The sequence below is a fragment of the Loxodonta africana genome, chromosome 19 (assembly GCF_030014295.1).
Source record: "Loxodonta africana isolate mLoxAfr1 chromosome 19, mLoxAfr1.hap2, whole genome shotgun sequence".
NCBI lineage: Eukaryota > Metazoa > Chordata > Mammalia > Proboscidea > Elephantidae > Loxodonta > Loxodonta africana.
Window position 1 is genome coordinate 81,711,236 of NC_087360.1, and position 258,022 is coordinate 81,969,257.

The following is a 258,022-nucleotide window of genomic DNA, read 5'->3' on the forward strand; positions in this document are numbered from 1 at the left end:
CTGCCTGTTTCAAGAAGAAGCAGACGGAATCATTGGGCCACATTCTGTGAAAGATGACAGAGATCTGCAAGAAGAGTTCCCGGCGACTTTGCCTGGGACCTTCCTGTAACTTCTGTAGCCTTTGGCCTAGGGATCTGTTTTAAGCAGTGATTTCCAACTTTTCTTGTCAGGGACCTCTCCTGTCATTGGACCAGATTTGGGAAGTGGATGGACACCTGGCTTATAAACTGCAAGTCCCCGAAAGGCTGTCATGTTTAGTCCTAGTTTCTCAATGAATATTCAGTAAACGTATGAGTGTATAACGAATGACTAAAACCTGCACTGAAGGCTTTGTTTTCATCTTATCCCCAAGACAAATTTTCCTCTCTATATTACCTCCATAAAAGTAGAACCTTTTTCTCCATTTCTTTTCGCCTCCCACAAAATTTAATTAGCAGCTCTTCACCTTCAATATCTCCTCCTTTGTCTTCGCCTTCAATATCTCCTCTTCTGTCTACTAGCTCTTGCTTCATCTGGCAGCTTTACCGAGGGCTAACTGTGTGGTTTGGTGATTATACAGCATAGGCTACTTGAGTTCAAATTCCGATTCTACCACTTGACGGTCGTAACCTCTTTGTGCCTCGGTACCCTCATCTGTAAATCGAGGCCAAGAATAGAACCTACACTCTAGGGCTGTTGTGGGGTAATGACCGCAAAGCATCTAGCATACAACCTGGTACATTGGAAGGACTCAATAAGCTTTAATCATTAGTAATGTTATCTAAGTGGATGTCAGTGCCACATTTTCTAGGTAGGCAGTCCTTTCTTGATGGCATTTGTACAGCTCTGGATTTCACCATGTGAGAAGAAAGTAGAGAATTGAGGCTTAAGGAAAAGTCTAGAAGAATGGATTGTTCAACCTGGAAGAAGTGACTGAGAAGTGTAACAGCTCTCACGTGCCCAGAATTTTCCAGCTCTGAAAACACTTACTGGTACCTCAGTTGGTTTCACACTCTGGCAACCTGGCCATCTGTGGAAAGAATAAACTTCAGCAAATCACAAGCTCACTGAGGTTTATTGTCCCTACTTATCAGCCATATTATTCCTCCTTTAAAGGAAGAAGCAGCAACCTAGACAGTACAGACAGTTTGTCCAGGGTCAAATGTCCAGTAAGTGATAAAGCTGAGATGAGATTCCAGGTCTTCAGAAGACCATCCTGGTCTGAAAATTAAATCATTCCATGTTTCTAGACATATTGACTGATAGAAGAATCTGTATCACTATATGGATTTTTTTTTTTTATCCACCTCAATTCTATGTTTTCCTCTATGAAGATTGACTGGATACTCACCAAATCCATTTCCTTTTACTGGGAACACAGCCAAATTAATTTTCCAGCCACCCCGTGCATCTACGTGGAGCAATATGACTAGATCTTACCGATGGACTGCAATGGAAGCTGTACTGTCACTTAGGGGCTTGCTGACTGGATGATACTAGATGATCTTGAAACAACTTATTGAAGATGGCAGAACTGCATGAAAGGAGCTGTGTCTGAATTATTACGTGCAAGGCCATTCACCTAGCCCTTGACTGAACTGTGAGGTAAATCGTTAATTACGGTCCTGAGATTGCTTGACACAGAAATTAGCAGACCATGACTAATAAACCCCTCTCATCCATTAAGTTCAATTAGAGAATAAAAATTCTTTAGAGTAGCTTTGCCCCATAGTATGTTTTTTTTTTTTTTTATAGTCAAAGATAGTGCTTTGCAAGTAATTTACAACACTCCCACTGCTTACTCTGCTTTCACTTTAAGTAATATAGTTTACATCTCCTCAGCATAATAAGAAAGGGGGTTCAAAGCCATGGATATTCTCCCTTCAATTTGCTTTTGCTGCTCATCCAGGGTGCCCAGTTCTACCAACTGTGTTGCACTATCAGAGTTCATAGCACGTCAAGATCTCTCTCTATTTTGGCATTTCGTGAACACAGCAAAATGGGCTCCCTGGTGTGACTCTTATTCTAAGACCATGCATCTTCCTTCTCATTTGTGTCTCTTTAGCTTGAATAGTCTCTTTCCCTACTATTCCCTGGACATTTATCTCAAATCATTTCCTCTTGGCTCTATCTCTTCTGTAAGAGAACAAATTTTAAAGGAAAATCTCAATAATACAGAGATCTACTGTTTCTCTTTTCCTATACCACAGTTGGCACCAACTGCATCCCTGAACTTCTCCTCTTGGTTCAGGCTTCTTGTAGAATAATCTGAACACAAAACACCAATTGCCAACTCAAATCAAATAAGATAATGTCCGACTTGCTCTTTTTTCCCTCATACTTCTCTCAGTGTTTAAATTTCTCTATCAATCATGAATCAGTCACTCTGGTACACTTGCCAGAACCTTGAGATGAGAAGAAATACAAGCAGGCTAACAGGTATCTTAGATTCACTCACATGAAACCATTCAAGAACAAGACAGTATGTGATACCAGTCACCCAGTGTATATAAGAGGTGCATTCAGAACTGTAAAGGGGAGAGGTTAGTGAGTGCTAGAGTAAAGGAAAGGTTTAATAAAGATAAGACGTAGCTCTTAAAGTACTGTTAGTCTAGAGCAATAGGAAAGGCAAGCACTTCAGATGTGGGGAATATCAAGAACAAAGGTGCAGAGACAGAAGTAATGGTAACAATCACAGGGGGTACTATTTATTGTGCACCTATTATATACCTTGCACCATGCCAGGCCCTTTACGTTCAATATATGTAATTCTCACAGCAACCGTGGGATGGCTAGGTGGGTATCTTCGCTGAGTTGGAATCAAATTGACCGCAATGGATTTTTTTGTTTTTTATACTTAAAGAAGTACTAAATGGCAGTGTCATGATTGAATGTGCTCCACTCACTACACAGGCAGTGAGGGCGGTGGAAGGAGCTAGCAAACCCAGTACCACTCTGGGGGATGTTGTTATTAGGTACTGTTGAGTCAGTTTCAACTCACGGAGACCCCAGGTACAACAGAATGAAACACTGCCTGGTCCTGTGCCACCCTCACAGTGGCTGCTATGTGTGAGCCCATTGTTGCAGCCACTGTGTCAATCCATCTTGTCAAGGGTCTTCCTCTTTTTTGCTGACCCTCTACTTTTATAGAAGGAGGTGAATTGGACAGGTTCAACATGGAGACACTACATGTTGAACAAGGATGTTGAACTTGACCTGATAAGTAGCAGGGGACTGGTGTAGGTTTTTTAGCACATAAGGAGTGTGACAAACTTTGGAGTTAGACAAGATTTGAGGTCAAGACCATGCTCATATTAGATGTATGACTCTAGGAAACATACTTATGCTTGCTACTACTCAGTTTCTTCATTTATAAAATGTGTTCAACAGTAGTATCAATTTATAACATTGAAAGGCTTAAATGAGATCATGCTTTTAATAAAGTAACATATAGTAAGTATTTAGTATTTGATAGATGTTGTTGCTGTTGTTGTTACTACTGCTTCTCCTGCTACCACCACTGAGACAGTGTTTAAGGAAGATAATCTAGAGAAAAACAGGCAACTAACTAGTTCTTCAGTCTGATATCTATTATTTCTTCTCTTCTTCAGGTCTCACTGCTGCTACCACACCCACCAACCTGACCCATTTAACTCAACTCTACCCTTTCTTTTGATGTCGTGGATACTATGGCCTTTAACAACTATGTCCTAGGATCATCTGTTTCTCCTTCAAAAGTGTCATCAGGAATGAAGATTACCTAAGTTATTTTCTTCTGGTCCAACACAGGTGTCCAAAAAATCATAGCAATGATTAGTATCATTGTGGGTTTCAGACCACTCCTCTCAAATACACTCAAGGTCCCTTCATCTCTTCACGGTAATTCCATCATCAGCTGTATAACGGTTACCCAACTGTAGCTTATCTGGAGCATGCACCTTGGATAACTTCCCTGCCCCAGCCAGATTATCCTTTCCTATGCAATTCTTGGAAGCCTATTTCCTCCACAAAGCCTATCCAGTTGGATTTCTTGTATTCCCGTCCTGGTTAAGCATGGGGCTTCCATGATTATTTCCCATGTATCTCCTTCCCAGCATCCTAACTCTCCTGGCCTTCACCTCAAATTATAAATATCGTATGCACACTGTGTGCCTATGCCCAATGTAGATTCAGAGTTGTTCATGGAGGCAAAAAGTCACACATTTTATGTCCTCCTTCTATTTCTGACGTTCCTTCTTTCTCTGTTACTCCAGATGAATAGAGACCAAGTGTTGTGCCTTAAATGGCTGCATTAGATTACTGCATTATATAAGCCATATTTTATTTTTTTCTATTGTTGATTTTGGAGGAGCCCTGGTGGTACAGTGGTTAAGCGTTTGGCTGCTAACTAAAAGGTCAGAGGTTTGAGCCCACCAGCCGCTCCTTGGGAGAAAGATGTGGCAGTCTGCTTCCATAAAGATTTACAGTCTTGGATACCCTAGAGGGCAGTTCTACTCTGGCCTATAGGGTTGCCATGAGTTGGAATCGACTCAACGGCAATGGGTTTAGTTTTGGTTTGGATATTGTTGGTTTTACCTTAGTTATCTTCATGTTACATCACCTTATGTCAAACAGGACAGAAACTGTGTCTAATTCAATGTGTCTAACTAGAGGTCAGGAGTCCCTGGGTGGTGCAAACAGTTAACCTGCCCTGTGGTTGACCAAAAGGTTAGAAGTTTGAGTCCACCCAGAGTTACATTGGAATAAAGGCCTGGCAATCTACTTCCAAAAAATCAATCATTGACAACCCTATGCAGCACAGTTCTACTCTGACACGGGGTCGCCATGAGTCAAAATCAACACATTGGCAACTGGGATGGGACCTAGAGGTCACACTCTACATTGCAATATCCCTATACAGTATCCTGTGAACAATGATGCTGTTGTTGACAGCTGCCATCAAGTGGATTCTGACTCATGGTAACCCCATGTAAAACTGCTCCAGAGAGTTTTCAAGGTTGTGACCTTTTGGAAGCAGATCCCCAGGCCGGTCTTCTGAAGCGCCTCTAGGTGTGTTTGAACCTCCAACCTTTCAGCTAGTAGTCGGGTGCTTAACCAGTTGTACCCCATGTTAACAATGGTACTTTATAAATGGTTTTTGTTGATGAGTTGATGATAATAATTGTGATCCCATTTATATTCTCTACAAGTTCCTGCATTATGGGGACAACTAAATAGCCTCCTTTTCTTTCCATTTTCTGCAAACCCAAAGCCATAAACCAAAACCAAACCTGTTGCCATTAAGTGGATTCCGACTCATAGTGACCCTATAGGACAGAGCAGAACTGTCCCATAGGGTTTCCAAGGAGTGCCTGGTAGATTCAAACTGCAGACCTTTAGGTTAGCAACTGTGGCTCTTTACCACTATGCCTCCAGGGTTTCCAAACTCAAGGCTCTTATCTCTGGTGTCTCCAGGCTGACTACAAAGCACCACCTCCTCTTCTTATTAGGAGACTCCTTGCAGCACAGCAGAGGTTTGCATAAAGCCTGCCCTTGGTCAGTGCAGCCACACTGTCAGGGCTGCAGTGGCTCTGTGCACACTCCTCTGCCCTACCACCAGAAAGACCCCTGGCACTAAAAGGAATTGTGGACTGGGGTACTATCCCAAATAAGAGCATCATCTGATAGGTGATACCAAATGTCTTAGTCACCCAGTGCTGCTAGAACAGAAAGACCACAAGTGCATGGCTTTAAACAAAGAGAAATTTATTCTCTCACAATCTAGTAGGCTACAAGTCCAAATTCAGGGCAACAGCTCCAGGAGAAGGCTTTCTCCCTCTGTAGCTCTGGAGGAAGGTCTCTGTCATCAATCTTCCCTTTGGGAGCATCTCAGCACAGGGACCACAGGTCCAAAGGACGTGCTCTACTCCCAGCACTGCTTTCTTGGTAGTATGATGTCCCCATGTCTCTTTGCTTGCTTCTCTCCTTTATATCTCAAAAGAGATCGGCTTAAGACACAACTTAATCTTATAGACCTCATCTGTATAATTGCTTATACAGATAATGGCTTATTACATCATAGTAATGAGGATTTACTACGTATAGGGAAATCACATCAGAAGATAAAACGGTAAACAATCATACAAGGGAACCATGACCTAGCCAAGTTGACAGATATTTTGGGGGGGACCCAATTCAATCCATGACACCAAATCAAGTACCATCTGAGAGAAAAGAGATGTGTAAATGAGAGGAAGGGGATAGACGATTTGTTATAAAATGAAAATGCAGGCTCTTAAGCCTTCCAAAGGGAGGGTGATTCACGGCTTTTCCATGGTCAGAGAGTGATTGAGCTTAAAATGCTAACCCGAATTGTAAACATCTGAAAAGGGGAAGAGATAAAATTTAACAGGGTTAAGTCCTGAATTTAGGTTTAAGCAAATTCCACAAGTACAAGAAGGTGGAGGCTGACCACAGTACTTGCTGTCACATTTAACTGACCATTAACCAACATGAGGTCAGTATGAGACGGCAGGGGAATGTGGCCACAAAAAAAGCTATGGAAAAGATTATCTGCGTTTAATAATAGCAATAATGATTGAAGATATGTTTCGGCTAGGAATGTATTCAGCTGAATCTGACCAGGAAAGTGACTTACACCAGCTTAAATAGTCAAATAGCAAGAAGCATGGAGAAAAGTGACTGCTAGCTTTGATTCAGCGGCTCAACAATTGTAGGGCCAGTGTATCTATGATTCTCTTAGCCTTTCCCTCATGCATGCTACCTCACAGTCACAACATGGCTGCTACAGCACAAGCTACTGTATCCACTCTTTAATATAGAGCCTGAACTAGTTACTCCACTTACAATTTTTACCCCCTCCAATCCATGCTGTGACTGTGGCCGTATTTGTTCTCCTAGAGCATTCAGATTATGTCATCTACCTGCTCACGAATGTTCAGTCGCTCCTTATTGCCAGCATAATAAAGTCCAAACTCCCTGACTTGGGATTCAATGCTTTCTTCAACTGGTATCTCCAAAATCCCTCTCCAATAACTAAAACAAAACAAAACAAAACAAAACATCCAAAGAATCTTTATTCCATTCTGCTAAAGTTCCTTTGGAGGCCCTGGTGGTACAGTGGTTGAAAGCTCAGGGTGCTAACCAACAGGTCAGCAGTTCCAATCCACCAGCTGCTCCTTCGAAGCCCTGTGGGGCCATTCTGCTCTGTCCTATAGGGTTGCTATGAGTCAGAATCAATTTGATGGCAATGCGTTACAGGTTAATTTTCCTTGTGGTCAAAGCAAAAGCCAAAACATAGCAAACTCATTATGCAGAATGAGTTTGGTTGAGCAATAATTACAGGACACATCCAGGTTACTTCTACAGGAAAACAGGGAATAAACTAAGTAAGTTTTAAGAAATGCACATGAAAGAGTATTTTGAATTGTAAAGGGCTATGTTGTTGTTGTTGTTGTTAGGTGTGGTCCAGGCGGTTCCTACACATAGCAACCCCGTGTACAACAGAACAAAACACAGTTCATTCCTACGACATCCTCACAATTGTTATTATACTTGAGCCCATTGTTGCAACCACTGTGTCAATCCGTCTTGTCGAGGGTCTTCCTCTATTCTGCTGACCCTCTACTTTACCGAGCATGATGTCCTTCTCCAGGGACATCGTGCTTGGTAAAGTATGATGATACATGTCCAAAGTATGTGAGAAGAAGTCTCACAAACCTTGCTTCTAAGGAGCACTCTGGCTGTACTTCTTCCACGACAGAGTTGTTCATTCTTTTGGCAATCCCTGGTATAGTCAATATTCTTCACCAACACCATAATTCAAAGGCATCAGTTCTTCTGTCTTCCTTTATTCATTGCCCAGCTTTCACATTCGTATGAAGCGATTGAAAACGCCACGGCTTGGGTCAGGTGCGCCTTAGCCCTTAAAGTGACATCTTTGTTTTTTAACACTTTAAAGAGGTCTTTTGCAGCAGATCTGCCCAATGCAATGCATCTTTTGATTTCCTGAGTGCGGCTTCCATGGCTGTTGATTGTGGATCCAAGTAAAGTGAAATCCTTGACAACTTCTATCTTTTCTCCTTTTATCATGATGTTGCTTATAGATCCATTTATAAGGGTTTTTGTTTCCTTTATGTCGGGGTGTAATCTATACTGAAGGGTTTAGTCTTTGCTTTCATTAGTAAGTGCTTCAAGTCTTCTTCACTTTGAGCAAGCAAGGTTGTGTCATCGGCATATTGCAGGTTGTTAATGAGTCTTTCTGCAATCCTGATGCCACATTCTTCTTCATATAGTCCAGCATCCCAGATTATTTGCTCAGCATACAGATTGAATAAGTATGGTGAAACAATACAACTCTGATGCACACTTTTCCTGATTTTAACCACGTAGTATGTCCTTGTTCTGTTCAAATGACTGCATCTTGGTCTATGTACAGGTTCCTCATGAGCACAGTTAAGTGTTCTGGAATTCCCATTCTTTGAAACCTTATCCATAATTTTTTATGATTCACACAGTTGAGTACCTTTGCATAGGCAATAAAACACAGGTAAAAATCTTTCTGATATTCTCTGCTTTCAGCCAGGTTCCATCTGACATCAGAAATGATATTCTTCTTTCCACATCCTCCTCAGATCCAGCTTGAATTTCTGACAGTTCCCTGTTGGTGTACGGCTGTAACCATTTTTGAATGATCCTCATCAAAACTTTACTTGTGTGTGATATTAATGATATTGTTAGATAATTTCTGCATGCGTTGGATCACCTTTCTTTGAAATTGGCACAAATAATGATCTCTTTCAGTTGGTTGGCCAGGTAGCTGTTTTCCAAGTTTCTTGGCATAGACGAGTGAGCGCTTCCAGCATTGCATCTACTTCCTGAAACATCTCAGTTGGTTATTTTGTCAGTTCCTGGGTCCTTGTTTTTTGCCAAACTTTCAGAAACCTTGGTTTGTCAGACCTCTCAGTCTGGGTCTAGTTTGTTTCTTCATGCTGTGATCATATTACGTTTTGCCCTTTGACCTGGCTGTGGGTACTGGGCTGCCATGGTATTACCAGAGGGAGGAGAAGGTGAGTGGGAAAAGCTACAACTTTTGGGTTTTGCAGGAGAAATCACCGACTCTTTGTTTTTAATTGTACTTCAGATAAAGGTTTACAGAACAAACTAGCTTATCATTAAACAATCAGTATACACATTGTTTTGTGACATTGGTTACCAATCCCACAACATGTCAACACTCTCCCTTCTCAACCTTGGGTTCCCTATTACCAGCTTTCCTGTCCCTTCCTGCCTTCTCGTTCTTGCTGCTGGGCTGGTGTGCCCATTTTAGTCTCGTTTTGTTTTATGGGCCTGTCTAATCTTTGGCTGAAGGGTGAACCTCCGGAGTGACTTCATTACTGAACTAAAAGCATGTCCAGGGCCCATATTCTTGGGATTTCTCCAGTCTCTGTCAGGCCAGTAAGTCTAGTCTTTTTGTGTGTGTGGGTTAGAATTTTGTTCTACATTTTTCTCCTGCTCTGTCTGGGACCCTCTATTGTGATCCCTGTCAGAGCAGTCAGTGGTGGTAGCCAGGCACCATCTAGTTGTGCTGGACTCAGTCTGATGGAGGCTGTGGTAGTTGTGGTCCACTAGTCCTTTGGACTGATCTTTCCATTGTGTCTTTGGTTTTCTTCATTCTCCCTTGCTCCCAACAGGGTGAGACCAGTGAAATATCTTAGATGGCCTCTCACAAACTTTTAAGACCCCAGACTCTGCTCATCAAAGTAGAATGTAGAACATTTTCTTCATAAAATAAGTTAGGCCAGTTGAGCTAGATGTTCCCCGAGACGATGTTCCCCATAGCCCTCAGTTCAGTAATTCGATCCCTCAAGGAGTTTAGATGTATCTAGGGAGCTTCGCTGTCTTTTTTTAAGCCTCGTTGTTGTTAGGTGTGATTGAGTCAGTTCCGACCGTAACAACCCTATGTGGAAGAGAACAAAACAGTGCCTGGTCCTGCGCCATCCTCACAATCCTTGTTATGCCTAAGCCCGTCATTGCAGCCACTGTGTCAACCCATCTCGTTGAGGGTCTTCCTCTTTTTTCACTGACCCTCTACTTCACCAAGCATGCATGATGTCCTTCTCCAAAGACTGAGCCCTCCTGATAACATGTCCAAAGTATGTGAGACATAGTCTCACCACCTTTGCTTCTAAGGAGCATTCTGATTGTACTTTTTCCAAGAGAGATTTGTTCATTCTTTTGGCAATCCATGGTAGATTCAATATTCCTCACCAACACCACAATTCAAAGACATCAATTCTTCTTCGGTCTTCCCTATTCATTGCCCAGCTTTTGCATCCATATGAGGCGATTGAAAAGACCACGGCTTGGGTCAGGCGCACCTTAGTCTTCAAGGTGACATCTTAGCTTTCCAACACTTTAAAGAGGTCTTTTGCAGCAGATTTTTCCCAATGCAATGCATCGTTTGATTTCTCGAGTGCTGCTTCCATGGGTGTTGACTGTGAATCCAAGTAAAATGAAATCCTTGACAAGTTCAATCTTTTCTGCATTTATCATGACGTTGCTTATTGGTCCAATTGTGAAGATTTTTGTTTTCTTTATGTTGAGGTGTATCCATACTGAAGGTTGTGGTCTTTGATCTTCATCAGTAAGTGCTTCAAGTCCTCTTCACTTTCTGCAAGCAAGGTTGTGTCATCCGCATAACACAGGTTGCTAATGAGTCTTCTATGTGCTTGACACATAGAAAGTGCTCAATAAATACTTGTGAAATAAATAAAAAACTGGTTCAAACACCTTAATCTGGACTTTGAGGCCTTTTATTGTTATGGTCCAATCTACCGTTAGAGTAAGAAAGTCTTAGAACTTTAAAGGTAAAATGGACCATGTTAGAATTATCTAACCAAAGCATTTTAGAGATAAGAATAATGAGGCTGAGACAAGTTATGCCCAAGTTGAAGGCCAAATCTCATAGCTAATTGGTGAAATAGCCAGGAAGAGAAACTTGGTCTTCCCAGACCTACTGCAGGCTCACCCCAGCCCTTTCCAGCCCCTGCCACCCACCCTCCACTCAGAGATCAGAGTGTTCTTTCTAAAATGCGAGTGTGACGCACCTGTTCAAAATGGTTCCATGCTTCTCCATCATGCCATCCGATCATCTAGGCTTCCTGAAAAAAGTGGCCGTTTCTGCCCCATTTCCTTTATCTGTTCCCAAACATCATACTCTGTGGCGGTTCATATCTCTAGATCTATTACATGCTGTGCTTTCTGCCTGGACATGTTACTGTCTTCCTGGTGATTCTTACACATTCATCCTTCAAATTTTTGCTTAAGCCCACTATTATTCCTCCATCCCATGTTCTTAAGAAAATTAATTCTCCTTCTCTAAATTAATTCTAATTCTAGTACTTGTCTCTATGTTTGAATACGTTAAACCAAATTGCCCTTACAGAATTTGGGGGACATTTATCATTTTTTACTATCTAGTATTCAACCCCCTTTCTATTTTGGGGGTCACACTACACTGCAACCACAGAGGACAAAGCAGAGAGATCCTTTTTCTCTCTCCACCCTTGGCAGCCAGGACATAGACACAGGACCAAAGCTGGCAACCGGAAGCTTCTATCTAGAATTTTGACCCTTGAGAGACAAAGGGAGGGCTGAGATACACTCACGGCTGTAGCTGTGGCGTCAACACCATGGCAGCTATTGCAGCTGTGGCGACAGCATTCCGACTAACGGTTCTTGTTAAAAGATACTGTGGGTCTTCCTGCTTCTTGGCCAGTGTACCACGTCAGTTCTTTCAGTCTCCTGCTAGTCTCTAATTTTCTCCCAATGAGTTCTGTGTGTCCTTAAAATAGTCATAATTGGTTTCCATTGCTTACAACCAAGAAACCAGCTGATGGACTTGTTGGGAGGGTGTGCTAATCCTCTGAGGCTCTCACAGATATGATCGTGTAGTGGGAACAGCATGTGCTTTTGTATCACACCGCCAAGACTTGAATCCTGGCTTTCTCACTCACTAGCTATGTGACTTTGGGCAAGTAGCTCCATTTTTCTAACCTGTACATTTTATAAAATAGAAAAAGAATCTCGTAGTAGTCTTAAATAAACAAATAAACCTGTGTGTATACACACACACAATATGTGACACACACACACAGACACACATATATAACAAATGGTTTGTGGTCAACTACTAATCTAAAGGTTGGCAGTTCAAACCTACCCAATGGTGCTGCAGAAGAAAAGGCCTGGTGATCTGCTTTTGTAAAGATTATAGCCAAGAATACCCTATAGAGCTCATTGCTACTCTGTAATATATGGGGTCACCATGGATTGGAATAGACTTGATGGTGACAGGTTGATATATATATATATATAGATGGAGTCCCCGGGTAATGAAAACTATGAATGCTCTCAGCTGCTAACAAAAAGTTTGGAGGTTTGAGTTCACCCAGCAGCACCTCAGAAGAAAGCCCTAGTGATCTACTGCTGAAAAACCAGCCATTGAAAACCCTGTGGAGCACAGTTCTGATCTGATATGTTGTTGTTAGGTGCCATGGAGTCAGTTCCAACTCATAGCGGTCCTGTGTACAACAGAACGAAACACTGCCCAGTCCTGCTCCATTCTCAAAACCATTGCTATGTTTGAGCCCATTGTCACAGCCACTGTGTCAATCCATCTCATTGAGGATCTTCCTCTTTTTTGCTGACTCTCCACCAAGCATGATGTCCGTCTCCAGGGACTGGTCCCTCCTGGTAACATGTCCAAAATACATGAAACAAAGTACAAAATCCAATAAATGTTGTTATATGCCATGGAGTCAATTTTTGACTGATATTGACTCCATGTGACAGAGTAGAACTGCCCCATAGGGCTTTTGAGGCCTTTATAGGAGCAGATTGCCAGGTTTTTTCTCCTGTGGAGCTGCTGGGTGGGTTCAAATCACCAAACTTTTTTTTTTTTTTTAATAATTTTTATTGTGCTTTAAGTGAAAGTTTCCAAATCAAGTCAGTCTGTCATATATAAGCTTATATACACCTTACTCCATACTCCCACTTACTCTCCCCCTAATGAGTCAGCCCACTCCCTCCTTCCAGTCTCTCCTTTCGTGACCATTTTGCCAGTTTCTAACCCTCTCTACCCTCCTATCTCCCCTCCAGACAGGAGATGCCAACACAGTCTCAAGTGTCCACCTGATACAAGTAGCTCACTGTTCGTCAGCATCTCTCTCCAACCCATTGTCCAGTCCCTTTCATGTTTGATGAGTTGTCTTCGGGAATGGTTCCTATCCTGGGCCAACAGAAGGTTTGGGGGACCGTGACCGCCGGGATTCCTCTAGTCTCAGTCAGACCATTAAGTCTGGTCTTTTTATGAGAATTTGGGGTCTGCATCCCACTGATCTTCTGCGCCCTCAGGGGTTCTTTGTTGTGATCCCTGTCAGGGCAGTCATCAGTTGTGGCCGGGCACCATCTAGTTCTTCTGGTCCAGGATGATGTAAGTCTCTGGTTCATGTGGCTCTTTCTGTCTCTTGGGCTCATAGTTATCATGTAACTTTGGTGTTCTTCATTCTCCTTTGATCCAGGTGGGTTGAGACAAATTGATGCATCTTAGATGGCTGCTCGTTAGCATTTAAGACCCCAGACGCCACATTTCAAAGTGGGATGCAGAATGTTTTCATAATAGAATTATTTTGCCAATTGACTTAGAAGTCCCCTTAAGCCATAGTCCCCAAACCCCCTCCCCTTGTTCCGCTGACCTTTAAAGCATTCAGTTTATCCCAGAAACTTCTTTGCTTTTGGTCCAGTCCACTTGAGCTGACCTTCCCTGTATTGAGTATTGGCCTTCCCTCCACCTAAAGTAGTTCTTATCTACTATCTAATCAGTAAATAACCTCTCCCACCCTCCCTCCTCCCCCCTCCCATAACCACAAAAGTATGTTTTCTTCTCAGTTTATACTATTTCTCAAGATCTTATAATAGTGGTCTTATACAATATTTGTCCTTTTGCCTCTGACTCATTTCACTCAGCATAATGCCTTCCAGGTTCCTCCATGTTATGAAATGTTTCACAGATTCATCACTGTTCTTTATGGATGCGTAGTATTCCATTGTGTGAATATATCATAATTTATTTAACCATTCATCCGTTGATGGACACCTTGATTGCTTCCAGCTTTTTGCTATTGTAAGCAGAAGAGCTGCAATAAACATGGGTGTGCATATATCTGTTCGTGTGAAGGCTCTTATTTCTCTAGGGTATATTCCGAGGAGTGGGATTTCTGGGTTGTATGGTAGTTCTATTTCTAACTTTTTAAGAAAACGCCAGATAGATTTCCAAAGTGGTTGTACCATTTTACATTCCCACCAGCAGTGTATAAGAGTTCCAATCTCTCCACAGCCTCTCCAACATTTATTATTTTGTGTTTTTTGGATTAATGCCAGCCTTGTTGGAGTGAGATGGTATCTCATCTTAATTTTAATTTGTGTTTCTCTAATGGCTAATGATCGAGAGCATTTTCTCATGTATTCAAATCACCAACCTTTTGTTGGCAACCGAGCACTTAACCATTGCACCACCAGGGCTCCTTTCAATAAATATTAGCAATAATCTACCAGCTGCTCCTTGGAAACCCTATGGCAAAGTTCTACTCTGTCCTGTAGGGTCACTGTGGGTCGGAATTGACATATCAGCAACACAGTTTTTTATTATGTATTACGTGTCTGTACACAGTAGTTCAACAGAGAGATAGAAAACCAAAAGGGAAGAACATGCCCTGCATTTCTCAAGCTGAAAGAACTGAAGAGAACATTCAAGCTTTTAGTTGCAATATTGAAGGATTCTACTGGAAAAATATTAAATGATGCAGGAAACATCAAAAGAAGTTGGAAGGAATACACGGAGTCACCATACCAAAAAGAATTGGTCGACGTTCAACCATTTCAGGACGTAGCCTATGATAAGGAACCAATGGTACCGAAAGAAGAAATCCAAGCTGCACTGAAGGCATTGGTGAAAAACAAGCCTCCAGGAATTGATGGAATACCAATTGAGATGTTTCAACAAAGAGATGCAGCACTGAAAGTACTCACTTGTTTATGCTAAGAAATTTGGAAGACAGCTACCTGGTCAACCGACTGGAAGGGATCCATATTTATGCCCATTCACAAGAAAGGTGATCCAACAGAATTTGGAAATTCTGAACAATATTGTTAATATCACACACAAGTAAAATTTTGCTAAAGATCATTCAAAAGTGGCTGCAGCAGTGTGACAGGAAATTGCAAGAAATTCAAGCTGGATTCAGAAGAGGATACGGAAAGAGGGATATCCTTGCTGATGTCAGATGGATTATGGCTGAAAGCAGAAAATACCAGGAAAACATTTACCTGTGTTTTATTGAGTATGCAAAAGCATTCGACTGTGTGGGTCCTAACGAATTATGGATAATATTTCGAAGAATGGGAAGTCCAGAACACTTCATTGTGCTCATAGGGAACCTGTACATAGACCAAGAGGCAGTCATTCAAACAAAACAAGGGGGTCCCGTGTGGTTTAAAGTCAGGAAAGGTGTGCATCACCTTTCACCGTACCTATTCAATCTGTATGCTGAGCAAATAATCTGAGAAGCTGGACTATATGAAGAAGAACGGGGCGTCAGGACTGGAGGAAGACTCATTAACAACCTGCGATACACAGATGACACAAACCTGCTTGCTGAAAATGAAGAGGACTTGAAGCACTTACTGATGAAGATCAAAGAGCACAGCTTTCTATATGGATTACATCTCAACACAAAGAAAACAAAAACCCTCACAACCAGACCAATAAACAACATCATGGTAAACGGAGAAAAGATTGAAGTTGTCAAGGATTTCATTTTACTTGCATCCACAATCAACACCATGAAAGCAGTAGTCGAGAAATCAAAAGGCCCATTACATTGGGAGAATTTGCTTCAAAAGACCCCTTTAAGTGTTGAAAAGCAAAGATGTCACCTTGGAGGCTAAGGTGCACCTGACCCGAGCCATGGCGTTTTCAATCGCCTCATATGCATATGAAAGCTGGACAATGGATAAGGAAGACCAAAGAAGAATTGACGTCTTTGAATTGTGGTGTTGTCGAAGAATATTGAATTACCATGGACAACCAGAAGAAGGAACAAATCTGTCTTGGAAGAAGGACAACCAGAATGCTTCTTAGAAGCAAAGATGGCAAGACTATGTTTCACATACTTTGGGGACATGTTATTAGGAGGGATCAGTCCCTGGAGAAGGACATCATGCTTGGTAAAGTAGAAAAAAAAAAGTAGAGGGTCAGCAAATAAAAAAGGAAGACTTCAACGAGATGGATTGACACAGTGGCTGCAACAATGGGCTTAAGCGTAACAACGATTGTGAGGATGGCACTGGGCAGTGTTTCATTCTGTTGTATGTAGGGTCGCTATGAGTCAAACTGACTCAACAGCACCTAACAACAACAACAACAACATAGTAGTTCAGTCTTTTTCCTAAACAATCTGTCTCCTACAACCCTTTACTCGTCCAAAGTTGTCTATTTCCTGTTGCCTGAAGATGTCTTGGAAATCCTGGTGGCATAGTAATTAAGAGCTATGGCTGCTAAACAAAAGGTAGGCAGTTCGAATATACCAGGCGCTCCTCGGAAACACTATGGGGCAGTTCTACTCTGTCCTTTAGGGTCGTTATGAGTAGGAATCAACTCAATGGCAATGGGATTTGGTTTGAATGTGTCTTGGACACTTTCCACCCCTTGCCTTACTCCATTTATCTAAGTCTTAAACATTGTTTAAAGCCCCCTCAACCACCACCACCTGAGTTGTCCCCCACTGCTGCTCTACCCAGTGAGTTTTCCCGCATCTTGACCCCTGTAGGACTCTCTCTACACTACTCAAGGTAGATTGGATTATTGGTCACTATTATCCTCTGCCCTTCCTGTGAAAGAATATTTACCCCATTGACGCCAGGCTTGTGACTTGATTTGGCCAATGAAATGTGAACAGAAGTACATATGTCATGCTTAAGCAGAAGCGTTGAGTGCTATCTTGCAGTTCTCCCATTGCCCTTTCTCCTCTGACCTAAGAGTAGCATCTTCTTAAAGAGGGGCTGCCCTTCCAACCAGGGTTTGAGAATGAAAAAAATCTGTGGAGACCTGTAATGAGTTTGAAAAACAAACCTCTGTTACTATAACTCTAAAGATTTTAATAAAGCAAGAAAAGAAAAAGAAGAGTTATTGTTACTACCATAAGCTAACGCACCGCTCATTTGACTTTTTTCATGTGCTGTTTTGTATTATTTTTCATCTCTGAATAAATACATTTTATGTTCCCAACTCATTTAAAAAGGCTTTAGAAACAGAACCCATGTCTTATAGTCCCGAGGTTCCTAGCCCAGGACTGTGCACAATACAAGGTGCTCAGTAAATGAGAACTGATGGTAAAGATGAATACACTTGAAGAGGAGAAAAATGGAAGCAGGCTTATTAACCTAAAGTTTAAACTAAGCCACTGTACTATTTTCTTTTCTTGCTTTATTTATTTTAACATGCGAATTAATGAGATACGGCACGGGCTACATCATTAGGAAGGACAGCCAGGAGGCAGAGATTTCAGAAAATTACAATTATTGAAGCCTTCAGTAACCTCCCCAGATTATCAAAAAGTCAGGTGCTTGTCAAAGTGGAAGCTTCGTACATTCTCGTAGGTTGACTAACTCGAAGAGGAAACCACAAGAGCACAAGTATCCAAATGTTTTCAGTAGTGACCACAGCCCCACACGTATGTCAGCTGCCTACATCTTTTTTTTTAATTACTTTTTTTTTATTGCACTTTCGATGAAGGTTTACAGAACAAACTAGCCTCTCATTAAACAATTAGTACACATATTGGTGGGCCCCAAATAAGCTTAAGACTTTAATCACATAGCCAAAATGTTTGAAGCGTCAGGAATACCATGTCTCTTTGGTGGGATAATGAAGTAAGACGTCTTGTGCTAAAATTTTTAGAAGAGACTGGATTCCAGGGTCAGACAGATACTAGATTATCAGACTTCGAGTTCTCCATGATTATATTCATCTCTGTACACCCTGCATTGGCAGTTACAAATATACACACACACACCTACACACACACACACCTACACACTCTAGCATCTCCTACTGTAGCTAACACATAGTAAATTCTCAGTGAATACTTCTAAGTGAACACATGAAGGCTTGCATTTAGAACGGAACCCCAGCCCGTTACTGACTACATGTGCCAAACTGTTAGTGCCAGGTACTTGAAAATGGTTATGGCATACCCTGGTAGTCTGCTATGGGGAAGTTGGAACCAAAGAGATAAAAACAGATGACATTTATTAAGTGCCTATTATGTGGCAGGCCCCTAAACCCTCAGTGCTGGCGAATGCTATCCCTCACTTTCAGATGTGGAAACTGAGGCTCAGAGAGATTAGTCACATGACTAGTAAGAGGCAGAATCAGGCCGTGAACTCAGATCTTTGTAATTCCAAATCCAGTGATCTTTCTACTCTACCAGAAACCCTTGTGGTATAATGGTTAAGAGCTACGGCTGCTAATCAAAAGGTCAGCAGTTGGAATCCACTAGGAGCACCTTGGAAATCTTATGGGACAGTTCCACTCTGTCCTATAGGGTTGCTAAGAGTTGGAATCAACTTGACGGCAACAGGTTTGGTTTTTTTGGTTTTTCTACTCTACCAGGGACTCTTCACTTGGGGACCCTAGGAAATTCCCAAGGAGCATATAAGATCAATATCTTCGATGTGGTTAGTATAGGCGTGTGGGCTGGTGATTGCACCAGGCAGGAGTCCTCAGTGCCATGGAGAAGGGGGAGCAGAGGTGGAGAAAGGCTGTGTGTTGCTTCACTTGTCCAGTTTCAACATCTCTCTGAGCCCATGTACCAACTACAGGTTCTGGTGTTCTGCCCCCGGGGACATGGGGTGACAAATGAGCTATTCAAGTCCTACCGACTCCCCATGGTGTCTATGGACCAATCCTCCTCACTTAGGGAAACTTAAAACATGTTGTCAGGAGTGACCAGTCCCTGGAGAACATCACACTTGGTAAGGTAGAGGGTCAGCGAAAAACAGGAAGACCCTCAATGAGATGGATTGACACAGTGGCTGCAAGAATGGGCTCAAGCATAACAACGATTGTGAGGATGGCACAGGGCAGGGCAGTGTTTCGTTCTGTGGTACATGGGGTTGCTATGAGTTGGAGCTGACTCGTGGGTACCTAACAACAACAATGACTAATGATGTTGAACAGTTTTTCATGTGCTTGTTGTCCATTTCAGTATCCTCTTTGGTGAAATGTCTGTTCAAGCCCTTTGACCATTTTTTGATTGGGTTATTTGTCTTTTTGTTGTTAAGTTGTGGATGTTTTTAATGTATTTTGGATATTAGACACTTATCTCTCCTAATCTGTGGGTTGTCTTTTCACTTTTTTGATGAAGTCCTTTGGCTTTTGAGGAGGAGGGGGAGAAGAAGAGGGAGCTTGGCCAGAACACCCATACATATTGGCCGCGGGCCACACCCCCAAGGAATCTCCCCTTGCAACTGATTGGCTCCTCACACCAGATTACAGAATGGAAGATGATTACATAATATCTGCCAATCCACTGAGAATCAAAGCCTAGCAAAGCTGATATAACATTAACCACCACAGTGAAGAACGAAGGGTGCCTCAGAAACTGTGGGGTTTATATTAACTTTACCCAAAGAATGTGATCTTTGTTCTTGGTTCCTGAGGGATACCTTCTAAAACCTTGGCATTTCCCCAGTGGTTGAAATGTCTTGATGAGGCCTCCAGAGCATACCTGAGGGTTTATGATAATGAGGTGACTAAGGTGGGGGATGGCCAAGCCAAAAAGACCACTCAGTGATATCAGCAGACCTGGGTGGGGGTGTGATTCAATCAGTTATGCCTGTATAATGAGGCCCCCAATAAAGGCTCTGGACACAGAAACTCCACAGGCTTTCTGGTTGGTGAAATACACTGATGGCATGTGAAAGGGTAGCACATAACTTTTTGGGACATGGATGGATCATGATGGGAACCCTCCCAGACCTCATCCATCCTATGTGTCTCTTCTTTATATTGGTTCTGAGTTGTATCCTTTTTGGTGTAATAAAACTAATCCTAATAGAGCTTTCCTGAGTTCTGTGAATCATTCTGGTAAATTATCAACTCAAGGGAGTAGTGGGAGCCAGCAGGTCAGAAGTAAGAGTAGAAATGGGACTCCGCAGAGCTTGTGGCTGGCATCCTGAAGTAAAAAAAAAAAAAAAAAAGTGGTAGTGGGCAAATGCTGAATTTATAGCAGTAGGTGAGAAGTGAGGGTGTCATGGGGACTCCCAGGCTTGCGACTGGCATCTGAAGTCTTGGCCAACTTCACACTCTAGAAGACTGCGTCCTTTGACTTGTGAGATCTGCCCTAGCTTCAAGTGGTTAGGGTCACATGCGCAGCTAGTATCAATAAAGAAGTGGAACAAAGGGGAACTGAATTATAGTAGATTGATTTGAGATTCCAACTGATCCTCTCAGAAACCCTTGTAAAGAGTTTGAATTTTACCTGTTGGCAATGAGAAGTTGGTTGGGTTAGAAGGACAGGATGCTCATAACTTCTTTCTTAACATGGACTCAATAAAATCTTCATGCCGCTTTAAGAAACAAAAACGAGAGTGTTGGCATTGGGGCAGGATGAGGTCTGAAAGCCTTGGCCTCACCTGGGGAATTGTGTGACGGAGCAGAACTGCGAGCCAGGAGATGGCCTAAGGAGTGAGTCTAGGGCAGCTGGTGGAGTGTTGGCATTGGGGCAGGATGAGGTCTGAAAGCCTTGGCCTCACTGGGGGAATTGTGTGACGGAGCAGAACTGCGAGCCAGGAGATGGCCTAAGGAGTGAGTCTAGGGCAGCTGGTGGGGTGTTGGGATTGGGGCAGGATGAGGTCTGAAAGCCTTGGCCTCACCGGGGGAATTGTGTGACGGAGCAGAACTGCGAGCCAGGAGATGGCCTAAGGAGTGAGTCTAGGGCAGCTGGTGGGGTGTTGGGATTGGGGCAGGATGAGGTCTGAAAGCCTTGGCCTCACCGGGGGAATTGTGTGACGGAGCAGAACTGCGAGCCAGGAGATGGCCTAAGGAGTGAGTCTAGGGCAGCTGGTGGGGTGTTGGGATTGGGGCAGGATGAGGTCTGAAAGCCTTGGCCTCACCGGGGGAATTGTGTGACGGAGCAGAACTGCGAGCCAGGAGATGGCCTAAGGAGTGAGTCTAGGGCAGCTGGTGGGGTGTTGGGATTGGGGCAGGATGAGGTCTGAAAGCCTTGGCCTCACCGGGGGAATTGTGTGACGGAGCAGAACTGCGAGCCAGGAGATGGCCTAAGGAGTGAGTCTAGGGCAGCTGGTGGGGTGTTGGCATTGGGGCAGGATGAGGTCTGAAAGCCTTGGCCTCACCGGGGGAATTGTGTGACGGAGCAGAACTGCGAGCCAGGAGATGGCCTAAGGAGTGAGTCTAGGGCAGCTGGTGGAGTGTTGGCATTGGGGCAGGATGAGGTCTGAAAGCCTTGGCCTCACCTGGGGAATTGTGTGACGGAGCAGAACTGCGAGCCAGGAGATGGCCTAAGGAGTGAGTCTAGGGCAGCTGGTGGAGTGTTGGCATTGGGGCAGGATGAGGTCTGAAAGCCTTGGCCTCACCGGGGGAATTGTGTGACGGAGCAGAACTGCGAGCCAGGAGATGGCCTAAGGAGTGAGTCTAGGGCAGCTGGTGGAGTGTTGGGATTGGGGCAGGATGAGGTCTGAAAGCCTTGGCCTCACCTGGGGAATTGTGTGACGGAGCAGAACTGCGAGCCAGGAGATGGCCTAAGGAGTGAGTCTAGGGCAGCTGGTGGGGTGTTGGCATTGGGGCAGGATGAGGTCTGAAAGCCTTGGCCTCACCGGGGGAATTGTGTGACGGAGCAGAACTGCGAGCCAGGAGATGGCCTAAGGAGTGAGTCTAGGGCAGCTGGTGGGGTGTTGGCATTGGGGCAGGATGAGGTCTGAAAGCCTTGGCCTCACCGGGGGAATTGTGTGACGGAGCAGAACTGCGAGCCAGGAGATGGCCTAAGGAGTGAGTCTAGGGCAGCTGGTGGGGTGTTGGCATTGGGGCAGGATGAGGTCTGAAAGCCTTGGCCTCACCGGGGGAATTGTGTGACGGAGCAGAACTGCGAGCCAGGAGATGGCCTAAGGAGTGAGTCTAGGGCAGCTGGTGGAGTGTTGGCATTGGGGCAGGATGAGGTCTGAAAGCCTTGGCCTCACCTGGGGAATTGTGTGACGGAGCAGAACTGCGAGCCAGGAGATGGCCTAAGGAGTGAGTCTAGGGCAGCTGGTGGAGTGTTGGGATTGGGGCAGGATGAGGTCTGAAAGCCTTGGCCTCACCGGGGGAATTGTGTGACGGAGCAGAACTGCGAGCCAGGAGATGGCCTAAGGAGTGAGTCTAGGGCAGCTGGTGGAGTGTTGGGATTGGGGCAGGATGAGGTCTGAAAGCCTTGGCCTCACCGGGGGAATTGTGTGACGGAGCAGAACTGCGAGCCAGGAGATGGCCTAAGGAGTGAGTCTAGGGCAGCTGGTGGAGTGTTGGCATTGGGGCAGGATGAGGTCTGAAAGCCTTGGCCTCACCTGGGGAATTGTGTGACGGAGCAGAACTGCGAGCCAGGAGATGGCCTAAGGAGTGAGTCTAGGGCAGCTGGTGGAGTGTTGGCATTGGGGCAGGATGAGGTCTGAAAGCCTTGGCCTCACCTGGGGAATTGTGTGACGGAGCAGAACTGCGAGCCAGGAGATGGCCTAAGGAGTGAGTCTAGGGCAGCTGGTGGAGTGTTGGCATTGGGGCAGGATGAGGTCTGAAAGCCTTGGCCTCACCTGGGGAATTGTGTGACGGAGCAGAACTGCGAGCCAGGAGATGGCCTAAGGAGTGAGTCTAGGGCAGCTGGTGGAGTGTTGGGATTGGGGCAGGATGAGGTCTGAAAGCCTTGGCCTCACCGGGGGAATTGTGTGACGGAGCAGAACTGCGAGCCAGGAGATGGCCTAAGGAGTGAGTCTAGGGCAGCTGGTGGAGTGTTGGCATTGGGGCAGGATGAGGTCTGAAAGCCTTGGCCTCACCGGGGGAATTGTGTGACGGAGCAGAACTGCGAGCCAGGAGATGGCCTAAGGAGTGAGTCTAGGGCAGCTGGTGGGGTGTTGGCATTGGGGCAGGATGAGGTCTGAAAGCCTTGGCCTCACCGGGGGAATTGTGTGACGGAGCAGAACTGCGAGCCAGGAGATGGCCTAAGGAGTGAGTCTAGGGCAGCTGGTGGGGTGTTGGGATTGGGGCAGGATGAGGTCTGAAAGCCTTGGCCTCACCGGGGGAATTGTGTGACGGAGCAGAACTGCGAGCCAGGAGATGGCCTAAGGAGTGAGTCTAGGGCAGCTGGTGGGGTGTTGGCATTGGGGCAGGATGAGGTCTGAAAGCCTTGGCCTCACCGGGGGAATTGTGTGACGGAGCAGAACTGCGAGCCAGGAGATGGCCTAAGGAGTGAGTCTAGGGCAGCTGGTGGGGTTTGGCCGAGAACGAAGAGGGAACAGCAGAGGCAGTTACTGCCTAGGCAGCTGTGGACTAGCTGGCTGTCCTTCACAAAGTTAATTAAGTCAGTGCATCAAGTGCATTTGAAAAATAAAAGGGATGTGGTGCAAGGGAGGGTCATGGCCTAATTGGGGCCCTTGAAGGCTGTGTGGGCATTATCAATAACACTTAGAGAAGGCACACAGTGCCCCAGACAAGTGTCAGTTTGGTGGGAACAGTCCTTATTCCCGACTGCTGGAAGCTCAAGAGAGTTACGCTAACCAGCCTGATCAGCAGCACAATAATGCTGCAAAAACCATTGTCAACTGGGGCAGGTCTACTGTGCAGCTAACACAGGTGAATTTTTAGGGCCCCTCACTTAGAGAATACTCTCATAAGGTCTTGGGAGGGGCCCTAGCAATATGTTCACACAGTTAAACGTTTCTGCAAAGGTTTTAAAAAATAAGATAATTTAACTGCAATTAGTTAACACTGTTGTCACTATTTCAAGTTCCCTTTGGTCACAACTCCTCCCTTGGTGGTACTGAAGTGGCCATTGCTGTTTCTGGAACCCAGCTAAGGGGAAATGGAGTCGGGCATTCATCTATCTGGGTCTTGGGGGATATATTTATGTGGAGTACAGTCAGTCACTTGCATGTATATTCCTACCCTTCCCAAGATAAGAATGACTTCAGGACTGCTCCTCCGCCCTCTCGGTCAACTCACCCAGTACGCTAGTGGGAAGGTTCAGGACCAAATGTCAGAGCTCCATGTCAAAGTGTCCTAAGGCATCTGAAAGTATGTGGACGGTGGAAGAGATACAAGCTTTGAAATGTACATGGCCACAAGCTAGACTACTGAAAATTCTTCCAATCAGCACTGGTTTAAATTTGAAAGCAGAAGATTTGGCTCTCATCAACATCTAATCAAAGCTATCAGTTAAAAAAAAAATGCATCAACCATGTTAGAGGAAAGACTGAATTTTCTTTCTAGCCTCTCTAGATAACTATGTTATAAAAATATCATGTGTAATCTTGTACTCAAATACCAGTAACCCCTGTCTAATCGTGGAAACATCAGATAAATTCCAACAGAGGGACATTGTCCAAAATGCCTGACTAGTACTCCTCAGAACTATCAAATCAGGGTCAAGATGTTAATAACAGGGAAATTGGCTGCAGGGTTTATGGGAACTATGAAATTTTTCTGTGAATCTAACTGTTCTAAAAATTATTTAAAATGTCATATGAAGAAGCAATTAATGAGTATGCAGCTTAAAAAGTAAGAAAAAATTTATTATAGAGGTTGGAAAAAGGAATTGATAGAAATTTTAGGTTGCTTTTCTAAATTTTGTGAAACTTATGGTGTTGCAAATTTTTTTAATTTGTATTCTGTTGTGACTCTGTTATTATCCTAAAGAAACATTCACTTTTGTATCTAATTTTTATTTATAATTTTTCTTAAAGGTGTCCCCTAAATTATATATAAGCTCTAGGCTCCACAAAACCTGGATCCACCCTTGGGTGCCATTGACCACATGTGAGTAGTTAGAAAAAATGTCCAATTCAACAACTGAGTGCTATTATGTGAAAATATGAGGCATTTCTACTTTGTCCTACAGGGCTGCTATGAGTCAGAATCGACTCGACGGTAACAGGTTTGTTTTGTTTTTAATGTGAAAATACTATGCTAGGACACGCAGGGGTATTGGAAGGCGTGCAAAGGTCTATGAAGACTAATGACACTGTGCCTGCTCTCTAGGCACTTACAGTTTCATGAAGAGACAGATATTTGTCCGTGTAGATGCAGCCTCAAAATAGGTTCAGTGACAAACCGCTGATGACAACTCTTTCTTTAACCATCCAATTACCAAGGTCTAGAATTAAAAGCACATTGGCTGTTATTAATTAACGTGACTATACCTCAGAGGACTGTGCTCAAAAGTAATAGATGTAGAAGGTTAATAATAATCACGACTATCACAACTTTGTAATTGGTAAGAAGCAGGTACACAAGTAGGAGCTTTTGAGACAAGGCCATTGTGAACCTATCAATCAGCTGGCCCCAAAAGGATTTCCACTGTCTTTAGCTTCTCTAGAAGAACAATCAATCAGTTTGAGACAGGTGTAGATTTGGATCTAGCCAGAATTAACCACAAAATCTGAGTCAGGCCAAAATACCATTGAAGCCAGGGCAACTGAAAAGAGGCCCAAACTTCTGCTAGGAGATTTGCTCCACTGCAACATCCACCTGACTCTTGTTCATTTGGCCAGAAAGATGTCTGGAAAAAGAAAAGTAGAAAAGAGGGTTCCTACCTCTCCCCAAGCCACAAAATGGAACCCTCAGCTATGGAGTCTGGAACATTCATTTAATGAGAAGACTGAGGGTGTGGGCTATCGGTCCTTACAACACTCTCCTATGGTAGGTGTTGAATTGTGTCCCCCCAAAATATGTGTGATAAATCCAAACTCCCATACCTGTGGGTATGGAGCCCCGGTGGCTCAGTGATTAAGAGCTTGGCTGCTAACCAAAAGGTCGGCCGTTCAAATCCACCAGCTGCTCCTTGGAAACCCTATGGGGCAGTTCTACTGTGTCTTATAGGGTTGCTATGAGTTGGAATCCACTGGACAGCAACGGGTTTATACCTATGGATGTAATCGATTTTGGGGAACAGAGTTTTCTTTGTTATATCGATGAGACCATGTCAGCGCAGGGTGTGTCTTAAGCCAATCACTTTTGAAATATAAAAAGAGCAGATCAGGCAGAGAAGCATAAACTGAGGAGGAGGCACTTGCCACGTGGAGATTTCCAAGGAACACCCAGAACGCTACAGAAGCTTACACAAGGATCTTCCCCTAGAGCAGACAGAGAGAGCCTTCCTCCAGAGCCGGAGCCCTGAATTCAGGCTTCTAGCCTCCTAAACTATGGAAAGATTAATTTGTTTGTTAAAGCCATCCTCTAGTGGTATTTCTGTTATAGCAACACTAGGAAACTAAGACAGTGGATTTTTTTTTTCTTTAATGTCTGGTTTTATTTATTTATTGTGCTTTAGGTGAAAGTTTATAAGTCGTCAGCCTCTCATACAAAAAGCCATACACACCCCAACGTGCACTCCCAGCTGCTCTCCCCTTAATGAGACAGCATGTTCCCCCTCTCCACCCCGCATTCCCTGTGTCCATTCAACCAGCTCCTGTCCTCCTCTTCCATCTCATCGCGCCACCAGACAGGAGCTGCCCACGTAGTCTCACGTGCCTACCTTAGCCACGAAGTTCACTCCTCACCAGTATCATTGTCTATCTTACAGTCCAGGCCAATCCCTGTCTCTAGGGTTGGTTTTGGGAATGGTGACAGTGATATTTTTATTCCTGTCGTAAAGAGGATGAAATGAGGCCTAGTGAAGGTTTGCCCAACCCCACTGTTCAATGCTGCCTCCCATCAAAATCTTTATCTGATGGTCACAGGACAACCACATAAATTTTGAACTTTTTTGAAATGATTTAGGGAGAACAGTTTTTAAAAAGAGCATTGGTGCCGAAAGGGACCTGAGAGATCATTGAGTTCAGCTCCTTATTTTCAGAGGGGAAAGCTGAGGTTCTGGGGAGTGAAGCTGCCTTCTGATTCTGGTCAAATCCCAGACGGTGCATTCCGCACTCTGAAGATGTAACCGCCTGCGTTAAAGGCTGGAGCCCAGGGACAGGATCCCAGTTAGAGAGAAGAGCATCTTGGAGAGGGAAGGGATAAGGTGAGACAACCACTGACAACTGTCCACAGAACTTCCGAGGTGCCTGAGGAGGGACCAGGCCGAAGGACTCGTTGGGGAAGTAAGAGGAGAAAGGAGAGGCTAAAATGATGAAGTCATGGGTGGGGAGAAAGACCTCAGTGGAGAAACCAAGGATTAGCCAAGGGGAAAACAAAGAAACGAAAGTGGCGTTCAGTTTTTCATTCAGATGGGAGAGTAACACAGCAAGGGCATAGAAGTACTGAGCTGTCCCAGAAGCTGGCACGTGTGGGCTGCCCTCACCATCACTCTACCTTGGTGCCCTACGTGCCGTGGGGGGAAACAATTGCTGCTGCCATGCCCAGGTGTCCTGGAAGAATGGAGGAGCCCATGGCAAGTCTCACTATATTGGCTGCTGGAGTCCCCTTGAGTGTGCTGAGGCCCCAAGTGTCAGCCCATGCGGCCTGACCCGAGGGTGAGTACAGCGCCTTGGTTATGCTGAGTTCCAAGTGCAGTCTACGCGTCAGGATTTAACCTCTCTGTGCTTCAGTTCCCTCCTCTGTAAAGCGGGAATGATGACAGCACCTACCCCACAGGCCTGGAAGATTCAAGAAGACTGTGTATGAAGCCTGTGTAGCAGTGTCTGTCATCACCAGAGGTGTTCATTAGAACATTCATTCTCATCCACCGAGCTGAAAGCACTACTAGGTCACAGCTTTTCCACCCAGGGCTGGGCACAAGCACCACTGTAACGGGGACCACTGTTAGACTGCTCTTAGAGTTCGACGACACTGGCAAGCCTCAGCCGCTAAGAGGGGAGAGAACATTCGAGACGCGAGCCTGAAGGAAATTCCGCCGGCCTCTAAGCCCCCAAACCGGCATCGCATCGATGCACAACCAACGCCTGCAAAGGACGCGGCCAGGGCTGAGCAGGGTGGACAGGCGGCGGGAGCCTGGCAGGGAAGCACCGCCCTTGAGCAATGCCGAGCGTGCCTTCTGCTCTAACGACAGCCGGCCCGGTTCGGCCAGGGTTGCTTCAGGTCGACCGCATCGCCAAGTCCACACAAGAGTCCTCCACGCCCGGGCTGTGGCGAAACCCCGTGTGGAGGTCGCGCACATCCAGGCCGAAGGCGAGCGGGAAGGACCGCCCCTGGCCACCGAGGCCCGTCCGGCAGACAGGCCTGCCCTCCGAGAAGTCGGGGAGGCACGTGGCCGCGTGTGCAGGACGGGAGAGGGCGCCGGCTCCCCTCGGCGCCGCAGACGCTCAAAGTTTCCCTTCGCCCCTCCAGGAGCTGTTGGGAAATCCAGGGCGGCCCAGGACCTCCCAGCTGCCTTGGCCCGCCTGCTCGCCGGCCCGCGCGCCCGGAGCCCACGGGGGAGGGAAGGGGCGGGGAGGGGGCGCGCGGCAGGGGCGGGGTGGGGCGGGGTGGGGCGGGGAGGCGGGCGCGCGGCAGGGCAGGGGCGGGGCGGGGCCGTGCGGGGAGGCGGGCGCGCGGCAGGGCAGGGCGGGGCCAGCACGGCGTGGTCGGGGCGGGGCGGGGCCGTGCGGGGAGGCGGGCACGCGGCAGGGTAGAGGAGAGGCGGGGCCGTGCGGTGAGGCGGGCGAGCGGCAGGGCGGGGCGGGGCCGTGCGAGGAAGGGGGCACGCGGCAGGGCAGGGCGGGGCCAGGGCGGGGAGGCGGGCACGCGGCAGGGCAGGGCGGGGCCAGGACCGCGTGGTCGGGGCGGGGCGGGGCCGTGCGGGGAGGCGGGCGCGGGGCAGGGCAGGGGCGGGGCGGGGCCGTGCGGGGAGGCGGGCGAGCGGCAGGGCGGGGCGCGGCCGTGCGAGGAAGGGGGCACGCGGCAGGCCGGGGCAGGGCCGTGCGGGGAGGCGGGCACGCGGCAGGGCAGGGCGGGGCCAGGGCGGGGCGGGTGCGGCACGCGCACTCGCAGTGGCCTCCCTGCGCGGCGGAGGCGGCTGCGGCGGCGGGGCGGCTGAGGGGGCGGCTGCGGCGCCTTAAATAGCCTCGCCGACCCGCGCCGGGAGGGCTGTGGGCTGCGGTGACGGCCCCAGCGGGGAGGTGAGTGCGTCTCTCCCCGCGGCGGCGCCCCTGGTCTCGGCCGTGTCCGCAGGCTGAGGCGGCGGCGGGGGCGCGCGAGCCGCCGGTCGGCCCCTGGCGACGTCCCGCTCTTCCGGCCTCGGCGACGGGAGGCCGCTGGGCCGCCGCTTCCTGCGCTGAGCCCGGGAAGGCCGGCCGCCGGGGGCTGCGCGGGCCGGTGCGCCGTGGGCCCGGGGCACGCGCGCGGGTCGGCGCCCGGCGTGTGCGGTGAGGGCCCCTGCGAAGCCGGCGGCGGGCGGCGGCCTCCGGGGCGGGTGGCGGCGCGTGGAAGGCGGAGTGCGCCTCGGCGCGAGCTGCGCGGAGGTCGGAGCCGCCGCCGCAGGCAGAGGTCCTCGCGGCGAGTGCCCGCAGCCGCTGCCGTAGCCCGGAGGCCGTCGGTGGCTTCAGGGACGCTGGCGGGACCTGCGACGGGAGAGCAAGGGTCTCACCGGTCGCTCGCGGCGGGCCCGGGTGGCGGCGGCCGGCTGGCCCGAGCACGGGGACCAGAAGCTGGAGGCAGGCTGTGCGCTGTGGGCTGCAGAGCCTCTGCCCGCGGCCGGCCGGCCGGCTTAATACGGAGCTGGAGAGTGGGCATTAAGAGCGCCCTTCGAGGACCCTCGGACAGCCTGGTGGCTGCTAACCACAGGGTGGGCGGTTCGGATCCGCCAGGCGCTCCTTGGACACTCTACGGGCAGCTCTGCTCTGTCCCGTAGGGTCGCTGTGGGTCGGAATCCACGGCACTGGTTTTGTTTTTTTTTGGTTTGAGTACCTTGGCTAAGCTTCCTTGTTGGCGCAGGAGTATCCGCAATACCCCGAGAGAAACTGGTCGAACGTCGCAGTTTGTGATCCAGGTTGCACACCCTAACCTGTAGTTATCTCAATGAAAACAAATATTTGCTTAAATCAAGCCAAAAAGCTCTGTTGATTTTTTTTCTTTGCTTTTTCAGGTGGACTTGGCAGGTCCACCTTTTGCTCTGGATGAGCTAGAGTACACAGAGCTTGTTGAAGGAACCGTTGTTTTTTGCCAATTTGGAACCAGTGTGGTGTGGTTTATCACACAGGACCAGGGCTCAGAGACATTATTTCTTGTCCTGACTCAACCTGAGAAAACTGCATTAGACTGAAGGCTTTCCTGAGATAAAATTCTATGACTAAAAAAATAAAATCTTTAAAAGTAGCACACCCCATAAAAACCCCATTGCCGTCGAGTGAATTCTGACTCATAGCGACCCTATAGGACAGAGTAGAACTGCCCCGTAGAGGTTCCAAGGAGCGCCTGGCGGATTTGAACTGCCGACCTTTTGGGTAGCAGCCGTAGCGCCTAACCACTACGCCACACCTCGTAAATACCTTCTTAAATAATAATACAGGCATTTAAATAGTTAATACAGACATATTAAGGATCTGTCTTCTAAATGGGAGCCTTGGTAGTGCGGTGGATTGCTAACCTGGAAAACCCTGTGGGGCAGTTCTACTCTGTCTTATAGAGTCTCTGTGAGTTGGAATCAGCTGTAACAGGTGGGTTTTGTTTTGTTTTTTTGTCTTCCAAATTTACTGTGAATACAGAAGACTTAAAAAATCACCCTTCCTCCACAATTATAAGCATTTTGATATGCGTATTTTGTTATTTCAGTTATGCATATTTTGGCAGTATTTTTTATTAATATTGCAAACATCCTGCCTGAAAAGAAATCCCTGGACTTAAAAATTTTTGACATTTCAGGGGTAGATACATGTGATAAGTGCAGGTGTCTGTACAATACAGGTAGTTTTCATAGCCATCTCTTTGCCTTTGAGTGAAGTTTGCAATAACTGAAAGTGGCCAGTGTGCCATAGTGTCGTACTTGACATCCAGGCCTTCTACACCTTTATTTTCATTTTTTAAATTTTATTTCTTTTCTACACCTTTAGTTTTAATGTAGCTGTCTTGTGGAAATACGGATGTGTGCTTGGTGGAGGGGCTTAGGGGAAGATCAGGTAGTCTTGTTATTACAGCTGGAAATTTCTCCTTCTCCCTTAAAGTGTCTTCTTTTGTTGGAAAGAGCAAGAGTATAGGAATACCAGTAACTTCTAGGTGTTTATGCTCAATAACCTTAGAGGAAAGTATAGTTTTTAAGGTCAGTTGTTGGATTTATTCAGCAAGTTTGCCATTTAAAACACCTTAGAGGAAAGTATAGTTTTTAAGGTCAGTTGTTGGATTTATTCAGCAAGTTTGCCATTTAAAACAGGTGTGCATTAGTCTTGTGTGCCCATCATCCTTTGTAACCAAATTCGGTGAAGTTAGAATCCATCAGCTTTTTATGGACAGTCTTGCTGGTAGGATACGTGTCTGAAATCATTGGGTTGACCATACTCATTAATGCATCATATTTCTGTGCTGCCAAATAGAAAAGAATTTCTTCTAAGGCAGCTCCAACTTGTTGGTAACCTAAGCCCTCTTCAAGCCTTACTCTCTGATAGGCGGTGATCAGGCAGACCTAAGGTAAATTGAAGGTCCCAGAGTTTCTGTTGAAGTTGTCCAACTCGAGGTGGTCAGACAAATACAGTAGGGTCGCTGCACGTTGACACTCGTGCCTGGAGAATAGTGCTCAGTGAACAGAGCTGATCTGAAACTGTCGGTGGTTGAGTTTGAGTTTTATCATACTGGTATTTAAAGGGATTTCTGAGAACTTTTAAGGAAATAAAGCAGTAGCTGGACTTTATGAACTAAGAAGGTAGAGGAGATTTTAGCCATGTTTATGGCAGCAGCTCAGATTGCCACTTTATCACCAGGTACTTCCATAAAATGCTAAATGCCAGTGCATAAGAAATTCTAGTTTGTGTAAGTCTGGGGTGACAGATAATTTGAAACAATTGTCCGTATCACAGTGACAAAAGCCAGCTGTAACATGATTTGTGATATTTATTTTTCTATATCCTGATAGCTACAAGTTCTTGACTGTGCTGGTGACAACACAGTATTCAGGAAATTATAACCTTTTGTGGAATCAAGAGGGGAGGATAAAATACAGTGGAGCCTTGGAGAGACTTGACATTCTGGGAACAAAACCTACATAGAGTTGGGGACTGTGCCCCCCCGTGCAGCCTGCTTGGAAAGGTACCTTCTACTGGAGATGCGTATCTTATCTGCAAAATCTAAGGCTCCCTGTAGGTCCGAAACCTGTTGCTGTGCAGTTGATCCTGACTCACAGTGACCCTGTAGGACAGAGGAGAACTGCCACATAGGATTTCCAAGGCTGCAATCCTTAGGGAAGTAACCTACCACATTTTTCTCCCAAGGGGAGAATGGTGGGTTCAAAATGCCAGCCTTTGGGTTAGGAGCCAAGCACTTAACCACTGGGCCACCAGCGCACCCTTCCTTGTAGGTATGTGGGCTAATTTTCTTCCATAAATTAGTCACTGGTCTTCAAGTGTTAAATAAAAAATTGAAAGCTGCCTAATACCGAAACCAGAATCATTTGCTCTCGAAAAGCTGTATTTATTTTTTATATATTGTAAAAGTAATTTATGCTTATTGTAGAAAAGTTGGGAAATATTAAAAAAAAAAAAAAGATTTTCCAGAAATTAAATACATTGTATTTTGGTGTATTCCTCCAATCTTTTTTCCTAAGCCTGTTTTTAAAAAGTTTTAAGGATATAATTTTAACGGAAGTCAAAAATATTGATAGTTTAATGTGATCACCTAAATTATTGGAAACATTTTTTTCATGTTGTTTACATACTCTTTTGAAGACTGCATTGTATGTTGTATGGGATATGTTGTAATTTATTTGTTTATTTTTTTTCTAATTCTTAGATACTTAGGAACAAACGTTTATTTCAGAACATTTCTTACTTTTTTAAAAATAATTTATTTTTGGTTATTGTTGAAAATATACGCAGCAGAACATACACCAATCTAACAATTTTCCATGTAGGATTCAGTGGCATTGCTTACATTCTTCGGGTTGTGCATCCATTCTCAGCCTCTTTTTACTGAATTCCTCCCCCCCCCCCATTAACAGAAGCTCATTGCCTCCTAAGCCTCTTATCTAACCTTCAGAGTTGCTGTTGTCAGTTTGATCCCACGTGGATAATTTAAAAGAGCACAGCGCTCAAGGCAGACATTCTTTACTAATTAAACTGAACTATTGTTTTTTTTGGTTTAAAGTAGACTTCGGGGGATAATTTAAGGCTCAGGTCTAGGTTTGTTATCATCAAAAGTTTTCTGCTTTCATTATGTTGAAATTGACACTGATTTAAATTATTGTTTATGATGGGTTTGATGGACTTGGGTTCTTGTATTCTACGCAAAAGCTGAGGAAATAAGGATTTTGTGGCTTGGGAAGACAATTCAAAAGAGGTTAGGGCATAAAAGGAGGGCATGTGAATGCCCTTTATATCATTTCCTCATTCTGGGAGTGACTTACTAAACATTTGATAAATGTCGTATTATCTGCCGTTTGCAGATAATACGTCCTCTCGGGAGAAAATGTCTGGATAAATAAGGCCAAGATACCCTGAGCACTGTTTTTTCCTTTATTCTCAGGGATAAGGAGAAAGCTGCTGTGGTAACTAGTTTCTCCTTTAAGGCTCACCCCTCAATTACGAAGGAGGGGTGTTGCCAACTGAAGCTGGCCGGCCAGCCTGAGTGCAGGCAGGCTCAGGAATGTGATAGGTGGTGATAGCAGCTAGCAGTGCAAGGCACAGTTGTCAGTGCTGGTCGATCCTGGCAACATCGCTGTAAGGTAGGTCCTGCCAATATCCATATTTTACAGAAGATAAGTAAACAGATACAGAGTTTAAGTTGCACAAACCAAAATTTGAACCTAAGGCAGTGTGGCTTCAGGGACCGTGTTCCTCGTTGCTTGGGTATAGTACCTTCTCTAGAGCTGAAAAGGCCCCTAGTCCAGGAAGGCCTGGGAAGTTCCAGGGTATCCATCTAGTAGCAAGACAGGACGGAGCTCGTTCTCCATCAGTGTCACCGCTCCCTAACTTTTCCTGTCTCATTTACACTCTGTCTTAGACTATCCCTTTGCACTAGCAGAGTGCTGAAACAGACAACAGATTTTAAGATTTGACTTGATTCAGCAAGTGATGAGATCATTTACTACACAGCTATTACTTTCTAGAGAATGTGGAGTATGAAAAAGTAAAAGGCTTTGCCTGCCCTGGAGGTTGGTCTCGTAAGACAGACTATACTACCAGTAAGGCACTGACACTCAATAGAGACACATGGTTGTTGCCTTGCGTGTGCAGGAGGAGGAGAGTGCATTCTGGGTGGGAGCAGTGACAGGCTAGCAGAGACTGTGGAGTGTTGGTCCTTTAAGTGGAAGACGGGCCTCACGTGGCACATAGGTTGGCTCTCTGATGTGTCTCAGGCACTTAGGCACAGGAACAGACTTTCTTGGAATGTTCTCAATCATGTTGAAAAGTTTTAATAGACAAACTAATAGAATTGTGAGTTTTGGGGTCCAAAGGGACAATAATGTCATCTGGTGGCCATGAGACCCTTTTCCCAGTGCAGTTTTAGGCAGAACCCCAATATAGTCAACTAAAGCAGGGCTGCTCTGGTTGATAGCGGGTGTAGGACAAGCCAGGTCACAGAGACACTGTTGCTTCCTCTGCAGAGGGGTGTCTGTGGAAAATAGCACCTGTGCAAGCACTGAAATTGTGCCCCTGTCGAGCACCCACGGAAACCCTGGTGGCATAGTGGGTAAGGGCTACGGCTGCTAACCAAAGGGTCGGCAGTTTGAATCCGCCAGGCGTTCCTTGGAACCTCTATGGGGCAGTTCTACTCTCTCCTGTAGGGTCGCTGTGAGTCGGAATCGACTCCACGGCACTGGGTTTGTTTTTTTTGGGGGGGGGGGGGTGTTCAGAGCGCCCAGGGACAATCTCTGAATTGCAGCACCTCCCCCTGCCCCCCATTTCAGATGAACAGACGTTGATAGTGGCGAGGGTCAGCAGAAATGCCTCCCCTTCTCGTCTAGCTGCCTTTCATATTTGTGATGCCCTGGTACTCTGGACATTCTGCACCCCCCGTCTGGCACCCCTTTGGACTTGCACCGAGGGGCAAGGGCCCCCTCTCTGCCTTCCCTACACCTCTATGTCTACAGTGCTTGAGGAGGGATGTTGGGTTTTTAGAAATTGCTCAGTGGCAGCCCCCGCTTCAGGTGGTATCTGGAGCACATGATGTACCTTAGCTACGCTTCTCTTCCTCTGTGTCCCTTTTTGCCTCTGAGGCACTTCAGAACGACCTCAGGCTCCCCAGAACACTGTTTGAAGTAACGACCCGCTCATGTTACTGATGAAATAACTGGCAAGACTATGATGGGGTGACTTAGCCAAAGTTACACAACTGGTCTTCCCCTCTGGCTGTGGCCCTTAATAATACAACCATGCATTGTGCTTTGTTCCCGGACCCTGGGCCTATTTGAGGAATGACCGGACCTCAGTGTTCTTGATGGTGCCCTGAAATCCGGTTAGTCATCAGGTTCTCCTGATGGTAACTTAACGTTCTGTACAGTATTGCTCAACACACACACACCCATTTCTTCCTTTTATTCTTAGCATCACCACTTGAATGTAGAACCTGTCACCTCTGGTTTAGACAAGGAAGGTCCTTAGTTTAAAAAAAAAAGGGGGGTGAGATTAATTTTCCTAAAGCAGAGCTCTTATCAAATCTCTCCTTTGCTCAGAAGCCTACAAGGGCTCCCCACTTTAAGGCCCAAAATACGTATTTCATTTGGCTTTCAGGGGCTTCTATAGCCTAGTTCCAACCTGCTGTTCCCAGGCCATCCCCCAGAACCACCACTTACTGTGGTTTTTGTAAAGCCAGCTCTGGTGGCACAGAGTTGAATGGTCTGTGTACCCCAAGACTCCATACATGAGCCCTCTCTTCTGCCCAGCTGACCTCCCTACGTCCTGTAACGGCCTCCCATGACCTCCGTGCCTGCCTCTGCCTATCTGAATGGCATTCCTCATCCCACCCGCATTCCTCAGAGCCCTGTGCCTCAGAGGCACTTTTCCTGAAGTGACCTTCACCTTTCTCATACTCCAGACCACTCACTGGAAACCCTAGACTGACATTTAGCTGGGATGCACCATTCCCCACCACCAATCCAGAAACTAAGGTTAAGCCTGGCTTGTGAAAGGATCTCCTGCACCCTGTTTTGGTGCGTTGACCTGCCTCTTCTGATAGGCTGATGCCTGGCCACGTTGGTGTTGTTAGCCGCCTACTCACAGCAACCGTATGTACAGCAGAATGAAACATTGCCAATCCACTGTCCTCCTCACAGCTGCCCGCATGGTCAAGTCCATTGTTGCAGCTGTTGTGCCTGTCTGTCTTGCTGGGGGTCTTCCAAGCCCTTGTTGGCCCTCTGCTTCACCAAACATGATGTCCTTCTCCAGTGATTGATCACTCTTGATGATGAGTCCAAAACAAGGGAGTCAGACAGCAGATGCCAGGCCATATTGGTTATTAAATATTTTGAATAGCATCCTTGCCTCTGTCCAGCATTTGCCTTTTCATGTGTGTAGACTGGCACCCCAGCCACATTCTAAGCTTTGGTACTTTGGAGACCCAATCATTGTCCTTTCTGTGTTTCCAGCAGCCTTTACCACAGGCCTTACTGCTGGTAAGCACTTAATATTCTCTGATGATTGTGCCTGGGGAGACATTCAGATGGCCAGCTGTCCGTTACAAGGAGTTGCTGACAAGAATCTACGTTTTAAGTATATTCTAGGTTCGTATATTCTGATACCGCGTAGAGCTAAGATTGAGGCGTTAAAACTTTCTAGATTGAAACCTGTGCTTTCATTGGGTTGAACCTTGTGTTTAGGAGTACATATAAAGTATCCCGTTCCATGTGGTTTGAATATGTTTGAGAAACAGGTGGTTGAGGGCTTTGCAGGATGTGGGAGGGAAGGAGATTAGTGTCAAATTCTAGATAATGTTGCATAACTGTATTATGTGTAGTTTTCATATACCTGGTGTTCCTACTTCAAATTGAATCTTGTTTCTGTGCCAGCAGCGAAGTTGTCAAATAGCTGTTTGTTCTTCCTGTAGGACAGTTACCCACTTTATGCCTCAGGTAAGGCGTCCCAGAATGTGGGGCTGGCAGGGACTTTGCATATCAAACGGTTCAACCAAGCACCTCACAAAGGATGGAACCTTTTGGAGGTGCTTGGTTGAACTCAAAGTTATAACCCAGAAGGGAGTGGCTCAGCAGCCCAGAGCCACAGGTTAGAATCCGAGGTCAGTGCCAGTCTGTCGTGTCTACCCTGACGACGAGGCAGAGAGAGGTTCCACTGATGCCAGGACTGCTCTAGAGTTCAGGAAGCTGAAGATGCTTGGCCCTCAGGGCAGGGGCTGAAGCAGTGGAGTCTCCAGAACAGACCTCGGCTGAGGCAGGCCTTTAACCTGGTGTGGCACCAAGGCCTTGTTCTCTTTCCTCCAGAATGGACAACCCTGTCCATTTGACCTCTTGCCCATGGCTAGGTCATGGTCTCCAGTGATGTCCTGCCCTTTCTGCCACAGTCTTTCCATCACAGGGTGATGTTGAATATCTTTGTCTCCCTCCTTGATGCCGTAAGTCCCACTGAAGGCTTTGGCAGACACTTATTCTGCCTCGTGACTGTGGCAGGTTTCAGGGTGCTCCAGTGAGCAGTGCTTATGGTCCATAGTTGGGAAGTGATGGAGGTTCTAGCTAGGCAGGTGACCAGAGCGGCTCTAGGTCCTGTTCAGGAGAATGAGAGATAGTCTCTAAAGTGGGGTGTATGTACCTCAGGGGGTGGGCTAGACTTCCATTAGAGTACAGTGTAGAAATATTAAAATTTCTGTAATTATTTTTGAGCTTTCTTTTAAGATTCATATCTGTGTGTTTTATAATATTCAGAAGAGTATTTGTACGGTGGCACATGAATATAGCTTATATCTCAATGAACTTAACATGTTGGAGATACATTTACTTTCCATTTGGATGCATTATCAAAAATATAGAGAACCAGAAAATTAACCTCTATCACCAGCAAGAGACCTCTGGATGCCATTTTTGAAAAGGTTAAAGGGGAATAGAAACTGCTCCCTGAAACTAAGTGTGATTCATGTCAAAGCTGGTTTCTGAGTTCAGAGAAGTCAGGGTAGATCCAGAATATGTTTTGCCTTTGGACCCAGAACTTGACCACGTGGAGGCCTGATTAGGATGGAGATTTTATGTTTTTCTGGCTTTCGTTCACTACTATATGCCAAGAGCCTAGAGCAGTTCTTGGCATATAGGGGGTCATCAATAAATGTTTGAGGACAATATGTGGACCTTTTCCTTGAATGGCGGTTAAGTATCATGCTGGTTTGGCCACTTCAGATCAATATTTATGTTGGTTTTCTTTGTTAAAACCTTTGAGCCTTTGCAAGATGCAGTGTATGTACCAGCCAGTTTTACTCTCTTAAGATGGCTTCTCAAAACTATAGGGTCATAGAAGTGAAGGGCCTCACGTGTGTCATCTGAATGATAGGATGGTTGGGATTTGCTTTAAAACAGTTTTTACAAATGAGTGTGAAATGAAATAATAATTAGCAAAATGTTGATCATTGTTGAAGCTGAAGCTGGGTAATGGGTACATAGCTACAGCTGCTGACTAAAGGGTCGGCAGTTCGAATCCGCCAGGTGCTCCTTGGAAACTCTATGGGGCAGTTCTGCTCTGTCCTACAGGGTTGCTATGAGTCGGAATCGACTCAGCGGCACTGGGTTTCTGGGTAGTGGCTTATATACTCTGTCTACTTTGGAATAGATTTGGAAATTTTCATAATAAAAATTTAAACAGAGCATACAGAGGAATACAGACCCCGAACTCTATTTTAACTCTCTTAGCTCCAAGCAGAGAACTGCCAAACCAGACAGTCTCTTTTTCTTTTAAACACTGGGTCAGTATTCTATAATCCTCTGCAATTTATTACATTTGTTTCATTAATTTTAGCTTCCCCTGGGCCAATCACTTCTTCTTATATTACCTGAACTCTGTAATTATAGCTCATGCCCCGTGGTTGTTTGTCATCCATACCCTCCATATACAATGAGCTAAATCCTGGCTAACCTTTCCCCTACTTCACAGGTTGCCCCCTCCAACACCACTAAGGTCTTCACATAGCTGGAGGTCAGAACTGGGTTCCTCATTCTTTAAAGCTCTGTTCAGTCCTGAGAACTGCAGACCATAATATTTTGTAGATTCCAGTTGTTTTCTGCTCTTTAAAGTAAAGTAAAATCTCTAAAGCAGATATCTCTTAAACTTGTCAGTAGCTGGTCTTTCCATTCTCTGGGGAGAGGTCTGTCTGTGTATTCTATCTTCTGCTTACTCCTACAGCCCTATTCTGCTAAGCCGATTCTCTAGTTTATCAGTCACTCTGAAACCTTGATCTATTTTAAGAGTTGTAAGTAACTCTACCCAACCTCGGGTCCTCTTTGGCCTTCTTATCCAGGTCACTGATATTTGATCCTTGTGACCTCTGTGAGCTGCTGGATGATGAGGGCTCCTTGAGGACAAGGGCTGAGTGTTTGTTCTCTTTCTCCACACCAGGCCTGGTCCTTGGCAGGGACGGGGAGGACCGATAAACCAAGCACTTGCTGGGCGAGGTCGGGTCTCCTACAGCCAGCTGTGTCTTAGCTTTCTACAAGGGGAAGAAGCCCAGTCTCCTTGGCCTCTGAGTTAGGACACTGCTAGGCCCCAGGCCTCTGCCACTGGCCGGCTCCTGTCAGTCTTTCCTTCTGTGTTTCCCCGCCCCCACCTGTCTCTGCCTGTTTAGATTTGGCCTAGTTCCAGCCTGAGCCTGCAGAGCAGCCTTCCCTGTGGTCTTCAGGTCTACAATAGCGTTTTCTCCCTCTGCACCAGGCCCTCGTCACCCACTCAGCATCTCTTCCAGTTCTGTTTTATAGGTTAGCGTTTGCAAATGTGTTTGGCCTTACTGATGTCCTGTACCAGTTGAAGGCAGAGAAAATATCCCAAGTACTTAATCCTCATGGTGATGGCCTTCTGTTTGGAAGGGCCTAAGGAGAGCATTTTTTCTCCTGTGATTTTCAGATTCGTGTTTGTTTGTTTGCAGTGGGACCCTTTTCTGAACGGATGCTTATGTGGAAGTTGCTTACACAGCTGGTCAGTGGCAGATGGCGAGGGCAAAGATGTGTATTTTCTGGGAGGGGCTTACCCCCATCTGTCATTCTCTTATAAGGCCAGGTTGCCACCCTAAATCCTTTCTGAAACAGGTGGGAAGTGCATAAAAACTAGAGGAAATTAACTGACCTGATCCAGTTATATCTTCTTTATCTTGAGAAATTTTTTAAAAATACAGCAAAGCACAAAGAATAATAAAAGAATAATACAAATACCCATACACTCGCCACATAGAATTGGTGGTTTTTAACGTTAATTGTTTTCCTCTTATGTCCTGCTGTTTCCTGGGTTTCTGGGTCTAGGTGGAATCCTCTTTATTTAGTTTGGAATGGCAGGATTGCCTGGCTATCTTTTGCCTTCTCTAGGAAAGTGGTGGAGATGCTGTCCTGGTGCTGGCGATGGAAGGCTTCGTAGCTCCCCTCTGCTCTGACTCGTTTACCCCCATGAGGCTCACGAGACAGAGGAGCTTCCTGCACATTTTGCAGCTTGTTGGGGTACAGCCAGTACCTAGAACGTCAGTTTTTTGCCTCTAGGTCTGTCGTTCTTTCCATGTTTCTGTCTGTCTCCTTCATTATTCTCCCCTGGAAGATACTGGCTTTGGAAAAAGTACTCGAAAGGGACCCCAGGACTTAGGTACCTTCTCTGTGTGCAGTTTGTCAAACCAATGACCCTCACTCCCCGCCCCTGCCTGTCTTTGGTCCAGCTCTGGCTGTTGTAAAAGGACATTTGATTTCCTTTTCTGTTGTTCTCCCTAGTGAGGCCTGTTGCTTCAGGGTTTACTTTTTGGTTCATCCCAGCCCAGTAACATGAAGACTTTGTTCTTCTGGATTAATTTAGTGGTGAAAGAAATTTCATTACCTTCTCTAGCTATTATAATAATGGGCTCTACTTGTGTTGCCTAATCCATTTAAGACCATACAGTCCTGTAGATGTAATTAGGTCTTTTCCTCTGCTGGACGTGCCTTCTAACATCAGGTTTATGAGTGGGAAGCTTTAAAACCATGCAGTCCTGTAGGTGTCATTAGGACTCTTCCTCTGCTGGACGCCAGCTGAGCTAACGTGCCTTCTGACATCAGGTTTATGAGTGGGAAGCTTATCCTACAGAAGCCTCTTCTGTCTTGGTTCTAGCAGAGGACTGGGTCAGCCTAACAAACAGGCTCCAGCCCGCTCCCTCCTCTAGCTCTGTCAGTAAACTTGCCAGCCTCGTCATGACATATACACAGAGACCACTTCAGAGTATTGAATCAATATCTGAGGACAAGTGGAATAATTTTTCTTTTCTTAGGAATGCTTTTGAATGGAAAATTTCCCTCTTAACTACATGCTGCTAAAACAGCCTTGCTGCTCCACACACGGGCCTTTACATGACCTGGATTATCTTCATCGGGCCCTCCTAAATACAAAATTAAGTCATTTCCCAGGTGGATGTACATGGCAGGTTCTCAGAGCCACGTGAGCAGAAAAAGGTGGAGAATGGTATGTTTCTGTGTTCTGGAGGATGTTGGGCAGGTCCTGTTCCCAGCATCCCTTTTGTCTCTGATGACCACTCACCTGGCTCTCTCGGTGTTTCTGGGCACGCTCTTCTCACTACAGTCCTGGCATTGTACGCCAGCTCCTGTACTAGAAGAAATCTGGTATGTCTCGCTGGTTTAGAGAATTCTGTAACTTACAGAAGTTGGTGGCCAGCCCTGGTGTGGGGCTCTGGGCTCGAGCCCTTCTTCTGGCTCTTTGCTGTTTTACTTAAGAAAGGTATTTGACCTCATCCCCTTCCCATGGGCAGCCTTGATAATCGTTTTAACTAATCAGGAACCACATGTCTAAAGGTATGCTTGAATGTAGAGAGAAGACCTCTGCTCTTAGACTGAACAGGGTTCTTGGGGTGATATTATACCTAAGTGAAACAGTTTGAGGAAAATTATAAAATATCATGGGATTAAGGGTCAGAGAATATTTTTATGCGGCCTTTGAATCAGTGGCTTACAGCTCTCCAGGGGATTGAGGAAGGACAATACTGAAATGTGAAAATATTTTTGATACCCTCACTTTCTTTTAAGATTCAGAGTTCTATACATATATCCATCAGGGGCTTAGAGAAATGGCCAAAGTCACAGAAGGTCATTCATGACTCAATATGTGCTTATTAAGTACTGTCTTTCCTGAACAAGACACTCTAAAGAGGGATGGGAAGGGACCCTGGTCCATTAGGAGAGAGAAACATCTATGTAAGTAGTAAGTACCACTCACCATAAGTATAGGGTACTTGTGGTAAGTACCACAGGAGTACAAATAAAGTGTTCGGGGAGTTCAGAGGAAGAACTGTCTGCTGCTGACCGAGAGGACTACGGATAGTGGCATCTGTCCTATTTGGGTAGAATTTGAACATTGTAAAATAGGGACAGGAAAGGAGCTGCAGGAGAAGGGAACAGTGAGGCTGGGAAGCAGTGGGCATACTTACAGGGAAGCCATTCTTGTAGGAAGTGTTGAGCCAGGCGCTGAGGAAGGGTTATGTGTGGTTGGAGAAGAGCAGGCAGTACAGTGGAGGGACTGGGGTTGAATGCACTTGCTGACATCTGCCTCTCTGGTTGTCTGAAGGCAGGGAGCCAGCAGGCTGGCTTGCCCAGAGGAGTCAGGGGTGAGCATGGAACTTTCTTCTACCCAGGAATGATGAAGCACTTTCAGAACTCTGGCAAGTCGGGCTGGTAGCTCACCAACCTCCGTTTCATCCTCCTCATTTCTCTTCATTATTCCACTGCTCACTTTCCCATGCTCAGAAACTCAGCCTTCCAATTTCTTCTCTTTTTTCCCCCATTTACATACAGTTAATGGAGTGCTGGTGGCGCAGTGGTTAAGAGCTCGGCCGCTAACCAAAAGGCTGGCAGTTCAAATCTACTAGCCACTCCTCTAGGGTCCTATGTGTCCTATAGGGTCAATATGGGTCGGAATTGACTTAGCAGCAATGGGTTTGGTTTGGTTTTTGGTTATCCAGTTAGTTAACAAAGTGTAGGTTTTTAAAGCACTGTATACCATGGGCTTTTTGTCACCGACAGGGTCATTAAATGATGGTGTCTGCATTTTGTCTAGATTTGAATCATTTTTATCTAAATTTGACTTTAGATTTAAGCTCTTTCTCTAGATTTGAATCACAGCGCTTGCCTTCGAGAGTTTTGTGAGCTCCGGATTCAGACCTGGGCTGTAGTTCTACTCCTGTATGGCAAGACATTTAACTTCTGGCCACAGTTTACTAATCTTTGGATTGATGGTAATACCAACCCCGTGCAGGGGGAACAACTGGGAGAATTGCATTGAGTTCTGTACAGGATTACTTAGCACAGTGCCTGGCACATAGGAGGTGCTCAACAAAGAGTGGCTTTTAATCGAGGTCCAGTGTTATTCTCTTTTTAATTTTTTTGTTGGTACTGTGTGTTTTCACTAATGGAAGGCATGCTGACTCAAGGACCAATTGAGAATTTTTGTCATGACTTACGGATTTTGATACGTTTTATGTGGTATCACATCCTGGAGCTAGTAAATGTTGGAATGTGGGTCAAGGCATAAAAACTGGGTGACCCCACCCAGTGCCGTCGTAGTCGATTCCAACTCATAGCGACCCTATAGGACAGGGTAGAACTGCCCCACAAAATTTCCAAGGGCAGCCGTATATGCCACAGGCTGAGCAGGGGTTCAGTAACACCTGGAAGCAATGAATGGCACGGGGTGGGGGGCGGGGGATTGCGACTGAATGAAAATTAAGAATAGCTTATTCTCGTGGTAAGTATATTCTCAAGAGACTGAGAACACAGTAACCAGAAAATGTAGTGATGGAGGCTGATCTCAGAAATAGAAGGCAGAATAGTAGAAAGTTTAGAAAATTCACACATCCAGGATACATCACCTAATACAATGCCCGATATACACAAAAATGAGACTCCAACTCAGGTTTCTTGAGTTTCATGCATTTCGAAAGGCGTCCACTCTGAGGCTTAACACACTGAAACAGGAATACCAAAACCCTTTACCAAAGAACCCCAGAGGCATGAAAGGTAGTTGTCAACCACAGGCCTTGAAAGGGTTTAGGAAATCATCATCTCAAATGGATCCCCTTGACCGCCTTCCTGCCACCTTTCCTAGTCAGTTTAATCCTGCATTTGTTGCAGATTAATTTGCCAAAATACTAGAGACAGGTGGAAAGTTGCTTCTGATAGTCACATTTCTGTCCCCATGCCACGAAGAATAGCCTGTTTTCTTAGTCTGTGCTCATCCCCACGAGCCAGCTTCCAGAGCGCCCTCTCCACGCGGCTGTTACTGCGAGTGTGTGACCTCTTTCATAATTTCTTTTGCACTTATCACCACCTTGTTATACACGTGCTTTTTCATTGTTTCGTATGTGTATTTAAGTATTTTACTTCCAAACCTCAAACATGGGGTCTGCAGTTTTTTCTCTGTGTGTACCTTTCAGTGCCCCCATCTGAATGTGACTTTCCTCCCAAACTTTCTTCCAGTTCTCTCGTCAGGGTCTTAGCTCTCATGTTATGGGGCACTTTCTCAGTTACTTTGTTTTGAACATCAGGTAGAGAAGGCACTGTATCCTGAAACCACCCTGTACACCCTAGTTTACCTGAATTTTACTTTTTCCAAGGCAAAGAAATTTAACAGTTTATTTCTTGGAGTTTGACCTTACAAAGGCAAGTGTTGGTTATTATCGTAAACAGCTTTTGAAAATCAGTTTAAAAGCCATAAAGCATGTGGTTTAGTTGTATGCATACGGACCCACAGGACAGATGTTTTTAACTGTCCTAACATTATGCAGATGTGTTCTTGTGACTTGGGAAGACTTGTTTAGTAGTTGCATCCTATGTGACTTCAAAACGTGCTTCATCTTAGACAACTTTAAGTGGAAGAGAAAAACGTGATGGTATGCTGTGAGGAACTGTGTTAGATGCCTCAGAAGAATACCTGTCTCGGTCAGCTAGTGCCGCTAAAACAGAAATACCACAAGTGGATGGCTTCAAGAAAGAGAAATTTATTTTCTCACAGTCTGGTAGGCTACAAGTCCAAGTTCAGGGCGCTGCCTCCAGGGAAAGGCTCTCTCTCTGTGGGCTCTGGAGGAAGTTTCTTTGTCCTCAATCTGCTCCTGGTCCAGGAGCTTCTTAGGGACAGGGACCCTGTGTCTAAAGGGCACGTTCTGCTCCCTGGTGTTGCCTTCTTGGTAGTATGAGGTCCCCAACTCTCTGCTTGCTTCCCTTTCCTTTTATCTCTTGAGAGATAAAGGTGGTGTAGGCCACACCTCAGGGAAACTCCCTTTACCTTGGATCAGGGAGGTGACCTGGGTAAGGGTGGTGTTACAATCCCACCCTAAGCCTCTTAACATGAAATTATAATCACAAAATGGAGGACAACCACACAATACTGGGAATCATGGCCTAACCAAGTTGACATGTATTTTGGGGGGAGGAAGACACTGTTTGAAGGTGCATAGTCAAAGAATTTGGATAAAATGTTCATGAAATGTGATTAGAAAAAAAACAAGATTTCAAAAGTAGTTTATTTTATCATGTGACTTAAATATATATAGTTTAATGAATGCAAAAACTAATAAGTAGACATTTGACCATTTGATCTACATCCCTTAAAGCTTACCCGTTCAGGTTGGGTATGTTATATTTGGGAACTCCTTATCTTGGGGAATATATGGTAGTTGTAGCCAGTGGCCAATATGAACCAGTGACCCTAACCTTGCTGGTTATACTTGCCTTTAAAAGTTTTGTGTCCCACTCTCTCTCATAGCTTTGGGAGGGATGGGTAGGGAGCGGCTTAAGCATAGAATTATTCAAGTAGACTTGAATATTTCCGTAAATCAATGTTATAAAAGCAGGGCAGCTCTGCTTTGTTTCTCCTTTTTTTCTCTTCTAGGGAATCCAATCGATGATTCATAAGATCACTTTAATGAAAATTAAGTGGGTTTAACATTGATTATAGCAGTCCCTGGCTGGTGCAGGCGGTTAAGCACTCGGCTATTAACTGAAAGGTCGGTGGTTCGAATCCACCCAGAGGCACCTTGGAAGAAAGGCCTGGTGATCTACTGCTGAAAAATCATCCACTGGAAACCCTATGGAGCACAGTTCTACCAGCTCAGTGGCAACTGATTTGCCTTTTTTTTTTTTTTTTATTAAGTTGATTATACCCAGCTGGAAACCCTGGTGGCGTAGTGGTTAAGTGCTACGGCTGCTAACCAAAGGGTCAGCAGTTCCAATCTGCCAGATGCTCCTTGGAAACCCTACGGGGCAGTTCTACTCTGTCCTATAGGGTCGCTATGAGTCGGAATCGACTGGACGGCACTGGGTTTTTTTTTTTTTTTTGTTATACCTAGCTGGGAAGAAAAGTCCCAAGGCGGTGGGTAAAAATACCTGCTCACTGTGCATGGGATCCCACATCTACCCACATGGTCTTTCTGTTCAGAATGAGAGATTCCTGTAGCGAATGAGGTCTGGCAGTGACTTCTGGTTTCCTCTCCAGCTGTGCGGCTGCGGCATCTTCGTGGAGCCCTGGTGCATTCCTCCCGCCAGGCATAGCTTGACTGCTCTTTTGGTTCCAGAGGCGATGGTTTAAGCAAATCTAGCTTTAGGTAATTTGCCAGCTAGGGTTAAGGAGCACGAATCCAACGGTTTTAGAGTGGTAAATTGAAAGAACAGCAAATGGTCTGGCTGCTGCTGTCTTGTTCCTCCCCAAAGCCTGCGCTGTGCCCAGCTAAAAAAAAAAAAAGTGCAGAACAAAGGGGGAGCTTTCAGCCTTCTGTAAATAGCCTATTGTACAAGGGGAGGAGGCGTTTTGCCAGCTTGGCTTTTCTGCTTTAAGGAAAGATGGCAGGACTTCTCAATTTGCTGCAGCTGGGGCAAGGGTGCTGTTTATGTGGGTTTCTCTGAGGGCTACATTCCTCTTGAAGTATTCTATCAAACTGTTATTATTCAGCTTGTTGAAAGCTTGAGCAACTTTAGGAGAGAAACATCCAGATCACCTGCTTTTTGGTTTGTAAATGACATGAAGAAAGTAAAATGTTAATGTGAGTGTCAGTTTGCAGAATTGCGGGATGTGTGTGTGTGTCCTTAGAGAATGATGACCTTGTGAATCACCTCTGGCCCTACCACCTTTTTTATGGTACAAACCAAATGGTAAGAGGTGAACCTTTGTGTGCAGAGGGCCTTGAACTCACATGTTAAGTAGGTGGGGTGACATTTACATAAGATGTGAGTCCCTGGGTGTGAAAACAGTTAATGCGCTCAGCTGCAGCTGAAAGGTTGGAGGTTTGAATCCACCCAGAGGCACCTCAGAAGAAAGGCCTGGCCCTCTACTTCTGAAAAATCAGCCCTTGAAGACCCCGGGGAGCACAGTTTCTACTCTGATACACATGGTGGCGCCATGAGCCTGAGTCGGCTGGAAGGCAGCTGGCGTGGTGGTGTTGTGTAAGACATTGAGAATCGAGATGGATCTCAGATGCTGAACGCTCATAATGCCATGGAGTGGTGGTGCTGGAAGGACCCTTAGAAATCACCTGGTCTGATGGTGCCTAAGCTGGGGTGGAATGAAGGGGATTTGTGAGCCCCGTATGCATATAATTACGTGGGTGTTAGCAGTGGAGAGGGTCAGTGGCCCAACAGAAGTTAAGAATGGTTTGTATGGAGGAAAAAGCATGATTGTGGAGTCAGGTGGATTCCCAGTCTTGACAAGACACCTTGGGCAAGCCTCTGAGTTTTTGATCCTGGTTTCCTTGTATGTAAAATAACACATTTTGTTACTGTGATGTTCAGATAGCATACAGGACGTGAAAGCCTTTCCTAAACACTAAATCCTATTTTGTTGTTAGCTCTTCTGTACAGTGTTTGGGCAGACCAAACCCGTTGCCATAGTTAAAACACCATTAGAATAAGAATAAAATCTGTCTCTTGAACTTTAACCTTTTGTTAGCTTGCTACAGACCTGTTAGGACTGATTCTTAAAGTGTGGTGTCTTTGTTTACCTACAGCATTTAGAGGTCCTTTTTTTTTTTTAATCTGTCTGGGTTTTTGGGTTTTAGCCTGTCTGTCTTTGAATGTAGGTTTGCCTCCATTTTAAATATCCCAAGTATCTGTTTCCTTAATAGCAATTAAACAGAAGGGAAGTTATTTATAATGTTACGAGTTTCGTAATTAAGAGTTCTTTACATGCATCTAATGAGGTATTCTCTTAATTTTTTTCTTGCTTTTTAAAAAATAGGCTCTAGTTTTCCTATGTACATTGACCAATTTGTTCAGCGAAATCGGTTTGCAGCTTGTTACCTGGCTGCCAGCTAAGAAGCGTGAATTAAACTCCTGTAGCTTATCATTATCACCCACTAAAGATAAGAATTTGATTGGGTTTAAATCCTTAGCATTACAGATTCGTACCGAATAGATGCTCCTCCATCCATGCTACTAAAGCTGTAATTTTCTGGGCTTTTTTTCAAGTTTTATTCTCTAGGTTTATTAAACTTTCTTAGTATAAACCCGTTGCTGTCAAGTTGACCTACAGGACAGGGTAGAACTGCCCCATAAGGTTTCCAAGGAGAGGGCTGGTGGATTCAAACTGCTGACCTTTTGTTTAGCAGGCGAGCTCTTAACCACGTAGCCGCCAGAGGTCCTTCTTAGTACAGTGCTGTGTGTAATCGGCTGGCGCCAGTGCTTAAAATAAAATGAATCCCCTGCTTATGGCTGTTGGAGGAGGTATGCAGAAGAACGGTTACTTCACATCTCACGCAGGAGTGTGGCTCCATTGAACAAACCCTCGTAAACTCTAAGTTCACACAATCTGGGTTTTATGGAAATGACTTCAGTGACTTTGGGGAGGGGAGAGAAGGGCCTGAGTGTTTGTGTAAGGGCTGGGTAGTTTCTTTTCAGGCTTGGGGGGTAAAGACAACTATAAGATGGAGTGATTTGAGGGGAAGGAGAACTTGGGCATTGTATTTGTGAGTTTGCTTTCCATTTATAGAGCTGCAATGTTGTATTGTTGCTGTGTCCTCTCGAGTGGATTAAGACTCAAAGCAAGTTTATAGGACAGAGTAGAATGGCCCCATAGGATTTCCTAGGCTGTAATCTTTACGGGAGCAGGTCATCAGGTCATTTTTCCTTTGGAGCAGCTGATAGGTTTGAGCTGACCTTTTGGTTAGCAGCTGAGTGCCTTAACCATTGCACCACCCGGTTCCTGCAATACTGTTTACGAAATCTGACAGCACAGTGCTGAACCTGGGCTTAATTTGTCTGCTTCTCCTTCAAGTCTGAGGGTAAGCATCACTTCCTCAGAGAAGCCTTCCCTGATCTTGATTTTACAGGGTCACACTTAACGCCTTGCAGATAACGCGTGTTTAATTTTGTATCCTTGGCACTAGATGGTTAGCCCCGGCCGTGTCATTAGCATTATTTCTCCAGCCCCTAGCACAGTGCCTGGCACACACTAGGCACTCAAGTATGTTAAATGACTGGAGTAAGTCAGTTCCTATGAATTCATCTAGAATAAATCTGTTTCTTGCGTGGTGTGACGTATGTTGGTTAGACATGCCACCCAACATATGATCATTATTTCGATGGTTTTAAAAAGTACGTCCATTGTCTCTGTTTATTGGGAAGCTGAGCACGAAGAACACAATGTCTGTTTTCAGAGCTGTCACTGGCGGTGACACTGACTGATGCCTGTCCCTGCCCATGGGTGAAGTGGTGGGGTGACTCTGCTTCCAGCTCCTCATTGGCCATGGGAGGCAAGTATGGATTTTGTCTGCTAGTTACCCTTAGCCCAGTGGGCAGCAGCATGGGACTCGGCTTGTGACTAATGCCCTGAGGGATGTTGGCAGGCCCGGTAAACACCCGCTGAGCTCTGCTGGCCGCACCCCCCACCCATGCTGTCTTCTCTTTCTGCCGTAGTGTGTCACCTAGCAGTCAGCTCTTGGTGGCCCAGATGGTGAGTAGTTTTATAAGGGCTGGTGCTTTCTTTCCAGAATTATGACCTGAAGAAACTCACTTATCTGTTCTTTGTTTATTGTCATGTTAAAGCCTCAGAATTTCCCGTGTGTGTGTGTGTGTGTGTGTGTGTGTGTGTACTTACACAAGAGCTGGCTGTCACAGTAGAAGATTAAATGAGCTGAACACAAACATTGTGCTGGTTCCTCCCGTGTCAATGGCCAGTAAAAACCGGGTGATATTCTGCTACTCTGTGAAATAATATACTATCATAGACTTAAATTTAAATGGATTTCTGTATTTGAAAACAGAAGTACATTCTGTCTTGTGACCTAGCTGTTAAAAAGAACACGTTGTTATAAGTAGCTCACAAATACCATCTGAACTTACAGTTAACGAGTTAACAGTTATTGCCATGTCAGGAGTTTTTGAGAAAACCTTTTCAGACTATTTCCTATCATTTCCTTCCCTTTATTCCCAAAAAACTTTAGGGCACAAGTATTCATCAGTAATTTTCTAATTAGACTTACTGTTATTATCTGCACTGCACATTTATTCTTGATAACGTGTAAATGTGTAAATTGTAACGTTCAGTTTGAGGCTTTACTGTGTCTTGAATTCTTCTGGGTGGTTTGGATTCTTCATTTCATTGTAAGCTCCTTGTAGTAAAGCATCGTTTTAATTACTTTTGTTCCTCACTGCTCTGTACACAGGACTAATCACAGCGTGTTGGTAGAGGAAATAGTTATACCTAACTTTTGGAGCATATTCCAGTGGTTGGCACCATTCTGAGCACTTAAGACGTGAATCCTTTAGTCCTCAGAACAGCCCTGTGAAGTAGAGGCACTGTTCCCATCTCCATGTGTAGATGAGGAGACTGGAGTAGAGTGAGGTGAAGTAATTCGCTCAGAATTACACAGCTAATGAGCTGGGGAGCAGGATTTGGCCCCAGAATCTAGGATCTTAAATACAGTTCTATATTTTCTCCCAAACACTGTGCTTGCAGTCTCTCTCTGTAGATACTTGATGGTTAATTTAAAATTTATGTGCACCAGTTTCTTTCTTTTAGCTATAATATCTAGGGGAATAGAAGAGAAAATGATTTGATCAGAATAGCATTTATATTATTGCTTTTGGGGTGTGAAGAGCGTGGGAGAGGTGAGAGACACTGACATTTAGATGGGTCTGTTTTACCGGTTGGGGAGCTTGGTGGAGAAATGGAAATGGAGGCCTTGAGGTGGCTTAGGCTTATTTGTGCCTCTTCACGCTTACCCTCTTTAGCAGTGATAATGAGAGTTGAGTGTCCTTGATTAGGTGGAAGGAACCAGAGATATATTATCAGGGAAGAAAATGGAGACTTATGTCGCGTATTTGAGCAGTTTTTGGCAAGAATTCTTTGTGTGTAAAGCCTTTCCAATGTGGTTAATGGAAACTTTACACAGGACAATAGAGGAAAAGAACTGGAATGAACTTCTGACATATTTTTAGAAAAATGGAATTTGACTGAGAGCAAAAGAACTTAACCGTAAGACAAGGATTAAAGTCTTGCTTGTACAGCCTGCCGTCGAATTAAACGGTTGGCCTTTAGGAGTTCTGCAGAAGAGTCCTACCTCCCTGGAGTGATATGACGTTTTTCTCTTCCAGCAGAATTCAGCTTAGAGACCCACTGACACAGGACAATGCAGGCCCATGAGTTGTTCCAGTATTTTCGAATGCCAGAGCTGGTTGACTTGCGACAGTACGTTCGCACCCTTCCAACCAACACGCTTATGGGCTTCGGAGCTTTTGCAGCACTCACCACTTTCTGGTACGCCACGAGACCCAAAGCCCTGAAGCCACCATGCGACCTCTTCATGCAGTCCGTGGAAGTGGCGGTAAGTGGAGGTGGTGACCTGCCATGGGCCCATGGGCGTTTTCTCTGCAATTCCCCAGACTCCTTAAGCTGCATTGAAGGTGGTATTGATACAAGATTACAGTCATACTCGGTTGTTTGTGTGGGTACTTTGTAAACAGAAATGTGCTCAACAAACAGTTGTTGATGATAATAAACAGAGGTGAAGGCCAAAATATAGGGCTGAGGGACAAATGAGGTGATGTTGATGTCTACCCAGGTCTCAGTGTGGTTCATTCCGGCAGTCACATGGAGCTTCTGTCTATGCTAGGCACTGTGGTAGGCCCAGAGAATTCTGTGAGGGAAAAAGACAGGCACAGAGTCTCTTCTTGAACAGGGGTTTAGTTCATCAGAGAAGAGAGACAGAAAAATTTCTCTTGTGGTATATCTAATCCTTATGACACGTCCCCAAGCTGTCAAAATGGACTCAGATTTCCAATAGGATAATACAAAACCAAAGACTTGCCAAAATAATATGGCCATAGAATTTAGGGCAGGAGATGACTAAACGGGGGCATCTCAGAGGCTTCTAAATTAGAGTTGATGAGTGCCATGTGTATGACTTGCGCTCGCATCATGCCTAAAATTAAACCTGAACGCATGTTGTACAGTTACGGCTTAATGGGTGGAATGGCATAAACCAAACCAAACCCATTGCCGCGAGGTCAATTCTGACTTATAGTGACCCTAGAGGAGACCCTGGTGGCATAGTGGTTAAGTGCTACAACTGCTAACCAAAGGGTCGGCAGTTCGAATCCACCATGCGCTCCTTGGGAACTCTGTGGGGCAGTTCTACTCTGTCCTCTAGGGTCACTATGAGTCGGAATCGACTCGATGGCACTGGGTTATAGTACAGAGTAGAACTGCCCCATAGGGTTTCCAAGGTTGTAAATCTTCACAGAAGCAGACTGCTGTATCTTTCTACTGTGCAGCAGCTGGTGGGTTTGGACCACTAACCTTCCGGTTAGCAGCCGAGGTCGTAACCACTGCACCAGTGCATTGAAATTACCCTTCCAGAGGGATTCTTAGTGCCCCTGCTCTGCCTCCCTTCCCTTCTTACCCTCTTCAGGGTTAGGAGTATATGTGAGGGGTTGAAAAGATGAAGAAGCCAAGTTCTCAGTGGTGTTTTGCTTCTTCACCTCGTCTTTGTAGTTGCTAGGTTTCTTCTACCCAAGTCAGAATTCTGGTTCAGCATTTATTACTTTCAGCATACACACAGAACAGCAGTGTTGTGGAATGCAGAACTGCCTCATGTTCCACTTTATAGATTTTGAGGTGAAAGGTCTTCCAGCTTTTTCCCGGGCTGATTCCCACTAGGAGGAGAGTGTGTGTCCTTCGAGATGAAGCCCTGGGCTGACTAATAGCTTTTTGTTATTTACGAGATTTTAGTTCTTTGTTTTGTTTTAGACAATCTCCTGGATTCATTAATGTGAAAGTCTTAAAACATATAAAAGATACGTCAGTCTAATTCACGCCAAAATATAAAAATAGAATGACTGAACTGCTGGGGAAAGTTGACTTTCTATTTATAAAGGTAACAGTATTTTACCTTAGCCAGTCATATACCAGTAATGACTAGAGTTTAACTTTCTCTGATAGGTATGTGTGCTGTTTTGTCATTCCTTCTCTCTGGCAGAGGACCTAAAGTATCCCAGTAGCATTGGTGTCACTATGAAGAGGGTAGTTGGCAAGCGTAGGTACGGATGAGACATTTATAATTTAGCAGTGACTTTATAAAATGCCTAATTATTATATGAGAATTGTGGGGGCACTCAAAATGTAATTTTTAAGTTCCACTTTAGCATAAAGTCATTAAAATAATTATGCAAGCTCCCTATAGAACAATTTGAAACTACAAATAAGCAAAAAGAAAACTAAAATCCCCCATAATTTCACTATCTGGTTATAGCCTTTCTCATACTTCCCTTTGCTTGTAGGAATAGATATAACTCTGATTTTCAGAATTCACAGACCTTAGGAATAAATGCTGAACTTACTTTGCCTTTTTTGGAAAGGACTTGAATTGTTGAATTTGAGAATAGTTCTCGAGTTACGGTGCTCAGTAATCGTAGATGCTCACCTTTATGTGGTTAGCATTGCCGTATGGATGGATAGGAAGGGCAGGAGGAGAGGTTGTCCAGGAAGGGTAGGTGGGGTCAGCGGGGGCGTCACTCACTCTCACTGACACAAGCCAAGGGGGGTCTGTGGAAGGAGTGTCAAAGCACCTGTCAGACAGAGGCATTAGACTCTGGAACCTGAACCAGGTGGGAGGTAGCCGGTGAGAACTAAGAGGCAGGGAGAAATATTAGGAGCAGCCACAGCGTCTGGCTGTTTCTGTGGAGACATTTGTAAATAGCATGACTCCCGTCTCTGGGGAGCTTTGGAACAGTGAACCAGAAGTGCACGTGAGACTCGGGAAGAATCTCCTAGTTTGATGCTCTGGCTTCATATACGTCAGTAATTCTCGTGTAAATCTTAACTGCTTTTAGCCATTAACTTTCATTTACTTAACATTTGCAATTGTAGGTTTCCAGTCACTATTCCCTGTGGCTCATTTTCCCCAGGTCCTGATTACAGGATGATTGTGCCACTGATAAAATATGGGCAAAGAATTGTCCTTCTAATTTTGCCTCTAGCAACTTTGCTGATATGGTACCCAGAAAATTTTTGAACAAGTTTTTCTGAAAATTGTTATAACATTTGAGGGCATTTTTGGCAAGCAATCCTAGCAGTTGGGCAGTGGGGATGGGCTGGAAGCAGGTGTACGCGATAGGGGTGTTTTGTTGAGAAATGGTACTTTGGTAGCGTATACACGTCAGCGTTTTGGTACCTTTAGGTGACTTTAGCACCTTTTCTGAAACTTCAGGGGCTTCTTAAAAACAAACCATGAAAAACCTTGCTAAATTACATTTTCTTGCTGAAGTCACATTTTAGGAAACTTAATTGAGTTTCTCTTTAATGTGTTGTTAGACCTGTCTGCTAACGTAGAAACATTTCTTGGAAGTGACTAGTGGTTTGAAATAGGTGGGAAGCAATGGCGGATTTATAGAAAACAGCGCCTGTGACAGTTAATGTTAAATTGCTGAGTGATCTCTCACAGCTGGCCGTGGGGACCGCGACGGCCGGTAGAGCTGGCCGTGGGGACCGCGACAGAGCTGGCCGTGGGGACCGCGACGGCCGGTAGAGCTGGCCGTGGGGACCGCGACAGAGCTGGCCGTGGGGACCGCAACGGCCGGTAGAGCTGGCCGTGGGGACCGCGACGGCCGGTAGAGCTGGCCGTGGGGACCGCGACGGCCGGTAGAGCTGAAGATGGGAACTGCGATGGCCGGTAGAGCTGATCGTGGGGACTGCGATGGCCAGTAGAACTGAAGATGGGAACTGCGATGGACAGTAGAGCTGAAGATGGGAACTGCGATGGCCAATAGAGCTCGTCGTGGGGACTGCGATGGCCGGTAGAACTGAAGATGGGAACTGCGATGGCCAATAGAGCTCGTCGTGGGGACTGCGATGGCCAGTAGAACTGAAGATGGGAACTGCGATGGACAATAGAGCTGAAGATGGGAACTGCGATGGCCAGTAGAGCTGAAGATGGGAACTGCGATGGCCAGTAGAGCTGGCCGTGGGGACTGCGACGGCCGGTAGAGCTGGCCGTGGGGACTGCGACGGCCGGTAGAGCTGAAGAGGAGAACTACGACGGCCGGTAGAGCTGAAGATGGGAACTGCGATGGCCGGTAGAGCTGAAGATGGGAACTGCGATGGCCAATAGAGCTCGTCGTGGGGACTGCGATGGCCAGTAGAACTGAAGATGGGAACTGCGATGGCCAATAGAGCTCGTCGTGGGGACTGCGATGGCCAGTAGAACTGAAGATGGGAACTGCGATGGACAATAGAGCTGAAGATGGGAACTGCGATGGCCAATAGAGCTGAGGATGGGAACTGCGATGGCCAGTAGAACTGAAGATAGGAACTGCGATGGCCAGTAGAGCTGAAGATGGGAACTGCAATGGCCAATAGAGCTGAAGATGGGAACTGCAACGGCCAGTAGAACTGAAGATCGGAACTGCGACGGCCAGTAGAGCTGAAGATGGGAACTGCGATGGCCAATAGAGCTGAGGTTGGGAACTGCAATGGCCAGTAGAACTGAAGATGGGAACTGCGATGGACAATAGAGCTGAAGATGGGAACTGCGATGGCCAGTAGAACTGAAGATGGGAACTGCGATGGCCAATAGAGCTGAAGATGGGAACTGCGATGGCCAATAGAGCTGAGGTTGGGAACTGCGATGGCCAGTAGAACTGAAGATAGGAACTGCAATGGCCAATAGAGCTGAGGTTGGGAACTGCGATGGCCAGTAGAACTGAAGATAGGAACTGCGATGGCCAGTAGAGCTGAAGATGGGAACTGCAATGGCCAATAGAGCTGAAGATGGGAACTGCAATGGCCAATAGAGCTGAGGTTGGGAACTGCGATGGCCAGTAGAACTGAGGTTGGGAACTGCGATGGCCAGTAGAACTGAAGATAGGAACTGCAATGGCCAATAGAGCTGAGGTTGGGAACTGCGATGGCCAGTAGAACTGAGGTTGGGAACTGCGATGGCCAGTAGAACTGAAGATAGGAACTGCGATGGCCAGTAGAGCTGAAGATGGGAACTGCAATGGCCAGTAGAGCTGAAGATGGGAACTGCAATGGCCAATAGAGCTGAAGATGGGAACTGCGATGGCCAATAGAGCTGAGGTTGGGAACTGCGATGGCCAGTAGAACTGAAGATAGGAACTGCAATGGCCAATAGAGCTGAGGTTGGGAACTGCGATGGCCAGTAGAACTGAAGATAGGAACTGCGATGGCCAGTAGAGCTGAAGATGGGAACTGCAATGGCCAATAGAGCTGAAGATGGGAACTGCAATGGCCAATAGAGCTGAGGTTGGGAACTGCGATGGCCAGTAGAACTGAGGTTGGGAACTGCGATGGCCAGTAGAACTGAAGATAGGAACTGCAATGGCCAATAGAGCTGAGGTTGGGAACTGCGATGGCCAGTAGAACTGAGGTTGGGAACTGCGATGGCCAGTAGAACTGAAGATAGGAACTGCGATGGCCAGTAGAGCTGAAGATGGGAACTGCGATGGCCAGTAGAGCTGAAGATGGGAACTGCAATGGCCAATAGAGCTGAAGATGGGAACTGCGATGGCCAGTAGAGCTGAAGATGGCATCTCCCGTCTGGAGGGGAGATGAGAGGGTAAAGGGAGTTAGAAGCTTGTGAAATAGACACGAAAAGAGAGAGTGGAGGGAGGGAGTGGGCTGTCTCACTAGGGGGAGAACAATTGGGAGTGTGTAGCAAGGTGTATATAAGTTTTTGTGTGACAGACCGACTTGATTTGTAAACTTTCACTTAAAGCACAATAAAAAAACAAAAATTGGGGGCAAGTTAGCCAGTTAAATAGTGAGCGTGAGTTAAACCTGACCATTCCTTGCTGTTCTGTGACCTTGATGGTTCAGCATGTTGGGTTCTAGGTATTTTTTAGATAACCTTTCCAAGTGCTATTGTAATTCAGAAATTTTGGGGAAAGGGAGCACCTATAGGCTGGCCTTTCAAAGGCCCTGGTTTGTTGTATCCGATCTGGTGTTGCTGGAGATGGGAAGTGATGGACAGAGATCTCTGAAAAGTTGCTGGATGGAAAGGTCGTTTTGTGCCTGTTTGTCAAAAGAAGCGGGTGATGTTGGTCTGCTCAGGCTGGGAAGCCTGTGAAATCGAAATGCTGGGAAGAGTGTATTTCACATGGAGAGAGTTGGAAGGAGAAAAAAAAAGTCATTTTCCCTCAGGGCTGTGGTTCCACGAGCTGTTCCTCTCCCTAGAGACGGGTGTAGCATTAAAACCCTGCCAGGTATTCAGCAGTCTCTTTATAAGTTTCTTGGTTCTCCCTCCCAGCTTTTTCGCCCTCCCCTTCATCATTTTCACCCTTCCCCTCTCTTACTTGTCTTCCTCCTTCTAACCCCCCTCTCTGTCTCCTTAGAGGGAATAAACAATAGTAACATGATGGTTATTTAATTGTTGATGTTCTGTAGATATCCATTTTATAGATTGAGAAGAATGAGACTACGATTTATAAAGCTTGAGCCTTTCCATCCCCAAGAAATCCTCAACTATAGAATTTACTTTGTATTAAACATGGGAGTGGCCTGAAATAACTCACCATGAAGTATTCCTTTTTTTCCAATGTTAGCAAGAGCTCTAGACTTGGGAAGCCGATGATACTCAGATATTCACTGTTGTCCCGCCCTTACAACCCCCCTGCCTTTCCCGGTCCTGAAGGGGAACTTGAACTTTTATTTCCTAATTCAGCCCATATAGGGAGAATGAACTCGAGGAACGTTAACTTGTGTAGATATTGCAGAATATGCTTGTGACCACTGATTTGACTTTAGCATCTTTGACTCACAATGTTTTATTTTTTTAAACGGGGAAAACTATGTTACCACATTATAGAGTCTGTAGCAGAAGAAATAAATAGACCCATAATCCTTCCTTACTCACAGTCTTAATGCGTATCCAGTCAGGGCTGTCTGCTCAGCTGGCCCTGTTTCTTAGCACGACCGAAACCCCCACCTTCACCATCCATCTGTAGGTTATGTCAGAAGGCCATAAAGGCAAACTTCTAAGGATTTTTCATTTAAGTAGATGTGCCTAGAAATGGCCACGTGCTTGAATAACCCAATAATGAAATCTCCTTTTCAAATGGCTCTGTTCTGAAACACATACAGACATTTGGGGCTACAGGTGTTACAGCCGTGCTTCCCAATACTACGAGCGCATTCCCTCACCTTTGTAGGTCGCCAGCCTGGGTGATGCAGGTGGTTAATGTGCTTGACTGCTAACGGACACGTTAAAGGTTCGAGTCCACCTAGAGACACATTGGAAGAAAGGCCTGATCTACTTCCAAAAAAATCAACCATTGAAAACCCTGTGGAGCATAGTTGTAGTCTGACACACATGGGGTCACCATGAGTGAAAATCAATTCCACAACATCTGGTAGAAAACCCAGTGTTTAAGTGTAACATCTCCGGTCAGTGAGAACTGACACACATCAAAAGTGATGACTCTCAGAGGAATGTGTGATAATTTCAGAGCACAGACCTTGCGGCTTGGCGCCTTCCCTCCCTGTTTATCCAGCCTTCTGTCCTGAAATTGGGGTTTGCCCTACAGTTAAGTAGCAATGTACCTTTTACCCGTTTCACCTGTGCTTCATTGTTTCTTTCGGCATAGATACTGTTTACAGCTTCACCTTCAGGCTTTTGCTGATTAGACTTAGTTGAATAATAATAAATATCTTGTCTTCAGGTTGCTTTATCAAGGTAATGGCTTTCATTGGGAAACAATTAACTTCACTAACTTTGATTTGGCTATTTTACCTCCATGTTTCTCAAAGTCTAGAAGAGTATATGCCAGCAAAAAATTAGCCTAGTCAAAGAATTATATAGCCAAAAGTTTTGTTATAAAATGCTACTCTAGAATGGTGATTTGCCCAAGAATTGGGAAGTTGAAAGACTGTCTTGAAGGAGTGTGGTCTCCATAATATCCAAAAAATGTGTATATATATATATATATATACATAATATCCAAAGCTAAACTTAATCTCTTTTTTCAAGCACCCCCCAACCCCATTTTCTATTGTTAAGATGGAAGCACTCTCTTCTCCGCCTCTGATTCCCCCTCCGATTCCACACCCGGTCCCTTGCCAAATCGCATTCATCAAAGCCGTCCTGTGTCTGGCATCAGTGTTCTCATTCCCCCAGCCTGCCCTGTCCAGGCGTGTTTAAGTTGGTTTCTCTTTCATCTCTTCCCCTCCATCCAGTTGTGTTCCTTGTAAGTTTCTTTTTAAATCATTACTGGTTGTTCACCATTGATCTGCTCCGGCACTGTGGTTCTCAAACTTGAATGTGCACCCGAATCGTCTGAAGGGCTTGTTAGAATACGCATTACCGAGTCACACTCCCAGAGTTTCAGATTCGGTAGGTCTGGGGTAGGGGCCTGAGAATTTGCTTTCCTAACATGTGGTAGGTGGGCCCAGAACAGACTTGGAAGACCTCAGCTCTAGGGTAATCCCGAGCTCTTCAGATACCTCCTCGTGTTTCTCATTCTTACCTACCCTGCGTACGTCTACTCTGCCAGAGCTCCAGCCAGACCCAGGCTCTAGAAGTCCCTCTGGTCACTTAAGGATAAGACTTGGGCTCCTTCAGAACAAGCTTTTTGTTTGAGTCACCCGATTCCCACCTGCCCCCATCTACAGGTCTGAGAACCACTCAGCAGAATGCAGAGGGAGGGTGGTATTACTTTTGAAGAGATACCACTGAGGAATACCACAAATGTATTAGTGTCCTGATGAGAGGGATAGAAGACACCATTGTAAACAGTATCCTGAGGACCTGCCCGTGGACTGCAGGGCTGCCTGCACGTTCAGGCCACGCTTTGACAGGCAGAGTTAGTTGGCGCTAGTGGCCAGGAAGCAGTGTTAGTGGCTGTCAGTGCCCCTTCACCATGCACACCTCTTACTTCCTCCTTTTTTACCGCTTCCCACTCTCCCTATTCACTTTCATTCTGTCCCCCTCCATTTGTCTCTGCCTACCTTAGCCTTGATGTCCTGGATCTTTTCGGTGGTTCCCTGGGTTGAAGAGGCTTCTGTTCTTCATATATATTAAAAAAAAAAAAAAAAAAAAAGAAGCCAAACCCAGTGCTGTTGAGTCAATTCCAACTCATAGCGACCCTATAGGACAGAGTAGAACTGCTCCATAGAGTTTCCGAGGAGCGCCTAGTGGGTTTGAACTGCCAGCCCTTTGGTTAGCAGCTGTAGCACTTAATCACTCCACCACCAGGGTTTCCTCTGTTCTTTATTGCTTCTGAAGCTTAGTCTGAGTATTTGTTGGAGTAAAGAAATAGGCTAAGAAGGACTTGTAATTAGGGCATTTATAAGGTGTCTGAGTAATATCTTACACATTGATATTTTATAGAAAAATTCTTGTGTAACTAAAAGTAACCCTGGAAGTGAATACATGGTAACCCCATTTTACAGAAAACAGACTCAGAGATTAAGAGATAATGTATGATACAATAGTAAAGAGATTTTTCTATTTTTATGCACATGAGGAATAACTTTTATAAAGTAGCATGTTGTAGTTAGTAATTACGTTTAGAATTATAGCTGTAGGTATTTGAAAGTTTCTGCTAAGATAGAAAAGGTTATGTGTTGATTAGACTATATGCTTAGGTGCTATTTACTCTAGAAAACTATTAGGAGTTTTAGATCAAGGGTTAAATACACATATCTGGCACATAGTAGATATTCAATGTGTATAAATGTATAAGTATAGAAAAAAGGTCTAGAAAGAACTCACCAGACTGTTAATAGTGGTTAGTCATTTTTTCCTTGGTGTATTTCTGTACCATTTAAATGAAAGAAAGAAAAAAAAAAAAACAACCAGAAAACGAAAATGATGGCATATAAGTTATAACTTGGGGGAAACGAAAAGAAAGAGCTTGTGGGGGGGAAGTGAAGAGTCCAAATTAAAAAAAAAAAAAAAAAAATAGCATCCGTGAAACCTGATGTGGCAGACATTACCTTACAGACGGTTCCTTGTTGGGTCTTCCCTGGAATGTATCCCCCCGCCCCCGTCATCTCTGCCTGCCCCAACCATCTGCTCTTTGAGACCCAGCTAGAATGCCTCCTTCTTCACAAAGTCTTTTACTTTCTCCTACTTTTGAACCACCCTCTCTTATGGTACCAGAATTCCTGTATTGTTGTCTAATTTCCTCTGAGAAAGTGTTTTCTGACCATTGCAAATGTGAAGGCTCCTCCTTGAAATTAAAAAAATATATATATATATGTATGTATTTGGTTTTTACTTATCAGTCATCAGTCTCTAAAGAATGTTTGGGGTTCCTATGGGTACCTGGACCCTTTGCAATATCTCTGTGGCCTCAAAGGACTCCACAGCCTGACAGGTTGAGAACCACTACCTCCTAAGACTGCTGTTGCTACCCTGTGAGGACAGGAACTGTCTTATCTGTGGTAGCTTAGCAGACAACAAATGGCACTTACTGAGCCAACAAATGACAGTAAGTTCCAGAAGGGCTCACATGGATACCAGGTCTGCATGCTTATGAGGTACGTAAATCAAGCTAGTAAAGATGTCTCTCTCCGCCAGTACATTTTGTAGTTGATGATTTTAACTGTTAAATACTATATGAGAAACCGAAGTTCCTCACAGATTGTATTGCAGTTGGTGAAGAGGTAAAACAATGGAAATGATATGAAAAAGAATATAGATAACAAAGGGAGTCAGTGGGATTCAGGGTAGAATTCTCACCTTTGACTCCCAGCCCATGTGCCTCAGGTGCAGCCTCCACCTGTCTGTCGGTAGAGCCTTGCATGTTGCTATGCTGCTATACAGGCTTCAGTGGTGTTTTCCAGACTAAGACTAGGACGAAATGTCTGACAGTCTCCTTTGGAAAATCAGTGAAAACCCTATAGATCTCAACAGTCTGCTCTCTTGTGCATGGGGTTTTTGTGAGTCGGGAGCTGACTTGACAGCAGCTAACAGCAACAACATGGAGATAAAACTGAACAAAGTGCCATTTCCAAAAGAGCTGATGATGGCAGTAGTTTGAGAATGATCACAGCATATGTGGTGGTGGCAAGTTTGCAGCTTCTCTCCTGCTCTTTCCTCTTGTTTGGCAGGACTGAAGTTTGTAGGGCTATGGACCTCTTTTTTTCCCCCCTGTTCAGTTGCTTCCTTTCCTCAGGGGTCCTCTTAGCCCTGCTTCCTTCCAGGTGAACCATTGATTGATATTAGCGCAGCAGCAGCCCCTGGGCTTCAGTCATTCACAAATACCAAGCAGTCCTGCAGGAGCCTGGGCCGGGGCAGGGGGCAGCGTGGAGAACCCACTGGGCATGCAGCTGGGTTGATTGCTCCTTCTAACATGCTCCTCTGTTTTTCTTTTTCAATAGGGTAGTGATGGTGCTCGAAGATCCGCGCTCCTTGATAGTGACGAGCTCTTGGTGTACATCTACGATGATGTCAGAACATTATATGAAGTCTTCCAGAGGGGTATGCAGGTGTCAAGTAAGCGTTTTCCTTAATTTGTGACGAATGCTGCATGTTTTTCCTTAAGAAAAAATAGGAAATACGTAGTTTTCATTAAGAAAAGTAGGTTGCTCACGTCTGTCTTTCTCCACGCTTAACGTTTCCAGAGTGAGTCCCAAAGCATGTCAGACCATGTAAGTGTTCCCTGTGGAAAGGGGTTCTGCTCTCAGACATGTTTTCAGCATATTCTGTATTTGATTAGCTCATTATAAGCTCTGACATTTCCTGCAATAAAGAGACCCTGTTTAATTGGGCCTAGTCCAGCATTTTTCAAACTCACTTGACCATGAAACTCATAAGAACTGACATCCCAAGGAGGCAGCATTGCATCAGACACTGTTGGAAATGTTGGCTCATGGAATTACACTTAATTACTAATTGTGGCACAACTACCTGGCATCTGCCTTCCTTTCTACCCTCTCTGCTTGCAGGCCTCTCGGGAGTTGCACTCAACTTCCTGCAAAGCCGTGATGACCCTGCTTTTTCATGACCCCAAGCGTTTGTGTACTTTTGCCTCCTTGCCATCCTCAGCCAGGGTAGTTGATGTATTCCTACTGATCTTTTAAAATTCATATCACTTTTTTTTTTTTTTTTTAAAGTCTTTCTAGTCTGTCATTTCATCCCCACTTTCAAGTGAGGGATTTTACACCATTTCCCTCCCAGCATCTTACACCTACCTCTGTATCAGCACCTGCCCATATCGCTGTGTTTACCTGCTGTCTGCTGCACGAGCCTGTGCTGGAGAACAGGGCAGCGATCAGTTGTCACGTCTCTCAGCACCTGCACGGTGCCTGGCACACAATAGCTGCTCCACCGAGGTGTCCTCAGTGAAGGGAAAATACCCACCGCTCTCCTCCCTGCCCTTTTTTGTTTTAACCTCTTTCTTTTTGCTTGTACCAGGTTCCTCTCTATAAGTGGTATTTAGAATCCATGTTTTGTTATTTAAATCTTTTAGTGCTTAGCTTTTACTTTTGTCACTGCTAGCTAGATTGTGTTCACTTTAGAGTCAGGGACTCTGTGCCTTTGCTTTCTCTGTCCCTACAAGATGTCGCATAGTATGTGCCCTTGTTTTCCACTTGATGTTAGTAAAGTTGGGTTGCTTAGTTCAGTGTGTCTGCCCTGATAATCCTGATACCTAAAAACTGAAACCCTGGTGGCGTAGTGGTTAAGAGCTATAGCTGCTAACCAGAAAGCCAGCAGTTCGATTCCAGTAGACACTGCTTGGAAACCGTATGGGACAGTTCTACTTTGTCTTATAGGGTCGCTATGAGTCAGAGTCATGGGTTTGGTTTTGGGTGGACAAGTGTATATATTGAGGCAGATTTGTTAAGCTGTACTATACAGGGAAAGTAAACTTATGTGTTATTTGTGAACTTCTTCAAAGTCAGTGTCAGGGTTAGGGTTTATCTGTGGTAGTAAATATCCATGAGGTACAATAGCCTAACATGGCTACTTGAAGGGGTGTGTGTGTGTGTGTGTTCTTCACCACAGCCACAAAGCGTATTGTTGGATGCTCTCATGACTTCCATTATATTCTGACTCTCCCACGATCTTAAAACAAGTTTTATAACTTTTTGGGGCCACTTTATCTCTACTTGGAGAATGATACTTCATATGTGAATGTTTCAGAGAAGTTGAAAAATAAGTTCAGTCTTCCTAATCTATACTGATTAGAGGGGACTGCTTTGTAGGTCACTTTTTGTTTTTTCCCTTTTTTCAGAGCTTTTTATTCCAAGATTTCATTTTCTACTATAGGAGTAAGCTTTTACAGGCGAGCAAAAGCCAACATGCGAGTAACATGGTCAGAAGTTTGTTGAATGGTGGGAGAACCCAGCTGAGTTTTTAAACCATACCTAGGAAGCCATTTGTAAGGATTGAGTTCCCTCGTTATCAGTGGTTCTCTACCTTAGCCGCTCATGAGTGTTACTGGGGAATCTTTTTAAGAACACTAAGGCCTAGACCCCATGCCTGTCCAATTACATCCGAATGTCTGTTAGTAGGGCCTAAGTATAGTGTTTTTAAGTTTCCCAAGTGAATCTAGGGGTTAATTACCACCATTTAGTGCAGGAGTCAGCAAACCTTTTCTGTGAAGAGCCAGATGGTAAATACTGTAGGGTTCGTGGGCCATACGATCTCTTACGACTACTCCACTGCAGCCTCAGGTGAACAGGTGAGTGTGGCTGTGTTCCAGTAAAACAGTATTTACAGAAACAGGTGGAAGCCTGGTTTAGCCCCTGGCTGTAGTTTGCCATCTCTGTTCTTGAGGAATAAAAGTGTATAATTGCATATGACTAGAGTATTTTTTTTCTTCTCTGTAAACAACATCTGATGGAATTTGTCATGTGCAGCCCTGTCTTTGTTACAGGCCCTGTAAATGGACCAGGGTCTGCAAATGAAGCCCGCCTGGCGCTGCCTTCTGTTTTTGTTGGAACTGCTGTAGAATTAGCAGAGAAGGCCGTGTGGGGAGAAGGGGGTTGGACAGGCCTGGTTCTCCCGGCTTCATAACTGGTTGTTGAATCTACACATACTTTACACTTCTCTAGGGCCTGACTGTGTCAGAGGGCCAGGCTGGCCAGGGCCCTAGATGGAACCATTCTCTGCTTTTCTTCCCACTTCCCCTAGCCCCCAGCTGGGTCAGATCACCTAACTAACACTCAGAGCTGGGGTCTGAAGCAGGAAGTGTTAGGCTCTCCAGACAGAAATGCAGATACCGTGGTCAGATGGGAGATGACCACACGTCCCACGTCGGATTTCCCCATGGAAGGTGCTGCTTTGCAGGTTACGTTTTAATAGGGCAACACGGAGCTCAGGTTAAGGAACGTTCCCGTCTATCGTCAACGCTGATCAGCTCAACGCAGCAGCCATTTTTAGCTGGACAGAGCTTTCCCTTCAACAGCCAGCCCCTCTGCCTGTGCTCAGAGTACAGAGTGAACGTCATCAGTTTGGGGTTAATCTGTAGAAAGACACTTGGAGAATTCCAAATAGAAATGGTTTGGGATTGTCGTTGTTACTGTGCTGCCAGTCCTTAAAACCAAAAACCGGTTGCCGTTCAGTTGGTTCCGACTGGTGGCGACCCCATGTGTGCAGAGGAGAACCGCTCCTTAGGGTTCTCAAGCCTGGGACCTTGCAGATGTACGTCACCAGGCCTTTCTCCTGAGGTGCCTTTGGTGGTTTTGAACCGCCAACCTTTCAGTTAGTAGTTGACTGCTTAACTGATGGTGCCACCCAGGGCCTCCATGTGCTAGTCCTCAGGGTGACTAAGTCTGTGACTTCTGTTTCTTCCTGCTGATTCAGGACCTAATTTGATTCAGGACACATCCTGGGAGAGTGCTGTTTCTTAACCTTTGCTTTCATAAATGCCCCCCACCCCCCCTCATTTTGCATCTTTTCTTGATTTTTGTTTCTCTGGAATCAAGGCTTCATCCATACAATTAGGATTCCAGGCAATTCTTGATACCTTTGATCATCAGAATTTGGGCACGTAAAAATTACATTTTCCTCCTTGAACTACAGCACCCTCCTAGGGTTTCCATGGCTGTAAGTCTCTACAGGAGACCACCACCTTTCTCCTTCGGAACCAATAGGGTGTTAAAGAGAAGTTCACAAACCGAGTGTCCAAGTTGTATTTGCCTTTTCTTCTCCCCCCCCGCCCCAGCCCCCATTCTGCTGCCCTGTTTAACAAACAAACAAGAAAACAAAGCATCAGATGAAAACCGGAGGGGGAGCATTTCCAGTCTGGACCTGTTTCTAATCTGAGGACCTGATTCTTTGGAGGAGGAGGTGGAATGCAAATTAAAACCTAGAATTATTTATACCTGTTAAACTCATCTTTTGTTTTTTCATTGCTTTTTCTTTTTTAGATAATGGGCCTTGTTTGGGCTCCCGGAAACCAGACCAACCGTATGAATGGCTTTCGTACAAGGAGGTGAGTTTTCTGGCTTGTGTGGATTACTTGCAGGCTGTGGTGCTTGAACACCTTAGTTCTTAGAGCCTTAGAATGTTAGGTCTGGAAGGTTTCTAGAAAGTATATGTGCTGGACTAGCCTAGCTTTGGGATCAATGTGGAGCATCCAAATAGAGAGAAGCTTTACCCAAAGATTTAGGAAGGACTAGCTGAGTGATTTAACCGATGGCTCAGAGCACTTTCTTTCAGAACTGACGTGGATACGCTGGAATTAGAATAGAATTGTAAGACAGAGTTCTAGACAGGTGCTTGAGGCCGATAACTTCTCGCAGACCCCCTGGGAGTAGGGTTACTCCTCTCCCCGGAGGGGTGCTGGAAAAGTCTAGAAGCTCAATCCAGAGTAACCCTCTCATGTTATAGAAGAAAAGGAAAACATGCCTCAGGAAGGGCTATGACTCAGCCAAGGTCACAGCCGGCCAGTGGCAGAACCAGGACCAGAAGCGAAGCCTGTGGCCGTCTTGTGGGCTTTTCCGGTTCGTCGTGCTAATGCTCAAAGCTGTCGATGACCACCTTGAAACTGGGGTGACATTTTAAACCCGGGGCAGCTCAGGGAACAGCATAGATGTCCAGAGGAGACACCTGTGTTGCTGTCTGTGTTGCTGTCTGAGTGCAGAGCTGGGTGTTTTTACTCTTGTCACTCTTTAGTCCCCAATGATTCACTGCTGTAGCGGTTTAAATAGGAGCTCGTGGATCACTGGTGGCACAGCAGGAAGATACTGGTTTTTATTTTTATTTTTATCACTGTCCTGACAAATCTGCTTGCCTCTGCTTTCCCCAGTCCAAGCGGGACCCTGAGGACACGCAGAAGCAGCGGCCAGGGTCAGCCTGGCTGTCCTTTGTTCCCAGCCAGCCGTCCAGGAGACGGCTTTCTGGCCCTAGTCCCCTGCTTTCCCCAGTCCAAGCGGGACCCTGAGGACACGCAGAAGCAGCGGCCAGGGTCAGCCTGGCTGCCCTTTGTTCCCAGCCAGCCGTCCAGGAGACGGCTTTCTGGCCCTAGTCCCCTGCTTTCCCCAGTCCAAGCGGGACCCTGAGGACACGCAGAAGCAGCGGCCAGGGTCAGCCTGGCTGCCCTTTGTTCCCAGCCAGCCGTCCAGGAGACGGCTTTCTGGCCCTAGTCCCCTGCTTTCCCCAGTCCAAGCGGGACCCTGAGGACACGCAGAAGCAGCGGCCAGGGTCAGCCTGGCTGCCCTTTGTTCCCAGCCAGCCGTCCAGGAGACGGCTTTCTGGCCCTAGTCCCCTGCTTTCCCCAGTCCAAGCGGGACCCTGAGGACACGCAGAAGCAGCGGCCAGGGTCAGCCTGGCTGCCCTTTGTTCCCAGCCAGCCATCCAGGAGACGGCTTTCTGCCCCTAGTCCCCTGCTTCTCCTGGCTCTAGGAGCAGGTAACCCTGGGGCATTCATGACTATGAATTAACTCCCTCCTTTCAGGTTTTGTGTGAAAGATGTTCTTAGTACTTGGTGTATTTGGGGTGGAGTGTCCACTGGGAGCCACAGAGTCCCATGTGTGGAAGAGCACCTCTTGGTCCCACCCGTCATCTGGGGGAAAAACAGCACAGTTGCTGTGTAGTTGACTCTTGACTCACGGTGACCCGTGTGTGTCCGAGCAGAACTGGGCCTCCAGGGTTTTCAGTTTTTCGGAAGTAGATCACTAGGTCTTTCTTCTTGGGCATCCCTGAGTAGGCTCGCCCAGCACACAACTGTTGGCGGTCAGCAAAATACAGAAGGCCTCGTTTTGTGTAGTGTTTAATCTCTTTCAAGAGAGTGACAAGGTGAAGTAGCATATCATAACCTTGCCTGTGGAAGGAGCAATGAACTGTATCTCAGGTGACCAGAGGGATTTATTTTGCCTTACCAGAGCTAAATAGCTGATTCCCATCCCTAGAGTTTCCAAGATCCCTCATTTTCAAAAATGGTATGAAAACAGTTCACATGGAAAACGTCGGGCATAGATCATTGCGTGATGACCCTGAGGCCTCACAGGCTACTGGTGCTTTCTGGATCACCTCTGTTACGTTTGTTGGCTGGGAGAGGGAAGACACGTCCGTTTCAAGTTGCATTTTCAAGGCAGATTGAAACCTTTGGCATTTCTATGTATCAAACCTGCAGTGGGGGCTGGTAAAGACATAAAACTGGACTTAACTGAAGCCAGCTTAGGACTCGTACATTCAAGTCATTTTCTTCACTGCCCAATACAGGGAGTCTCCAACTTAGGACGTATTTGAGTTACCATGGACTGCGCTTAACGACCGTCTTTTTTTGTGTGTGTGCATCTTATTGGTGGTAATGGAGCCCCGGTGGCATAGTGGTTAAGAGGTAGGACTGCTTAACCAAAAGGTCGGCAGTTCGAATCCACCAGCTGCTCCTTGGAAACCTATGGGGCGGCCCTACTCTATCCTGTAGGGCCACTGTGAGTCGGAATCAACTCGAAGGCAGTGGGCTTGGTTTGGTTTATTGTTAGTAATATGTACTACATACAGTGTTGCAGCGTGTGGTTTGCTGATGTTATCATTCTCAAATGCAGTGTTTCCAACCCCCAAAGACAAATAAAAATTGGATTTTTAAAGCTAGTGATAATGAAAGGCAATAATAATGAAAACTAAAAAAAAAAAAAGAGGGATTTGACTTTTGTCAGAACCGACTTATGATGGAGGAGCCGTCAGATTGGAACCCCATCGTAAGTCGGGGACTACCTGTAATTCTGACCTTTTTAGGGGCTATAAACCCTTGAGGGAAGGCATGAACCCTTTTTCTATATACATAAATGTGTGCATATTACCCTAATAAGCTTTGCAGACAATTGCAGGTAATTCACAAGTTATGATTCCTTAAGCGTAAGCAAGAGTTGTGAAATAGCTCGTGGAATCTGAAGGTGATGAGCATGTTAATGCTATTCTTGCCACCACCTCACCAGTGCCAGTTGTGGTTGCTCCAGGTGGGGCTTGGGTTGGTGCTGTGTGCCAGACCAACAGGATTCCAGGACAGGCATGGGTGTGGCTTTGTGTCCTGTGGGTGTGGGCATGTATGTACCCTTGATAATTCACCAACTGCGAATAAGAAAAGAACTCCTCATTTAAGACTTTTAACAAATTATACTTTATTTGGGATGGGTGTGTGGAAAGGATAGGGGCGGGTATATTGCTCTAATTTTTGTGTATCTACCTATTTTTGCTTAGTTGCGATAGTGATAGTATACATTTTTATACTTATTTTACATAATATCTTTACAGATGGTCTGCTAAATTAGATGTCTTTGTAATTGTAATATTTATTAGGTATGTAGCATTTTCTGAGAGATTTACCATCATTTACTGAACTATCCAGCCATTGGTCTCTTTTTTCTTCATAGTTTTACAGTTGTAGATGGTTTTGAAACATACACCTTTGTACATAGGGCTTTTTAAAACCTGCTGTCCTAAGATTGAATTATTTTCTAAGAAACCATTCTCAAGAATGAAATTGTGGAACCTAATGATGGCAGCTTGTTCTTATTTCTTTAAGGTCTCTCAAAAAACTTGCTTTTTTTGTGTTTATACCAAATGACATGTTTTGGCTGCTTTGCTGCTCTTTTTAAATACCAAAATGAAAAAAAAAGTTTTCCGTTCCTGTTTTATAATTTAAAAAAAACTGAAATAAAAAAAACAAGTATGTAAGAAACTCTGACATAAACAGCCGTGGCCTACAGTTGTTGGAATGAAATTGCTTTGCAGAAGGAAGCCTGTGGTCAGTTCTTAATAGTGAATTCTGGTGCACAAAACCCTATTTTGTAAAACAAAAAATTGTAAATAAAGTCGTACCTGCATGTTCCTTCCGGCTGTCTCCGTGCGGCACCACTTGCAAGCTGAAATATTGGACTCATCCGTCAGTCAGCAGGAAGCTTTGTTACTCAAGATGGGGCCTGAACTGCTACTGATTTTTTTTTCCTCCCTGTTTTAGGTTGCAGAATTGTCAGAATGTGTGGGCTCGGCGCTTATCCAGAAGGGCTTCAAGGCCTCTCCAGATCAATTCATTGGCATCTTTGCTCAAAACAGACCTGAGGTACAAACCCTTAGGCACCTACTGTATGAGGCTTTGATAGTTCTCAGATACAAACCTTGAAGGAAATAAGAGTGAGGAGGCAGAAGCAATGTCAGGAACGAGGGCGTCTTCTCATCAAACAGCATTGTGTCTGTATGGGACTGAAGCATAGAGTAGGGTGTGGAGTGGCAGGAAAAGAGGCAGAAAACAGAGGTAAGAGCCAGGCCATGGCTTCCTCGTGTGCCCTTACTAATACTAAGCTGGGACCTGACCACAGTGTTGGAAGCTTGAAAACCGCTTCAGGAAAAAAAAGAAAAAAACTATTCAGGCCAAGGAAGTGAGTGTGCTCCTGCCCACGGCAGCCGTGCGTTCATTTATGCTGTGTGTTAGGGTTCGGCAGAAGATTTCATTTGAGAAGTACAGCCAGAGGTAATGGGGTGCACTGAGGAATTAAAAGAGTGATCTCACCAGATTCACCTTTTAGGAACATCAGTTGCTATGTGACTGATGAATTTAGAGGCAGGGTGAACAGTTACTATATCCCTTCTTGCCTTCGTCATTTTTCAGGGGATATTTTACCAAAAAGGTTTTTCCACTTCGGCAAGTATGTGCCCACCTTCTCCTGTTTCCAGGCCATATGCAAACTGCTCCCAGATTTAGGTCTCTCAAACTTTACAGCCGTTGTTTTGTCTGAAAAGATTCAGTGGCTGCACACTGCCTGATGACCAGAGCCAGATGCCTCCATGACCAGAGCCAGATGCCTCCGTGACCACAGTCTTCCTCCGGCCTACCTCTCCAGGCTCATCTCTCCCTGCTTCCCACCTGGAACTATCCTTGTCAGCCCAATCATAGTACTCCCTGACCTTCCTTCCTCTGTTGGAACGGAGTAGTCCCCCACTGTTGGAGTCTTCTTACCTTTCTTTCCGAAGAGAAGTTCAAATCCTGCTTCTCTTGCAATGGGCAGGCTCAGTTGCCTCCTCCACGAAGCCTTCTGCATCCACCTTGGCCCTTAATGGGCTGTCCCATCTGAGTCAGTCACTGTCTGTATGATGATTTTTTTCATATATTTGCCTCTATTCTTCAGGCAACTTGCAATCTCTTTTTAAGAAGGGCACAAGGGTTTTGTTCTCATTATGAATCCCTCATGGTGCCTGCTGTGTAGTAGTAGTTACAGAAACGTTTATTTCACAATATCAAATGTTTTCACATTGAATCTTTCTAGATTATTGTTCTCCTTGGAGTGATTATATTGTAACATCTTGTTTTCTCCCCCTGACCTTTACTGTTTAGTGGGTGATTATTGAACAGGGATGCTTTGCTTATTCCATGGTGGTGGTTCCACTTTATGAAACCCTTGGATCAGAAGCGATCACATACATAGTCAACAAAGGTACGTCTGTGATCTTGGGTTGGACATGAGCCTAGTTCTTGGATAGATTCAGTGGCTTTATATTTGCTTGTATTTGATCTGACAGGGCTTTTTTATTTAGGTGAACATCTACCATTTTATTCAAAGAATGTAGTAATTAAAATAATCTTATACCAGATATTATAGAGTCAAGCTTTCAGGATCCCAGAACTTTATTCCTCCCTGAATCTCTTCTTTTACAGCTGAACTCTCTCTGGTTTTTGTTGACAAGGTAGAGAAGGCCAAACACTTATTAGATGGTGTAGAGAATAAGTTAATACCAGGCCTTAAAATCATAGTTCTCATGGACTCCTACGGCAGTGATCTGGTGGAACTCGGCAGCAAGTGTGGGGTGGAAATCATCAGCATGAAGGCATTGCAGGTGAGTCGTTCTGCCCAGCTTGTGTCTCTGAAGGGCCTCCTTGAGGGCTTCTTGGCTCAGATGTGATATCCAGTGAGGCCATGCAATCCCAACTCTGGCTGGTAGTCGTAGCAACTCATAGAAGATGTAGAGTAGAACTTTCTATCTCATTATTGGAAAAACAGATTCCACATGCATGCCTGTGTGCCAATCAATATAGCACATCCGAGAGAAAACACTCATAAAGTGAGTTGCAGCGCTCACATATTTATTCTAAAAAAAAAAAAAAACTAGAGAACTGTAAAAATGGCGTGGGGATAGCGTCTCACCTCCTCTAACTTCACAAGGGGGAAGGAGAATCAAGATTAACAGCCCAAGGCTGATGATGCCTGAGAGGTGAAAGTCAGACATGGCTTCAAGTTTTTACCAATTCTGACATCAACCGTCCCCCTCCCATGGCACTCTCTACTTCTGTACGGAGTTTGAAAATTCGTTGCAATGGTCATACAAAACTCACAGACCATACTCACAACTATGGGGGGTTTTATTAGGGAAGTAACAGGTTGCCATTCAGGTTCAGGGACAGAACTCAGGGTGCAGTTCTTCAATCGGGACAGCCTCCTCCCAGCTGTGCCCGCAGGCCTCTCATTGGCCCCTAGGCCTCTGCCCTGCTTAGGCAAGTGTTACAGAGCTCTTCTAGCTGTGCTGCTAAGTGCCTAGAGGCACCCCACTCTGGCAGTAAGCCTCACCCTGAAGACACTCAGCTCTAGGTCCATGGGATCGGCAAACTTAGCTCCACCAAGCGTCCGAAGGCACCCTGCTCCTCCAGCAATCCTCCTGTCAGAAAGTGCTCAGCTTTCTTGCTGTGTCGGCTGGGAGGCCCGCTGCACCGTCTCCTCTGCCGTTTCTGTGCTGCAGTGTTAGAGCTCTGTCAGTCTTCTGGTTCTAGGAGCTTCTCAGCTCAGGGATCCTGGGTCCAAAGGACACACTCTGCTCCTGGCTTTTCTTCCTTGGTGGCAGTGAGATCCTCCTCTCTTGCCCCTGGGATGGCTCACTGTAAGCCTAGTGGGATGGCAAAACTGACCAGTCCCTTCATTTCGGTTCCATAGACCTTATTTTCACGGCCCCACCCTACATGAGTGCCGTGAAGTTTAATTGCATTGTCAGCCAGCTGTCCAGTCCTCTTGGTGGGCCACAGTCACATTATTTGTATGGTCCTGCCCAATGGGTGGGAGTTACAGGGCCGTGGTGGGAAAGGCCATATAAAAGCAATCCATCGTACCACAAGCGCTGACCAGTCCTGCTGATAAACGCAGGAAATGTGAACTTGGTGGAAGTTCGAGTGTATGTGTCGCCTTAGACTTCAGTGTCTCCCACTCCCTCATTTGTCTTTAGAACAGAGCCAGCTATAGAGATCTGCCTCGTTATTCTTTCCCACATTGCTTTTGGTAGAGTCCTGGTGGACTTCCAACGTAGATGTTTGATTTTATTGTTTTTATTTTCAATTTCTGAAGATTCACATTAATCACAACTTTAAAGGCAGCCAATCTAGGGAAATGAGTCTGGTCCGTATTTAAATAGGTTGCTTGTGTCAGATCATATAAGAAGTTGATGCCCCAGTCGAACTTGGGTTGGAGTTCAATCCAAGGAAGCTGTCAAGGGGAGGATCTTTTTTTGTATACATTATAGGGAATCAAAGGGCAAATAGAGTATGTGTTTTCATATAGCAAGCCAATCTCTTTCTGAAATCGTTCAGTAAATAGAGCTTTAAAATGTATTTTTAGTTTTCCTCCTTCTACAAAGATTTGAGGCTATAAGTAAGAATTTGTAGCAATTCATACTTCCTGGGGATCCTAGTCACAGGAGACTTGTTTGTTCTGTCAGAACCACCCCCGTTCCCCACAGTGTCATAGACCATGGCTGCATAAGAGCAGATGGGAGTGTTTTATTGTTAATTTGAGTTAATAGCTGGCTTTTTACTTAGCATTTTCCCACCTTTTTTTTTTTTTTAACTTGAAACCCCTTTTGACAGTAATATAATCTCTTCTTTTCCTTCCACCCTCCCTACCTGCCAAGACATACACAGGAATTTTTTTGGTCATTTTTGACTGCTGTATAATAAAGACGTAATTTTAAGATTAAAAAAATTATTTACATGGGAATATGATTAAAGATTATAATATAAAGTTTATATTAATGCTGTCTTCATAAAGGACATTGTTCTGTTAAATATGATTCATGTGTTTACATTTTCTAGTTAAATATGATTCACGTTTAGTTTTTTTTTAATTTCTTAACCAGAACTTTTTAACAGATGAATTCAAAAGGAACATTAGAGTTGATTTTGTGATCAAGTTTATATTAACATTTATTTCTTTCAGGATCAAAAATAGAAGTAGAACTTTTTATTTTTCTCAATATTTGATTATGAAAAATTTCCCAAACATACAGATAAGTTGAAAGAATCCTACAGTAAGCAGCCACGTGCCCACTACCTCAGTGCGACAGTTAACGTTTTGATGTGTATGTTTCGTGACTTACCCATCTCTCCCTTCTTCTGCCCATTCATCAATCCATCTTATTTTATTGGTGCATTTTAAGTAAACTCCAGACTTCATCACCCCTAAATACTTCAGCATGCTTCTCATTAACTAGAATTCAGTGTTTATTTATGGTTCTTTTTGAAGGTAAAAGTTTTGCATTTTGAACCTAAAAATAGTAACTCATTTTTTACAATTGCTATATATTTTTTCTAGATTAAGACGTAAGGAATGTTTCAGATATGAAGCCGTCTTTGCAAATAGTGCACTAACATAAAAAAAAATGAGTTTAAAGCCAAGTTGCATACGATTGTGGTCTTACTTTCTTTAACATCAGGTTTTTGAAGTATTAGAGATCTCAAGAAGCTATGTAAGAATTTTGAACAGATAAGTGGAACTTTGGATCTGATAAAGATTATTTTGAAAAAAATTTTTGCAGAATTATCATCGCTTTAGCTCTTAGTTTACTTGGACATCAGTGTTTCTGTTTTTTTAAATCGGTGGATAGAAATCTTTGGCTATAGTTAAGAGTAGGACTTAGTTATTAGACCATAATAGGAAGTGAGAGTGGAGACAGATAAACAGTTTAAAAGACTTTGATTACTGTCTTTTGAATAAGTCCTATTTCAAACGCAAGTCCTCGTACCATTTATATAGTTTTATGTAAGAAGGAAGACATCTGGAAAGTGGCTACTTAGAACAACGGGTAAATACTTGGGTTTGGGTTAGGTAAAATTGCTCTAGTTTCTTTAATTTGAAAATTATGCTGTCCTTGGACCAGCTGTGAGTGAACCTCACAGTAAAGTCAACCTTACGTGACTTGATGTGACCTTACTCTTTACATTTAGAAAATATTTCCATTTAAGAATTTTTTTTTTCTTTTTCTAATTAAGAACCTGGGAAGAGCCAACAGACAGAAGCCCAAGGTAAGTACAGCGTGTCAGACCCTCTCACAGCCCTCTGTGGTCTTCTGTATCTGTCCATTTTGGAGACTAGTAGAAACCATGGATGAATCTGTGTGGTGTGGAGTCCTGGGGTGGGGTAAGCGGTTAAGCCACAAGGTGGGTGGTTCAGACCCACTCAGAGGTGCTTCAGGAGACGGGCCTGGTGGTCTGCTTCCTAAAGGCCACAGCCTGGAAAACCCCGGGGAGCAGTTCTGCTCTGCACACATGGGGTCAGCGGCAACAACAACTTCGTGGCTTTTAGTTTTCTCCTCTATTCTGACTTAGAACAACTTTTTTTTTTCCTCATCTGCCTCAGCCTCCAGCACCTGAAGACATTGCAATAATTTGTTTCACAAGTGGAACTACAGGTGAGTTTTGAAATGAGATTGCTTCTGCGTGGTTTCTGGAAGTTGAGACTCCTCGCCCTTTTTGGATGACTCATAAGCTAACTGTAGATGGACTGAAAGCAGAAGAGACTGAAGTGAACCAAGCGCTGTCTTTTGTTAGTCTAGAGGACACCCTGAGAGTCTGTGAATGCCATGTGTTCCTCAAACATTAGAGTCATCTATTTTCTGGGGACAAGCCTTGTCAGTTGTTTCCAGTAATAAAATTCCTAATTTTTCCCCTCTTATTGCTCTATACATCCTCTAAAACTTGTCCACATCAATTAAGATTATTTAAGATAATAAGATTCATTTTAAAGGATTTCGGGTTGCCCAGGAATGTAGTGTTACTCAGCAAGTGGCTGTAAATGGGGGATGCCTAGCCCTAGAGGCATTTGAGTCCCTCATCATACATGGTTCCTCAGCTTCCTCAATTACTGTTATTCCTGGAAGGAGTTTCATTTACTCTAACTTTGTTCTGCTTTGTGTGTGTTCTGCAGGCAACCCCAAAGGAGCACTGGTCACCCATCAAAATATAATTTGCAGTTGCTCAGCTTTTGTGAAGATAACAGAGGTAACCTGTTGTCTTTCTTCATATTCGTCGGTTGTCATTAGGCCTCCAGGTGAAAGTGGGAAGGTGACTAGTGGAAATCTTTGGTGAGACTTTGGCTGGAGTTCCCGGCTGGTATAGTGCTAGGTCCATGTTTTATTTGGAATCCTATCTGAAAATACATGTCTGAGTCTTAAAGATCAGCTTCTCTCCAATTATTTTTGTTGTGAACCTAATCTCCAGCTCTGCTTGTGCTGGTTAAGGTGGGTTGACAGAACTTGCTATGGTTTTATATTGTGAAGCTTTATTTGGAGACTGCTCTGTACGGGTTTCCAGGGAAGGACAGACAGGAGATGACTCTCTTGTGCTTTCATCCACTATTCCAGTGTTGGGAAAATGGTTTCTTTTGTGAAATGTTCAATATTGCCGAGGGTTTTTTTGAGTTATTAGTTATTTGGTCATTTTGCCTTCCATTTTATGAGAAGGATTAAAGCCTAGAACTTTGATTAATTTCCTGTAATCTTAAAGTTTGCTAGCCAAAGGTATATTTCAAACTTATGTAGCCGTATAATGCCCTTCCTTCGTGCCCTTTTCACATTTTTTGTACTTTGGTTTTGCAATCTCTCGGAAGGATTCGGTAGCCCCAGTTTTTGTGGCGGGAGCCTATGATTAATGGTTTTGGAGAATGACGTCTTTTATGGCTGCAGAATTTTGATGTTTTAGGCATCTTGCCACCGATTTTACTATATTCACACGTTCTTAGTTCCATACACCCTTTTTGGTGTATGCTTTCTAAACAAAGATCAACATTTGGTACCTTACCAAAGTGAAATTTTAATTTCCTAGTAGGCCTTCAAAACGCACTGGTGGCTTCTTGAGGCAAATGATTACAGGACTTTAAAAAAAAAATCAATTATAGCGTCAAGGAGTATCCTCAGCTTCATGAAACTTCTAATCATGCCAACAGTTATTATTTTTTGTACTAAATCAGGAAGTTGAGTTAGGTGCTCTTTGTATGATAATTGGAGTCTGAGAACTGTTGGCAAATGGGGCCACACTTGAATAAAATTAAGATTATGGCATGTTCAACTGACAGTGAACACCTCCAGAGCTGCTGTGTGTGTTCAGGACTGGTGTTTTCATCTGTTATCCCATTCCCATTAAGGATGGCCCAGCTTTGGGGTGGGGAGGGTGTGGCTCAGAAGTACCCATGGCGCCAACTTGACAGCTCCCTCATTTCCTGGTTGGTGTGGCAGCAGCTGCTATTGGCAGCCCCCTGTTTTTTGTTTTTTTGTGTGCTTTAGGTGAAAGTTTACAGTTCTAGTTTCTCATACAAAAATTTATACACGTATTGTTATGTGACCCTAGTTGCAATCCCTGTAATGTGACAGCACTCTCCTCCCCCTTTCCACCCGAGTTTGCCTGTGTCCATTTAACCAGCTCTTGTCCTTTTCTGCCTTCCCATCCTGCCTCCAGACAGGAGCTGCCCATTTAGTCTCGTGTATCTCCTTGAACTAAGAAGCATGCTCTTCATGAGTATTATTTTAAGTTTTATAGTCCGGTCTAATCTTTGTCTGAAGTTTGGGCAGCCTCCTGTTTTGGCCAAAATTCTTTATGCTGGGGACACGAGAACACCATTCCATGCAAACACTCCATATGTCTGCCCCTAAGTAAAGCCCATTCTGAGCTGTGAGATGAAAACCTAGTATCTAAACTTAGGCTGGATACAGACCCGTCACGATCAGCATTTATAGGACAGCAAATCCCCTGGTACACATCGGAGATTTCATTAAACCAATTGGAATGTTTTTCATAGGGTGAAGTTGGGCCTTATGGGGTCAGCGGTGATTCAGTGGTAGAATTCTTGCCTTCCACACGGGACACCCAGGTTTCGTTCCTGACCAGTGTACCTCCCACGCAGCCACTACCCATCTATCAGTGGGAGTTTGGGTGCTGCTGTGCTGCAGAACAGGTTTCAGCAGAGCTTCTAGACTAAAACGGACCAGGAAGGCCTAGTGTCTATTTCTGAAAATCAGCTATTGAAAACCATATAGATCAGGCAATTCCATCCCGTTGTGTGTGGGGTCACCAGGAGTTGGGGGCCAGCTTGGCAGCTATAGCAACAAAGTAGGGCTTTAAGGTAAAAATTTCGATCAGACTCAAATATTCTAGGTGTGTTTATACTATAAATGAAAGAACCTTGGCTATCCAACTTATCTCCTTTCCCTCTTCCCCAGTGCTATCTTATGTTGGAATGGCTCTTGTATTTCTTGCCTTAAGGTGGAATTGAGCATGCTGGGTGGTGGGTGCAGTAAATCTGAAATACTAATGATTAAAGCACATAATCTCTTAACATCACACTTGGAGTAAAGTTTTCCTCGTTTTAAGTAAGGTCCTGATTAGATTTACTTTGTCTTTTGGAATGATCCCATATACTTCACTCTATTTGAATAATTCAAGTATTACTTTTCGTTTCATTCATTGCTGAGAAATGATTGCAGACCGTAAGCAAAGTCTGCTTCTCCTTAATGTTGAGGTAAATGGGAAAATTACTAGAAATCTTAACACTTTTCTGCCTTGCTGGTGTCTTTGCTTACAGAATACATTCCTTGCCCAGATGATACTTTGATTTCTTACTTGCCTCTGGCCCATATGTTTGAGGCAGTTGTAGAGGTAGGCACTGAATTTTGTTACTTTTACTTGCTTGTTTGTGTTTTGCTAAGTTGTTGTATTTTACAGACAGTACTCACCTTGAGTGCCAGTGACACATACATTTCGTTTTTACCACTTGCACACATGTATGAGCAGATGTTGAAGGTGAGTGTCATATGCAAATGGTTGTCTTCGTGGGTGATTCCTTACTTAGCCCAAGTTTAGAAATGGTGCTAATTATTTACGAGAGTGTAAAATTTTTTTTTTCTGCGCCTGGGCTCTTGAACTTTAACCATCCATTTTTTAATTTAGAAGTTCATACCATCAAGTAAGAGAAATGACAGTCCAACAAGATGGGAGAAAATATTTTCAAATCATATCTGAAAATACATAATATAAAAAGAATTTTTACATCTCAATAATGAAAACAACAAATAGCCCAATTAAAAAATAGACAAAGGATCTGAAGAAACATTACTCCCAAGAAGTTACACAGATGGCTAATAAGCACATGAAAAGCTGTTCAGCGTCATTAGCCTTCAAGAAAATACAAATCAAAATGCAGCGAGATACCACTTCATACCCACTAAGATGGCTAGAAGCAAAAAGGCAGGTTATTATAAGTGTTAGTGAGGGTGTGGAGAAATTGGAACCTTCACACACCGCTGGTGGGAATGTAAAGTGGTGCAGCTGTTTTGGAAACAGTCTGGCAGTTCCTTAAATGATTGGACTTAAAGTTACCACATAGCCCAATCATTCTTCTCCTAGGTTATACCCAGGATAAATGAAAACATACGTCCCCAGACACTCGTACACCAAAACATGGAAACATCCCAAATGTCCATCAGGTGAAGGGTGTAGATACAAATTGTAGGGTGTCCCCGCAGTGGAATATTATTTGATAATAAAAAGGAAGTACTGATTCATGCTAGAACGTGGATGAATCCTGCAAACACTATGCTAAGTGAAAGAAGCCCGTCACAAAAGACCACATATTGTGAGATTCCATTTACGTGAAATGTAAAAAAAGAAAAAAGAGTAGAAGCTCAGACTTTTGGAGGATGCTAATATAGAGATGATTCAAGAAAGATTAATTGTAAAATGAATTTTTGCTGACTCTACAAGCCCTAGTGAAGCTTCTGTAAGAAGTGTCTATTGTTGATTGTGCTTGTTTATAATACAAATCAAAATACAATGAGATGCCGCTCCATACGCACTAGGATGACTATAATAAAAAAAAAAAAGATAATTTTAAGTTTTGGTGAGGATTTAGATAAATTGGAGCCCTCATACACTGCTAGTGGGAATGGAAAATGGTACAGCTGCTTTGGAAAACAGTCTGGCCTTCAATTGCTATATGGCCGATTTTTTCAACAATATTCTAAGCGCCTTTGGGAAACCAGGATAATCTTTAGCTGACCTTTGCCTGGGTTTCCTGGGCACAGTTATGTGACTAATTTAAAAACTGACTAAGAACCTTCTCTTTGTTTTCTTGGACAATTTTGCGTTCTGTAGTCATGGGAAAAACAGTGAGCATCATCCATTCATTGAACAAATATTTTTTTGAGTGCCAGCCATGTGCCAGGCACTATGCTGTGTACTGGAGGCAGAAAAGTAACTAACAGAGAACCAGCCCTTTGATTACTGCTGCCCGGTAGGATTTACTCAGCCCTAAAGGACCATTAGACCCCACATTCCATCTGTTACTTCTGTTTCTTATACTAGGAGAGCTAGTGAGTTTCTAAAGTGATCACAAGTGAGTGGATAATGGACCATGCTGTACGTACCTAAGTGTGGCTTTGAAGGTGTGTCTTTCTCCTGGTTTTTGCTTTCAAACCTGAGACCATTTGCACTTCTGTTACATCATTGTTTGACTCTTTCTTATTTAAATTTAAACTAGGAAGACTACTTGTTAGCACACATGGCTTGCCAGCATACAGTTGGCATTAAGCAAGAAAAAAACCACGCAGCAGGGTAGAGCTGAATGGCAGGCCACTCTGGTAGTAGATGTCCTGCCAACTTCAACATATTCAGTGGCTTCTCAGGAATTTTTAGTTAGATTCAAATAAAAGAAAATGAGGCTTTAGTAAATTTTGCCTGTAAGCAAGTAGTTAAGTTTTTGTTTTGAGAATAACTTAGACCTGAAATTCCTGGAAGATTAAAAATATCTAGAATATATAATACCATATCATTCATCCAAAAGATATGTATCATGAAGCTAAAATAGCAGAACCTCTGTCGTCATCACGAAAAACACCATATTCTAGTTTCATATTAACCCTTTATCTTTAGGACGATCAATAGAAATACCAAATTTCCATGTTGTACAATGACCTGAGAATGAAAAAAAATTACCTATATTTAGTAACTTTAAGATTTCTGAAAACTGTTCTAAAATACTAAAACTGAGGTCTTGTGTGTAATATGTGTTGTTTGTGTGGAATACATGTGGAGTGTGTAATACGTGTGGCTTGTGTGTAATACACGTTGTTTGTAATATGTGTGGCTTGTGTGTAATACGCGTTGTGTGTAATACGTGTGGCTCGTGTGCAATACATGTTGTGTGTAATACGTGTGGCTTGTGTGTAGTATGTGTGGCAGCGTTGCTGCAACAGTAAAATATTTGCTGTTCCTGTTTGCCTCTGAAGTGTATAATGCTGTGTCATGGAGCTAAAATAGGATTCTTCCAAGGAGATATCAGGCTGCTTATGGACGACCTCAAGGTGCTTCAACCCACTGTCTTTCCTTTGGTTCCCAGACTGCTGAACCGGATGTTTGACCGAGTAAGTTCCAGGGGGCAACATGTGGGGGACAGAGCACTGGGCTTCGAGTCAGAGGCTTGGGTTTGAATTCGGCTCAGCCATGTCCCATCTGTGTCACGCTGACAGTCCTCTTAATCTCACAGGACTAGTTTACTCATCTGTAAAATCAGCATACATTTACCTCACAGAGTTGTTGGTGACGATTAGGTGAGAAAACTCCTGAACTCCCTCTGGAAACTGTAGGGCACAGTACAGCTATAAGGTGGGGTCATTTTGTTTTCACAGTAAACCTTAGAGCCTGTTTTCTCATCTATAAAAGAGACTTACCTCCTTCCTCCCTCATATGTGTCTCATAAAATTGGTATTTGGCTTACATGAAAATAATAACTGTGAAATGATTTTATTAATTTTAAAGCTCCCATGCACACGTCAAATATCACAGTAAAACTTGTGAAAGCCAGAACCTGTATAAGGTGGAGACCTGTCAGAGAAGGTAAACGCAAATATTTTCCACTAATAGAGGGCGATAGAAAAGTGGTAAGGGTGCCCTGTCAGAGGCACGAAACTTGAGAGAACCGGAAAAACAAGGCAGTCGTGACAAGTTTCCACTCTCACAGGTTTCCCTGTACTTACTTAGCCACATCAAGAGTCCCTAGGTAGTGCAAACAGTTACTGCACTCAGCCACCAACCAAAAGGTTGAAGGCTCAAGTCTACCTAGAGGTGCCTCAGAAGAAAGGCCTGGCAATCTGCTTCTGAGAAATCAGCCACTGAAAACCCCCTGTGGGCAGCCATTATGTCAGGGACATGAGCAGCCTCCAGAATGAATTTGGACTGGGCAGTTTGAATACTCTTCGTTTTGAGGCAGGGCTTCTGGCTCTGAGAACCTTCCTGTTTCTTGGCTCATTAGATTTTTGGACAAGCAAACACCACACTGAAACGGTGGCTGTTGGACTTTGCGTCCAAGAGGAAAGAAGCGGAGCTTCGTAGTGGTATCGTCAGAAACAACAGCCTGTGGGATAGACTCATCTTCCACAAAATACAGGTAACAAGTGGACTCACAACTGTTGTTTTCTAGGTAAACTGATTAGGGTTTCAAAATTTTTATCAGAATTTTTTTTTAGAGGTACGGAGATGAAGGAGAGAATGAAATATTTTTATTAATTCTCGCATATTTGTAAAAATTAGGGACAAGGTAAATCTGAACAGTATTATATCTACCTAGGGCATTGTAGTATTACCATTTTTTCATTTTGTTTAGCTTTTCTGGAATAAGTGTATCATTCTTGAGGTAACTTTTTTAGGCATGATGTCAAAAAAAACCCCCAAAAAACCCAAAACTGGTAGTTGCCACAAATCCAGCAGACTGTTGTTCTAGTTGGTGTGTGTCACACCCATCGAGAGTGACTGGGGTGGTCATGGATCCGTATTCCAGGCTCTCGGCACGTTGCCCTGAGCACGGGCTCTGTGTAGCTGTCAGCAGAGGGTGTAGTGAGTTAGTGCCGGGGATTCTCTGTAGCGGTTTGTCACTGAGGTGACCACCTACTTCCAGATAGTTAACGTGCGTGTCCTCTCCTGTCCCCCCGTAAGTCGAGCCTGGGAGGAAAAGTCAGGCTGATGGTCACAGGAGCTGCGCCGGTGTCTCCCACGGTGCTGACGTTTCTGCGAGCAGCACTTGGCTGTCAGGTGAGGCGCGACTTCTGTCAGACTTTATAATGCTGAACCATCTGTAGGAAAAGTCATTTTTAATTCTCTTTGTATGTGTCTTACTTTTGTTTGGAAGGTCATTTATTCCTAGGTTGCTTGGAGAAATGAGTGTATCTTTTTTTACCCTGGGCAAGGGAGTATGTATTTAGGCCCACTGCGTAATTTTCTCCAGGGTAGGGTGCACTACTTGCATTTAGAGTTAGGCATGAGAGTATAGGAATGGATCACCAGTGATAAGCCAGCCTGCAGCCATGCAGAGAGCATCTTTTAAGGGGACCAGAAGATAGCAGGGACTCAGTGACACCTAGAGCTTGTGGAGGGCAGAGCCAGGAGCTGACAAAGCGAGTGCCTTCCTGGTGGGGAGTTGGCAACGTGACCTGTAACGTAGGTGTTCTCATTTGCTGTCTGCAGGAGGTTAGGTAAAAAATGAACGTGGATGGTAGCTGATGTTTGGGATGGGAGTGAAGATGTTTGGGTTCCAGAGGAAAACACGATTTAGTATTGAATGAATTTACTAAACTAAATTTGAAAAGCAATTTCACCACAGTCAGCCATTACTTAGAGGTTAGAGGAACTGAATTACTTCTGCACTTCCAGCAAAGGGGTAACTGTCCGCCTTTAATAATCTCTCATCTGTTGGTGGCCAGTTTTATGAAGGCTATGGACAGACAGAGTGTGCTGGCATCTGCTGCCTGACTGTGCCTGGAGACTGGACAGCAGGTACGATTGGTGGAAGATTCCTTGTGGGAAGCGGGTTATTGGGGTTGGGTTATTAGAATTATTAGAATTAGACTCATCACTTAAATATTAAGTGGGGATTTACTGACACAAGTAAGTGTGACTTTGTCTCAGATTGTTAGGCCTTGGGACAGACAAGGGAGCCCTGGTGGTTCAATGGTTAAAGCATTCTGCTGCCAACCAAAAGGTTGACAGTTCAAACCTGTCGGCTGCTCCACAGGAGGAGGAGGTGACAGTCTGCTTCCGCAAAGATTTATAGACTATGGGGCAGTTCTGCTCTGTCCTGTAGGGTTGCTATGAGCTGGAATTGACTCAGTGGCAGTGGGTTTGATTTTGAGGACAGCAAGCTTGGACGTCAGGGAGCTATCTGTAAGATGGCTCTCACGGCAGAGTCGTGTAGTGCCGGGTGGTAGTAAAGTTGCCTTTTATACCAGATTCAGAAATGTTTGGCCCAGCGATCTTTCCCGTAATTGATTAGACAAGTAGTTGATCTAATTATTTTTATTTAGTTTAATTATTTGTAATTATTAAATTATGTGTATTTAAAACACAAATAGTAAATTTACACTGTGTACTAATGGCTGTGTTAGGTGTTGGGATTACGGATATAAGTCAAATACAGACCTTTTTTCCCAAAAGGAAAAAGCAAGCTGGAAGGCAAACACAGAAGTAATTCATTGTGTATTTGTCATAGATAAAGCTCTGTGTTAGGTGTTTAACATGGAGGGTACGTGAGTTTGATCCTGGTGAGATGTGAGGTAACTGTAGATTATCGTTTAAATAGCATGTAAATACAAGAATTTACACAACATTATGCTTTAGAGCCAGGATTCCAACCCAGTTCTGACTGTAAAACTTCTCTTTCCCTCTGTGCCACGCTGAGAGTATACTTGACACTGTGATAAATAAATCTCCCTGATTAATCTGGCATGTTATAAATATTACCAGTGTCTAGGAACATAGATTTATGATTCTGCTGGGATTGATGCTACCATTCTGTAAAAATGATATGGGGCAGCGTGTGACCTCCTCCAACCCCACAAGGGGGAAGGAGAACCAAGATCAGCAGTGCAAGGCTAACTCCCATGAGGTGGAAGCCAGACAGGCCTCCTCTTTCCACCATCTTTACTAATCCTGACACTGACCATCCCCCTGTGGCACTCTCCGTTCCTCTGCTGGGTTTGGTAATTCATTACAATGGCCACAGAGAACTCACAGACAGTACTCATGATTATGGGGTTTACTGGAAAGTAGCAGTTATAATGCAGGCCTGGGAACACTCAGATACAGTTCTCCCCAGCTGTGCTCACAGGCTCGCCTCTCCCTGGCCTTAGGCCTCTGCCCAGAGGCACTCACTGGCTTTCTCTCTTCTTGTGAAAGGCCCCCATGCTGTCTCCTGCTGCCAGCTCGGCTCTCTGCTGTCGGGTCCCTCCTAATAACGTGTCCAAAGGATGTGAGACGAAATTTCGCCATCCTCACTTTCAATGGAGCATTCTGGCCATACTTCTTCCAAGACAGATCTGTTTGTTCTTCTGGCAGTCCATGCTGTATGCAGTATTCTTCACCAGTACCCTAATTCAAAAGCATCAGTTCTCCAGTCTTCCTTATTCACTGTCCAGCTTTTGTGTGCATGTGAAGCAACTGAAAACACCATGGCTTGGGACAGGCACTGGTGGCGCAGGGGTTAAGCGTTTAGCTGCTAACTAAAAGGTCAACAGTTTGAATCCACCAGCTGCTCCTTGGAAACCCTGTGGGGTAGCTCTGCTCTGTCCTATAGGGTCTCTATGGGTCGGAATCAACTCGACGGCAGTGAGTTTTCTTAGCACTCAAAGTGACATCTTTTCTTTTGAACACTTTGGAGAGGTCTTTTGCAGCAGATTTGTCCAATACAATACATTGTTTGATTTCTTGACTGCTGCTTCCGTGGGTATTGATTATGGATCCAAGTAAAATGTAATCCTTGATAATTTCAGTATTTTCTCCATTTATCACGATGTTGTTTATTGGTCCAGTTGTGAAGATTTTTTTTTCTTTATGTTGAGGTACAGTCTGTATTGAAGGGTGTAGTCTTTGATCCTCATCAGTAAGTGCTTCAAGTCCTCTTCACTTTGAGCAAGCAGGGTTGTGTCATCTGCGTGACGCAGGGTGTTAACGAGTCTCCCTCCAGCTGTGTTGCCACATTCTTCTTCCTATAGGCCATCTCCTCAGATTATCTCCTCAGCACACAGACTGAGTAAGTATGGTGAAAGGATACATTCATGACATTAAACCATGCAGTATCCTCTTGCTATGTTCAACGACTGCCTCTTGGTCTGTGTACAGGTCCTACCAGTATCCTGTCTTAATAAGCTTAAATATAAAACAGGTTTATCCATACTGATCCTTCAGTAAAGGCCATGTTGATTAGAATTGGTGGTTGTGTCAGAGAATAATCGAGGTTTGCCAGAGATGGATGTGTTCTGTCTTCTTATGGAGAATTGGAACAATAAGATGTCTGTCTGAGGGAGGGCTGGTTAAAAAGGAGTGACCAGTAGTGGGCAGGGGCCATCAGATCATCGAAGCCAGGTGAACGTTTCAGAAAGCTTGCTTCCAGGTATTCACAGTAACCCTTAAAATCTACATACAAATTCCTTATACTTTGAAAAATAATTCAGAGCATCAAACTTAGGAAATGTCCTGATGAGACTTTGAGTATTTTAGCCTCTGTTCTAGGAATAAACTTTCTAAATGAGTTTACCAGGGGAAGAATGGCTAGAATAGCAGAAACCAGAAGTTTATACCGCTTTCTTTTATTGCAAGGAGGCTTGTTTGTTATAAAAATAATGTGAAGGTTGACTGAAGGATATTATGAGTGATATTTCTTTAATTAATATACAGGCCATGTTGGTCCCCCAGTGCCTTGCAGTTATGTAAAGCTTGTTGATGTAGAAGAAATGAATTACGTGGCTGCCCAGGGCGAGGGTGAGGTGAGTGGAATCACGTCAGTCATTCATCCTTCACGCCGTTTTCTCTGACAGCCAGCCATGACGGATGCAGGAGCATTCTCTAACACAGGGTCGTAGAAAGCTACTGAGCTTGGTGTTATTGGTGATCTGGAGTTGAACAGGCTGCTTTATGAAGCAACTTTTACGTTTAACATTCAGGGGCACACTGACACCTGCCTTCTTGTGCCCAGCGTGATAGGGATTTGAGTCCAGGAGCACGCTGAGGCTCCAGTGGCCTAAGTCCTCAGGGCATATCTCCATCTGCTTATTGCCCTGGCTACCTCTTAGTGAGCTACTGGCTACTAATGGTAAGCCTAATTACTTCAAAGTAATTTCAACCCCTTTAGGGTTTTCTAGCATCTTTGAGCCAGGACTTAGGCAAGCATTAGCCTTACAGTTTCACTGGAGTGGAAGTGATTATGAATAGGATGTGGGGGCATTGGGGGTGCTTAGAAGATCCCAGAGGGGTCTGGTAGTTCCCTCTAAATCATGGAATTCAGGGCTTCTAGCTAAAGGTTGGGTTTCCCACATACACACCAAGTTTTTTTTTTCTTTCTTTCTTTCAGGGAAACCCCAGTAAATGGTATTAACAAATCCTCTTATTCTTCAGGTGTGTGTGAAAGGGGCAGATGTTTTTAAGGGCTACTGGAAGGACCCAGCAAAAACAGCAGAAGCTTTGGATAAAGATGGCTGGCTGCACACAGGGGACATTGGAAAATGGCTGCCAGTAAGTTGTTCCTTCCGCTGTTCACAAATAGGTTTGTTCCACTGTCAGGAAGAAAGTGTCCCGTGTGCTGTACACTTACCATGTGGCACCCTGACTTTTCTCTCCCCGTTCTTGTTGAGTGGTGTCATGTACACTCTTCCACTTCCTGCAATGAACAGGTTTATACTCTTAGAATATTTGTTTAGGATTTTCCCTTTAACTATAGCAAATATGCTTTCTATTTGAAATTCTGGTTGCTGCTTTCTGTTTGGAATCAAAAGAGACTTTGGCTTGTTACAGTACATGTGCTGTGGCTTGATGGTGATGCATTGGTTAAGCAAGGCAGTTTGGAATTGCAGCGGTCTTCCTGGAATGTATAGCAATTTGTGAATAAATGTTTCTTTCTTTCTTTTTTTAAATTGTGCTTTAGGTGAAAGTTTAAGGAACAAATTAGTTTCTTTAAACAATTAGTTCACATATTGTTTTGTGACATTGGTTGCCAACCCTGCGACATGTCAACACTCTCTCTTTTTTGACCTTTGCTTCCCCATTTCCAGCTTTCCTGTCCCTTCCTGCCTTCTCTTCCTTGCCCCTGGGCTGGTGTGCCATTTAGCCTTGTATACATGGTTGAACTACATGTGTTATTACTTGTTTTATAGGCCTGTGTAATCTTTGGTTGAAGGGTGAATCTCAGGAGTACCTTCACTACTGAGTTAAAAGGGTGTCTGGGGGCCATACTCTCAGGGTTTCTCCAGTCTCTGTCAGACCAGTAAGTCTAGTCTTTTTTTGTGAGTTTGAATCTCGTTCTACATTTTTCTCTCACTCAGTTGATGACCCTCTATTGTGATACCTGTCAGAGCAGTTGGTGGTGGTAGCTGGGCACCATCTGGTTGTGCTGGTCTCAGTCTGGTAGAGGCTGTGGTGGTTGTGGTCCATTAGTCCTTTGGATTAATCTTTCCCTTGTGTCTTTGGTTTTCTTCTTTTTCCCTTGCTCCAGATGGGGTGGGACCAGTAGATGTGTCTTAGCTGGCTTTTCACAAGCTTTTAACATGCCAGACGCTACACACCAAAGTAGGATTTAGAATATTTTCTTTATAAACTGTGTTATGCCAATTGAGCTAGATGTCCTCAGAGACCATGGTCTCCAGCCCTCAGCCCAGTAATTCCATCCCTCAGGGAGTTTGGATGTGTCTGTGAAGCTTCTGTGATTTTGCCTTGGTCAAGTTGTGCTGGCTTCCTCAGTATTGTGGACTGTCTTCCTCTTCACCGAAGTTACCGCTCATCTACTGTCTATTTAGTGTTCTCCCCTCCCCACCTCTCCCCTCCCTCGTAACTATCAAAGTTTCTACGTGTAAACTTTTTCATGAGTTTTTATAGTAGCGGTCTCATGCAGTATTTGTCCTGTTGCGACTGACTTATTTCACTCAGCGTAATTCCCTCCACATTCATCCATGTTATGAGGTGTTTTGCAGATTCATCGTTGTTCTTTATTGTTGCGTAGTATTCCATTGTGTGTTTATGTACCGTAGTCTGTTTATCTGTTCATCTGTTGATGGGCATTTAAGTTGTTTCCATCTTTTTGCTGTTGTGAATGATGCTGCAAGGAACATGGGTGTGCATATGTTTATTCTGGCTCTTATTTCTCTAGGAGGTGTTCCTAGAAATGAAACTGTTGGATTGTATGGTATTTCTATTTCTAGCTTTTTAAGGAAGCACCATATCATTTTCCAAAATGGTTGTGTCATTTTGCGTTCCCACCAACAGGGCATAAGAGTTCCCGTCCCCCCATAGCCTCTTCAACATTTTTTTGATTTTTTTGATTCATGCCGGTAATGTCCGGGTGAGATAGTATTTCACTGTAATTTTGATTTTGCATTTCTCTAATGGCTAGTGATTGTGAGCATTTCCTCATTAGTGACATATAAATGTGTTTCTTAGGTTTGTCATCTCATTAAAAATAGAATGTTTCACAGACTAAACCAACTCCTTTGGATTTAATTTAGGAACCATTTATTGTATAGAAATTCAAAACAGTTTAAGAGTAAGAGGCTCGTAAAAGAAGCCTTATTTTTCCTGCTCATAGATGTGACCAGTTCTTTCAGCTCTGGTAACAAGCAATGATATTTGTAAACTGGTACCAAGTTTAATTGCAAGAAGTAAAATGGCTGATTTTTTTTATTGTGTATGATTATTGTGTATGACCAAATTATTGTAGATTTAGGGTATTTGATACTCTGGGATTTTTACTGATGAGAAAAATGCCCCCCAAAATCAATTCAGATTGCAGAATATCCAAGCTATTTAGGAATAAATTAAGTCCTTCTTTTCAGGTTTAAGGGGTTAAGTATCAGTTCTCATTCTGGCTCCAACGCGCCCATTTCATAACTTCTCTGCTTTTTAAGATAGAGAAGTGTTGTGGAATGAGGGAACTCTGGAATCTTTCCAGCAGATGACTTCCGAGGCATGACAGTGGCCCCCGAGTGGGAATGGATGGAGATACGGGGTGGTGTTGGTTACCGTTCGGACAGGGAGTGGTGGTGGATGCTACTAGCGTTTGGTTGATTTAGTCTAAGGGTGGCAATGCTCCAGCAGTTACGTAGGGTGGTCCTTTGTGCAAAGACTCACCCCACCCAAAGGACCAGGAGCACCCTCCCACTCCACCCCGAGAAACAGTGACAGAGGAAACTGACGCCCTGCCTTTGTGTAGCAGACGTTTATTGAACCTTTATTCTGTGCAGCAGACTGTGAGGGGGTGAGTAAGGCCATGTCCCTGCTCTCGAGGGACTTGACTAACTTGGAGAGCCGGATATGTACGTACCTAACTCAGATATGAGACGAATGAAATGGGCTAAATAAAGGTAGAAAGCAAGGCGCTGCCGGTTGGCTGACAAGTCATGGATGCCAATCCGTAGAGTGGAGTGCGTGTGGTCCCTCTAAGCCTTAGTTTTCCTTTCTATAAAATGGGATAATACCTAACACCAGCGAGATGTTACGAGGATTAAATGATAGTGCGGGTAAAAACCTCGTACCTCACAGTGTGACTGATGCTGGGTGGAAGCCTCCCTGGACCCACTCACAGCTGCCTCCTCTCTGATAAACAGAATGGCACCTTGAAGATTATTGACAGGAAAAAGCACATATTTAAACTATCACAAGGAGAGTACATAGCCCCTGAAAAAATTGAAAATATCTACATACGAAGTGAACCTGTTGCTCAGGTGTTTGTCCATGGAGAAAGCTTGCAGGTATGTGCTTCTGAGTTGCTAATGCCTTGTACTCTGGGGGCTTTAAATAGGATTGAAGGATTCAGCCTAGTGTGACTTAACTTTCATGTCTGATGTGCTAGAATGTGATTGATGCGTTGTTGGTTTCTGCTGCTTGGCATTTCTTATTCAGAAAACTTTTTTTTCTTTAGTTTCTATATTTGTATTTTACCTGGAGTGGCCTAGTAAATGAATAATTTCTTTCATAAGGGTCAGCACAAAGCTGGTTCCTATGCGGCAGAGGTTAAAGACATCCCGAATGTCTGACCTTTCCAAGCTGCTGTCCCACTCCATCATCTGTAACATCAGCTACTCTCTCTCCCCTCTGCGCTCTCCCTCCTGTCTTTGGGTTTCCCAATTTGCTGGTGCCTTAGAGAACTCACGAGCTGTATAAAGGAAATGGCTCATGAGGTTTTGGAGGGTGGCAGGTCCCAAATTCGTGGGTCAGGTGTAGGCTTCTCCCTGGCCCTCAGTCTCTGCCCAAAGGCACTTAGCTTTCTTGCTCTGTGGGCCGGGAAGCCCACTGCGATGTCTCCTGCTGGTCTCTCCTGCCTTGGTGGTGGTGGGCTGTTCTCTCTCCTGCCTCTGGGATGGCTCATTTTAAGCCCAGTGGGATGGCAGAACTGAACAATCCCTTTGGTGGGTCACAATACCCTATCGTACAGTCCCGCCCAGTCACCTGGGTGGGAGTTACAGGATCGTGGATAGAAAGGCCACAGAAAAACCAATCCATTACACTGCACCTAGTGTCCCAAGGGAGGTGTGGGGTAGGTAATATACAGTTTCAACTATGAAGGAAGTCCTGATGCTGTGATTATTAAAATGTTTAAAAATTTTAAACATATGAAACTCAACTAAATTATTTTAGAACAGATAGTGATCGTGAACCAGCATACGCTTTAAGTCAAAATTATAGATTCTGCAGTAAAATGTCTATTCGTCAAAATGTCGGGCAGACACCTGTGAGGAAGAGAAGGTGGAAGGGTTCCCTGAAAGCAAATCTTTTTATAAATCTTGAGATTTTAAATGATTTTATCGTAATATTTTCTTGTCGTCTTCAAGAATGTACCTCCTTTTTTTTTTTTTTACTTAGAATCTTACCATGCTTTTGTTTTGTTTTGTTTTTTAGTTTTATTGTTGTTATATTGTGAAGGATGAGGTATCAGAGTTTTTTTTTTCCCAAGTTAATCTGTATACATTTTCTTTCTCTTTTTTAAAAGCAGTGCTCAGGTATCTATCACCTTGTTTGCCTATTTGGCTCTCGTTTATTAAAAAGTATCCATAAAAGTAAATAGAAAGTAGGCTTTTTGTGAGTTTTCGGTCTCCAGTGATTTGTTCAGCCATTACTCTGGGATTCCTGATGCCATCCATACTTTAGAGCCAGGAGTTTTTAAGCCGGGCCCATGGACTCCTGGGGAGGGTGATACGTTCTCAAGAGAATGTCAGACTGTCACTGGCTTCTCTCAGGGCCGTGATGCTGGAATAATTCAGAGCCACTATTTTAGAACATTTGAGTCAAGCCGTGTAACAACTCCCTGTCTGTGTTAAAGTCATTTCTCATAGCGATTGTCGTACCAGATGTTGAGATGTTATGTCCCTGGGCCCAAAAGAGGGGACTAGAAGGATCCTTTGAAGAGCTGTGCAGAAATAAGGTACGGCTCTGAAGTGTGCAGTTTACCTTCCTATCTAAACTTTGCATTAAATGTACCTGTGGATGTCCAGCTGCCTCCAACAGAGGAAATATTTTGTTTTGTTACCTTATTAGGATGTCAAAAAAGCTATCCTAGAAGACATGGTGAGACTTGGAAAGGATTCTGGTCTAAAACCATTTGAACAGGTAAGACTGTCAACGAAGTGCATGGATTCCGGTGTGTAACAGAGATTTTTTTACACATAAATTATATGTGTAAAATATAGAGGATGAGATGCCTAAAGAAATGCATGCGGAATCAGTGATGGAACGTGTTGGCAGGGGAGGGGTGTTTACCCAGGGGTGTGAATTCTCTTTTTTGGAGGCCAGGATACAGTCCTGAATTCTCTCCTAAGAATAGAATACCTGCCTCTTTGGAGAGTGTTTAAATGCAGCTTGACCTGGGGCGAGAGATGGATTGGTTCGCCCACAGGGGTCTTTATACGTTCCGGTGGCTTATGTGCTTTCTAAGGAGCCCTGGTGGTGTAGTGGTTAAGCACTCAGCTGCTAACTGAAAGGCTTGTGGTTTGATTCCACCCAGCGGCTCCACAGGAGAAAAGACCTGGCGATCGGCTCTGTAAAGATTTCAGCCTAGGAAACCCTATGGGGCAGTTCTCTTCTGTCCTGTAGGGTCGCTGTGAATCGTAATCGACTTGATAAGCACACAACAACAACATACGCTTTCTAGACTCAGATGGCATTTTTCCTTCTATAACAGCCTTGTTTATTTGCAGATCAAGGACATCGCCCTACACCGTGAATTATTTTCTGTTGACAATGGCCTCCTGACTCCAACAATGAAGGCTAAAAGACCAGAGTTACGAAATTATTTCAGGTCTCAGATAGAGGAGCTTTATTCGACCATCAAGGTCTAATGGGAAGAAGAAAGCTTGAAAAAAACCAAGCTGCACACCTCCACAATCTCTTCTGCTGGTGGCCTCTGGTTCTTCTTCTGCTGATGGCTTTTATTTGGTAATTGTGACTGCAGCAAACACAGGGAAGGAAACGCTAGTGTTTGACTTGTCCACTCGGGGTTCTTGTCCTAGGACTGTTAGAGGACATGGAGCACTGCCTTGCCGTCCCCTCGTGTTGCCGATGATGTTTATAGTGATAAATAATTTCCAAAATGAGCCTTAAAAATTGTAAAGGGGAAACCATAAATGTGCTGAGTTATTTGAGATTTCTTCAGTTAGAAAGGTGTGTGTTAAAACTTGTCTCTCTGTTTTTCTAACCAAGGGGTTTAGGACTTTGCCATTTGTGAGATGTCCGCTACTTGCTGCAGATTCTGGAGTCTTCTGCTGCTCTAGAAAGCACAGCCCTGGAGGGACGGTGTCCTTTAAAAACAGGAAGCGTCCAGACTGGCGAGTATCCAAGTTGGACCAGAGATTGCTTTAAGCCCTGCCCCCTCCCCCCCAACACTCACATGTTCTCCTCCCCATCTCATGCACTCAAACATCCCATCCCCCCCACACTCACACGTTCACCTCCCCCGTCACATGTACTCACACATCTCCCTCCCCGTCTGACACACATTCATGCATCCCCTTCCCCCCAGCACACACTCACATGTCCCCCTCCTCATCTCATGCACTCAAACATCCCATCCCCCCACACTCACATGTTCCCCCCCTCACATGTACTCACACATCCCCCTCCCTGTCTCACACACGCTCACACGTCCCCCTCCCCATCTCACGCACTCACGTGTCCCCTCCCTGTCGCACACGCATTCACACGTCCCCCTCCCCATCTCATGCACTCAAATATCCCATACCCCCCACACTCACACATCTCCCTCCCCGTCTCACACACATTCATGCATCCCCTTCCCCCAGCACACACTCACACACACTCACACGTCCCCCTCCCCATCTCATGCACTCAAACATCCCATCCCCCCCACACTTACACGTTCCCCTCCCCCTCACATGTACTCACACATCCCCCTCCCTGTCTCACACGCACTCACGTGTCCCCTCCCTATCTCACACGCATTCACACGTCCCCCTCCCCGTCTCACATGCACTTACACATCCCTTCCCTGTCTCACACACACTCACACGTTCCCCTCCTCCTGTCACACACTCAAACATCCCATCCCCCCACACTCACAGGTCCCCCTCCCTGTCTCACAGGCATTCATGCGTCCCCTTCCCCCCAACACACTCTCACAAGTCCCCCTCCCCGTCTCATGCACTCAAATGTCCCACCCCCCCACACTCACATGTCCCCCTCCCTGTCTCACACGTATTCATGTGTCCCCTTCCCTGCAACACGCACACATCCCCTTCGCCATCTCACATGGCGCTCACACAGTCCCCTTCCTCCACACACACACTTACAGGTCCCCCTCCCCGTCTCACATGCACTCACATGTCCCCCTCCCCATCTCACATGCAGTCGCAGTCGCAGTCGCAGTCGCAGTCACACGTCCCCCTCCCCGTCTCACACCCGTTCACATGTCCCTTCTGATTAAGGGCCTGGAGGTGTATACTGTTCTCCACAGTCCTGTTGGAGCCTAAGGTTCCCTGGAAGCTGAAGGACAGAGCCAGCTCAGAACAGTGCAGGTGCTGAGGCTCAGATGGACAGACACTCATGAGAGCAAAGGGAGTCTAGCTCATACCCCATTCTCTAGACCTGGTTCCCTCCCTCCATCCCTTCCCAGGGATTACGGAAAAACCTGCCTTAGACTGCAGTGAAGACAAGCATTTCAAGAAGGAGATAATGACTTGGATCAGCTGTGCTCGCCTGTGACACCTGACTGACTGTCCACTGGATCTTCACTGCACTAGTCACTCTGGGTTTATAATGGCCAACAGATTTTTAATGTGGTTTTCATATCAGAAAGGATCGCGCTGTGATTAACTTGCTTTTTTCCCCCAGAATAAACTCTCAGGCAAAGCATACCTTTGAAAATAATATTAAGGGGATAGATTTTCTTGGGTGTTTGTTGCAATGGATGGTAATGGGCAAACGTTCTTAGGTCATAATGCTACCTGATTTCTTTGAAATGTATTTTACAAGCCAAAATTCTAGGATGTAGAAATCTGGCAAAGTCATTTCCTGGGATTAACTTTTCAAGGGATATTTTCTGTCAGTTAATTTGAGAAATTAGCAGCATTTCATTTTACTGCAAGCCTTTGTCACATTTGACTCAGTTGTCATTTATACGTTAAAGCAGTTGTTTTTGGATATGTGATCGACCACGTGTATTAATCAAGCACAAGGGGGTTTGCACTAAAGAATTGTTACTGTAATAACACTATTTGCTAGGCTAACTTCATAGCTATATTCTGAATGGCACAAAAAGTCAATAATTTGTCACATTGGGGTTTTGAATGTTTGCTTTAAGCGTTGGCTATTTCTGTGTTTTATAAACCAAAACAGAATTTCCAAAAATGATGAAGGAAACCAAAATAAATATTTCTGCATTTCAAGTGAGTGAAGCATCTCTTTTAATGTCATTTTTAATGTCTGGGCAGCCTCTGATGTACACGAGCAAAGAGCAAGGAGGGCCCCCAGCCCCAGCAGCCTCCCAGAAGCTTCTTCCCCTGCCCAGGTCTCTTGCTATAAATCAGGAGTTTTCTGGCCCTACACAAACTCTTGAGTAGGCTGGCTCTGACAAAAGTCCTAATGTGTCGTGGAGAAGAACATCATGGTGTGAATAATGTGGATATTCTTGAAAATGCAAACTCTTTGCTGGAAGGCTACATTCCTCAGAAGATACTGGCTTACAGCTGATGGTTCTGTAGTAGGTTTAATTCTGCTATATTTTAGTAAGTCTGTTACTGTAGAACTGTTTGAGATGGCATCATTTATAGCAGCTAACTTTTTCTTTTCCTCTACCCATACTCTGGTTTTATCATTTAGAAAATTCACTTTCCCCCTGTTCTCTGTTTCTTACATAGCCTGCTGTGGTTAGAGCAGCCTTCCTCCCTCCCGCCTTCCCCTTAAATTTTGTGTTTGGTGTGGTGATGTTTTCTCCTCTGTTGCTCAAACCCTGGGCATCTCTTATAGAGCTCATAACCCATTCTGCCTCTTTATTTTAGCTGTTAAGATCCTTATCTTGTCTTGCCTTCCTCCTGCTCTCTTTCCCTAACTGAACTGTAAGCTCCTTGAGAGTAGGTATCAGTTTTCTCTCCCTCAGCACCACGCACAGGGCTTAGAAACTAGCAGGTGTTCACTAAATAAACCATTCTGGACAGATCCTTGGACTTAGGAACAAAGCTCCTTCCATAATGAGGTTGATAATAAATGCTGTTTTTGCCCTTAACTTGCATGGTGCGCCTTGTGGACCAGCTCCTGCTCAGCAGCGCTGGATGTACCCTGGTGCTCGGCTGCACAAATCACAACTGACCTCAGCAGCCCCGTGGTCTCTGCACAGACTCTCCTGTGCAGTCAAAACAGAAGAAGTATGGTTGAGTCTAACTAAGGTGGTTGTCTGTCTGACTATGAGGCAGTCCTTTTGTCCCATCCAGGCGCCTGCACAGTAAGCTTTTCCAGTAACCACCATGAGGAATGCAGGCCTGAGGTAAAGCTGACGAGAGGAGGGTGAAGCCAGCATTGGCAGCCCTGGGGCCCACAGAGCTCTTCTCGGCCCCACCTTGCAGACACCAACCATGACACACCCTCATACTATATTTAAACTTGGAGAAGCAGCTTGTTTTTAAGTAAACTTGGTATCTGGCAGTTAGGTATTCTAGCCCCACCCGGTCTTTTAGAGTACTTGGAATAATAATAACAATTAAAATGCGTGAGTGTATCTATAGGCCGGGCACTGTTGTAAGCATTTTACATAGGTTGACCTGTTTTATGGCCACAATCCTTTCATTCCAAATATGGCTATTTTCCCCGTTTTGCAAATGAGTATTTGGTCAGTGTCACATACCTGGACAGAACTGAAGCCAAACCACCTGGCTCCAGAGACTGAACCCCCAGCCTCATGCTGTGTACTGCTGTTCCTCCTTGTCTATATTTGGCAAGGAAATTCTGGCAAACGTGTCATTGGATGGTTTTTTTGGGCCAGCAGTTCTGCTTCTAAGCCTCAGTACTAGTAATGTTTTAGACAGGACTTTTCTCTGTCATAATGGACGCTAATACCACTTCTCGGAGTTTTTTTTGTTTTTTCTGGTTGTCTTCATGTTTTATAGCTTACCAAAAATAAAACATGGCTTCTGTGATGTTTAGTAATTCCGAATCTATCAAGGATGAAAAGCTTGGAAGAAGTAACCATTCTGTGTTAGAAAGAGAGTATGAGTAAAGCCAGGTAACATGCTTTACAGGCTCATGAGATCCCTCAGAATTTGTAGGAATCACCAACTCTGGATGTAATAGTATCTGTTGCCATCGAGTTGATTCTGATTCATAGCGATCCTATAAGACAGTACAGCTGCCCCATAGGTTTCCGAGGTTGTAGTCTTTACGGAAGCAGACTGCCACATCTCCCACGGAGTGACTGGTGGGTTTGAACTGCTGACCTTTTGGTTAGGAGCCAAGCACTTAACCAGTGTGCCACCAGGGCTCCTGGATATAACAATAGCTGTAGGTATTATGGGCTTTCTGTGAGCAGTATATGAAGAAGAACACCACGTCAGGATTGGAGAAAGACTCATTAACAACCTGTGATATTGCGGATGACACAACCTGCCTTGCTGAAAGCAAAGAGGAGTTGGAACACTTACTGAGGAACAAATGCAACAAGGGGATACTGCTTGGTTTAAAGGTAAGAAAGGCGTGCATCAGGGTTGTACCCTTTCTCCTTACTTAGTCTGTATGCTGAGCAAATAATACGAGAAGCTGGACTACATGAAGAAGAACGTGGCATCAGGATTGGAGGAAGACTCATTAACAACCTGTGATTCGAAGTTGACACAACCTTTCTTGCTGAATGTGAAGAGGTCTTGAATTACTCATGAAGATCAAAGAGTACACCCTTCAGTATGAATTACACTGAACGTAAAGAAAACAAAAATCCTCACAACTGGACCAATAGACATCGTGATAAACGGAGAAAAGATGAACGTTGTCAAGGATTTCTTTTTACTTGGATCTGCAGTCAATGCCCATGGAAGCAGCAGTCAAGAAATCAAACCATGCCTTGCATTGGGCAAATCTGCTGTAAAAGACCTCTTAACAGTGTTAAAAAGGCAAAGTCGTCACTTTAAGGACTAAGGTGCACCTGACCCAAGCCATGGTGTTTTTAATGACCTCATATGTGTGTGAAAGCTGGACAATGAATAAGGAAGACTGAAGAAGAACTGATGCCTTTGAATTACGGTGTTGGCAAAGAATACTGAATATGCCATGGACTGCCAGAAGAACGAACAAATCTGTCTTGGAAGACGTGTAGCCAAAGTGCTCCTTAGAAGCAAGGGTGGCGAGACTTCTCATATGCTCTGGACTTGGTGTTAGGAGGGACATCATGCTTGGTAAAGTAGAGGGCCATGGAAAGAGGGGGAGACCCTCAATGAGATGGATTGACACAGTGGCTGCAACAAGGGGCTCAAGCATGACGACAATTGTGAGGATGACGCAGGTCTGGGCAGTGTTTCATTCAGTTGTACGTAGGGTCGCTATGAGTCAGAACCGACTCGACAGCACTTAACAACAACAACGTGGTAAAATTGATCCCTCTCCCTCTTTCTTGAAACACGTTTTTCTTTTTGCTTCAGGGACACTAGATTCTTGGTTTTCTGCCTTCCTCCATGGCAGATTAATTCTTGTTGCTGTCTCCTTCTTTAACTCCCATTTAAATATCTGAGGGCACCCAGGGTTATGTTTTGGCCTCTCCTTTGTAGTCTATCCATACATCTTCCCCAGATCACCTGGTAAAATCCCATGGCTTTAAACAACTTCTAGATGCTGATTAAGGAGCCCTGGCGGTACAGTGGTTAAGCACTCGGGTGCTAACCAAAAGGTCGGTGGTTTGAATCCACCAGCTGCTCCGGAGGAGAAAGATGTGGGTGGCAGTCTGCTTCTGTAAAGATTTACAGCCTCAAAAAACCCCTATGGGGCATTCTGTCCTATAGGGTCTGTATGAGTCAGAATCGACGGCGACGGGTTTCAGGTTTTAGATGCTGATGACTTTCCAATTCTTATCTCCAGTCTGACCTGCCTTCTGATTTTCAGACTCTTATCTGTCTTCACTTGGTTGTCTAAAAGGCACCACAAATGGAAGCTGCCCAAATGCAACCTCTTGATTCCCTCCCCTCAAAACTCTGTCTGCTTGGTGAAGTAGAGGATCAGCAGAAAAGAGGAAGACCCTCAAAGAGATGGATTGACACAGTGGTGGCAATAATGGGCTCAAGCCTAACAGTGATTGTGAGGATGGCGCAGGACCGGGCAGGGTTTCGTTCTGTGGTGCATAGGGTTGCTGTGAGTCGGAATCGACAGCACCTAACAACAACAAGCCTCTGACTCTCTGAGCAAACCCAATCCTCCCTTTTCCTGATGCCCCACATGCAGGAGTTCTAGCTAAGAATCACTCAAATTCACTCACTTCTATCTCTACTGCCACCAACCGGCCATTATGAGCTATACGTCCTTCCCTGTTCCCTGAGCGTCTACTCTTACCGATTTGCAGTCGTTTCCACAGCAGTCAGGAGTAATCTTTTAAAAGGGTAACTCAGGGGATGTCACTTCTTGCCTCAAAATCCTTCAATGGTTTCCTCCTGAACCCAAAGTAAAATTCAGCTTCCTTTTGGGCTACGAGGCCTGAAAATCTGGCCCCACTTCTCTAACTTCTTCTGAGAGCACTCTCCCTTGCTCACAATGCTCCAGCCGGATGGCTTCCTTTCAATCCCTTGAACATATGCAGCTCTTTCTCTCCTTAGGACCTTTGCACTCTGTATTTCTTCTATTTGAAATACTTTCTCCAAACCTTTGCAAGGCTGGCTCCTTCTCATTCTTCAAGTTATGACCCCAAACACACTCCTCAGAGACCTCCTGTAGCCACTACACTTACAATAGGGCTTGTGACTCCCACCCAAGATACTCTATCAATTATTTTCCTCAAAGCATCATTACAATTTGAAATTGTTCATTTGTCTTCTTGTTTATTGTCACTCTCTATTAGAAAGTGAGCTTCTCGAAGGCAAGGATCTTGCCCACTGTGCTGATTGCTGTATCATTATAGCACGGGGCAGTGCCTGGCACTTAGCTAACAGTAAACACATGACTGTGGATTGCTCACTCCCTAACGGGGGTTTTGTGGGAATTCAATAAGACCGTAAGTAAAGAACTCAGCATAGTACGCTGCCCATAAACAAACCTGTTACCATTGAGTTGATATTGATTCATAGATCCCCTATGTGTGACAGAGAACTGCCCCCATAAGGCTTTCTTGGCTTTAGTCTTTACAGAAGCAGGTCTCCAGGCCTTTCTTCAGCAGGGCTGCTATGTGGGTTTGAACCCTCAGCCTTTAGATTAGTAGTTGAGTGCAAACTGCTTGTGCCACCCAAGGTCCCTTTTGCTGCTCATGTTGTTGTTAGGTGCTGTCGAATCCTTTCTGACTCATAGTGACCCTGCTCGTAGTGACTCTGTGTCCAGCAGAACAAAACACTGCCTGGTCCTGCACCATCCTCACAATTGTTGCTATACTTGAGTGCATTGCTTCAGCCACCGTGTCAATCCATCTTGTTGAGGGTCTTCTTTTTTGTTGACCCTCTACCTTAGCGAGAATGGTGTCCTTCTCCAGGGACTGATCCCTCCTGACGACATGTCCAAAGTTCGTGAGACGTACACCATATACTGTTGAAAGGTGGAATAAGGTGGTGGTAGAGGAAAGGCCACAAGATTTGGTGATAGAGGCAACCGTGGGAATAACTGTTATAGCGGAGTAAGGAGAATAGAAGCGTTTTTGGAGTGGACTGAGGCATGAATTCCTGGGAAGTCAGGAAGAAGGGTAGACAGCTCTTTGAAGTTTTGTTGTACAGAAAGTCAAACGAATGGATGGTAACTGGAGAAAGATGTGTTGTTGAGAGGTGTGGTTTTGTTTGCAGGTCGTAGTGGTGGTTTGTAAGACGGGAGATCCTAGAGCGTGACAATATGCTGATGAGAACGACCTAATAGTAGGGAGAGAGAAATGGGTGATTCAGGAAAGGGAAACAAGTCCTGAGCAGGTGGGAGCATTAGAACCCACAGTGGAGAAATCCACCATTGATGGAATGTCTTCCATTCCAGCAGGAGGGGAGATAGAGAACATGTATCGGTGTAGGTAGGTCCATGGTGGCTGGGATGAAAGATTAGGGAGCTTCTAGGTGAATGCTTCTATTTTTTCAGTTAAGTGTTATCTCCATAAAGTTCCCAGGTGGTGAAAACTATTTTCCCTTGACTACTAGCCTGAGGGTTGGCAGTTTGAACCCACCTAGAGGTACCCTGGAAGAAAGGCCTAGCAATTTCCCACTAAGATAACAGCCAAGAAAGACCTACGAGGCAGTGCTACGTGAGGTCGCCATGAGTGGCGGTGTGGTTTTGGTTGTATTATCTCCATGTTATGGGTGAGAAAATGGAGGCTTGGAGAGATGGGCTAACTTGACCAGGGTCAGTCATCTAGTAAGTGTCTGAGCTAGACTTTCTGATGTCAGGACCTGTCTGTGCCTGGATGACCTTCTTGGCAGCCCCCCTCACCCCGTGGGACCCCAGTGCCTTGAGCATCCGTTACTGTGTTGAGTGAGCAATCTTAGCCAGTCTTCAGCCAAGCTTTCCAGTGCAAATTAGCTTGTTGAAGGTTTAACTCAGTCATGCCACAAAGTGGAGGAGGATAAATGCCACGGGCTTTGGAATTTCCTTTCCGTGTTTTCATCCGTGTTCCCAGACTGTTGCTTTTCATGGCAGCATAAGCTGCCGTGGCAGAAGAGGAGCTGACCAGTCTCCCCATCCACTTGCTGTGAGCAGGCTGAGGGCCCTGCAGAACAGGAGGACAGAGACCTTGAAAGGAGAGGGCCATGGGTCAGTTGGGCTGGGCAGGCCCAGAGCTTCCCTCCCCAGCCCTCAGCTATGAGGGTTCTATCAGCCTCCAGCCCTCCCCGCCTCATTTAATGTGGAAGGTGACGGCTGGGCTGGAATGGACTCTCCTGAGGTTCTCAGCACAGAGGTGGCTTTCCATCTCTTCTCAGCAAAGCCTCATTGGCACCAGTGCTGAGAAACCCAGCCTCCAGGCTGGCCTGGTGCCTGCTGAATGTGAACTCCACGAAGGCAAGGCCCCCTGGGCTGTCTTTCCCCCACTGTGTCAGCGTACATGCCCAACTGTGTGTTCGCATTAAATCCACTGCTGCACTCAGCATGAGTAATTAGGAAATTGCCCCACCTTACTTATGAGCCATATATTGAGCATAAAAAACCAGATTTTTTCCTTCGGCCTTTTAACTCCTTTGCACTGTTGACTTGCTAGATGAATTTTGTAGAGGTCTTGCTAAATGAGTTTTGCTTCTCAGCAGTGTTCTTCAGCCACAGAGTGGTCCTGTTGGTGGCCTGAAGCAGGGTTTTCTCACAAATGTATTTTGCACATACATTGTTAGCTGTGCTCTTTGTTGAGATTTTTAAGGAGGATGGTTTTGACGGTCATACTGGGTGGCAGAAGTTGCCCTTGTAAATCCTAAGGCTGCTAGATTTCCCCTCCAAGAGCTCTAGACAGGCTTGGTGCTTTTCAGGTGGCTCGTTAAAATTGACAGGGCTGGTAGTCAGGCACCGGGTACTGAAGAAGACACATGTGAGGAGGGCATGGAAACCAGTTTGAGCACGTTCTGCATTAGGCCACATGTCAGGCACACAGGGACTCTGACTTGTCAGTCTGTTGCTTTCCCACACCCACTGATCCTGCCTTCCCGCACCCTGTTGACGCCTGCCAGCTCCTCAGCTCCACCTGGTCTGAATTGTCTGTGGACCTGCACTGGGGAGAAGTCCCAGGACTGCTGCACATAAGTGCCTAGAGGCACCCCACCCTGCCAGTAAGCCTGTTGCCTGGAGGCACTTGGCTCTGTCTTTCCATGGGTCCGATGTCTCATGTGTTACAGCTCTCTGTCTCTGTGGGTCTAAGAGGTTATCAGTGCAGGGTTCCCAGGTCCAAAGAATGCACTCTGTTCCCAGCTCTCCTTTCTTGGTGATGGTGAGGTCCATGTCTCTGCTTGCTTCTGTCTCTCCTTTTATCTCTTGTAAAATAAAAGGTGTGACTCAAGTAAAGGTGGGGCTTGAATCACATCCCTTTGTAAGATGGTGACTCAAGATACACTGTACCCTAATCTTACGTCATTAACATACAGAGGTTAGGATTTACAACACATCACAAAATGGAGGATAATTACATCAGATCACAAAAAATGGAGGACAGCGACACAATACTGGAAATCATGGCCTAGCCAAGTTGACATGTATTTTGGGGGGACATAATTCAATCCACAACAGTTAGGGTTAGGGTCAGATCTAGGGTTAGGGTTATGGTTAGACCTAGGTTTAGGGTTAAGGTTAGACTGAAGTTTACAGTTAGGGTTAGATCTAGGGTTGGGGTTAGCATAAGGGTAAGACAGACAGCTAGCATTAGGTTGAGGATTATGTTTAGAGATAGGGTTAGGATTGGGCAAGTTTTAGGATTAGAGTTAGGATAAGGCTTAGGGTTACAACTAGGATTAACATTAGGGTTAGATCAGAGTCAATATAAATATGGTTTGGGTTCAAGAGAGGGTTAGATTTTAATATACTTTTACTGTTAGGTTTAGTGATAGGGTGAGGGTTAGGATTAGTTTTACATTCAGGTTTAGGGTTAGGGTTAGATCTCGAGTTCGTGTTAGGATTAAGGAGCAGTGGTTAGTGTTAGGGTTAGGGTTAAGGTTAGATCTGGAGTTAGGGTTAGGTAACTAGGTTAGGTAATGTTAGTGTTATATCTAGGCTTAAGTTGAGGTTTAGGGTTAAGGTTAGAGTTAAGGTTTAATCTAGTGTTATTACATAGAAGGTGCTCTTGGGTTTAGCGTTAGGGTTAGGTTTAGATCTAGGATTCGGGTTAGGGTTCGGGTTTCATCTAGGTTTCAGGTTAGTGTTAGGTTGAGGGTTATGGTTAGGGTTAGATGTAATGTTAAGATCAGAGTTATGGATAGAGCTAGAATTAGGGTTTAAGGTTAAGTCTAGTGTAAGTTTTAGGGCTAGGTCTAAGGTTAGTTTTAAAATTATGGTTAAGGTTAGGTTTAGGTTTTTGTCACTTCTTTGATAAATGCCAAGCACGTTCTTCCTTTTTGGCTTTTTAACTCTTGGTCTTTGCGTATTTCAGTATACTACTTTTCTTTTTCTTCTCCAGCCCTCCTTTGTTACCTGTTCAGCTCTTTTAGTTCATTTCTTCCTTTCACTTTAGCTAATCCACATTTAAGAGCGAGTTTCAGACTCTCTTCTGACATCTATTTTGGTCTTTTCTTTCCTGTGTTTCTGATGACCTTCTGCTATAGGTATGATGTCCTTGATGTGATGCCAGAACTCATCTGGTCTTTGGTCATCAATGTTCGATTCGTCCTACCTATTCTTGAGATGGTTTCTCAATTCGGCTGGGATATAGTCAAAGTCGTATTTTGACTCTCGTGGACTTGCTCTAATTTTCTTCATCTTCAACTTAAACTTGCAATAGTTTCTTGGTTTTCCCCGTTCCCTTCCCAGACTACCTTCACGGTGACCAACTGTTGTAGGGATATTTCCTGCTGTTCCAACACAATTTTTCCTTCCCAGGTTGGCCCTGAGACGAGCTGTGGTAGCTCCAACCAGACCAGATCTGGGCTTGATTCAGTGCTAAAATCCACCACTACGTTCTTTTTCCCTGCCACTGCAGCTATTACTGATAACAGAAGCCAAGAAATTGTATGTCTGGCCCTTTCCTTATCACTCTATATTTCCATATGCATCCAACTAGCCAGTTTCTCAGGAGTTAGATCTACCACCCCTACTGCCCATGAATAGCTTTCGCCTTGAGTAACTGAGTGCACCATAACACTGGCTTTAGTCCATGGGTGATTTCTTTATCCCATCCAGAAACCAAGGATTTCTCATTGTCTTGTTTATTCCCTTTTCTCTGAAACTACGTATTCCAGTGAGTCTGGGCCATTGTAGTAAAACTCACTCTTCCGACACCAACTGAAAGAACAATTTCTTTTATAAGGATCAGCCCCACGGAGGGAGCTGGTGGTTCCTATGAGGCAGAAGCTAAAGATGTCCCAAATGTCCAGCTTTTCCGGATTGCTGTCCCACTCCATCATCTCCCACATTAGCTCCTCCTCTTCCCCTCAGTACTCTCCCTCCCATCTTTGGGTTCCGTAATTAGCTGCAATGTCTCACAGAACTCACAAACCGTATTTCAAAGAAATGGCTCACGTGGTTGTGGAGGCTGGTGAGTCCCAAATCCACGGGTCAGGCATCAGGCTGGAGGTCTCTCCCGAACCACGTGACTGTAGGGGCTGATGAACCCGAACTGGCAGGCCAGATGACAGGCTGCTGGCTCACAAGGCTGTGGAAGCTGTCAAATTAGACCAGATGATAGGCTCTTGGAGCTGCGGAAGCTGGCAAATTCCAGAATCAGCAGGTCAGCCAGCAGGCCACTGGCTTAAGTCCCAAGAGCCAGAGGTCAGACAATCACGAGCTGGATGCAGGATCCAGATGCAGAGACAGACAGTCCCACCAGAGTACCCACATGTGTACCTGGACGCAGGCCACACCCCAGGGAAGGATGTGATTTCAGTAACTGTAGTCCCACCCTCTAGTAAGGTGGTGACTCAAGATAAACCCTTAATCCTGCCTCAGTAACATGGCTATAGGCCAAAGTCAAATTATAATAAATTACGGTTTTGGAATAAAATGAGTTTTTTATTTATATCATCTTTATTTTTTAATTTATAAATTTCAAATAATGTGACTTTAATTCATCTACTTTTAAAGTTTTTATTTTTTTCAACTAGTTTAATATCGTAGGAAAAAATAACCATTATAAATTTTAACAAAAACATGTATATAGGAACACCCAGCTTCAGTTTCTCCTTGAATTTCTGGATAGGACTCACCGTGGCACTGGCTCTGTACCCAAATGACTTGACTAGAAGGTCTCATTTTTTTGTACACTGATTTTACGATCGTATATGTACGTCCCCTCTCTCTGAATTTCTGGAGTTTCTCCCCAGCAACAATGCAGAATCCATAGAAAGTAAGATTCCTGAAGCCAACTCTTCAGACATGGATTGGACTGGACAATGGATTGGAGAGGGATGCTGGTGAGGAGGGAGCTTCTTGGATCAGGTGGACACTTGAGACTATGTTGGCATCTCCTGCCTGGAGGGGAGATGAGAGGGTGGAGGGGGTTAGAAGCTGGCAAAATGGACATGAAAAGAGAGAGTGGAGGGAGGGAGCGGGCTGTCCCATTAGGGGGAGAGTAACTGGGAGTGTGTAGCAAGGTGTATATGGGTTTTTGTGTGAGAGACTGACTTGATTTGTAATCTTTCACTTAAAGCATAATAAAAATTACAAAAAAAATAGATCACGCTATGACTTCAACACACTAAAGCCATCAACAAATGGATACTTATGTAAAAACAAAACAAAACTTAGGATCAAACAAACAAAAACAAGAAGCAAAGAACTCAAACCAGTTGCTCTTCAGTGGATTCTGACTCTCGCGATCTCACGTGTTACTGAGCAGAACTGCACTCCATCCAGTTTTCTGGGCTATAATCTTTAGAGAAGCTGGTGGCCAGGTCTTTCTTCAGCGCTGCTGCTGGATGGGTTCAAGCCACCAACCTTTAGGCTAGTGACTGAGTGTAAACCGTTTGCATAAGTCTTGCTAAAATATTACAGGAGAAAGTAGAGAACACAATACGCGGAAACAGTCCAGAAACGGAATGGCTCTGTGCTCGCTGTTGAAAAGTGTCTGGGAGAAGCCTGGCTAGTTCCCTCTTCCGCAGCCTGGGCCACGAAATGTGAGCGTTTTCCTCACTGCTGACTCCGCGCAGGTTTGGTCCCCAAGTGGCCACAGCTCCCGCCCTGGGGTGAGGGTCCCCGCAGGAAGGAAAGCGCCTGCTCTCCCCGTGGGAGCGGCACCCAGGTCCCTCCGGGCCCGGCACCAGGCGTTTCCCACGCTCAGGGAGCCAGGTGGGCAGCTCCCTCCCTGGGGCGGGGGTCCCCGCAGGAAGGAAAGCGCCTGCTCTCCCGGTGGGAGCGGCACCCAGGCCCCTCCGGGCCCGGCACCAGGCGTTTCCCACGCTCAGGGAGCCAGGTGGGCAGCTCCCTCCCTGGGGCGGGGGTCCCCGCAGGAAGGAAAGCGCCTGCTCTCCCGGTGGGAGCGGCACCCAGGCCCCTCCGGGCCCGGCACCAGGCGTTTCCCACGCTCAGGGAGCCAGGTGGGCAGAGCCGGTGTGCACACGCCCTCTGGCGGCCGGCTGGCAAATCGCTGGCGTTCAGAGCCAGGATGGTGAACCAGGTATTTGGACGTTGACGCTGAAGTGGGGCGCAGCGTCCGTGCCTTGATGGGAACGGTGGAGACAAGAAGAAGTTACGTATGAGCTCAATATCCAAAAGCCCTCCGAGTGTTAGAACAACCCTAGCACTAACAGGCAGGAAGAGCTTTCAAGCTTCCTTTTTCCTTTTTCTCCTGTCAGATTTCAGTCTGGAACTCTGGTGTAACTGCCTGGGCCCGAGATGCTGACTTCAACAGGGGAGGAAGGCGGGAACGGGAAGGGAGACATTTTACCTTTGAAGGCATGGATATGAATACCTACGTGGCCCCGCCCGCCCCTCTTGAGAGTGTCTCACCTACCACTGCACTAATTTATTCCTGTGATTTTGGCCTCCATCAATGACGCTATGGGGGAAGATGTACACATTGTGTCAGCAGGAGGGATAGAAACAGGGACGTTCTGGCAGAGCTGTGTATGGACCCCACTGGAGGAACGTGGGGGAGTTCCTGGGTGGCGCAAATGGTGACGTGCTCAGCTGCCAACCAGAAGGTTGGTGGTCCAAATCTACCCGGAGGTGCCACGGAAGAAAAGCCTGGCAATCTACTGAAAAGTCAGCCATCGAAAACCCTGTGGCGCACAGCTCTGCTCTGACAAACGTGGGGTCGCCGTGACGTGGAGTAGACTCCACCGCAACTGGTTTAGAGGGAAGCGAGCCCACTGGAGGGGACATCTGCCCCGAGGCCGGGAGTCCCTGTACTTGTGTCGGAAAGCCATTAGCAAGGCTCGACCCGTCTAATGGGTTCAGGACACAGCATCTCCTTGAAGCCCTTTAGTGGGAAGTGTGCTGTCAATTGTGCGCCCAGCAAAATCGGCATCAGGGCTGGAAGGAACGCACATCATTGCAGACCTGACTTTACCAGTTTCCGCTGAGTGAAGCCAGCAAGGCGACAGGGTCCAGAGAGAGAATGTGCAGTGTTTGAAGCTGGACCCAGCAGAGCATAGATCCTCTGAGAACAGGAGGGTGGAGGATGCCCAGAGGGTTAAGATTAGGGTTAGGGTCAGGGCTAGGGTCAGGCCATGTCAGGGTGAGGGTCAATGCCAGGGTCAGCATTTTAGCATTAGAATTAGGGTCGGGGGGAAGGCACGAGATAAAACTTCTTCACCCATTTCTCTTTGTATGTGTTGGCAGTGTTCTGACGTTCTGTGTTTGTGGGGGCTTCTCCTTTAAGGACTGAGAGAGGAACTGCTTGTTGACAAGGACGGGCTATCCAGGCGGCTGCCTGGGGCAAGAGGCTCCTTGGGATACCAAATCAGTGTGTGTCAAAAAATTATTTTGAGTAAAATATTACCAAAGCAAGTAAATATCAAGTAGTTATCCTGAGTTTATATAGATGTTCCCAAAGTGTGTGCTGCTGCACAGTGGCATAAATAGGGTGATGAAACCCTGCTGCCTAAATGGCCTGGTGGTGTCAGTCCTCCTCTACCTTCACAAGGGGGAGGAGAGAGAATCGAGATCTACATCAGCCCCAGGCTGACTCCTATGAGGTGGAGGTCAGACATACCTCCACCCTCCACCACCTTTTTACCAATTCTGACACCAACAGTACGTCACACTGCAGTCTCTACTTCTCTGCTGGGTTCAATAATTTGTTGCAGTGGCCACACAGAACTCATAGACTGTACTTAACAGTTATAGGATTTATTATGTAAGTAACAGGTTACAACTCAGGATCAGGAATGACTCAGGATACAGTTCATCGATCAGGACTGCTTCTTTTCAGCCGTGTCCTCAGGCAGGTCTGCCCCTCGGTCCCTCGGCCCCTCAGCCCCTCGGCTCCCCGGCCCCCCGGTCCCTCAGCCTGGCCTCTGCCCCACTTGGGAAAGTGTTACAGCTTTTTAGCTCCACCAAGTGCCTGGATGCACCTCACTCTGCCAGCAAGCCTCTGCCAGAAGGTGCTCAGCTCTCTGGCTCCGTGGGTCGGCATGCCCACAGTAGCTGCTTTGCTCCATGGCCCGGGAAGTCCAGGATGCCATCTCGCACCAGTCTCCAGGTTCTGCTGCTTCCGTTTGCCGTGCTTCTTGTCACCTCATGCCATCACCAGTGTTTGGCTCTGTCTGTCTCCTGGGTCTAGGAGTTTCTCAGTGCAGGGACCCTGGGTCCAAAAGACACTCTTCACTCCAGGCTCTTCTTGACGGTAGTGAAGTCCTCCCTCCTGCCTCTGGGCTTGGCTCCCTTTAAGCCTGGCAGGATTGCAAAACTGACCATTTCCCTCATTAGGGTTCCATGCACCTTATTTGCATGGTTCCACCCCCTGCAAGGGTTCCATGCACCTTATTTGCATTATTTGCAGGCTGTCTCCAATCCCCTTGGTGGGCCACAAGAACCTTATTTACATACTCCCACCCAATCATTTTGTGGCTGGTAGAAGAACATCCCTAGAAGGGCCATATACTAGTAATTCACTTCACCACACCTGCTATAGAAAATACTCTCTTACTTCAACTTTTTTTCATATATCACAAAAAGTTCATCACTGTGCTAGTATGAAAACTTCAATTTCACCACCATTTAGCACTGGCCCAGTTGTGAGGATTTTTGTTTTTTTCACGTTTGTGCACATTATGAATTGATGCTAATGACTCTAATTCTAATCTAGCTAACACCCCGGCAACTGCCGTCTCCTCCCCCTTCAGTGTCTGTATCTCCTTTCTCCAGTAGGAGAAACCCTAGGTTTCAATAATATTAATAGATTTAATCACATGCTCAGTTATATAACCAAAAAACAAAAAAAAAAAACCTGTTGCCTTTGCATCGATTCTGACTCATAGCAACCCTACAGGACAGAGTAGAACCACCCCGTAAGATTTCCAAGGCCGTAATCTTTATAGAAGCAGACTGCTATGTCTTTCTCCTGTGGAGCACCTGGTGGGTTCGAACCAACGGCCGGCCTTTCAGTTAAGCAGCCAAGCACTGAACCGCTGTGCCACCAGGTCTCCTCAGTTGTATAATACACACAAAAATCATTCCAGAAGTGCTACGCCCATACCTAAGTAGCCTTAAAAATTCCTTGCGGCTGTGCTAATTTGTAGCCTAGAGCTCTGTGATCGAGGTGTGGTGTTTTGTTTACTTGTATTCTTGTTTTTGCGTATTCTCCAGTGTGATTATGAAATTCATTTGAAATACAGTTAAGTCCATGTCCTTTCTCTTACCATCCCGCTGTTCTACATTTCATTGTATTCTGATTCCTGTTGTCAGGTGTGTTTAAGTCCATAGCGACCTGGTCCTTAAGGACACACCCCTGGGCCTTGTACTGACCCCTCCCGCCTCCTCATTCCCCGTGCAGGACCTTCCCCGGTCTCTCCCGCCGCCTCACTCCTGACCACTCTCACCTCACTCCCCACACCTGGGCAATCTTTTGCGCCTTCTCCTCAACTCTCCGGACCTGGTCCTCACTCTCCACACCGAGTCCTTCTCCTGGCTCCTCGACCCCTCCCTCTCCTCCCCTCATGCTGCCTTGCCCGCCAGCCCCCTCACCTGTGCCAAGGACCCCCCCACCCAGGGCCATGACACCACAGAAAATGCAGAGGGTCACTGGTTCCGCTTGCAGGCGTCTTGCAGAGGTGGGTCTTCTGGCTGCTCTACCTGCTGTGCTAACTGAAAGGTAGGAGACGCGGGGACCACAGTGAGGGGACCTGCTCCCAGGTTGGACGTGCCTGGCCCCACGAAGGTGTTGGCAGGTGTGGGGAGGTGTAGTGCTCCCGCCTCTCTGAGCTCATAGGGTGGGATCACAGAAGGATGCTCCTGCGCCGCCGTCCAGCGCTGTAACACTGCCATCCAGCTCCCTGGTCCCTGAGTGTACCCCCTGGGCCTCAGTGTCCCCATGTGTTCCAGGTACATGAGGTGTCAGGTCAGCATCCCGTACCCATGGCAGCAACATCCCCCTTCAGAATCTCCTGGCCTCGGGTGATTCCCACTGGGGAGGGGAGCCAGGGCCTGGAGCACACGGGGGACCTGCCCAAAGGACCCCCCTCCAGGAATCAGCATCCACAATGGGCTAATGGTGTCCCTGGACACACAGTGGGTTGGTGGGATTTGCACTGCACATGTGGGGGAAAGTCCGACCGTTGACTTCCCTCAGTTTGGGGAGCTCAAAGGGCTTGGGAAGAAAAGCCCAACCCGGGGTTGTGGGCAGACAGGGATCTTGGGTAGCTGAGGCATCAAACCTGTCAGTCGTTTGTGGGCCAGGCTGGGGGAAGCCATGGCCAGAGGCCCCCTCCCCACCCTCCTGCCAGTGCTGGGAACAAAGGCCTAGGGCAGTGCTGACAATGACCCCAACTGTAGCCTCTTGGGGAGGAGCCTTCTTGCTGATTCCACCTCCACCTGGGCCTTAGTGTCCACCAGGGATGAGGAGAGGGAGGGGTCAGTCCATCCGATGGCAGAGGAGACCCCTCGTGGGGTGCATTGGGTGACAGCAGGTAGGGGACCCCACAGGGGGGTGTGAGCTCTGGGAACCCCTTTCTGGGTGCTGATGTTATGCTGTTTATGTAAACATTTGTATGGTGATTACTCACTGACTCCGCTGCTGACCAAAAGGTGGGCGGTCTAGCCACTGGCCGCTCTGCCAGAGAGACGTGGCCTTTGGCTTCCGTGAACATTGATAGTCAGGAAACCCTATGGGGCAGCTCTGCTCTTCCTGTAGGCTCGTTATGAGTCTGAGTCGACTTGACTGCAATGGGTTTTTTTTTTTTTTTTTGCTTTGTTTTTTGTTTCTTGGTACTGTGTGCCAGGTACCATGAACCAGATGTAAATAATTAAAAAGATTACTCAAAACAGCATTTTTGTGTGTTGCCTTGTTTACTGTAAGCCAGGTCTGCAGCATCAAGGTAAGTCCTGGGAGAGAAGACAGCTACACACACACATAGCTATGAGGTTCTCGATGGGTTGGGGGGTGGGGACTGGGGGTTAGGGTTAGAGAGTTGGAGGTAGAGTTAGAGGGTTAGTGTTAGGGGTAGAGGGTTAGGGTTTAGGGTTCTAGGGTTAGGGTTTTAGCACTTCAAAGTTGGGTTGGGGTTCGGGATTAGGGTTAGCAATTGGGGTTGGGTTTAGGAGTTGGGGTTTACTGTTTAGGGTTTAGTGTTGAGGGGTTGAGGTTAGGAGTTAGGGTAAGGGTTGGGGTTAGGGGTTAGGGTTTAAGGTTGGGATTCTGGATCTGGTTTGAGTTAGGGTTTTAGGGTTAGGCTTTACGGTCAGGGTTAGGGGCTCAGGGTTAGGGTTTAAGGATTTATGGGTTTAGGGGTTAGAGTTAGGGTTAGGGGTAGGGTTGTTGGGTAGTTGGGGTTAGGATTAGGGGTTGGGGTTGGGCTTTGTGTTCAGGTTTGGGTTAGGGATAAGTGGTTAGTGGTTGGGGTTAGGGTTAGGGGATTGGGGTTAGGGTTCTGGTTCGGATTTGGGTTTGGGTTCAGCTTAGGGTTGTTGTTAGGGTGACTAGTGTTGTTAGGGGGATTGGGGTTGTTGTTATGGGGTTTAGGGCTGCTAGGGGCGTTAGGGTTGTTAGGTGGGGTTAAGGTTGTTGGGGGTTAAGGTTAGAGGGTTAGGGTTAGAGAGTTAGGGTTAGGGTTTAGGGTTGGGGTTTAGGGTTAGTGGTTAGGGCTAGGGTTAGAGCGATAGAGTTAGGGTTAGAGGGTTAGGGTTAGAGGGTTAGGCATAAAGGGTTGGGGTTAGAGGCTTAGGCATAGAGGGTTAGGGTAGGGTTAGAGGGTTAGGGTTAGAGCGTTAGGGTTAGTGGGTTTGCATTAGAGGGTTAGGATTAGAGGTTTAGTGTTTGGGGTTAGGGTTGGGGTTAGGGGTTGGGGTTAAGGTTAGGGCTAGGGGCTAGGTTTTAGGGCTTTAGGGGTTTAGGGTTAGGGTTAGAGGCTTAGGGTTAGAGGCTTAGGGTTAGAGGCTTAGGCATAGAGGGTTAGTGTAGGGTTAGAGGGTTAGGGTTAGAGAGTTAGGGTTAGGGTTAGAGCGTTAAAGTTAGTGTTAGAGGATTAGGCTTAGGGTTAGTGTTTGGGCTTAGGGTTTAGGGTTAGGAGTTATGATTAGGGGTTAGGGGATAAGGTTAGGAGTTAGGGGTTAGGGTTGAATTTTGGGGTTAGGGATTAAGGTTAGGGGTTAGGTGTTAGGGATTAGGATTAGGATTAGAGATTAGGATTTATGGTTTAGGGTTAGGATTAGGGTTTAGGTTTAGAAGTTAGGGGTTAGGGTTAGGGGTTAAGGTTAGCGTTAGGGGTGGGGTTAGGGATAAGGCAAGGGCTAGAGGCTAGGATTTGGGGTTAGGGTTTGAGTGTTAGGGGGTTAGGGTTAGGGTTAGAGAGTTAGGGTTAGAAAGTTAGTGTTAAAGGGTTAGGGTTGGGGGTTTAGGGGTTGGTTGTTAGGGGTTGGGGTTAGGGGTTAGGGATTAGGGTTAGGGGTTAAGGGTTAGAGGTTAGGGTTAGAGGGTTAGGGTTAGAGGGTTAGAGGTTAGGGTTAGGGGGTTAGGGTTCGGGGCTTAGTATTAGAGGGTTAGGGTTAGAGGGTTAGGGTTGGAGGTTTAGCGTTAGGGAGTCAGGGTTAGAGAGTTAGAGGGTTAGGGTTAGAGAGTTGCCGTTAGAGGGTTATGGTTAGAGGGTTAGGATAAGGATTAGAAGGTTAGGGTAACAGCGTTAGGGTTGTAGGGTTAGGGTTAGAGGTTAGGTGTTGCAGTTAGGGTTAGGGTTTTAGGGTTAGGATTTTAGGGTTAGGGTTAGGGGTAAGGGTTTAGGATTGGGGTTAGGGGTTAGCTTCAGTTTTAGGGTTTAGGGTTGGGTTAGGGTAAGGGTTTGTGGTTAGGGTTAGAGGGTTAGGGTTAGAGGGTTAGGGTTAGAGTGTTAGGGTGAGGGGTAGGGATAAGGTAAGAGGGTTAGGGTTAGAGGCTTAGGCATAGAGGGTTAGGGTTAGGGGATTGGGGTTAGGTTTCAGGTTCGGATTCGGGTTCGGGTTCAGGTTCAGATTAGGGTTGTTAGGATGGCTTGTGTTGTTAGGGGGATTAGGGTTGTTGTTATAGGGTTTAGGGCTGCTAGGGGCGTTAGGGTTGTTAGGTGGGGTTAAGGTTGTTGGCGGGGTTAAGGTTAGAGAGTTAGGGTTAGGGTTTAGGGTTGGGGGTTAGGGTTAGTGGTTAGGGTTAGGGTTAGAGCGTTAGGTTTAGAGCGTTAGAGTTAGGGTTAGAGGGTTAGGGTTAGATGGTTAGGGAAAGAGCGTTAGGTTTAGAGGGTTAGGGGTAGAGGGTTAGGCATAGAGGGTTAGGGTAGAGTTAGAGGGTTAGGGTTAAAGGGTTAGGGTTAGAGAGTTAGGATTAGATGTTCGGGTTAGGGTTACAGGGTTAGAGGTTTAGTGTTAGTGTTAGACGATTAGGCTTAGGGTTAGGGTTTGGGGTTAGGAGTTATGATTAGGGGTTAGGGGATAGGGTTAGAAGTTAGGGGTTAGGGTTAGGGATTAAGGTTAGGGGTTAGGGGTTTGGTGTTAGGGATTAGGGTTAGGTTTTGTATTAGGGTTAGGATTAGAGATTAGGGGTTATGGTTTCGGGTTAGGATTAGGGTTTAGGGTTAGAAGTTAGGGTTTAGGGGTTAAGGTTAGTGTTAGGGGTGGGGTTAGGGATAAGGCAAGGGCTAGGGTCTAGGATTTGGGGTTAGGGGTTGGGTGTTAGGGTGTTAGGGTTAGGGTTAGAGAGTTAGGGTTAGAAGGTTAGTGTTAAAGGGTTAGGGTTTGGGGTTTAGGGGTTGTTTGTTAGGGATTGGGGTTAGGGGTTAGGGTTAGGGATTGGGGTTACGGGTTAAGGGTTAGAGGGTTAGAGTTTAGGGTTAGGTGGTTAGGGTTAGGGGCTTAGTGTTAGAGGGTTCGGGTTAGAGGTTTAGGGTTAGGGAGTTAGGGTTAGAGTTAGGTTTAGATAGTTGGGGTTAGAGGGTTTGGGTTAGTGGGTTACGGTTAGAGGGTTAGGATAAGGGTTAGATGGTTAGGGTAACAGCATAGGGTTGTAGGGTTAGGGTTAAAGGTTAGGGATTAGGGTTAGAGTTTTAGGGTTAGTGTTAGGGTTTTAGGGTTAGGATTTTAGGGTTAGGGTTAGGCGGTTACAGTTAGGGTTTAGGGTTAGGGGTAAGGGTTTAGGTTTGCGGTTAGGGGTTAGCTTTAGTTTTAGTGTTTAGGGATGGGTTAGGGTAAGGGTTTGGGGTTAGGGTTAGAGGGTTAGGGTTAGAGGATTGGGTTAGAGCTTTAGGGTTAGTGTGTTAGGGTGAGGGGTAGGGATAAGGTAAGAGGGTTAGGGTTAGAGGCTTAGACATAGAGGGTTAGAGTAGGGTTAGTGGGTTAGGGTTAGAGGGTTAGAGGGTTAGGTTTAGAGGTTTAGTGTTTGGGCTTAGGGGTTAGGGTTGGGGTTAAGGTTAGGGCTAGGGTTTAGGGCTTTAGGGGTTTAGGGTTTATTGTTTAGGGTTAGCATTTAGGGTTTAGGATTTAGGGTTAGGGTTGGGGTTTAGGGTTTAGGGTTAGGGTAGTTAGGGTAAGGTTGGTTAGGGTTAGGGTGGTTAGGGTTAGGGTGGTTAGGGAGGTTAGGGTTAGGGTTAGGGTTAGGTTTGGGTTCAGGGTTTAGGGTTTTAGGTTTAGGGTTTTTAGGGTTTTTAGCGTTGTTAGGTTTGTTCGGTTTAGTGTTTAGTGGTTAGCTTTTGGGGTTAAGGGTGTGGGTTAGGGGTGAGCGTGATGGTTGAGGGTGAGTGTGAGGGTTTGGGTTAGAGGGTTCGGATTAGAGCATTCGGTTTGGAGCGTTAGGGCGAGGAGTAAGGGTAAGGTAAGACGGTTAGGGTTAGAGCATTAGGGTTAGAGTGTTTAAGGTGAGGATTAGGGATAAGGTAAGAAGGTTAGGATTAGAGGCTTAGGCATAGAGGGTTAGGGTAGGGTTAGAGGTTTAGGGTTAGAGGGTCGGGTTAGAAGGTTAGGGTTAGAGGTTTAATGTTTGGGTTTTGGGGTTAGGGTTGGGATTAGAGGTTGGGTTAACGTTAGGGATAGTGGCTAGGGTTTAGGGCTTTAGGGGTTTAGGGTTAGGGTTTAGGATTTAGGGTTAGTGTTTAGGGTTTAGGGTTAGGGTTAGGGTGGGTAGGGTTAGGGTGGTTAGAGTGGTTAGGGTGGTTAGGGTGGTTAGGGTGGTTAGGGTGGTTAGGGTGGTTAGGGTTATGGTGGTTAGGGTTATGGTTAGGGTGGTTAGGGTTAGGGGGGTTAGGGTTAGGTTTAGGGTTTAGGGTTATTGTTTAAAGTTTTAGGTTTAGAGTTTAGGATTTTTAGGGTTTAGGGTTTGGTTTTAAGGGTTTGGGGTGAGGGTGAGGGTGAGGGTTGAGGTTTCGGTTTAGAGGGTTCGGGTTAGAGGGTTCTGGTTAGAGCGTTGGGGTTAGAGGGGTGAGGGTGAGGATGAGAGTTGAGGGCTCGGGTTAGAGGGTTTGGGTTAGAGGGTTTGGGTTAGAGGATTCGGGTTAGAGCGTTGGGGTTAGAGCGTTGCGGTTAGAGCGTTGGGTTTAGAGGGTTCGGGTTAAAGCGTTTGGGTTAGAGCATTCGGGTTAGAGCATTTGGGTTAGAGCGTTAGGGCGAGGGGTAGGGATAAGGTAAGAAGGTTAGGGTTAAAGGCTTGGGAATAGAAGGTTAGGGTAGGGTTAGAGGGTTAGGGTTAGAGAGTTAGTGTTAGAGGGTTAGGGTTAGAGGGTTAGGATTAGGGTGGGAGTTCCAGAACACTTAATTGTGCTCATGACGAACCTTTACATAGATCAAGAGGCAGTTGTTCAAACAGAACAAGGGGACACTGATTGGTTTAAAGTCAGGAAACATGTACGTCAGGGTTGTATTCTTTCATCATACCATACCTATTGAATCTGTATGCTGAAGAAATAATATGAGAAGCAGGACTATTTGAACAAGAACAGGGTATCAGGATTGGAGGAAGGCTCATTAACAACCTGAGTTATGCAGATGACACAACCTTGCTTGCTGAAAGTGAAGAGGACTTGAAGCACTTACTAATGAAGATCGAAGACCACAGCCTTCAGTATGGATTGCACCTCAATATAAAGAAAACAGAAATCCTCACAACTGGACCAAAGAGCAACATCATGATAAATGGAGACAAGATTGAAGTTGTCAAGGATTTCATTTTACTTGGATCCACAATCAACAGCCATGGAAGCAGCAGTCAAGAAATCAAATGACGCATTGCATTGGGTAAAACCGCTGCAAAGAACCTCTTTAAAGTGTTGAAAAGCAAAGATGTCACCTTGAAGACTAAGGTGCTCCTGACCCAAGCCATGGTATTTTCAATCACATCATATGCACGTGAAAGCTGCACAATGAATAAGGAAGACCAAAGAAGAATTGATGCCTTTGAATTGTGGTGTTGGCGAAGAATACTGAATATACCATGGACTGTCAAAACAAAGAACAACTCTGTCTTGGAAGAAGTACAACCAGAATCCTCCTTAGAAGCAAGGATGGCAAGACTGTGTCTTACATACTTTGGACATGTTGTCAGGAGGGATCTGTCCCTGGAGAAGGACATCATGCTTGGCAGAGTACAGGATCAGCAGAAAAGAGGAAGACCCTCAACGAGGTGGAATGACACAGTGGCTGCAACAATGAGCTCAAGCATAACAACAACTGTAAGAATGGCTTAGGACGGGGCAGTGTTGCATTCTGTTGCGTGTAGGATTGCTATGAGTCGGAACCAACTCAACGGCACCTAGCAACGACATCTTGGCAGGTCTCTTGGGAGTATATTATTTCTTTCTAATAAACAAGAGGTGGAGGTGGGCTGTTGAGTCTAACTCTTGCTACATTCACCCAATATGCAACTGGATCCAACACAGTTACTGGGCAAGGACAGGTTGTATTTATGGATAACAGGTCTCTGATCCATTTGAGAGAACCATCTTGTACACTTCATCTGCCGATCCAAGAATTCCAGCCAGAAGAACCAGTAATGCCCCTTGCCTTCATACAAACACAAGAGTATGCTCTTGCACATGTCCTGGTAATCAACCAATGGAAACTCCAGTCCCAGATGACGTGCAAAAGTGAGGGAACCTGAATAAGTTGACCGCTGTGATGAATTGAGTCAAGTTACTTTTTAACTGTATAGCATTTGTGTACAGAGTTATGTCCTAAGTTTTGTAAATAATAATATTTATAAATTTAACTTTAAAATATGTTTAGCAAAGGATATGAACAGGCCTTTCACCAAAGAAGACATGCAGACAGCTAACAGATACACGAGGAAATGCTCACGATCATTAGCCATTAGAAAAATGCAAATCAAAACTACAATGAGAAAAGGTGGGGCCGAGATGGCGGAGTGGTCAGAAACTTCCGGTGATCCCTCTTACAACAAAGACCCGGAAAAACAAGTGAAATGATTATATTTATGACAAGCTAGGAGCCCTGAACATCAAAGGTGAAATTAGGCAACAGACTGAGTGCCAGGGGGAGGGAGAGATGGTTCAGAAGCTGAGAAGAGCTGCTGAACCTGAATCGCCAGGAAGTCTCAGACACCATTCCCAGGAGTGACTGCGGCGGGGCTGGCAGTAGCATTCCGGAGGCAGCTTCCTCAGGGAGAGACAGCAAGCCACACAGCCTACTCACACCTCCGGAGCCGGAAAAGAATGGCGCTCTTGGCAAAAGCTAAGTAGTTGCATTTATTTTATTGCACCCCCAGCTCCAAGCTGGCTTTAGTGGCTGTCAATTTCCCTGGGCATAAGGTAAGTTCTGCTGTGCACCCTGAGCCATTCTCCTGGGCTTGGAGAAGGAATAAATTCACAACAGAGGGAAAAGATAATTCACCAGCTCCAGTAAGCTGGGGAGATCAGGATAGAAGTGGCTCTTGTTAGGCATAAACAGTCTGTGGACTTCGAATATCTTTCACACCTGCATGGACCTGTTTGGGCCCATTTCAGGAGAATAGGCCCTTGTTGGCAGACTGCAACTGTTTCAGCTGTGAGGTAGAGAGGTGGGTGTTTGATGTCTGACACTGCTTTGCCTATTAAACGGGGTCCTCACCTATCCACATCAGGAGCCTAAGGACTGGTGGCCCCACCCACATCACCTAGCCCCCTGTGAGAGCAGTCCAAGGATAATTGGCACCTCCCAGTCCTTATAACCAAAAGCATTGGGTGCCCATGGTCCATCTGCAGAACCCACCCACCTGTGTGCTCTAGGGAACAGGGACATGTTTTCCTCACAGACACTCAGGGAATGGTTGTCGGCCCCTTGCCTTGTTCAGAGCATGATCCTTTGCTGCAACCAGATACCTGTACCTATACCAATCACCCCTGCCCCTCTAAGACTATACGACAGAGCCCGTACCACACACTTGATGATCAACTACATGGACACCTGGGCTGAATCCATAAAAGACAAGGGAATGGACTACTAGGCTCATATACCTGGTAATAGCTCTAGCCATCTGGTGACAGGATGTTTGAGCTTCAAAGGCAAAAGTAATCAAGGTAGCTCACTCAAGCAGCCTATTTGGGCATATCAAAACAAAACAAAGCAAGAAGCTAGGATACAGTAAGCAAACATAAAATAAACTAATACGATAATGTATAGATGGGTCGGAGACAGCAGTCAATATCAAATCACATAAGGAAGCAGACCATGATCACTTCAACAAGCTCTCACAACAAAGAATCAAGGGATCTTCTGGACGAAGGTGCTTTCCTGGAATTACCAGATGCAGAATACAAAAGATTAGTATACAGAACTCTTCAAGACGGCAGAATGATATCACGAAGGGGATCAGGCAAAACACAGAAAAAGCCAAGGAACACACAAATGAAGCAGCTGAAGAAATTAAAAACATCAGTCAAGCACATAATGAAAAATTTAATAAGCTGCAGGAATCTGTAGAGAGACAGCAATCAGAAATTCAGAAGATTAACAATAAAATTACAGAATAAGACAACTCAGCAGAAAATCAGAGGAGCAGAACTGAGGAAGTGGAAGGCAGAATTAGTGAGATTGAAGATAATCACTTGGCACCAATATATTTGAGGAAAAATCAGATAAAATAATTAAAAAAAAAAAAGAAGAAACCATAAGAATCAAGTGGGACTCTACCAAGAGAAATAACCTACAAGTGATTGGAGTACCAAAACAGGGAGAGACAACAGAAAATACAGAGAGAATTGTTGAAGATTCGTTGGCAGAAAACTTCCCTGATATCATGAATGATGAGTGAGAAGATACCTATCCAAGACGCTGAGCGAACTCCACATAAGGTAGAGGTTAAAAGAAAGCCACCAAGACCTATTATAATCAACCTTGCCAAAATTAAAGATAAAGAGAGATTTTTAAGAGCAGCTAGGGATAAACGAAAAGTCACCTACAAAGGAGAGTCAATAAGAATAAGCTCGGACTACTCAGCAGAAACCATGCAGGCAAGAAGGCAATGGGATTACTTATATAAAGCATTGAAGGACAAAAATTGCCAGCCAAGAATCATATATCCAGCAAAACTATCTCTCAAATATGAAGGTGAAATAAGGACATTTCCAGATAAACAGAAGCTAAGGGAATTTGTAAAAATCAAATCAAAACTACAAGAAATACTAAAGAGAGTTCTGTGGTTAGAAAATCAGTAGTATCAGATATCAACCCAAGACTAAAACACAGGACAGAGCAACCAGATGTCAACCCAGATAGGGAAATCAGAAAAATAAATCAAGATAAAAATATGCTCAAAACAGAGAAACAGCGATGTCGTTATGTAAAAGAAGACAACATTAGAACAATAAAGGGGGACTAATTAAGAGATGCAGTCATAGATCTTTCATATGGAGAGGAAGTCAAGGCAATAAAAAGAAATAAAAGTTAGGTTTAAACTTAGAAAAATAGGGGTAAATATTCAGGTAACCACAAAGAAGACTAACAATCTTACTCACCAAAATAAAATACAAGGAAAAAATACTCAGCAGAAACAAAAGCAACAACAAATAAGAGGAAAAGACAATATATACTCAGCACAAGTAAGTGGGAAAATGAAACGGTCAACAACACACAAAAAAAGACATTAAAATGACAGCACTAAACTCATATCTATCATAATTACACTGAATGTAAATGGACTAAATGCACCAATAAAGAGACAGAGAGTGGCAGAATGGATAATAAAAAAAACGTGATCCGTCTATATGCTACCTACAAGAGACACACTGTAGACTTAGAGACACAAACAAACTAAAACTCAAAGGATGGGGAAAAAAATCACGCAAACAACAATCAAAAAAGAGCAGGAGTGGCAATATTAATTTCTGACAAAATAGACTTTAAAGTTAAATCCATCAGAAAGGATAAGGGGGGACACTATATAACGATTAAAGGGACAATATACCAGGAGGATATAACCATATTAGATATTTATGCACCCAGTGACAGGGATCCAAGATACATAAAACAAACTCTAACAGCATTGAAAAGTGAGATAGACAGCTCCAGAATAATGGTAGGAGACTTCAACATACCACTTTCAGTGAAGGACAGAACATCCAGAAAGAAGCTCAATAAAGACATGGAAGATCTAAATGCCACAGTCAAACAACTTGACCTCATAGACATATACAGAACACTCCACCCAACAGCAGCCCAGTATACTTTCTTTTCTAGTGCACATGGAACATTCTCTTGAATAGACCACATATTAGGTCATAAAGCAAGCCTTAGCAGAATCCAAAACATTGAAATATTACAAAGCATCTTCTCTGACCATAAGGTCATAAAAGTAGAAATCAAAAACAGAAAAAGCAGGGAAAAGAAATCAAATACTTGGAAACTGAATAATACCCTGCTCAAAAAAGGTTGGGTTATAGAAGACATGAAGCATAGAATAAAAAAATTCATAGAATCCAACGAGAATGATAACACTTCCTATCAGAATCTTTGAGACACAGTGAAAGCAGTGTTCAGAGGTCAGTTTATATCAATAAATGCACACATCCAAATAGAATAAAGAGCCAAAATCAAAGAATTGCCCCTACAACTTGAACAAACAGAAAGAGAGCAAAAAAAAAAAAAAAAAGAAAGAAAGAAAAGAAAAAGAAACCCTCAGGCACCAGAAGAAAGCAAATAATAAAAATTAGAGCAGAATTAAATGAGATAGAGAACAGGAAAAAATTGAAGAGTTAAGAAGACTAAAAGCTGATTCTTTGAAAAAATCAACAAAATTGATAAGCCGTTGGTCAAACTGAGAAAAGAAAAACAGGAGAGGAAGCAAATAACCCGAATAAGAAATGAGATGGGCGGTATCACAACAGACCAAACTAAAATTAAAAGAATCTTATCAGACTACTATGAAAAATTGTACTCTAAACAATTTGAAAACCTAGAAGAAATAGATGAATTTCTAGAAACACACTACCTACCTAAACTAACACAAACAGAGGTAGAACAACTAAATAAACCCATAACAAAAGAAGAGATTGAAAAGGTAATTAAAAAGCTCCCAATAAAAAAACCGCCCTGGCCCAGATGGCTTCACTGGAGAGTTCTACCAAACTTTCAGAGAAGAGTTAACACCACTACTACTAAAGGTATTTCAGAATGTAGAAAAGGATGGAATACTCCCAAACTCATTCTATGAAGCCACCATATCCCTGATACCAAAACGAGGTAAGGACACCACGAAAAAAGAAAATTACAGACCTATATCCCTCAAGAACTTAGATGTAAAAATCCTCAACAAAATTCTAGCCAATAGAATTCAACAACATATCAAAAAAATAGTTCACCATGACCAAGTGAGATTCATACCAGGTATACAGGGATGGTTCAACATTAGAAAAACAATTAATGAAATCCATCATATAAATAAAACAAAAGACAAGAACCACATGATCTTATCAATTGAGACAGAAAAGGCATTTGACAAAGTTCAACACTCCTTCATGATAAAAACTCTCAACAAAATAGGAATAGAAAGAAAATTCCTCAACATAATAAAGGGCATTTACACAAAGCCAACAGCCAACATCATCCTAAATGTAGAGAGTCTGAAAGCATTCACCTTGAGAATGGGAGCCAGACAAAGATGCCCTTTATCACCATTCTTATTCAACATTGTGCTGGAGGTCCTAGCCAGAGCAATTAGGCTAGAAAGAAGAAAGGGCATCCAGATTGGCAAGGAAGAAGTAAAAGTATCTCTATTTGCAGATGACGTGATCTTATACTCAGAAAACCCTAAAGAATCCTCAAGTAAACTACTGAAACTAATAGAAGAGTTCAGCAGAGAATCAGGATACAAGATAAACATACAAAAATCAGTTGGATTCCTCTACACCTACAAAAAGAACATTGAAGAGGAAATCACCAAATCAATATTGTATACAGTAGCCCCGAAGAAGATAAAATACTTAGGAATAAATCTTACCAGAGACGTAAAAGACCTGCACAAAGAAAACTACAAGACACTACTGCAAGAAACCAAAAAAGACCTGCATAAGTGGAAAAACATACCTTGCTCATGGATAGGAAGACTTAACATTGTAAAAATGTGTATTCTACCAAAAGAGATCTATACATACAATGCAATTCTGACCCAAATTCCAATGGCATTTTTTAATGAGATGGAGAAACAAATCATCAACTTCATACGGAAGGGAAAGAGGCCCCTGATAAGTAAAGCACTACCGAAAAAGAATAACAAAGTGGGAGGCCTCACACTACCTGATTTTAGAACCTATTGTACTGCCATGGTAGTCAAAACAGGCTGGTACTAGTACAACAACAGACACATAGACCAGTGGAACAGAGTTGAGAATCCAGACACAAATCCATCCACATATGAGCAGCTGATATTTGACAAAGGCCCAAAGTCAGTTAAATGGGGAAAAGATAGTCTCTTTAACACATGGTGCTGGCATAACTGGATATCCATCTGCAAAAAAATGAAACAGGACCCATACCTCACACCATGCACAAAAACGAACTCAAAATGGATCAAAGACCTAAATATAAAACTCAAGATGATAAAGATCATGGAAGAAAAAATAGGGACAACACTAGGAGGCCTAATACATGGCATAAACAGTATACAAAACATTACTAACAATGCACAAACACCAGAAGAGAAACTAGATAACCGGGAGTTCCTAAAAATCAAGCACCTATGCTCATCCAAAGACTTCACCAACAGGGTAAAAGGATTACCTACAGACTGGGAAAAAGTTTTTAGCTATGACATTTCCGATCAGCATCTGATCTCTAAAAGCTACATGATACTGCAAAAACTGGACAACAAAAAGACGACCTGCACACCCATGTTCATTGCAGCACTGTTTACAATAGTGAAAAGGTGGAAGCCACCAAGGTCCCCATCAGTGGATAAATAAATTATGGTATTTTCACACAATGGAATACTACACATCGATAAAGAATGGTGATGAATCTGTGAAACATTTCGTAACATGGAGAGATCTAGAAGGCATTATGCTGAGTGAAATCAGTCAGTTGCAAAAGGACAAATATTGTATAAGACCACTCTTATAAGAACTTGAGAAATAGTTTAAACAGAGAAGAAAATATTCTTTGATAGTTACAAGAGGGGGGAGGGAGGGAGAGAGAGGGGTAGTCACTAATTAGTAGATAAGAACTACTTTAGGTGAAGGGAAAGACAACACACAATACAGGCGAGGCCAGCACAACTGGACTAAACCAAAAGCAAAGCAGTTTCCTGAATAAACGGAATACTTTGAAGGCCAGCATGGCAGGGGCAGGGGTTTGGGGACCATGGTTTCAGGGGTCATCTAAGTCTAATTGGCATAATAAAATCTATTAAGAAAACATTCTGTATCCCACTTTGCAGAGTGGTGTCTGGGGTCTTAAACACTAGGAACCAGCCATCTAAGATGTATCAATTGGTCTCAACCCACCTGGAGCCAAGAAAAATGAAGAACACCAAAGACACAAGGTAATTATGAGAGTAAGAGACAGAAAGGGCCACATAAACCAGAGACTATATCAGCCTGAGACCAGAAGAACTAGATGGTGCCCAGCTACAACCAATGACTGCCCTGACAGGGAACACAACAGAGAACCTCTCAGGGAGCAGGAGAGCAGTGGGATGCAGACCCCAAATTCTTGTAAAAAGACCAAACTTAATGGTCTGACTGAGACTAGAAGGACCCTGGTGGTCATGGCCCCCATACCTTCTCTTAGCCTAAGCCAGAATCCATTCCCAAAGCCAACTCTTTAGACAGAGATTGGACTGGACAATGGGATAGAAAAAGATGCTGGTGAAGAATGAGCTTCTTGGATCAAGTAGACACTTGAGACTATGTTGGCATCTCCTATCTGGAGGGGAGATGCAAGGGCAGAGGGGGTCAGAAGTTGGCAGAATGGACACGAAAAGAAAGAGTTGAGGGAGAGAGCAGGCTGTCTCATTAGGAGGAAAGCAATTAGGAGTATATAGCAAGGCGTATGTAAATTCTTGTGTGAGAGACTGACTTGATTTGTAAACAAAAATAAAAAGTAAAAAAGAAAAAAGGACAACCCAATTTATAAATGGGCAAAGAATATGAACAGGCACTTTACTAAAGATGACATTCATGTAGGTAACAGATACATGATGAAATGCTCACTATCATTAGCTACTAGAGAAATACAAATCAAAAACTACAGTGAGATTCCATCGCACTCACTCCAACAAGGCTGGCATTAATCCAATAAATACAAAACAATAAATGTTGGAGAGGTTGTGGAGAGACTGGAACACTTATACACTGCTGGTGGGAATGTAAAATGGTACAACCACTTTGGAAATCAATTTGGTGCTTCCTTGAAAAGCTAGAAATAGAACTACCATACGATCCAGCAATCCCACTCCTTGGAATATGTCTTAGAGCAATAAGAGCTGTCACACAAATAGATATATGCACACCCATGTTCATTGCAGCACTGTTCACACACACACACAAAAAAAGGAAACAACCTAGATGCCCATCAGGAAATGAATGATCAACAAATTGTGGTATATTCACACAACAATAAAGAATGATGATGAATCCTTGAAACATCTCACAACATGGATGAATCTGGAAAGCATTATGATGAGTGCAATTAGTCTCCAAAGAACAAATATTGTATGAGACTGCTATCATAAGAACTCAAGAAAAGGTTTAAACACAGAAGAAATCATTCTTTGATGGTTACAAGGGTGAGGAGGAAGGGAGAGGGGAATTCACTAACTACAACTAGATAGTAGATAAGAATTCTTAGGTGAAGGGAAGGACAACACACAATACAGGGAAAGTCAGCACAACTGAACTAGACCAAAGCTAAGAAGTTTCCTGAATACAACCAAACACTTCAAGGGACAGAGTAGCAGGGGCTGGGTGCTGGAGACCATGGTTTTGTGGGACATCTAGGTCAATAGGCATAACAAAGTTTATTAAGAAAATGTTCTGCATCCCAGTTTGGTGAGTGGCGTCTAGGGTCTTAAAAGCTAGCAATTGGCATCTAAGATGCATAAATTGGTCCCAACCTACCTGGAGCAAAGGAGAATGAAGAACACCAAAGCCACAAGGAAAATACTAGCCCAGGAGACAAAAAGGGCCACATAAACCAGAGACTCCATCAGCCTGAGACCAGAAGAACTAGATGGTGCCTGGCTACCACCAATGACTGCCCTGACAGGGAACACAACTGAGAGTCCCTGAAGGAGCAGGTGAAAAGTGGGGTGCAGAGCTCAAATTCTAGTAAAAAGACCAGACTTAATGGCTAGACTGAGACTAGAGGAAGCCCAGAAGACATGGCCCCTGGCCTCTCTGTTACCTCAGAACTAAAACCATTCCTGAAGCCAACTGTACAAAGATTAGACTGGACTATAAAACATAACATAATACTTGTGAAGAGTGTGCTTCTTAGTTCAAGTAGATACACAAGACTAAATGGGCAGCTCCTGTCCAGGGGTGAGATGAGAAGGCAGAAAGGGGTAGGAGCTGGTTGAATGGACACGGGAAGTCCAGGGTAGAAAGGGGGAGTGTGCTGTCACATTATAGGGATAGCAACTAGGGTCACATAACAATATGTGTATAAATTTTTGTATGAGAAATTAACTCGAGCTATAAACTTTCACCAACAGCACAATAAAAAATAATTTTAAAAATGTATTTAAAAAAATGTTTGGCATATATATAGAGGCAATCTAGCATACATTTAATACTAACATGGGTAATAATTTGATATAGTACTAACATAGCAAATATCAAAAAATACTGGAAATATTAATATTTATCTAACACAAAAAGTTTTGTCTGTTGCAAAGGACACAGTGCTTGGTATTACTCTATATATTCTATTAAACAAGGTATCAGGCACATTAACCTAACCTAATCCACTGCCATGGAGTCAATTCTGACTCAGAGTGACCCTATAGGGCAGAGTAGAACTGCCCCTTAGAGTTTCCAGGGAGCGCCTGGGGGATTTGAACTGCTGACCTTTTGGTTAGCAGCCGTGGCTCTTAGCCACTATGCCGCCAGTCTCCTTAAGCACATCAAGAGGATGCAAATGTAATATTTATTTATTGTGTAAAACATGTTTCTGTTTTGCGATGATGAGTGTGTTTCTAAATTCATCTTCCGAGAAAGCAACAAAGGGCGTTCATCAGAACAGTACATTTATATTTTATCAGAATATTTACGTATCTCTGTGTAAGGAAATTGAACAATTCCTCAAGGAAATAAATGAATGTTTAGATAATAGAAATTATATAAATGTATTTTTTTTCCATTTCCCTTCAGACTGACTTTCTTTTAAGACATCGATTGATATTGTTATGACACACACACACACACACACATATATACGTATATACATAACTCACATATCCCATTAAATGTATGAGTAAGCAGAGGAGGGGAGAACTACAGATTATCAGTGTTTAGGGCCCTCATATGTATTAATCTGGCCCTGTAGCAGCTCTGCGTCAGAAAGATGTGGCAGTCCAAGGTCATAAAAATTACAGCCTTGGAAACCCTATGGGGCAGTTCTACTCTGTCCTATAAGGTTGCTATCAGTCAGAATCAACTCGATGGCAGTGGGTTTTGTTTTGGCTTTTTAAAGTGTAGCTCTAGATCTACACTTCCCTGAATTTTAGCATGATTCTGAACCTGAGGAAGCCAGGGCTTTGAACCAGCTTGTCATGGTTAAGGTTGTGCGTCAACTTGACTGGGCCGTGATTCTTAGTGGTTTGGCAGTTATGATATAGCTTGGCATCTACGTAATGATGTAATTACTTCCATAATGAGATCTAATATAATGTAATCACCTCTGTGATGAGTTCTGTATGAGCAGCCAATCAGCTAAAAGGGAATTTCCTTGGGGGTACAGTCTGCATCCAATACATGTGGACTTTCTGGCAAAGCTCATGGGGTTTTTCTCGCTCAGAACCCTGCATCTGTCTCCTGTTCATAGGTGTCCAGTAACTGGGGCCTAACTTGAGCTGTAAACTTTCACCTAAAGCACAATAAAAAATAAAATTAAAAAAAGAACCTAAAAAAATATGTTTGGCGTATATGCAGACAATCTAGCATACATTTAATATTATCGTGCTCTCTGGTTCTTGGCACTTGAGCTAGCAGCTTACCTGCCCATCTTGAGATTCGTCAGCTTTCACAGCCTATGAGCCATCGGCCCGCTGGCTTACCTGCTGATCTTGGGTTCGTCAGCCTCTGCAGTTACATGAGTCAGGAGAAGCCTCCAGTCTGTCCATGGACTTGGCACTTTCCAGCCTCTATAACCATGTGAGCCATTTCCTTGATATAAAGCTCTCTCTCTCTCTCTCTCCATCTCTACGTACATGGTTTTGCTTCTCTAGAGAACCCAGCCTAAGACACGGTTCATCCCAGTTCAATCATGGCTGAGGAGGTGACACTGGAACAGACCTGAATTTTTAAAATTTGGGTGACCTGGAACCATAACTGGAACAGGAAAAATTATGGGTCAAAGCCCTGCTAGAAACTTAATCTTCCTCGTAGAAAACAAGGGCAGTGCACACGTTGTACAGCAACCAAATCTCTTGCCCATCGAATTCTGCGCAGAGTTTGAATGCGTGCTGCTATTCTCAGTGCTGACGATAATCCAGCCTCACGCATCAGTGTCCTGAAAGGGCCGGCTACATCTCTTCTGAGTCTCCCATTCCAGGGCTTTGACCTGTAATTTTTCTGTTCTGGTTATTGTTCTAGAACCATATTTTAGAAATTCACCCAAATATTAAAAATCTGGTTCTCTTGCAATTTCACTTCATTGGCCATGACTGAAGCAGTTCAAACTGGTTAGAAGCCCTGGAAAAAACTGAGGCTCAGGGAGGTTACATGACTTGCCCAAGGCCACTCAGCCAATGGGTGGAAAAACTAGGACTAGAACCAGTTCTCTGCACCCTCATGTCTTGGGTCATGGCTGGACATGACCTAGTTACCTGTCAGATGGCACAGACCAAGACGATCAGAACCTGAGGCTAGATGTGTCTACTTGAATGGAACTGACCCCTTGACAAGACACTGAGAGGCCTTTGCCAAGAGCAGGTACAATCTGGGAGACAGAACACAGTCTCTGAAGGTTGTGGTTGCAGAAAGAGGTAGTACGATCAATAGCTGTTGGAACCCAAGGGGAGAAGCTGAGAGCAGGTAACGTTGGGAGGTCTCGAAAGCAGGTGGTATTTGGTGTACTGGCAGCAGGGGACAGGCCCCAGCTAGTGGACCTATTTTCAGAACTCTGTTCCTTGGAGGGTGTCTGACATGAGAAAGCCAGGAACTCAGCTTCGCAGGGATTAAAGTGGTTGGGAAGAGAGAAAAATGGATATTTAAGCTCAAGGAACAGGGCAGAAACCCAATTATCAGGCCAAAAATGGGATTCATTTTGAAGTGCTGCAAAAGAAATTTTAATAATTTCAAAGTTACCTACTGGATTGTTTCTAGCTGTTAAAATTGTTTCTCATGAAACTGGCAACTTTACATTTGGATTTCTACAGTTCTCTTCACCTTAACAAGTTCCCAATAGCCAAAGTCTTTCATCATTAGGTGGACTCTGCATAAAGGGGATCTATTTCTTCAGCTTTAAGACACCACTCTGAGGTCTTGTGCAAGACCACGGTTTCAGTGCAAGAGGTCAACAGTTGGGAAATAAGGCTTCCATTTCTTAGCCTGGGCAGTGCCTTACTGTGTGACTGCCCAGATGTTTGGGTCTAAAGGTCTGAAATCAGCCATTGTATAAGGCACCTTGGAAAAAGGAAGAGACACAAGGTTCCATTTTCTTTGTTGCATCTTTTACAACTTATACTGGACCTAAGTTAAAAAGTGAAAACATAAGGAAAAAATGTAAATTACAATAACAATAAGCTATTCTTGTCCACCCATCTAATTGACACAGACTTCAAAGAACGGCATACCCTAGGTTGGCAATGGTGTAGGAAAAGAAGTCCCTGCTTATGGGGTCATTAAGTTAGTACAGTTTTTCTAGAGAACAATTTGCCAGGACAGGTCAAATAGCCTTTAAGATACATATCTTTTAACTACTAAGCCCTCTTCTAGGAATTTATCTCAAGAAAATAGACTAGAGCTTAAAGCTGTCTATAAATGATGTTGATAATAGGAGAAAATTAAATGTCCAGGGACATAGATTGGATTGAATGAATTGTTATAAATTCATAAAATGTAAATCTATGAAATCATAAAAAAAATTATTAGGTGTTGTTAGGTGCTGTCGAGTTGGCTCTGACTCATAGCAACCCCATGTATAACAAAACGAAACACTGCCCGATCCCGCACCATCCTCACAATGGTTGGTGTGTTTGAGCCATTGTTGCAGCCACTGTGTCGATCCAACTCTTTGAGATTCTTCTTTTTTGCTGACCCTCTACCTTACCAAGCATGATGTCCTTCTCCAGAAACTGGTCCCTCCTGATAACATGTCCAAAGTACATAAGACAAAGTCTTGCCATCTTTGCTCCTAAGAAGCATTCTGGCTATACTTCTTCCAAGACCGAGAAAAAAAAAAAAAAAAAAAAGCCAAACCTGTTGCCATTGAGTTGATTCCGACTCATGGCAACCTTATAGGACAGATCAGAACTGCCCCATAAGGTGTCCAAGGAGTGCCTGGTGGAATCAAACAGCTGACCTTTTGGTTAGCAGCTGTAAGGCTTAACCATTATGCCACCAGGGTTTCCAAGACAGATTTGTTCATTCTTCTGGCAGTCCATAGTATATTCAATATTCTTCGCCAGCACCACAATTCAAAGGCATCAATTCTCCTTTGGTCTTCCTTATTCACTGTCCAGCTTTCACATGCATATGAGGCAATTGAAAATACCACAGCTTGGGTCAGGTGCACTTTACTCCTAAAAGTGACAATGATCTTTTGCAGGAGATTTGCCCAATGCAATGCGTTTTTTGATTTCTTGGGATCTGCTTCCATGGGCGTTGATGGTGGATCCAAATAAAATGAAATCCTTGATAACTTCTATCTTTTCTCCATTTACCATGATTGCTTATTGGTCTGGTTATGAGAACTTTTTTTCCTTTATGTTGAGGTGTAATCCATACTGAAGGCTGTAGTCTTTGATCTTCATCAGTAAGTGCTTCAAGTCCTCTTCGCTTTCTAAAGTAAGCTTGTGTCATCTGCATATTGAAGATTGTTAATGAGTCTTTCTCCAATCCTGATGCCACATTCTTCTTCATATAGTCCAGCTTCTCTGACTATTTGCTCAGCATACAGATTGAATAAGTACAGTGAAAGGAAACAACCCTAATGCACACTTCTTTTCCTGACTTTAAACCACGCACTATCCCCTTGTGCTGTTTGAATGACTGCTTCTTGATCTATGCATAGGTTCCTCATGAGCACTATTAAATATTCTGGAATTCCTATGCTTCACAGTGTTATCCATAATTGGTTATGGTCCACACAGTCCAATGCCTTTGCATAGTCAATAAAACACAGGTAATCATCTTTCTGGTATTCTCTGCTTTTGTAGAGCTGTATTTATTGGCATGGACATTTTTTCTTTTTCTTGCATGTATTTCTTTTTTCTTTCTTTTTTTTGAAACTAACATCAAGTATAGCTAACATCAATAAACAGCCAGGCATTCTATTTTCTTGTGGTCTAAATAAACATTGGAATTCTGAGAGAATGTGGCTGTTGTGGTTAATAGTTTCAATAAAACAGTACAAGGAAACCTGCTGGTTCCCTTAATAAAATCAAACTCAGAGGTCCATGGAGGTCAAATTTCAACTTGCGAAAAAGTAACTGGGCAGTGTAATGTCAACTCTTATCCTTCCATTATCATACTTGGAGGAGTCTGTGGAGGGACTATTTCCTTGTCCAATATTTTTCACAAAAAGACTTTGATAGAAAAGTGAAATTAGTGTATGTGGAAAATTAGAAATAATATGACAAAATGCTGATTTAATATTGAGGTAGGTGAAAAGCAAGGGTATTCCTTACCATTCAAACATCTTTGAATCTAAAAGACATGTTTCTAGGCATTACTTGCAAAGTGAGCAAAATAGAGAGCAAACATCTGAGGTGGGTAGGAGAGATGTTTAACAACAGCTAGGAATTTGATCTAAAATCTCCCCACATAAGAGGACATTCACTTATAAATTTATAAAGTTGTTAAGTAAACATTTATCAAGCACTGATTGTGTGGCAGTTGGAGATAAAAGGATGAACAAATACAACCTCTCCCTCAAAGAGCTCCCAGGAAAAAAAGCAGTTTAAACTTTATCCTTATAGGAAATAGAAAGCCAACAGAGGTATTTTCATCAGTGATTAGTATTTTTTTACGTAACAGTATAATTTCTGCCAGCAACCATCAATCTTTGGACCAAGGCATTATCCTGTCTAAGCCAGGATTCTATGGGCAAAATGCTGAATGACACAGGAAGCATCGAGAAGATGGAAGGAACACACAGAGTCACTGTACCAAAAAGAATTGGTCAATGTTCAGTCAATTCAGGAGGTAGCATATGACCAAGAGCCAATGGTACTGAATGAAGAAGTCCAAGCTGCACTGAAGACATTGGTGAAAAACAAGGCTCTAGGAATTGATGGAATACCAATTGAGATGTTTCAAGAAACCAAGTGCAGTACTGGAAGTGCTCACCCATCTACGGCAAGAAATTCGGAAGACAGCTACCTAACCAACTAACTGGAAGAGATTCGTATTTATGCCTATTCCCAAGAAAAGTGATCCAACTGAATTTGGAAATTATGAACAATATCATTAATATCACACTCAAGTACAATTTTGCCAAAGATCATTCAAAAGCAACTGCAGCAGTACATCAATAGGAAACTGATGGAAATTCAAGCCAGATTCAGAAGAGGACGTAGGACCAGGGATACCATTGCTGTTGTTTGATGGATCCTGGCTGAAAGCGGACGTAGGACCAGGGATACCATTGCTGTTGTTTGATGGATCCTGGCTGAAAGCGGAGAATATCCGAAAGATGTTTGCCTGTGTTTTACTGACTATGCAAAGGCATTCGGCTGTATGGATAATACAAAATTATGGATAACATTGCAAAGAATGGGAATTCCAGAACACTTAATTGTGCTCATGAGGAGCCTGTATATAGAGCAACAGGCAGTGGTTTGAACAGAACAAGGGGATACAGATTGGTTTAAAGTCAGGAAAGGTGTGTGTCAGGGTTGTATCCTTTTACCATACTCATTCAATCTGTATGCCGAGCAAATAATCTGAGAAGCTGGACTATATGAAGAAGAACAGGGCATCAGGATTGGAGGAAGACTCATTAACAACCTTCGAAATGCAGATGACACAACTTTGCTTGCTGAAAATGAAGAGAACTCGAATTACTTACTGATGAAAATCAAAGACTACAGCCTTCAATATGGATTACTCCTCAACATAAAGAAAACAAAAATTCTCACAACTTGACCAATAAGCACATCATAATAAATGGAGAAAAAATAGAAGTTGTCAAGGATTTCATTTTACTTGGATTCACAATCAACACCCATGGAAACAGAAGTCAAGAAATCAACAACGTATTGCATTGGGCAAATCTGCTGCAAAAGACATCTTTAAAGTGTTTAAAAGCAAAGATGTCACCTTGAGGACTAAGGTGCACCTGACCCACACCATGGTGTTTTAATCACTTCATTTGCATGTGAATGCTGGACAATGAATAAGGGAGACAGAAGAAGAATTGATGCCTTTGAGTTGTGTTGGTGAAGAATACTGAATACACCATGGATTGCCAAAAGAACGAACAAATCTATCTTGGAAGAAGTACAACCAGAATGCTCCTTAGAAGCAAGGATGATGAGACTTTGTCTCACAAACTTTGGACATTTTACCAGGAGGGACCAGTCCCTGGAGAAAGGCTTCAGGCTTGGCAAAGTCAAGGGTCAGTGAAAAAGAGGAAGACCCTCGATGAGATGGATTGATGCAGTGGCTCTAACAATGGGCTCAAGCATAATAATGATCATGAGGATGATGCAGGACTGGGCGGTGTTTCATTCTGTTGTACATAGGATTGCTCTGAGCTGGAACCAACTCCATAGCGTTCAACAATAACAACATAGAGAGGGACACTTATCTCAAGGAAATGGCTCACCTCATGTGGTTGCAGGGGCTGGCAGTCCCAAGTCTGTGGGTCAGACATCAGACTGGAGGCTTCTCCTGACTCAGGTAGGTACAGGAGCTAATGCACCCAAGATTGGCAGGTAAGATGGCAGGCCACTGTCTCACAGGCTGCAGAGGTTGACAAATCCCCAAAGCAGCAGGCAGTGGGGCAGGCTGCTGGCTCAAGTGCCAAGAACTGGAGGTCAGATGATGACAAGACAGTTGCAGGATCTAGAGCAAGCAACCAAGCTTTGCCAGAACATCCGTATATACGAGGGTTAGTAAAAAAGTATCGTTACTGGGATTCCAGTTTATACATGCAGGGGTTTATTCCAAACAAAATGTGTTTAAACATGTCTCTGGAATCAGTGGATAGCTGCAGACAAGTTCTCTCAGTAATACACTTGTCTTAGTCTCATTAGGATGCCTTCAAAAAAGGGACACTTTTTGTGCCATGGGAAAAAAATGATTCTGAGGTCAGGACTAATACAATTTTTAGCAGAACTCAAGTGGAAATCTTCCCAAATTATTGAAGCTTTGCAACAAGTTTATGGGAATGCTGCCCCACATAAAACGACAGTTTTTAGATGGATCAAGGCTTTTAAGGAAGGTCAGGAAGACCTCAAAGATGAACCAAGAGAGGTAAGACTACTCAGAAGGTTATGATGACTGTTTTTTGGGACTCCAAAGGGGTAATCGTGATAGATTTTCTCGAAGGACACAGGATGATCTTAGGGGCTTATTATGAAGAAGTTTTAAGAAAACCGAAAAGTTCATTGGTGAGAAAAAGGCCAGGAAGGTTGTGCCAAGGAATTTTTTTCCATCACGACAGTGCTCCTGCTCATTTTTTGAGGGTAGCAAGGGCTGTCCTACCAGAATTTCATCGGAAAACCTTACCCCATCCACCTTATAGCCTGGATCTTGCCCCTTCGGACTTCTTTTTGTTCCCAAAACTCGAAGAACATTTAAAAGGAACACAATTTGAGTTTCTTGAGGGTGCCAAAACTGCCATTTTGACATGGTGTAAATCAAAGAGCACAGAATTCTTTGGGGGAAGGGTTAGAGAGATGGAAACACCACCTTCAGAAGTGTGTAGACCTAGATGTAGGATATGTCAGGAAACAGTAGCTTCACATTTTGATATTTCTGTTTAACAAAGGTTTCTATGATTTTGTAGCAATACTCTTTGAAACAATACAATACTTCTTGGTAAGTATTTGTAGCAATACTCACCCTTGTATATTGACTGCAGGCCGCACTCCTGAGGAAATGCCCCTTACGACTGACTAGCTGATCACATCAGATCACATCATGAAGGATAACTACATCATTGCATGACTTCCAAACTACGTCATTACGTAACGGCCAAACTGCCTCATTACATAATGCCAAACTGTCTCATTTCATAACTGCCAGACCACAGAGAATCATGGCCCAGCCAAGTTGACATACATTAACCATCACAAGTGGAAACAACCTAAATGTTCATCAATGGATGGATAAATAAAATGTGGTATATACATGCAATGGAATATTAGCAGCCATAAAGAGAAATGAAGTTCTCATACATGCTACAACAAAGATGACTCTTGAAAACATTATGCTGAGTGAAATGTCTGTTACAACAGGACAAATATTTTATGATTCCACTTATATGAAATATCTACAGTATATAGTGTATAAAAAAAAAAAGAGAGACCAAAATTTATTAGTAGGGATACCAGGGGTGAGTGGGAGAAAGGGTAAAAAGGGATTCATCGCTTAGGGGACACCGAGCATCTATTAAGGGTGACGGAAAAATTTGGAAATGGATAATGGTGATGGTTGAACAACATGGTGAATGCAATTAATGTCACGGAATTGTACATGTGAAGAATATTGAAATGGCAAATGTTTTGTTACATGTATATTTACCATAATAAAAAAAAATAGTCACAAGTGTCCAGACGATCAGACACAGAATTTAAAATAACCGTACTTAATATGTTTACAGAAATAAAAAACAAGATGAGAATTTATGCAGAAAATTGGAAACTTTTTAAAATGAAACATAAAATAGAAAAAGTTAATAATGGGTTTAACAGTTGAAATGAAAATTAATGAAAGGTCAGTAATAAACATCCCCCGAAAAACACAAATAGATAAAAGAATAAAATGCAAATGCCCACATCTGCCCTGCTGGGACAAGTGTTCCAAACCTCTGTAGTTGCACGAATAAGTGTTTGGAGGCACCCCACTCCACCAGGAAGCCTCCTGCACAAAGGTACTCAGCTCTTTTGCTCCAAGGGTCAGCTCCAGCACTGTCTTCAGTTGGTCTCCTGGTTCTGCTGTTGCCGTTTTTCTGCTGCTGCTTCTCACCATCTGTGCTGTCTCCAGTGTAGCAGCTTTCCTCACTTCCTTCTGAGTCCTTGCCAGAATTTTCTTTGGTGTCCATAACTCTAGCAACAGTCTCTTCAAGGCAGTCTAGGCTTTTACTCTCAGGTACTTTCAAACTCTTCCAGCCTCTATCCATTCACAGTTTGAAAACAGCTTCCACATTTTAGGTATCTGTCAGAGCAGCACCCCACTCCAGGTACCAAATTCTGTCTTAGTTATCTAGTGCTGCTATAACAGAAATACCACAAGTGGGTGGCTTTAACAAACAGAAATACATTCTCTCCCAGTCTAGTAGGCTAGAAGTTTGAATTCAGTGTACCAGCTTATAAGGGGAATGCTTTCTCTCTGTTAGCTTCGGGGAAAGGTCCTTGTCGTCAATCTTTCCTAGTCAAGGAGCTTCTCAACGCAGGGACTCTGGGTCTAAAGGATGTGCTATTCTCCTGGCTCTTGTTTCTTGGTAGTATGAGGTCCCCCATGTCTCTCTGCTCACTTCTTTCTTTTATATCTCGAAAGAGATTGATAGAAGGCACAACCTAATCTTGTAGATTTAGCCCTGCTTCATTAACATAACTGCCTATAATCCTACCTCCTTAACATCATAGAGGTAGGATTTGCAACACATAGGAAAATCACATCAGAGGACAAAGTGGTAGACAATCACAAAATACTGGGAATCATGGACTAGCCAAGTTGACACACATTTTTTGAGGGAACACAATTCAATCTGTAATAGTGAGATAAACACATTTTTAGACAAATAAAAATGGACAGAACTCATCATTAGAAGACCAGTATTAAAGAAAACGCTCAAAGATGTTTGTCAGGCAGAAAAAAAAAAATAATCCTAGACAGTGACTCAGAGATGCAGAAAAGACAAAACGTAAAGCATCTAAAGGATATGATAATGTTTTCATGATCCTGAGGTCACGAAGTCCTTTTTAAACAAGACACAAAAATTTACCTGAAAGGAAACGATTGACAAACATGACTACATTAATATTAAAATTTTCTGTAAAATCAAGAAACACAACTTTATGTAAACAATATTCTTCTCTGAACTTTTTTTTACTGGAAAGTATGCTTGTGAGAGTTATCCATATTCTTTTGGAAGCTTTATGTTTTGTATATGGTATGAGATAGATCAAGTTTCATTTGTATAAAAGTGGCAAAAAGAAATAGGTAGAACTCAATCCATTGGTGTTAAATATCAAGATAGTGGTTATTGTTGGGAAGGAAGGAGAAAATGATGATGGCGAGGAGAAGCAAAGGAAGCATCTACAGTGCTGCTGATGCTGTCTCTCTTCTGGGGCCCTGGTTATGTGGGTATGAATGCTTTGGGATAGTCACTGAGCTATACAACCATGATTTGCTCACTTTTCTGTATTGTGTTATACTTCAATAAAAAGTTAAAGAAAAAAAACTTTTCTTCCTTACATTTACAGAATTGTAATAAATTCATTGCTCCCTTCCTTCTAAATTGTCCTCATTTTTTTTTCTTTTGCCAACTGCTATGTCACCATGACATTTAAAATATGTTACTGACCATCTAATGCATGCCAGGTACTTTGCTAGATTCAGTTGTTTGTTTTGTCATATTAATCTTCAAAATCACCTTGTGAATGTGGGTGTTATTATAAGTGAGACACAGGGAGGTTTAGTGAACTACCCAGGGTCAAATAGCTAGCAGGTGGCAGAGCCAGGGTTAGATCTGGTGTGATTACTGCCAAAGGCGAAGCTCTTTCCATTTCACTACGCTTTTAAAATTGAAAGATTAAAAATAGAAAATCCCAACACTTACCAATACATTTGGACACTTCATTGATCTCATCTACCCTACTATAAAAAGATGCACCCAAATAAAATGAAAGAAATCAATATTCTTTCTTACATGCCTGCATAAATTGACAGTATTTTCCAAGTATGTGAAGGTATCTTGCAAAGCGTATGTCGTGGGAAAGGTATCGATTTATAGTCAGACAGACTCACATCCCAGTTTGGCCACTTAACACTTGAGTTCCTTGAAAAGCTTCTTAATCTGTTTGAACCTTGATTTTCTCATCCGTAATAAGCAAATAATACTTACGGGTGGTAAATCAAAGAAATTGTATAGAAATCATTTGACATTGCAGATTAGTTGCAGCCAGCCTGTAACCCTAAGGGTCTTCAAAAAGGATTCAGCTTGTAATGATGGAGACTGTAGCAGAGGGCTGGGTTTATTAAATACTCAGTGTGGAGCCCTGGTGATGCAGTGGTTAAGAACTCGGCTGCTACCAAAGGGCCAGTAGTTCAAATCCACCAGCTGTTCCTTGGAAACCGTATGGGACAGTTCTGCTCTGACCTATACGCTTGCATTGAGTTGGAATCAACTTGACAACAATGGGTGCGTTGGAGTATATGGTATAAATAGGAGCCCCGGTGGCACATTGGTTAAGCACTAGGCTGCTAACTGAATGGTTGGCGGTTTGAATCCTCGAGCCCCTCTGTGGTAGAAAGATGTAGCAATCTGCTTCTGTAAAGATTACAGCCTTGGAAACCCTATGGGGGCAGTTGTACTGTGTCCTATAGGGTCTCTGTGAGTTGGAATCAACTCAATGGCAAGAGGTTTGGGTTTGGTGCATTATAAATGAAGTCCTTGGTTGGTGCAAATGGTTAATACCTTTAACCAAAAGGTTAGAGGTTCCAGTCCACCCAGAGGTGCTTTGGAAGAAAGGCCTGGTGATCTACTTCTCAAAAAAAACCTTATGGAGCATAATTCTACCCTGACACAGCTGGGCTTGTCATGAGTTGGAATCAGGTCAACAGCAACTGGCTACATTATATGTGCAGGTAGACCCTAACTTATCAGACCCTGCAGAATCATACATACAGCTAGCTACCCCTACTTCCCACCCTCCACCTGCCCTGTTGTTGGCTCGTCTGCTGGTGTCACGAGAGCTGTTGGGAAAAAAACAGGGAGATCTTAGAGAATATGTCTGAGGGAGGACAAATAACCAATCAAATGCAAATTAAATCAACAAGATACTATTTTTTCATCAATAGAGTTAGCAAAGGCATTTTAAATGATAACACCCAGTGTTGGCAAGAGCACGATAAACTTTCTCATGCACTACTGGAAGAGTTAAACTGGGAAGAGGTTTTGGGAAAGCCATTCGACAAGCAAATTGCAAAGCAAACATCAAGAGACATTTAGAATGTCAGATGCTTTGTCCTGGCAATTCATTTTCTAGTACCTATTTGATCTGTTCATCAAAAATAATACAGTAATACCAATCACGTACTTGGACAAAGATTTGTGTGCAAGAGTGAAGCAGCCTTATTTCCCATGGCAAAGTTTTGAAATAATCTAAATGTTCAGTCGTAGCAGAATAATTAGATAACCACACCTGTGGAGCCCTGGTGGAGCAATGTTTAAGAGCTTGGCTGCTAAACAAAACTTCAGCAGTGGAAATCCACCAGCCGCTCCTTGAAACCCTATGGGGCAGTTCAACTCAGTCCTACAGGGTTGCAATGAGTCGAAATCAACTTGACTGCAACGGTTTTGTTTGTTTTTTTATTGCACACCTACAGGGACACTGTCGCTCAATCAAATAAAAAGTTATGCTTCCCAAAGACAAATTACTAAAACGGAGAATGCTCATCATATATTGTAAAGTGGAAAAAGTAGACGCAAAACTGTATACACACAGGTATTAATTTCATAGAGCTGACATAACCAAGTGCCACAAACTGGGTGGCTTGAAAGAGCAGAGATATATTCTTTCACAGTTCTGCAGGCTAGAAGTCAGAACTCAGGGCGTTGGCAGAGCCTTGCTCTCTCTGAAGGCCCTGTGAACATTCTTCCTGGTTTCTTTCAGCTTCTGATAGCACCAGGCATTCCTTGGCTTGTGATTGTAAAACTCCAGTCTCTGCCTCCATCTTCACATGGCCATCTCCACTCTGTCTCTGTCTCTTCTCCTCTTCTTACGACGATGCCAGTCACATTGGATTAGGGCCCACCCTACTTCAGTATGTCCTCATGTTAACTAATCATTGTTGTTAGGTGCGGTCGAGTCAGTTCCGACTCATAGCGACCCTATGCACAACAGAAGGAAACACTGCCCAGTCCTGCGCCATTCTCACAATCATTGTTATGCTTGAGCTCGTTACTGCAGCCACTGTGTCAATCCACCTCATTGAGGACCTTCCTCTCTTCTGCTGACCCTGTACTCTGCCAAGCATGATGTCCTTCTCCAGGGACTGATCCCTCCAGACAACACGTCCAAAGTATGTAAGACACAGTCTCGCCATCCTTGCTTCTAAGGAGGATTCTGGTTGTACTTCTTCCAAGACAGAGTTGTTCTTTGTTTTGGCAGTCCATGGTATATTCAATATTCTTCGCCAACACCACAATTCAAACGCATCAATTCTTCTTCAGTCTTCTTTATTCATTGTCCAGCTTTCACATGCATATAATGCAACTGAAAATACCATGGCTTGGGTCAGGTGCACCTTAGTCTTCGAGGAGAATCTTTCCTCTTCAACACTTTAAAGAGGTCTTTTGCAGCAGATTTACCCAATGCAATGCATCTTTTGATTTCTTGACTGCTGCTTGCATGGCTGTTGATTGTTAACTAATTACATCTGCAAATATGCTATTTGCTATTTCCAAATAAGGTCACATTCACAGATACTGAGGATTAGGACTTCAACGTATCTCTTGGGTGACACAAATCAACCCATAACAACAAATTTACAAAAAACATATAATTAGATATCAAAACATAATCTCTGAGTATTGATTGATTCATTCAGAAAAGGAAATTGTATTGAGCACCTACCTTGTGCCAGTCACCCTTCTGGGTTCTGGGGGTAGAGCTTCGTAAAGAAGACAAACAGGACTCCTTACTCTACTGAAAGGAGTATCAGATACTGAGATTATTAAAGAGTTGTTTCTTTTCTGCCCTTTTCTATATTTTCCAAATTCTTCCAGTGAGTATCCTATTTTTATATTTGGGGAAAAACACCAGTGGAAGAAGAGAAGCAATTATGAAAAGCAATATTGACTTGAGATGATTGTTGATTTTCTTCCCCCCTCAGACTTTCTCTCAGTGTAAGCACGTACCCTGTCCATACACAGAGGACCAGGTCTGATGATGATGGTGCTGGGCCTGACTGGAGGGTAGGGGGGCACTCAGAGTTGAAGGACTAACAGGGACTGTTAGTGCCTGCTGGTCTAATAGCCAATCTTCTCCCTCTTAGGTCTTGGGTTTTCCGACTTCCAGGAGTATCTGTTAATTCTGTTCACTCTGTCTTATTCTAAAGGTAGTTTACATTGGTATTCAAAAGATTAAGAGCTTCTGTTTTCAGGTGCCAGGATTTTATTCCTTTTAAAATAGTCCAGCGACAACTCTTCAATAATTGCTTTGGTTCTCCCCCTACTCACAATAGACCATTAACAATCTACTTCTACAGACTTACAAAGCTGACCTGAAAAATATCAGGCAGAGGTTAATAGACTCCCGGGATCAGTACCTTTTCTCGAGAAATGGCTGCTAATTTTTGCTCCTCTTAGAACAGAGTAAAACAGAGAGTAGGATCAGGGCTCTGCAATACAAAAAGTCCCCAGTGGCCTTCTTTCTCCATCCCCTCCCCACCCCCAAATAATTGACCCTAGGTTTTTGTTCATTTTCATCTGATCTTGGTTGGGATTAGGGGAGGGAGTGTCCTAGATGAGTGGAATTTGGTTTTCTTGATCACGGAAGCAGAAACCGCTGCCTGTTTCAAGAAGAAGCAGACGGAATCATTGGGCCACATTCTGTGAAAGATGACAGAGATCTGCAAGAAGAGTTCCCGGCGACTTTGCCTGGGACCTTCCTGTAACTTCTGTAGCCTTTGGCCTAGGGATCTGTTTTAAGCAGTGATTTCCAACTTTTCTTGTCAGGGACCTCTCCTGTCATTGGACCAGATTTGGGAAGTGGATGGACACCTGGCTTATAAACTGCAAGTCCCCGAAAGGCTGTCATGTTTAGTCCTAGTTTCTCAATGAATATTCAGTAAACGTATGAGTGTATAACGAATGACTAAAACCTGCACTGAAGGCTTTGTTTTCATCTTATCCCCAAGACAAATTTTCCTCTCTATATTACCTCCATAAAAGTAGAACCTTTTTCTCCATTTCTTTTCGCCTCCCACAAAATTTAATTAGCAGCTCTTCACCTTCAATATCTCCTCCTTTGTCTTCGCCTTCAATATCTCCTCTTCTGTCTACTAGCTCTTGCTTCATCTGGCAGCTTTACCGAGGGCTAACTGTGTGGTTTGGTGATTATACAGCATAGGCTACTTGAGTTCAAATTCCGATTCTACCACTTGACGGTCGTAACCTCTTTGTGCCTCGGTACCCTCATCTGTAAATCGAGGCCAAGAATAGAACCTACACTCTAGGGCTGTTGTGGGGTAATGACCGCAAAGCATCTAGCATACAACCTGGTACATTGGAAGGACTCAATAAGCTTTAATCATTAGTAATGTTATCTAAGTGGATGTCAGTGCCACATTTTCTAGGTAGGCAGTCCTTTCTTGATGGCATTTGTACAGCTCTGGATTTCACCATGTGAGAAGAAAGTAGAGAATTGAGGCTTAAGGAAAAGTCTAGAAGAATGGATTGTTCAACCTGGAAGAAGTGACTGAGAAGTGTAACAGCTCTCACGTGCCCAGAATTTTCCAGCTCTGAAAACACTTACTGGTACCTCAGTTGGTTTCACACTCTGGCAACCTGGCCATCTGTGGAAAGAATAAACTTCAGCAAATCACAAGCTCACTGAGGTTTATTGTCCCTACTTATCAGCCATATTATTCCTCCTTTAAAGGAAGAAGCAGCAACCTAGACAGTACAGACAGTTTGTCCAGGGTCAAATGTCCAGTAAGTGATAAAGCTGAGATGAGATTCCAGGTCTTCAGAAGACCATCCTGGTCTGAAAATTAAATCATTCCATGTTTCTAGACATATTGACTGATAGAAGAATCTGTATCACTATATGGATTTTTTTTTTTTATCCACCTCAATTCTATGTTTTCCTCTATGAAGATTGACTGGATACTCACCAAATCCATTTCCTTTTACTGGGAACACAGCCAAATTAATTTTCCAGCCACCCCGTGCATCTACGTGGAGCAATATGACTAGATCTTACCGATGGACTGCAATGGAAGCTGTACTGTCACTTAGGGGCTTGCTGACTGGATGATACTAGATGATCTTGAAACAACTTATTGAAGATGGCAGAACTGCATGAAAGGAGCTGTGTCTGAATTATTACGTGCAAGGCCATTCACCTAGCCCTTGACTGAACTGTGAGGTAAATCGTTAATTACGGTCCTGAGATTGCTTGACACAGAAATTAGCAGACCATGACTAATAAACCCCTCTCATCCATTAAGTTCAATTAGAGAATAAAAATTCTTTAGAGTAGCTTTGCCCCATAGTATGTTTTTTTTTTTTTTTATAGTCAAAGATAGTGCTTTGCAAGTAATTTACAACACTCCCACTGCTTACTCTGCTTTCACTTTAAGTAATATAGTTTACATCTCCTCAGCATAATAAGAAAGGGGGTTCAAAGCCATGGATATTCTCCCTTCAATTTGCTTTTGCTGCTCATCCAGGGTGCCCAGTTCTACCAACTGTGTTGCACTATCAGAGTTCATAGCACGTCAAGATCTCTCTCTATTTTGGCATTTCGTGAACACAGCAAAATGGGCTCCCTGGTGTGACTCTTATTCTAAGACCATGCATCTTCCTTCTCATTTGTGTCTCTTTAGCTTGAATAGTCTCTTTCCCTACTATTCCCTGGACATTTATCTCAAATCATTTCCTCTTGGCTCTATCTCTTCTGTAAGAGAACAAATTTTAAAGGAAAATCTCAATAATACAGAGATCTACTGTTTCTCTTTTCCTATACCACAGTTGGCACCAACTGCATCCCTGAACTTCTCCTCTTGGTTCAGGCTTCTTGTAGAATAATCTGAACACAAAACACCAATTGCCAACTCAAATCAAATAAGATAATGTCCGACTTGCTCTTTTTTCCCTCATACTTCTCTCAGTGTTTAAATTTCTCTATCAATCATGAATCAGTCACTCTGGTACACTTGCCAGAACCTTGAGATGAGAAGAAATACAAGCAGGCTAACAGGTATCTTAGATTCACTCACATGAAACCATTCAAGAACAAGACAGTATGTGATACCAGTCACCCAGTGTATATAAGAGGTGCATTCAGAACTGTAAAGGGGAGAGGTTAGTGAGTGCTAGAGTAAAGGAAAGGTTTAATAAAGATAAGACGTAGCTCTTAAAGTACTGTTAGTCTAGAGCAATAGGAAAGGCAAGCACTTCAGATGTGGGGAATATCAAGAACAAAGGTGCAGAGACAGAAGTAATGGTAACAATCACAGGGGGTACTATTTATTGTGCACCTATTATATACCTTGCACCATGCCAGGCCCTTTACGTTCAATATATGTAATTCTCACAGCAACCGTGGGATGGCTAGGTGGGTATCTTCGCTGAGTTGGAATCAAATTGACCGCAATGGATTTTTTTGTTTTTTATACTTAAAGAAGTACTAAATGGCAGTGTCATGATTGAATGTGCTCCACTCACTACACAGGCAGTGAGGGCGGTGGAAGGAGCTAGCAAACCCAGTACCACTCTGGGGGATGTTGTTATTAGGTACTGTTGAGTCAGTTTCAACTCACGGAGACCCCAGGTACAACAGAATGAAACACTGCCTGGTCCTGTGCCACCCTCACAGTGGCTGCTATGTGTGAGCCCATTGTTGCAGCCACTGTGTCAATCCATCTTGTCAAGGGTCTTCCTCTTTTTTGCTGACCCTCTACTTTTATAGAAGGAGGTGAATTGGACAGGTTCAACATGGAGACACTACATGTTGAACAAGGATGTTGAACTTGACCTGATAAGTAGCAGGGGACTGGTGTAGGTTTTTTAGCACATAAGGAGTGTGACAAACTTTGGAGTTAGACAAGATTTGAGGTCAAGACCATGCTCATATTAGATGTATGACTCTAGGAAACATACTTATGCTTGCTACTACTCAGTTTCTTCATTTATAAAATGTGTTCAACAGTAGTATCAATTTATAACATTGAAAGGCTTAAATGAGATCATGCTTTTAATAAAGTAACATATAGTAAGTATTTAGTATTTGATAGATGTTGTTGCTGTTGTTGTTACTACTGCTTCTCCTGCTACCACCACTGAGACAGTGTTTAAGGAAGATAATCTAGAGAAAAACAGGCAACTAACTAGTTCTTCAGTCTGATATCTATTATTTCTTCTCTTCTTCAGGTCTCACTGCTGCTACCACACCCACCAACCTGACCCATTTAACTCAACTCTACCCTTTCTTTTGATGTCGTGGATACTATGGCCTTTAACAACTATGTCCTAGGATCATCTGTTTCTCCTTCAAAAGTGTCATCAGGAATGAAGATTACCTAAGTTATTTTCTTCTGGTCCAACACAGGTGTCCAAAAAATCATAGCAATGATTAGTATCATTGTGGGTTTCAGACCACTCCTCTCAAATACACTCAAGGTCCCTTCATCTCTTCACGGTAATTCCATCATCAGCTGTATAACGGTTACCCAACTGTAGCTTATCTGGAGCATGCACCTTGGATAACTTCCCTGCCCCAGCCAGATTATCCTCTCCTATGCAATTCTTGGAAGCCTATTTCCTCCACAAAGCCTATCCAGTTGGATTTCTTGTATTCCCGTCCTGGTTAAGCATGGGGCTTCCATGATTATTTCCCATGTATCTCCTTCCCAGCATCCTAACTCTCCTGGCCTTCACCTCAAATTATAAATATCGTATGCACACTGTGTGCCTATGCCCAATGTAGATTCAGAGTTGTTCATGGAGGCAAAAAGTCACACATTTTATGTCCTCCTTCTATTTCTGACGTTCCTTCTTTCTCTGTTACTCCAGATGAATAGAGACCAAGTGTTGTGCCTTAAATGGCTGCATTAGATTACTGCATTATATAAGCCATATTTTATTTTTTTCTATTGTTGATTTTGGAGGAGCCCTGGTGGTACAGTGGTTAAGCGTTTGGCTGCTAACTAAAAGGTCAGAGGTTTGAGCCCACCAGCCGCTCCTTGGGAGAAAGATGTGGCAGTCTGCTTCCATAAAGATTTACAGTCTTGGATACCCTAGAGGGCAGTTCTACTCTGGCCTATAGGGTTGCCATGAGTTGGAATCGACTCAACGGCAATGGGTTTAGTTTTGGTTTGGATATTGTTGGTTTTACCTTAGTTATCTTCATGTTACATCACCTTATGTCAAACAGGACAGAAACTGTGTCTAATTCAATGTGTCTAACTAGAGGTCAGGAGTCCCTGGGTGGTGCAAACAGTTAACCTGCCCTGTGGTTGACCAAAAGGTTAGAAGTTTGAGTCCACCCAGAGTTACATTGGAATAAAGGCCTGGCAATCTACTTCCAAAAAATCAATCATTGACAACCCTATGCAGCACAGTTCTACTCTGACACGGGGTCGCCATGAGTCAAAATCAACACATTGGCAACTGGGATGGGACCTAGAGGTCACACTCTACATTGCAATATCCCTATACAGTATCCTGTGAACAATGATGCTGTTGTTGACAGCTGCCATCAAGTGGATTCTGACTCATGGTAACCCCATGTAAAACTGCTCCAGAGAGTTTTCAAGGTTGTGACCTTTTGGAAGCAGATCCCCAGGCCGGTCTTCTGAAGCGCCTCTAGGTGTGTTTGAACCTCCAACCTTTCAGCTAGTAGTCGGGTGCTTAACCAGTTGTACTCCATGTTAACAATGGTACTTTATAAATGGTTTTTGTTGATGAGTTGATGATAATAATTGTGATCCCATTTATATTCTCTACAAGTTCCTGCATTATGGGGACAACTAAATAGCCTCCTTTTCTTTCCATTTTCTGCAAACCCAAAGCCATAAACCAAAACCAAACCTGTTGCCATTAAGTGGATTCCGACTCATAGTGACCCTATAGGACAGAGCAGAACTGTCCCATAGGGTTTCCAAGGAGTGCCTGGTAGATTCAAACTGCAGACCTTCAGGTTAGCAACTGTGGCTCTTTACCACTATGCCTCCAGGGTTTCCAAACTCAAGGCTCTTATCTCTGGTGTCCCCAGGCTGACTACAAAGCACCACCTCCTCTTCTTATTAGGAGACTCCTTGCAGCACAGCAGAGGTTTGCATAAAGCCTGCCCTTGGTCAGTGCAGCCACACTGTCAGGGCTGCAGTGGCTCTGTGCACACTCCTCTGCCCTACCACCAGAAAGACCCCTGGCACTAAAAGGAATTGTGGACTGGGGTACTATCCCAAATAAGAGCATCATCTGATAGGTGATACCAAATGTCTTAGTCACCCAGTGCTGCTAGAACAGAAAGACCACAAGTGCATGGCTTTAAACAAAGAGAAATTTATTCTCTCACAATCTAGTAGGCTACAAGTCCAAATTCAGGGCAACAGCTCCAGGAGAAGGCTTTCTCCCTCTGTAGCTCTGGAGGAAGGTCTCTGTCATCAATCTTCCCTTTGGGAGCATCTCAGCACAGGGACCACAGGTCCAAAGGACGTGCTCTACTCCCAGCACTGCTTTCTTGGTAGTATGATGTCCCCATGTCTCTTTGCTTGCTTCTCTCCTTTATATCTCAAAAGAGATCGGCTTAAGACACAACTTAATCTTATAGACCTCATCTGTATAATTGCTTATACAGATAATGGCTTATTACATCATAGTAATGAGGATTTACTACGTATAGGGAAATCACATCAGAAGATAAAACGGTAAACAATCATACAAGGGAACCATGACCTAGCCAAGTTGACAGATATTTTGGGGGGGACCCAATTCAATCCATGACACCAAATCAAGTACCATCTGAGAGAAAAGAGATGTGTAAATGAGAGGAAGGGGATAGACGATTTGTTATAAAATGAAAATGCAGGCTCTTAAGCCTTCCAAAGGGAGGGTGATTCACGGCTTTTCCATGGTCAGAGAGTGATTGAGCTTAAAATGCTAACCCGAATTGTAAACATCTGAAAAGGGGAAGAGATAAAATTTAACAGGGTTAAGTCCTGAATTTAGGTTTAAGCAAATTCCACAAGCACAAGAAGGTGGAGGCTGACCACAGTACTTGCTGTCACATTTAACTGACCATTAACCAACATGAGGTCAGTATGAGACGGCAGGGGAATGTGGCCACAAAAAAAGCTATGGAAAAGATTATCTGCGTTTAATAATAGCAATAATGATTGAAGATATGTTTCGGCTAGGAATGTATTCAGCTGAATCTGACCAGGAAAGTGACTTACACCAGCTTAAATAGTCAAATAGCAAGAAGCATGGAGAAAAGTGACTGCTAGCTTTGATTCAGCGGCTCAACAATTGTAGGGCCAGTGTATCTATGATTCTCTTAGCCTTTCCCTCATGCATGCTACCTCACAGTCACAACATGGCTGCTACAGCACAAGCTACTGTATCCACTCTTTAATATAGAGCCTGAACTAGTTACTCCACTTACAATTTTTACCCCCTCCAATCCATGCTGTGACTGTGGCCGTATTTGTTCTCCTAGAGCATTCAGATTATGTCATCTACCTGCTCACGAATGTTCAGTCGCTCCTTATTGCCAGCATAATAAAGTCCAAACTCCCTGACTTGGGATTCAATGCTTTCTTCAACTGGTATCTCCAAAATCCCTCTCCAATAACTAAAACAAAACAAAACAAAACAAAACATCCAAAGAATCTTTATTCCATTCTGCTAAAGTTCCTTTGGAGGCCCTGGTGGTACAGTGGTTGAAAGCTCAGGGTGCTAACCAACAGGTCAGCAGTTCCAATCCACCAGCTGCTCCTTCGAAGCCCTGTGGGGCCATTCTGCTCTGTCCTATAGGGTTGCTATGAGTCAGAATCAATTTGATGGCAATGCGTTACAGGTTGATTTTCCTTGTGGTCAAAGCAAAAGCCAAAACATAGCAAACTCATTATGCAGAATGAGTTTGGTTGAGCAATAATTACAGGACACATCCAGGTTACTTCTACAGGAAAACAGGGAATAAACTAAGTAAGTTTTAAGAAATGCACATGAAAGAGTATTTTGAATTGTAAAGGGCTATGTTGTTGTTGTTGTTGTTAGGTGTGGTCCAGGCGGTTCCTACACATAGCAACCCCGTGTACAACAGAACAAAACACAGTTCATTCCTACGACATCCTCACAATTGTTATTATACTTGAGCCCATTGTTGCAACCACTGTGTCAATCCGTCTTGTCGAGGGTCTTCCTCTATTCTGCTGACCCTCTACTTTACCGAGCATGATGTCCTTCTCCAGGGACATCGTGCTTGGTAAAGTATGATGATACATGTCCAAAGTATGTGAGAAGAAGTCTCACAAACCTTGCTTCTAAGGAGCACTCTGGCTGTACTTCTTCCACGACAGAGTTGTTCATTCTTTTGGCAATCCCTGGTATAGTCAATATTCTTCACCAACACCATAATTCAAAGGCATCAGTTCTTCTGTCTTCCTTTATTCATTGCCCAGCTTTCACATTCGTATGAAGCGATTGAAAACGCCACGGCTTGGGTCAGGTGCGCCTTAGCCCTTAAAGTGACATCTTTGTTTTTTAACACTTTAAAGAGGTCTTTTGCAGCAGATCTGCCCAATGCAATGCATCTTTTGATTTCCTGAGTGCTGCTTCCATGGCTGTTGATTGTGGATCCAAGTAAAGTGAAATCCTTGACAACTTCTATCTTTTCTCCGTTTATCATGATGTTGCTTATAGATCCATTTATAAGGGTTTTTGTTTCCTTTATGTCGGGGTGTAATCTATACTGAAGGGTTTAGTCTTTGCTTTCATTAGTAAGTGCTTCAAGTCTTCTTCACTTTGAGCAAGCAAGGTTGTGTCATCGGCATATTGCAGGTTGTTAATGAGTCTTTCTGCAATCCTGATGCCACATTCTTCTTCATATAGTCCAGCATCCCAGATTATTTGCTCAGCATACAGATTGAATAAGTATGGTGAAACAATACAACTCTGATGCACACTTTTCCTGATTTTAACCACGTAGTATGTCCTTGTTCTGTTCAAATGACTGCATCTTGGTCTATGTACAGGTTCCTCATGAGCACAGTTAAGTGTTCTGGAATTCCCATTCTTTGAAACCTTATCCATAATTTTTTATGATTCACACAGTTGAGTACCTTTGCATAGGCAATAAAACACAGGTAAAAATCTTTCTGATATTCTCTGCTTTCAGCCAGGTTCCATCTGACATCAGAAATGATATTCTTCTTTCCACATCCTCCTCAGATCCAGCTTGAATTTCTGACAGTTCCCTGTTGGTGTACGGCTGTAACCATTTTTGAATGATCCTCATCAAAACTTTACTTGTGTGTGATATTAATGATATTGTTAGATAATTTCTGCATGCGTTGGATCACCTTTCTTTGAAATTGGCACAAATAATGATCTCTTTCAGTTGGTTGGCCAGGTAGCTGTTTTCCAAGTTTCTTGGCATAGACGAGTGAGCACTTCCAGCATTGCATCTACTTCCTGAAACATCTCAGTTGGTTATTTTGTCAGTTCCTGGGTCCTTGTTTTTTGCCAAACTTTCAGAAACCTTGGTTTGTCAGACCTCTCAGTCTGGGTCTAGTTTGTTTCTTCATGCTGTGATCATATTACGTTTTGCCCTTTGACCTGGCTGTGGGTACTGGGCTGCCATGGTATTACCAGAGGGAGGAGAAGGTGAGTGGGAAAAGCTACAACTTTTGGGTTTTGCAGGAGAAATCACCGACTCTTTGTTTTTAATTGTACTTCAGATAAAGGTTTACAGAACAAACTAGCTTATCATTAAACAATCAGTATACACATTGTTTTGTGACATTGGTTACCAATCCCACAACATGTCAACACTCTCCCTTCTCAACCTTGGGTTCCCTATTACCAGCTTTCCTGTCCCTTCCTGCCTTCTCGTTCTTGCTGCTGGGCTGGTGTGCCCATTTTAGTCTCGTTTTGTTTTATGGGCCTGTCTAATCTTTGGCTGAAGGGTGAACCTCCGGAGTGACTTCATTACTGAACTAAAAGCATGTCCAGGGCCCATATTCTTGGGATTTCTCCAGTCTCTGTCAGGCCAGTAAGTCTAGTCTTTTTGTGTGTGGGGGTTAGAATTTTGTTCTACATTTTTCTCCTGCTCTGTCTGGGACCCTCTATTGTGATCCCTGTCAGAGCAGTCAGTGGTGGTAGCCAGGCACCATCTAGTTGTGCTGGACTCAGTCTGATGGAGGCTGTGGTAGTTGTGGTCCATTAGTCCTTTGGACTGATCTTTCCATTGTGTCTTTGGTTTTCTTCATTCTCCCTTGCTCCCAACAGGGTGAGACCAGTGAAATATCTTAGATGGCCTCTCACAAACTTTTAAGACCCCAGACTCTGCTCATCAAAGTAGAATGTAGAACATTTTCTTCATAAAATAAGTTAGGCCAGTTGAGCTAGATGTTCCCCGAGACGATGTTCCCCATAGCCCTCAGTTCAGTAATTCGATCCCTCAAGGAGTTTAGATGTATCTAGGGAGCTTCGCTGTCTTTTTTTAAGCCTTGTTGTTGTTAGGTGTGATTGAGTCAGTTCCGACCGTAACAACCCTATGTGGAAGAGAACAAAACAGTGCCTGGTCCTGCGCCATCCTCACAATCCTTGTTATGCCTAAGCCCGTCATTGCAGCCACTGTGTCAACCCATCTCGTTGAGGGTCTTCCTCTTTTTTCACTGACCCTCTACTTCACCAAGCATGCATGATGTCCTTCTCCAAAGACTGAGCCCTCCTGATAACATGTCCAAAGTATGTGAGACATAGTCTCACCACCTTTGCTTCTAAGGAGCATTCTGATTGTACTTTTTCCAAGAGAGATTTGTTCATTCTTTTGGCAATCCATGGTAGATTCAATATTCCTCACCAACACCACAATTCAAAGACATCAATTCTTCTTCGGTCTTCCCTATTCATTGCCCAGCTTTTGCATCCATATGAGGCGATTGAAAAGACCACGGCTTGGGTCAGGCGCACCTTAGTCTTCAAGGTGACATCTTAGCTTTCCAACACTTTAAAGAGGTCTTTTGCAGCAGATTTTTCCCAATGCAATGCATCGTTTGATTTCTCGAGTGCTGCTTCCATGGGTGTTGACTGTGAATCCAAGTAAAATGAAATCCTTGACAAGTTCAATCTTTTCTGCATTTATCATGACGTTGCTTATTGGTCCAATTGTGAAGATTTTTGTTTTCTTTATGTTGAGGTGTATCCATACTGAAGGTTGTGGTCTTTGATCTTCATCAGTAAGTGCTTCAAGTCCTCTTCACTTTCTGCAAGCAAGGTTGTGTCATCCGCATAACACAGGTTGCTAATGAGTCTTCTATGTGCTTGACACATAGAAAGTGCTCAATAAATACTTGTGAAATAAATAAAAAACTGGTTCAAACACCTTAATCTGGACTTTGAGGCCTTTTATTGTTATGGTCCAATCTACCGTTAGAGTAAGAAAGTCTTAGAACTTTAAAGGTAAAATGGACCATGTTAGAATTATCTAACCAAAGCATTTTAGAGATAAGAATAATGAGGCTGAGACAAGTTATGCCCAAGTTGAAGGCCAAATCTCATAGCTAATTGGTGAAATAGCCAGGAAGAGAAACTTGGTCTTCCCAGACCTACTGCAGGCTCACCCCAGCCCTTTCCAGCCCCTGCCACCCACCCTCCACTCAGAGATCAGAGTGTTCTTTCTAAAATGCGAGTGTGACGCACCTGTTCAAAATGGTTCCATGCTTCTCCATCATGCCATCCGATCATCTAGGCTTCCTGAAAAAAGTGGCCGTTTCTGCCCCATTTCCTTTATCTGTTCCCAAACATCATACTCTGTGGCGGTTCATATCTCTAGATCTATTACATGCTGTGCTTTCTGCCTGGACATGTTACTGTCTTCCTGGTGATTCTTACACATTCATCCTTCAAATTTTTGCTTAAGCCCACTATTATTCCTCCATCCCATGTTCTTAAGAAAATTAATTCTCCTTCTCTAAATTAATTCTAATTCTAGTACTTGTCTCTATGTTTGAATACGTTAAACCAAATTGCCCTTACAGAATTTGGGGGACATTTATCATTTTTTACTATCTAGTATTCAACCCCCTTTCTATTTTGGGGGTCACACTACACTGCAACCACAGAGGACAAAGCAGAGAGATCCTTTTTCTCTCTCCACCCTTGGCAGCCAGGACATAGACACAGGACCAAAGCTGGCAACCGGAAGCTTCTATCTAGAATTTTGACCCTTGAGAGACAAAGGGAGGGCTGAGATACACTCACGGCTGTAGCTGTGGCGTCAACACCATGGCAGCTATTGCAGCTGTGGCGACAGCATTCCGACTAACGGTTCTTGTTAAAAGATACTGTGGGTCTTCCTGCTTCTTGGCCAGTGTACCACGTCAGTTCTTTCAGTCTCCTGCTAGTCTCTAATTTTCTCCCAATGAGTTCTGTGTGTCCTTAAAATAGTCATAATTGGTTTCCATTGCTTACAACCAAGAAACCAGCTGATGGACTTGTTGGGAGGGTGTGCTAATCCTCTGAGGCTCTCACAGATATGATCGTGTAGTGGGAACAGCATGTGCTTTTGTATCACACCGCCAAGACTTGAATCCTGGCTTTCTCACTCACTAGCTATGTGACTTTGGGCAAGTAGCTCCATTTTTCTAACCTGTACATTTTATAAAATAGAAAAAGAATCTCGTAGTAGTCTTAAATAAACAAATAAACCTGTGTGTATACACACACACAATATGTGACACACACACACAGACACACATATATAACAAATGGTTTGTGGTCAACTACTAATCTAAAGGTTGGCAGTTCAAACCTACCCAATGGTGCTGCAGAAGAAAAGGCCTGGTGATCTGCTTTTGTAAAGATTATAGCCAAGAATACCCTATAGAGCTCATTGCTACTCTGTAATATATGGGGTCACCATGGATTGGAATAGACTTGATGGTGACAGGTTGATATATATATATATATAGATGGAGTCCCCGGGTAATGAAAACTATGAATGCTCTCAGCTGCTAACAAAAAGTTTGGAGGTTTGAGTTCACCCAGCAGCACCTCAGAAGAAAGCCCTAGTGATCTACTGCTGAAAAACCAGCCATTGAAAACCCTGTGGAGCACAGTTCTGATCTGATATGTTGTTGTTAGGTGCCATGGAGTCAGTTCCAACTCATAGCGGTCCTGTGTACAACAGAACGAAACACTGCCCAGTCCTGCTCCATTCTCAAAACCATTGCTATGTTTGAGCCCATTGTCACAGCCACTGTGTCAATCCATCTCATTGAGGATCTTCCTCTTTTTTGCTGACTCTCCACCAAGCATGATGTCCGTCTCCAGGGACTGGTCCCTCCTGGTAACATGTCCAAAATACATGAAACAAAGTACAAAATCCAATAAATGTTGTTATATGCCATGGAGTCAATTTTTGACTGATATTGACTCCATGTGACAGAGTAGAACTGCCCCATAGGGCTTTTGAGGCCTTTATAGGAGCAGATTGCCAGGTTTTTTCTCCTGTGGAGCTGCTGGGTGGGTTCAAATCACCAAACTTTTTTTTTTTTTTTAATAATTTTTATTGTGCTTTAAGTGAAAGTTTCCAAATCAAGTCAGTCTGTCATATATAAGCTTATATACACCTTACTCCATACTCCCACTTACTCTCCCCCTAATGAGTCAGCCCACTCCCTCCTTCCAGTCTCTCCTTTCGTGACCATTTTGCCAGTTTCTAACCCTCTCTACCCTCCTATCTCCCCTCCAGACAGGAGATGCCAACACAGTCTCAAGTGTCCACCTGATACAAGTAGCTCACTGTTCGTCAGCATCTCTCTCCAACCCATTGTCCAGTCCCTTTCATGTTTGATGAGTTGTCTTCGGGAATGGTTCCTATCCTGGGCCAACAGAAGGTTTGGGGGACCGTGACCGCCGGGATTCCTCTAGTCTCAGTCAGACCATTAAGTCTGGTCTTTTTATGAGAATTTGGGGTCTGCATCCCACTGATCTTCTGCGCCCTCAGGGGTTCTTTGTTGTGATCCCTGTCAGGGCAGTCATCAGTTGTGGCCGGGCACCATCTAGTTCTTCTGGTCCAGGATGATGTAAGTCTCTGGTTCATGTGGCTCTTTCTGTCTCTTGGGCTCATAGTTATCATGTAACTTTGGTGTTCTTCATTCTCCTTTGATCCAGGTGGGTTGAGACAAATTGATGCATCTTAGATGGCTGCTCGTTAGCATTTAAGACCCCAGACGCCACATTTCAAAGTGGGATGCAGAATGTTTTCATAATAGAATTATTTTGCCAATTGACTTAGAAGTCCCCTTAAGCCATAGTCCCCAAACCCCCTCCCCTTGTTCCGCTGACCTTTAAAGCATTCAGTTTATCCCAGAAACTTCTTTGCTTTTGGTCCAGTCCACTTGAGCTGACCTTCCCTGTATTGAGTATTGGCCTTCCCTCCACCTAAAGTAGTTCTTATCTACTATCTAATCAGTAAATAACCTCTCCCACCCTCCCTCCTCCCCCCTCCCATAACCACAAAAGTATGTTTTCTTCTCAGTTTATACTATTTCTCAAGATCTTATAATAGTGGTCTTATACAATATTTGTCCTTTTGCCTCTGACTCATTTCACTCAGCATAATGCCTTCCAGGTTCCTCCATGTTATGAAATGTTTCACAGATTCATCACTGTTCTTTATGGATGCGTAGTATTCCATTGTGTGAATATATCATAATTTATTTAACCATTCATCCGTTGATGGACACCTTGATTGCTTCCAGCTTTTTGCTATTGTAAGCAGAAGAGCTGCAATAAACATGGGTGTGCATATATCTGTTCGTGTGAAGGCTCTTATTTCTCTAGGGTATATTCCGAGGAGTGGGATTTCTGGGTTGTATGGTAGTTCTATTTCTAACTTTTTAAGAAAACGCCAGATAGATTTCCAAAGTGGTTGTACCATTTTACATTCCCACCAGCAGTGTATAAGAGTTTCAATCTCTCCACAGCCTCTCCAACATTTATTATTTTGTGTTTTTTGGATTAATGCCAGCCTTGTTGGAGTGAGATGGTATCTCATCTTAATTTTAATTTGTGTTTCTCTAATGGCTAATGATCGAGAGCATTTTCTCATGTATTCAAATCACCAACCTTTTGTTGGCAACCGAGCACTTAACCATTGCACCACCAGGGCTCCTTTCAATAAATATTAGCAATAATCTACCAGCTGCTCCTTGGAAACCCTATGGCAAAGTTCTACTCTGTCCTGTAGGGTCACTGTGGGTCGGAATTGACATATCAGCAACACAGTTTTTTATTATGTATTGTGTGTCTGTACACAGTAGTTCAACAGAGAGATAGAAAACCAAAAGGGAAGAACATGCCCTGCATTTCTCAAGCTGAAAGAACTGAAGAGAACATTCAAGCTTTTAGTTGCAATATTGAAGGATTCTACTGGAAAAATATTAAATGATGCAGGAAACATCAAAAGAAGTTGGAAGGAATACACGGAGTCACCATACCAAAAAGAATTGGTCGACGTTCAACCATTTCAGGACGTAGCCTATGATAAGGAACCAATGGTACCGAAAGAAGAAATCCAAGCTGCACTGAAGGCATTGGTGAAAAACAAGCCTCCAGGAATTGATGGAATACCAATTGAGATGTTTCAACAAAGAGATGCAGCACTGAAAGTACTCACTTGTTTATGCTAAGAAATTTGGAAGACAGCTACCTGGTCAACCGACTGGAAGGGATCCATATTTATGCCCATTCACAAGAAAGGTGATCCAACAGAATTTGGAAATTCTGAACAATATTGTTAATATCACACACAAGTAAAATTTTGCTAAAGATCATTCAAAAGTGGCTGCAGCAGTGTGACAGGAAATTGCAAGAAATTCAAGCTGGATTCAGAAGAGGATACGGAAAGAGGGATATCCTTGCTGATGTCAGATGGATTATGGCTGAAAGCAGAAAATACCAGGAAAACATTTACCTGTGTTTTATTGAGTATGCAAAAGCATTCGACTGTGTGGGTCCTAACGAATTATGGATAATATTTCGAAGAATGGGAAGTCCAGAACACTTCATTGTGCTCATAGGGAACCTGTACATAGACCAAGAGGCAGTCATTCAAACAAAACAAGGGGGTCCCGTGTGGTTTAAAGTCAGGAAAGGTGTGCATCACCTTTCACCGTACCTATTCAATCTGTATGCTGAGCAAATAATCTGAGAAGCTGGACTATATGAAGAAGAACGGGGCGTCAGGACTGGAGGAAGACTCATTAACAACCTGCGATACACAGATGACACAAACCTGCTTGCTGAAAATGAAGAGGACTTGAAGCACTTACTGATGAAGATCAAAGAGCACAGCTTTCTATATGGATTACATCTCAACACAAAGAAAACAAAAACCCTCACAACCAGACCAATAAACAACATCATGGTAAACGGAGAAAAGATTGAAGTTGTCAAGGATTTCATTTTACTTGCATCCACAATCAACACCATGAAAGCAGTAGTCGAGAAATCAAAAGGCCCATTACATTGGGAGAATTTGCTTCAAAAGACCCCTTTAAGTGTTGAAAAGCAAAGATGTCACCTTGGAGGCTAAGGTGCACCTGACCCGAGCCATGGCGTTTTCAATCGCCTCATATGCATATGAAAGCTGGACAATGGATAAGGAAGACCAAAGAAGAATTGACGTCTTTGAATTGTGGTGTTGTCGAAGAATATTGAATTACCATGGACAACCAGAAGAAGGAACAAATCTGTCTTGGAAGAAGGACAACCAGAATGCTTCTTAGAAGCAAAGATGGCAAGACTATGTTTCACATACTTTGGGGACATGTTATTAGGAGGGATCAGTCCCTGGAGAAGGACATCATGCTTGGTAAAGTAGAAAAAAAAAAGTAGAGGGTCAGCAAATAAAAAAGGAAGACTTCAACGAGATGGATTGACACAGTGGCTGCAACAATGGGCTTAAGCGTAACAACGATTGTGAGGATGGCACTGGGCAGTGTTTCATTCTGTTGTATGTAGGGTCGCTATGAGTCAAACTGACTCAACAGCACCTAACAACAACAACAACAACATAGTAGTTCAGTCTTTTTCCTAAACAATCTGTCTCCTACAACCCTTTACTCGTCCAAAGTTGTCTATTTCCTGTTGCCTGAAGATGTCTTGGAAATCCTGGTGGCATAGTAATTAAGAGCTATGGCTGCTAAACAAAAGGTAGGCAGTTCGAATATACCAGGCGCTCCTCGGAAACACTATGGGGCAGTTCTACTCTGTCCTTTAGGGTCGTTATGAGTAGGAATCAACTCAATGGCAATGGGATTTGGTTTGAATGTGTCTTGGACACTTTCCACCCCTTGCCTTACTCCATTTATCTAAGTCTTAAACATTGTTTAAAGCCCCCTCAACCACCACCACCTGAGTTGTCCCCCACTGCTGCTCTACCCAGTGAGTTTTCCCGCATCTTGACCCCTGTAGGACTCTCTCTACACTACTCAAGGTAGATTGGATTATTGGTCACTATTATCCTCTGCCCTTCCTGTGAAAGAATATTTACCCCATTGACGCCAGGCTTGTGACTTGATTTGGCCAATGAAATGTGAACAGAAGTACATATGTCATGCTTAAGCAGAAGCGTTGAGTGCTATCTTGCAGTTCTCCCATTGCCCTTTCTCCTCTGACCTAAGAGTAGCATCTTCTTAAAGAGGGGCTGCCCTTCCAACCAGGGTTTGAGAATGAAAAAAATCTGTGGAGACCTGTAATGAGTTTGAAAAACAAACCTCTGTTACTATAACTCTAAAGATTTTAATAAAGCAAGAAAAGAAAAAGAAGAGTTATTGTTACTACCATAAGCTAACGCACCGCTCATTTGACTTTTTTCATGTGCTGTTTTGTATTATTTTTCATCTCTGAATAAATACATTTTATGTTCCCAACTCATTTAAAAAGGCTTTAGAAACAGAACCCATGTCTTATAGTCCCGAGGTTCCTAGCCCAGGACTGTGCACAATACAAGGTGCTCAGTAAATGAGAACTGATGGTAAAGATGAATACACTTGAAGAGGAGAAAAATGGAAGCAGGCTTATTAACCTAAAGTTTAAACTAAGCCACTGTACTATTTTCTTTTCTTGCTTTATTTATTTTAACATGCGAATTAATGAGATACGGCACGGGCTACATCATTAGGAAGGACAGCCAGGAGGCAGAGATTTCAGAAAATTACAATTATTGAAGCCTTCAGTAACCTCCCCAGATTATCAAAAAGTCAGGTGCTTGTCAAAGTGGAAGCTTCGTACATTCTCGTAGGTTGACTAACTCGAAGAGGAAACCACAAGAGCACAAGTATCCAAATGTTTTCAGTAGTGACCACAGCCCCACACGTATGTCAGCTGCCTACATCTTTTTTTTTAATTACTTTTTTTTTTATTGCACTTTCGATGAAGGTTTACAGAACAAACTAGCCTCTCATTAAACAATTAGTACACATATTGGTGGGCCCCAAATAAGCTTAAGACTTTAATCACATAGCCAAAATGTTTGAAGCGTCAGGAATACCATGTCTCTTTGGTGGGATAATGAAGTAAGACGTCTTGTGCTAAAATTTTTAGAAGAGACTGGATTCCAGGGTCAGACAGATACTAGATTATCAGACTTCGAGTTCTCCATGATTATATTCATCTCTGTACACCCTGCATTGGCAGTTACAAATATACACACACACACCTACACACACACACACCTACACACTCTAGCATCTCCTACTGTAGCTAACACATAGTAAATTCTCAGTGAATACTTCTAAGTGAACACATGAAGGCTTGCATTTAGAACGGAACCCCAGCCCGTTACTGACTACATGTGCCAAACTGTTAGTGCCAGGTACTTGAAAATGGTTATGGCATACCCTGGTAGTCTGCTATGGGGAAGTTGGAACCAAAGAGATAAAAACAGATGACATTTATTAAGTGCCTATTATGTGGCAGGCCCCTAAACCCTCAGTGCTGGCGAATGCTATCCCTCACTTTCAGATGTGGAAACTGAGGCTCAGAGAGATTAGTCACATGACTAGTAAGAGGCAGAATCAGGCCGTGAACTCAGATCTTTGTAATTCCAAATCCAGTGATCTTTCTACTCTACCAGAAACCCTTGTGGTATAATGGTTAAGAGCTACGGCTGCTAATCAAAAGGTCAGCAGTTGGAATCCACTAGGAGCACCTTGGAAATCTTATGGGACAGTTCCACTCTGTCCTATAGGGTTGCTAAGAGTTGGAATCAACTTGACGGCAACAGGTTTGGTTTTTTTGGTTTTTCTACTCTACCAGGGACTCTTCCCTTGGGGACCCTAGGAAATTCCCAAGGAGCATATAAGATCAATATCTTCGATGTGGTTAGTATAGGCGTGTGGGCTGGTGATTGCACCAGGCAGGAGTCCTCAGTGCCATGGAGAAGGGGGAGCAGAGGTGGAGAAAGGCTGTGTGTTGCTTCACTTGTCCAGTTTCAACATCTCTCTGAGCCCATGTACCAACTACAGGTTCTGGTGTTCTGCCCCCGGGGACATGGGGTGACAAATGAGCTATTCAAGTCCTACCAACTCCCCATGGTGTCTATGGACCAATCCTCCTCACTTAGGGAAACTTAAAACATGTTGTCAGGAGTGACCAGTCCCTGGAGAACATCACACTTGGTAAGGTAGAGGGTCAGCGAAAAACAGGAAGACCCTCAATGAGATGGATTGACACAGTGGCTGCAAGAATGGGCTCAAGCATAACAACGATTGTGAGGATGGCACAGGGCAGGGCAGTGTTTCGTTCTGTGGTACATGGGGTTGCTATGAGTTGGAGCTGACTCGTGGGTACCTAACAACAACAATGACTAATGATGTTGAACAGTTTTTCATGTGCTTGTTGTCCATTTCAGTATCCTCTTTGGTGAAATGTCTGTTCAAGCCCTTTGACCATTTTTTGATTGGGTTATTTGTCTTTTTGTTGTTAAGTTGTGGATGTTTTTAATGTATTTTGGATATTAGACACTTATCTCTCCTAATCTGTGGGTTGTCTTTTCACTTTTTTGATGAAGTCCTTTGGCTTTTGAGGAGGAGGGGGAGAAGAAGAGGGAGCTTGGCCAGAACACCCATACATATTGGCCGCGGGCCACACCCCCAAGGAATCTCCCCTTGCAACTGATTGGCTCCTCACACCAGATTACAGAATGGAAGATGATTACATAATATCTGCCAATCCACTGAGAATCAAAGCCTAGCAAAGCTGATATAACATTAACCACCACAGTGAAGAACGAAGGGTGCCTCAGAAACTGTGGGGTTTATATTAACTTTACCCAAAGAATGTGATCTTTGTTCTTGGTTCCTGAGGGATACCTTCTAAAACCTTGGCATTTCCCCAGTGGTTGAAATGTCTTGATGAGGCCTCCAGAGCATACCTGAGGGTTTATGATAATGAGGTGACTAAGGTGGGGGATGGCCAAGCCAAAAAGACCACTCAGTGATATCAGCAGACCTGGGTGGGGGTGTGATTCAGTCAGTTATGCCTGTATAATGAGGCCCCCAATAAAGGCTCTGGACACAGAAACTCCACAGGCTTTCTGGTTGGTGAAATACACTGATGGCATGTGAAAGGGTAGCACATAACTTTTTGGGACATGGATGGATCATGATGGGAACCCTCCCAGACCTCATCCATCCTATGTGTCTCTTCTTTATATTGGTTCTGAGTTGTATCCTTTTTGGTGTAATAAAACTAATCCTAATAGAGCTTTCCTGAGTTCTGTGAATCATTCTGGTAAATTATCAACTCAAGGGAGTAGTGGGAGCCAGCAGGTCAGAAGTAAGAGTAGAAATGGGACTCCGCAGAGCTTGTGGCTGGCATCCTGAAGTAAAAAAAAAAAAAAAAAAGTGGTAGTGGGCAAATGCTGAATTTATAGCAGTAGGTGAGAAGTGAGGGTGTCATGGGGACTCCCAGGCTTGCGACTGGCATCTGAAGTCTTGGCCAACTTCACACTCTAGAAGACTGCGTCCTTTGACTTGTGAGATCTGCCCTAGCTTCAAGTGGTTAGGGTCACATGCGCAGCTAGTATCAATAAAGAAGTGGAACAAAGGGGAACTGAATTATAGTAGATTGATTTGAGATTCCAACTGATCCTCTCAGAAACCCTTGTAAAGAGTTTGAATTTTACCTGTTGGCAATGAGAAGTTGGTTGGGTTAGAAGGACAGGATGCTCATAACTTCTTTCTTAACATGGACTCAATAAAATCTTCATGCCGCTTTAAGAAACAAAAACGAGAGTGTTGGCATTGGGGCAGGATGAGGTCTGAAAGCCTTGGCCTCACCGGGGGAATTGTGTGACGGAGCAGAACTGCGAGCCAGGAGATGGCCTAAGGAGTGAGTCTAGGGCAGCTGGTGGGGTGTTGGGATTGGGGCAGGATGAGGTCTGAAAGCCTTGGCCTCACCTGGGGAATTGTGTGACGGAGCAGAACTGCGAGCCAGGAGATGGCCTAAGGAGTGAGTCTAGGGCAGCTGGTGGGGTGTTGGCATTGGGGCAGGATGAGGTCTGAAAGCCTTGGCCTCACCTGGGGAATTGTGTGACGGAGCAGAACTGCGAGCCAGGAGATGGCCTAAGGAGTGAGTCTAGGGCAGCTGGTGGGGTGTTGGCATTGGGGCAGGATGAGGTCTGAAAGCCTTGGCCTCACCTGGGGAATTGTGTGACGGAGCAGAACTGCGAGCCAGGAGATGGCCTAAGGAGTGAGTCTAGGGCAGCTGGTGGAGTGTTGGCATTGGGGCAGGATGAGGTCTGAAAGCCTTGGCCTCACCTGGGGAATTGTGTGACGGAGCAGAACTGCGAGCCAGGAGATGGCCTAAGGAGTGAGTCTAGGGCAGCTGGTGGAGTGTTGGCATTGGGGCAGGATGAGGTCTGAAAGCCTTGGCCTCACCGGGGGAATTGTGTGACGGAGCAGAACTGCGAGCCAGGAGATGGCCTAAGGAGTGAGTCTAGGGCAGCTGGTGGGGTGTTGGCATTGGGGCAGGATGAGGTCTGAAAGCCTTGGCCTCACCGGGGGAATTGTGTGACGGAGCAGAACTGCGAGCCAGGAGATGGCCTAAGGAGTGAGTCTAGGGCAGCTGGTGGAGTGTTGGCATTGGGGCAGGATGAGGTCTGAAAGCCTTGGCCTCACCTGGGGAATTGTGTGACGGAGCAGAACTGCGAGCCAGGAGATGGCCTAAGGAGTGAGTCTAGGGCAGCTGGTGGAGTGTTGGCATTGGGGCAGGATGAGGTCTGAAAGCCTTGGCCTCACCGGGGGAATTGTGTGACGGAGCAGAACTGCGAGCCAGGAGATGGCCTAAGGAGTGAGTCTAGGGCAGCTGGTGGAGTGTTGGGATTGGGGCAGGATGAGGTCTGAAAGCCTTGGCCTCACCTGGGGAATTGTGTGACGGAGCAGAACTGCGAGCCAGGAGATGGCCTAAGGAGTGAGTCTAGGGCAGCTGGTGGGGTGTTGGCATTGGGGCAGGATGAGGTCTGAAAGCCTTGGCCTCACCGGGGGAATTGTGTGACGGAGCAGAACTGCGAGCCAGGAGATGGCCTAAGGAGTGAGTCTAGGGCAGCTGGTGGGGTGTTGGCATTGGGGCAGGATGAGGTCTGAAAGCCTTGGCCTCACCGGGGGAATTGTGTGACGGAGCAGAACTGCGAGCCAGGAGATGGCCTAAGGAGTGAGTCTAGGGCAGCTGGTGGGGTGTTGGCATTGGGGCAGGATGAGGTCTGAAAGCCTTGGCCTCACCGGGGGAATTGTGTGACGGAGCAGAACTGCGAGCCAGGAGATGGCCTAAGGAGTGAGTCTAGGGCAGCTGGTGGAGTGTTGGCATTGGGGCAGGATGAGGTCTGAAAGCCTTGGCCTCACCTGGGGAATTGTGTGACGGAGCAGAACTGCGAGCCAGGAGATGGCCTAAGGAGTGAGTCTAGGGCAGCTGGTGGAGTGTTGGGATTGGGGCAGGATGAGGTCTGAAAGCCTTGGCCTCACCGGGGGAATTGTGTGACGGAGCAGAACTGCGAGCCAGGAGATGGCCTAAGGAGTGAGTCTAGGGCAGCTGGTGGAGTGTTGGGATTGGGGCAGGATGAGGTCTGAAAGCCTTGGCCTCACCGGGGGAATTGTGTGACGGAGCAGAACTGCGAGCCAGGAGATGGCCTAAGGAGTGAGTCTAGGGCAGCTGGTGGAGTGTTGGCATTGGGGCAGGATGAGGTCTGAAAGCCTTGGCCTCACCGGGGGAATTGTGTGACGGAGCAGAACTGCGAGCCAGGAGATGGCCTAAGGAGTGAGTCTAGGGCAGCTGGTGGGGTGTTGGCATTGGGGCAGGATGAGGTCTGAAAGCCTTGGCCTCACCGGGGGAATTGTGTGACGGAGCAGAACTGCGAGCCAGGAGATGGCCTAAGGAGTGAGTCTAGGGCAGCTGGTGGGGTGTTGGCATTGGGGCAGGATGAGGTCTGAAAGCCTTGGCCTCACCGGGGGAATTGTGTGACGGAGCAGAACTGCGAGCCAGGAGATGGCCTAAGGAGTGAGTCTAGGGCAGCTGGTGGGGTGTTGGCATTGGGGCAGGATGAGGTCTGAAAGCCTTGGCCTCACCGGGGGAATTGTGTGACGGAGCAGAACTGCGAGCCAGGAGATGGCCTAAGGAGTGAGTCTAGGGCAGCTGGTGGGGTGTTGGCATTGGGGCAGGATGAGGTCTGAAAGCCTTGGCCTCACCGGGGGAATTGTGTGACGGAGCAGAACTGCGAGCCAGGAGATGGCCTAAGGAGTGAGTCTAGGGCAGCTGGTGGGGTGTTGGCATTGGGGCAGGATGAGGTCTGAAAGCCTTGGCCTCACCGGGGGAATTGTGTGACGGAGCAGAACTGCGAGCCAGGAGATGGCCTAAGGAGTGAGTCTAGGGCAGCTGGTGGGGTGTTGGCATTGGGGCAGGATGAGGTCTGAAAGCCTTGGCCTCACCGGGGGAATTGTGTGACGGAGCAGAACTGCGAGCCAGGAGATGGCCTAAGGAGTGAGTCTAGGGCAGCTGGTGGGGTGTTGGCATTGGGGCAGGATGAGGTCTGAAAGCCTTGGCCTCACCTGGGGAATTGTGTGACGGAGCAGAACTGCGAGCCAGGAGATGGCCTAAGGAGTGAGTCTAGGGCAGCTGGTGGGGTGTTGGGATTGGGGCAGGATGAGGTCTGAAAGCCTTGGCCTCACCGGGGGAATTGTGTGACGGAGCAGAACTGCGAGCCAGGAGATGGCCTAAGGAGTGAGTCTAGGGCAGCTGGTGGGGTGTTGGGATTGGGGCAGGATGAGGTCTGAAAGCCTTGGCCTCACCTGGGGAATTGTGTGACGGAGCAGAACTGCGAGCCAGGAGATGGCCTAAGGAGTGAGTCTAGGGCAGCTGGTGGGGTGTTGGCATTGGGGCAGGATGAGGTCTGAAAGCCTTGGCCTCACCTGGGGAATTGTGTGACGGAGCAGAACTGCGAGCCAGGAGATGGCCTAAGGAGTGAGTCTAGGGCAGCTGGTGGGGTGTTGGCATTGGGGCAGGATGAGGTCTGAAAGCCTTGGCCTCACCTGGGGAATTGTGTGACGGAGCAGAACTGCGAGCCAGGAGATGGCCTAAGGAGTGAGTCTAGGGCAGCTGGTGGGGTGTTGGCATTGGGGCAGGATGAGGTCTGAAAGCCTTGGCCTCACCGGGGGAATTGTGTGACGGAGCAGAACTGCGAGCCAGGAGATGGCCTAAGGAGTGAGTCTAGGGCAGCTGGTGGGGTGTTGGGATTGGGGCAGGATGAGGTCTGAAAGCCTTGGCCTCACCGGGGGAATTGTGTGACGGAGCAGAACTGCGAGCCAGGAGATGGCCTAAGGAGTGAGTCTAGGGCAGCTGGTGGGGTGTTGGGATTGGGGCAGGATGAGGTCTGAAAGCCTTGGCCTCACCTGGGGAATTGTGTGACGGAGCAGAACTGCGAGCCAGGAGATGGCCTAAGGAGTGAGTCTAGGGCAGCTGGTGGGGTGTTGGCATTGGGGCAGGATGAGGTCTGAAAGCCTTGGCCTCACCTGGGGAATTGTGTGACGGAGCAGAACTGCGAGCCAGGAGATGGCCTAAGGAGTGAGTCTAGGGCAGCTGGTGGGGTGTTGGCATTGGGGCAGGATGAGGTCTGAAAGCCTTGGCCTCACCTGGGGAATTGTGTGACGGAGCAGAACTGCGAGCCAGGAGATGGCCTAAGGAGTGAGTCTAGGGCAGCTGGTGGGGTGTTGGCATTGGGGCAGGATGAGGTCTGAAAGCCTTGGCCTCACCGGGGGAATTGTGTGACGGAGCAGAACTGCGAGCCAGGAGATGGCCTAAGGAGTGAGTCTAGGGCAGCTGGTGGAGTGTTGGCATTGGGGCAGGATGAGGTCTGAAAGCCTTGGCCTCACCTGGGGAATTGTGTGACGGAGCAGAACTGCGAGCCAGGAGATGGCCTAAGGAGTGAGTCTAGGGCAGCTGGTGGGGTGTTGGCATTGGGGCAGGATGAGGTCTGAAAGCCTTGGCCTCACCGGGGGAATTGTGTGACGGAGCAGAACTGCGAGCCAGGAGATGGCCTAAGGAGTGAGTCTAGGGCAGCTGGTGGGGTGTTGGCATTGGGGCAGGATGAGGTCTGAAAGCCTTGGCCTCACCGGGGGAATTGTGTGACGGAGCAGAACTGCGAGCCAGGAGATGGCCTAAGGAGTGAGTCTAGGGCAGCTGGTGGAGTGTTGGCATTGGGGCAGGATGAGGTCTGAAAGCCTTGGCCTCACCTGGGGAATTGTGTGACGGAGCAGAACTGCGAGCCAGGAGATGGCCTAAGGAGTGAGTCTAGGGCAGCTGGTGGGGTGTTGGGATTGGGGCAGGATGAGGTCTGAAAGCCTTGGCCTCACCGGGGGAATTGTGTGACGGAGCAGAACTGCGAGCCAGGAGATGGCCTAAGGAGTGAGTCTAGGGCAGCTGGTGGAGTGTTGGGATTGGGGCAGGATGAGGTCTGAAAGCCTTGGCCTCACCGGGGGAATTGTGTGACGGAGCAGAACTGCGAGCCAGGAGATGGCCTAAGGAGTGAGTCTAGGGCAGCTGGTGGGGTGTTGGCATTGGGGCAGGATGAGGTCTGAAAGCCTTGGCCTCACCGGGGGAATTGTGTGACGGAGCAGAACTGCGAGCCAGGAGATGGCCTAAGGAGTGAGTCTAGGGCAGCTGGTGGGGTTTGGCCGAGAACGAAGAGGGAACAGCAGAGGCAGTTACTGCCTAGGCAGCTGTGGACTAGCTGGCTGTCCTTCACAAAGTTAATTAAGTCAGTGCATCAAGTGCATTTGAAAAATAAAAGGGATGTGGTGCAAGGGAGGGTCATGGCCTAATTGGGGCCCTTGAAGGCTGTGTGGGCATTATCAATAACACTTAGAGAAGGCACACAGTGCCCCAGACAAGTGTCAGTTTGGTGGGAACAGTCCTTATTCCCGACTGCTGGAAGCTCAAGAGAGTTACGCTAACCAGCCTGATCGGTAGCACAATAATGCTGCAAAAACCATTGTCAACTGGGGCAGGTCTACTGTGCAGCTAACACAGGTGAATTTTTAGGGCCCCTCACTTAGAGAATACTCTCATAAGGTCTTGGGAGGGGCCCTAGCAATATGTTCACACAGTTAAACGTTTCTGCAAAGGTTTTAAAAAATAAGATAATTTAACTGCAATTAGTTAACACTGTTGTCACTATTTCAAGTTCCCTTTGGTCACAACTCCTCCCTTGGTGGTACTGAAGTGGCCATTGCTGTTTCTGGAACCCAGCTAAGGGGAAATGGAGTCGGGCATTCATCTATCTGGGTCTTGGGGGATATATTTATGTGGAGTACAGTCAGTCACTTGCATGTATATTCCTACCCTTCCCAAGATAAGAATGACTTCAGGACTGCTCCTCCGCCCTCTCGGTCAACTCACCCAGTACGCTAGTGGGAAGGTTCAGGACCAAATGTCAGAGCTCCATGTCAAAGTGTCCTAAGGCATCTGAAAGTATGTGGACGGTGGAAGAGATACAAGCTTTGAAATGTACATGGCCACAAGCTAGACTACTGAAAATTCTTCCAATCAGCACTGGTTTAAATTTGAAAGCAGAAGATTTGGCTCTCATCAACATCTAATCAAAGCTATCAGTTAAAAAAAAAAATGCATCAACCATGTTAGAGGAAAGACTGAATTTTCTTTCTAGCCTCTCTAGATAACTATGTTATAAAAATATCATGTGTAATCTCGTACTCAAATACCAGTAACCCCTGTCTAATCGTGGAAACATCAGATAAATTCCAACAGAGGGACATTGTCCAAAATGCCTGACTAGTACTCCTCAGAACTATCAAATCAGGGTCAAGATGTTAATAACAGGGAAATTGGCTGCAGGGTTTATGGGAACTATGAAATTTTTCTGTGAATCTAACTGTTCTAAAAATTATTTAAAATGTCATATGAAGAAGCAATTAATGAGTATGCAGCTTAAAAAGTAAGAAAAAATTTATTATAGAGGTTGGAAAAAGGAATTGATAGAAATTTTAGGTTGCTTTTCTAAATTTTGTGAAACTTATGGTGTTGCAAATTTTTTTAATTTGTATTTTGTTGTGACTCTGTTATTATCCTAAAGAAACATTCACTTTTGTATCTAATTTTTATTTATAATTTTTCTTAAAGGTGTCCCCTAAATTATATATAAGCTCTAGGCTCCACAAAACCTGGATCCACCCTTGGGTGCCATTGACCACATGTGAGTAGTTAGAAAAAATGTCCAATTCAACAACTGAGTGCTATTATGTGAAAATATGAGGCATTTCTACTTTGTCCTACAGGGCTGCTATGAGTCAGAATCGACTCGACGGTAACAGGTTTGTTTTGTTTTTAATGTGAAAATACTATGCTAGGACACGCAGGGGTATTGGAAGGCGTGCAAAGGTCTATGAAGACTAATGACACTGTGCCTGCTCTCTAGGCACTTACAGTTTCATGAAGAGACAGATATTTGTCCGTGTAGATGCAGCCTCAAAATAGGTTCAGTGACAAACCGCTGATGACAACTCTTTCTTTAACCATCCAATTACCAAGGTCTAGAATTAAAAGCACATTGGCTGTTATTAATTAACGTGACTATACCTCAGAGGACTGTGCTCAAAAGTAATAGATGTAGAAGGTTAATAATAATCACGACTATCACAACTTTGTAATTGGTAAGAAGCAGGTACACAAGTAGGAGCTTTTGAGACAAGGCCATTGTGAACCTATCAATCAGCTGGCCCCAAAAGGATTTCCACTGTCTTTAGCTTCTCTAGAAGAACAATCAATCAGTTTTAGACAGGTGTAGATTTGGATCTAGCCAGAATTAACCACAAAATCTGAGTCAGGCCAAAATACCATTGAAGCCAGGGCAACTGAAAAGAGGCCCAAACTTCTGCTAGGAGATTTGCTCCACTGCAACATCCACCTGACTCTTGTTCATTTGGCCAGAAAGATGTCTGGAAAAAGAAAAGTAGAAAAGAGGGTTCCTACCTCTCCCCAAGCCACAAAATGGAACCCTCAGCTATGGAGTCTGGAACATTCATTTAATGAGAAGACTGAGGGTGTGGGCTATCGGTCCTTACAACACTCTCCTATGGTAGGTGTTGAATTGTGTCCCCCCAAAATATGTGTGATAAATCCAAACTCCCATACCTGTGGGTATGGAGCCCCGGTGGCTCAGTGATTAAGAGCTTGGCTGCTAACCAAAAGGTCGGCCGTTCAAATCCACCAGCTGCTCCTTGGAAACCCTATGGGGCAGTTCTACTGTGTCTTATAGGGTTGCTATGAGTTGGAATCCACTGGACAGCAACGGGTTTATACCTATGGATGTAATCGATTTTGGGGAACAGAGTTTTCTTTGTTATATCGATGAGACCATGTCAGCGCAGGGTGTGTCTTAAGCCAATCACTTTTGAAATATAAAAAGAGCAGATCAGGCAGAGAAGCATAAACTGAGGAGGAGGCACTTGCCACGTGGAGATTTCCAAGGAACACCCAGAACGCTACAGAAGCTTACACAAGGATCTTCCCCTAGAGCAGACAGAGAGAGCCTTCCTCCAGAGCCGGAGCCCTGAATTCAGGCTTCTAGCCTCCTAAACTATGGAAAGATTAATTTGTTTGTTAAAGCCATCCTCTAGTGGTATTTCTGTTATAGCAACACTAGGAAACTAAGACAGTGGATTTTTTTTTTCTTTAATGTCTGGTTTTATTTATTTATTGTGCTTTAGGTGAAAGTTTATAAGTCGTCAGCCTCTCATACAAAAAGCCATACACACCCCAACGTGCACTCCCAGCTGCTCTCCCCTTAATGAGACAGCATGTTCCCCCTCTCCACCCCGCATTCCCTGTGTCCATTCAACCAGCTCCTGTCCTCCTCTTCCATCTCATCGCGCCACCAGACAGGAGCTGCCCACGTAGTCTCACGTGCCTACCTTAGCCACGAAGTTCACTCCTCACCAGTATCATTGTCTATCTTACAGTCCAGGCCAATCCCTGTCTCTAGGGTTGGTTTTGGGAATGGTGACAGTGATATTTTTATTCCTGTCGTAAAGAGGATGAAATGAGGCCTAGTGAAGGTTTGCCCAACCCCACTGTTCAATGCTGCCTCCCATCAAAATCTTTATCTGATGGTCACAGGACAACCACATAAATTTTGAACTTTTTTGAAATGATTTAGGGAGAACAGTTTTTAAAAAGAGCATTGGTGCCGAAAGGGACCTGAGAGATCATTGAGTTCAGCTCCTTATTTTCAGAGGGGAAAGCTGAGGTTCTGGGGAGTGAAGCTGCCTTCTGATTCTGGTCAAATCCCAGACGGTGCATTCCGCACTCTGAAGATGTAACCGCCTGCGTTAAAGGCTGGAGCCCAGGGACAGGATCCCAGTTAGAGAGAAGAGCATCTTGGAGAGGGAAGGGATAAGGTGAGACAACCACTGACAACTGTCCACAGAACTTCCGAGGTGCCTGAGGAGGGACCAGGCCGAAGGACTCGTTGGGGAAGTAAGAGGAGAAAGGAGAGGCTAAAATGATGAAGTCATGGGTGGGGAGAAAGACCTCAGTGGAGAAACCAAGGATTAGCCAAGGGGAAAACAAAGAAACGAAAGTGGCGTTCAGTTTTTCATTTAGATGGGAGAGTAACATAGCAAGGGCATAGAAGTACTGAGCTGTCCCAGAAGCTCGCACGTGTGGGCTGCCCTCACCATCACTCTACCTTGGTGCCCTACGTGCCGTGGGGGGAAACAATTGCTGCTGCCATGCCCAGGTGTCCTGGAAGAATGGAGGAGCCCATGGCAAGTCTCACCATATTGGCTGCTGGAGTCCCCTTGAGTGTGCTGAGGCCCCAAGTGTCAGCCCATGCGGCCTGACCCGAGGGTGAGTACAGCGCCTTGGTTATGCTGAGTTCCAAGTGCAGTCTACGCGTCAGGATTTAACCTCTCTGTGCTTCAGTTCCCTCCTCTGTAAAGCGGGAATGATGACAGCACCTACCCCACAGGCCTGGAAGATTCAAGAAGACTGTGTATGAAGCCTGTGTAGCAGTGTCTGTCATCACCAGAGGTGTTCATTAGAACATTCATTCTCATCCACCGAGCTGAAAGCACTACTAGGTCACAGCTTTTCCACCCAGGGCTGGGCACAAGCACCACTGTAACTGGGACCACTGTTAGACTGCTCTTAGAGTTCGACGACACTGGCAAGCCTCAGCCGCTAAGAGGGGAGAGAACATTCGAGATGCGAGCCTGAAGGAAATTCCGCCGGCCTCTAAGCCCCCAAACCGGCATCGCATCGATGCACAACCAACGCCTGCAAAGGACGCGGCCAGGGCTGAGCAGGGTGGACAGGCGGCGGGAGCCTGGCAGGGAAGCACCGCCCTTGAGCAATGCCGAGCGTGCCTTCTGCTCTAACGACAGCCGGCCCGGTTCGGCCAGGGTTGCTTCAGGTCGACCGCATCGCCAAGTCCACACAAGAGTCCTCCACGCCCGGGCTGTGGCGAAACCCCGTGTGGAGGTCGCGCACATCCAGGCCGAAGGCGAGCAGGAAGGAGCGCCCCTGGCCACCGAGGCCCGTCCGGCAGACAGGCCTGCCCTCCGAGAAGTCGGGGAGGCACGTGGCCGCGTGTGCAGGACGGGAGAGGGCGCCGGCTCCCCTCGGCGCCGCAGACGCTCAAAGTTTCCCTTCGCCCCTCCAGGAGCTGTTGGGAAATCCAGGGCGGCCCAGGACCTCCCAGCTGCCTTTGCCCGCCTGCTCGCCGGCCCGCGCGCCCGGAGCCCACGGGGGAGGGAAGGGGCGGGGAGGGGGCGCGCGGCAGGGGCGGGGTGGGGCGGGGTGGGGCGGGGAGGCGGGCGCGCGGCAGGGCAGGGCGGGGCCAGGACGGCGTGGTCGGGGCGGGGCGGGGCCGTGCGGGGAGGCGGGCGCGGGGCAGGGCAGGGGCGGGGCCGGGCGGCGAGGCGGGCACGCGGCAGGGTAGAGGAGAGGCGGGGCCGTGCGGTGAGGCGGGCGCGCGGCAGGGCAGGGCGGGGCCAGGACGGCGTGGTCGGGGCGGGGCGGGGCCGTGCGGGGAGGCGGGCGAGCGGCAGGGCGGGGCGGGGCCGTGCGAGGATGGGGGCACGCGGCAGGCCGGGGCAGGGCCGTGCGGTGAGGCGGGCACGCGGCAGGGCAGGGCGGGGCCAGCACGGCGTGGTCGGGGCGGGGCGGGGCCGTGCGGGGAGGCGGGCACGCGGCAGGGCAGGGCGGGGCCAGGACGGCGTGGTCGGGGCGGGGCGGGGCCGTGCGAGGAGGCGGGCGAGCGGCAGGGCGGGGCGGGGCCGTGCGGGGAAGGGGGCACGCGGCAGGCCGGGGCGGGGCCGTGCGGGGAGGCGGGCGAGCGGCAGGGCGGGGCGGGGCCGTGCGAGGAAGGGGGCACGCGGCAGGCCGGGGCAGGGCCGTGCGGGGAGGCGGGCACGCGGCAGGGCAGGGCGGGGCCAGGGCGGGGCGGGTGCGGCACGCGCACTCGCAGTGGCCTCCCTGCGCGGCGGAGGCGGCTGCGGCGGCGGGGCGGCTGAGGGGGCGGCTGCGGCGCCTTAAATAGCCTCGCCGACCCGCGCCGGGAGGGCTGTGGGCTGCGGTGACGGCCCCAGCGGGGAGGTGAGTGCGTCTCTCCCCGCGGCGGCGCCCCTGGTCTCGGCCGTGTCCGCAGGCTGAGGCGGCGGCGGGGGCGCGCGAGCCGCCGGTCGGCCCCTGGCGACGTCCCGCTCTTCCGGCCTCGGCGACGGGAGGCCGCTGGGCCGCCGCTTCCTGCGCTGAGCCCGGGAAGGCCGGCCGCCGGGGGCTGCGCGGGCCGGTGCGCCGTGGGCCCGGGGCACGCGCGCGGGTCGGCGCCCGGCGTGTGCGGTGAGGGCCCCTGCGAAGCCGGCGGCGGGCGGCGGCCTCCGGGGCGGTGGCGGCGCGTGGAAGGCGGAGTGCGCCTCGGCGCGAGCCGCGCGGAGGTCGGAGCCGCCGCCGCAGGCAGAGGTCCTCGCGGCGAGTGCCCGCTGCCGTAGCCCGGAGGCCGTCGGTGGCTTCAGGTCCCCTGCGACGGGAGAGCAAGGGTCTCACTGGTCGCTCGCGGCGGGCCCGGGTGGCGGCGGCCGGCTGGCCCGAGCACGGGGACCAGAAGCTGGAGGCAGGCTGTGCGCTGTGGGCTGCAGAGCCTCTGCCCGCGGCCGGCCGGCCGGCTTAATGCGGAGCTGGAGAGTGGGCATTAAGAGCGCCCTTCGAGGACCCTCGGACAGCCTGGTGGCTGCTAACCACAGGGTGGGCGGTTCGGATCCGCCAGGCGCTCCTTGGACACTCTACGGGCAGCTCTGCTCTGTCCCGTAGGGTCGCTGTGGGTCGGAATCCACGGCACTGGTTTTGTTTTTTTTTGGTTTGAGTACCCTGGCTAAGCTTCCTTGTTGGCGCAGGAGTATCCGCAATACCCCGAGAGAAACTGGTCGAACGTCGCAGTTTGTGATCCAGGTTGCACACCCTAACCTGTAGTTATCTCAATGAAAACAAATATTTGCTTAAATCAAGCCAAAAAGCTCTGTTGATTTTTTTTCTTTGCTTTTTCAGGTGGACTTGGCAGGTCCACCTTTTGCTCTGGATGAGCTAGAGTACACAGAGCTTGTTGAAGGAACCGTTGTTTTTTGCCAATTTGGAACCAGTGTGGTGTGGTTTATCACACAGGACCAGGGCTCAGAGACATTATTTCTTGTCCTGACTCAACCTGAGAAAACTGCATTAGACTAAAGCCTTTCCTGAGATAAAATTCTATGACTAAAAAAATAAAATCTTTAAAAGTAGCACACCCCATAAAAACCCCATTGCCGTCGAGTGAATTCTGACTCATAGTGACCCTATAGGACAGAGTAGAACTGCCCCATAGAGGTTCCAAGGAGCGCCTGGCGGATTTGAACTGCCGACCTTTTGGGTAGCAGCCGTAGCGCCTAACCACTACGCCACACCTCATAAATACCTTCTTAAATAATAATACAGGCATTTAAATAGTTAATACAGACATATTAAGGATCTGTCTTCTAAATGGGAGCCTTGGTAGTGCGGTGGATTGCTAACCTGGAAAACCCTGTGGGGCAGTTCTACTCTGTCTTATAGAGTCTCTGTGAGTTGGAATCAGCTGTAACAGGTGGGTTTTGTTTTGTTTTTTTGTCTTCCAAATTTACTGTGAATACAGAAGACTTAAAAAATCACCCTTCCTCCACAATTATAAGCATTTTGATATGCGTATTTTGTTATTTCAGTTATGCATATTTTGGCAGTATTTTTTATTAATATTGCAAACATCCTGCCTGAAAAGAAATCCCTGGACTTAAAAATTTTTGACATTTCAGGGGTAGATACATGTGATAAGTGCAGGTGTCTGTACAATACAGGTAGTTTTCATAGCCATCTCTTTGCCTTTGAGTGAAGTTTGCAATAACTGAAAGTGGCCAGTGTGCCATAGTGTCGTACTTGACATCCAGGCCTTCTACACCTTTATTTTCATTTTTTAAATTTTATTTCTTTTCTACACCTTTAGTTTTAATGTAGCTGTCTTGTGGAAATACGGATGTGTGCTTGGTGGAGGGGCTTAGGGGAAGATCAGGTAGTCTTGTTATTACAGCTGGAAATTTCTCCTTCTCCCTTAAAGTGTCTTCTTTTGTTGGAAAGAGCAAGAGTATAGGAATACCAGTAACTTCTAGGTGTTTATGCTCAATAACCTTAGAGGAAAGTATAGTTTTTAAGGTCAGTTGTTGGATTTATTCAGCAAGTTTGCCATTTAAAACAGGTGTGCTTTAGTCTTGTGTGCCCATCATCCTTTGTAACCAAATTCGGTGAAGTTAGAATCCATTAGCTTTTTATGGACAGTCTTGCTGGTAGGATACGTGTCTGAAATCATTGGGTTGACCATACTCATTAATGCATCATATTTCTGTGCTGCCAAATAGAAAAGAATTTCTTCTAAGGCAGCTCCAACTTGTTGGTAACCTAAGCCCTCTTCAAGCCTTACTCTCTGATAGGCGGTGATCAGGCAGACCTAAGGTAAATTGAAGGTCCCAGAGTTTCTGTTGAAGTTGTCCAACTCGAGGTGGTCAGACAAATACAGTAGGGTCGCTGCACGTTGACACTCGTGCCTGGAGAATAGTGCTCAGTGAACAGAGCTGATCTGAAACTGTCGGTGGTTGAGTTTGAGTTTTATCATACTGGTATTTAAAGGGATTTCTGAGAACTTTTAAGGAAACAAAGCAGTAGCTGGACTTTATGAACTAAGAAGGTAGAGGAGATTTTAGCCATGTTTATGGCAGCAGCTCAGATTGCCACTTTATCACCAGGTACTTCCATAAAATGCTAAATGCCAGTGCATAAGAAATTCTAGTTTGTGTAAGTCTGGGGTGACAGATAATTTGAAACAATTGTCCGTATCACAGTGACAAAAGCCAGCTGTAACATGATTTGTGATATTTATTTTTCTATATCCTGATAGCTACAAGTTCTTGACTGTGCTGGTGACAACACAGTATTCAGGAAATTATAACCTTTTGTGGAATCAAGAGGGGAGGATAAAATACAGTGGAGCCTTGGAGAGACTTGACATTCTGGGAACAAAACCTACATAGAGTTGGGGACTGTGCCCCCCCGTGCAGCCTGCTTGGAAAGGTACCTTCTACTGGAGATGCGTATCTTATCTGCAAAATCTAAGGCTCCCTGTAGGTCCGAAACCTGTTGCTGTGCAGTTGATCCTGACTCACAGTGACCCTGTAGGACAGAGGAGAACTGCCACATAGGATTTCCAAGGCTGCAATCCTTAGGGGAGTAACCTACCACATTTTTCTCCGAAGGGGAGAATGGTGGGTTCAAAATGCCAGCCTTTGGGTTAGGAGCCAAGCACTTAACCACTGGGCCACCAGCGCACCCTTCCTTGTAGGTATGTGGGCTAATTTTCTTCCATAAATTAGTCACTGGTCTTCAAGTGTTAAATAAAAAATTGCCTAATACCGAAACCAGAATCATTTGCTCTCGAAAAGCTGTATTTATTTTTTATATATTGTAAAAGTAATTTATGCTTATTGTAGAAAAGTTGGGAAATATTAAAAAAAAAAAAAAAGATTTTCCAGAAATTAAATACAGTGTATTTTGGTGTATTCCTCCAATCTTTTTTCCTAAGCCTGTTTTTAAAAAGTTTTAAGTATATAATTTTAACGGAAGTCAAAAATGTTGATAGTTTAATGTGATCACCTAAATTATTGGGAACATTTTTTCATGTTGTTTACATACTCTTTTGAAGACTGCATTGTATGTTGTATGGGATATGTTGTAATTTATTTGTTTATTTTTTTTCTAATTCTTAGATACTTAGGAACAAACGTTTATTTCAGAACATTTCTTACTTTTTTAAAAATAATTTATTTTTGGTTATTGTTGAAAATACACGCAGCAGAACATACACCAATCTAACAATTTTCCGTGTAGGATTCAGTGGCATTGCTTACATTCTTCGGGTTGTGCATCCATTCTCAGCCTCTTTTTACTGAATTCCTCCCCCCCCCATTAACAGAGGCTCGTTGCCCCCTAAGCCTCTTATCTAACCTTCAGAGTTGCTGTTGTCAGTTTGATCCCACGTAGATAATTTAAAAGAGCACAGCGCTCAAGGCAGACATTCTTTACTAATTAAACTGAACTATTGTTTTTTTTTGGTTTAAAGTAGACTTCGGGGGATAATTTAAGGCTCAGGTCTAGGTTTGTTATCATCAAAAGTTTTCTGCTTTCATTATGTTGAAATTGACACTGATTTAAATTATTGTTTATAATGGGTTTGATGGACTTGGGTTCTTGTATTCTACGCAAAAGCTGCTGAAATAAGGATTTTGTGGCTTGGGAAGACAATTCAAAAGAGGTTAGGGCATAAAAGGAGGGCATGTGAATGCCCTTTATATCATTTCCTCATTCTGGGAGTGACTTACTAAACATTTGATAAATGTCGTATTATCTGCCGTTTGCAGATAATACGTCCTCTCGGGAGAAAATGTCTGGATAAATAAGGCCAAGATACCCTGAGCACTGTTTTTTCCTTTATTCTCAGGGATAAGGAGAAAGCTGTGTGGTAACTAGTTTCTCCTTTAAGGCTCACCCCTCAATTACGAAGGAGGGGTGTTGCCAACTGAAGCTGGCCGGCCAGCCTGAGTGCAGGCAGGCTCAGGAATGTGATAGGTGGTGATAGCAGCTAGCAGTGCAAGGCACAGTTGTCAGTGCTGGTCGATCCTGGCAACATCGCTGTAAGGTAGGTCCTGCCAATATCCATATTTTACAGAAGTAAACTGATACAGAGTTTAAGTTGCACAAACCAGAATTTGAACCTAAGGCAGTGTGGCTTCAGGGACCGTGTTCCTCATTGCTTGGGTATAGTACCTTCTCTAGAGCTGAAAAGGCCCCTAGTCCAGGAAGGCCTGGGAAGTTCCAGGGTATCCATCTAGTAGCAAGACAGGACGGAGCTCGTTCTCCATCAGTGTCACCGCTCCCTAACTTTTCCTGTCTCATTTACACTCTGTCTTAGACTATCCCTTTGCACTAGCAGAGTGCTGAAACAGACAACAGATTTTAAGATTTGACTTGATTCAGCAAGTGATGAGATCATTTACTACACAGCTATTACTTTCTAGAGAATGTGGAGTATGAAAAAGTAAAAGGCTTTGCCTGCCCTGGAGGTTGGTCTCGTAAGACAGACTATGCTACCAATAAGGCACTGACACTCAATAGAGACACATGGTTGTTGCCTTGCGTGTGCAGGAGGAGGAGAGTGCATTCTGGGTGGGAGCAGTGACAGGCTAGCAGAGACTGTGGAGTGTTGGTCCTTTAAGTGGAAGACGGGCCTCACGTGGCACATAGGTTGGCTCTCTGATGTGTCTCAGGCACTTAGGCACAGGAACAGACTTTCTTGGAATGTTCTCAATCATGTTGAAAAGTTTTAATAGACAAACTAATAGAATTGTGAGTTTTGGGGTCCAAAGGGACAATAATGTCATCTGGTGGCCATGAGACCCTTTTCCCAGTGCAGTTTTAGGCAGAACCCCAATATAGTCAACTAAAGCAGGGCTGCTCTGGTTGATAGCGGGTGTAGGACAAGCCAGGTCACAGAGACACTGTTGCTTCCTCTGCAGAGGGGTGTCTGTGGAAAATAGCACCTGTGCAAGCACTGAAATTGTGCCCCTGTTGAGCACCCACGGAAACCCTGGTGTCGTAGTGGGTAAGGGCTACGGCTGCTAATCAAAGGGTCGGCAGTTTGAATCCGCCAGGCGTTCCTTGGAATCTCTATGGGGCAGTTCTACTCTGTCCTGTAGGGTCGCTGTGAGTCGGAATCGACTCCACGGCACTGGGTTTGTTTTTTTTTTTGGGGGGGGGTTCAGAGCGCCCAGGGACAATCTCTGAATTGCAGCACCTCCCCCTGCCCCCCATTTCAGATGAACAGACGTTGATAGTGGCGAGGGTCAGCAGAAATGCCTCCCCTTCTCGTCCAGCTGCCTTTCATATTTGTGATGCCCTGGTACTCTGCACATTCTGCACCCCCCGTCTGGCACCCCTTTGGACTTGCACCGAGGGGCAAGCGCCCCCTCTCTGCCTTCCCTACACCTCTGTGTCTACAGTGCTTGAGGAGGGATGTTGGGTTTTTAGAAATTGCTCAGTGGCAGCCCCCGCTTCAGGTGGTATCCGGGGCACATGATGTACCTTAGCTACGCTTCTCTTCCTCTGTGTCCCTTTTTGCCTCTGAGGCACTTCAGAACGACCTCAGGCTCCCCAGAACACTGTTTGAAGTAACGACCCACCCATTTTACTGATGAAATAACTGGCAAGACTATGATGGGGTGACTTAGCCAAAGTTACACAACTGGTCTTCCCCTCTGGCTGTGGCCCTTAATAATACAACCGTGCATTGTGCTTTGTTCCCGGACCCTGGGCCTATTTGAGGAATGACCGGACCTCAGTGTTCTTGATGGTGCCCTGAAATCTGGTTAGTCATCAGGTTCTCCTGATGGTAACTTAACGTTCTATACAGTATTGCTCAACACACACACACCCATTTCTTCCTTTCATTCTTAGCATCACCACTTGAATGTAGAACCTGTCACCTCTGGTTTAGACAAGGAAGGTCCTTAGTTTAAAAAAAAAAAGGGGGGTGAGATTAATTTTCCTAAAGCAGAGCTCTTATCAAATCTCTCCTTTGCTCAGAAGCCTACAAGGGCTCCCCACTTTAAGGCCCAAAATACGTATTTCATTTGGCTTTCAGGGGCTTCTATAGCCTAGTTCCAACCTGCTGTTCCCAGGCCATCCCCCAAAACCACCACTTACTGTGGTTTTTGTAAAGCCAGCTCTGGTGGCACAGAGTTGAATGGTCTGTGTACCCCAAGACTCCATACATGAGCCCTCTCTTCTGCCCAGCCGACCTCCCTACGTCCTGTAACGGCCTCCCATGACCTCCGTGCCTGCCTCTGCCTATCTGAATGGCATTCCTCATCCCACCCGCATTCCTCAGAGCCCTGTGCCTCAGAGGCACTTTTCCTGAAGTGACCTTCACCTTTCTCATACTCCAGACCACTCACTGGAAACCCTAGACTGACATTTAGCTGGGATGCACCATTCCCCACCACCAATCCAGAAACTAAGGTTAAGCCTGGCTTGTGAAAGGATCTCCTGCACCCTGTTTTGGTGCGTTGACCTGTCTCTTCTGATAGGCTGATGCCTGGCCACGTTGGTGTTGTTAGCCGCCTACTCACAGCAACCGTATGTACAGCAGAATGAAACATTGCCAATCCACTGTCCTCCTCACAGCTGCCCGCATGGTCAAGTCCATTGTTGCAGCTGTTGTGCCTGTCTGTCTTGCTGGGGGTCTTCCAAGCCCTTGTTGGCCCTCTGCTTCACCAAACATGATGTCCTTCTCCAGTGATTGATCACTCTTGATGATGAGTCCAAAACAAGGGAGTCAGACAGCAGATGCCAGGCCATATTGGTTATTAAATATTTTGAATAGCATCCTTGCCTCTGTCCAGCATTTGCCTTTTCATGTGTGTAGACTGGCACCCCAGCCACATTCTAAGCTTTGGTACTTTGGAGACCCAATCATTGTCCTTTCTGTGTTTCCAGCAGCCTTTACCACAGGCCTTACTGCTGGTAAGCACTTAATATTCTCTGATGATTGTGCCTGGGGAGACATTCAGATGGCCAGCTGTCCGTTACAAGGAGTTGCTGACAAGAATCTACGTTTTAAGTATATTCTAGGTTCGTATATTCTGATACCGCGTAGAGCTAAGATTGAGGCGTTAAAACTTTCTAGATTGAAACCTGTGCTTTCATTGGGTTGAACCTTGTGTTTAGGAGTACATATAAAGTTTCCCGTTCCATGTGGTTTGAATATGTTTGAGAAACAGGTGGTTGAGGGCTTTGCAGGATGTGGGAGGGAAGGAGGTTAGTGTCAAATTCTAGACAATGTTGCATAACTGTATTATGTGTAGTCTTCATACACCTGGTGTTCCTACTTCAAACTGAATCTTCTTTCTGTGCCAGCAGCGAAGTTGTCACATAGCTGTTTGTTCTTCCTGTAGGACAGTTACCCACTTTATGCCTCAGGTAAGGCGTCCCAGAATGTGGGGCTGGCAGGGACGTTGCATATCAAGCGGTTCAACCAAGCACCTCACAAAGGATGGAACCTTGTGGAGGTGCTTGGTTGAACTCAAAGTTATAACCCAGAAGGGAGTGGCTCAGCAGCCCAGAGCCACAGGTTAGAATCCGAGGTCAGTGCCAGTCTGTCGTGTCTACCCTGACGACGAGGCAGAGAGAGGTTCCACTGATGCCAGGACTGCTCTAGAGTTCAGGAAGCTGAAGATGCTTGGCCCTCAGGGCAGGGGCTGAAGCAGTGGAGTCTCCAGAACAGACCTCGGCTGAGGCAGGCCTTTAGCCTGGTGTGGCACCAAGGCCTTGTTCTCTTTCCTCCAGAATGGACAACCCTGTCCATTTGACCTCTTGCCCATGGCTAGGTCATGGTCTCCAGTGATGTCCTGCCCTTTCTGCCACAGTCTTTCCATCACAGGGTGATGTCGAATATCTTTGTCTCCCTCCTTGTTGCTGTAAGTCCCACTGAAGGCTTTGGCAGACACTTATTCTGCCTCGTGACTGTGGCAGGTTTCAGGGTGCTCCAGTGAGCAGTGCTTACGGTCCATAGTTGGGAAGTGATGGAGGTTCTAGCTAGGCAGGTGACCAGAGCGGCTCTAGGTCCTGTTCAGGAGAATGAGAGATAGTCTCTAAAGTGGGGTGTATGTACCTCAGGGGGTGGGCTAGACTTCCATTAGAGTACAGTGTAGAAATATTAAAATTTCTATAATTATTTTTGAGCTTTCTTTTAAGATTCATATCTGTGTGTTTTATAATATTCAGAAGAGTATTTGTACAGTGGCACATGAATATAGCTTATATCTCAATGAACTAAACGTGTTGGAGATACATTTACTTTCCATTTGGATGCATTATCAAAAATATAGAGAACCAGAAAATTAACCTCTATCACCAGCAAGAGACCTCTGGATGCCATTTTTGAAAAGGTTAAAGGGGAATAGAAACTGCTCCCTGAAACTAAGTGTGATTCATGTCAAAGCTGGTTTCTGAGTTCAGAGAAGTCAGGGTAGATCCAGAGTATGTTTTGCCTTTGGACCCAGAACTTGACCACATGGAGGCCTGATGAGGATGGAGATTTTATGTTTTTCTGGCTTTCGTTCACTACTATATGCCAAGAGCCTAGAGCAGTTCTTGGCATATAGGGGGTCATCAATAAATGTTTGAAGACAATATATGGACCTTTTCCTTGAATGGCGGTTAAGTATCATGCTGGTTTGGCCACTTCAGATCAATATTTATGTTGGTTTTCTTTGTTAAAACCTTTGAGCCTTTGCAAGATGCAGTGTATGTACCAGTCAGTTTTACTCTCTTAAGATGGCTTCTCAAAACTATAGGGTCATAGAGGTGAAGGGCCTCAGGTGTGTCATCTGAATGATAGGATGGTTGGGATTTGCTTTAAAACAGTTTTTACAAATGAGTGTGAAATGAGATAATAATTAGCAAAATGTTGATCATTGTTGAAGCTGAAGCTGGGTAATGGGTACATAGCTACAGCTGCTGACTAAAGGGTCGGCAGTTCGAATCCGCCAGGTGCTCCTTGGAAACTCTATGGGGCAGTTCTGCTCTGTCCTACAGGGTCGCTATGAGTCGGAATCGACTCAACGGCACTGGGTTTCTGGGTAATGGCTTATATACTCTGTCTACTTTGGAATAGATTTGGAAATTTTCATAATAAAAATTTAAACAGAGCATACAGAGGAATACAGACCCCGAACTCTATTTTAACTCTCTTAGCTCCAAGCAGAGAACTGCCAAACCAGACAGTCTCTTTTTCTTTTAAACACTGGGTCAGTATTCTATAATCCTCTGCAATTTATTACATTTGTTTCATTAATTTTAGCTTCCCCTGGGCCAATCACTTGTTCTTATATTACCTGAACTCTGTAATTATAGCTCATGCCCCGTGGTTGTCTGTCACCCATACCCTCCATACACAATGTGCTAAATCCTGGCAAACCTTTCCCCTACTTCACAGGTTGCCCCCTCCAACACCACTAAGGTCTTCACATAGCTGGAGGTCAGAACTGGGTTCCTCATTCTTTAAAGCTCTGTTCAGTCCTGAGAACTGCAGACCATAATATTTTGTAGATTCCAGTTGTTTTCTGCTCTTTAAAGTAAAGTAAAATCTCTAAAGCAGATATCTCTTAAACTTGTCAGTAGCTGGTCTTTCCATTCTCTGGGGAGAGGTCTGTCTGTGTATTCTATCTTCTGCTTACTCCTACAGCCCTATTCTGCTAAGCCGATTCTCTAGTTTATCAGTCACTCTGAAACCTTGATCTATTTTAAGAGTTGTAAGTAACTCTACCCAACCTCGGATCCTCTTTGGCCTTCTTATCCAGGTCACTGATACTTGATCCTTGTGACCTCTGTGAGCTGCTGGATGACGAGGGCTCCTTGAGGACAAGGGCTGAGTGTTTGTTCTCTTTCTCCACACCAGGCCTGGTCCTTGGCAGGGACGGGGAGGACCGATAAACCAAGCACTTGCTGGGCGAGGTCGGGTCTCCTACAGCCAGCTGTGTCTTAGCTTTCTACAAGGGGAAGAAGCCCAGTCTCCTTGGCCTCTGAGTTAGGACACTGCTAGGCCCCAGGCCTCTGCCACTGGCCGGCTCCTGTCAGTCTTTCCTTCTGTGTTTCCCCGCCCCCACCTGTCTCTGCCTGTTTAGATTTGGCCTAGTTCCAGCCTGAGCCTGCAGAGCAGCCTTCCCTGTGGTCTTCAGGTCTACAATAGCGTTTTCTCCCTCTGCACCAGGCCCTCATCACTCACTCAGCATCTCTTCCAGTTCTGTCTTATAGGTTAACGTTTGCAAATGTGTTTGGCCTTACTGATGTCCTGTACCAGTTGAAGGCAGAGAAAATATCCCAAGTGCTTAATCCTCATGGTGATGGCCTTCTGTTTGGAAGGGCCTAAGGAGAGCATTTTTTCTCCTGTGATTTTCAGATTCGTGTTTGTTTGTTTGTTTGTTTGCAGTGGGACCCTTTTCTGAACGGATGCTTATGTGGAAGTTGCTTACACAGCTGGTCAGTGGCAGATGGCAAGGGCAAAGATGTGTATTTTCTGGGAGGGGCTTACCCCCATCTGTCATTCTCTTATAAGGCCAGGTTGCCACCCTAAATCCTTTCTGAAACAGGTGGGAAGTGCATAAAAACTAGAGGAAATTAACTGACCTGATCCAGTTATATCTTCTTTATCTTGAGAAATTTTTTAAAAATACAGCAAAGCACAAAGAATAATAAAAGAATAATACAAATACTCATACACTCGCCACATAGAATTGGTGGTTTTTAACGTTAATTGTTTTCCCTCGTATGTCCTGCTGTTTCCTGGGTTTCTGGGTCTAGGTAGAATCCTCTTTATTTGGTTTGGAATGGCAGGATTGCCTGGCTATCTTTTGCCTTCTCTAGGAAAGTGGTGGAGATGCTGTCCTGGTGCTGGCGATGGAAGGCTTCATAGCTCCCCTCTGCTCTCACTCGTTTACCCCCATGAGGCTCACGAGACAGAGGAGCTTCCTGCACATTTTGCAGCTTGTTGGGGTACAGCCAGTACCTAGAACGTCAGTTTTTTGCCTCTAGGTCTGTCGTTCTTTCCATGTTTCTGTCTGTCTCCTTCATTATTCTCCCCTGGAAGATACTGGCTTTGGAAAAAGTACTCGAAAGAGACCCCAGGACTTAGGTACCTTCTCTGTGTGCAGTTGATCAAACCAATGACCCTCACTCCCCGCCCCTGCCTGGCTTTGGTCCAGCTCTGGCTGTTGTAAAAGGACATTTGATTTCCTTTTCTGTTGTTCTCCCTAGTGAGGCCTGTTGCTTCAGGGTTTACTTTTTGGTTCATCCCAGCCCAGTAACATGAAGACTTTGTTCTTCTGGATTAATTTAGTGGTGAAAGAAATTTCATTACCTTCTCTAGCTATTATAATAATGGGCTCTACTTGTGTTGCCTAATCCATTTAAGACCATACAGTCCTGTAGATGTAATTAGGTCTTTTCCTCTGCTGGACGTGCCTTCTGACATCAGGTTTATGAGTGGGAAGCTTTAAAACCATGCAGTCCTGTAGGTGTCATTAGGACTCTTCCTCTGCTGGACGCCAGCTGAGCTAACGTGCCTTCTGACATCAGGTTTATGAGTGGGAAGCTTATCCTACAGAAGCCTCTTCTGTCTTGGTTCTAGCAGAGGACTGGGTCAGCCTAACAAACAGGCTCCAGCCCGCTCCCTCCTCCAGCTCTGTCAGTAAACTTGCCAGCCTCGTCATGACATATACACAGAGACCACTTCAGAGTATTGAATCAATATCTGAGGACAAGTGGAATAATTTTTCTTTTCTTAGGAATGCTTTTGAATGGAAAAATTCCCTCTTAACTACATGCTGCTAAAACAGCCTTGCTGCTCCGCACACGGGCCTTTACATGACCTGGATTATCTTCATCGGGCCCTCCTAAATACAAAATTAAGTCATTTCCCAGGTGGATGTACATGGCAGGTTCTCAGAGCCACGTGAGCAGAAAAAGGTGGAGAATGGTATGTTTCTGTGTTCTGGAGGATGTTGGGCAGGTCCTGTTCCCAGCATCCCTTTTGTCTCTGATGACCACTCACCTGGCTCTCTCGGTGTTTCTGGGCACGCTCTTCTCACTACAGTCCTGGCATTGTACGCCAGCTCCTGTACTAGAAGAAATCTGGTATGTCTCGCTGGTTTAGAGAATTCTGTAACTTACAGAAGTTGGTGGCCAGCCCTGGTGTGGGGCTCTGGGCTCGAGCCCTTCTTCTGGCTCTTTGCTGTTTTACTTAAGAAAGGTATTTGACCTCATCCCCTTCCCATGGGCAGCCTTGATAATCGTTTTAACTAATCAGGAACCACATGTCTAAAGGTATGCTTGAACGTAGAGAGAAGACCTCTGCTCTTAGACTGAACAGGGTTCTTGGGGTGATATTATACCTAAGTGAAACAGTTTGAGGAAAATTATAAAATATCATGGGATTAAGGGTCAGAGAATATTTTTATGTGGCCTTTGAATCAGTGGCTTACAGCTCTCCAGGGGATTGAGGAAGGACAATACTGAAATGTGAAAATATTTTTGATACCCTCACTTTCTTTTAAGATTCAGAGTTCTATACATATATCCATCAGGGGCTTAGAGAAATGGCCAAAGTCACAGAAGGTCATTCATGACTCAATATGTGCTTATTAAGTACTGTCTTTCCTGAACAAGACACTCTAAAGAGGGATGGGAAGGGACCCTGGTCCATTAGGAGAGAGAAACATCTATGTAAGTAGTAAGTACCACTCACCATAAGTATAGGGTACTTGTGGTAAGTACCACAGGAGTACAAATAAAGTGTTCAGGGAGTTCAGAGGAAGAACTGTCTGCTGCTGACCGAGAGGACTACGGATAGTGGCATCTGTCCTATTTGGGTAGAATTTGAACATTGTAAAATAGGGACAGGAAAGGAGCTGCAGGAGAAGGGAACAGTGAGGCTGGGAAGCAGTGGGCATACTTACAGGGAAGCCATTCTTGTAGGAAGTGTTGAGCCAGGCGCTGAGGAAGGGTTATGTGTGGTTAGAGGAAGAGCAGGCAGTACAGTGGAGGGACTGGGGTTGAATGCACTTGCTGACATCTGCCTCTCTGGTTGTGTGAAGGCAGGGAGCCAGCAGGCTGGCTTGCCCAGAGGAGTCAGGGGTGAGCATGGAACTTTCTTCTACCCAGGAATGATGAAGCACTTTCAGAACTCTGGCAAGTTGGGCTGGTAGCTCACCAACCTCCGTTTCATCCTCCTCATTTCTCTTCATTATTCCACTGCTCACTTTCCCATGCTCAGAAACTCAGCCTTCCAATTCCTTCTCTTTTTTCCCCCATTTACATACAGTTAATGGAGTGCTGGTGGCGCAGTGGTTAAGAGCTCGGCCGCTAACCAAAAGGCTGGCAGTTCAAATCTACTAGCCACTCCTCTAGGGTCCTATGTGTCCTATAGGGTCAATATGGGTCGGAATTGACTTAGCAGCAATGGGTTTGGTTTGGTTTTTGGTTATCCAGTTAGTTAACAAAGTGTAGGTTTTTAAAGCACTGTATACCATGGGCTTTTTGTCACCAACAGGGTCATTAAATGATGGTGTCTGCATTTTGTCTAGATTTGAATCATTTTTATCTAAATTTGACTTTAGATTTAAGCTCTTTCTCTAGATTTGAATCACAGCGCTTGCCTTCGAGAGTTTTGTGAGCTCCGGATTCAGACCTGGGCTGTAGTTCTACTCCTGTATGGCAAGACATTTAACTTCTGGCCACAGTTTACTAATCTTTGGATTGATGGTAATACCAACCCCGTGCAGGGGGAACAACTGGGAGAATTGCATTGAGTTCTGTACAGGATTACTTAGCACAGTGCCTGGCACATAGGAGGTGCTCAGCAAAGAGTGGCTTTTAATCGAGGTCCAGTGTTATTCCCTTTTTAATTTTTTTGTTGGTACTGTGTGTTTTCACTAATGGAAGGCATGCTGACTCAAGGACCAATTGAGAATTTTTGTCATGACTTACGAATTTTGATACGTTTTATGTGGTATCACATCCTGGAGCTAGTAAATGTTGGAATGTGGGTCAAGGCATAAAAACTGGGTGACCCCACCCAGTGCCGTCGTAGTCGATTCCAACTCATAGTGACCCTATAGGACAGGGTAGAACTGCCCCACAAAGTTTCCAAGGGCAGCCGTATATGCTACAAGCTGAGCAGGGGTTCAGTAACACCTGGAAGCAATGAATGGCACGGGGTGGGAGGCGGGGGATTGCGACTGAATGAAAATTAAGAATAGCTTATTCTCGTGGTAAGTATATTCTCACGAGACTGAGAACACAGTAACCAGAAAATGTAGTGATGGAGGCTGACCTCAGAAATAGAAGGCAGAATAGTAGAAAGTTTAGAAAATTCACACATCCAGGATACATCACCTAATACAATGCCCGATATACACAAAAATGAGACTCCAACTCAGGTTTCTTGAGTTTCATGCATTTCGAAAGGCGTCCACTCTGAGGCTTAACACACTGAAACAGGAATACCAAAACCCTTTACCAAAGAACCCCAGAGGCATGAAAGGTAGTTGTCAACCACAGGCCATGAAAGGGTTTAGGAAATCATCATCTCAAATGGATCCCCTTGACCGCCTTCCTGCCACCTTTCCTAGTCAGTTTAATCCTGCATTTGTTGCAGATTAATTTGCCAAAATACTAGACAGGTGGAAAGTTGCTTCTGATAGTCACATTTCTGTCCCCATGCCACGAAGAATAGCCTGTTTTCTTAGTCTGTGCTCATCCCCACGAGCCAGCTTCCAGAGTGCCCTCTCCACGCGGCTGTTACTGCGAGTGTGTGACCTCTTTCATAATTTCTTTTGCACTTATCACCACCTTGTTACACACGTGCTTTTTCATTGTTTCGTATGTGTATTTAAGTATTTTACTTCCAAACCTCAAACATGGGATCTGCAGTTTTTTCTCTGTGTGTACCTTTCAGTGCCCCCATCTGAATGTGACTTTCCCCCAAACTTTCTTCCAGTTCTCACGTCAGGGTCTTAGCTCTCATGTTATGGGGCACTTTCTCAGTTACTTTGTTTTGAACATCAGGTAGAGAAGGCACTGTATCCTGAAACCACCCTGTACACCCTAGTTTACCTGAATTTTACTTTTTCCAAGGCAAAGAAATTTAACAATTTATTTCTTGGAGTTTGACCTTACAAAGGCAAGTGTTGGTTATTATCGTAAACAGCTTTTGAAAATCAGTTTAAAAGCCATAAAGCACGCGGTTTAGTTGTATGCATATGGACCCACAGGACAGATGTTTTTAAACTGTCCTAACATTATGCAGATGTGTTCTTGTGACTTGGGAAGACTTGTTTAGTAGTTGCATCCTATGTGACTTCAAAACGTGCTTCATCTTAGACAACTTTAAGTGGAAGAGAAAAACGTGATGGTATGCTGTGAGGAACTGTGTTAGATGCCTCAGAAGAATACCTGTCTCGGTCAGCTAGTGCTGCTAAAACAGAAATACCACAAGTGGATGGCTTCAAGAAAGAGAAATTTATTTTCTCACAGTCTGGTAGGCTACAAGTCCAAGTTCAGGGCGCTGCCTCCAGGGAAAGGCTCTCTCTCTGTGGGCTCTGGAGGAAGTTTCTTTGTCCTCAATCTGCTCCTGGTCCAGGAGCTTCTTAGGGACAGGGACCCTGTGTCTAAAGGGCACGTTTTGCTCCCTGGTGTTGCCTTCTTGGTAGTATGAGGTCCCCAACTCTCTGCTTGCTTCCCTTTTATCTCTTGAGAGATAAAGGTGGTGTAGGCCACACCTCAGGGAAACTCCCTTTACCTTGGATCAGGGAGGTGACCTGGGTAAGGGTGGTGTTACAATCCCACCCTAAGCCTCTTAACATGAAATTATAATCACAAAATGGAGGACAACCACACAATACTGGGAATCATGGCCTAACCAAGTTGACATGTATTTTGGGGGGAGGCAATTCAATCCATGACAGTGCCTAAGACACTGTTTGAAGGTGCATAGTCAAAGAATTTGGATAAAATGTTCATGAAATGTGATTAGAAAAAAAACAAGATTTCAAAAGTAGTTTATTTTATCATGTGACTTAAATATATATAGTTTAATGAATGCAAAAACTAATAAGTAGACATTTGACCATTTGATCTACATCCCTTAAAGCTTACCCGTTCAGGTTGGGTATGTTATATTTGGGAACTCCTTATCTTGGGGAATATATGGTAGTTGTAGCCAGTGGCCAATATGAACCAGTGACCCTAACCTTGCAGGTTATACTTGCCTTTAAAAGTTTTGTGTCCCACTCTCTCTCATAGCTTTGGGAGGGATGGGTAGGGAGCGGCTTAAGCATAGAATTATTCAAGTAGACTTGAATATTTCCGTAAATCAATGTTATAAAAGCAGGGCAGCTCTGCTTTGTTTCTCCTTTTTTTCTCTTCTAGGGAATCCAATCGATGATTCATAAGATCACTTTAATGAAAATTAAGTGGGTTTAACGTTGATTATAGCAGTCCCTGGCTGGTGCAGACGGTTAAGCACTCGGCTATTAACTGAAAGGTCGGTGGTTCGAATCCACCCAGAGGCACCTTGGAAGAAAGGCCTGTTGATCTACTGCTGAAAAATCATCCACTGGAAACCCTATGGAGCACAGTTCTACCAGCTCAGTGGCAACTGATTTGCCTTTTTTTTTTTTTTTTATTAAGTTGATTATACCCAGCTGGAAACCCTGGTGGCGTAGTGGTTAAGTGCTACGGCTGCTAACCAAAGGGTCAGCAGTTCCAATCTGCCAGATGCTCCTTGGAAACCCTATGGGGCAGTTCTCCTCTGTCCTATAGGGTCGCTATGAGTCGGAATCGACTGGACGGCACTGGGGTTTTTTTTTTTTTTTGGTATACCTAGCTGGGAAGAAAAGTCCCAAGGCGGTGGGTAAAAATACCTGCTCACTGTGCATGGGATCCCACATCTACCCACATGGTCTTTCTGTTCAGAATGAGAGATTCCTGTAGCGAATGAGGTCTGGCAGTGACTTCTGGTTTCCTCTCCAGCTGTGCGGCTGCGGCATCTTCGTGGAGCCCTGGTGCATTCCTCCCGCCAGGCATAGCTTGACTGCTCTTTTGGTTCCAGAGGCGATGGTTTAAGCAAATCTAGCTTTAGGTAATTTGCCAGCTAGGGTTAAGGAGCACGAATCCAACGGTTTTAGAGTGGTAAATTGAAAGAACAGCAAATGGTCTGGCTGCTGCTGTCTTGTTCCTCCCCAAAGCCTGCGCTGTGCCCAGCTAAAAAAAAAAAAAAGTGCAGAACAAAGGGGGAGCTTTCAGCCTTCTGTAAATAGCCTATTGTACAAGGGGAGGAGGCGTTTTGCCAGCTTGGCTTTTCTGCTTTAAGGAAAGATGGCAGGACTTCTTAATTTGCTGCAGCTGGGGCAAGTGTGCTGTTTATGTGGGTTTCTCTGAGGGCTACATTCCTCTTGAAGTATTCTATCAAACTGTTATTATTCAGCTTGTTGAAAGCTTGAGCAACTTTAGGAGAGAAACATCCAGATCACCTGCTTTTTGGTTTGTAAATGGCATGAAGAAAGTAAAATGTTAATGTGAGTGTCAGTTTGCAGAATTGCGGGATGTGTGTGTGTGTCCTTAGAGAATGATGACCTTGTGAATCACCTCTGGCCCTACCACCTTTTTTATGGTACAAACCAAATGGTAAGAGGTGAACCTTTGTGTGCAGAGGGCCTTGAACTCACATGTTAAGTAGGTGGGGTGACATTTACGTAAGATGTGAGTCCCTGGGTGTGAAAACAGTTAATGCGCTCAGCTGCAGCTGAAAGGTTGGAGGTTTGAATCCACCCAGAGGCACCTCAGAAGAAAGGCCTGGCCCTCTACTTCTGAAAAATCAGCCCTTGAAGACCCCGGGGAGCACAGTTTCTACTCTGATACACATGGTGGCGCCATGAGCCTGAGTCGGCTGGAAGGCAGCTGGCGTGGTGGTGTTGTGTAAGACATTGAGAATCGAGATGGATCTCAGATGCTGAAGGCTCATAATGCCATGGAGTGGTGGTGCTGGAAGGACCCTTAGAAATCACCTGGTCTGATGGTGCCTAAGCTGGGGTGGAATGAAGGGGATTTGTGAGCCCCGTATGCATATAATTACGTGGGTGTTAGCAGTGGAGAGGGTCAGTGGCCCAACAGAAGTTGAGAATGGTTTGTATGGAGGAAAAAGCATGATTGTGGAGTCAGGTGGATTCCCAGTCTTGACAAGACACCTTGGGCAAGCCTCTGAGTTTTTGATCCTGGTTTCCTTGTATGTAAAATAACACATTTTGTTACTGTGATGTTCAGATAGCATACAGGACGTGAAAGCCTTTCCTAAACACTAAATCCTATTTTGTTGTTAGCTCTTCTGTACAGTGTTTGGGCAGACCAAACCCGTTGCCATAGTTAAAACACCATTAGAATAAGAATAAAATCTGTCTCTTGAACTTTAACCTTTTGTTAGCTTGCTACAGACGTGTTAGGACTGATTCTTAAAGTGTGGCGTCTTTGTTTACCTACAGCATTTAGAGGTCCTTTTTTTTTTTTAATCTGTCTGGGTTTTTGGGTTTTAGCCTGTCTGTCTTTGAATGTAGGTTTGCCTCCATTTTAAATATCCCAAGTATCTGTTTCCTTAATAGCAATTAAACAGAAGGGAAGTTATTTATAATGTTACGAGTTTCGTAATTAAGAGTTCTTTACATGCATCTAATGAGGTATTCTCTTAATTTTTTTCTTGCTTTTTAAAAAATAGGCTCTAGTTTTCCTATGTACATTAACCAATTTGTTCAGCGAAATCGGTTTGCAGCTTGTTACCTGGCTGCCAGCTAAGAAGCGTGAATTAAACTCCTGTAGCTTATCGTTATCACCCACTAAAGATAAGAATTTGATTGGGTTTAAATCCTTAGCATTACAGATTCGTACCTAATAGATGCTCCTCCATCCATGCTACTAAAGCTGTAATTTTCTGGGCTTTTTTTCAAGTTTTATTCTCTAGGTTTATTAAACTTTCTTAGTATAAACCCGTTGCTGTCAAGTTGACCTACAGGACAGGGTAGAACTGCCCCATAAGGTTTCCAAGGAGCGGGCTGGTGGATTCAAACTGCTGACCTTTTGTTTAGCAGGCGAGCTCTTAACCACGTAGCCGCCAGAGGTCCTTCTTAGTACAGTGCTGTGTGTAATCGGCTGGCGCCAGTGCTTAAAATAAAATGAATCCCCTGCTTATGGCTGTTGGAGGAGGTATGCAGAAGAACGGTTACTTCACATCTCACGCAGGAGTGTGGCTCCATTGAACAAACCCTCGTAAACTCTAAGTTCACACAATCTGGGTTTTATGGAAATGACTTCAGTGACTTTGGGGAGGGGAGAGAAGGGCCTGAGTGTTTGTGTAAGGGCTGGGTAGTTTCTTTTCAGGCTTGGGGAGTAAAGACAACTATAAGATGGAGTGATTTGAGGGGAAGGAGAACTTGGGCATTGTATTTGTGAGTTTGCTTTCCATTTATAGAGCTGCAATGTTGTATTGTTGCTGTGTCCTCTCGAGTGGATTAAGACTCAAAGCAAGTTTATAGGACAGAGTAGAATGGCCCCATAGGATTTCCTAGGCTGTAATCTTTACGGGAGCAGGTCATCAGGTCATTTTTCCTTTGGAGCAGCTGATAGGTTTGAGCTGACCTTTTGGTTAGCAGCTGAGTGCCTTAACCATTGCACCACCCGGTTCCTGCAATACTGTTTACGAAATCTGACAGCACAGTGCTGAACCTGGGCTTAATTTGTCTGCTTCTCCTTCAAGTCTGAGGGTAAGCATCACTTCCTCAGAGAAGCCTTCCCTGATCTTGATTTTACAGGGTCACACTTAACGCCTTGCAGATAACGCGTGTTTAATTTTGTATCCTTGGCACTAGATGGTTAGCCCCGGCCGTGTCATTAGCATTATTTCTCCAGCCCCTAGCACAGTGCCTGGCACACACTAGGCACTCAAGTATGTTAAATGACTGGAGTAAGTCAGTTCCTATGAATTCATCTAGAATAAATCTGTTTCTTGCGTGGTGTGACGTATGTTGGTTAGACATGCCACCCAACATATGATCATTATTTCAATGGTTTTAAAAAGTACGTCCATTGTCTCTGTTTATTGGGAAGCTGAGCACGAAGAAAACAATGTCTGTTTTCAGAGCTGTCACTGGCGGTGACACTGACTGATGCCTGTCCCTGCCCATGGGTGGAGTGGTGGGGTGACTCTGCTTCCAGCTCCTCATTGGCCATGGGAGGCAAGTATGGATTTTGTCTGCTAGTTACCCTTAGCCCAGTGGGCAGCAGCATGGGACTCGGCTTGTGACTAATGCCCTGAGGGATGTTGGCAGGCCCGGTAAACACCCGCTGAGCTCTGCTGGCCGCACCCCCCACCCATGCTGTCTTCTCTTTCTGCCCTAGTGTGTCACCTAGCAGTCAGCTCTTGGTGGCCCAGATGGTGAGTAGTTTTATAAGGGCTGGTGCTTTCTTTCCAGAATTATGACCTGAAGAAACTCACTTATCTGTTCTTTGTTTATTGTCATGTTAAAGCCTCAGAATTTCCCGTGTGTGTGTGTGTGTGTGTGTGTGTGTGTACTTACACAAGAGCTGGCTGTCACAGTAGAAGATTAAATGAGCTGAACACAAACATTGTGCTGGTTCCTCCCGTGTCAATGGCCAGTAAAAACCGGGTGATATTCTGCTACTCTGTGAAATAATATACTATCATAGACTTAAATTTAAATGGATTTCTGTATTTGAAAACAGAAATATATTCTGTCTTGTGACCTAGCTGTTAAAAAGAACACGTTGTTATAAGTAGCTCACAAATACCATCTGAACTTACAGTTAACGAGTTAACAGTTATTGCCATGTCAGGAGTTTTTGAGAAAACCTTTTCAGACTATTTACTATCATTTCCTTCCCTTTATTCCCAAAAAACTTTAGGGCACAAGTATTCATCAATAATTTTCTAATTAGACTTACTGTTATTATCTGCACTGCACATTTATTCTTGATAACGTGTAAATGTGTAAATTGTAACGTTCAGTTTGAGGCTTTACTGTGTCTTGAATTCTTCTGGGTGGTTTGGATTCTTCATTTCATTGTAAGCTCCTTGTAGTAAAGCATCGTTTTAATTACTTTTGTTCCTCACTGCTCTGTACACAGGACTAATCACAGCGTGTTGGTAGAGGAAATAGTTATACCTAACTTTTGGAGCATATTCCAGTGGTTGGCACCATTCTGAGCACTTAAGACGTGAATCCTTTAGTCCTCAGAACAGCCCTGTGAAGTAGAGGCACTGTTCCCATCTCCATGTGTAGATGAGGAGACTGGAGTAGAGTGAGGTGAAGTAATTCGCTCAGAATTACACAGCTAATGAGCTGGGGAGCAGGATTTGGCCCCAGAATCTAGGATCTTAAATACAGTTCTATATTTTCTCCCAAACACTGTGCTTGCAGTCTCTCTCTGTAGATACTTGATGGTTAATTTAAAATTTATGTGCACCAATTTCTTTCTTTTAGCTATAATATCTAGGGGAATAGAAGAGAAAATGATTTGATCAGAATAGCATTTATATTATTGCTTTTGGGGTGTGAAGAGCGTGGGAGAGGTGAGAGACACTGACATTTAGATGGGTCTGTTTTACCGGTTGGGGAGCTTGGTGGAGAAATGGAAATGGAGGCCTTGAGGTGGCTTAGGCTTATTTGTGCCTCTTCACGCTTACCCTCTTTAGCAGTGATAATGAGAGTTGAGTGTCCTTGATTAGGTGGAAGGAACCAGAGATATATTATCAGGGAAGAAAATGGAGACTTATGTCGCGTATTTGAGCAGTTTTTGGCAAGAATTCTTTGTGTGTAAAGCCTTTCCAATGTGGTTAATGGAAACTTTACACAGGACAATAGAGGAAAAGAACTGGAATGAACTTCTGACATATTTTTAGAAAAATGGAATTTGACTGAGAGCAAAAGAACTTAACCGTAAGACAAGGATTAAAGTCTTGCTTGTACAGCCTGCCGTCGAATTAAACAGTTGGCCTTTAGGAGTTCTGCAGAAGAGTCCTACCTCCCTGGAGTGATATGACGTTTTTCTCTTCCAGCAGAATTCAGCTTAGAGACCCACTGACACAGGACAATGCAGGCCCATGAGTTGTTCCAGTATTTTCGAATGCCAGAGCTGGTTGACTTGCGACAGTACGTTCGCACCCTTCCAACCAACACGCTCATGGGCTTCGGAGCTTTTGCAGCACTCACCACTTTCTGGTACGCCACGAGACCCAAAGCCCTGAAGCCACCATGCGACCTCTTCATGCAGTCCGTGGAAGTGGCGGTAAGTGGAGGTGGTGACCTGCCATGGGCCCATGGGCGTTTTCTCTGCAATTCCCCAGACTCCTTAAGCTGCATTGAAGGTGGTATTGATACAAGATTACAGTCATACTCGGTTGTTTGTGTGGGTACTTTGTAAACAGAAATGTGCTCAACAAACAGTTGTTGATGATAATAAACAGAGGTGAAGGCCAAAATATAGGGCTGAGGGACAAATGAGGTGATGTTGATGTCTACCCAGGTCTCAGTGTGGTTCATTCCGGCAGTCACATGGAGCTTCTGTCTATGCTAGGCACTGTGGTAGGCCCAGAGAATTCTGTGAGGGAAAAAGACAGGCACAGAGTCTCTTCTTGAACAGGGGTTTAGTTCATCAGAGAAGAGAGACAGAAAAATTTCTCTTGTGGTATATCTAATCCTTATGACATGTCCCCAAGCTGTCAAAATGGACTCAGATTTCCAATAGGATAATACAAAACCAAAGACTTGCCAAAATAATATGGCCATAGAATTTAGGGCAGGAGATGACTAAACGGGGGCATCTCAGAGGCTTCTAAATTAGAGTTGATGAGTGCCATGTGTATGACTTGTGCTCGCATCATGCCTAAAATTAAACCTGAACGTATGTTGTACAGTTACGGCTTAATGGGTGGAATGGCATAAACCAAACCAAACCAAACCCATTGCCGCGAGGTCAATTCTGACTTATAGTGACCCTAGAGGAGACCCTGGTGGCATAGTGGTTAAGTGCTACAACTGCTAACCAAAGGGTCGGCAGTTCGAATCCACCATGCGCTCCTTGGGAACTCTGTGGGGCAGTTCTACTCTGTCCTCTAGGGTCACTATGAGTCGGAATCGACTCGATGGCACTGGGTTATAGTACAGAGTAGAACTGCCCCATAGGGTTTCCAAGGTTGTAAATCTTCACGGAAGCAGACTGCTGTATCTTTCTACTGTGCAGCAGCTGGTGGGTTTGGACCACTAACCTTCCGGTTAGCAGCCGAGGTCGTAACCACTGCACCAGTGCATTGAAATTACCCTTCCAGAGGGATTCTTAGTGCCCCTGCTCTGCCTCCCTTCCCTTCTTACCCTCTTCAGGGTTAGGAATATATGTGAGGGGTTGAAAAGATGAAGAAGCCAAGTTCTCAGTGGTGTTTTGCGTCTTCACCTCGTCTTTGTAGTTGCTAGGTTTCTTCTACCCAAGTCAGAATTCTGGTTCAGCATTTATTACTTTCAGCATACGCACAGAACAGCAGTGTTGTGGAATGCAGAACTGCCTCATGTTCCACTTTATAGATTTTGAGGTGAAAGGTCTTCCAGCTTTTTCCCGGGCTGATTCCCACTAGGAGGAGAGTGTGTGTCCTTCCAGATGAAGCCCTGGGCTGACTAATAGCTTTTTGTTATTTACGAGATTTTAGTTCTTTGTTTTGTTTTAGACAATCTCCTGGATTCATTAATGTGAAAGTCTTAAAACATACAAAAGATACGTCAGTCTAATTCACGCCAAAATATAAAAATAGAATGACTGAACTGCTGGGGAAAGTTGACTTTCTATTTATAAAGGTAACAGTATTTTACCTTAGCCAATCATATACCAGTAATGACTAGAGTTTAACTTTCTCTGATAGATATGTGTGCTGTTTTGTCATTCCTTCTCTCTGGCAGAGGACCTAAAGTATCCCAGTAGCATTGGTGTCACTATGAAGAGGGTAGTTGGCAAGCGTAGGTACGGATCAGACATTTATAATTTAGCAGTGACTTTATAAAATGCCTAATTATTATATGAGAATTGTGGGGGCACTCAAAATGTAATTTTTAAGTTCCACTTTAGCATAAAGTCATTAAAATAATTATGCAAGCTCCCTATAGAACAATTTGAAACTACAAATAAGCAAAAAGAAAACTAAAATCCCCCATAATTTCACTATCTGGTTATAGCCTTTCTCATACTTCCCTTTGCTTGTAGGAATAGATATAACTCTGATTTTCAGAATTCACAGACCTTAGGAATAAATGCTGAACTTACTTTGCCTTTTTTGGAAAGGACTTGAATTGTTGAATTTGAGAATAGTTCTCGAGTTACGGTGCTCAGTAATCGTAGATGCTCACCTTTATGTGGTTAGCATTGCCGTATGGATGGATAGGAAGGGCAGGAGGAGAGGTTGTCCAGGAAGGGTAGGTGGGGTCAGCGGGGGCGTCACTCACTCTCACTGACACAAGCCAAGGGGGTCTGTGGAAGGAGTGTCAAAGCACCTGTCAGACAGAGGCATTAGACTCTGGAACCTGAACCAGGTGGGAGGTAGCCGGTGAGAACTAAGAGGCAGGGAGAAATATTAGGAGCAGCCACAGCGTCTGGCTGTTTCTGTGGAGACATTTGTAAATAGCATGACTCCCGTCTCTGGGGAGCTTTGGAACAGTGAACCAGACGTGCACGTGAGACTCGGGAAGAATCTCCTAGTTTGATGCTCTGGCTTCATATACGTCAGTAATTCTCGTGTAAATCTTAACTGCTTTTAGCCATTAACTTTCATTTACTTAACATTTGCAATTGTAGGTTTCCAGTCACTATTCCCAGTGGCTCATTTTCCCCAGGTCCTGATTACAGGATGATTGTGCCACTGATAAAATATGGGCAAAGAATTGTCCTTCTAATTTTGCCTCTAGCAACTTTGCTGATAGGGTACCCAGAAAATTTTTGAACAAGTTTTTCTGAAAATTGTTACAACATTTGAGGGCATTTTTGGCAAGCAATCCTAGCAGTTGGGCAGTGGGGATGGTCTGGAAGCAGGTGTACGCAATAGGGGTGTTTTGTTGAGAAATGGTACTCTGGTAGCGTATACACGTCAGCGTTTTGGTACCTTTAGGTGACTTTAGCACCTTTTCTGAAACTTCAGGGGCTTCTTAAAAACAAACCATGAAAAACCTTGCTAAATTACATTTTCTTGCTGAAGTCACATTTTAGGAAACTTAATTGAGTTTCTCTTTAATGTGTTGTTAGACCTGTCTGCTAACTTAGAAACATTTCTTGGAAGTGACTAGTGGTTTGAAATAGGTGGGAAGCAATGGCGGATTTATAGAAAACAGCGCCTGTGACAGTTAATGTTAAATTGCTGAGTGATCTCTCACAGCTGGCCGTGGGGACCGCGACGGCCGGTAGAGCTGGCCGTGGGGACCGCGACGGCAGGTAGAGCTGGCCGTGGGGACTGCGACGGCCAGTAGAACTGAAGATGGCATCTCCCGTCTGGAGGGGAGATGAGAGGGTAAAGGGGGTTAGAAGCTTGTGAAATGGACACGAAAAGAGAGAGTGGAGGGAGGGAGTGGGCTGTCTCACTAGGGGGAGAGCAATTGGGAGTGTGTAGCAAGGTGTATATAAGTTTTTGTGTGACAGACCGACTTGATTTGTAAACTTTCACTTAAAGCACACACACACACACAAAAAATTGGGGGCAAGTTAGCCAGTTAAATAGTGAGCGTGAGTTAAACCTGACCATTCCTTGCTGCTCTGTGACCTTGATGGTTCAGCATGTTGGGGTTCTAGGTATTTTTTAGATAACCTTTCCAAGTGCTATTGTAATTCAGAAATTTTGGGGAAAGGGAGCACCTATAGGCTGGCCTTTCAAAGGCCCTGGTTTGTTGTATCCTATCTGGTGTTGCTGGAGATGGGAGGTGAGGGACAGAGATCTCTGAAAAGTTGCTGGATGGAAAGGTCGTTTTGTGCCTGTTTGTCAAAAGAAGCGGGTGATGTTGGTCTGCTCAGGCTGGGAAGCCTGTGAAATCGAAATGCTGGGAAGAGTGTATTTCACATGGAGAGTGTTGGAAGGAGAAAAAAAAAGTCATTTTCCCTCAGGGCTGTGGTTCCACGAGCTGTTCCTCTCCCTAGAGACGGGTTTAGCATTAAAACCCTGCCAGGTATTCAGCAGTCTCTTTATAAGTTTCTTGGTTCTCCCTCCCAGCTTTTTCGCCCTCCCCTTCATCATTTTCACCCTTCCCCTCTCTTACTTGTCTTCCTCCTTCTAACCCCCCTCTCTGTCTCCTTAGAGGGAATAAACAATAGTAACATGATGGTTATTTAATTGTTGATGTTCTGTAGATATCCATTTTATAGATTGAGATGAATGAGACTACGATTTATAAAGCTTGAGCCTTTCCATCCCCAAGAAATCCTCAACTATAGAATTTACTTTGTATTAAACATGGGAGTGGCCTGAAATAACTCACCATGAAGTGTTCCTTTTTTTCCAATGTTAGCAAGAGCTCTAGACTTGGGAAGCTGATGATACTCAGATATTCACTGTTGTCCCGCCCTTACAACCCCCCTGCCTTTCCCGGTCCTGAAGGGGAACTTGATCTTTTATTTCCTAATTCAGCCCATATAGGGAGAATGAACTCAAGAGGAACGTTAACTTGTGTAGATATTGCAGAATATGCTTGTGACCACTGATTTGACTTTAGCATCTTTGACTCACAATGTTTTATTTTTTTAAACGGGGAAAACTATGTTACCACATTATAGAGTCTGTAGCAGAAGAAATAAATAGACCCATAATCCTTCCTTACTCACAGTCTTAATGCGTATCCAGTCGGGGCTGTCTGCTCAGCTGGCCCTGTTTCTTAGCACGACCGAAACCCCCACCTTCACCATCCATCTGTAGGTTATGTCAGAAGGCCATAAAGGCAAACTTCTAAGGATTTTTCATTTAAGTAGATGTGCCTAGAAATGGCCACGTGCTTGAATAACCCAATAATGAAATCTCCTTTTCAAATGGCTCTGTTCTGAAACACATACAGACATTTGGGGCTACAGGTGTTACAGCCGTGCTTCCCAATACTACGAGCGCGTTCCCTCACCTTTGTAGGTCGCCAGCCTGGGTGATGCAGGTGGTTAATGTGCTTGACTGCTAACGGACACGTTGAAGGTTCGAGTCCACCCAGAGACACATTGGAAGAAAGGCCTGATCTACTTCCAAAAAAATCAACCATTGAAAACCCTGTGGAGCGTAGTTGTAGTCTGACACACATGGGGTCATCATGAGTGAAAATCAATTCCACAACATCTGGTAGAACACCCAGTGTTTAAGTGTAACATCTCCGGTCAGTGAGAACTGACACACATCAAAAGTGATGACTCTCAGAGGAATGTGTGATAATTTCAGAGCACAGACCTTGCGGCTTGGCGCCTTCCCTCCCTGTTTATCCAGCCTTCTGTCCTGAAATTGGGGTTTGCCCTACAGTGAAGTAGCAATGTACCTTTTACCCGTTTCACCTGTGCTTCATTGTTTCTTTTGGCATAGATACTGTTTACAGCTTCACCTTCAGGCTTTTGCTGATTAGACTTAGTTGAATAATAATAAATATCTTGTCTTCAGGTTGCTTTATCAAGGTAATGGCTTTCATTGGGATACAATTAACTTCATTAACTTTGATTTGGCTATTTTACCTCCATGTTTCTCAAAGTCTAGAAGAGTATATGCCAGCAAAAAATTAGCCTAGTCAAAGAATTATGTAGCCAAAAGTTTTGTTATAAAATGCTACTCTAGAATGGTGATTTGCCCAAGAATTGGGAAGTTGAAAGACTGTCTTGAAGGAGTGTGGTCTCCATAATATCCAAAAAATGTGTATATATATATATATATACACATAATATCCAAAGCTAAACTTAATCTCTTTTTTCAAGCACCCCCCAACCCCATTTTCTATTGTTAAGATGGAAGCACTCTCTTCTCCGCCTCTGATTCCCCCTCCGATTCCACACCCGGTCACTTGCCAAATCGCATTCATCAAAGCCGTCCTGTGTCTGGCATCAGTGTTCTCATTCCCCCAGCCTGACCTGTCCAGGCGTATTTAAGTTGGTTTCTCTTTCATCTCTTCCCCTCCATCCAGTTGTGTTCCTTGTAAGTTTCTTTTTAAATCATTAGCGGTTGTTCACCACTGATCTGCTCCGGCACTGTGGTTCTCAAACTTGAATGTGCACCCGAATCGTCTGAAGGGCTTGTTAGAATACGCATTACCGAGTCACACTCCCAGAGTTTCAGATTCGGTAGGTCTAGGGTAGGGGTCTGAGAATTTGCTTTCCTAACATGTGGTAGGTGGGCCCAGAACAGACTTGGAAGACCTCAGCTCTAGGGTAATCCCGAGCTCTTCAGATACCTCCTCGTGTTTCTCATTCTTACCTACCCTGCGTACGTCTACTCTGCCAGAGCTCCAGCCAGACCCAGGCTCTAGAAGTCCCTCTGGTCACTTAAGGATAAGACTTGGGCTCCTTCAGAACAAGCTTTTTGTTTGAGTCGCCTGATTCCCACCTGCCCCCATCTACAGCTCTGAGAACCACTCAGCAGAATGCAGAGGGAGGGTGGTATTACTTTTGAAGAGATACCACTGAGGAATACCACAAATGTATTAGTGTCCTGATGAGAGGGATAGAAGACACCATTGTAAACAGTATCCTGAGGACCTGCCCGTGGACTGCAGGGCTGCCTGCACGTTCAGGCCACGCTTTGACAGGCAGAGTTGGTTGGCGCTAGTGGCCAGGAAGCAGTGTTAGTGGCTGTCAGTGCCCCTTCACCAGGCACACCTCTTACTTCCTCCTTTTTTACCGCTTCCCACTCTCCCTATTCACTTTCATTCTGTCCCCCTCCATTTGTCTCTGCCTACCTTAGCCTTGATGTCCTGGATCTTTTCGGTGGTTCCCTGGGTTGAAGAGGCTTCTGTTCTTCATATATATTAAAAAAAAAAAAAAAAAAAGAAGCCAAACCCAGTGCTGTTGAGTCAATTCCAACTCATAGCGACCCTATAGGACAGAGTAGAACTGCCCCATAGAGTTTCCGAGGAGCGCCTAGTGGGTTTGAACTGCCAACCCTTTGGTTAGCAGCTGTAGCACTTAATCACTCCACCACCAGGGTTTCCTCTGTTCTTTATTGCTTCTGAAGCTTAGTCTGAGTATTTGTTGGAGTAAAGAAATAGGCTAAGAAGGACTTGTAGTTAGGGCATTTATAAGGTGTCTGAGTAATATCTTACACATTGATATTTTATAGAAAAATTCTTGTGTAACTAAAAGTAACCCTGGAAGTGAATACATGGTAACCCCATTTTACAGAAAACAGACTCAGAGATTAAGAGATAATGTATGATACAATAGTAAAGAGATTTTTCTGTTTTTATGCACATGAGGAATAACTTTTATAAAGTAGCATGTTGTAGTTAGTAATTACGTTTAGAATCATAGCTGTAGATATTTGAAAGTTTCTGCTAAGATAGAAACGGTTATGTGTTGATTAGACTATATGCTTAGGTGCTATTTACTCTAGAAAACTATTAGGAGTTTTAGATCAAGGGTTAAATACACATATCTGGCACATAGTAGATATTCAATGTGTATAAATGTATAAGTATAGAAAAAAGGTCTAGAAAGAACTCACCAGACTGTTAATAGTGGTTAGTCATTTTTTCCTTGGTGTATTTCTGTACCATTTAAATGAAAGAAAGAAAAAAAAAAACAACCAGAAAACGAAAATGATGGCATATAAGTTATAACTTGGGGGAAACGAAAAGAAAGAGCTTGTGGGGGGGAAGTGAAGAGTCCAAATTAAAAAAAAAAAAAAAGCATCCGTGAAACCTGATGTGGCAGACATTACCTTACAGACGGTTCCTTGTTGGGTCTTCCCTGGAATGTATCCCCCCGCCCCCGTCATCTCTGCCCGCCCCAACCATCTGCTCTTTGAGACCCAGCTAGAATGCCTCCTTCTTCACAAAGTCTTTTACTTTCTCCTACTTTTGAACCACCCTCTCTTATGGTACCAGAATTCCTGTATTGTTGTCTAATTTCCTCTGAGAAAGTGTTTTCTGACCATTGCAAATGTGAAGGCTCCTCCTTGAAATTAAAAAAATATATATATATATATGTATGTATTTGGTTTTTATTTATCAGTCATCAGTCTCTAAAGAATGTTTGGGGTTCCTATGGGTACCTGGACCCTTTCCAATATATCTGTGGCCTCAAAGGACTCCGCAGCCTGACAGGTTGAGAACCACTACCTCCTAAGACTGCTGTTGCTACCCTGTGAGGACAGGAACTGTGGTAGGTTAGCAGACAACAAATGGCACTTACTGAGCCAACGAATGACAGTAGGTTCCAGAAGGGCTCACATGGATACCAGGTCTGCATGCTTATGAGGTATGTAAATCAAGCTAGTAAAGATGTTTCTCTCCACCAATACATTTTGTAGTGGATGATTTTAACTGTTAAATACTATATGAGAAATTGAAGTTCCTAACAGATTGTATTGAAGTTGGTGAAGAGGTAAAACAATGGAAATGATATGAAAAAGAATATAGATAACAAAGGGAGTCAGTGGGATTCAGGGTAGAATTCTCACCTTTGACTCCCAGCCCATGCGCCTCAGGCGCAGCCTCCACCTATCTGTCGGTAGAGCCTTGCATGTTGCTATGCTGCTATACAGGCTTCAGTGGTGTTTTCCAGACTAAGACTAGGACGAAATGGCTGACAGTCTCCTTTGGAAAATCAGTGAAAACCCTATAGATCTCAACAGTCTGTTCTCTTGTGCATGGGGTTTTTGTGAGTCGGGAGCTGACTTGACAGCAGCTAACAGCAACAACATGGAGATAAAACTGAACAAAGTGCCATTTCCAAAAGAGCTGATGATGGCAGTAGTTTGAGAATGATCACAGCATATGTGGTGGTGGCAGGTTTGCAGCTTCTCTCCTGCTCTTTCCTCTTGTTTGGCAGGACTGAAGTTTGTAGGGCTATGGACCTCTTTTTTTTCCCCCCTGTTCAGTTGCTTCCTTTCCTCAGGGGTCCTCTTAGCCCTGCTTCCTTCCAGGTGAACCATTGATTGATATTAGCACAGCAGCAGCCCCTGGGCTTCAGTCATTCACAAATACCAAGCAGCCCTGCAGGAGCCTGGGCCGGGGCAGGGGGCAGCGTGGAGAACCCACTGGGCATGCGGCTGGGTTGATTGCTCCTTCTAACATGCTCCTCCGTTTTTCTTTTTCAATAGGGTAGTGATGGTGCTCGAAGATCTGCGCTCCTTGATAGTGACGAGCCCTTGGTGTACATCTACGATGATGTCAGAACATTATATGAAGTCTTCCAGAGGGGTATGCAGGTGTCAAGTAAGCGTTTTCCTTAATTTGTGACGAATGCTGCATGTTTTTCCTTAAGAAAAAATAGGAAATACGTAGTTTTCATTAAGAAAAGTAGGTTGCTCACGTCTGTCTTTCTCCACGCTTAACGTTTCCAGAGTGAGTCCCAAAGCATGTCAGACCATGTAAGTGTTCCCTGTGGAAAGGGGTTCTGCCCTCAGACATGTTTTCAGCATATTCTGTATTTGATTAGCTCATTATAAGCTCTGACATTTCCTGCAATAAAGAGACCCTGTTTAATTGGGCCTAGTCCAGCATTTTTCAAACTCACTTGACCATGAAACTCATAAGAACTGACATCCCAAGGAGGCAGCATTGCATCAGACACTGTTGGAAATGTTGGCTCATGGAATTACACTTAATTACTAATTGTGGCACAACTACCTGGCATCTGCCTTCCTTTCTACCCTCTCTGCTTGCAGGCCTCTCGGGAGTTGCACTCAACTTCCTGCAAAGCCGTGATGACCCTGCTTTTTCATGACCCCAAGCGTTTGTGTACTTTTGCCTCCTTCTTGCCATCCTCAGCCAGGGTAGTTGATGTATTCCTACTGATCTTTTAAAATTCATATCACATTTTACCTTTTCTTTAAAGTCTTTCTAGTCTGTCATTTCATCCCCACTTTCAAGTGAGGGATTTTACACCATTTCCCTCCCAGCATCTTACACCTACCTCTGTATCAGCACCTGCCCATATCGCTGTGTTTACCTGCTGTCTGCTGCACGAGCCTGTGCTGGAGAACAGGGCAGCGATCAGTTGTCACGTCTCTCAGCACCTGCACGGTGCCTGGCACACAATAGCTGCTCCACCGAGGTGTCCTCAGTGAAGGGAAAATACCCACCGCTCTCCTCCCTGCCCTTTTTTGTTTTAACCTCTTTCTTTTTGCTTGTACCAGGTTCCTCTCTATAAGTGGTATTTAGAATCCATGTTTTGTTATTTAAATCTTTTAGTGCTTAGCTTTTACTTTTGTCACTGCTAGCTAGATTGTGTTCACTTTAGAGTCAGGGACTCTGCGCCTTTGCTTTCTCTGTCCCTACAAGATGTCGCATAGTATGTGCCCTTGTTTTCCACTTGATGTTAGTAAAGTTGGGTTGCTTAGTTCAGTGTGTCTGCCCTGATAATCCTGATACCTAAAAACTGAAACCCTGGTGGCGTAGTGGTTAAGAGCTATAGCTGCTAACCAGAAAGCCAGCAGTTCGATTCCAGTAGACCCTGCTTGGAAACTGTATGGGACAGTTCTACTTTGTCTTATAGGGTCGCTATGAGTCAGAGTCATGGGTTTGGTTTTGGGTGGACAAGTGTATATATTGAGGCAGATTTGTTAAGCTGTACTATACAGGGAAAGTAAACTTATGTGTTATTTAATTTGTGCACTTCTTCGAAGTCAGTTTCAGGGTTAGGGTATATCTGTGGTAGTAAACATCCATGAGGTACAATAGCCTAACATGGCTACTTGAAGGGGTGTGTGTGTGTGTGTGTTCTTCACCACAGCCACAAAGCATATTGTTGGATGCTCTCATGACTTCCATTATATTCTGACTCTCCCACGATCTTAAAACAAGTTTTATAACTTTTTGGGGCCACTTTATCTCTACTTGGAAAATGACACTTCATATGTGCATGTTTCAGAGAAGTTGAAAAATAAGTTCAGTCTTCCTAATCTATACTGATTAGAGGGGGCTGCTTTGTAGGTCACTTTTTGTTTTTTCCCTTTTTCCAAAGCTTTTTATTCCAAGATTTCATTTTCTACTATAGGAGTAAGCTTTTACAGGCGAGCAAAAGCCAACATGCGAGTAACATGGTCAGAAGTTTGTTGAATGGTGGGAGAACCCAGCTGAGTTTTTAAACCATACCTAGGAAGCCATTTGTAAGGATTGAGTTCCCTCGTTATCAGTGGTTCTCTACCTTAGCCGCTCATGAGTGTTACTGGGGAATCTTTTTAAGAACACTAAGGCCTAGACCCCATCCGTGTCCAATTACATCCGAATGTCTGTTAGTAGGGCCTAAGTATAGTGTTTTTAAGTTTCCCAAGTGAATCTAGGGGTTAATTACCACCATTTAGTGCAGGAGTCAGCAAACCTTTTCTGTGAAGAGCCAGATGGTAAATACTGTAGGGTTCGTGGGCCATACGATCTCTTACGACTACTCCACTGCAGCCTCAGGTGAACAGGTGAGTGTGGCTGTGTTCCAGTAAAACGGTATTTACAGAAACAGGTGGAAGCCTGGTTTAGCCCCTGGCTGTAGTTTGCCATCTCTGTTCTTGAGGAATAAAAGTGTATAATTGCATATGACTAGAGTATTTTTTTTTCTTCTCTGTAAACAACATCTGATGGAATTTGTCATGTGCAGCCCTGTCTTTGTTGCAGGCCCTGTAAATGGACCAGCTTCTGCAAATGAAGCCTACCTGGTGCTGCCTTCTGTTTTTGTTGGAACTGCTGTAGAATTAGCAGAGAAGGCCGTGTGGGGAGAAGGGGGTTTGACAGGCCTGGTTCTCCCGGCTTCATAGCTGGTTGTTGAATCTACACATACTTTACACTTCTCTAGGGCCTGACTGTGTCAGAGGGCCAGGCTGGCCAGGGCCCTAGATGGAACCATTCTCTGCTTTTCTTCCCACTTCCCCTAGCCCCCAGCTGGGTCAGATCACCTAACTAACACTCAGAGCTGGGGTCTGAAGCAGGAAGTGTTAGGCTCTCCAGACAGAAATGCAGATACCGTGGTCAGATGGGAGATGACCACACATCCCACGTCGGATTTCCCCATGGAAGGTGCTGCTTTGCAGGTTACGTTTTAATAGGGCAACACGGAGCTCAGGTTAAGGAACGTTCCCGTCTATCGTCAACGCTGATCAGCTCAACGCAGCAGCCATTTTTAGCTGGACAGAGCTTTCCCTTCAACAACCAGCCCCTCTGCCTGTGCTCAGAGTACAGAGTGAATGTCATTAGTTTGGGGTTAATCTGTAGAAAGACACTTGGAGAATTCCAAATAGAAATGGTTTGGGATTGTCGTTGTTACTGTGCTGCCAGTCCTTAAAACCAAAAACCGGTTGCCGTTCAGTTGGTTCCGACTGGTGGCGACCCCATGTGTGCAGAGGAGAACCGCTCCTTAGGGTTCTCAAGCCTGGGACCTTGCAGATGTACGTCACCAGGCCTTTCTCCTGAGGTGCCTTTGGTGGTTTTGAACCGCCAACCTTTCAGTTAGTAGTTGACTGCTTAACTGATGGTGCCACCCAGGGCCTCCATGTGCTAGTCCTCAGGGTGACTAAGTCTGTGACTTCTGTTTCTTCCTGCTGATTCAGGACCTAATTTGATTCAGGACACATCCTGGGAGAGTGCTGTTTCTTAACCTTTGCTTTCATAAATGCCCCCCACCCCCCCTCATTTTGCATCTTTTCTTGATTTTTGTTTCTCTGGGATCAAGGCTTCATCCATACAATTAGGATTCCAGGCAATTCTTGATACCTTTGATCATCAGAATTTGGGCACGTAAAAATTACATTTTCCTCTTTGAACTACAGCACCCTCCTAGGGTTTCCATGGCTGTAAGTCTCTACAGGAGACCACCACCTTTCTCCTTCGGAACCAATAGGGTGTTAAAGAGAAGTTCACAAACCGAGTGTCCAAGTTGTATTTGCCTTTTCTTCTCCCCCCCCGCCCCAGCCCCCATTCTGCTGCCCTGTTTAAGAAACAAACAAGAAAACAAAGCATCAGATGAAAACCGGAGGGGGAGCATTTCCAGTCTGGACCTGTTTCTAATCTGAGGACCTGATTCTTTGGAGGAGGAGGTGGAATGCAAATTAAAACCTAGAATTATTTATACCTGTTAAACTCATCTTTTGTTTTTTCATTGCTTTTTCTTTTTTAGATAATGGGCCTTGTTTGGGCTCCCGGAAACCAGACCAACCGTATGAATGGCTTTCATACAAGGAGGTGAGTTTTCTGGCTTGTGTGGATTACTTGCAGGCTGTAGTGCTTGAACACCTTAGTTCTTAGAGCCTTAGAATGTTAGGTCTGGAAGGTTTCTAGAAAGTATATGTGCTGGACTAGCCTAGCTTTGGGATCAATGTGGAGCATCCAAATAGAGAGAAGCTTTACACAAAGATTTAGGAAGGACTAGCTGAGTGATTTAACCGATGGCTCAGAGCACTTTCTTTCAGAACTGACGTGGATACGCTGGAATTAGAATAGAATTGTAAGACAGAGTTCTAGACAGGTGCTTGAGGCCGATAACTTCTCGCAGACCCCCTGGGAGTAGGGTTACTCCTCTCCCCGGAGGGGTGCTGGAAAAGTCTAGAAGCTCAATCCAGAGTAACCCTCTCATGTTATAGAAGAAAAGGAAAACATGCCTCAGGAAGGGCTATGACTCAGCCAAGGTCACAGCAGGCCAGTGGCAGAACCAGGACCAGAAGCGAGGCCTGTGGCTGTCTTGTGGGCTTTTCCGGTTCGTCGTGCTAATGCTCAAAGCTGTCGATGACCACCTTGAAACTGGGGTGACATCTTAAACCCGGGGCAGCTCAGGGAACAGCATAGATGTCCAGAGGAGACACCTGTGTTGCTGTCTGTGTTGCTGTCTGAGTGCAGAGCTGGGTGTTTTTACTCTTGTCACTCTTTAGTCCCCAATGATTCACTGCTGTAGCGGTTTAAATAGGAGCTCGTGGATCACTGGTGGCACAGCAGGAAGATACTGGTTTTTATTTTTATTTTTATCACTATCCTGACAAATCTGCTTGCCTCTGCTTTCCCCAGTCCAAGCGGGACCCTGAGGACACGCAGAAGCAGCGGCCAGGGTCAGCCTGGCTGCCCTTTGTTCCCAGCCAGCCGTCCAGGAGACGGCTTTCTGGCCCTAGTCCCCTGCTTTCCCCAGTCCAAGCGGGACCCTGAGGACACGCAGAAGCAGCGGCCAGGGTCAGCCTGGCTGCCCTTTGTTCCCAGCCAGCCGTCCAGGAGACGGCTTTCTGCCCCTAGTCCCCTGCTTCTCCTGGCTCTAGGAGCAGGTAACCCTGGGGCATTCATGGCTATGAATTAACTCCCTCCTTTCAGGTTTTGTGTGAAAGATGTTCTTAGTACTTGGTGTATTTGGGGTGGAGTGTCCACTGGGAGCTGCAGAGTCCCGTGTGTGGAAGAGCACCTCTTGGTCCCACCCCTCATCGGGGGAAACAGCACAGTTGCTGTGTAGTTGACCCTTGACTCACGGTGACCCGTGTGTGTCCGAGCAGAACTGGGCCTCCAGGGTTTTCAGTTTTTCGGAAGTAGATCACTAGGTCTTTCTTCTTGGGCATCCCTGAGTGGGCTCGCCCAGCACACACCTGTTGGCGGTCAGCAAAATACAGAAGGCCTCGTTTTGTGTAGTGTTCAATCTCTTTCAAGAGAGTGACAAGGTGAAGTAGCATATCATAACCTTGCCTGTGGAAGGAGCAATGAACTGTATCTCAGGTGACCAGAGGGATTTATTTTGCCTTTTTTTGACCAGAGCTAAATAGCTGATTCCCATCCCTAGAGTTTCCAAGATCCCTCATTTTCAAAAATGGTATGAAAACAGTTCATATGGAAAACGTCGGGCATAGATCATTGCGTGATGACCCTGAGGCCTCACAGGCTACTGGTGCTTTCTGGATCACCTCTGTTAACGTTTGTTGGCTGGGAGAGGGAAGACACGTCCGTTTCAAGTTGCATTTTCAAGGCAGATTGAAACCTTTGGCGTTTCTCTGTATCAAACCTGCAGTGGGGGCTGGTAAAGACATAAAACTGGACTTAACTGAAGGCAGCTTAGGACTCGTACATTCAAGTCATTTTCTTCACTGCCCAATACAGGGAGTCTCCAACTTAGGACGTATTTGAGTTACCATGGACTGCGCTTAACGACCGTCTTTTTTTGTGTGTGTGCATCTTATTGGTGGTAATGGAGCCCCGGTGGCATAGTGGTTAAGAGGTAGGACTGCTTAACCAAAAGGTCGGCGGTTCGAATCCACCAGCTGCTCCTTGGAAACCTATGGGGCGGCCCTACTCTCTCCTGTAGGGCCACTGTGAGTCGGAATCAACTCGAAGGCAGTGGGCTTGGTTTGGTTTATTGTTAGTAATATGTACTACATACAGTGTTGCAGCGTGTGGTTTGCTGATGTTATCATTCTCAAATGCAGTGTTTCCAACCCCCAAAGACAAATAAAAATTGGATTTTTAAAGCTAGTGATAATGAAAGGCAATAATAATGAAAACTAAAAAAAAAAAGAGGGATTTGACTTTTGTCAGAACCGACTTATGATGGAGTAGCCGTCAGATTGGAACCCCTTCGTAAGTCGGGGACTACCTGTAATTCTGACCTTTTTAGGGGCTATAAACCCTTGAGGGAAGGCATGAACCCTTTTTCTATATACATAAATGTGTGCATATTACCCTAATAAGCTTTGCAGACAATTGCAGGTAGTTCACAAGTTATGATTCCTTAAGCGTAAGCAAGAGTTGTGAAATAGCTCGTGGAATCTGAAGGTGATGAGCATGTTAATGCTATTCTTGCCACCACCTCACCAGTGCCGGTTGTGGTTGCTCCAGGTGGGGCTTGGGTTGGTGCTGTGTGCCGGACCAACAGGATTCCAGGACAGGCATGGGTGTGGCTTTGTGTACTGTGGGTGTGGGCATGTATGTACCCTTGATAATTCACCAACTGCGAATAAGAAAAGAACTCCTCATTTAAGACTTTTAACAAATTATACTTTATTTGGGATGGGTGTGTGGAAAGGATAGGGGCCGGTATATTGCTCTAATTTTTGTGTATCTACCTATTTTTGCTTAGTTGTGATAGTGATAGTATACATTTTTATACTTATTTTACATAATATCTTTACAGATGGTCTGCTAAATTAGATGTGGTCTTTGTAATTGTAATATTTATTAGGTATGTAGCATTTTCTGAGAGATTTACCATCATTTACTGAACTATCCAGCCATTGGTCTCTTTTTTCTTCATAGTTTTACAGTTGTAGATGGTTTTGAAACATACACCTTTGTACATAGGGCTTTTTAAAACCTGCTGTCCTAAGATTGAATTATTTTCTAAGAAACCATTCTCAAGAATGAAATTGTGGAACCTAATGATGGCAGCTTGTTCTTATTTCTTTAAGGTCTCTCAAAAAACTTGCTTTTTTTGTGTTTATACCAAATGACATGTTTTGGCTGCTTTGCTGCTCTTTTTAAATACCAAAATGAAAAAAAAAGTTTTCCGTTCCTGTTTTATAATTTAAAAAAAACTGAAATAAAAAAAGAAGTATGTAAGAAACCCTGACATAAACAGCCATGGCCTACAGTTGTTGGAATGAAATTGCTTTGCAGAAGGAAGCCTGTGGTCAGTTCTTAATAGTGAATTCTGGTGCACAAAACCCTATTTTGTAAAACAAAAAATTGTAAATAAAGTCGTACCTGCATGTTCCTTCTGGCTGTCTCTGTGCGGCACCACTTGCAAGCTGAAATACTGGACTCATCCGTCAGTCAGCAGGAAGCTTTGTTACTCAAGATGGGGCCTGAACTGCTACTGATTTTTTTTTCCTCCCTGTTTTAGGTTGCAGAATTGTCAGAATGTGTGGGCTCGGCGCTTATCCAGAAGGGCTTCAAGGCCTCCCCAGATCAGTTCATTGGCATCTTTGCTCAAAACAGACCTGAGGTACAAACCCTTAGGCACCTACTGTATGAGGCTTTGATAGTTCTCAGATACAAACCTTAAAGGAAATAAGAGTGAGGAGGCAGAAGCAATGTCAGGAACGAGGGCGTCTTCTCATCAAACAGCATTGTGTCCATATGGGACTGAAGCATAGAGTAGGGTGTGGAGTGGCAGGAAAAGAGGCAGAAAACAGAGGTAAGAGCCAGGCCATGGCTTCCTCGTGTGCCCTTACTAATACTAAGCTGGGACCTGACCACAATGTTGGAAGCTTGAAAACCGCTTCAGGAAAAAAAAGAAAAAAACTATTCAGGCCAAGGAAGTGAGTGTGCTCCTGCCCATGGCAGCCGTGCGTTCATTTATGCTGTGTGTTAGGGTTCGGCAGAAGATTTCATTTGAGAAGTACAGCCAGAGGTAATGGGGTGCACTGAGGAATTAAAAGAGTGATCTCACCAGATTCACCTTTTAGGAACATCAGTTGCTATGTGACTGATGAATTTAGAGGCAGGGTGAACAGTTACTATATCCCTTCTTGCCTTCGTCATTTTTCAGGGGATATTTTACCAAAAAGGTTTTTCCGCTTAGGCAAGTATGTGCCCACCTTCTCCTGTTTCCAGGCCATATGCAAACTGCTCCCAGATTTAGGTCTCTCAAACTTTACAGCCGTTGTTTTGTCTGAAAAGATTCAGTGGCTGCACACTGCCTGATGACCAGAGCCAGATGCCTCCATGACCACAGTCTTCCTCCGGCCTACCTCTCCAGGCTCATCTCTCCCTGCGTCCCACCTGGAACTATCCATGTCAGCCCAATCATAGTACTCCCTGACCTTCCTTCCTCTGTTGGAACGGAGTAGTCCCCCACTGTTGGAGTCTTCTTACCTTTCTTTCCGAAGAGAAGTTCAAATCCTGCTTCTCTTGCAATGGGCAGGCTCAGTTGCCTCCTCCACGAAGCCTTCTGCATCCACCTTGGCCCTTAATGGGCTGTCCCATCTGAGTCAGTCACTGTCTGTATGATGATTTTTTTCATATATTTGCCTCTATTCTTCAGGCAACTTGCAATCTCTTTTTAAGAAGGGCACAAGGGTTTTGTTCTCATTATGAATCCCTCATGGTGCCTGCTGTGTAGTAGTAGTTACAGAAATGTTTATTTCACAATATCAAATGTTTTCACATTGAATCTTTCTAGATTATTGTTCTCCTTGGAGTGATTATATTGTAACATCTTGTTTTCTCCCCCTGACCTTTACTGTTTAGTGGGTGATTATTGAACAGGGATGCTTTGCTTATTCCATGGTGGTGGTTCCACTTTATGAAACCCTTGGATCAGAAGCGATCACATACATAGTCAACAAAGGTACGTCTGTGATCTTGGGTTGGACATGAGCCTAGTTCTTGGATAGATTCAGTGGCTTTATATTTGCTTGTATTTGATCTGACAGGGCTTTTTTATTTAAGTGAACATCTACCATTTTATTCAAAGAATGTAGTAATTAAAATAATCTTATACCGGATATTATAGAGTTAAGCTTTCAGGATCCCAGAACTTTATTCCTCCCTGAATCTCTTCTTTTACAGCTGAACTCTCTCTGGTTTTTGTTGACAAGGTAGAGAAGGCCAAACACTTATTAGATGGTGTAGAGAATAAGTTAATACCAGGCCTTAAAATCATAGTTCTCATGGACTCCTACGGCAGTGATCTGGTGGAACTCGGCAGCAAGTGTGGGGTGGAAATCATCAGCATGAAGGCATTGCAGGTGAGTCGTTCTGCCCAGCTTGTGTCTCTGAAGGGCCTCCTTGAGGGCTTCTTGGCTCAGATGTGATATCCAGTGAGGCCATGCAATCCCAACTCTGGCTGGTAGTCATAGCAACTCATAGAAGATGTAGAGTAGAACTTTCTATCTCATTATTGGAAAAACAGATTCCACATGCATGCCCGTGTGCCAATCAATATAGCACATCCGAGAGAAAACACTCATAAAGTGAGTTGCAGCGCTCACATATTTATTCTAGAGAACTGTAAAAATGGCGTGGGGATAGCGTCTCACCTCCTCTAACTTCACAAGGGGGAAGGAGAATCAAGATTAACAGCCCAAGGCTGATGATGCCTGAGAGGTGAAAGTCAGACATGGCTTCAAGTTTTTACCAATTCTGACATCAACCGTCCCCCTCCCATGGCACTCTCTACTTCTGTACGGAGTTTGAAAATTCGTTGCAATGGTCATACAAAACTCACAGACCATACTCACAACTATGGGGGGTTTTATTAGGGAAGTAACAGGTTGCCATTCAGGTTCAGGGACAGAACTCAGGGTGCAGTTCTTCAATCGGGACAGCCTCCTCCCAGCTGTGCCCGCAGGCCTCTCATTGGCCCCTAGGCCTCTGCCCTGCTTAGGCAAGTGTTACAGAGCTCTTCTAGCTGTGCTGCTGAGTGCCTAGAGGCACCCCACTCTGGCAGTAAGCCTCACCCTGAAGACACTCAGCTCTAGGTCCATGGGATCGGCAAACTTAACTCCACCAAGCGTCCGAAGGCACCCTGCTCTTCCAGCAATCCTCCTGTCAGAAAGTGCTCAGCTTTCTTGCTATGTCGGCTGGGAGGCCAGCTGCACCGTCTCCTCTGCCGTTTCTGTGCTGCAGTGTTAGAGCTCTGTCAGTCTTCTGGTTCCAGGAGCTTCTCAGCTCAGGGATCCTGGGTCCAAAGGACACACTCTGCTCCTGGCTCTTCTTCCTTGGTGGCAGTGAGATCCTCCTCTGTTGCCCCTGGGATGGCTCACTGTAAGCCTAGTGGGATGGCAAAACTGACCAGTCCCTTCATTTCGGTTCCATAGACCTTATTTTCACGGCCCCACCCTACGTGAGTGCCGTGAAGTTTAATTGCATTGTCAGCCAGCTGTCCAGTCCTCTTGGTGGGCCACAGTCACATTATTTGTATGGTCCTGCCCAATGGGTGGGAGTTACAGGGCCGTGGTGGGAAAGGCCATATAAAAGCAATCCATCGTACCACAAGCGCTGACCAGTCCTGCTGATAAACGCAGGAAATGTGAACTTGGTGGAAGTTCGAGTGTATGTGTCGCCTTAGACTTCAGTGTCTCCCACTCCCTCATTTGTCTTTAGAACAGAGCCAGCTATAGAGATCTGCCTCGTTATTCTTTCCCACATTGCTTTTGGTAGAGTCCTGGTGGACTTCCAACGTAGATGTTTGATTTTATTGTTTTTATTTTCAATTTCTGAAGATTCACATTAATCACAACTTTAAAGGCAGCCAATCTAGGGAAATGAGTCTGGTCCGTATTTAAATAGGTTGCTTGTGTCAGATCATATAAGAAGTTGATGCCCCAGTCGAACTTGGGTTGGAGTTCAATCCAAGGAAGCTGTCAAGGGGAGGATCTTTTTTTGTATACATTATAGGGAATCAAAGGGCAAATAGAGTATGTGTTTTCATATAGCAAGCCAATCTCTTTCTGAAATCGTTCAGTAAATAGAGCTTTAAAATGTATTTTTAGTTTTCCTCCTTCTACAAAGATTTGAGGCTACAAGTAAGAATTTGTAGCAATTCATACTTCCTGGGGATCCTAGTCACAGGAGACTTGTTTGTTCTGTCAGAACCACCCCCGTTCCCCACAGTGTCATAGACCATGGCTGCATAAGAGCAGATGGGAGTGTTTCATTGTTAATTTGAGTTAATAGCTGGCTTTTTACTTAGCATTTTCCCACCTTTTTTTTTTTTTTTAACTTGAAACCCCTTTTGACAGTAATATAATCTCTTCTTTTCCTTCCACCCTCCCTACCTGCCAAGACATACACAGGAATTTTTTTGGTCATTTTTGACTGCTGTATAATAAAGACGTAATTTTAAGATTAAAAAAATTATTTACATGGGAATATGATTAAAGATTATAATATAAAGTTTATATTAATGCTGTCTTCATAAAGGACATTGTTCTGTTAAATATGATTCATGTGTTTACATTTTCTAGTTAAATATGATTCATGTTTAGTTATTTTTAATTTCTTAACCAGAACTTTTTAACAGATGAATTCAAAAGGAACATTAGAGTTGATTTTGTGATCAAGTTTATATTAACATTTATTTCTTTCAGGATCAAAAATAGAAGTAGAACTTTTTATTTTTCTCAATATTTGATTATGAAAAATTTCCCAAACATACAGAGAAGTTGAAAGAATCCTACAGTAAGCAGCCACGTGCCCACTACCTCAGTGCGACAGTTAACGTTTTGATGTGTATGTTTCGTGACTTACCCATCTCTCCCTTCTTCTGCCCATTCATCAATCCATCTTATTTTATTGGTGCATTTTAAGTAAACTCCAGACTTCGTCACCCCTAAATACCTCAGCATGCTTCTCATTAACTAGAATTCAGTGTTTATTTATGGTTCTTTTTGAAGGTAAAAGTTTTGCATTTTGAACCTAAAAATAGTAACTCATTTTTTACAATTGCTATATATTTTTTCTAGATTAAGACGTAAGGAATGTTTCAGATATGAAGCCGTCTTTGCAAATAGTGCACTAACATAAAAAAAAAATGAGTTTAAAGCCAAGTTGCATACGATTGTTGTCTTATTTTCTTTAACATCAGGTTTTTGAAGTATTAGAGATCTCAAGAAGCTATGTAAGAATTTTGAACAGATAAGTGGAACTTTGGATCTGATAAAGATTATTTTGAAAAAAATTTTTGCAGAATTATCATCGCTTTAGCTCTTAGTTTACTTGGACATCAGTGTTTCTGTTTTTTTAAATCGGTGGATAGAAATCTTTGGCTATAGTTAAGAGTAGGACTTAGTTATTAGACCATAATAGGAAGTGAGAGTGGAGACAGATAAACAGTTTAAAAGACTTTGATTACTGTCTTTTGAATAAGTCCTATTTCAAACGCAAGTCCTCGTACCATTTATATAGTTTTATGTAAGAAGGAAGACATCTGGAAAGTGGCTACTTAGAACAACGGGTAAATACTTGGGTTTGGGTTAGGTAAAATTGCTCTAGTTTCTTTAATTTGAAAATTATGCTGTCCTTGGACCAGCTGTGAGTGAACCTCACAGTAAAGTCAACCTTACGTGACTTGATGTGACCTTACTCTTTACATTTAGAAAATATTTCCATTTAAGAATTTTTTTTTCTTTTCTAATTAAGAACCTGGGAAGAGCCAACAGACAGAAGCCCAAGGTAAGTACAGCGTGTCAGACCCTCTCACAGCCCTCTGTGGTCTTCTGTATCTGTCCATTTTGGAGACTAGTAGAAACCGTGGATGAATCTGTGTGGTGTGGAGTCCTGGGGTGGGGTAAGCGGTTAAGCCACAAGGTGGGTGGTTCAGACCCACTCAGAGGTGCTTCAGGAGACGGGCCTGGTGGTCTGCTTCCTAAAGGCCACAGCCTGGAAAACCCCGGGGAGCAGTTCTGCTCTGTACACATGGGGTCAGCGGCAACAACAACTTCGTGGCTTTTAGTTTTCTCCTCTATTCTGACTTAGAACAACTTTTTTTTTCCTCATCTGCCTCAGCCTCCAGCACCTGAAGACATTGCAGTAATTTGTTTCACAAGTGGAACTACAGGTGAGTTTTGAAATGAGATTGCTTCTGCGTGGTTTCTGGAAGTTGAGACTCCTCGCCCTTTTTGGATGACTCATAAGCTAACTGTAGATGGACTGAAAGCAGAAGAGACTGAAGTGAACCAAGCGCTGTCTTTTGTTAGTCTAGAGGACACCCTGAGAGTCTGTGAATGCCATGTGTTCCTCAAACATTAGAGTCATCTATTTTCTGGGGACAAGCCTTGTCAGTTGTGTCCAGTAATAAAATTCCTGATTTTTCCCCTCTTATTGCTCTATACATCCTCTAAAACTTGTCCACATCAATTAAGATTATTTAAGATAATAAGATTCATTTTAAAGGATTTCGGGTTGCCCAGGAATGTAGTGTTACTCAGCAAGTGGCCGTCAATGGGGGATGCCTAGCCCTAGAGGCATTTGAGGCCCTCATCATACATGGTTCCTCAGCTTCCTCAATTACTGTTATTCCTGGAAGGAGTTTCATTTTCTCTAACTTTGTTCTGCTTTGTGTGTGTTCTGCAGGCAACCCCAAAGGAGCACTGGTCACCCATCAAAATATAATTAGCGTTTGCTCAGCTTTTGTGAAAATAACAGAGGTAACCTGTTGTTGTCTTTCTTCATATTCGTTGGTTGTCATTAGGCCTCCAGGTGAAAGTGGGAAGGTGACTAGTGGAAATCTTTGTTGAGACTTTGACTGGAGTTCCCGGCTGGTATAGTGTTAGGTCCATGTTTTATTTGGAATCCTATCTGAAAGTACATGTCTGAGTCTTAAAGATCACCTTCTCTCCAATTATTTTTGTTTTGAACCTAATCTCCAGCTCTGCTTGTGCTCTTTAAGGTGGGTGGACAGAACTTGCTATGGTTTTATATTGTGAAGCTTTATGTGGAGACTGCTCTGTACGCGTTTCCAGGGAAGGACAGACAGGAGATGACTCTCTTGTGCTTTCATCCACTATTCCAGTGTTGGGAAAATGGTTTCTTTTGTGAAATGTTCAATATTGCCGAGGGTTTTTTTGAGTTATTAGTTATTTGGTCATTTTGCCTTCCATTTTACGAGAAGGATTAAAGCCTAGAACTTTGATTAATTTCCTGTAATCTTAAAGTTTGCTAGCCAAAGGTATATTTCAAACTTATGTAGCCGTATAATGCCCTTCCTTCGTGCCCTTTTCACATTTTTTGTACTTTGGTTTTGCAATCTCTCGGAAGGATTCGGTAGCCCCAGTTTTTGTGGCGGGAGTCTATGCTTAATGGTTTTGGGGAATGGCTGCAGAATTTTGATGTTTTAGGCATCTTGCCACCAATTTTACTATATTCACACGTTCTTAGTTCCATATACCCTTTTTGGTGTATGCTTTCTAAACAAAGATCAACATTTGGTACCTTACCAAAGTGAAATTTTAATTTCCTAATAGGCCTTCAAAACGCACTGGTGGCTTCTTGAGGCAAATGATTACAGGACTTTTTTAAAAAATCAATTATAGCATCAAGGGGTATCCTCAACTTCGTGAAACTTCTAATCATGCTAACGGATATTATTTTTTGTAGTAAATCAGGAAGTTGAGTTAGGTGCTCTTTGTATGATAATTGGAGTCTGAGAACTGTTGGCAAATGGGGCCACACTTGAATAAAATTAAGATTATGGCATGTTCAATCGACAGTGAACACCTCCAGAGCTGTTGTGTGTGTTCAGGACTGGTGTTTTCATCTGTTATCCCATTCCCATTAAGGATGGCCCAGCTTTGGGGTGGGGAGGGTGTGGCTCAGAAGTACCCATGGCACCAACTTGACAGCTCCCTCATTTCCTGATTGGTGTGGCAGCAGCTGCTATTGGCAGCCCCCTGTTTTTTGTTTTTTTGTGTGCTTTAGGTGAAAGTTTACAGTTCTAGTTTCTCATACAAAAATTTATACACGTATTGTTATGTGACCCTAGTTGCAATCCCTGTAATGTGACAGCACTCTCCTCCCCCTTTCCACCCCAGTTTGCCTGTGTCCATTTAACCAGCTCTTGTCCTTTTCTGCCTTCCCATCCTGCCTCCAGACAGGAGCTGCCCATTTAGTCTCGTGTATCTCCTTGAACTAAGAAGCACGCTCTTCATGAGTATTATTTTAAGTTTTATAGTCCGGTCTAATCTTTGTCTGAAGTTTGGGCAGCCTCCTGTTTTGGCCAAAATTCTTTATGCTGGGGACACGAGAACACCATTCCATGCAAACACTCCATATGCCTGCCCCTAAGTAAAGCCCTTTCTGAGCTGTGAGATGAAAACCTAGTATCTAAACTTAGGCTGGATACAGACCCGTCACGATCAGCATTTATAGGACAGCAAATCCCCTGGTACACATCGGAGATTTCATTAAACCAATTGGAATGTTTTTCATAGGGTGAAGTTGGGCCTTATGGGGTCAGCGGTGATTCAGTGGTAGAATTCTTGCCTTCCACACGGGACACCCAGGTTTCGTTCCTGACCAGTGTACCTCCCACGCAGCCACTACCCATCTATCAGTGGGAGTTTGGGTGCTGCTGTGCTGCAGAACAGGTTTCAGCAGAGCTTCTAGACTAAAACGGACCAGGAAGGCCTAGTGTCTATTTCTGAAAATCAGCCATTGAGAACCATATAGATCAGGCAATTCCATCCCGTTGTGTGTGGGTCACCAGGAGTTGGGGGCCAGCTTGGCAGCTATAGCAACAAAGTAGGGCTTTAAGGTAAAAATTTTGATCAGACTCAAATATTCTAGGTGTGTTTATACTATAAATGAAAGAACCTTGGCTACCCAACTTATCTCCTTTCCCTCTTCCCCAGTGCTATCTTATGTTGGAATGGCTCTTGTATTTCTTGCCTTAAGGTGGAATTGAGCATGCTGGGTGGTGGGTGCTGTAAATCTGAAATACTAATGATTAAAGCACATAATCCCTTAACATCACACTTGGAGTAAAGTTTTACTCGTTTTAACTAAAGTCCTGATTCGATTTACTTTCTCTTTTGGAATGATCCCATATACTTCACTCTATTTGAATAATTCAAGTATTACTTTTCGTTTCATTCATTGCTGAGAAATGATTGCAGACCGTAAGCAAAGTCTGCTTCTCCTTAATGTTGAGGTAAACGGGAAAATTACTAGAAATCTTAACACTTTTCTGCCTTGCTGGTGTCTTTGCTTACAGAATACAATCCTTCCTTGCCCAGATGATACTTTGATTTCTTTCTTGCCTCTGGCCCATATGTTTGAGGCAGTTGTAGAGGTAGGCACTGAATTTTGTTACTTTTACTTGCTTGTTTGTGTTTTGCTAAGTTGTTGTATTTTACAGACAGTACTCACCTTGAGTGCCAGTGACACACACATTTCGTTTTTACCACTTGCACACATGTATGAGCAGATCTTGAAGGTGAGTGTCATATGCAAATGGTTGTCTTCGTAGGTGATTCCTTACTTAGCCCAAGTTTAGAAATGGTGCTGATTATTTACGAGAGTGTAAAATTTTTTTTTTCTGCGCCTGGGCTCTTGAACTTTAACCATCCATTTTTTAATTTAGAAGTTCATACCATCAAGTAAGAGAAATGACAGTCCAACAAGATGGGAGAAAATATTTTCAAATCATATCTGAAAATACATAATATATAAAGAATTTTTACATCTCAATAATGAAAACAACAAATAGCCCAATTAAAAAATAGACAAAGGATCTGAAGAAACATTACTCCCAAGAAGTTACACAGATGGCTAATAAGCACATGAAAAGCTGTCCAGCGTCATTAGCCTTCAAGAAAATACAAATCAAAATGCAGCGAGATACCACTTCATACCCACTAAGATGGCTAGAAGCAAAAAGGCAGGTTATTATAAGTGTTAGTGAGGGTGTGGAGAAATTGGAACCTTCACACACCGCTGGTGGGAATGTAAAGTGGTGCAGCTGTTTTGGAAACAGTCTGGCAGTTCCTTAAATGATTGGACTTAAAGTTACCACATAGCCTAATCATTCTTCTCCTAGGTTATACCCAGGATAAATGAAAACATATGTCCCCAGACACTCATACACCAAAACATGGAAACATCCCAAATGTCCATCAGGTGAAGGGTGTAGATACAAATTGTAGGGTGTCCCCGCAGCAGAATATTATTTGATAATAAAAAGGAAGTACTGATTCATGCTAGAACGTGGATGAATCCTGCAAACACTATGCTAAGTGAAAGAAGCCCGTCACAAAAGACCACATATTGTGTGATTCCATTTACGTGAAATGTAAAAAAAGAAAAAAGAGTAGAAGCTCAGACTTTTGGAGGATGCTAATATAGAGATGATTCAAGAAAGATTAATTGTAAAATGAATTTTTGCTGACTCTACAAGCCCTAGTGAAGCTTCTGTAAGGAGTGTCTATTGTTGATTGTGCTTGTTTACAATACAAATCAAAATACAATGAGATGCCGCTCCATACGCACTAGGATGACTATAATAAAAAAAAGGTAATTTTAAGTTTCGGTGAGGATCTAGATAAATTGGAGCCCTCATACACTGCTAGTGGGAATGGAAAATGGTACAGCTTCTTTGGAAAACAGTCTGGCCTTCAATTGCTATATGGCCGATTTTTTCAACAATATTCTAAGCGCCTTTGGGAAACCAGGATAATCTTTAGCTGACCTTTGCCTGGGTTTCCTGGGTGCAGTTGTGTGACTAATTTAAAAAGTGACTAAGAACCATCTCTTTGTTTTCTTGGACAATTTTGCGCTCTGTAGTCATGGGAAAAACAGTGAGCATGATTCATTCATTGAACAAATATTTTTTTGAGTGCCAGCCATGTGCCAGGCACTATGCTGTGTACTGGAGGCAGAAAGGTAACTAACAGAGAACCAGCCCTTTGATTACTGCTGCCCGGTAGGATTTACTCAGCCCTAAAGGACCATTAGACCCCACATTCCATCTGTTACTTCTGTTTCTTATACTAGGAGAGCTAGTGAGTTTCTAAAGTGATCACAAGTGAGTGGATAATGGACCATACTGTACGTACCTAAGTGTGGCTTTGAAGGTGTGTCTTTCTCCTGGTTTTTGCTTTCAAACCTGAGACCATTTGCACTTCTGTTACATCATTGTTTGACTCTTTCTTATTTAAATTTAAACTAGGAAGACTACTTGTTAGCACACATGGCTTGCCAGCATACAGTTGGCATTAAGCAAGAAAAAAACCACGCAGCAGGGTAGAGCTGAATGGCAGGCCACTCTGGTAGTAGATGTCCTGCCAACTTCAACATATTCAGTGGCTTCTCAGGAATTTTTAGTTAGATTCAAATAAAAGAAAATGAGGCTTTAGTAAATTTTGCCTGTAAGCAAGTAGTTAAGTTTTTGTTTTGAGAATAACTTAGACCTGAAATTCCTGGAAGATTAAAAATATCTAGAATATATAATACCATATCATTCATCCAAAAGATATGTATCATGAAGCTAAAATAGCAGAACCTCTGTCGTCATCACGAAAAACACCATATTCTAGTTTCATATTAACCCTTTATCTTTAGGACGATCAATAGAAATACCAAATTTCCATGTTGTACAATGGCCTGAGAATGAAAAAAAATTACCTATATTTAGTAACTTTAAGATTTCTGAAAACTGTTCTAAAATACTAAAACTGAGGTCTTGTGTGTAATATGTGTTGTTTGTGTGGAATACATGTGGAGTGTGTAATACGTGTGGCTTGTGTGTAATACACGTTTGTAATATGTGTGGCTTGTGTGTAATACGCGTTGTGTGTAATACGTGTGGCTTGTGTGTAATACGCGTTGTGTGTAATACGTGTGGCTTGTGTGCAATACATGTTGTGTGTAATACGTGTGGCTTGTGTGTAGTATGTGTGGCAGCGTTGCTGCAACAGTAAAATATTTGCTGTTCCTGTTTGCCTCTGAAGTGTATAATGCTGTGTCATGGAGCTAAAATAGGATTCTTCCAAGGAGATATCAGGCTGCTTATGGACGACCTCAAGGTGCTTCAACCCACTGTCTTTCCTGTGGTTCCCAGACTGCTGAACCGGATGTTTGACCGAGTAAGTTCCAGGGGGCAACATGTGGGGGACAGAGCACTGGGCTTCGAGTCAGAGGCTTGAGTTTGAATTCGGCTCACCCATGTCCCATCTGTGTCATGCTGACAGTCCTCTTAATCTCACAGGACTAGTTTACTCATCTGTAAAATCAGCATACATTTACCTCACAGAGTTGTTGGTGACGATTAGGTGAGAAAACTCCTGAACTCCCTCTGGAAACTGTAGGGCACAGTACAGCTATAAGGTGGGGTCATTTTGTTTTCACAGTAAACCTTAGAGCCTGTTTTCTCATCTATAAAAGAGACTTACCTCCTTCCTCCCTCATATGTGTCTCATAAAATTGGTATTTGGCTTACATGAAAATAATAACTGTGAAATGATTTTATTAATTTTAAACCTCCATGCACACGTCAAATATCACAGTAAAACTTGTGAAAGCCAGAACCTGTATAAGGTGGAGACCTGTCAGAGAAGGTAAACGCAAATATTTTCCACTAATAGAGAGCGATAGAAAAGTGGTAAGGGTGCCCTGTCAGAGGCACGAAACTTGAGAGAACCGGAAAAACAAGGCAGTCGTGACAAGTTTCCACTCTCACAGGTTTCCCTGTACTTACTTAGCCACATCAAGAGTCCCTAGGTAGTGCAAACAGTTACTGCACTCAGCCACCAACCAAAAGGTTGAAGGCTCAAGTCTACCTAGAGGTGCCTCAGAAGAAAGGCCTGGCAATCTGCTTCTGAGAAATCAGCCACTGAAAACCCCCTGTGGGCAGCCATTATGTCAGGGACATGAGCAGCCTCCAGAATGAATTTGGACTGGGCAGTTTGAATACTCTTCGTTTTGAGGCAGGGCTTCTGGCTCTGAGAACCTTCCTGTTTCTTGGCTCATTAGATTTTTGGACAAGCAAACACCACACTGAAACGGTGGCTGTTGGACTTTGCGTCCAAGAGGAAAGAAGCGGAGCTTCGTAGTGGTATCGTCAGAAACAACAGCCTGTGGGATAGACTCATCTTCCACAAAATACAGGTAACAAGTGGACTCACAACTGTTGTTTTCTAGGTAAACTGATCAGGGTTTCAAAATTTTTATCAGAATTTTTTTTTAGAGGTACAGAGATGAAGGAGAGAATGAAATATTTTTATTAATTCTCGCATATTTGTAAAAATTAGGGACAAGGTAAATCTGAACAGTATTATATCTACCTAGGGCATTGTAGTATTACCATTTTTTCATTTTGTTTAGCTTTTCTGGAATAAGTGTATCATTCTTGAGGTAACTTTTTTAGGCATGATGTCAAAAAAAAACCCCAAAAAACCCAAAACTGGTAGTTGCCACAAATCCAGCAGACTGTTGTTCTAGTTGGTGTGTGTCACACCCATCGAGAGTGACTGGGGTGGTCATGGATCCGTATTCCAGGTTCTCGGCACGTTGCCCTGAGCACGGGCTCTGTGTAGCTGTCAGCAGAGGGTGTAGTGAGTTAGTGCCGGGGATTCTCCGTAGCGGTTTGTCACTGAGGTGACCACCTACTTCCAGATAGTTAACGTGCGTGTCCTCTCCTGTCCCCCCGTAAGTCGAGCCTGGGAGGAAAAGTCAGGCTGATGGTCACAGGAGCTGCGCCGGTGTCTCCCACGGTGCTGACGTTTCTGCGAGCAGCACTTGGCTGTCAGGTGAGGCGCGACTTCCTGTCAGACTTTATAATGCTGAACCATCTGTAGGAAAAGTCATTTTTAATTCTCTTTGTATGTGTCTTACTTTTGTTTGGAAGGTCATTTATTCCTAGGTTGCTTGGAGAAATGAGTGTATCTTTTTTTACCCTGGGCAAGGGAGTATGTATTTAGGCCCACTGCGTAATTTTCTCCAGGGTAGGGTGCACTACTTGCATTTAGAGTTAGGCATGAGAGTATAGGAATGGATCACAAGTGATAAGCCAGCCTGCAGCCATGCAGAGAGCATCTTTTAAGGGGACCAGAAGATAGCAGGGACTCAGTGACACCTAGAGCTTGTGGAGGGCAGAGCCAGGAGCTGACAAAGCGAGTGCCTTCCTGGTGGGGAGTTGGCAACGTGACCTGTAACGTAGGTGTTCTCATTTGCTGTCTGCAGGAGGTTAGGTAAAAAATGAACGTGGATGGTAGCTGATGTTTGGGATGGGAGTGAAGATGTTTGGGTTCCAGAGGAAAACACGATTTAGTATTGAATGAATTTACTAAACTAAATTTGAAAAGCAATTTCACCACAGTCAGCCATTACTTAGAGGTTAGAGGAACTGAATTACTTCTGCACTTCCAGCAAAGGGGTAACTGTCCGCCTTTAATAATCTCTCATCTGTTGGTGGCCAGTTTTATGAAGGCTATGGACAGACAGAGTGCGCTGCCGGCTGCTGCCTGACTGTGCCTGGAGACTGGACAGCAGGTACGATTGGTGGAAGATTCCTTGTGGGAATTGGGTTATCGGGGTTGGGTTATTAGAATTATTAGAATTGGACTCATCACTTAAATATTAAAAGTGGGGATTTACTGACACAAGTAAGTGTGACTTTGTCTCAGATTGTTAGGCCTTGGGACAGACAAGGGAGCCCTGGTGGTTCAATGGTTAAAGCATTCTGCTGCCAACCAAAAGGTTGACAGTTCAAACCTGTCGGCTGCTCCACAGGAGGAGGAGGTGACAGTCTGCTTCCGCAAAGATTTATAGACTATGGGGCAGTTCTGCTCTGTCCTGTAGGGTTGCTATGAGCTGGAATTGACTCAGTGGCAGTGGGTTTGATTTTGAGGACAGCAAGCTTGGACGTCAGGGAGCTATCTGTAAGATGGCTCTCACAGCAGAGTCGTGTAGTGCCGGGTGGTAGTAAAGTTGCCTTTTATACCAGATTCGGAAATGTTTGGCCCAGCGATCTTTCCCGTAATTGATTAGACAAGTAGTTGATCTAATTATTTTTATTTAGTTTAATTATTTGTAATTATTAAATTATGTGTATTTAAAACACAGATAGTAAATTTACACTGTGTACTAATGGCTGTGTTAGGTGTTGGGATTACGGATATAAGTCAAATACAGACCTTTTTTCCCAAAAGGAAAAAGCAAGCTGGAAGGCAAACACAGAAGTAATTCATTGTGTATTTGTCATAGATAAAGCTCTGTGTTAGGTGTTTAACATGGAGGGTACGTGAGTTTGATCCTGGTGAGATGTGAGGTAACTGTAGATTATCGTTTAAATAGCATGTAAATACAAGAATTTACACAACATTATGCTTTAGAGCCAGGATTCCAACCCAGTTCTGACTGTAAAACTTCTCTTTCCCTCTGTGCCACGCTGAGAGTATACTTGACACTGTGATAAATAAATCTCCCTGATTAATCTGGCATGTTATAAATATTACCAGTGTCTAGGAACATAGATTTATGATTCTGCTGGGATTGATGCTACCATTCTGTAAAAATGATATGGGGCAGCGTGTGACCTCCTCCAACCCCACAAGGGGGAAGGAGAACCAGGATCAGCAGTGCAAGGCTAACTCCCATGAGGTGGAAGCCAGACAGGCCTCCTCTTTCCACCATCTTTACTAATCCTGACACTGACCATCCCCCTGTGGCACTCTCCGTTCCTCTGCTGGGTTTGGTAATTCATTACAATGGCCACAGAGAACTCACAGACAGTACTCATGATTATGGGGTTTACTGGGAAGTAGCAGTTACAGTGCAGGCCTGGGATCACTCAGATACAGTTCTCCCCAGCTGTGCTCACAGGCTCGCCTCTCCCTGGCCTTAGGCCTTTGCCCAGAGGCACTCACTGGCTTTCTCTTCTTGTGCTGGAAAGGCCCCCATGCTGTCTCCTGCTGCCAGCTCGGCTCTCTGCTGTCGGGTCTTTCCTGCCACCTCTCTCTACCTCTGTCTGTCTGTCTCTGCCTCTTTCCCTCTCTCTCCCCCTTTGGTTAGCCACAATTACCTTGTCACATAGTTCTGCACAGTCACCTGGGTGGGAGTTGGAAGACCATGTCTGGAAAGGCCACACAAAAGTAATCAAAGCACCACACGTTCTGAGTCTTCTTTACAGTGTTTAATTTTTAACTGCAGGTTCTTGAACAGCTAGATGATTTGTATTAGTAGTCATGATAAACAAATTATTAAAACATAGGAAGAATTGTTTGTGAAACTCTTAAAAATACGTCTAGTTTCTGTTCATACTGTTTTTGGAAAAGGCAGCCCAATCTGAACACCGCTTGAGAAGAGGGATCAATTAGTAAGCACTGTCCTGTCTTCTTGTTAGGTGCCATCGAGTCGGCTCTGACCTACAGCGACCCTGTGTACCACAGAACAAGACGCTGCCCGGTCCCGCGCCATCCTCACAGTCCCTGTTATGCTTGAGCTCCTTGTTGCAGTCACTGTGTCAGTCCATCTCGTTGAGGGTCTTCCTCTTTTATGCTGACCCTGCACTTTACCAAGCAAATGTCCTTCTCCGGGGACTGGTCCCTCCTAATAACATGTCCAAAGGATGTGAGATGAAATTTCGCCATCCTCACTTTCAAAGGAGCCTTCTGGCCATACTTCTTCCAAGACAGATCTGTTTGTTCTTCTGGCAGTCCATGCTGTATGCAGTATTCTTCACCAGTACCCTAATTTAAAAGCGTCAGTTCTCCAGTCTTCCTTATTCACTGTCCAGCTTTTGTGTGCATGTGAAGCAACTGAAAACACCATGGCTTGGGACAGGCACTGGCGGCGCAGGGGTTAAGCATTTAGCTGCTAACTAAAAGGTCAACAGTTTGAATCCACCAGCTGCTCCTTGGAAACCCCGTGGGGTAGCTCTGCTCTGTCCTATAGGGTCTCTATGGGTCAGAATCAACTCGACGGCAGTGAGTTTTCTTGGTTTTGGGTCAGGCACACCTTAGCACTCAAAGTGACACCTTTTCTTTTGAACACTTTGGAGAGGTCTTTTGCAGCAGATTTGTCCAATACAATACATTGTTTGATTTCTTGACTGCTGCTTCCGTGGGTATTGATTATGGATCCAAGTAAAATGTAGTCCTTGATAATTTCAGTATTTTCTCCATTTATCACAATGTTGTTTATTGGTCCAGTTGTGAAGATTTTTTTTTCTTTATGTTGAGGTACAGTCTGTATTGAAGGGTGTAGTCTTTGATCCTCATCAGTAAGTGCTTCAAGTCCTCTTCACTTTGAGCAAGCAGGGTTGTGTCATCTGCGTGACGCAGGGTGTTAACGAGTCTCCCTCCAGCCGTGTTGCCACATTCTTCTTCCTATAGGCCATCTCCTCAGATCATCTCCTCAGCACACAGACTGAATAAGTATGGTGAAAGGATACATTCATGACATTAAACCATGCAGTATCCCCTTGTTATGTTCAACGACTGCCACTTGGTCTGTGTACAGGTCCTACCAGTATCCTGTCTTAATAAGCTTAAATATAAAACAGGTTTATCCATACTGATCCTTCAGTAAAGGCCATGTTGATCAGAATTGGTGGTTGTGTCAGAGAATAATCGAGGTTTGCCAGAGATGGATGTGTTCTGTCTTCTTATGGAGAATTGGAACAATAAGATGTCTGTCTGAGGGAGGGCTGGTTAAAAAGGAGTGACCAGCAGTGGGCGGGGGCCATCAGATCATTGAAGCCAGGTGAACGTTTCAGAAAGCTTGCTTCCAGGTATTCACAGTAACCCTTAAAATCTACATACAAATTCCTTATACTTTGAAAAATAATTCAGAGCATCAAACTTAGGAAATGTCCTGATGAGACTTTGAGTATTTTAGCCTCTGTTCTAGGAATAAACTTTCTAAATGAGTTTACCAGGGGAAGAATGGCTAGAATAGCAGAAACCAGAAGTTTATACCAGCTTTCTTTTATTGCAAGGAGGCTTGTTTGTTATAAAAATAATGTGAAGGTTGACTGAAGGATATTATGAGTGATATTTCTTTTATTTAATATACAGGCCATGTTGGTCCCCCAATGCCTTGCAGTTATGTAAAGCTTGTTGATGTAGAAGAAATGAATTACGTGGCTGCCCAGGGCGAGGGTGAGGTGAGTGGAATCACGTCAGTCATTCATCCTTCACGCCGTTTTCTCTGACAGCCAGCCGTGACGGATGCAGGAGCATTCTCTAACACAGGGTCGTAGAAAGCTACTGAGCTTGGTGTTATTGGTGATCTGGAGTTGAACAGGCTGCTTTATGAAGCAACTTTTACGTTTAACATTCAGGGGCACACTGACACCTGCCTTCTTGTGCCCGGCGTGATAGGGATTTGAGTCCAGGAGCACGCTGAGGCTCCAGTGGCCTAAGTCCTCAGGGCATATCTCCATCTGCTTATTGCCCTGGCTACCCCTTAGTGAGCTACTGGCTACTAATGGTAAGCCTAATTACTTCAAAGTAATTTCAACCCCTTTAGGGTTTTCTAGCATCTTTGAGCCAGGACTTAGGCAAGCATTAGCCTTACAGTTTCACTGGAGTGGAAGTGATTATGAATAGGATGTGGGGGCATTGGGGGTGCTTAGAAGATCCCAGAGGGGTCTGGTAGTTCCCTCTAGATCATGGAATTCAGGGCTTCTAGCTAAAGGTTGGGTTTCCCACATACACACCAATTTTTTTTTTTTTTTTCTTTCAGGGAAACCCCAGTAAATGGTATTAACAAATCCTCCTATTCTTCAGGTGTGTGTGAAAGGGGCAAATGTTTTTAAGGGCTACTGGAAGGACCCAGCAAAAACAGCAGAAGCTTTGGATAAAGATGGCTGGCTGCACACAGGGGACATTGGAAAATGGCTGCCAGTAAGTTGTTCCTTCCGCTGTTCACAAATAGGTTTGCTCCACTGTCAGGAAGAAAGTGTCCCGTGTGCTGTACACTTGCCATGTGGCACCCTGACTTTTCTCTCCCCGTTCTTGTTGAGTGGTGTCATGTACACTGTTCCACTTCCTGCAATGAATAGGTTTATACTCTTAGAATATTTGTTTAGGATTTTCCCTTTAACTATAGCAAATGTGTTTTCTATTTGAAATTCTGGTTGCTGCTTTCTGTTTGGAATCAAAAGAGACTTTGGCTTGTTACAGTACACGTGCTGTGGCTTGATGGTGATGCATTGGTTAAGCAAGGCAGTTTGGAATTGCAGCTGTCTTCCTGGAATGTATAGCAATTTGTGAATAAATGTTTCTTTCTTTCTTTTTTTAAATTGTGCTTTAGGTGAAAGTTTAAGGAACAAATTAGTTTCTTTAAACAATTAGTTCACATATTGTTTTGTGACATTGGTTGCCAACCCTGTGACATGTCAACACTGTTTTTTGACCTTTGCTTCCCCATTTCCAGCTTTCCTGTCCCTTCCTGCCTTCTCTTCCTTGCCCCTGGGCTGGTGTGCCATTTAGCCTTGTATACATGGTTGAACTACATGTGTTATTATTTGATTTATAGGCCTGTGTAATCTTTGGTTGAAGGGTGAATCTCAGGAGTACCTTCACTACTGAGTTAAAAGGGTGTCTGGGGGCCATACTCTCAGGGTTTCTCCAGTCTCTGTCAGACCAGTAAGTCTAGTCTTTTTTTGTGAGTTTGAATTTCGTTCTACATTTTTCTCTCACTCAGTTGATGACCCTCTATTGTGATACCTGTCAGAGCAGTTGGTGGTGGTAGCTGGGCACCATCTGGTTGTGCTGGTCTCAGTCTGGTAGAGGCTGTGGTGGTTGTGGTCCATTAGTCCTTTGGATTAATCTTTCCCTTGTGTCTTTGGTTTTCTTCTTTTTCCCTTGCTCCAGATGGGGTGGGACCAGTAGATGTGTCTTAGCTGGCTGCTCACAAGCTTTTAACATGCCAGACGCTACACACCAAAGTAGGATTTAGAATATTTTCTTTATAAACTGTGTTATGCCAATTGAGCTAGATGTCCTCAGAGACCATGGTCTCCAGCCCTCAGCCCAGTAATTCCATCCCTCAGGGAGTTTGGATGTGTCTATGAAGCTTCTGTGATTTTGCCTTGGTCAAGTTGTGCTGGCTTCCTCAGTATGGTGGACTGTCTTCCTCTTCACCAAAGTTACCGCTCATCTACTGTCTATTTAGTGTTCTCCCCTCCCCACCTCTCCCCTCCCTCGTAACTATCAAAGTTTCTACGTGTAAACTTTTTCATGAGTTTTTATAGTAGTGGTCTCATGCAGTATTTGTCCTGTTGCGACTGACTTATTTCACTCAGCGTAATGCCCTCCACATTCATCCATGTTATGAGGTGTTTTGCAGATTCATCGTTGTTCTTTATTGTTGCGTAGTATTCCATTGTGTGTTTATGTACCGTAGTCTGTTTATCTGTTCATCTGTTGATGGGCATTTAAGTTGTTTCTATCTTTTTGCTGTTGTGAATGATGCTGCGAGGAACATGGGTGTGCATATGTTTATTCTGGCTCTTATTTCTCTAGGAGGTGTTCCTAGAAATGAAACTGTTGGATTGTATGGTATTTCTATTTCTAGCTTTTTAAGGAAGCACCATATCATTTTCCAAAATGGTTGTGTCATTTTGCGTTCGTACCAACAGGGCATAAGAGTTCCCGTCCCCCCATAGCCTCTTCAACATTTTTTGATTTTTTTGATTCATGCCAGTAATGTCCGGGTGAGATAGTATTTCACTGTAATTTTGATTTTGCATTTCTCTAATGGGTAGTGATTGTGAGTATTTCCTCATTTGTTAGTGACATATAAATGTGTTTCTTAGATTTGTCATCTCATTAAAAATAGAATGTTGCACGGACTAAACCAACTCCTTTGGATTTACTTTAGGAACCATTTATTGTATAGAAATTCAAAACAGTTTAAGAGTAAGAGGCTCGTAAAAGAAGCCTTATTTTTCCTGCTCATAGATGTGACCAGTTCTTTCAGCTCTGGTAACAAGCAATGATATTTGTAAACTGGTACCATGTTTAATTGCAAGAAGTAAAATGGCTGATTTTTTTTATTGTGTATGACCAAATTATTGTAGATTTAGGGTATTTGATACTCTGGGATTTTTACTGATGAGAAAAATGCCCCCCAAAATCAATTCAGATTACAGAATATCCAAGCTATTTAGGAATAAATTAAGTCCTTCTTTTCAGGTTTAAGGGGTTAAGTATCAGTTCTCATTCTGGCTCCAACGCGCCCATTTCATAACTTCTCTGCTTTTTAAGATAGAGAAGTGTTGTGGAATGAGGGAACTCTGGAATCTTTCCAGCAGATGACTTCCGAGGCATGACAGTGGCCCCCGAGTGGGAATGGATGGAGATACGGGGTGGTGTTGGTTACCGTTCGGACAGGGAGTGGTGGTGGATGCTACTAGCGTTTGGTTGATTTAGTCTAAGGGTGGCAATGCTCCAGCAGTTACGTAGGGTGGTCCTTTGTGCAAAGACTCACCCCACCCAAAGGACCAGGAGCACCCTCCCACTCCACCCCGAGAAACAGTGACAGAGGAAACTGACACCCTGCCTTTGTGTAGCAGACGTTTATTGAACCTTTATTCTGTGCAGCAGACTGTGAGGGGGTGAGTAAGGCCATGTCCCTGCACTCGAGGGACTTGACTAACTTGGAGAGCCGGATATGTACGTACCTAACTCAGATATGAGACGAATGAAATGGGCTAAATAAAGGTAGAAAGCAAGGCGCTGCCGGTTGGCTGACAAGTCACGGATGCCAATCCGTAGAGTGGAGTGCGCGTGGGCTCCTGATTCCCTCTCTATCTCTGTGCTTGGCTGAATGGCCTTGGGCAAGTTACTCAGTCCCTCTAAGCCTTAGTTTTCCTTTCTATAAAATGGGATAATACCTAACACCAGCGAGATGTTACGAGGATTAAATGATAGTGCGGGTAAAAACCTCGTACCTCACAGTGTGACTGATGCTGGGTGGAAGCCTCCCTGGACCCACTCACAGCTGCCTCCTCTCTGATAAACAGAATGGCACCTTGAAGATTATTGACAGGAAAAAGCACATATTTAAACTATCACAAGGAGAGTACATAGCCCCTGAAAAAATTGAAAATATCTACATACGAAGTGAACCTGTTGCTCAGGTGTTTGTCCATGGAGAAAGCTTGCAGGTATGTGCTTCTGAGTTGCTAATGCCTTGTACTCTGGGGGCTTTAAATAGGATTGAAGGATTCAGCCTAGTGTGACTTAACTTTCATGTCTGATGTGCTAGAATGTGATTGATGCATTGTTGGTTTCTGCTGCTTGGCATTTCTTATTCAGAAAACTTTTTTTTCTTTAGTTTCTATATTTGTATTTTACCTGGAGTGGCCTAGTAAATGAATAATTTCTTTCATAAGGGTCAGCACAAAGCTGGTTCCTATGCGGCAGAGGTTAAAGACATCCCGAATGTCTGACCTTTCCAAGCTGCTGTCCCACTCCATCATCTGTAACATCAGCTACTCTCTCTCCCCTCAGCGCTCTCCCTCCTGTCTTTGGGTTTCCCAATTTGCTGGTGCCTTAGAGAACTCACGAGCTGTATAAAGGAAATGGCTTTGGAGGGTGGCAGGTCCCAAATTCGTGGGTCAGGTGTAGGCTTCTCCCTGGCCCTCAGTCTCTGCCCAAAGGCACTTAGCTTTCTTGCTCTGTGGGCCGGGAAGCCCACTGCGATGTCTCCTGCTGGTCTCTCCTGCCTTGGTGGTGGTGGGCTGTTCTCTCTCCTGCCTCTGGGATGGCTCATTTTAAGCCCAGTGGGATGGCAGAACTGAACAATCCCTTTGGTGGGTCACAATACCCTATCGTACAGTCCCGCCCAGTCACCTGGGTGGGAGTTACAAGATCGTGGATAGAAAGGCCACAGAAAAACCAATCCATTACACTGCACCTAGTGTCCCAAGGGAGGTGTGGGGTAGGTAATATACAGTTTCAACTATGAAGGAAGTCCTGATACTGTGATTATTAAAATGTTTAAAAATTTTAAACATATGAAACTCAACTAAATTATTTTAGAACAGATAGTGATCGTGAACCAGCATACACTTTAAGTCAAAATTATAGATTCTGCAGTAAAATGTCTATTTGTCAAAATGTCGGGCAGACACCTGTGAGGAAGAGAAGGTGGAAGAGTTCCCTGAAAGCAAATCTTTTTATAAATCTTGAGATTTTAAATGATTTTATCGTAATATTTTCTTGTCGTCTTCAAGAATGTACCTCCTTTTTTTTTTTTTTTTTACTTAGAATCTTACCATGCTTTTGTTTTGTTTTTTAGTTTTATTGTTGTTATATTGTGAAGGATGAGGTATTAAAGATTTTTTTTTTTTCCCCAAGTTAATCTGTATACATTTTCTTTCTCTTTTTTAAAAGCAGTGCTCAGGTATCTATCACCTTGTTTGCCTATTTGGCTCTCGTTTATTAAAAAGTATCCATAAAAGTAAATAGAAAGTAGGCTTTTTGTGAGTTTTCGGTCTCCAGTGATTTGTTCAGCCATTACTCTGGGATTCCTGATGCCATCCATACTTTAGAGCCAGGAGTTTTTAAGCCGGGCCCATGGACTCCTGGGGAGGGTGATACGTTCTCAAGAGAATGTCAGACTGTCACTGGCTTCTCTCAGGGCCGTGATGCTGGAATAATTCAGAGCCACTATTTTAGAACATTTGAGTCAAGCCGTGTAACAACTCCCTGTCTGTGTTAAAGTCATTTCTCATAGCGATTGTGGTACCAGATGTTGAGACGTTATGTCCCTGGGCCCAAAAGAGGGGACTAGAAGGATCCTTTGAAGAGCTGTGCAGAAATAAGGTACGGCTCTGAAGTGTGCAGTTTACCTTCCTATCTAAACTTTGCATTAAATGTACCTGTGGATGTCCAGCTGCCTCCAACAGAGGAAATATTTTGTTTTGTTACCTTATTAGGATGTCAAAAAAGCTATCCTAGAAGACATGGTGAGACTTGGAAAGGATTCTGGTCTAAAACCATTTGAACAGGTAAGACTGTCAACGAAGTGCATGGATTCCGGTGTGTAACAGAGATTTTTTTACACATAAATTATATGTGTAAAATATAGAGGATGAGATGCCCTAAAGAAATGCATGTGGAATCAGAGATGGAACGTGTTGGCAGGGGAGGGGTGTTTACCCAGGGGTGTGAATTCTCTTTTTTGGAGGCCAGGATACAGTCCTGAATTCTCTCCTAAGAATAGAATACCTGCCTCTTTGGAGAGTGTTTAAATGCAGCTTGACCTGGGGCGAGAGATGGATTGGTTCGCCCACAGGGGTCTTTATCCGTTCCGGTGGCTTATGTGCTTTCTAAGGAGCCCTGGTGGTGTAGTGGTTAAGCACTCAGCTGCTAACTGAAAGGCTTGTGGTTTGATTCCACCCAGCGGCTCCACAAGAGAAAAGACCTGGCGATCTGCTCTGTAAAGATTTCAGCCTAGGAAACCCTATGGGGCAGTTCTCTTCTGTCCTGTAGGGTCGCTGTGAGTCGTAATCGACTTGATAAGCACACAACAACAACATACGCTTTCTAGACTCAGATGGCATTTTTCCTTCTATAACAGCCTTGTTTATTTGCAGATCAAGGACATCGCCCTACACCGTGAATTATTTTCTGTTGACAATGGCCTCCTGACTCCAACAATGAAGGCTAAAAGACCAGAGTTACGAAATTATTTCAGGTCTCAGATAGAGGAGCTTTATTCGACCATCAAGGTCTAATGGGAAGAAGAAAGCTTGAAAAAAACCAAGCTGCACACCTCCACAATCTCTTCTGCTGGTTCTTCTTCTGCTGATGGCTTTTATTTGGTAATTGTGACTGCAGCAAACACAGGGAAGGAAACGCTAGTGTTTGACTTGTCCACTCGGGGTTCTTGTCCTAGGACTGTTAGAGGACATGGAGCACTGCCTTGCTGTCCCCTCGTGTTGCCGATGATGTTTATAGTGATAAATAATTTCCAAAATGAGCCTTAAAAATTGTAAAGGGGAAACCATAAATGTGCTGAGTTATTTGAGATTTCTTCAGTTAGAAAGGTGTGTGTTAAAACCTGTCTCTCTGTTTTTCTAACCAAGGGGTTTAGGACTTTGCCATTTCTGAGATGTCCGCTACTTGCTGCAGATTCTGGAGTCTTCTGCTGCTCTAGAAAGCACAGCCCTGGAGGGACGGTGTCCTTTAAAAACAGGAAGCGTCCAGACTGGCGAGTACCCAAGTGGACCAGAGATTGCTTTAAGCCCTGCCCCCTCCCCCCCAACACTCACATGTTCTCCTCCCCATCTCATGCACTCAAACATCCCATCCCCCCACACTCACACATCTCCCTCCCCATCTCACACACATTCATGCGTCCCCTTCACCCCAGCACACACTCACACACACTCACACGTCCCCCTCCCCATCTCATGCACTCAAACATCCCATCCCCCCCACACTCACACGTTCACCTCCCCCGTCACATGTACTCACACATCTCCCTCCCCGTCTGACACACATTCATGCATCCCCTTCCCCCAGCACACACTCACATGTCCCCCTCCCCATCTCATGCACTCAAACATCCCATCCCCCCACACTCACATGTTCCCCCCCTCACATGTACTCACACATCCCCCTCCCTGTCTCACACACACTCACACGTCCCCCTCCCCATCTCATGCACTCACGTGTCCCCTCCCTGTCGCACACGCATTCACACGTCCCCCTCCCCATCTCATGCACTCAAATATCCCATACCCCCCACACTCACACATCTCCCTCCCCGTCTCACACACATTCATGCATCCCCTTCCCCCAGCACACACTCACACACACTCACACGTCCCCCTCCCCATCTCATGCACTCAAACATCCCATCCCCCCCACACTTACACGTTCCCCTCCCCCTCACATGTACTCACACATCCCCCTCCCTGTCTCACACGCACTCACGTGTCCCCTCCCTATCTCACACGCATTCACACGTCCCCCTCCCCGTCTCACATGCACTTACACATCCCTTCCCTGTCTCACACACACTCACACGTTCCCCTCCTCCTGTCACACACTCAAACATCCCATCCCCCCACACTCACAGGTCCCCCTCCCTGTCTCACAGGCATTCATGCGTCCCCTTCCCCCCAACACACTCTCACAAGTCCCCCTCCCCATCTCATGCACTCAAATGTCCCACCCTCCCCACACTCACATGTCCCCCTCCCTGTCTCACACGTATTCATGTGTCCCCTTCCCTGCAACACGCACACATCCCCTTCGCCATCTCACATGGCGCTCACACAGTCCCCTTCCCCCACACACACACTTACAGGTCCCCCTCCCCGTCTCACATGCACTCACATGTCCCCCTCCCCATCTCACACGCAGTCGCAGTCGCAGTCACACGTCCCCCTCCCCGTCTCACACCCGCTCACATGTCCCTTCTGATTAAGGGCCTGGAGGTGTATACTGTTCTCCACAGTCCTGTTGGAGCCTAAGGTTCCCTGGAAGCTGAAGGACAGAGCCAGCTCAGAACAGTGCAGGTGCTGAGGCTCAGATGGACAGACACTCATGAGAGCAAAGGGAGTCTAGCTCATACCCCATTCTCTAGACCTGGTTCCCTCCCTCCATCCCTTCCCAGGGATTACGGAAAAACCTGCCTTAGACTGCAGTGAAGACAAGCATTTCAAGAAGGAGATAATGACTTGGATCAGCTGTGCTCGCCTGTGACACCTGACTGACTGTCCACTGGATCTTCACTGCACTAGTCACTCTGGGTTTATAATGGCCAACAGATTTTTAATGTGGTTTTCATATCAGAAAGGATCGCGCTGTGATTAACTTGCTTTTTTCCCCCAGAATAAACTCTCAGGCAAAGCATACCTTTGAAAATAATATTAAGGGGATAGATTTTCTTGGGTGTTTGTTGCAATGGATGGTAATGGGCAAACGTTCTTATGTCATAATGCTACCTGATTTCTTTGAAATGTATTTTACAAGCCAAAATTCTAGGATGTAGAAATCTGGGAAAGTCATTTCCTGGGATTAACTTTTCAAGGGATATTTTCTGTCAGTTAATTTGAGAAATTAGCAGCATTTCATTTTACTGCAAGCCTTTGTCACATTTGACTCAGTTGTCATTTATACGTTAAAGCAGTTGTTTTTGGATATGTGATCGACCACGTGTATTAATCAAGCACAAGGGGGTTTGCACTAAAGAATTGTTACTGTAATAACACTATTTGCTAGGCTAACTTCATAGCTATATTCTGAATTGCACAAAAAGTCAATAATTTGTCACATTGGGGTTTTGAATGTTTGCTTTAAGCGTTGGCTATTTCTGTGTTTTATAAACCAAAACAGAATTTCCAAAAATGATGAAGGAAACCAAAATAAATATTTCTGCATTTCAAGTGAGTGAAGCATCTCTTTTAATGTCATTTTTAATGTCTGGGCAGCCTCTGATGTACACGAGCAAAGAGCAAGGAGGGCCCCCAGCCCCAGCAGCCTCCCAGAAGCTTCTTCCCCTGCCCAGGTCTCTTGCTATAAATCCGCAGTTTTCTGGCCCTACACAAACTCTTGAGTAGGCTGGCTCTGACAAAAGTCCTAATGTGTCGTGGAGAAGAACATCATGGTGTGAATAACGTGGATATTCTTGAAAATGCAAACTCTTTGCTGGAAGGCTACATTCCTCAGAAGATACTGGCTTACAGCTGATGGTTCTGTAGTAGGTTTAATTCTGCTATATTTTAGTAAGTCTGTTACTGTAGAACTGTTTCAGATGGTATCATTTATAGCAGCTAACTTTTTCTTTTCCTCTACCCATACTCTGGTTTTATCATTTAGAAAATTCACTTTCCCCCTGTTCTCTGTTTCTTACATAGCCTGCTGTGGTTAGAGCAGCCTTCCTCCCTCCCGCCTTCCCCTTAAATTTTGTGTTTGGTGTGGTGATGTTTTCTCCTCTGTTGCTCAAACCCTGGGCATCTCTTATAGAGCTCATAACCCATTCTGCCTCTTTATTTTAGCTGTTAAGATCCTTATCTTGTCTTGCCTTCCTCCTGCTCTCTTTCCCTAACTGAAGTGTAAGCTCCTTGAGAGTAGGTATCAGTTTTCTCTCCCTCAGCACCACGCACAGGGCTTAGAAACTAGCAGGTGTTCACTAAATAAACCATTCTGGACAGATCCTTGGACTTAGGAACAAAGCTCCTTCCATAATGAGGTTGATAATAAATGCTGTTTTTGCCCTTAACTTGCATGGTGCGCCTTGTGGACCAGCTCCTGCTCAGCAGCGCTGGATGTACCCTGGTGCTCGGCTGCACAAATCACAACTGACCTCAGCAGCCCCGTCGTCTCTGCACAGACTCTCCTGTGCAGTCAAAACAGAAGAAGTATGGTTGAGTCTAACTAAGGTGGTTGTCTGTCTGACTATGAGGCAGTCCTTTTGTCCCATCCAGGCGCGTGCACAGTAAGCTTTTCCAGTAACCACCATGAGGGATGCAGGCCTGAGGTAAAGCTGACGAGAGGAGGGTGAAGCCAGCATTGGCAGCCCTGGGGCCCACAGAGCTCTTCTCGGCCCCACCCTGCAGACACCAACCATGACACACCCTCATACTATATTTAAACTTGGAGAAGCAGCTTGTTTTTAAGTAAACTTGGTATCTGGCAGTTAGGTATTCTAGCCCCACCCGGTCTTTTAGAGTACTTGGAATAATAATAACAATTAAAATGCGTGAGTGTATCTATAGGCCGGGCACTGTTGTAAGCATTTTACATAGGTTGACCTGTTTTATGGCCACAATCCTTTCATTCCAAATATGGCTATTTTCCCCGTTTTGCAAATGAGTATTTGGTCAGTGTCACATACCTGGACAGAACTGAAGCCAAACCACCTGGCTCCAGAGACTGAACCCCCAGCCTCATGCTGTGTACTGCTGTTCCTCCTTGTCTATATTTGGCAAGGAAATTCTGGCAAACGTGTCATTGGATGGTTTTTTTGGGCCAGCAGTTCTGCTTCTAAGCTTCAGTACTAGTAATGTTTTAGACAGGACTTTTCTCTGTCATAATGGACGCTAATACCACTTCTCGGAGTTTTTTTTGTTTTTTGTTTTTTTTCTGGTTGTCTTCATGTTTTATAGCTTACCAAAAATAAAACATGGCTTCTGTGATGTTTAGTAATTCCAAATCTATCAAGGATGAAAAGCTTGGAAGAAGTAACCATTCTGTGTTAGAAAGAGAGTATGAGTAAAGCCAGGTAACATGCTTCACAGGCTCATGAGATCCCTCAGAATTTGTAGGAATCACCAACTCTGGATGTAATAGTATCTGTTGCCATCGAGTTGATTCTGATTCATAGCGATCCTATAAGACAGTACAGCTGCCCCATAGGTTTCCGAGGTTGTAGTCTTTACGGAAGCAGACTGCCACATCTCCCACGGAGTGACTGGTGGGTTTGAACTGCTGACCTTTTGGTTAGGAGCCAAGCACTTAACCAGTGTGCCACCAGGGCTCCTGGATATAACAATAGCTGTAGGTATTATGGGCTTGCTGTGAGCAGTATATGAAGAAGAACACCACGTCAGGATTGGAGAAAGACTCATTAACAACCTGTGATATTGCGGATGACACAACCTGCCTTGCTGAAAGCAAAGAGGAGTTGGAACACTTATTGAGGAACAAATGGAACAAGGGGATACTGCTTGGTTTAAAGGTAAGAAAGGCGTGCATCAGGGTTGTACCCTTTCTCCTTACTTAGTCTGTATGCTGAGCAAATAATACGAGAAGCTGGACTACATGAAGAAGAACGTGGCATCAGGATTGGAGGAAGACTCATTAACAACCTGTGATTCGAAGTTGACACAACCTTTCTTGCTGAATGTGAAGAGGTCTTGAATTACTCATGAAGATCAAAGAGTACACCCTTCAGTATGAATTACACTGAACGTAAAGAAAACAAAAATCCTCATAACTGGACCAATAGACATCGTGATAAACGGAGAAAAGATGAACGTTGTCAAGGATTTCTTTTTACTTGGATCTGCAGTCAATGCCCATGGAAGCAGCAGTCAAGAAATCAAACCATGCCTTGCATTGGGCAAATCTGCTGTAAAAGACCTCTTAACAGTGTTAAAAAGGCAAAGTCGTCACTTTAAGGACTAAGGTGCACCTGACCCAAGCCATGGTGTTTTTAATGACCTCATATGTGTGTGAAAGCTGGACAAAGAATAAGGAAGACTGAAGAAGAACTGATGCCTTTGAATTACGGTGTTGGCAAAGAATACTGAATATGCCATGGACTGCCAGAAGAACGAACAAATCTGTCTTGGAAGACGTGTAGCCAAAGTGCTCCTTAGAAGCAAGGGTGGCGAGACTTCTCATATGCTCTGGACTTGGTGTTAGGAGGGACATCATGCTTGGTAAAGTAGAGGGCCATGGAAAGAGGGGGAGACCCTCAATGAGATGGATTGACACAGTGGCTGCAACAAGGGGCTCAAGCATGACGACAATTGTGAGGATGACGCAGGACTGGGCAGTGTTTCATTCAGTTGTACATAGGGTCGCTATGAGTCAGAACCGACTCGACAGCACTTAACAACAACAACGTGGTAAAGTTGATCCCTCTCCCTCTTTCTTGAAACACGTTTTTCTTTTTGCTTCAGGGACACTAGATTCTTGGTTTTCTGCCTTCCTCCATGGCAGATTAATTCTTGTTGCTGTCTCCTTCTTTAACTCCCATTTAAATATCTGAGGGCACCCAGGGTTATGTTTTGGCCTCTCCTTTGTAGTCTATCCATACATCTTTCCCAGATCACCTGGTAAAATCCCATGGCTTTAAACAACTTCTAGATGCTGATTAAGGAGCCCTGGCGGTACAGTGGTTAAGCACTCGGGTGCTAACCAAAAGGTCGGTGGTTTGAATCCACCAGCCGCTCCGGAGGAGAAAGATGTGGGTGGCAGTCTGCTTCTGTAAAGATTTACAGCCTCAAAAAACCCCTATGGGGCATTCTGTCCTATAGGGTCTGTATGAGTCAGAATCGACGGCGACGGGTTTCAGGTTTTAGATGCTGATGACTTTCCAATTCTTATCTCCAGTCTGACCTGCCTTCTGATTTTCAGACTCTTATCTGTCTTCACTTGGTTGTCTAAAAGGCACCACAAATGGAAGCTGCCCAAATGCAACCTCTTGATTCCCTCCCCTCAAAACTCTGTCTGCTTGGTGAAGTAGAGGATCAGCAGAAAAGAGGAAGACCCTCAAAGAGATGGATTGACACAGTGGTGGCAATAATGGGCTCAAGCCTAACAGTGATTGTGAGGATGGCGCAGGACCGGGCAGGGTTTCGTTCTGTGGTGCATAGGGTTGCTATGAGTCGGAATCGACAGCACCTAACAACAACAAGCCTCTGACTCTCTGAGCAAACCCAATCCTCCCTTTTCCTGATGCCCCACATGCAGGAGTTCTAGCTAAGAATCACTCAAATTCACTCACTTCTATCTCTACTGCCACCAACCGGCCATTATGAGCTATACGTCCTTCCCTGTTCCCTGAGCGTCTACTCTTACCGATTTGCAGTCATTTCCACAGCAGTCAGGAGTAATCTTTTAAAAGGGTAACTCAGGGGATGTCACTTCTTGCCTCAAAATCCTTCAATGGTTTCCTCCTGAACCCAAAGCAAAATTCAGCTTCCTTTTGGGCTACGAGGCCTGAAAATCTGGCCCCACTTCTCTAACTTCTTCTGAGAGCACTCTCCCTTGCTCACAATGCTCCAGCCGGATGGCTCCCTTTCAATCCCTTGAACATATGCAGCTCTTTCTCTCCTTAGGACCTTTGCACTCTGTATTTCTTCTATTTGAAATACTTTCTCCAAACCTTTGCAAGGCTGGCTCCTTCTCATTCTTCAAGTTATGACCCCAAACACACTCCTCAGAGACCTTCTGTAGCCACTACACTTAGAATAGGGCTTGTGACGCCCACCCAAGATACTCTATCAATTATTTTCCTCAAAGCATCATTACAATTTGAAATTGTTCGTTTGTCTTCTTGTTTATTGTCACTCTCTATTAGAAAGTGAGCTTCTCGAAGGCAAGGATCTTGCCCACTGTGCTGATTGCTGTATCATTATAGCACGGGGCAGTGCCTGGCACTTAGCTAACAGTAAACACATGACTGTGGATTGCTCACTCCCTAACGGGGGTTTTGTGGGAATTCAATAAGACCATAAGTAAAGAACTCAGCATAGTACGCTGCCCATAAACAAACCTGTTACCATTGAGTTGATATTGATTCATAGATCCCCTATGTGTGACAGAGAACTGCCCCCATAAGGCTTTCTTGGCTTTAGTCTTTACAGAAGCAGGTCTCCAGGCCTTTCTTCAGCAGGGCTGCTATGTGGGTTTGAACCCTCAGCCTTTAGATTAGTAGTTGAGTGCAAACTGCTTGTGCCACCCAAGGTCCCTTTTGCTGCTCATGTTGTTGTTAGGTGCTGTCGAATCCTTTCTGACTCATAGTGACCCTGCTCGTAGTGATTCTGTGTCCAGCAGAACAAAACACTGCCTGGTCCTGCACCATCCTCACAATTGTTGCTATACTTGAGTGCATTGCTTCAGCCACCGTGTCAATCCATCTTGTTGAGGGTCTTCTTTTTTGTTGACCCTCTACCTTAGCGAGCATGGTGTCCTTCTCCAGGGACTGATCCCTCCTGACGACATGTCCAAAGTTCGTGAGACGTACACCATATACTGTTGAAAGGTGGAATAAGGTGGTGGTAGAGGAAAGGCCACAAGATTTGGTGATAGAGGCAACCGTGGGAATAACTGTTATAGCGGAGTAAGGAGAATAGAAGCGTTTTTGGAGTGGACTGAGGCATGAATTCCTGGGAAGTCAGGAAGAAGGGTAGACAGCTCTTTGAAGTTTTGTTGTACAGAAAGTCAAACGAATGGATGGTAACTGGAGAAAGATGTGTTGTTGAGAGGTGTGGTTTTGTTTGCAGGTCGTAGTGGTGGTTTGTAAGACGGGAGATCCTAGAGCGTGACAATATGCTGATGAGAACGACCTAATAGTAGGGAGAGAGAAATGGGTGATTCAGGAAAGGGAAACAAGTCCTGAGCAGGTGGGAGCATTAGAACCCACAGTGGAGAAATCCACCATTGATGGAATGTCTTCCATTCCAGCAGGAGGGGAGATAGAGAACATGTATCGGTGTAGGTAGGTCCATGGTGGCTGGGATGAAAGATTAGGGAGCTTCTAGGTGAATGCTTCTATTTTTTCAGTTAAGTGTTATCTCCATAAAGTTCCCAGGTGGTGAAAACTATTTTCCCTTGACTACTAGCCTGAGGGTTGGCAGTTTGAACCCACCTAGAGGTACCCTGGAAGAAAGGCCTAGCAATTTCCCACTAAGATAACAGCCAAGAAAGACCTACGAGGCAGTGCTACGTGAGGTCGCCATGAGTGGCGGTGTGGTTTTGGTTGTATTATCTCCATGTTATGGGTGAGAAAATGGAGGCTTGGAGAGATGGGCTAACTTGACCAGGGTCAGTCATCTAGTAAGTGTCTGAGCTAGACTTTCTGATGTCAGGACCTGTCTGTGCCTGGATGACCTTCTTGGCAGCCCCCCTCACCCCGTGGGACCCCAGTGCCTTGAGCATCCGTTACTGTGTTGAGTGAGCAATCTTAGCCAGTCTTCAGCCAAGCTTTCCAGTGCAAATTAGCTTGTTGAAGGTTTAACTCAGTCATGCCACAAAGTGGAGGAGGATAAATGCCACGGGCTTTGGAATTTCCTTTCCGTGTTTTCATCCGTGTTCCCAGACTGTTGCTTTTCATGGCAGCATAAGCTGCTGTGGCAGAAGAGGAGCTGACCAGTCTCCCCATCCACTTGCTGTGAGCAGGCTGAGGGCCCTGCAGAACAGGAGGACAGAGACCTTGAAAGGAGAGGGCCATGGGTCAGTTGGGCTGGGCAGGCCCAGAGCTTCCCTCCCCAGCCCTCAGCTATGAGGGTTCTATCAGCCTCCAGCCCTCCCCGCCTCATTTAATGTGGAAGGTGACGGCTGGGCTGGAATGGACTCTCCTGAGGTTCTCAGCACAGAGGTGGCTTTCCATCTCTTCTCAGCAAAGCCTCATTGGCACCAGTGCTGAGAAACCCAGCCTCCAGGTTGGCCTGGTGCCTGCTGAATGTGAACTCCACGAAGGCAAGGCCCCCTGGGCTGTCTTTCCCCCACTGTGTCAGCGTACATGCCCAACTGTGTGTTCGCATTAAATCCATTGCTTCACTCAGCATGAGTAATTAGGAAATTGCCCCACCTTACTTATGAGCCATATATTGAGCATAAAAAACCAGATTTTTTCCTTCGGCCTTTTAGCTCCTTTGCACTGTTGACTTGCTAGATGAATTTTGTAGAGGTCTTGCTAAATGAGTTTTGCTTCTCAGCAGTGTTCTTCCGCCACAGAGTGGTCCTGTTGGTGGCCTGAAGCAGGGTTTTCTCACAAATGTATTTTGCACATACATTGTTAGCTGTGCTCTTTGTTGAGATTTTTAAGGAGGATGGTTTTGACGGTCATACTGGGTGGCAGAAGTTGTCCTTGTAAATCCTAAGGCTGCTAGATTTCCCCTCCAAGAGCTCTAGACAGGCTTGGTGCTTTTCAGGTGGCTCGTTAAAATTGACAGGGCTGGTAGTCAGGCACCGGGTACTGAAGAAGACACATGTGAGGAGGGCATGGAAACCAGTTTGAGCACGTTCTGCTTTAGGCCACATGTCAGGCACACAGGGACTCTGACTTGTCAGTCTGTTGCTTTCCCACACCCACTGATCCTGCCTTCCCGCACCCTGTTGACGCCTGCCAGCTCCTCAGCTCCACCTGGTCTGAATTGTCTGTGGACCTGCACTGGGGAGAAGTCCCAGGACTGCTGCACATAAGTGCCTAGAGGCACCCCCCCCTGCCAGTAAGCCTGTTGCCTGGAGGCACTTGGCTCTGTCTTTCCATGGGTCCGATGTCTCATGTGTTACAGCTCTCTGTCTCTGTGGGTCTAAGAGGTTATCAGTGCAGGGTTCCCAGGTCCAAAGAATGCACTCTGTTCCCAGCTCTCCTTTCTTGGTGGTGGTGAGGTCCATGTCTCTGCTTGCTTCTGTCTCTCCTTTTGTCTCTTGTAAAATAAAAGGTGTGACTCAAGTAAAGGTGGGGCTTGAATCACATCCCTTTGTAAGATGGTGACTCAAGATACACAGTACCCTAATCTTACGTCATTAACATACAGAGGTTAGGATTTACAACACATCACAAAATGGAGGATAATTACATCAGATCACAAAAAATGGAGGACAGCGACACAATACTGGAAATCATGGCCTAGCCAAGTTGACATGTATTTTGGGGGGACATAATTCAATCCACAACAGTTAGGGTTAGGGTCAGATCTAGGGTTAGGGTTACGGTTAGACCTAGGTTTAGGGTTAAGGTTAGACTGAAGTTTACAGTTAGGGTTAGATCTAGGGTTGGGGTTAGCATAAGGGTAAGACAGACAGCTAGCATTAGGTTGAGGATTATGTTTAGAGATAGGGTTAGGATTGGGCAAGTTTTAGGATTAGAGTTAGGATAAGGCTTAGGGTTACAACTAGGATTAACATTAGGGTCAGATCAGAGTCAATATAAATATGGTTTGGGTTCAAGAGAGGGTTAGATTTTAATATACTTTTACTGTTAGGTTTAGTGATAGGGTGAGGGTTAGGATTAGTTTTACATTCAGGTTTAGGGTTAGGGTTAGATCTCGAGTTCGTGTTAGGATTAAGGAGCAGTGGTTAGTGTTAGGGTTAGGGTTAAGGTTAGATCTGGAGTTAGGGTTAGGTAACTAGGTTAGGTAATGTTAGTGTTATATCTAGGCTTAAGTTGAGGTTTAGGGTTAAGGTTAGAGTTAAGGTTTAATCTAGTGTTATTACATAGAAGGTGGTCTTGGGTTTAGGGTTAGGGTTAGGTTTAGATCTAGGATTCAGGTTAGGGTTCGGGTTTCATCTAGGTTTCAGGTTAGTGTTAGGTTGAGGGTTATGGTTAGAGTTAGATGTAATGTTAAGATCAGAGTTATGGATAGGATTAGGGTTTAGGGTTAAGTCTAGTATAAGTTTTAGGGCTAGGTCTAAGGTTAGTTTTAAAATTATGGTTAAGGTTAGGTTTAGGTTTTTGTCACTTCTTTGATAAATGCCAAGCACGTTCTTCCTTTTTGGCTTTTTAACTCTTGGTCTTTGCGTATTTCATTATACTACTTTTCTTTTTCTTCTCCAGCCCTCCTTTGTTACCTGTTCAGCTCTTTTAGTTCATTTCTTCCTTTCACTTTAGCTAGTCCACATTTAAGAGCGAGTTTCAGACTCTCTTCTGACATCTATTTTGGTCTTTTCTTTCCTGTGTTTCTGATGACCTTTTGCTATAGGTATGATGTCCTTGATGTGATGCCAGAACTCATCTGGTCTTTGGTCATCAATGTTCGATTCGTCCTATCTATTCTTGAGATGGTTTCTCAATTCGGCTGGGATATAGTCAAAGTCGTATTTTGGCTCTCGTGGACTTGCTCTAATTTTCTTCAGCTTCAACTTAAACTTGCAATAGTTTCTTGGTTTTCCCCGTTCCCTTCCCAGACTACCTTCACGGTGACCAACTGTTGTAGGGGTATTTCCTGCTGTTCCAACACAATTTTTCCTTCCCAGGTTGGCCCTGAGACGAGCTGTGGTAGCTGCAACCAGACCAGATCTGGGCTTGATTCAGTGCTAAAATCCACCACTACGTTCTTTTTCCCTGCCACTGCAGCTATTACTGATAACAGAAGCCAAGAAATTGTATGTCTGGCCCTTTCCTTATCACTCTATATTTCCATATGCCTCCAACTAGCCAGTTTCTCAGGAGTTAGATCTACCACCCCTACTGCCCATGAATAGCTTTCGCCTTGAGTAACTGAGTGCACCATAACACTGGCTTTAGTCCATGGGTGATTTCTTTATCCCATCCAGAAACCAAGGATTTCTCATTCTCTTGTTTATTCCCTTTTCTCTGAAACTACATATTCCAGTGAGTCTGGGCCATTGTAGTAAAACTCACTCTTCCGACACCAACTGAAAGAACAATTTCTTTTATAAGGATCAGCCCCACGGAGGGAGCTGGTGGTTCGTATGAGGCAGAAGCTAAAGATGTCCCAAATGTCCAGCTTTTCCGGATTGCTGTCCCACTCCATCATCTCCCACATTAGCTCCTCCTCTTTCCCTCAGTACTCTCCCTCCCATCTTTGGGTTCCGTAATTAGCTGCAATGTCTCACAGAACTCACAAACCGTATTTCAAAGAAATGGCTCACGTGGTTGTGGAGGCTGGTGAGTCCCAAATCCACGGGTCAGGCATCAGGCTGGAGGTCTCTCCCGAACCACGTGACTGTAGGGGCTGATGAACCCGAACTGGCAGGCCAGATGACAGGCTGCTGGCTCACAAGGCTGTGGAAGCTGTCAAATTAGACCAGATGATAGGCTCTTGGAGCTGCGGAAGCTGGCAAATTCCAGAATCAGCAGGTCAGCCAGCAGGCCACTGGCTTAAGTCCCAAGAGCCAGAGGTCAGACAATCACGAGCTGGATGCAGGATCCAGATGCAGAGACAGACAGTCCCACCAGAGTACCCACATGTGTACCTGGACGCAGGCCACACCCCAGGGAAGGATGTGATTTCAGTAACTGTAGTCCCACCCTCTAGTAAGGTGGTGACTCAAGATAAACCCTTAATCCTGCCTCAGTAACACGGCTATAGGCCAAAGTCAAATTATAATAAATTACGGTTTTGGAATAAAATGAGTTTTTTATTTATATCATCTTTATTTTTTAATTTATAAATTTCAAATAATGTGACTTTAATTCATCTACTTTTAAAGTTTTTATTTTTTTCAACTAGTTTAATATCGTAGGAAAAAATAACCATTATAAGTTTTAACAAAAACATGTATATAGGAACACCCAGCTTCAGTTTCTCCTTGAATTTCTGGATAGGACTCACCGTGGCACTGGCTCTGTACCCAAATGACTTGACTAGAAGGTCTCATTTTTTTGTACACTGATTTTACGATCGTATATGTACGTCCCCTCTCTCTGAATTTCTGGAGTTTCTCTCCAGCAACAATGCAGAATCCATAGAAAGTAAGATTCCTGAAGCCAACTCTTCAGACATGGATTGGACTGGACAATGGGCTGGAGAGGGATGCTGGTGAGGAGGGAGCTTCTTGGATCAGGTGGACACTTGAGACTATGTTGGCATCTCCTGCCTGGAGGGGAGATGAGAGGGTGGAGGGGGTTAGAAGCTGGCAAAATGGACATGAAAAGAGAGAGTGGAGGGAGAGAGCGGGCTGTCTCATTAGGGGGAGAGTAACTGGGAGTGTGTAGCAAGGTGTATATGGGTTTTTGTGTGAGAGACTGACTTGATTTGTAAACTTTCACTTAAAGCATAATAAAAATTACAAAAAAAATAGATCATGCTATGACTTCAACTCACTAAAGCCATCAACAAATGGATACTTATGTAAAAACAAAACAAAACTTAGGATCAAACAAACAAAAACAAGAAGCAAAGAACTCAAACCAGTTGCTCTCCAGTGGGTTCTGTCTCTCGCGATCTCACGTGTTACTGAGCAGAACTGTGCTCCATCCAGTTTTCTGGGCTATAATCTTTAGAGAAGCTGGTGGCCAGGTCTTTCTTCAGCGCTGCTGCTGGATGGGTTCAAGCCACCAACCTTTAGGCTAGTGACTGAGTGTAAACCGTTTGCATAAGTCTTGCTAAAATATTACAGGAGAAAGTAGAGAACACAATACGCGGAAACAGTCCAGAAACGGAATGGCTCTGTGCTCGCTGTTGAAAAGTGTCTGGGAGAAGCCTGGCTAGTTCCCTCTTCCGCAGCCTGGGCCACGAAATGTGAGCGTTTTCCTCACTGCTGACTCCGCGCAGGTTTGGTCCCCAAGTGGCCACAGCTCCCGCCCTGGGGTGAGGGTCCCCGCAGGAAGGAAAGCGCCTGCTCTCCCCGTGGGAGCGGCACCCAGGCCCCTCCGGGCCCGGTACCAGGCGTTTCCCACGCTCAGGGAGCCAGGTGGGCAGCTCCCTCCCTGGGGCGGGGGTCCCCGCAGGAAGGAAAGCGCCTGCTCTCCCGGTGGGAGCGGCACCCAGGCCCCTCCGGGCCCGGCACCAGGCGTTTCCCACGCTCAGGGAGCCAGGTGGGCAGAGCCGGTGTGCACACGCCCTCTGGCGGCCGGCTGGCAAATCGCTGACGTTCAGAGCCAGGATGGTGAACCAGGTATTTGGACGTTGACGCTGAAGTGGGGCGCAGCGTCCGTGCCTTGATGGGAACGGTGGAGACAAGAAGAAGTTACGTATGAGCTCAATATCCAAAAGCCCTCCGAGTGTTAGAACAACCCTAGCACTAACAGGCAGGAAGAGCTTTCAAGCTTCCTTTTTCCTTTTTCTCCTGTCAGATTTCAGTCTGGAACTCTGGTGTAACTGCCTGGGCCCGAGATGCTGACTTCAACAGGGGAGGAAGGCGGGAACGGGAAGGGAGACATTTTACCTTTGAAGGCATGGATATGAATACCTACGTGGCCCCGCCCGCCCCTCTTGAGAGTGTCTCACCTACCACTGCTAATTTATTCCTGTGATTTTGGCCTCCATCAATGACGCCATGGGGGAAGACGTACACATTGTGTCAGCAGGAGGGATAGAAACAGGGACGTTCTGGCAGAGCTGTGTATGGACCCCACTGGAGGAACGTGGGGGAGTTCCTGGGTGGCGCAAATGGTGACGTGCTCAGCTGCCAACCAGAAGGTTGGTGGTCCAAATCCACCCGGAGGTGCCACGGAAGAAAGGCCTGGCAATCTACTGAAAAGTCAGCCATCGAAAACCGTGTGGCGCACAGCTCTGCTCTGACAAACGTGGGGTCGCCATGACGTGGAGTAGACTCCACCGCAACTGGTTTAGAGGGAAGCGAGCCCACTGGAGGGGACATCTGCCCCGAGGCCAGGAGTCCCTGTACTTGTGTGGGGAAGCCATTAGCAAGGCTGGACCCGTCTAATGGGTTCAGGACACAGCATCTCCTTGAAGCCCTTTAGTGGGAAGTGTGCTGTCAATTGTGCGCCCAGCAAAATCGGCATCAGGGCTGGAAGGAACGCACATCATTGCAGACCTGACTTTACCAGTTTCCGCTGAGTGAAGCCAGCAAGGCGGCAGGGTCCAGAGAGAGAATGTGCAGTGTTTGAAGCTGGACCCAGCAGAGCATAGATCCTCTGAGAACAGGAGGGTGGAGGATGCCCAGAGGGTTAAGATTAGGGTTAGGGTCAGGGCTAGGGTCAGGCCATGTCAGGGTGAGGGTCAATGCCAGGGTCAGCATTTTAGCATTAGAATTAGGGTCGGGGGGAAGGCACGAGATAAAACTTCTTCACCCATTTCTCTTTGTATGTGTTGGCAGTGTTCTGACGTTCTGTGTTTGTGGGGGCTTCTCCTTTAAGGACTGAGAGAGGAACTGCTTGTTGACAAGGACGGGCTATCCAGGCGGCTGCCTGGGGCAAGAGGCTCCTTGGGATACCAAATCAATGTGTGTCAAAAAATTATTTTGAGTAAAATATTACCAAAGCAAGTAAATATCAAGTAGTTATCCTGAGTTTATATAGATGTTCCCAAAGTGTGTGCTGCTGCACAGTGGCATAAATAGGGTGATGAAACCCTGCTGCCTAAATGGCCTGGTGGTGTCAGTCCTCCTCTACCTTCACAAGGGGGAGGAGAGAGAATCAAGATCTACATCAGCCCCAGGCTGACTCCTATGAGGTGGAGGTCAGACATACCTCCACCCTCCACCACCTTTTTACCAATTCTGACACCAACAGTCCCTCACACTGCAGTCTCTACTTCTCTGCTGGGTTCAATAATTTGTTGCAGTGGCCACACAGAACTCATAGACTGTACTTAACAGTTATAGGATTTATTATGTAAGTAACAGGTTACAACTCAGGATCAGGAATGACTCAGGATACGGTTCATCGATCAGGACTGCTTCTTTTCAGCCGTGTCCTCAGGCAGGTCTGCCCCTCGGTCCCTCGGCCCCTCAGCCCCTCGGCTCCCCGGCCCCCCGGTCCCTCAGCCTGGCCTCTGCCCCACTTGGGAAAGTGTTACAGCTTTTTAGCTCCACCAAGTGCCTGGATGCACCTCACTCTGCCAGCAAGCCTCTGCCAGAAGGTGCTCAGCTCTCTGGCTCCGTGGGTCGGCATGCCCACAGTAGCTGCTCTGCTCCATGGCCCGGGAAGTCCAGGATGCCATCTCGCACCAGTCTCCAGGTTCTGCTGCTTCCGTTTGCCGTGCTTCTTGTCACCTCATGCCATCACCAGTGTTTGGCTCTGTCTGTCTCCTGGGTCTAGGAGTTTCTCAGTGCAGGGACCCTGGGTCCAAAAGACATGCTTCACTCCAGGCTCTTCTTGACGGTAGTGAAGTCCTCCCTCCTGCCTCTGGGCTTGGCTCCCTTTAAGCCTGGCAGGATTGCAAAACTGACCATTTCCCTCATTAGGGTTCCATGCACCTTATTTGCATGGTTCCACCCCCTGCAAGGGTTCCATGCACCTTATTTGCATTATTCACAGGCTGTCCCCAATCCCCTTGGTGGGCCACAAGAACCTTATGTACATACTCCCACCCAATCATTTTGTGGCTGGTGGAACATCCCTAGAAGGGCCATATACTAGTAATTCACTTCACCACACCTGCTATAGAAAATACTCTTACTTAAACTTCTTTTTTCATATATCACAAAAAGTTCATCACTGTGCTAGTATGAAAACTTCAATTTCACCACCATTTAGCACTGGCCCAGTTGTGAGGATTTTTGTTTTTTTCACATTTGTGCACATTAGGGTTAGGGTTAGGGGTTACGGTTAGGGGTAGGGGTAGGGGTTAGTGTTAGAGGTTAGGGTTTTAGGTTTAGGGTT

At 44.8% G+C, this 258,022-nt stretch overlaps 3 protein-coding genes across 9 annotated transcripts; 2 read left to right on the plus strand and 1 right to left on the minus strand.

Moving 5' to 3' along the window:
• Positions 1-29,239: 29,239 nt before the first annotated feature.
• Positions 29,240-96,765, plus strand: LOC135228265 (long-chain-fatty-acid--CoA ligase 1-like). The gene is made up of 21 exons (XM_064272949.1): positions 29,240-29,352; positions 52,119-52,345; positions 63,361-63,475; positions 67,357-67,421; positions 71,391-71,492; positions 72,762-72,861; positions 73,083-73,261; positions 76,674-76,706; positions 77,041-77,092; positions 77,608-77,681; positions 80,397-80,474; positions 82,958-83,092; positions 83,980-84,114; positions 84,660-84,755; positions 85,424-85,496; positions 88,392-88,480; positions 89,109-89,225; positions 92,306-92,449; positions 94,018-94,119; positions 94,233-94,304; positions 94,892-96,765. The coding sequence occupies exons 2-21, from the start codon at positions 52,151-52,153 to the stop codon at positions 95,030-95,032; spliced, it is 2,097 nt and encodes a 698-aa protein (XP_064129019.1). The 5' UTR covers positions 29,240-29,352; positions 52,119-52,150; the 3' UTR covers positions 95,033-96,765.
• On the plus strand, positions 63,443-242,647 carry LOC135227207 (long-chain-fatty-acid--CoA ligase 1). Of its 7 annotated transcripts, XM_064272944.1 has the most exons (22): positions 63,443-63,475; positions 67,357-67,421; positions 199,603-199,829; positions 208,837-208,951; positions 212,841-212,905; positions 216,525-216,626; positions 217,874-217,973; positions 218,195-218,373; positions 221,768-221,800; positions 222,134-222,185; positions 222,701-222,774; positions 225,339-225,416; positions 228,073-228,207; positions 229,094-229,228; positions 229,774-229,869; positions 230,539-230,611; positions 234,139-234,227; positions 234,853-234,969; positions 238,095-238,238; positions 239,800-239,901; positions 240,015-240,086; positions 240,675-242,647. In XM_064272944.1, exons 3-22 carry the CDS (start codon positions 199,635-199,637, stop codon positions 240,813-240,815), a joined length of 2,097 nt encoding a protein of 698 aa, XP_064129014.1. In that variant the 5' UTR covers positions 63,443-63,475; positions 67,357-67,421; positions 199,603-199,634; the 3' UTR covers positions 240,816-242,647. The 7 variants fall into 7 exon arrangements, with proteins under 7 accessions (XP_064129014.1, XP_064129012.1, XP_064129018.1 ...); XM_064272942.1 differs by lacking the exons at positions 63,443-63,475; positions 67,357-67,421 and adding an exon at positions 176,800-176,912; XM_064272948.1 differs by lacking the exons at positions 63,443-63,475; positions 67,357-67,421; positions 225,339-225,416 and adding exons at positions 176,800-176,912; positions 225,483-225,560.
• Positions 175,725-177,508, minus strand: LOC135228203 (basic proline-rich protein-like). The gene is made up of 3 exons (XM_064271945.1): positions 177,363-177,508; positions 175,897-177,298; positions 175,725-175,838 (listed from the first exon to the last, which is right to left on the minus strand). The coding sequence occupies exons 1-3, from the start codon at positions 177,506-177,508 to the stop codon at positions 175,725-175,727; spliced, it is 1,662 nt and encodes a 553-aa protein (XP_064128015.1).
• Positions 242,648-258,022: the final 15,375 nt, after the last annotated feature.

Excerpts from the sequence above, each read along its gene's own strand:
- LOC135228265 (XM_064272949.1), top strand. The coding sequence starts at position 52,151 with ATGCAGGCCCATGAGTTGTTCCAGTATTTTCGAATGCCAGAGCTGGTT. Across the intron at positions 83,093-83,979 it reads TGAACCGGATGTTTGACCGA|ATTTTTGGACAAGCAAACAC; the intron begins GTAAGTTCCAGG and ends TTGGCTCATTAG. Across the intron at positions 84,756-85,423 it reads GAGCAGCACTTGGCTGTCAG|TTTTATGAAGGCTATGGACA; the intron begins GTGAGGCGCGAC and ends GTTGGTGGCCAG.
- LOC135228203 (XM_064271945.1), bottom strand. The coding sequence starts at position 177,508 with ATGCCCACTCTCCAGCTCCGCATTAAGCCGGCCGGCCGGCCGCGGGCA. Across the intron at positions 177,299-177,362 it reads GGGCCCGCCGCGAGCGACCA|CGGGCACTCGCCGCGAGGAC; the intron begins GTGAGACCCTTG and ends GGGCTACGGCAG. Across the intron at positions 175,839-175,896 it reads CGTCCTGCACACGCGGCCAC|GGGCGCTCCTTCCTGCTCGC; the intron begins GTGCCTCCCCGA and ends CTCGGTGGCCAG.
- LOC135227207 (XM_064272944.1), top strand. The coding sequence starts at position 199,635 with ATGCAGGCCCATGAGTTGTTCCAGTATTTTCGAATGCCAGAGCTGGTT. Across the intron at positions 229,229-229,773 it reads TCATCTTCCACAAAATACAG|TCGAGCCTGGGAGGAAAAGT; the intron begins GTAACAAGTGGA and ends TCCCCCCGTAAG. Across the intron at positions 234,970-238,094 it reads ACATTGGAAAATGGCTGCCA|AATGGCACCTTGAAGATTAT; the intron begins GTAAGTTGTTCC and ends TCTGATAAACAG.